Below are 288358 nucleotides of genomic sequence, written 5' to 3'. Positions count from 1 at the left end.
ATAGGTTTTTGGTATTAAGTAATTCATATAATTTAATTAAAGCTGATAATGGGATGTGTGACGTCATTTTGGCGACCTTGAAGTTGCATTTTCACCATTCAGAATATTTTCCTCTCAACAAATTAGGCCACTGATATTTTGTGGTCTTTAATGAGTGTGAACGCAACCGATCATTCGTGATTTATTCATGTGATTTTTGTTTACGTATCTTATCGTACTTGGATGGTTTTATGGTTTTATGCAATTAAGCCACGCAATGCTGTTTTTTGGTTTTTAAGTTAAACCCTAAGTTTAATACGAATATTTCATTCTATAATAAACTGTTTTATCTTTACCAATAAGGGCGAAACGTTAGTAGTACATATATTATTAGAAGAAGAAGTAAAAATACTTCAATAAAGTGGATTTATGGGGTTATATTATACAGTAACAATTTTTGAAAAATCGTTTTTTTATATTTAATTTTCGTAAAGTACATCTATATAAGTACACGCAGAAATTTTTTAAGTCAATCCGGCGATTATTTTTGAAGTTACACGCATATTAGTAAAAACGTGTCGTGGCGTTTGAAGGTAGGAGGCTGGAGCGGCAGAGATTACCTAGAACGCTGTCTCTTTTATTTACCTGCCCATTTGTAGCACACGAGAGGGATGAATGATCCGCAGACTACACCAACTCGAGTTATTAGAAGCTGCCGAAGGGGCGGAGGGTGTATTATATGGCCCTAGAATAGATGATTCGATGTAAGCTGAAAAAAATATTTTTTTACTCTATGTAATGTGCGTTTAAAACTTTAAACGGGTTTTTCACAAAACGGTGTTTTTAAAGTCGGTGACTAAGATTTCGCGGAAACTGCTAAACTGATCAGTCTCAAATTTTAACACAAGCTTTTTAAGAAATTTTTTTAGTAATAAATCGAAGATTTTTTCTCACGGACGAACATTCCTTTTTTTATGAACAATTTAAGGACAAAATTTTGATGAAAAAACTTTTTTTTTTTAGAAGCCGATATTTTTTCAAGAAATATTATGTTGTTTATTTCTTCGATTAATTTAAAAATTATACATTACTTCAACGAAATCCGTTTGGTTTTTTTTATTTTAGATAATCCAATCCAAATATATCGTGGTCACCGCAAGACGCCTTTTTTGAGAGTAGGTCCTGGAGATCAGCTATAGCAGCTTTCGAAATTATTAGTTTGACAAATAAAAAATGCTTAAGTAAATTAAAAAGTTTAAATACATTCAAAAGTCTTCTCTCGAAAAATTCTTGAAAAATCGCGATTTTGAGGGTACATAACCCTTTAATAATTGTGTATTTTAACCAGATGTGTATACAAGCCAAAATAAATTAATAAAATCTGTATTAATGTACATTTTTTTAAATACACATATTATTACCAAAAAATCAGTAGCTGTTTCGTTTCCAGGAAAAATATTAATGGTCACATTATGTTTATGTGCAAATCCTTGAATAATATACATTACTGAACTTATTACAATTGAAACAATGCATTTTTGTACTCATCAATTTTCTTCTTCCTGTCCCTACGATATGTTGATTGATAAAATCCATATTGTGTCTTGAGACATTATCTAATTATTGATGCATTTTCAATACGCTCTTGACAGGACAATACTGGTTTGGAAGGGATCACATAATTATGTGTCCTTCCATCCTGTATTGTTTTACAATACCGGATTTTATTACTCGGTCTGTAGATCGAAATAAGTGTAGGTACTATAAAAAAATATGACCTGGGCCCCTATTACAAGGGAAAATAAACTGAGCTATCGCCAAAAATTGTAAAGTAAAATCGAATTTTATGTTCTAACATATGTAAATTTGTATGATAATTTAAAGTATATTCGTCGGTAAACTGTAGTTGAGTATATATTTTTTAAATTAACAACTTATCATCACGCCATTTCCCCGTAAGGATAGGTAGAGAGGATAGAACGCCACATCCCTCTATCTTTGCATACATATTTCGCTTTTTCTACATTTATACATCTTCCCTTCCCCCTCTCCGATTATTCTGACTTTAAACATGTCCGTCTTCAAGTATTTGTTGGATTTGGTCTTGGCATGTTTTTCTCAGTCTTCCTCTATTTCTGCATCCATCGACATTCGTATCGTAAATATTTTTAGCCTTTCTTTTGCTGTATGTTTAATGCTTACCCTCCGCCTTGCATAATGTACGGATCTCAACATTTGTGCATTTATCGTACATAGTTTTTCCACATATTTACCTGAGAGATCGCATTTCGACAGCATTCAGCCTACTTTCATCCCTGTTTTGCCAAGTCCATACTTCGCTCCCATCCATCGGGGTCGGAACTAGGAATCCATTATGAACTGCTTATTTTGCCTCTTGCGACAAACATTTCTTTGCCAAGGTTGATTTAAGTGCACCGCTTACTCTGTTCCCGGCACTCACCCTCCTTTCAATATTTTTCTCAATCAATCCATCCCTAGTAAAGATACTTCCCAGATACACAATTTACTATACTCGTTTTAGTATAACCGCATTCACAGTGATTTCACATTTAGTCATACTTTCATTTCTTTCAAAAACCATCACATTCGATTTATCGATATTCATCAGCAAATCGCTTCCCTTGCATACCTTGCTAACCTTTGTCACCAAGAATTGCAGTTCCTATTTATTGTTAGCAAGAAGCACGGCATTATCAGCATACAAAAGACAATTGACAGTTAAATCACCCATTTTTGCTCCCATTCATAAGCCTTTCAGTTCTCTTATACAGTTATCTATATACACGTTGAACAGCTATGGTGACATCACACATCCCTGTTTGACTCCTTTATGAATGTCAAACCACGATGTGTATGATCCATTTACTCTAACACAGGCTATGCTGTCTTTACACAGAGAAGCAATAGCCTGTGTCAGGTTTCCGCTCACTCCATACTCCGATAACACCATCCATAATTTTTTCCTCTGTCGCCTATATCAAACGCTTTTTGCACATCGACAAATGCGCAGAAAAGCTTTTGTTTTTTACCAAGAATTTTTTCTGTCATGTTTCGTAAAGCAAACGTTTGATCCATACATCCGTTTCCAATCATAAAACCGCTCTGAATATCCCACACTCTATCCTTTGTAACTTTTCTTACTCTCTCAATCAGTATTCTTCCATACATTTTGCCAACAGCGCTCAAAAGGCTGATTGATCTAAAACTTCCGCATTCCATTTATATTACTACTACAAAAAAATATGGTATGCATATTGAATTTTTATACAGATTTAAAAAAAATATATCGACAATATTTGAAGATAATTCTGTTCACTTCCCATTTTACTCGTAATATGGGTCTTGACCATCAGACGATGAGCGGAATTGAAATCAACCTTATGTCAATAAAAAAATATAAATAACTGTCATGTCTTCTAGTTTCAATCTTCGATATTTGTTTTCAGCAATCTCCCCCTTTTTAGTGTTTTTTATTATTATTAACAATTACATTATATTACACGCAATCAGTGGGTCAATAACCCTAAATAACAGGGATTGTCATAAACTATGAATTTTTGAAATGATATGATTTTTTTAAATAGTTAAAAACGAAAGTCCTAAATATATGCAGACCTTCTCATGGTTCTTACAATGCATTGAGAAAAAAAAAAGAATTTATAATATACCTTGACATAAAAAACATTTTTTTGCTTTGTTTACGCCACTAAATTATTATATTATGTCAGGTTGTAATCTATATATAAATAAAATATTTTTTGGGTTTTGAGAATTATGAATAGACTAACAAGGTTTTTTTTTACAAAATTAAGAGTACTCACACACTCGTAGTATACAGTAGTGAAACCATTGTTTTTTTTTTTTTTTTCTGATAGTACTGAATGTGGAGCTTCTGAAATCTCATTGCATGCAAACCTGTCCACGGCATGCAAATTATAATATAAAACTATATTTTAAATAAACAAAGCACTGAAATATATCCGAAGAAAGTCCCTTAGTCTTTAAAATGGATTCGAGAATGTAGTGGAATGCTTTCAAATATTTTATCAAACTCAAAAAACTTTAAATCTACGCTAATTAATCGATATTGCAATATCAAATTCAAATGTGGTATTGGTACCTACTCTACAGTATTGACAATATACGATGACGCGCCATGTGCTTCTAAATAATTAGGGGTGCAGAACCTATAAATAGACATAACGTAATAAAAGTTTTTTTTAACAAATAATTATTTATATATACCAATGTATCCACTTTTTTTGTTGACTTTAATTTCGAAATCGAATAGCAATAATTATCTCCCAAAATACCTAGCTGATAAAATTCAAAATCTGTTTTCAATGCACCAGAAAAGCTTATTACGCAAGTAAAAAAATCTCGCAACATTTTCAAGATTTGCTTTAATTGAATAGCCCAGAGAGAATAAAATACAAGCCTTGCTGGACAGCATTCAAATCCCTTTATTAAATGGCTCCAATACACCTATCGGACGTATTAATTAGGAAAAATAGATGTTTAAAAAATCTACTCGTAGGTCAGCGTTTGATTAAGGCAGAAGAAAACTTGTTGAAATCCAACGCTGCCCAAACACTAGATTCAAAGATTGTGTTTTTGCCGTTGCCGGCCCCTCTGCTTTGAAGCAATTGCCTTTACACTTGAGAATCGTTGACAGTCCCAGTCATTTCAGATCTCAACTAAAATCTAACTCCTTTTTTATTTATTTTTTTATTTAGTCTTAAATTAGTACATATACAATATGGACGGGCATGACATACCGATATTTAGGGGGAGTATTTTTCAGGTATTGCTATCGACAAATCCACTCCCCTACAATGACCTACCTCACCCCCCTTTAAATGGCTGCCATTTTTATTTTTACGTTACAATTACGCTAGTGCATGTACAAAAATTTTAATAACTGAGTACGTTAATATTGCAGAACAATAAATTTAGTGTTATTGGCACGATAACATATTGTTCTAGCGCTTATTAAACACATTTTATTGATACTAACGGTCAAACATACCTAAAAACATTCAAACACAGAAAAAAGTATGCGAACAATTTATTTTTTTGTGCATTTCCGCACATCATTCAAAAACTAGTCAGTTAAGTGGTAATTTTTTTATGCTATTTCTACAGCTTGTTATGTTATGTCATGCCCGTCCATATTGTAGAATATATGAATGTTTTGTATTAACTAATATCAAATTATCATGAAAATATATATTAATCATAAACATTTCTTAACAATATATGGACACTTGAAAGCTATCACTTCCAGGTAGCTTCTTTCTTTATCATATCCTCAATTATTTTTAATCAGAAAATAGAATATGTAACATAAGCTTAGTTGGAATGTCAGTTTACGCAGAGAATTGTAAAGCGCCCTTGACGCGAATTTTCACAAAAATGGCGCTATATAAATCAGCCAATCAAAAAAAATATTACTATGAAATATTGTCATCGAAAATAATATTTGTATATATATTTTTTTAAAGTACTTAAAGAAAAATCTATACATTTAATTGAATAATGATAAATTAATTATTATTTTTTAATTATATGATACAATTAAAATTAAAGCACTAAATTATTCATAGCAAAATTGCGTAGGTAGATTATATTTTTATGATTCAGACAATCAGATAATTACAGTCCTAATCCCCGTAATATACACTTTGAAAGACATTGCTTGGAATCTTGACAAAAATTATAATTTGCCGAAATAACTTTTGTTATCTCAATATTTCAACTTAACAATTTATTGTTGTAATATCTAACATTTTTCAATCTTTTCGCACGAAAATGCTGCAAAGCTTTTTAATCGCATGAAATAACTTTTTTTTAATGAGAAATGTTTACTATCGCTATTATTTTTATCTACTTTTCTACGTCAAGCTATACCTAATTGAGTCGACAGATGGCTGACACTTCGAACTATAGTAGATATAAAGAGAGTAGGGTGCTATTCCTAATACCGACCTATTGGCAAAAACTGGAAAAAACATGAATACGCATCCATTTAATCATTTTACAATTTCGTTAAGGGATTCAATTTACGTTATTTTTTAAATTATCGGTGGAATTTTATAAAAACACTGGTCATACCAGACGGAAGATGCTGGTTAGAGGGTGATAGCACTTTTTTAAAAAAACTTATATTTTAAGTCATTGCCTTATTAAGGACAGTGTTTTAGTTTGTTTTTTTTCTTACTATGCGATCATCTAACAGGAAGACATTATGCGATAATAATATTTTAGATATACATAATTTTAATCAATTATATAATGACATAGTTTCTGTTTTCAAACGGATGAAGTAGGCAGTCCTGTGCGTGGAATAGAACCACAACCCTGGACGAGTTTTCGACACATTGGCTACTCTCAGATAATAATTTAACTTTTTGTACATAATGTAAATAGTACATTGGCGGGTTTATTGCCAAACGGCAATTCCTTCCAACCAGCTAATGAAATAAAAGTTTTATCTTTATAATTTAAGTTACAAAACGTGTTTCATAGAAAATAAATTAAAAAGCCAAATTTATTATTCAAAAAAATAACTGTGTTTTTGTATAAATTACCTTAAATCAATACTATTATTTAAGATAAAAAGGGGAATACAGAGGAAAGGAGGATAGATTTTGGTAGAGAAAGGAAATTTTTCTTCAGGTGTGATTTAAATAGAGATACCCTTGATATTGGATTGGAGATGATTCCACAGTCGAGCCGCATGGAGACTATATGAGTTAGAGAAGAAAAAAGGTGAAATTGTGGATGAGAATCAAAATGGTGCTCAGAGAATTAGAACGAAGAGCAAATCCATGAACTGATAAGCGTTGAAATTATTCTCGGAGCTGTATAGGTGCGTTAGGACTATGAAGTAAATTGTAATTTATCCTGTATAAGGATGCAGATCTAATCCAGATAAGTTCATCTCGTTGTGTAGCGGTTGGCGCGTTTGTCCACTATTCTTGAGGTCCTGGGTTCTATTCTAAGCAGTGTGGACATGAACTTTTGATATTTAAGATTGTCTGAACTGCAATATTTCATTTTACATGGACTGCCACTTGAAGCGTCAGATGGACCCCTTTTCTTCATGTATCAGATGATCGAAGAACGCAGCATTTGGTTAACGATAAAGTGCCCTATGCACTACTGTGTGCGGAAAAGGGAATGATACTGATGATTCTTAATGCATTTAATCAAATTCGACAGATTTTCAAGAACTCACTTCCGTCCACAAGAACTACAATGTTTAATTTTTATTTGACTTGTTTGGTTGGTATTAGGCGTCATCTCCCATCGATTCAGTGACCATTATAAAGTAGGAACCTTTTGTGTTATTCTGAACTCTATTTATTGAAAGGTATATTAACTTACCCATGGTATACCTATGTACATTAGTGTTTTCATCAACCTATTCACAACTGTCGTCCCTTTGAATTTTACCATGGAAATATGCGTGGTACAAATTATTTTGACCCATTGTTAACAGCTCTCAAATTTCACAAAACAGATGTTTACCATAAATTTTACTGGAATATAGAAAATAACATCATTCTTTTAGATTGTAATACGTAAGTCAGTTACATTTTTGTTTTTTGTTTGTTTTTGCGGTGTAATCCTTATCGTCTTTATTTAAATTATTATTCCAGCTGAACTGATACGATGGCGTATGTATATTAATAATACAATATATTAATAAAATGATTTTTTTTTACTTGATAAAGGAGTTATCATGTGAGTGTCAAAAAAATATATGTCAATTATAAAATAAGAGCATGTATGTACTGCATTCAAAAAATAATATAACTTGTGTCAATTTTTTTTTTTTAATATTTACAATAATTTGTATCGTTTGTTCATATCCGGTGGTGCATTCGGCGCTGCGCAAGTACCTACTCCAATCGCAGCGTATTCAAATAACTTTTGTTCCTTTTTTTTGCTATCATTTTTTTTTTTTTTTATTAATCATTATTATCACAAAGTATAATACAAATTAATTACATTCCAGGAATTAATACTACCTGATTCGGGACATATTCATAATAATAAAGGAACAAAGCAAGTTTTGCATTGTTATAACTAAATATATCACATCAATATTCGAATTCAAACTGGGTGGTCCCGTGGTAGTATTATAGGCTCACGGGCCAAAGATCCAAGGTTCAAATCCCACTTTGCCATAACTCGATTTCCATTTTTCCTGCACAAGTTACGAATATTTACGACTTTTAGGAAATGGTCTGAAAATTTAAATATTTGAGTAAATAATTAGAACAAGAATTTCTCGGTCTTCCTCGTTTTCTGCATCTATCAACATTTACATCGTAGATCCTTTTAGCCGTTCTTTCGCTGTCCATTCGCTCTACATGTCCAAACCAACGCAGCACCCCTTTCTTGATTCTGTCAATAATGCATTTCTGTATTAAGTATTTCTTGTTCTTATTATTTCTTATTCTCAAGTATTTCTGTTTAAAAAAAAAACAAATAAAATAAATACATGAAAACTCTTTAAAAAAAGAAGAAAGCGGTAAATTTAAAGCTTAGGCAGAAAGTTTAAAATAAATGTTTAACTTCCAACCTGCCTGGAATCAAACCTAGGATCTTAAGCATTGTAGGCAAACCCGTCAACCACTAAAGTGGCCTTGTCTTCACTCAATTTTCTTTTTCAGGGTGTTAACTTGAGAGTAGCCATCTATTCGAAAACACTTGTCAAGAGCTCTGATTCTATTTAACATGCAGAATTGTTTTCTTTATCTGCCTGAACACAGACTGATTGATTCACAATAAATGGAAAACAATGGAAAAAACCTTTATCAAATTTTTTAAAAACCGTGAATTTTTTTATTTTTTTCGTTTTATTTAAATTGCTCGTTATTATGAACGACTTATTTTTTATTATAAATTATTGTAATATTATAAGTGCGTCGTCATATAACCTTTCCAATGAATAATCAATCTACAAAAATCACTTCTGATTATTCTAATCTATACCTTATCATGCATAGCGCACTATTTCGGCAAATGTACATCCAGCAACCGTAATATAAATTGTTATAATTACATACACAAATTTACAATTTATACAAAGTTTCTTTGACTATCTAACTAGGGTTATTTACCCCGTTCTAAGAGAGTCAAAAAAATATATGAAAAACAGTAATCAATATATTGAAACAATTATAAAGGTAGTGGACAAAATTAAAAACCTAGTAAAAAATGAAGTAAAAACATAGTAAAAAATAATATAAAAACATAGTAAAAAAAAAATTCCAGTAAAATGCGTAGTAAAAACAGAATACTTAGTAAGAAACATATTTAAAGCCATAGTAAAAAAAATATGTTTATAGCAAAAAGCAAATTAAAAAAACCATAGCAAAATACCGAGTAAAAAGATAATAAAAAAAACACAGTAAAAGATGTAATAAAAAAAAATTGTATATAGTAAACAAAACATTTTTTTTTAAAACATAGTAAAAATACATAGTTTCAAATATATATTATTTGTATTATTCTTACTGACTAAAACCTAAACTTTATTTTTGCATAATTTAGATTATTGGCGTCATCTCCTAGAACCTAAATAATTGAGGAAATAGCTTGATAAAGAAGCTTGTGTAACTTTAAAACCGGTCGGTACAGAAAAAAAATGGTTACTAACAAAGTTGTTTCATTATTATAATTATAAACTTGTTTCTTTGAATCAATTGTTTTTTTTTTTTTTCATCATTGATAAACTATAACTTTTTTCCATATTCTAAATTTATATTTTCAGAAAGCAACAACGTAACATATGGTTTTTATTTAAGTTTTTTTATGTATAAATTTGTATTTAACATTTAATCAGTTTCATTCAACAATTTTTGGTTCATAAATAAAAATATGATGTGATTATTCATGTTCTATATGAAATACAATATATTTTGACCCTTAAACAAAGGAAAATTATCTATTGTCTAGTCTGAGTGCTTCTTACCTCTTATCTATTGCAATTCTCGGTGCATTGCGTGCCTTCAAAGTCCTTATCCCTAGTAATAAATAATGAAGCAGTACTATAGAAAGACACGAACAGGTTTGAAGGGAGTATCTTGTTAGGCATTACCTGATTCATAATAAATCACTCAATTTGTAAAGATACAGAATAATGTTGTTAACATTGATTTATTTACCTCATTTACCTTTACTGAAAATTAATTGTGGTTATCTACCTGTTTGATTTACTGAACATTTAACGTATCAATTAGTAATAAACTTTAGCATAACTTTTTATGTGATCAGGAGAGAGATTAATAAATCTAATTTAATGTTTTATTGTACATTAAGTGAATTTTCCAGTGTCTGCTGTGTCCGGGCGGGTGAATTTTACAATTCTGTGTTTAAACTGGAACCAGAATACTGAACGAGCGTTTCCGACTCGACGGTTGCCCTCATGCAACAGTCCTGAAATCGGGTGGAGATAAGCTTCGTAGTTTAGAGGTTGGCGTACTCTCCTACTTCGTTTAAGGTCCCAGCTTCGATTTCTATGAAAGTTAACATATAATATTGATTTTTATCATTTTTCAAGCTCCAGTTTTTCATTGTTCCTGATTTGTCATTAGAAGCGTAAGACTAATCACATTTCCTTCATATAATAGATGTTCGAAATACGCTACATTTGGTTTATCAATGCAGTGCCTTATGCACCACTGGGTTCGGAAAGGGGAATGATGATAATTATATCTAAAAGTCTTATTCTTTTTTCATTTATTTTGAGTTGAAATCATACAATCAATAGTCTTAAAATTGTTCAATAAGTTATCTGAAAAAATAAAATAAATTGCTTTAAAATCTTTTAAATAAATACATGTGTTCTTAATAAGTTTTCATATTGTTAATAATATGTGATATAAAGTATAAGTTTATTTGAATGATAAAATAAATTAATAAATCATTCCTTTATATTTGTTTTATTATACATTATCCTATATTATTTATGTTTATGTATCATGTATTATTGGCACATATATATACTTTATATTTGTATAATAACGATTTTTAATTTCTCCATTTGATTAGCTAGGCATTTATTATTAAGTAGTTTTAGTTTTTCTTTTTTATGTTATTGTTTTATTAGTATAGGACTACTTATGCTCTAAAGATAGAAAATCTCCATCTTAAAACAGGCTGTGCCATGTTAGATGGAGAATATAATAAACAGAGAACAGTCCGTTTTCATTTTACATCAATTGGTTTTATATAGATTTCTTGTTATTTATGTTGATTATTTTTTTGCCATAAATTTATAAATAATAAATAAACCGAACTATATTTTTGAGTATGCTCCAATGTTAAGCAATCTATTATTTTTCTGTTAACTTTTACTTGCAACCCATTTTTTTCCAATTTAATGTAAACGCAACGGTTTTTTAGTAGTAAACTTTTTTATGCTAATTTTTTTTCTGAAACTGGCCACTATGTATGTGTATGTCTGTCCAATTTTTAGTTCAATGGATTACTTTATCTTAACTTTTTTATGCAACCCGTTTTGACTAAAACGCAACGTTATTTAAATTATTTTTTTATGCAACTGGCCGTTACTCATGAATGACCATATTGTAATAATTATTTATGTTTAATTTTAACTAAACTGCATGTAATCCTTAGTATGGTCCTTACGAAAAAAGCCTTTACCGCATTGAGGTATTCAGCATCGTGTATTGTATAATTCGTATTTTATTAAGGTCCCTGTAGTACTGTTACCTCGAGCCTTTCATACACGTCACCAAAACATTTATTCCATAATCATGTTTTTATAATTTGAGTGTCTCTTATTTAAGTACCTATTGAAAAATGGAATCGGGTTTCGAATCATCCAAAAGTTTTTTCATTTTTTCTCACTATTAACCCTCGACAAATCCTGGGTTTTCTCTCAGTTGGGTAGTATTGAGTTGCCCAACCACGAATGAGTCGACATAAAATATTTAGTCGTTATTGGGCTCCCACAATATTATCCAAGACTGTTCTTAGGATCGGAATCGTCCCTCTGTCAGTTTCCCACGGCTCAATTCTTCTTATTTTTTTAAAGAAATGTACTGTTTCAGTAAGTTAAACGTTGCACTATTTTTATTACGGCCTTACTGATCAACTTGGTATAAAGTTACGCCTAGGGTATAAAGTTGGAGAATACGGATGGAAATACCGTATTCTACCACTACGCCTAGGCGTAACTTTATACTAGGTTTATAAGTAAGGCCCTTATTTTATTACCTTGCACGTTTCGTATTTGTGTCCGATTTCTATAGCTTTTATTATTTTATTCTGTTCGAAACTTTTGCTCAAGCACCCGATGACAAATTGCTTAAATATCGGTTTTAATATTTATTTATCTTTTAAATCCCCGTAAATATGTTTTTTTCTGAATAAAGACTTCTTTGAATTTTTTTCAAATACAATGTCACTATTGTTATGATGCTTAGTTTGAATTATCTATTACACAAGCTTACTTGTTTATTATTGGGCATAAAAGATCGCATATAAAGAAGTCGATTGTAACTTGATGTCTTAATTCACACAGTTTGTGTATAAAGCAATAATATACTTAGTCTGTCAGCAGATTAAATGATATTCATGAATTCCTACGCCCTTTGCTAATAGGCAATTAAGTTTTTTTTTAACTTTCCAAATTAATCATTAAAGAATTTTGAAAGTAAAAAAATCCTGACAAAAGAATGACAAAGACTAAATTTTCCGGAAAGTGGGAAGGAGAGGAATTCACAGTTAAGCCGCAAGGACACCATATATATTAGAATATATGTCAACTACCGGAAGGCAGAGTGGTTGAGAAATTAAAAGAGACTAGACTCCAATGGTACGAAAACGTTAACAGACGGAATGAAAATCACGTGGTCAGACTTGGGTTAGACGCCCCTACGCAAACCTGAGCTCGAGGTTGTTAATAAACCACCCGGTGGACTAATATTGAGAGGGACCTGAGGAAGGAACAGCTGACCAGTGAGATGACACAAAATAAATAAGATTGCAAAAAAAATATCAATTTTGGGAAGGATCAGAAGATTTATTGATAAGGACTCCTGCAAAACTATTTACAAAGCAATTATTGAACCACACGTTAACTACTGTAGTAGCATTTTATTTTTATCAAACAAAGAAAACATAGATAAACTAACTGTATTACAAAATAAAGCCTTTAGAATCATTTTGAAAAAAAAACAGATATACGAGGGTAAAGTCGATGGTAAATGAAATGAAATTATTAACATATAAACAAAGAATATTTTACAATACAATGATATTTGTTCATAAAATTATAAACTCTAATAAAAAAACAGAATTTTGGAAAAAAATTGATCGGAACCAGCATGAACACGATCACAATACTAGAGAAAAGAACAAAATTAGACTTCCATTTAGGAAAAAGGCAAAGTCACAAAATTCAATTTTATTTAAAGCAATTAAAAAGTATTACGAAATGGAAAAAAATATTTATGAAGAAAAAAACATATCAAAATTTAAAATAATGGTCAAGACATATGTGATAAACAATTTATAAATTAAATATATTTGCAATGTTATTATTAGAACACTCATAACAATATGTATGATATGTGTGCCCTACTTTAAGATTTAAATAAATAGGGAAATCCGGAGACTGCGTACCAGAAAGGCCGACCCTAGACTAACTGGGAGAAGGCAAGGAAGAATAAGAAGTCCAAAAGATATAATATTAAATGTTACAGGGTATAAAGTGATTACTTATACCAGCCGATGACAAATCTTAAGCTTTGTAAATGGCCAGACTTCCATATTCTCAACAGCTTCATCTCTGAAAAAATATCAAATATGTTTCAATTTGAAGGATAATGATTCAAAAATATTTCCTCCCTGCATTAGTTCTGAGAACGCAGTCAGCAATACTCTTATACATACGCGGAATAAGCCTTGGGTAAGGACTATAAAAGTTTAAATCACCAGAGAAGTTAATCAGAAGCTTTGATCCAAATCGGGTCACAGACCTCGGCGTTTATTGTTCGACGTTTTATGGTGCATTATTGTTCTGCAGACGAGGAGAGTGGGGGTGAACCGTACCAATATGCACCAGCTATAGCTGTTTACCTACTTATGAACTCTTAGTTGCTTAAGACATTTATTTATAGAGTTTACACGGCATAGAAATTCCCCGAACGTTTGATTATAAGCGAAGTGCTAGGAAACGTTTTTTTAAGCCCTAAAATAAATTAAATACAAATTAGTATTAATATTTCAATCATTCATTTTGTGGTCGAACATTTTATTAAATGTAGATAAATATAGAAGAACTCCAATTATCCGAACTTGGACTATCCGAATAGCTTTCAGAAATCCAGAAAAAAAATAAGATGGAAACGTATTGCGATTCGCAAAATAACGACTTGACTACCCGAAAACGGATTATGACAGTCAAACCGCTTACTTTGACCAAGATGTTCAGCAAGCAATGACATTCATTTACAGTACGAAACGTACATACTGTTCTAATGTACAACAATTGTAACTACGCTTAACGTGTAAAAGTATTGCCTTTTCAATTAAATAATTAAAAGCTCTTTTTCTTTAAAATTAGTTTTTTCTCCCATTTGCAACACACAAACAGTTTACCCCTTTTTTCGGAAAAAAAAATGATTTTTTGATTATCCAAATAGGCTCCCGTCCCAATTGATTTGGATAATTACAGTTCTTCTGTAATTATGTATAACGACTTACTAACTTTTTTATGTCTACCGATTTCGTACCCGTCAATTCAGATATTTGCGATAAAGAACACACGAGGCGTCTCCATAATAACAACTTCTCCGAACTCCAACTATCACATGCACTCGCCTGTCTCCAGGCTCCACAGATATGGTAACTAATATAAGGATAAGGCTTATATATTTGGTTTTGAATTTGATAGTTTAAAAAACGAGTTTATTTTTTTTTAACGATATAATTCTTAAACGTTTCTCTATGTTGGAGAATGTTTCATGCTTTTTTATATTAATGTATATATACTTTTATTGCTATATATTTATAATTTTTTTTCATTTTTATGTTTAATGTATATTATGTTAAAGGCAATTTATGCCGTTTATGAGCAATAAGTGTTATCTCTATTTTCTATATTTTCTTTCAATTTTGAATTATGTTAAAAAAAATATCTGAAATCTAAAGATTCTTCAGGACAATTACAAGTATATTTCATGCATAAAACGTGCATACGGAACCTGTTCTTGTTTTGACTTTAGTGTGTAATTTAGAATAATAACAGTATTTTGTAATGATGTTTTTGTTTTTATGGGCTTAAAACATATTTATATCACGTGCACCTTTGATCGTGTTCTAATAAAAATATAATAACATACATTTTATTTTTAGAATTTTCTTTTGCAAGTTTGCGAACGAAGTCCCAGGTGATATAAAGACATAAAAATGTTTTATCAAGTGCGTTCTGTTTTCTTAAAGTATTTTAACCCTTTCAGACCTGATTTAATTTCTATCGATTTCTGGCACCGCATGCAAAGTATTTTTTTAGCACAGCCTTTTATAAGTTAAAAACAACGTATTGCATGGTTGCTTTCGTCCATTATTTGTCCTTAATTTTGCTAAATACGTTTTTTTTTTAAATATTTTTATAAAAGTCGATATGTTATCAGATTTGACTTAGACAGAAACGAAGAAATAAGACAGTGGATGTAGCAAGACCTCTATCATTCTTATCAAGTGGTGAGGCTAAATGCTAACTGCTGATGCCTTCCGAGCGGCATCTTACCTACTGAATTAGTCATCGGGTTATTTAGCCCTCACACGTCCACAGCTGGAAGTTTTCGACGCCTACCTGACGCGGAAGGACGCACAGACGTTTGCTGCCTAACTAGGAAGTAGGCATGAAAAGTATTAATAAGATGTTTTTCCATATCGTTCATTTTCCAAAGGTTGGTCTCGTAGCAAAACACACTTTGTTAGTCATGCTCCGCCGGCAACACCTTTACCTTAACCACAACATGGTGTTTTAATTGGAAAAGTAAATCTATCGTTCCATAGTTGTCGCCATTGTAATCCATAAAATCCACACCATATAAATGCAGCGCACACGATTATAAACCTTATTTGTATTTTATGATAACTGCTAACGATCGATTTTTTTGTTTTACGTATTTTTTTATTTATATTTAAAAAAACAATAGCCATTGTGACAAAAAATACAATATTAAGAAATTAACTCAAATTATAGTTTTCTTCATAAAAGTAAATACAATTTTTAAAAAATAAGTAAAGAAGCGTACCCGTGAAAAGCCACTTCGTAAAATTCCAGCTGTAAAAAAAAATATAGCAATGATACTGAAAAAGAACATATTTTTTTTTTTTCTGTTGACAGTATTGAAAAAAGCCTTTCGTCAGAGGATGCACATGGAATAACCCCAGATCAGCTTCCCTTCTATTCTTCTTTCAAACAAAAGGAAATAAATATACCATAATATAATATGAAAGTTTACAAAAAAATAAATCATGCAAACCTTTCTAAATAGGTACAGTTCGATTAAATTATAATAATTATTTGCAATATATAGGTATTCTATTATGTATGTATTTTTTTATTAAGGATTAACCCCCTAAGCCTCTATTGAGAGGCTTGTCGGCAGGTTGGAAAGAGAGAATATGGAAGGAGGTTATGAAAAATGCACCACAACACCCAGACTAACTGAGAAAAAAAACTTTCTTGAATTTTTTACTGGCAAACTGGCGGGAATCGAACCCTCGACGCCAGTTTCGCAGTTAGCCATCTAGCCAACTCCGCCACGACGCATGTCTATGTCCTACTAAACTGTATATTTATTAGGAGGTATAACATTATTTTTAGATGTCATGAATACAAATAAAATACTTAATAAACAATGAGAAAATTTGGTGGTTTTTAAATTATTTTTTTTTAATATACTATCAAACTAAGCCAAAAAAAACTAATTAAAACAGGGATGCAGAACATTTAAGAGGAGAGAATATGGAATTCAAGGCATTTCCAGAGCTTATTGGCTGGTTTAAGTGTCCACTTTACGCACTGTGTAACATTCACCATTGTGCCTATGTTTGCGCATCTGTATTTCTTCAATTCTTCCATCTGTTGATTTTAGTGAAGTAAAAGAGCTAAAACCTTTTCGTTATGAAGAGATTCTTCTAATCGAATTATTTCACATACTAGGCAACGCCTGAAAACAATTTTTGACTTTCATATTCGCTTCTCTAAAATATTTTCCATCCCTGTTGTAATTTGTTAATGTTAATGACTCCCTAAGGCCTGAAACCCAGTGTTTTGTCTACAAACATTTGGACAATCTCAAAATATTGTAAAAAGGAAAAATAATATAATTTTATTTTCTTTACAGTGAGTTCTGCTGATTGGTGAACCGGAAGTGTATCACAACACTCTATCATTAGTTGATTCACATGAACTCGTGACGTCATTCAAAGTAGTTCTTTTTTAGTAAAACCGTTTTTATAATTTTTTTCATACATTTTTGAGATACCTCGCAGTTCAATTTTTACCGCGTTTAAGAAAACTTTTTTTGCATCCAATTTTCCGTAGTGCTGAACTTACAAATTGAGACATAATATTATCATAACAATAATAAAAGAGAGTCCGAGAGGTTGGAGAATGCGGGAGGATTAATGTCACCAGTTTTAAGCAGCACTAATAATAAAATTATTAATATTGATGTTTTTTGTTGATATTTCTTGATAAAACTCCACAGTTAATGATTATGATAAAATTATAAATAAACTTATCAATGAAACTTCTTGGTTTAGTTTTACTTTTTATTATTTTGACCAACGAGCGCTTTTGCCTAAGTAGGCATCTTCAAGACTGGTAAATTGTTTACAACATTTACAGTTTTTATTTACAGCTTTTACAGTTCTCTGTCAAAAATCAAGTATTGTGCTAACTTTATCTGTTAAAATGTGTATTTTCCACTCTGTTGTATTTCGCCATGTGTTCTTTTCCCACCTTTAAATAATAAAAGCTTAATCTCAATTTCAGTCCAAAAACTCCCAAAAATGAATTGTTTAGCAAACTACTTGTAAATATTTATGTTTCTGTCCCCTATTAAAATACTTATTTGATCTTATCTCCTAAATATGTTAAAAATAGTTTAAAAACTGTAAATGTTGTAAACAATTCACTAGTCTTGAAGATGCCTACTTAGGCGAAAGCGCTCGTTGGTCAAAATAATAAAAAATAAAACTAAACCAAGAAGTTGCATTGATAAGTTTATTTATAATTTTTATATTTATAATTTTACATGTAGGACATAAAGGTCAAAAGTTAGATAGATTGGAAATTTTAGAAATAAATAGGATAAAAAATAATAGAGATAGAATTTTAATAAATCAGCAGATAGAATTTAAAAACTCACCCTTATTAGCCCCCTTAGTTAGACCCTGTACATTGTAATAAAACAATAGATATTTTTCAAATAATAGAATATTCTCTTAAATTACACCGCCAACACATGTTTCAATAATTTGTCTCACTCTGTTCTATTGAAATATTGCGTATTGTATCTTTTTCAACTTATTTTTAAATGTACCTACACTTAAGATAATATTTAGTTTTATATAAATTATCCTTACACTGTATAATATTCACCAGTCTGAAGACGCCCATTAGAGGGTGAAAGCGCTAATTGGTCAAAATAAATAAGTGAAAGTGTACCAAGTATTTTTAAAAATTAATAACTTAAATAAAATAAGTAAATAAATATAAGTTATTACATCATTACAATGGAATTCCATCAAGAATTGTCAATAAATAATTTAAATGAAAAAAATTCTCATATTCATTCATATTTTTTTTTTTTTGAGAATATTGTAGTTTGCATTACCTCACGGGTTGTTTAACCCGAGAGTGTTAGGCCAATTTCAAACCACACCGTACAAATCCACACGACACAAATAAACTAGAAAGCATTGATTTTAATTATATTATGTTTTTATTAGCTTAGTGGCTACTCTCAGGTCTCTGGTAAATCCTGCAAAAGAATATCTAATGGAGATAAGTCGGTCTTGTAGTGTACTGGTTGAATATAAGAAAAATCCACCAAATGAATTTTGAATACGACCTCTGATTGGTCAAAAAGTATAGTGAGTTTTGCCACGAACTGCAACTCTGAGGGTAAAATGTATGCGCCGCTCTTGCGGTGGATTTTATCTAAGAAAATTTGTCTGGTGGAAATTATGAAGTCACCTCTGAGTAGCGCCTACTAACGTCACTCAACAAAAACATCCTCGTTTTAATTGCAGTATCTCGGCTACGCCATAAAATTCCTCATTATTACCAAGTGGCTTCTTGGTAAAGACGCGATCATTGCGCGAAGAGAATCATAGATTGACCAATCAGAGGTTACATTCAAAATTCAGTTGGTAAATTTAGCTTATATGCGTACTGGTGAGTGGGATTGCCTGTCTTTAAGAAAATAAAAAAAGAATAACGTTGCAATAAAAGTCAATCAACCCTTTGTAATTTTACCGTGCCGTGTGGATTTTTACGATCGTCCGAAATGGGTTTTACGTGATTATAACCACTTTTTACATCTCGCATCGAACTTAAGTGGCTTCGATTTAATCATCACATAAACCTTAAATATCTCTTAATACTTTGTCACATTTTACACAACCTTTACGCACCAAATTATCTTGCTGAGAACTTTATTTACCTTTCAAATCGTGGTCTTTAGCTTCGCTCTTCTCAGGATAGAATACTATCCATTCCTCGACATACCACATTGTTCTTTAGCTATTTTTTTAATAATCAAGGTACCAGCTTCTGAAATAAGATATGTCTTTATAGACATAGCTTATTTCATATTTTTTAAATATTTCGTTTCAATCACTATCAAAATTATACATTTTTTTTTATAGCTGGCACAAATTGTCATTTTTTATTTTTTATTATTTTTAATTAAGTTCTATGAAAATCATAGTCTTATTTAATATTTACAACACAATATTTACATCTGTAATTATTCTAACGTTATTTATTACTATTGTACACTTACTGTCCAAATTTATAGTATTTAAACTGTTCTTTTATATGTACACTTAAATTAATTATGAATTTTCACTATTTATAATAAAACATATTTATATAAAACAAGATTGTTAATAAATCCACCTGGTCCATGAAGAAGTATAGAAATTGAAAAAAATATAATTTTCAGGCGTTGCCTAGTATGTAGGTGAAATAATTCAATGAGATAAATCTCACCCGCAAAAATAAAAATTTCAGCTCTTTAACTTCACAAACATCAACAGAGGAAATGATTAAAGGAATATATTTGTTCAAGTATGGGCAGAGTGGTGAATGTTACACAGAGTGTGTAAAGTAGCCACTTAAACCAGCTAATGACTGGTCATAAGCCTTGTAGATGCCTAGACTTCTGTATTACCTTCTCTAAAATATTCTTCATTTCTGTTGTCATATGTTAATATATATAACGGTTCTTTTATATTAACCTATGTATATTTAATATTTATTATATCATATAAAACCTAGTATTTTTCACATACATACTTTTTACACTTTATTTTAAATCTATTTACACTGTTTTTATTTTTTATGCTTTCTGGCATTTCCTCAAATAACTTTATTCCCTTGTACATAAGGCAGTTCCTGGATATTGCTTTTGATTTCTTTTCCAGTCTTTTATTTTTAGATGCTTATGTTACATAGTTATGAAAGAACTCATTATTTTTTTGTTTGTTTTGGAAATATCTCGAAACTATTCCTCTAATAATTTTGCTAATTTCATTGGCAACATTGAATTTGATTCTTTGATCAATTGTCATACTATCAAGAAGTTAAGTCGTTTTCTTAACGTTCGTGCGTCTACTACATCTTAATATTATTCTCATCGCATTGTTTTGTATAATTTGGAGTCTCTTCAGATCTCCCTCATTACTTCAATATAAAATACTGAAGCAATAATCAATGTGAAAATCGATAATACTTTTAAATATCAGCAAAGAGGTTTTAGGGTCTAGTTTATTCCTTTTCCTTCTTAATAGGGATTCCTTCTCTAGAAACATGCCCGCCAATCAACAAATTACAACAGTGATATAGAATATTTTGGAGGAGGGAATATGGAAGTCTAGGCTATTACAGGGCTTATAACCTGTCATTGGCTGGTTTAAGTGGCCACTTTACACACTTTGTAACATTCATCATTTTACCTACGTTTGAACATCCATATTTCTTCACTTCTTCCATCTGTTGGTTTCGGTGAAGTTAAAGAGCTGTAACCTTTATTTCGTTCATTTTATTGTTCTCCATCTCTGTTGTAATTTGTCAATCTTAATGACTCCCTAGAGGGATAAATCTAGTATTTTGTCTACAAACATTTGGACAAATTCAAAACATTGTAATAAAGTTAGATTTATAAAAATCTTCTCGCATTTTATTATACGTGCCCGATGCACTTCTACGTAGCTCCGTTAGGTTGCGATTCTTCCCGCATAATATTTCACGATTATTTTATCGCAAAACGAACCTTTCTCCCTCTTACCGTGCGGTTAATGTGCAAAACAGATTATCCGAAGATAATTCAACGAATAGCAAAATAATATAAAAAATACGGGTAAGTGTGGCTTCACGACTATACAGAAACTGAAGACCAGAAACCGGGTAATGTTAATGAACTCATTAAATGTCAGGTCACGTTTCGTCTAACTTTACATGGTTTTGTTTTAAATTATCCCACCAACGGAGTTAATCTAAAGTTATTATGTAAGTATTAGTGATGGCAGAATTAGCGTTAGCGTGATGTATCAATTTAATTATAGTAGCAATAGCAACTGCCATAATATTTGCTAATAAAAAAAATGTCGTCATCAGCATCATCATCCCACATTCCGCACACAGGGGTGTATAGAGCACTGTTTAGGTATACCAAAGCAGCATAGTTCGATCATTTGGTACATGAAAGTAAGGTGATCATTTTTATCCTTCAGATGCCAGTCTAGGAGCGATGGGATACTTTTAAAAAAATAAAAAAATATTCGGGAGTTGCATAATTTTTTACCTTGCTTATAATATACAAGGTTTATATTTCAAAAAGAGAATTTTCTGCTATTATATTACATTATTTTAGCTTAACTGTTGAAATCAGGAAGGATATTCTAATGTGGGCCAATCAGGTACTTCTCAGCATTTGCTCATGTGCAGAGGAAACCACTTAAAACTCTTCAGGAGAAGCCGGCCTGTTGATAGTTGTCAAACGGCCTTCCGCTCCACTAGAAGAGTGTTCGGCATTTTGTTCCCTACTTTGGTTTATTTTACCAATTGCGTGCACTTTATTGATCATGTATGATACTACTTCTCGTGTGAGTTCTTTGTTACCTATCACCGATGGGATGTCGCAAAGTACTTCACCCTGGCTTCGGCATCGCGCCTCCAGCTGTTGTCTTTAAAGCTGAAAAAGAGGCAACGCATGCAAATGCAACAGGTGGGGGACATCTTAAGGAGTTTAGCAATGAGATATTGCATTTTAAAAAGTTTGTAAAATCAGCGTTTCACATCTATTCTGCCCAGAATCGAACCCAGGATCTCAAAAATGGTTGGCAAAAACGTCAACCACTACTTTACGCGGAGTTAACTCTTCTTTATTCAAAATTTTTACCTGAGAGCATCCATCGACTCCAAAACACTCGTCCATGGTTATCGTTCTACTTAACACACAAAACTGTATTCTTCAATTGCCTGGATACAAGAATGTACATGCTAATGTTTCTTGCTTAATAAAACGCATATAGCAAAAAACCCAAATCAAATTAACGTAGAAAATTAACATTTATAATTAATAGAAAATCGGGTTAGGATACGATGGTATTATCGCGAATCCACGGCTTGAAGGTCAATGGTTCGAACCACATTTTACCACAACTTAATACCTATGTATTTAATAACAGAGTTATTTATGATTTCAAAATTACTACAAAGGTAAATATCATTGTGAATTATTCGAACAACGAATTTTTTTTTTAAAATCCAAGCTCTAAAACTCACTAATATCAGAAGTCTTCCTCCATAAGATGAATTGCTAATTTAAAAAAAAACTCACTAGGAAATACAATCATAAATTGATAAACAATGCACACAACCTCTCTGTTATTTTCAACTGTGTTTGTAGTTGTCTAATATTAGATTTATATTATGAATTTTGTTCTAGTTACTATTTGGTTTTCGATATTAAATGATAAATAATAAATTTTATAATATCTTATAAATGTAATTTATAGTATCTTATAAATATAAACTTATATTAGATTAAAATATAATATAAGTCTAAATTTAAATTTATTTAAAGATATAAACAATAATTTTAGAAATTGGATTCATTGTAAATACTGAAAGATTCTGAAACATAGTACCTAGAAAAGTTTCAGTCTTAATCCCATTCAGAAGTTGTTTTTAATATTCTTTGAAATATATTGGAATATCGTAATTAAATGACCAGATTCTCCAATTATTTTTTTCAAATTAAATAAGTACATTTATTTATTTATTAACGGACATTGTCCATGTATACAATTTATAAGGTTTAAATATTACAATAAAAGAATAGTTTAAAACATTTTAAAAAAAGAAAGAAGCATTGACAAACATAAGGGACATCGATACAAGATCTGGACTATTTATTTAGTGCTCGTTTAAATCGTTGTAAATTTAAACCAAAAAAGTCCAGATCTTGTCTTGAGTTAACAATACGACAAAGGTGGGTCATTTGAGAATTTAGGCCATAGTTTGTTCTATGCTGATCGATGAACAGTACTTCATTGTTTCTCAATCTACGAGTCGGAATATTGAATTTTACTTGTCCCAGTAATGATGGAACATCGATTATACCATTTAGTATGCCGAACATATATATGGAGTCAATATTAGTTCTACGTTTTTGTAGACTAGAAATATTTAACATTGACTCTATTTCAGCATAAGAATAACTATCTCTCTCTAGTCCGAGCATCCACGCTATTTTTCGAAGCAAGCGATGTTGGACTGATTCAATGTGAATTATGCGATTGACATAGAATGGAGACCAGACCACGGAGGCATATTCTAGAAGAGGGCGAACAGTTGAGCAATAAAGAGTTTTGATTGTACGGACATGAGTAAAATCAGAGGATATTCTGTTAATGAAGCCCAGTTATTTCAGTGATTTATTTACTATATGATCTATATGCTCATATAGGATTATTTCTCCCATTGGATGAGTTTAAAAATTACGATGTCTAAAATCACAAATTAATATTTGATTTCAAATATCAACAGTTATCAACCTGAAAGATGCTTTTCCGTTCTTTGATTATGTTTTTAGGAATTTTCTCCTGAAATTAAGGTATCGTAATGAGACAATAAACAGTCGTAAAATTACACATGGAAAAACTATTATTTTTAAGTACTGAACTTACATTTTTTATACTTGCAACCCATATAAGGCTGTAATTATCCCAACCCTACCTACATCCTTCCTTATCCAAACTGTTGTTGTTCTACCGTCCTGTGGGCCAGTCACATTGTATAAAGTGTCACTCTGATAAGTCTTTATCATATACCTGCATCTGAATACTTCCGACAAAGTGCAATTAGTGTTCCATAAACAGTATAAAATATACATCTCGCCGACATCTACACGATACCGGTACTTGTGCAATAGTAAAACTGAAGTGTTCCATAAAAGAAGCAAACGGGAGAATTTAGAAGTGAGTAAAAGATTTCTATACAAAAATAAATAAATATAAAACCAAACATTTTTCTACCGACCGGTTTCAAAGCCACACAAGCTTCTTTATCAAGGTATACTTAACTTGAATTATATTTTATTTTTAATGATTACTTAATATTACGTTATTAATACATAATACAATAGAGTTAATAAGTCGATCTATTTATTAACTAGTGCCTTTCTTATAAATCGGGTATATAGTTAAGCTTGAGAATAGTTGTAGAATAATGATGGTATAGCAAAAAGTATTACTTATAAACCTCGCATAGAGTTAAACTCGGTTTAAATCTGGGATAGCGACCATAGAAAATAATACCTGCACATTATGCGGTACAACGCTGGAATAAGCACACGATCTGTCAAAAGTCATATTTTTCGGTAGTCAAAATGGATAGTTTATCAGGTTTTTTTTCAATTTTAAACAATTTCGAAGTCCTTCGACCTTCTCAATGCGATTCAAAGGATTTTTTATTATTTTTATCAATAATATCTGAAATTCTATATGTTTGTATGTGTTTTATTTATTGTGATAAAAAAGAAAGACGAATAAACTCTAGAATTCGTTTTTAACTTCTCCTCTTCTTCCTATTTTGATTTATTTTTCTAACGGTTTTCTCCGTGTTCTCCATTACACTGACAGTAGTCTCGATTTGGCTTTGACGTTTGTTTGTGTTGTTATAAAAGTTACTGCGCACGCGCACATTTCAGTGTTGTCTGTTTAAAAAAATGAAGCATGAAATAACCAGTAAATTGTTATTCTAGGTAATAAATATTTTTATAAGTAAACTTTTTTTATATCGGTTATAAATTGTTAAACCGGGTTTAATTATTTTTTAATATAAACCTGGTATAAAAAAATCTAATAAATAAGGCCCTAAGTGTTTTTAAAAATAATAATTTCTATAGCGCCGTTTCCGTGAGTAATCACTTCAAGGGCGCTGTACATTATACTTTAATAATTAACTTTTTTTAAATAAGGCCTATCTACAGGCTAACTCTTAATTACTATTAACAAACAGACAAAGATTACAAATCATGTAATACACATTATATGGTACTTCTAAAAAGTAGCACTTTTTAAGTTAGCAAACGATTTCATAAATAAAAAAGTTTTTTTTTTCTGAAACGGGATTCTGTTGCACAATTTCGAACTTCTGAAGGCAGGGGATTCCACGCCAAAGGTCCGGCTATTGCAAAAGCCCTATCGCCAAATTTAAATGTGTTTTTAATGACGGGAAGTGTAAAGTTAGATGGATACGATATTTAAAACTTGTCAGGAGTGGACTAAAGGATTTTTTTTCTTATTATGAATCGCTTTTTTAATTTTAAAAATTTTCCAGTCGTCTAATTTTAATGTCACACCAGGAGTAAATTTAGAAATACAAAACTTTAAAAAATCATAGCGCTGATAATATAATAATTACCAATTTTGTTTTTTATTTTTTCATATATTTCAAATGTTTTTTTATTGCATGTTTCATTATTATATTTGATTTGTCATGTGTTTTAATAGTGTTTTTGTTGTTATATGTAGTAAATATGGTAATATTGACTCTAAAAGTTTAATACATAATATATTCGTTGCAACTCAACACAAGAATTTGGTTCCATAGAGTTAGAACTTCTGTCTCAATAAATTTTCAATGAATATGTTGTGAAAAAAAAAAAAATAATGCTTAAAAATTAAAAACAATACCTACATAAAAATAAAATTAATGGCTAAGCTTAATAGTATATTCCTCATTGCAAAAACATATTTCCATGATTTGATTGATTTTTTTCTTGTAACGGGCGGGAATCGAATCCGTTTCGCCAGTTGCACAGATGACCATTTAACCAACTGCACCACGACGCCAGTGATAATATCATACATGGCCGATTTTGAATCTTTCTTTGTTATTTCGCGGCTTACACGAGTTTATGCATGTTTCAAGTTTCGATTCGTTTACTATTGTTAGAATGTTACTTTTGTCTACGGGTTACTCGAGACTCAAGACATACAATATTGATGAACTCGATTGAAATGATTGTGATTGTTACATTCATCAAGGTCTTTTCGATTTTGGTAATTTCGATTCGCCGCGATCCGCGTGATCATCTCTAGTTCAATGCCAATAACAACAGTCATTGACTTCGGAAGATTTCTCTTGAAATTATTGAAACGTTATATTCGTTCAATAATTCTATTGAAAACGGATTCCGATATCATTCAATACTAGATCCGTTCAAATATTAGAAAGTGTTTACTTTTCTTTATATATCGCGTTATCACGTTCGATCGCGATTTTTTAACGGTTTTTTTAACGATTGTTTTCCAGAAACATTTGGCGAAAGCTCGGGCGCTCCGTGTAAAAGAATCGACTTAAATAATGTTAAGGTTTCACTTCAATTGACAATGTGTCAATTATCAGAACCTGTCCCGTCGGCTTTGTAAAATAAATCGTAATAATGATACCGATAAGATTATGTGGGAACGCCAAACCGAAACTCACGATCTTTATCTTAGACGGTTAAATGGCTAAAAGTTAAACGAAATGAATTTCAAACATCCCATATGAACTGCAGGTCAACATTCCGCTAAAGTCTGAACCGAGGGTCATTTTAAAAGAGCCGAAGAGTTGACACTTGACTCACTCTGAGAATTGGATATGACTCGTTTAATTTTATTTAAGTTTTTAATATTTTTTATTTCGTAGAACTCGCGATATTGGTCAAATTTCGTAACTGTCTTTCTGGTGAACTTTTCACCTGCAACTTGTAAAGTTTTTGATGTTTTTCAAATATTTATAATTTATTAAAAGTGAGGGGTAGAGTGTGTATATATTTATAATTCTCGTATATTTAATTTTCTTGTAGCCCTACACAAGTATGCTTTTTTGACATTTTATTCAATTATATGCCAAAAAACTTTATTTATTGGCCGATAATTTCTGTTTATTTGTATTTTTTTAAAATGGCTATTGATTTCTTAAAATCAACTTATTACAATACTGAAATGGAATAAGTTATTGAACATGTTACCGGAAAATCCCTATTTTGTTATATTTCCTTTTCTAATTATTCTGATACCATACATTAATTATGTAGAAAAAAAACAGTAAAAAATCAAATAAAAACTTAGAAAAATTAACAGACCTAACAAACAAAAAACAGGTTTATCAAAACATTAAAATTATACTTTTCTAATCAGTCTTAATCCCACGACTCTTCGATTTTAATTTGCACAATCCGACCTTGTTATTTATGTTTTTTAATCACTCAAATCTCAATACAAACTTACAATAATAATTCATTAATACTACGTTATCATTTTTGTTTTCGTTCCGGATATTCCAATATAGTTTCCAAACTGGTTTCTTTTGAATAGCTTTTTTATATCCTGTAATTTACGAGTGTTTGTTTTTTTTATTATTGTTATATTTTAACTGTTGATTACATAGTGTACTTGATTGCTCGAATTTATTATTATTTTTTGGCCAGAATGTCAAGGTTTTAATTTGAATCTTTCTCGTATATTTGGTTGCAATTTGTCAGGGTCTATAATCATTAAGTTTTTATTTTATTCGCAATGGTTTGTGAACGTGAATTAATTAAACTTTGAATGGAAACGAACGCCATTAAATATTGTATCATTTTTCATATGTTTTTTTTAATATCATAATAAACAGTATAGTTCCCGATCACAAAACAAACTTCATGTAAGGCCTCTGAAGTCAACGAAGCTTGGTACTAGAACCTTGCAAGTTTGATCAATAATTGCCTCATGGATATAAGTACCAATTTCATAATAAAAGAACAGGACGTGTGAATTTAAAAATATTTTTGCAAGAAGTATCTAATCCAAATAAATAATATTTACTATTTGTATTTCAAAATTTATTTATTTATATATATTTATATGTATATTTATTTATATATTTAATTATTTAACAAATAATATTTAAATAATAATATTTATTTGTTTGATCTAGACAATGTTTATTACGTTCATGTATTTTTTAATACTTTTTATTTTAAATTAAAAAAATGAGGAAAATTTTTTTTCGATCAAGTGGTTAATTTATAATATATCGTAGTTTTGATTATGCTTCTGTACATAATCGTTAAATTGTTTATAAGTCAATATTGTTACATGCTTGACTCTAAATGTCTTAATGAGTTCTTACGAAAATTATTTAATTATATAAAATAACCGTATTTTACGGACGATAAGACATAGAAAGAAAATTGCATCGGACCATAAAGACGCACCCCAATATTAGGTTGAATTTTCAGAGCCAAAAAGTGCGTTGTATGGTCCGAAAAATACATTATTTATAAAAATCCTTGGAATATTAATGTTTGTCGCAGGAGCCAAAATTTCACAGTAGAAAACATATGACCTTAGAAAAAAAAAACTGAAGGAATAGTCATAAAAATTTATCGAAATAATTCGTAAAGGTAGTATAAAATTTATTTTATTTCATAAAAAAATGCGTTTTTTTTTAAATAATGGCATTTTTGCTATTCCATCTCGATATGACGGGTAGTACAATACCCAACCAGCCATATTACCATTGCAAAGCAAAAACAATCATGAAAACAAGAAGAAAAATAGCTTAATTCATTTGCTAGTCAAACAGATATAAACAAAAGAAAATATTTAAAAGAAAACCAAAAACCATTTAAAGATAATGAAACTTAAAAGAGGGAAAACCAAAAATTAAATAATCCAATAAAAAAGGTAACAAAAAAGAACGGCAGTTGAGCGTCCTGTACCAATGCTGCCACAACCACAACTCCTGGCAAAGTCGCGCCAATTGGCTGATTATGAACCTAGGGCTTTTCCTCAGCCGCTATCCGGTGCTGCAGCAGTCTATCCCAGTGAGGAAATCATACCACTTACTCTTCAATGTCGGGGAAGCTTGAGCAGGGCTATACACGTGTTTCGGGGCCACACCGCGATCCTTCAAAGGAACATTCCTCATAAACTATTTTTAAAATCCTTTTTTTTTAAATGTTTTTTTTTTCGAAAAATGTTTTTTTGATAAAAAATGCATGTGTTCATAATCTCGAAATGGTGTTAATTCTTAATTTCCTCGGGCTAGCATCCCTTCCACAAGCCACTACCCCTCCCCTACACAGCCGCTTCTCTTGTCCGCGTCTGGTGCGTATTTAAATATTTTTTTGTATGGGAGGGGTTGGGGTTTGTAGAGGGGATGCTATTCCCAAACAATAAAGATTTACTCTATTTTAAATTATTGAAAAATATATATATTAAAGAAAATAGTTTTTGCAAATAAAAAATAGAAAATATAAGGATTTTAAAAAAGTTTTCCATGAGGAATGTTACTCTGATGTTTCACGTTCTGGCCATAACACACCCTACATATATTTTTTTATAGTTTTGTTGTCATAAAAATATACTTTCTTCACTTTCCTTCTTTTTTCTCGTTTCCATGTACCTTTTTGTGTTTTTTTTCGATATTTTATTGGTTAATTATGTTTCGTGAACGAAAATAATTTTAATTTTGTATGTTCATAATCTTACGTATCTGTTTGATTAGTCACGCTTTTAACACAATTGGATTTTACAACTGTACACTATTCCTTTCCAATCTGCAACATATCACGTCCCGCGCTAATTCCTTCATCATACAAGGACAATTGTCCGAATGAAAGGATATGCTGGTAAGTCCTTAGCGCACCAAATATTTGCACGACTTGCAAGCCAATAAATCACGTAGCTACCACCTGTCAAAGCTTTTAACTTTAAATTAACGAGTGATCATTTATACGGTATTATTGTACAATCTGATATAAAACGATGCATTTGGTGCTAAATGCTTAGTGCAAACCTTTGAAGGACCCGGATTTGTTTTTACAGAGTCTACTTAAAACAAAATACTATAGCGATATATGCAATATGTACAGTTTAATAAAACTAGAAACAAAACCTATTAAGTAAAATGCAAAGATAAGTAAATATAAAGGACAGACAATATGGAATCCAGGTTTTGGGTGTAAGGAAAAAAAATATATATCACAAAATAATACTTTTTTTTTTTTAAAGTACATGTGTTAAATATTATAATAGGAACTAGCAGACCTGTCAGACGTTATCCTGCCCGAACGTTGGCTTCCCTGCTATTAGCTTGGAAAAAGACTTTTCATTGATAAGTAGGTACCTAACTACTTGTGTGTGATTAAATTCCTAAACTTAAAATTGATAATATTAAAATATTTCATTTAAGTAGGTACCTAGGTGTTTGTTTAGGGTTGAATTCCAAAACATAAAATAAATATTTTTTCAAATATGGCATTATTTTAGCAAACGTCAAACTCCGGTCGTCTCATCAACAAAGGGGTGTACTTATGTAGGATTTTTAAAAATGCATTGAATTTAATATCATTTTAGTGTTACCAAAAATCCAATAAAAAGAAACAAATGGGTAGAAATTAAAAGGAATTTAAGAAAAGAATCTGATTGAGATCCACAAAAAACAAATGCTGTTTGTAAACATTAAAAAAAAAAACTTTTTATACACAAAAAAACAATATCTTTCCATTTTTTTGCAAATGCATTCTCCTCGAGTGTAACCCTGGTAGATCGATGAATTAAACATTTATGCTCCTAACTTTTTTTTTTACATATTCGATTGAAGATTTTAACATCTTCGAACACGCACAGCGCAAAGATCAATGTTTCTCTGAAAACCGCACGTAAATCGGTGAAGCCGTTTAGGAGGAGTACGGTGACATCACACGTACAGAGGAATTATATATAAAGATAACAAGAGTTGTAAGTTAGAAGTAGAACCAGAACCACATTAACAAAATATTCTAAACCTCACCTTTACCTACCTCGTACTCCTAGTAGATAGTTGAGAATCGACCGCACCTGCTATTAAATATCGATACTAGCTCTCGATACCGCACCGCCGCGCTATCCTCTAATTCTAGTGAGAAAGTAAAGTGACCCGGGGCCCCGATTACAATGGGAAGTTAACATTTATCTTAAATTTTATTGACAAAGTAAAATTTAGTTTTCCGTATGAAAAATAGAATACGTTCGCAATTTTTTGTAAACACGTTTAATTACAGGTTTCCGACGAAGACACTTCTAATCATATTTTTAGTACATAAATATCGACGATAGATTTTACCGTCTCGAATGCATCGATGAAAATAGTGTTCATAATCGCGGCCCAAGGCCCGTATTACAGTGGGAAGTAAAAAATTTACTTCAATTTTATCTACGAAGTAAATTTAAGTTTTCATGTGTGAAAAATATAATATGTTTACAATTGTTTTCTCTAAAAAAAATTCAATTACAGGTTACCGACTGAGATGCTTTAAATTTTCATACAAGTATACACATTTTAGGATTTTACTTTATACCGCGGATAAAAAAATTAAAATAACAAGCCTATGTTAGTGTTAGTGCCTGTCGGTGACCCATTAGAATATTTTTTTTGAAAACGTTTGGTCACGCGCACATAAGCAAAGGCTTATTAGAGAAATGAATAGACTATACATATGTTTTTTATAGTTGTTTTTGTGGACAGATAGAGCTTTTACATATCAGACGTATTACTTAGAAATACTTCTTTAATATTTTGCATGATGGGGAAAGAAATGCATATAATGCGAGATCGGGTTAGGAGTATGGGAGGATACAGGAAGAAGCCTTAAGGTTTATCTCTTTATGCCACGCTTTTCTTGGCCATCCTCGTCCTTTGTTAGCGTACAAACTTGTCATGTATATCTGTTTTACTATTCTTTCGTCATCCATTTGTTCCGCATAATTAATTCATCCGAGTGATTCTTTCTTCAATATCATCACCATCATTCCCTTTCTGCACCTAATTGTGCGCATAGGGCACTGCATTGGTAGACCAATCGCAAAAACATTTATCTTCAATTTTAAGTAAATTAAGTTTTCGGTTTGAAAAGCAGAATATGCACACATGTTTTTCTTTTGAACATGTCTAATTACAGGTTACCGATAAAACTTTAAATGTTCATGCAAATATACTCATTTTTGTACACAAATATCGATTTTTCTATATAGACAGTCGAAAATAACTCTGTTAACTTCCCATTGTAATCGGGGCCCTGAAGTGTTAAAGTGATCACCTTACCTTCACGTATCATATGTTTCAGAGATAATGAAATGTTCGGGTGACCATTAAAACGCAAATATTTGCTTTTTACTTTTAAAAATACACCCGGCAAATACTCTAACAATTCGCTCTACCGATAGCGATTTATTTCCGGAATTCCCAAAGGCTCATACGAGGTAATCTACTAACCTTACATAATACAACCTGCCCACTCACGGATTGAGCCGAAAATTACCAGAATTACAATATATCATTTTTCCGTAATACAAATACTCAACGCGTATTGAAAAAATACATTATTTGAGATACAGTACATTCGAAATCCAAATTTCATTTCACCTCTCTATGCACCATTAGGTGCGAAAAGGAGTTTGATCGTTTGATGGTGATTATTGATACATTAAGTATGTTGATTCATTGGTTTTACTTTGAGATGGCATGTTATTGAATCATATAAAAACGTATTTTAGTCAGCATAAAAATAATATTTCAGAGTCCTGAAAAGGGAAATCCAGTGGAAATTAGTCCGTCTTTTTATTTAGTGGTTAAAGCGTTTGCCTACCTTTCTTGAGGCCCTGGGTACAAGGTTTTTTTAAACTGCAATGTTACTCCTAGAATGGCACCTGAATCGCAAGAATGATCACCTTACCTTCATGTAACTGATGATCATAATATGCTACATTTTCTTTATCAGTGCAGTGCCCTTAGCTCCGCTGGGTTCGGAGAGGTGGATGTTAGGACTCGGAAAGGGTAATACAGTAGTTTACAATGAGGAACTTCTGCCCTAGGGAAAATTGGATTAAAAAAATTAAAAATTAACTACTCGACGACATCACTAGTTCATATGAATCAACCAATATAAGAGAGTCCTAAAAGATTTCCAGTCTACGATAAAACAACGGACCAATCAACAGAACTGACCGAGAAAAAGCAGAAGGGAACTTGAGACTTTACACGCGGATTCATTTCTGAAATACGAAACTTTTGAAAATCATAGCGCTAGTTTTACGATACATTTTTGTACATTTTTTGTTTAGTTTAAAAGTCTATTATCTTTTACTCACCGGAGATGGGTCCGATTATACCCAGGAGTATTGAAAATTATCGGTTATTTAAAAAGGCATTTTTATATGTCTTATCAAAGTCTTATCAAAGTCATGAGAAATTGAACACAAAACTTGACTTTTCCTTGTTTTTATGATTCAGGGCATATTGTGATAATATTTTTTTTGACAATACATTGTTATGTATTGTCAAAAACATGTTTTTTCCTATTTACGGTCCCAAATGAGTTTCAAATAACTCCTGGGAGTATAATATGTAATTTTTGTATTATATGTTTTATTAATAATAAAAAAATAATAAAAAAAATAGTAATTTAAAAAAACAAACGTTCAAGTGTTTTAACACCTTTGCTTTTGTTAGGCGAACTGCCTTTTGTACAGGCGTTAAATCTTGCACTTTTTGTATTTTGTACGGCTTCAATTGTAGTTCATTTTTTTTAAAGCGCCCCATGCAACGAGCAGACACATAGAGATTTTTCGCCAATTGAACTGCGCTTTGTCGTGGATTACGTTGAATTCTGGCCTTCACCTTTCGAACAATTTCTGTCGACGTTTTTGTTTTTGGATGTCCACCTCCGTGGCGTTTTTTATGCTACTGGTATCATTGTAACGTAAAATGATCCAATACACCGACATTTTGTTCACATGTAAATGTCATAGCTCATTTATAATGGCTGGTTGCGATTTTCCAGCCAAATACAGAGCAATAACACGGTTGAGTTTGTATTCCATTTCGATAACTCTTTTTAACTGTGACGTAAAACAATATGCTTTGATAGAATTATTAGCAATATAACAGACTGACTCGTGTCAAAACATGGGCGCACTGTCATTAGCCGTTTGGTTGCTACAGCAGCGTGAAGTTGGTAACACTTCATACAAACTCCAACACATTAGTGTATTAGTAATTATCTTTATTTTGCTTGTTATAATATATTAGTGTTTAAAATAATTGTGTGTTCTGTCGTAAATGTATATTATAATAAATGTAATTATCTTAAGGCCCAAAATGAGTTATTGTAACTCACGGAGAATACATGTAATGTATTTTGATATAAATAAAATACACAATAAATACCATCAGCTCACATTTCTGCAGCGTGTGAAGCCTTCTTGGACAGACTCGTTGCTTTTATTTGCGTTAAAGGTGGCTACATCGAACAATAACATATATTTTTAAAAAGTTCTTACTATATACTGAAGTTTTTCATTTAAAAAAATCAAAATTGTCAAAATTACAGATTTTTAATTGGTAACACTTCCGAGTGCCGACCCCAGTATACCTAATAATACCTTTTTATTTTTATTATTTCTATATGCACGAATTAAGATATTTAATTTTGTAATGTACATATACAGGGTGTTCTTTAAACCCTGTCACATCCGAAACCACGATAATCAGTATGGACAAGAAGACATATTGGCATATTCAAAAATACGAGTATATTTAGAAAAAAAAAATGGTTGTTTACTTCTGCGTGGGAGAAGTGAGGGGAGCGCGACCGTGTGGATGTCAGCGTATCAGACTCCCCCCTAGTTTCTTCCCTGCAAAAGAAGGCAACCATTCAATTTTTTTTTTTTTTTTTTTTTAATTTCATTCGTTCCAAAAAAATATTTTAATGTGCCAATGTGTCTTCCTGTTCATACTAATCATCGTTGTTTCGGATGTGACAGGGTTCAATGAACACCCTGTATATGAATAAATAAAATTGAAATAAAATTGAAATTGAAACAGAAAAGAAAAATTCCTTTGATGATAAAAATTATTCGTTGCTAAAAGTGTTAACCTATGCTTTTGCTTTCTACGGCTTGACCTGGAAGGCTGTATCAGTTTACCAGTTTCGTGTTCCGATGTCAATAATATTGAATGAGTTTTCAATTTCAATCAACCTTTGCCGGGAGCCTAATTGTAAGTTCACGAACGAATATAATACTGAGTAAATTTATAATACCCTGCCCCGTCCGGTGACAGGTCCGGCCGCTAGATCTAGTCTCTATTCATTTTTCACTTTCGATCGAGACACGACGCTATTGTCAATTGTACGCCGAGAATGGCAGATAGATGCCCAACTCGATTTTTCTACCACTTTCGATTTGATTATGACGTGTACGCGACTTCAAAGAATCTTCAAAGTAATGGGTATGCTAATTTACAAGTGCAAAGTTTTTTTGATATAAAGACGTCAATCAAACACGCTTTGGCGTAATAATTCGAGTGATTCAGTTTTTTTTCTTGAATCGGCATTCGCTGCGCACTTCAGTTCTAGAACATCGTTGTTAGTTAAGAATGCTATCTTGAAGTTTAAGTTAGTCCAGTAATTCTTAGCTTAAAATATTAAGTCAGATTACAGGGAGTTTTTTTTATTGTTTTTGAACTACTAATAGCCAGTTTATACTTTTTTAATATTTTTTTTATATGTTTTTTAATTATTTTTTTTTGAAAATAAATATTTGCATTTGATCCGTGAGCCCGAGACACTAGCCACGGGACCACAATCCGATTCAAATAAATAAAGTACTTAAGTAGTATAAAAAAAAATCCATGACAACGTCTATTATTCGTAAATATTTATTTTTACAAAGTTTTCTTATTATTAATCAAAGTGCTGCTGAATTGCAAGCATTTAATTCAAAATCATAAATTTATATATTATTTTATATAAGATGCTTTACCTACATTGATTATTTCAATAAATTAAAAACTATGTATTTCATTCAGCCTGTCTACAAATATTTGGACTTACTCAAAACCCTGTTGGTTAAACTAACTGGTATAAGAAGCAAGATAAAATTGAAAAAATTCTCTTTACTCTTTAACTTCACAAACATCAACAGACGAAAGAATTGAAGGAATATAAATGTTCAAATATGGGCAGAATGGTGAATGTTACACAGTGTGTAAAGTGGTCACTTAAACCAGTCAATGACAGGTCATAAGCCCCGTAGATGCATAGACTTCTATATTACCTTCTCTTGAATGTTCTTCATCTCTATTGTAATATGTTAATGGAAACATACTGATAAATAATCCCCTTTCCATCATTATAAAAAAAGCATATAATTTTTTAATTTATTCTGTTATAACAAAATAAATTTAAAATCGTTGATATGGTAGAAAAGTGTTTGAAAGTGGTTGAAAAGAAGATGTATAAAAATTGGGAAATTGTTTTCTGGCGTTGCCTAGTAGGTGGAATGGTCGAGCCGAATGAATCTCACCCACGTGATAAAGGTTTTAGCTTTAAAGATAAGTCAAGTTCACTAAAGTCAACAAATGGAAGAGCTGAAGAAATGTGGATGTTTTAACATAAGCAGACTGGTACATGTTACACACTGTGTAAAGTGGCCAATTTACTATCTAATCATAACCCCTGTAATTGCCTAGACATTCGTGTTAACTTCTCAAAAATGTTTTCGCCCTGTATTGCGACAAATTTAGATCAAAATAACTTCCTGGGGAGGAAATCCAGCCTGTCTACAAACATTTGAACATACCTAAAACGTTGTTGATCAAAAAAAAAATATTCAAATTCAAATCAATTCTTACTAAAATTGTTGATTTGATGAAATACATCGTTAAATAAAAATATATTTACAATGCGAAATTAATAAAGTAGTCTTTGATTGCCTGTCAAGTAAAATCGAATTCTCTGTGAGAAGATGTGAATATTTGCATGGTTTTTTAGAAGCGTGTTTGATTAGATTACTGACGAATATATTTTTGTACAATATGCACTTTTTATATTACAACAGAGATGAAGAATATTTAAGAGAAGGTAATATAGAAGTCTAGGCATCTACAGGGCTTATGACCTGTCAATGGCTGGTTTAAGTGGCACACTGTGTAACATTTACCATTCTGCCCATGTTTGAACATCCACATTTCCTCAACTCTTCCATCTGTTGACTTTTGTGAAGTAAAAGAGCTGAAACCTTTATCATGTGGGTGAGATTCATCCGGCTGAACCAAATCACCTACTAGGCAACGCCTGAAAACAATTTCCCAATTTTTATACATCTTCTTTTCAACCACTTTCAAACACTTTTCTACCATATCAACGATTTTAAATTTATTTTGTTATAACAGAATAAATTAAAAAATTATATGCTTTTTTTATAATGATGGAAAGGGGATTATTTATCAGTATGTTTCCATTAACATATTACAATAGAGATGAAGAACATTCAAGAGAAGGTAATATAGAAGTCTATGCATCTACGGGGCTTATGACCTGTCATTGACTGGTTTAAGTGACCACTTTACACACTGTGTAACATTCACCATTCTGCCCATATTTGAACATTTATATTCCTTCAATTCTTTCGTCTGTTGATGTTTGTGAAGTTAAAGAGCTGAAGCCTTTATTTATGCGAGTGATATTCATCTAATTGAATTATTTCACCTACATACTAGGCAAGACCTGAAAATTTTATTTTTCAATTTCTATACCTCTTCAAGGACCAGGTGCTCACTTAAACCAGCCAATGACAGGTCATAAGCCCTGTAGATGCCTAGACTTCTATATTACCTTCTCTTAAATATTCTTCATCTCTGTTGTAATTTGTTAATATAAACAGCTCCCCAGGGAGTTGAATCCAGTTCTTGTCTACAAAAATTTGGACAAACTCAAAATATTGTTGATGCACTTTTTGTTCGAAAAATCGAATTTATTTTCTAAGCAATTGAAAAGAACTCTATTAATCGGAGCTTAAGGCCTTAATTACAATGGGAAGTTAACAGCCGTATCTTCGACTGTCTATAAAGTTAAATCGAAATCAATTCACAAAAATGTATATATTTTAACCTTTTTTTTTTAGTTTCTTCATCGGAAATATATTGGAGATAACTGGTAACTTCCCATTGTCATATGAGCCCAGATATCAACATCTTTCGTTAGTATTACAAAACTACTCGTATATTTTTAGCGGATTAGTAATTTTAATATTGATCTGATGATTTATTATGTTAGTAGTAACCTTGACAAAAAAACAATCTAACGATTTAGTAAAAAACTGCCTGTCATTTGATGTCTTTATCATTCTCATTCTAACTTTCACCAAAGTGGGTTGAATTAAATCTATCATTTATTTAATCTAACAATGTGTTTTAAAAAATGATTGGGGATTATTGCGGTAGGTAGCACAAAGCCTACAACGTAGTTGTATTTTCTATAAACAGAATTATCTATCATGTTAACATAAGCTATCTATCAATTAATATAGTAATCATGTCAATATCTATGAAAGATTATGATGATTATCACAGAAATCATCTTGATCGCTTTCTTTTGTCACTATCGTTCTGTTGTCACACAAATGATGAATCGAATAACATGTGGAAAATAGATTTCGCGCTTTCGTTAGTAATGCGTACTTTCATTTTTTAATGATTTTATCGTGACATTGGTATGGACCAATAAAGTTTTTGCAATAAAATAACATCTTTAGATTATACTTTGATTGTCTGATCAGATAATTTATCTTTATCTTATGGTTCTCTTTGTCGGCTTAGGATTTTATTTTGTCAATAAAAAATATAGAGCAGGCTGTAAGGTTGTTTTTTTCCCATCTTTGTTAGATGTAATTAATTATCTTACATCTATATCTACAATTTAACGAAACTGCGATGGTTTTTTTGAAGTTTTATTACTTTGAAACAAAGTTTTTTAAATAACTGCTTTTTGCTATTCGTTCAAAACCGACGAATCAATTTCGAATTTGATATTTTTGACGATTAATATTATATAGTTTTAAATTTATTAGGGGTGCCTATAATACTATTTTGCAAAAGCCAAGAGCCAGTTTCACTACGAAAATCTAAGTTACTACTACCATAATGCCATTTCCCCGTAGGGGAAGGCAAAGAGGATGGACCGCTACACACGACTATCTTGAAATACATTCCTAGCGTCTTCCACATGTACACATGTCATAAATCCCTTCGTTTGTGTCAGATTTTGACATGACCAGAGTTGAGATTTAAGTTTATTTGATCATGCCACGCCTTTCTTGGTCGTTTTCGTCCTAGGTCACTATTTACTCCTTCCATATTTTTGATATATTAAAGTTCAATAAATTATTGTAGCGTTTTCGTTAAAATGGGTGAATCAAGTTTTTTTCCTTAATTTTTGCATCCATTTTGTCAAAAAAAAACCCAACTATTATTTCAGTATAAACTTTTTTAACTGAACTCTTTTTTGTGCATCTGAAGTTAGGTCCCGTGTAATATATAAATACTGCAGTAAATATAACTTTTTTTTAGTTTATATATGTGACCTGTAATTGGCTGGTTTAAGTGTCTTATGTTTAAGTGATAACATAGTTACTCGCATACAGATATATATATATATATACTGTATATTAATCAATCTTTTTTTTAAATTTAAATTTTTTTATTATTAATTCCTTTTTTTGTATGCATTTTTTTCTAAATAGAAACAAAAATAAAAAAGTATATTTTATATTATTTTAAAGACAAGAACCTGACTCGTTTTTGGCATATTCAACCGTCACTGTTCTTTTTCTTACGTATGCTTTGGCGTTAAATAATTTTTTTATTAAAAAAAACATAGGCACTATATAATATTTAAAGTTTTGTCTATATTTCAACATTACAAACGTTATTCGTCTCTATTGAATATCTAATATTTCCTTCCCTCTTTACCCCCTCTTCTTTTCATAGCAGAGTGTAGATATTTTGACAATTTTTACTTAAAAAAATTAAATATTTTTAACAATATTTTGTTATATAAGGAAATAATTATAAACCACCAATATGTTAATATACCACTGATTTTTTCAAATTAAACGGTGTGGGTAGGTAGGAAGAAATTGCCTAAGGCAATATGCCCGCCCTTTTGCATATGTATGTTACTTTATACGTATATAAAGTGTTTAAATAAAAATAAATAAAATTGTATCTATCAATTCAGACAACCTCCTAAAGGTAAAAATCCATTTTCATAAAACATTTAGACATACCCAAAATATTGCTGTTTTAAATCCTTATTTGCAAATAAAAACAAACGCGCAACTTGTGCATTATTTGCAAATGTTTAAAGACTCTGGTTTCAATGGTTGGGTGTTTCCTTGTCTTATATTTGATATGCATACTAAACAAATTCTAACGAATGAAAGGAAACAGAATGAATAAAACGAGAGAAATAATCGAAGGATACAAACAATACTGAATTAATTTTATTCAAATTCTCCCTTTTTCCTGGAACTTTAGATCAACAGAATATTAATTCATTCAAATTCAGTCAACATAACGCCGACGCCGACGGTCAGATGTAGCGAATTAAATTTCCAAGAACTTTATATAAAATAATTACCATTTACAGGGTAATTTTTAATAACCTAAATTGATTTACACCACGCTATGTTCTTTGGTGTTCAATTAATTTTTATAATTATACGCTTCTTTTTTTTCAGTATCATGATTTTGTTTTTAATCCCTTGGATTATGGGGAATGTGAAAACGAAATATTAAATTTACCCCTAAAGCTTCACGAAATATCGCCTGCCAGACATTTTTCCACTAACTCCACGTCAAACGTGCTATGCAGTTTGCTTATCGCTCGCGTGGCAGGCGCTATGAACACCTCCCGTACTTTTTTGTTTTTTGTTTGTTTGCCCCGTAGTTCTGACAGTACGGATTAAAAATTAATTTTGACGTTTAAAAAGTTCGAACTCACGCCAGAAAAATTGAAATGGCGTTTTAATAAAACGTTTATGGCGGAGATACGATCGTAGTAGTAAAGCGAAAGTAATTTTATCAACAAAAAAAATTAAACGTTCCACTATACTTTTGAAACGCTTATCAGATCATAGCTAACCTCATCGTTCTCATTCCAAAGCTAAAAATAATAATAAAAATTCTCCTTATTCCTAATTATGACTCCTCCTTTAATACAAACTTATACGGTGTCTACGCGGCTCCACTGTCGAATTATCTCCCATCCACTAGTAAAAATGTTTCCACAACTACTTCATTCAAATCCCGTCTGAAAAAAACATTTCTTTTCTCATTCTATTTATTATGATCATTCTCTTATGAGTATGAAAAGTGTTATTGTATGTTATCATTAAAGAAAGTAGTTCCCAAATCGCAGTGCACAGTTGAGTTTTAGTCCCGACACTTACGTATGGAAGTATATTTTACACTACAGTGAACGAATGAAAACAAAGTGGCTACGGTTGAAATCTTATGGGCCTTACTCATAAACTTAACATAAAGTTACGCTTAGGTATAGTGGTAGAAAAACGATGGAAATACCATCCTTATTACCGTGGTATAATAAGGGTGGTATCGCCATCCTTATTTTATCACTATGCCTAGACTTAACTTTATACCAGGTTTATAAGTAAGATCCAATATCTTATGGAAAATCGATGTATGACAGAGTTGCGAATGCTGAAATCAGAGAAGAACGCAAATCTGAAACAGGTTTAATTAATTAGAATAAGAAAGAATCGGTCGGCCTCGTGGTGTAGTGGTCAACCCACGTGCCTACCATACAAGAGGTCTCGGGTTCGATTTCCGATATGATTGACATAAAATATTTATTTAAAAGGTGTTTTTTCACTAGAATATTTCATAGTCCTTGGACTGGTAGACTGATCATCTTACCTTCGTGTAGCAAAAATATCAAAATACATTGCGATTGGTCTACCAATGCAGTGCCCTATGCGCACCATTAGGTGCGGAAAGGGAATGATGATGATGATGAAGAAGAAAAGATCACTCGGATGATTTAATCGTACTAAACAAATGGATGACGAGAGAAAGGTAAAACAGATACACATGATAAGTTTGTATGCTAACAAAGGACGAAGATGGTCAAGAAAAGCGTGGTATGATGAGATAAACCTTAGGACTCTGACTTACCATAATTGTAAATCTCTTTTTTTATCTTCTTCCTGTATCCTCCCATACTTCTAAGTATATTCCATACTCCTAACCCGATCTCGCATTATATGCATTTCTTTTCCCATCATCCAAAATATCAAAGAAGTATTTCATAGTAATGCGTCTCATATGTAAAAGTTCTATCTGCCCACAAAAACAACTACAATAAACATATGTATAGACCATTCAAATCTCTAATAAACCTTTGCTTATGTGCGCGAGACCAAACGTTTTCAAAAAATATTTTACATTAACATAGGCTTGTTGAACATTCGAACGCACCGTACGCCTTATATAGTTGGAAGAATTAGCTAAAATATAATACATAAACAATATTTTGAGTTTGTCCAAATTTTTGTAGACAAGGACTGGATTCAACTCCCTGGGGAGCTGTTTATATTAACATATTACAACAGAGATGAAGAACATTTAAGAAAAGGTAATATAGAAGTCCTTTATTTATGCAGGTGAGATTCATCTAATTGAATTATTTCACCTGCATACTAGGCAACGCCTGAAAATGTTATTTTTCACTTTCTATACTTCTTCATGGACTAGGTAATTTATCAACATAATAAAGGTTTCAGGTCTTTAACTTCACAAACATCAACGAATCAATCGAATATAGATGTTCAAATATAGGCAGAATGGTGAATGTTACACAGTGTGTAAAGTGGCCACTTAAACCAGCCATTGACAGGTCATAAGTCCTATAGATGCCTAGACTTCTATATTACCTTTTCTTAAATGTTCTTCATCTCTGTTGTAATATGTTAATATAATACATAATAAATAAACAATTATCCTGTCAATATACATTGATTTTTACAAGAAGTTTGAAATAAATAAACCAAAATCTCAAGTCTAATCTAGTCGAAAGTTGACACAACCGAAAGGCATATATGACGAGATGTATGAATATGTGGAGGAACCAAGTGGCCATGTGAAGCAGTAAGCTTCAGTGATAGGAATTGAGGAGATGGGTTGTGGAATCTTAGTAGATAAGTTTAAAATTTGGTCAGTTGACTGGAGGACTAAGAGATGGCTCAGGGCTGTGATTACAAATGATGTCCTCGTCCGTACATATCGAGACACGATATAAAGCAGCGGTTACCAACCTTTGCCATGCGCGCCTCCCCTAACTTTTTTTCTAAATATACTAGCTCCCCCTCCCTACCCCTCCGTCATCAATCTCAATTTAAAATAAATTTAACAAATGACTCAAATGACAGATAAATATCATTATAATCAGGGAAAGCACTGAGGATGCACTTTATTGATCAATTGATAAATCCTCGGCTTCATAGTAATCTATGCACAGCGGAGATCATTTTCAATCTGTGGTATATTTCTTTGTTTTGTCTTTTCCCCCAAAAGAGTTGAATAACCACGTTCACAAAGATAGGTAGTTGAGAATGGCAAAAGGACACGCGGCGCTTCTTTGCAAACAACGGGATGCATTGCATAACTTTTAATATGCATTTTATTTTTGAAGCCGTCCGCGCCCAACTGTTGAGAACCCGCGGTATAAAGTAAAATACGACAGTGTGTATATTTATATGAAGATTTAAAGCATCTTAGTCTATAATTGAACTTTCTTTTAAAAGCAATTGTATACAAGTTATATTTTTCGAACAGAATACTCAAATTTACTTTGTAGATAAAATTTAATATAATCTTTTACTTCCCACTGTAATACGGACTTGAGTCCGCAATTATGAACGCAATCTTCATTGGTACATTTCGAGACGGTATAATCTATCGTCAATATTTATGTACGAAAAATGTGCGCTCCGGCCCGATTACACCACTGCTAAATAGCTACAGAAAACCCAAAAGGTAGCTTAGTAAAAATCATCCTCGATAAGTAATTGATTGCCGGGGAGTGGTTTTTAAAGATACTAATAATTAATGATGGGACTCATTTAATGGGGTAATAATATTTCATTTTCCTATCTCTTCCCATTTATGTTCCTTATCAAAGTGAAAATGAAGGATCGTGTTTAAAATAGACTCGAGAATCCTTTTAGTCGCATTTAAGATAGCGAAGTCCTGTTTCTAAATGCTCTTCATTTTTCAAAGACGTCTGGAATCGTTCTTAACTTTAGACTAGTGAGTAGTTAAAAATAGCTTATTTAACTAAATTTTATTTGATATTTAGAATTAGTTACATTAGCATGTGAAATGCTAAATATTAAAAAAAAATTGTATTCGTTTGTCATGGCTGATTTTAGAAAAGCCAATTTAAGAAAAAAATGTAATCCAGGAAAAAATGCAAGAAAAATGATAAGCAATCATGAATATTAGAAAAAAATATAATTGTTACATATTAAAGGGCATTTTAATTGTATTTTTTTTTTTTTTTTTTATTCCAGTAAAATGGCTATAAAGTGCAGAGCCAATTCTACCATATGAACATATAAACATGAACATAAATATAAACAAAAATATAACAATAAACATAAATATAACAATAAACATAAATATAAACATAAAATAAAATTTTATATTGCAGCACTTATGGTGGTCTTAACATATCGCGCCATCGCTTGAACAACGGTGATTGGATCCACTCTGCAGTGGCTTGGAGAATTTCGTTATTAGATTTTTTTAGGCGTTCCCATAGGCTCCAGGCTCTTTGGCGAAGCAGGGCAGCGAAGGTGTTTATTCGTCCAGCTGTAAACATTTCAGAGGCACTGCAGTACCTGGGCAATCCGAATAATTGTCGGTATGAGTTGTTATATGTGATCCTTAATTTATTCCACGCTCCTTGCGTATAGTTGTTCCAAAGTTCACCTGTATACATGGACGTCAAATACGAAGTAAATATGATTTTCTTCACTTCGTTACTGCATTGAAAGAAGCGTCTCTAAAGCGTCGTAATGACCAAAATTCATTTTAAAATAATCCGCTTTTAATTTTAAATAGTAAAATTATGTAGTCAAAACTAATAAACGTATTTCACCTATAAATATTAACAATTAATACTGTTTTTCACTTCGTTGTAGTTTTCTTTAGAGATCCAAGATTTTCTGATTATTTAAACAATTATTTTTTTTACTTTTCCAAATATTTTCCATAGTGATAATTAATGCTATGGAAACGTAAGTAATAGAAAATGCTTAAAAAATACTGTAGAATGCAACAAATAGTCATAACTTCTGTATTTCATTGGCAATTTTTTATTTTAATTTATCAATGCCAAATTAACGTTGATCGGATCCCAAAGGGGTAATTCCTATTTTCAAATAAATCAATCCTTCTTCATTGGAGAAACGTAGAACTGAGATGGACCTTATCTGGATTTTCAAAATTTGTATTGCTATAAGTGATGTCCCATCTCTGCTTCAACCAATTTTTTTTCATGTTCCCAACCATCTCAAAATCTGATTGTTTTAAAACCTTTTAAAAGCAACTTTTTTTTTACTCTCCAATGTGCAGAATATGTAGATTAGTCAATTTGTCACTCAACTTGGAATTCTTTGGGATAGATGTTTCGTTTTTTCGTATATCTCTTCGCCATTTACACAGTGTGGGATGAAGATGGATTGGCATGGGTTTTCTCGAAATCTTATTTATTTATTTGACACTTTATATACATATACTATATATATATACATAAAAGAACGGGCATATTGCCTTAAGGCTATTTCTTCCTACCTACCCAAACCGTTCAGTTTAAGACAATTATAAATACATGGACATATTGAATCTTACAATTTCATACAAAAATTAAAAGCAAAGATTAACAAAAATAAATATATATAAAAAAAAAATAACACTAAACTATGAAGAGTGGAGAGGGGATGGGAAGGAAAGAAGAAGGATAAAGGAACAATTTAGATAGTGATATTTCAATCTTGACTTAAATGTAAATAAAGAAGGAGCGTCTCTAACATTAGTGGGTAGATTATTCCACAATCCAACGGCTACTACTGTGAAAGAGGAGGCAAAAAAATTAGAGCGATGACAGGGTATTAAAAGGGTTCTCTATCTTAAATCTTATATGTTGATCGTGTTTTTAAATATATTGTGTACCATTTCTTTATTGCCCTTGTTTGGTTTTGCCACATAATTTTATGTTCACTTTCTTGTACATACGTTTCTTCATATAACTGTTGTTATTGGCTTAGGCCTTATGTATAACAAATAAATTAGTATAAGCTAATAATTTTTGCAGTTGCTATTGCTAATTCATTTTTATCTCCCAATGCTGCTGCTAATTATGCCTTTTCTACTAAATACGTTTTTGTCTAAATATAACCTGCGCGCCCCTGTTACTTTCTTGTTGATATTCTCGGGAGAGTGGTCCATTGTTTCAAAGTTTGAAGGAAGAAACATAAATAGAAGTATAAATCTCCTCTGTGTAGATTCTCAAAAGTGAACAAATATTTAGAGATTATCTTATCATTTTTTCACAATACGTGGGACTTAACAATTTTATAAAATAAATTAACGATTTTTTTTTTCAAATTAATTAAAAAGTCTATTTACACTTATTTTTATTCAGTCTAGATAATTTATTTTTTTTGCAATTAGACTTTACCAAATTTACTTCATATTTCATTTAAATATATGTAAATAAAAGCAGTTGTAATGTTAAATAATAACAATGCCGTTTAACTGTGTTTAGCAGTGTGTGCAGGTCTGTAAATACATCAAATTCTCTGATAAAAAACGTATCTCTCTATCAAGTTATGTTTTATCCGCAATAAAATATTAAAATATCAACACATTAAAATATCTTTACACATCTCTAGTTAGAAGCCAACTAGATTATAATTCTCCAATATGGTCACCTTATCAAATCACTTTCTCAGATTCTATTGAGAGAATTCAGATTAAATTTCTTAGATATATTAATTTTAAGATGGGTTTATCTACTTATCAATTTAATTTTTAAAAAAATTTAGACTCTCTTAAATTAACTAAATTGCAAGAACGAAGAACATCGACCGATCTTACGACTTTATATAAAATAATAAAACCAATGTTTGATACCCCTGATCTGATCTTTCATTCTATGTACCACCTAGATTAAGCAGAACATCTACAATATTTTATTGTCAAAATTCTCAAACGGTAGCTCAATATAACTCACCTATTGTTAGATTACAGAATACCGGGAATGAATATGCATCACATTTTGATATATTTAGTTTATCTCTGCCTAACTTAAAAAATAAAATGACCAACATATTTTGACTGAAGCCACAAGGCACCTTACAGTCTGAATATTCATGCAATATTTTTTTAGTAATAATCAACATAAACTGTTTTTAGGATACATTTTTTTTAAATTTTGTGTACCTTGAAAGCAGGATCACCTGTGATGGGAGAACAAAAAGAAAAGTCGACTGCCGCATACACCAAGCAAGGCTTGCGTTTAACAAAAAACCAAAGATTTTTGAGTCAAATAATATCAACCTAAAACTCCGCAAGCAACTTGCCAAGACACATGTACGGAGCATATTGATGTATGGTTGTTAGACATGGTGCCTTACCAAAAGAGATAAAAAAAGACTAGAGGCCTTCGAGATGTGGTGCTACAGAAAAATATTTGGAATTTGCTGGAGAGACCACATCATTAATGACGAGGTTCTCAACAGAGTCGAAGAAGGTAGACACCTAATCAAAACCATCTCAGAGAGGCGAGCCCGATGGATCGGCCATGAGCGTCTCCTGCACGACATCATAGAGGGAATGGCTGAGGGGACAAATTATAAAGGGCGCCCCCGACGGGAATATTTGGAGCAAGTGTGCGAAGATTTAAACTGCGCCTCATATGTCGAGCTGAAGAGGGCTGCAGAAAATATAGACCAATGCAGGACGAGATGCGGGACTTTGCTGCAAACCAATCCCCAGGATTGAGACTGCGAAGAAGATTTTTTACTGTTCCATTTTAAACAGTTATGCGAGCATTTGACGACGCTTATATTATAATTATTAATGTAACATTTCTAGGAAAAACACGAAAATTACACGACATGGAACTGCGCAATCATTAATGCAAATTTTCTGCAACATTATGAAGTTCTGCACCTTCCTTTATACTGTGTATCTAAATGCATCTCAAATCGGTCTTTTAACGATTTACTCACAACGGATTTCCGGCTAGTGCGTGAAATCCCTTTGAAAGGAATAATAATATACCATTAAATTCTCAAGAAAATAATAATAACTAGAAACCGTAATTTTACCATTTGTTTGAAGTATATGTTTAAAAAAAAAACATTTTTTTTTTCATAGTCTTTATTCAATAAAATATTTACATTATTACAATATTAATACATTATAAAGAAAACAAAGTAAATTTTGTCCCGATAAACTATTCAATAATAGTTTGTCATCGGGTGCTCAGACATTAGTTTTAATTAATAATCAAATAAAAAGAGCACAGACATAATACTATATACGGATAAAATAATGAACATAAAATAAAATAAAATAATGAACAGATAAAAATAGTTTAAAGAAATAAAAAAAAATTAAAGTGAGAAAATAGAGTAAAATAATACAATTTAAATTAAAGAATAACAATTCGCATGAATATATTTAAATATAAAAGAAAAACATTAAACACATACAGGGTGTTCTTTAAATCTTGTCACATTCGAAACCACAATGATCAGTATGAACAAGAAGACATATTAGCATATTAAAAAAAATATTTAGAACAAAGATTTTTTTTTAAATAAAATATTTAAAAAAACAAATGGTTGCTTACTTCTGCAGGAGAGGGGAGCAAGGCGCAGTATCAGATTCCCCCCTCCCCCTGCTCGTTTCTCCCCTGCAGAAGTAAGCAACCATTTGCTTTTTTGAGATTTTATTTTTTTAAATTTTACTAGTTCAAAAAAAATATTTTAATATGCTAATATGTCTTCTTGCTCATACTGATCATCGTGGTTTCGGATGTGACAGGGTTTAATGAACTTCCTGTATATAAATAGTGTTTGCTCATAAATGCAATATAAACAAGATAAAAAATAAAACAAAGTAAATCGAAAATTTCAATTCACATCTACAGAAAAAAAAATAATAATAAGAAAATTAAAAGTACCTATTAAAATGAAGATCTAAAAAATGTTAATAAAATATGAAAGAAATAAATGAAAAGGTAAATCAAAAAAAATAACAAAAATGTATTCAATGACAGATAAAAAAAGTTTTACATAAATAATAAATCAATATAGGAACGTTCTGTCACTTATGTAATAAAAACATAATTTTATTTTTACTATGACATGTTTTCATGTCAAGTGGCAATATATTAAATAGTTTTGGAACAATATAATCCAACGTACGTTGTCCATATTTATTTTTAAATTTTGGTACAACTAGGCCATCAACAGATGTAAATCTTGTTAGATAGTTGTGTTCCAATTTATTTTTATATATCGAGCTGAACATCTGTTGGATAATAATTTTGCTTCATAAGATACCCTTAACTGGTAAAACATTTAATTTATTATACATACATGGAGTATTATTTCTCTGATTGTTTACATAATTGGGTGCAATCAATTTGACAGGTGCATTTTGAAAATTTTGTACATATTTAATGTTTGTTGCACAAGAATGTCCCCAAGCGGTGATCCTGTATCTTATTGTGGATTCTCCCAGAGGCAAATATAATTATCTAAGTGTGGAGAGAGGAACTAAAAACTTTGATTTGTGCAATTGACTAACTACGGATCTTAACCGATCTTAAAATGGAATCTACAAAAATATTAAAATCATTTTGATTTTTTTAAACTTTTAACTTGTGTTAAATCAGCGTTCTACGACAGATCACAAAAAATCACTAATAGTGTATTTTCACAAGTCTGGAATAATGTTTAAAATCATTTGTAATTAGAGCGGATTTTTAAAATTTTAATAATGTAACTATCGATGCATTCAAAACTGGTTTTCATTTATAATTTTCGGGTTTTAAATTGACCACATACAAAACGGGTCACAGTTGACGTCGCGTCATTTTGACATCACACATTAAGCCCGCCGACTGCGCTTCTATTTATTTTTATTTATTTATGTTTTTTAAATTTAATTCATTACATCTTAAGAACTAATAAAAACGTTTAATAACATCATATTTTTTTATCAAAATTTATTAAGATCATGTTTTTACAAATTAATTTTAAATATTTCAATACATTCTATTTCTTTTATTTCTTCGGATAACTCATCGTACGGCTTCAATCCCTTGTACAAAAAGTTTTGAGATTGTTTTTCTTCTCATTGGTAATCTAACCTTTTTTATCCCTAGTTTCATATGTAAGACATTGTTGATTAAATTTGATTATATTTTTTATAAGAATTGCTGCATTATATTTTATTTGTTGCTTTACTGAGAGCGAGGCAATTTCTCTGTGCGTTCTTTCTACAGTAGAATACATATTTCTTTTGAAAATAATCCTCGTCGCCTTTATTAAATAAACTCTAATAAACATTGCGTACAAGTATGGCGCAAAAACGTCATAAGTGCCGTTTGTCCTATATTGTGCGAAACGTCTCGTTTTCGGGTAATTAAAAAATATGTACATATGTTAAACCTTTGTAGAAAATTTATCTGACGTCGAACGAAAACAATATTACAGTACACAAACAGACAGGTATAAAACAAACAAACAGGCGCTGTGGCGCCGTTGGTTAGATGGCTAACCGAGAATCTGGCTGGTTCGATTCCCGCCAGTTTCAATAAAAAAGTTCAAGAAAGATTTTTTTCTCAATTGGTCTGGGTGTTGTGGTGTATTTTCCATATATCCTCTTTCCCACCTGCAAACAAGCGAGGCTAAACAATAGAGGCTTAGCGGGTTAATCCTTTTAAAAAAAAAAAAATATTTAAAAAAATATAAAAACCTAAAAATACTAAATTTTTAGTTGATGTTTCTTTCGTGGTGTCCTTTTTGATATCGAGTTCAATACTTATTGGAAGTCAGTTTTTAAAGAAGTTGTCTTTTAAAATAACTAAATACGAAGTGTTTAAAAGCGAATGCCGATTCAATCAATATTATTGCAATATTCTTCGCTGAAAAATGTATATTGAACTATGTTTTTTATTCATAATCCTAATGCCGTTGTATCGTTGAGCCATTTTCCAGAGAGTACTCGTATAATGCTAATAACAAGTTGCCTAGCGGGAATAATATATGGACGCTAATGCATTTTTGTGATCGCGGAATTCATTTTTATTGGCGGGAGAATTTTCCTGACTCAAATAAACTCTACCCACGTAGGTTAATAATTTATTGTTAGTCCAAGTGGATATAGGTCAATCATAATAATGGAATTTTCCGATATTATAATCTTTTTGATCGAATTGAAATTTTTATCGGTATTCGTAGTATGTGATATTTCCTAATTGCCAAATGGAAATTTCTTCCAATTTCAGTTTAAAAACGTATGCTAGAAAAGAAACAAATATTTTTTTTTGGTTGAAATTATGTATAAAAATAGCAGATTTAAAAAGCTTTTTCTTTTAATGAATATAATATACTTTAATTATAATTTTCGCATTTTTAGCGATGAAAAAATTGTGTTTTAATATTAGCACCCATTTTAAACTTTTTGATATCTATCGTATTCTTCCAGTAGACTTTATTTAAATTTAAAATAAAATATATACCCACACACAGACCATGCTTTGTGGGATTTTTTTTTGTGTTTATTTAATAGTTTTTTTTGCATTTGTAACTTATGCACACCTATTCTTAAATGCAAAAAAAATACATGATAAATATAAAAATAATAAATAAAAATTAAAAATAGATGCACAAATAAAATAAGCTATTCCTACGTGTATGTAAATTAATTAATATCCATACTTAAATTCAATGGAAAAAGAGAATCAAGAGAGAGAGAGAGAAAAGGAGAAGAAACATTATGATTTGTTGCAGTAAATTATCTTTTTTTTATTAAGAAAAATAGGCTTAATTATTTATGCTTGGTTCTTAACTGATATTAAAATACAATCCAGAATAATGCCCGAGACTTTCTTCAAATTGGTTCAATTGTTTTGACCTTTTAATTTTTATGTTCAGTTTCCTAGATTCAGCAATTAATCAGCGTATTAAATTACGTCATTATTTATTTATATTTTAGGATCATAGACCTTTCTATGATACCGAATAAACGCAAGCTACAATATAAATCAACACTTTATAAATGTCTTTTGAACGTTATTGGGATGCTTTATGTTTTAATTGTTGTCTGCGATTTCCAAAGATCTCACAACTGTTGCAAGTCGAATGGTTATTGCAATAATTAATTAATGCGAGTATTTTAGACGTTTAAATAGTAATAAAATAGTTAATTGTTTTATGAACCAATTTTTATTAACACAACCGACTAGTTTCGGAATTATATAACCCTGAAGAGGGCAACGTATAGTTGCCGAACTAGTCGGTTGTGTGAGCAAAAAGTGGTTTATATAACTAAATATATGCTGTGTTTTAGTAATTAATATTATGATTCACACCGAGCAAAAGAGGTTTTCTCGATTTTAGTGCATACCGTTTCGTTTATTTATTTGTACTTTAGCCTTTAAATGTTAAATTAAAAAGCAAAATAATGAAAAAACCCACGGAGGCATTTGAAAAATTAAGTTTTTTGGATGACATACTTTAAAAAAGGTTAATAATTTGTGGAGTTTAGTGAACGGTGGAGCGCGATTTAAACCTACTGCAGTTAACGACAAACTAAAAAAATTGAAGAAAAAAAAAACATTTTTGTTTAATCTTCTTAACTGTGGCTGTGATATTACTATAGTCGAAAAACAATAAAAGACTTGATATATTTATCTTATTTTTTTAATTATAAATTTGTATTTTTTGTCATTTTTAAATAGAAGTTTTCACACCGGATTTGGAAAGTGAAATTTGTGTTGGATTTCAATACAATAAATATTTATCCTTGCTCCGCGAAGAATGAATGTGACGCCAAAACAGCAATAAAAATATGTATAAGAGAGAGCACGAAGATAGAACTCATAACAAGAAAGACAGACGCTGTTCTGTGACCAGTTTTTAATTTATTTTGCTATAATAGGGCTAAATTATATGTTTATTTTTATAAATTATGGAAAAAAATATTAAACAGCGTGTAACCTTTTTTTTCAAATGTCTGAATTTTAAAATAATCCGTCTTTTGCTTGTAGTAACACGATGTTACATCACCACGCGCAAAGGAATTATTTTTTTCCGCAGTCTCTTAAGAGTTAATTTTCATGTTTTATATCAAACAATATTAGGTATTAAAATATATACATTTTAATGTTTGAGAGACCTTGCCGAAAAGAAACGCTATCTATTTTTACTGTGTTGAAATTTAAATTCATATTTATCATCTTGTTTTTAGTTCCTGAAGCCATTTGGAGTATTTGTTTATGTTTTCCTTTTCTTCGTACAATCGTCCATCACTCACGTAATTGGCAATGGATCTCGAAGGCGCCTAAGATCTTTACACAGCAATTAAACAAATTTAATACAAAAGAGGCCATTGTAGCAGATGTTCAATTTATATCATATTAGCACCACTTACACTGCCTGAAGGTTGAAATTAAAATAGCTAACCTTGCCAACTTTCGACTCTAAAGGATGTGCTAATTTGTTATTGAAATTTCTATGTTTGACATTATCGAATCATTTTATTCTGTCGTGTTTAGTATTCGTATGTAGGTAATACATAATATCATGTATTACCTACATACAGATACTGATAATATATATTGAAGTTAATTGTTACGATTGTGTTTGGCCTTAGATTCTTCTTCGATTAAGATTAACGGTCTCATTGTGTCGTAAAAGTGACCTTTATTACTCGTTTTACTAAAAAGTTATTTATTTAAGGAAAAAATGTATGAGTTTTCCAGTGACAATCGAATTATTTTCAGCCTCGGTGCATTTTGATTCATATAATATTATTTTTTGAGGTTTCAAATTAGAACTTTCATATGCAAATTTGCGCAGTAAACCATGTTTTTTCCGAGAATACAAACACGCATTATGTGTAAGCATAAATTGTGTCTATTTTTTTCCTAACTGAAAAATGAGATCCTAAAGTAAAAAAAATGGTTACGGTTATACGTCATTCTAAAGAAAAATTCTGCTCTACAAGATGTGTTTGCTTTTATGTTACATATAGTATTTTATTTGATTACAAGCATTAAAAATAAAAAGTCAATTAGATGAAATTGAGCATTTTTGACACCTCTATCTGTTCGCGATTATTCAAGGAAATAAAGCTGCCAAAGCTGCTCGCAATATTTGCACAGTGTACGGTGGAGATGCAATGAAATATTTACTAATTTTCTATAAAATATTTAGTTTACTTTTTGTACATAATGTTAATTGTACATTGGCGGGCTTATTTTCAAATGGCAATTTCTTCCAACCAACCAAAAAAAAAAAAGAATCAAAATACATTATTGACTATTTTGTTGTGTCTTCTTGTTCTTTTCATTTAGAAATAAACGGACAAAACGTATGTTTACACCAACGGTTTTCGTAGCAAATTACATACTTATAAAACTTTTTGACCTTAAGACCACAAAAATTATATAACATAAACGAAATCGCGTGAAAATAATACATTTTGATATATGCTAATTATAGAATACAGACCATAAGAACAATATTAAAATTTAAATGTCCTACATGGAATGAAATATAATATTTAAATGAAATATATGTACATTGTTATTTTTAGAATACACATTTGTGTGTGTCTTATTTCAAAATTTAAAATAAAAGAAATTTATGGTAAATTAAGAACTAAAACATTAGAAACTAGCTTATAAGAAGAAAAAATCCAATCATACATATATAGCAAATGATTACAAATAACTATTTGTAGGTAAAAAAAATAACAGAATTTCTCAATAAGCAGTCTTTACAGGTAAGAGTTTGAGTTAAATTAATTAGAAAAGTTGTAAAAAAGTCCAATCATTTTTTGCTCCCAGTCATTTTAAGACATACAAAAACAATGTGGTTTAGATCCTCCAATGCCTTCAATTCGCAGACATTAAAGTCTTTTAATTAAGAAAACATCATACCATTTAGACTTAAATCACAAATAATATAACGATATGATTCTTGATTATTTATGAATTAAATGCGTAAGTATACCTTATCCAATTTAAAACTTCAAATATCCTTGGGATGAAAGTATTATTTTTTCCAAGTTTTTTTAGGTTCCACGAATCGTTGGGAGTTACGTGTCTTGCTGTAACGGGACTTAACATGTCCTATTAAGGATAACTGCTTCTAGAAGTAATTATACTAATGTAAAGGAACTTTTCTTGCTTAACAGTCAATGAACGTAGAAAGATCAAATATTATATTCATTCAACACTCGTACACTGACTTTTTTTTAAACTTTATAATTTTGAAAAACCGTTATGGTTTTATAAATATATTTTACATGTTGTCTCGTCTGCTTTGTATGGTCACCAACAATTTTAAATTTGTCTTTTATATAATTATTCAAGTCGGCAATCATTGTACATATTTTTTTACTGTCTTGCATTTGTTTTTGCTTTTTTAAGTATTCTAGTGTTGTTTTCTGGTATTATATTTGTGTATGTCAGCATATTTGTTTACTTTTATGTTATCGTCTTGTAAGTTTCCATTTTGCTATTTTGTGTACAATTTTTACCGTCGCAATGTTCGAGTATTTTATGTAAAACGAGAGTGTATTGTATTTAAGTATTGTGCGTTTACTTTATTGTTTAAAAAATATTTTCGATGAAAAAAATTCAGTTTGATTCGACCGTGAAGTTGGATTGGCATGGTTTAGCTCGAAGTCTTTTGTATTTCGTTTTTATGAATGTATTGTATACAATTATTGTTTTGCCCTTGTTTGTCTTTGCTACTTAGTTTTATGTTTTTTTTTTTTTTTTAATAAGGAAAGAAATATTTGCGTTCTTATGATTTACCTAAATATTTAATTTTTACGGCCATTTTCAACGAGTTGTAAATAACTCACTATTAGAAAATGGAATCGAGTTGGGGTCGAGTGGGATTCGAACCACGGACCTTTGGTCCGTGGGCCCGAGACACTAACCACAGGACCACAACCCGATATATGTTATTTTTGTTCAGTTTCTTGTATTTATGTCTCTTCATGTAACAGTTGTAATTGGCTTAGGCCGTATATATAACAAATAAATAAATAAATTATCCAACAATGTGGAAGTATGTCCAAATGTTTGCAGACCGGCTGGATTTTCTCCCTAGGGAGTTGTTCATATTTAAATTTATTTCAACAGAGACGGAAAACATTTTTGAGAAGGGAATATGAAAGTCTAGGCATTTACAGGGCTTATGAACTGTCATTGGCTGGTTTAAGTGGCCACTTTACAAACTGTGTAACATTCACCATTCTGCCCATGTTTAAACATCCATATTTCCATATTTCCAGAACATGGGCAGAATGGTGAATGTTACACAGTGTGTTAAGTGGCCATTTAAACTAGCCAATGACAGCTCATAAACCCTGTAAATGTCTAGACTTCCACATTCCCTTCTCAAAAATGTTTTCCGTCTCTGTTGAAATAAATTTAAATCAATTATCCTTTACAGCTACGCACAGAGGGAAATTCAACTCAATGATTTATTAGGAATTTATTAGTTTTGTTCACGGTAATACTCATTTTCACTACGCCTTAATATGTGTGCATTTTCTGCTGTCCGATTGCACGTCTATCGCGAACGAAGTAGATATCTAACGGGTAGTACTCACGTTCTTAGTTATATCATGTACTTGAACTTAAATGTTCAATAATAATGCAAAATAAACCCGTGGTTTGCGTCTAAGAAAATACATAAGATAACTGCGGGTTTAAGGTTAATCCAATGCTACATTTGTTAATGTAGATTGATATATCACGTGCATTCGACAAGTTAGACTCGTTCTGATGAAGATGTCAACACAAAAGGTAGCATTATATTTCTATCAAAGTAATGTTTGTTTTACATTATGTGTTACTTAATTTGATCAATCTTGTTTATTGTATATATTACATTAAGGGAAATAAATAACATTGACGGTAAAAAGGCTTAGTGACTAATTCACCACTATATCGCCGAAACTAAGTTATTATTATACATTCTATATTTGAAGCACTAACTTTGTGGTTATTCTTCCTAAAATAGTTTTATTTTTAACCACTTTTTTGTTATTTTTCATACCAACCGGTTTCAAAGCTACACAAGCTTCTTTTCGAGGTATACCTTACTTATTTAGTTATTATTATACTCATATATATTACTCTTAATATAAAATTAATTTCACTAAATAGACAATTTAAAATAACTCTGTTTACGTCCTATTGTAAGTAGGGCCTTATTTTTTATTTTAATTTCTACACAAAACAAAAACGTATTATAGTAACAACTTACAACTGACGTATTTAGATATAAAGGAAGTAGTAAAAAAAAAATTTTTAGACGACAAATTTAATAAAAGTATAATCTTTTGTTTGTTGAACAGAGAAAGTAGGGGAGAGTGGGGTTATAACGAATACCTAAAAGAAAAACGAAAAAATGAAGAATAAAACGTATGAATCAAAACTGATTTATTTTTAATAAAACTTTTGTTCGAATAAGAAAAAAAGAAGATATAAAATAAATAAAAGACATTCGAAATTGAATGAAGAACAATAAGCTTGCCGTTTGGAATTACCCAAGTACACGGGGTATTAATATTAATATTAACGTTTATGGCAAAAATCACATACAAACCCTTTTAAGCAGCTTTCTTCTCTGCTTTTCATGGGCCCATGATTGGCATATTAAGCACATTATCGAATCTTCAGTGGGGGGATTATCATATTAATCAGAATAGAATGAACAGAAAAACTCTTTATTTTCTTTAACTGTATTTTCGTCTGCAAAAAAATTAAAAAATTTAATGGTATTCTAATTTTCAATCTTTTTTAAGCTCTTGATTGTTTATTATGAATCATTTATTTATAGGATGGCCTTGACTCCTATAAAAAAAAAAATTCTGCTTGTTTACGCTTTTTTTCTAGTTTGATTTTTATTGGTGTGCTTCCCAAAATTTCTGTATGATTTTACTTTTTTATTTATATTTTTTTTAACTTAGATATTTGTTATTACCATCAAAAAAAAATAAAATATTTCGATCAAGCAAATAATTTTTCGAATTAGGTTAATTAATGCAGTATTTCAATAACGCTTTTCCAACTGTCAATTTTATACATAAAATAACACTTTTTCTACAGCAGTATTTACTAATGTATTTGCAAGGCATCTGAAAAAATGAATATTTGTCAGTTACTTATTTATACTAGGAAAATACTGTTTTTAGTTTTTACCTATTTATACTGATTAATATATTTATACCGGAAAAAAAATCGGCATTACCCCTGACCATCGAATATTACAGAAAAAAATAATTCTAAATTAACACTGATTGAAACTTTGATTTCGTTTAAAGATTAAGTCCATCAAATAATTGAAGATGAACATGTCAAAAGTAGGAATAATCGACGTGCGTGCATGAGAAGATGTATGAATGTAGAGGAAGCGAGGTCTGTATGCCAAGATAGAGTGTTATGGCGTTCTATCTTCTCTGCCTACCCCTACGGAGAAACGGCGTGATGGTTTGTTGTTGTTGTTGTTGCTATTTCAATATGTAGGTATGTGATAGTTCCTTCTATAAAATTGAAGAACACTTTACTATATTATTAACAGAAATACAATTAAGCAATACTATAATAATAAAAATAATGTAACCTCACTGGGGTTTCCCGTGCCGAGGACACTTAACAATACACTTTTTTAAAATTACATTTAAGAATAAGCAAAGAAGACTAACTTAAAAAAACGAAGATAATTTACAAATATTCAGACAGTTTTAAAAACAAGGTATTTATTTACATCTATATTATTTATATTACAAAACACACAATGAAAATAACAAAAACCTAACATAAGCTATACACTTGTGGAGCAGTTGATTCAATATTGGTATGGGCGAATGAGACAATCCATTTTACTTCTTCGTAGCTCCAATATCCATTTTTTTATAGCCTTTTTAAACATTTTCTCGTTACTAATTGTTTTGATAGATAGTGGAAGTAGGTTATAGATTTTAATTGAATAATACTCAAAATCCTTTGTCCGAAAGTGGTTTTAGTTTGTATTTGTTTAAGTTGTCCATGTGTTGAGGATCTAGTGATTATTTTATTTGTATGTGATGTATTGTGGGGGTTATGTCTTTCATTTGAGTATGAGTAATTTTTGAATCTATCGAAGTGAGTATTGTTTTAGCGTATAATTGTTTTGGTGTCATAAGTTATGATTTGTGGAATATGGCGTGGTTTGTGAGGAAGTGGTGGTATTGGAATCTTCTAGAACACAATCGTTCGCAGTTACCCGCAATTCATCATTACCCACTCTCCCCTACATATCATATGACGATATACTGAAAAACAAGGAAAAAACTTTCGCCTTGACGATTGTTTATGTTATGTAGAAAGTAATTATTTATTAAATGCACCTACTAAATATCAAAATTGGACCTCGATTATTGAGCGCGATACAGAATACGTTGTAAATTTACTCCTTACAGTACTGGCGGTACTTTCGAATCACAAAATCACATAAATTGTCGAGACAATGATTTTTTTTTCTCTGATCACTCGAGGCTCGCGCGATAAGATTTCGATTTCGTTTTTTGTATCCAGATATCAAAGTATTAAATTACAAACTCACTTTAATTAACTTTGAATTTGGATCCAATACGATCAACCTGTTAATAAAATTTTGCAATCAATTTAATACCAATATTTTGGATTTGTCTGAACGTTTGTAGACAAAACACTGGATTTTACCCTCTAAAGAGTCATTAAGATTAGCAAATTACAACGGGGGTAGAGAACAATATAAAGGACGAAATAAAGGTTTCAGCTCTTTAACTTAACTAAAATCAACAGACGGAAGAAATGAAGAAATATGGATGTTTAAACATTAAGCAAAATGGTTCATGTTACACAGTGCGTAAAGTAAATACTTAAACCAGCTAACGACAGGTCATAGGCCCTGCAAATATCTAAAATTACGTATTTCCTTATCTAAAACATTCTGCATCTCTGTAAGATATGTTTATTTGATAAAATTATCAAAAGTTATAATTATTATAAATTTATGCTTTTTTATTTGCATCACGACAGGCCAGAATGCCCAATTACAGCACAGAATACCCAGGCTTGAGAAAAATTGCATTTATAATTTTTGTGTTCTTATCGGGAATCGAACCCGGAACCTTTCTTGTGTGAGCAGCGTCACCGCTAGGGACTGGCCAGGCGGGCAGCTGCCGGGGATGCAAACCTCGGAGGGCGCACTTGGCAGACCCACTGCCTTCTTTTCTCTTTCTCTTCCTAGAAAATAAGTCTTGGGGGCGCAAAATTAAAATCATGCCAGGGGCTTTTATGACCCTAGCTACGACGCTGTGTGCGAGTCGAGCGTCTTAACCACTACCCCACGGAGGCTGCCCTATTATGATAGGTATATTTTGTTGTGATTTTAAAGGCATGAAATTTAATCGACCTATATGTATTTTAATACGAAAATCCCTTTTTTATCTTACATAAGCTCTACGAGTATTAGGATTTTATTGTTTTCATCCGGTTGTTCTTTTTTAAAATAATTTTATATTTTTATTGGTTTAGTTTTGTATTATTTTTATGTTTGTGTACATATTGTTATTCATTGTATTTACTGGTTTTGTTGTTTTTATGGTATATTTGTCAATATGTAACTTGTTTCGGCCGATATTATTATGTTTAAGTAGGGACCCTCAAAAATTATTATTATCTATTTAAAAAAATATTATTTGTTTATTATAAGATCCTTGTACTTTCTTTTGTGTTTTATATTGCAATAGCAATCGACTACAGTGAAAAAATTCCAAATTACTCACTGCAGTGTTGTAATTGGGCGTCATTTATTTTAAAGCTTCGATCATAATAATTACTGTCAATATTTCAGTGTAATTGAATATGGCGCTTGTAAGGTCAATCAATTAAGAAAATTGTATATTTAAAAACATTTTAAAACAAAATCAAGTTCCCAACACTCTGTTTGTCGAAGTAAGGAAATATTAGTGACGAATATTTCAACAAAGACGAGAACATTAATTCTATCATAAGAAAATATTTCAATCTAGGCGCATGCTGACCTTTTGATCTAATTATTGGCTGGTTTAAGTATACGTTTTATTTTGTTTTTTTAAACTTTTTTATCTATAGGAACAAACAATACCATTTTTTAAAATATATTTATTTATCAGACAAAGACACATATTACAAAAAAATAATAACGTATTCCTTACTATATAAGGTCAGGAGCCCTGTGTCAATTGGGATACAGCATAATGGAAAGTGGAAGCATGCATATTATTAAAAAATACCGAAAATAAAAATGATTACGTTAGCAATTATTAATAAACATCTATGCAATGTCTCGCAGCAGTCTACTGCAATCAGAGGCGGTTCCTTAGTATGTGCATAAGTGCAGTTTACTGCCAAGTAAAAAATTGTGTAAATAAATTGGTAATTTTATTGATAGTAAAACTATGTTATAAGTACAAAGAAACAGGGATTCGTTTCAATATTATTTTAAACTAGCGCCAAAAGATCTAGCGAAATCGACTCTAGCGGACGATTTTCTAATCTTGTCTGCGCACGCGCAATCGTCCCAGCGCATATTCTGTTTTGCACAATCCTTTACCCTGAATTTGTATGAAATATACAATATCTCCCAAAATCGTCATTTGAGCGAGACAGGCAACGATAATATACGAGTACATATTCCAAGCATTGCCAAGGCACGCGCAGTTTTGAATTTTGAAGTTTGTTTGTAATGTCACTTTGAACACGCGTAATGACATGATATTAGTACGAATTTAGTTAACTATAACGTGCGTATTATGTTGGGCGCATTTAGCGTTTCTGGTTCCGATGCGCGGGCTATTATACTATTGCTCGTTTATCGCATCAGACCTTTATTATATTATATTATTATACATCCCTAAGACGAAATCCAAACATGTACACTTGGGGCCACGAAAGAGACATTTCTCTGAGCGAAAGTCTTCTGTGTTTTAGGTATTAAATCATCCAAATTACAGAAAAACCTCGTTCGTACGAGCATTCCGTTGGAATCTCCTCTTGTAACCGCATGACCAGAAATGTGTCAATTTACATTCTGTATCCGCATAATTATTAACGGCGTAATTCTTTGAAATATTTATGTTAACTAAAAAAAAAAAATCGGATTAGATCGGAGTGTGCATTCGGTATTTTTATTTATTTTAATTTATTACCTCCATGGAAAACGCAAATGTTAACAATTATTCTTTTCTCACTTGAATTTCGTATTTATTTATTTTTTTGTCACATTTAATGTTAATATCTTTTGCATAATTTATGAATACTTAATTGGTCTTTTTATGTTAAAAAAGGGTTGTTTTTAATACTTATTATGTATGACTGTATGTTTTATGAATAAAATAAAATAAAATAAAATAAATAAATACAGGTAAATCACAACACAGACTTTTTTAAACGAAGACTTTTTTCTCTATCTCTACTACTACTACTACTACCATCACGCCATTTCCCCGTAGGGGTAGGCAGAGAGAATGGACCGCCACACACGTCTATTCTGGCATACAATCCTAGCCTCTTCCACATTCATACATCTTGTCGTACATGCCCTTCGGTTCTGTCTACTTTTGACATGACCAGACTTAAGATTTTGGTTTATCTGATCATGCCACGTCTTCCTTGGTCGTCCTCGTCTCACGTTGCCGTTAATTTTCGACATATATACTTGTTTTACCATTCTTTCGTCGTCCATTCGTTCTACGTGACCAAACCATCTCAGAGACCCTTTCTTAATCTTATCAATTATACTTGACTCAGATTTACACTCTCGCCTGATTTCATCATTCGTAACCCTGTCATACATTGATTTCCCACACATTCGTCTAAGAGATCGCATTTCAACCGTGTTCACTCGGCTTTCATCCTTCCTCTGCCAGTTCCATGTTTCATTTCCATACATAAGTGTTGGGACTAAAACTCCTTTGCGCACTGCCAGTTTAGCTTCGATTGACATATTTTTATTAGGAATTACTGTGCTTAGTGCTCCGTTCATTTTGTTGCCCGCATTCACTCTTCTTTCAACATATTTTTCTACTCTTCCATCTCTTGAAAACATGCTTCCCAGACACACAAACTCCATCTCTTTCGCGCTAAATGGCATCCCTTGTTACTCCTAAGATCTAGTCCTTGTCTTCAAGCACTTGGATAAAATAAAAAAATATATAAAGTGAAAACTGTTTTTTAAAATGTGACTGTGACGGGTTATTTTCGTATTACGTAGTATTTACAGTAATTATATTTTCTGTAAATGGCTCTGATATTGCAGCATGCACTATCATAAATTAAAAAAGATTGCATTTCCTGTATAAATATTATTGTTCGACATTATTTAATTAATACGATAATTATTTTGTTTTTTCAGGTAAGTAAGGCGCCTCATACCACTATTGCCCTGCCTCATTTGAATACTTCATTGGTAAGAAATGATTATTTAGATTTTTTTACTTCTGTGGATTATATTTTATCATTGTGGATTATATTTTTTTAACTTTTTGTACATAATGTTATCTGTACATTGGCGGGCTTATTGCCAAATGGCAATTTCTTCCAACCAACCAATAAAATAAAAGTTTTATATTTATATATAGAAATACAATTACAATAGAAAAAAAGATTAAAAAGCTAAAGATATATAAAAATAGAAATAAACGTAATAAACTACTTTAAATCAAATCTATTACTCGATGGAAAAAAGGAAAAAAAGAGGAAAGAGGAAAGGAGGAGAGATTAAGGAAGAGAAAGGAGATATTTCTTCAGACGTGATTTAAACAGAGATAATGTAGTAATATCTTTGATGGTGGATGGGAGATGATTCCACAGTCGAGCCGAAATTTATTCAGTGAAAACCCCATATAACGCCTTCATAACACCTTTTCTCCTCTACGGATGCGAATCTTGGTACCCCACTAGGGCCCAAACCAGCAAAATTCTGAGTTTTGAGAACAGGTGCCTGAGAAGAATTTTGGGTGTGCGGCGGTTTGACTTTGTGTGGAATGAAGTAATGAGAGAACGGACGCGGCAAACTCCGGTGAAAACTGCCATCAAGCGGAGGCGATACGGTTGGCTTGGCCATGTGCTGTGGATGCCTCCTGAGAGCCCTAACCACGCTTGCCTACTTTACAAGGCATCGGGTTCTCGACGTCCCGGACGTCCACTGCTGACTGTTCGTCGGCAGTTCGTGTCAGAACTACGGGACGCGAACCTGACTTGGGAGGATGCACAGGAACTGGCAGCCGATAGAGATGCTTGGATGATCTTTGTGGACACCATGTGCTCAAACTAGGGGGCGGACATGGAATAATAAAATAATAGTTTTTTTTTATGAAAATACAATTAAATCAAAACAGCTTTTGCTACCATTTGTATAATTGCAATATGGTTATGAAGAAGAATAACAATTAACTAAATGTTATTTAATATTTGTATATAACTACTTACCGACTTTTCTATATGTGCCGGTTTCGAGACGTACCCGTCTCTTCGTCAGGACACCAATTAATCCAACATGTAAAACTCACTTTACACTTGTTCCATTGTAATGGTCACCCTTAATCTATTCAACTCAAGCCCCTTCTTCCATACCTTCCTTCCCTTTTTTCAACTATTTCTCAAACAACATAAAATATTTTTACAATTTAACCAATGCATGTTTGTCCTAATCAGTGCATGTGCTTATTTAAATGCATGTCGTGTTTGTTTTATATTTTTGTACATCAACTATGGTGAAGGTGTATAGTGGGTTTTGCATGTTGGTTTAATTAGTGTCCTGACGAAGAGACGGGCACGTCTCGAAACCGGTAGACATCGAAAAGTCGGTAAGTGGAATCCGTTTTTCCCGGATTTCTTTATTTGTTAAAAAAAAAATTTTTTAATATTTTTTTACGTCTGTCGTATTATTAGCAGTACGATTTTTAATTTTTTATGATTTTAAAATTACTCTGCCAGTGATGTCACAGATGTCGATGAGTTTAGTCGATTGGTCAGTTGGCCTCCCGGAAACCGGAAATCTATTAAAAGACTTTCATTGGTTAATTCGGAAGAACTTGTGACATAGATCAAAGTAATTCATTTTGTCTTCGCTATATAATTAAACGCCTAATTTTTATCGCGTATTTAAAAGCATTTTTTTAATCAAATTTCTAGTATGACTAAACTTCCTCATAATGTTTTTCTTTTTTCTTATTTCTACTATTTTTTTTTCATATAAATGGCAGTCTTCATTTTTTATTGTATCATGTTTGATTTTCATATTCACATTGGTTTAAAAAATGCTTTGTTTTGTGTTAAATTGTAATATTTGTCAGTTTAAGATTTTTATTGTTCCTTTATTTTGTGATTTCGAAAAATACAACAAGTAAAGAGCTTTAATAGGAAGTTCGTTCCATCCGCATCCGGTCGGAAATGAAGAGATTATTATTTGGGAAACGCCTCCCGCTGCTCAGTCGTTTCTCGAGGTGTATTTGTTTCTAACACCACCAAACTATTTTAGATACTCAATTCTATGTACGCACTAATACACGCCCCACACCTCACACCCTTACGTGTATGCGTGTGTTTGTGTCGATGCATAGGATCCTCGCTATCTTATTATAGTGTGTATTATTTTGTCTGTGACATGGGTCTTCATTTAAGGGCCGCAGACTTTGTAAAAAAACAATATTTAAAACTATTTATTTGACAGTCCTCGCAGTGCCGTGTCTAAAAGCTTTGCTGTACTCACAGAGAACAACGGGTTCGATTCCCGGAGAGAGCACAAAAATTAAATGCGATTTTTATGTGTGAAAAGTCTTTACACTCGTTCTGCGTTATAATTCACCGCTGTGATGTGATTGGTTATTACAGTGGTAGAATAAAAATGGTATTGCCATCGAAATTTGGTGATAGGGCCTTTGCAATAGCCGGACGTTTGGCGTGGAATGCTCTGCCTTCAGAAGTTCGAAATTGTGCAACTGAATCTCTTTTTTAGAAAAAAACTAAATACTTGTTTATTTGTGAAATTGTTTCCTGACACTAAAAGTGCTACGTTTTAGATGTAATTGTTAGAAGAACCATATTATGTGTATTACATGATTTGTAAAATTTGTCTGTTAGTAAATAGTAATTAAGAGTTAGCCTGTAGATAGACCTTATTTTTTTATTTAAGTTTAATGTAATTGAAATTGTCAAAATGTATCATTATTATTATTTTACCACTATGGCTAGGCGTAACTTTATGCCAGGTTTTATAAGTACGACCCAATACCTTAGATGGAAAATCGATGTAAAACAAGAGTTACGAATGCTGAAATCAGAGAACGCAAATCAAACAAGTATAATTAATAGGTAAGATTAAGAAAGGATCGGTCGGCATCGTGGTGTACGCATTCGCCTACCATGCAAGAGGTCTCGGGTTCGATTCCCGACACGGTTGACATAAAATATTTATTTGAAAATAGGTTTTAAAAACATTATAGAATATTTCATAGTTCCTGGACTGGCACCTGAAGCGTAAGCCTGATCATCTTTTATCTTCACAAAACAAAACAACATGATCAAGATACACTGCGATTATTATACCATTGCAGTGCCCTATGCACCATAGGTGCGGAAAGAGAATGATGATGATGATTAGGCCTCCCGGTCTGTTGTGCAAAAAAAATACCAACAGAAAAATTATCAATTGTCTGTGTTCAGGCAGATGCAGAATACAAATTTGTGTGAGATTAAACCAAAAAAAAGAATCAAGAATTTGTGTTTTTGACTTCCATGCTCAAGGTCCCGGGTTCGATTCCTGGGAGGGTCATAATTGTTTTAAAGGTGATATTGCACTGGAATTACCGTACCTTTACGTAAGAGATAATCAAGATTCGCTGCATTTGGTGTTTGAATGCAGTGCCCTTTACACCATTGGTTTACAATTTGTTTTTTTTGCCGTACTTTTTTATAATTTTATTTTGAATAAGTTTATGAAAACTTTATAACCCTGGTTTATAAAAATAGAAATATATATGTACATATAAAAAAATATATGTACATATATATTTAAATATATATATAAATTTATAGATGTAACTAACCCAAATATCAAAGGATATACTTTTGAACTTATCGACTTGTGACATGGTGTCAAAAAAAAACAGTCATGTAAAGCTGAAGAAAATCCATAAGCGTCGTTGTTCGACGATCGTGATGATAAGTTTAAAACATATATAATCCTTTAAAAAATTATGTATTCTAAGCTTACTTTTACTAAGCATTTTATCATATTTTTATTTCTGTTAACTTAGAAAATGAATGATATTTGTATCGATTTCTCTAGTTGGAGTAGATAATGTCTAATAAGAGCATCTTGACTTCACTGCGGCTGCCAGGTTCTGTGAGTTCATCGGAGTCGGAGAATTGCCGACGACATGTCAGCAATGGACGTTCAGAACGAGACCTTAAGAACCTTATAAACTAGCGGGCTTATTGGCGTTTGGCATTTTTATCCAATTTCCTAAGAATGTATTAAAAAATAATCTTTTTTGTGGATGTTGAGAACCAAACAAATTACCGAATAACAAAAAGCTTACTAATAAATTAAAAGCAACCCACGTGGTCAAGTGGTGCGCGTAACTGGCTACTCATTTAAAGAAGTCTTAAATTTGATTCCCGATACGATTGAAATAAAATATTAATTTTTAAAACGTCCTTACATTGCAATCTTGCATACTTTCTAATCTGGCATCTGAAGCGCAAGGCTTTTTTTAAAAAAGAAATTTAAATATTTACGTTCTTATAATTTATTGAAATATTTATATGAGTTGTAAATAACTCACTATTAGAAAATAGAAACCAAGTTGGGGTGGGGTGGAATTCGAACCATATAAATTCGAGACATGAGCCATAGGACCACAACCCGATTCGTTTGTTTCCCGATCTTACGTTTACGTGGTAAAAATCTATATTCTTTACTTCTTCTTATGGTTCCTCTCCCCGATGGAGGTTGGAAATCATCGTTGCGATTCTTACTTTGTTGGTAGCTGCCCTGAACAAGGACTGAGTGCTGCAATGGAACCAGTCACGCAAGTTCTTAAGCCAAGAGATACGCCTTCTACCCGCACTGCGTCTTCTTTCAATCCTTCTCTGTAGAATGACTTGTAAAATTTTATATTTTTCGCCTCTCATCACATGCCCAAAGTACTCAAGTTTTCTATTCTTTATGGTTTCATCATCAGTACCTCATCATCAGTACATTATCTTCAGTACCTCTTTATCTTTTTCCATACGTCGGAGAACATCGTCGTTTCGGACTCTATCCACCCAGGAGATTTTTAATATCCTCCTGCAGCACCACATTTCAAAGGCTTCGGTCTTTTTTGAAGTGTTTTGGGTGGGTGTCCACGTTTCGACGCCGCAAAAAAGTACTGAGAAGACGTAACATCGAGCAATGCGCATTCGAAGGTCTAAATTAACGTCCCTATTGCAAAGAAGGTCACGCATCCTGAAAAAGCAGTCTCGTGCCATCTCTATTCTGACTTTGATCTCATGCGAGTAATCCCATTTATCATTCAGCCAGCATCCTAAATATTTATATTGATAAACTTGCTCAATAACCTGCGCTCCAAGTTTTAAACCCATTGGGAAAGATTGTGGCTTTTTCTTAGTAACCATACATTTAGTCTTGGAAATATTCATCTCTAGCCCTTCATTCAAACTAGCCGTGTGAACTTTGTCCAATAATAGTTGCAGGCTTCCCATACTATCTGCTAGAAGGACAGTATCATCCGCGTATCGGATATTTTTTATAATTTGTCCATTCACGCTAATGCCGTTTGTTGGTTCATTTAGCGCATCTTTAAGAATGGCTTTCGAGTACATATTAAAAAGCAGGAGACAGAATGCATCCTTGCCGGACTCCTCGACATATGTCTATATCCGATGTCAATTCATCATCCACTTTAATTGCAGCTTTTTGATGCCAGTATTCATAACTACTTGTGACTAATGTAGATACCAATGCAGTGCCATACATATCAATAGATATAGATAACAATATGATGGTTAAAATAAGAACGCATAATATAAAAATATTTTAAGAAAAAATAATTAAATGTTTTATTACGCTTTAATTCAATCTTTAATCACATATGGTATAAAAAAAGGGGAGGAGTCTTGGACGTGCATAGTCGCTCAATAGAAATTGCACAGAAAAGTATCATTAAGATCATGTACAAAATACATAAACTTTTTCCCAGTAATGCACTATACGTAGAGAGTGGACTCTTTAATTTTAGAAAATTATGTTTATTTCAGTGCCTGAAATATGTTTACTTAAAAAGAGAATTATTTAGTAATAATAAAAATCGGATTAGCAGTAGATCCGATAGTGTACTGTCAGTTCCAGGATGCAGAACTAAGTTCGCATAGAGGCACTCCTTACATGTTGGTCCAAGATCTTTCAATCTTCTACCTAAAGAATTACAAAACATTAAAACCCTTAGATTAGCATGGAAGGAATAGATAGACACCTTTAAAAAAAAAAAAATGAATTACTGCAAATAAATCCTGTCTTTTGTTCTATCTGCATATCTTGTTTGTTTTGTTTTTTTTCTTTCTTCATGGTTATGTTATACCATATTTATATGCTAATAACTTTTAAATCATTTTAAAATAAATGACCCACGATCACACGCTGAAGTCATTATGGGCATTTTTTCAAATTTATGTAATAGCTTAATTTTAAGATGTATTTTTTAAAGTGTACTTTTGTAATTAAAATTCTATGTAAATATATATATATATGGAAAAATAAACAAATAAACAAAAAAAAACATCTTGCTAGACATTCATAAATATGAAAATGGTATCGAATATATTAGAAATAATCCAATAATAATTTATTCATCGTTAATTATCAATTAAGTATTGTATCAATATTATTTCATTTATTAAAATCTGGTTAATGTCCTTGCCATTTTTATTTTTATATGCATTTTTTTTTCGCCCACAATATTTTCAGAACGTCTTGATTCGCAATATTTTTTACTGATTTATTACCATAATATAATATCAAACTTCCTTGTATTTGTGTTCGTTCGTTTCAAGGACTCGTATTGTTGCATAGATAATAAATTATTTTTGAATAGGAACATATAAGTATATTCGTTATTTGTCACATTAAGTCAAATTGGTAATTAACAAGCGACGCATGTAATTACAAAAACAGGGATTACGTAGGATAAATAAAAATGCGGTCGAATCGCGATCTTTCAAAATAATGTACGGTAAAGTTATTTACGATTCATACAAGCATTATCGAGAAAATCAATTACAGTAGCTCAATCACAAATAACTATGGACATGCTAATAAGCGACGTGATAACAATTTCTCACCATGGTTGTTTATAGTGTTCGCGATCACAATGAAACATCCGTGAAGACCTATAATAATAATAATAATTATTATTATTATGGATAACTTATATAGCGCCATTTTTGTAATATAATATCTCAAGGGCACTTTACAAAGTGATTATATAAAGATATAAATTTAATTTTAATTTTAACTTTTTAATTTAAGAAAAAGTACTTTTTCATACTACTTTTCCACCACATGCTAAGAATTTATTCAAATGATTTAGAGAACAAGTGGCTTTTAAGTTTCTTCCGAAACATCACTTCACTCTCACAGTTTCGGATTTCTGCTGGGAGAGCATTCCATGCCGTAGGGCCTGCGACCGCAATGCACCTAATATTGAATGTCAAAATATTTACGTTTCGTGACGTATAATCCTGCTGCGCAATCACATACTTCAATTTTACGGGAATAAATATGGAAAATATTCCAATAATGCTATGTTTATTTATTTTTTAATCAATTATCATGCTATTTATTGCATTTAGCCGGGGGTTGGCAAGTCAAATGTCAAGAAAAGCAGTCGCCATAGTAATTGTAATTTAATTTTCACTTTTTTGTATTAGGTACTCCTTACTATTTTACAAATGCAGTATGTTGTATTATTTTTTATAGTAAACGCTGATTTTTCGCCAATGAACTGTATTTATTTCCGAGGAAAACAAAAACAAACCGACACGAGCGTTGATTTAGAGATTACACACGCGTTGACTTATGACTGCGATAACGTAAGCATGTTCATTATTGTTCATTGTGATCGGTCAAATGCTTAAAATGTTTTTAAGCACGTCGATAGTTATTTGTGATTGAGCTACTGGTGCTGCAATAGTTGCATATATGGACCAAATGAAAAGTACGACAGCAAATATTTACGATGCAAATGTCATTGTGATCTTGACATTATTTTGTGTTTCAACTCAATTTTTTTCAATTAATCTAATCTACTAATTATTAAAGTTGTTATCCATAGTGCGAATATTTTTATTTGGGTAAAAAATATATTATTTCAAAGTCATTGAATTTATTAGCGGACCAATTAAAATAAACAGAAACATTAGGAAATGATTCGCGTATTTTTTGTTGGAGTCACCTGCCCCAGACATTTCATAGACTGCAACACAATACGCCTCCAAATCTTTCACTTTTACTTCAGCAGGCAGCCCGTCGCAAAAATTGAAAACCATGTATTTGATACGAAAAAGATGCGCGATACATTTTATATATCTCTTTCCACTTAGCTCTGGCGACTAAACGACAAGTTTACGGAATTTCCGGTTCGGACAAGAGAACAAATTTTAGTTCAGTCCTCAGCCGCCAGTCGCGTGGCACGGTCGTCTAGTGTGTTCTGTGCCGTTTGTTTTGTTTTTATTTTAATATAATATAATACATCTGTTGTGCATAATTGTCACCGCGTGTGTCACACTTACGTTTTGAATAAGTACTCTTATGAATTTTGTCTTACTGCTAGTTTTTAAGTGATGGCATTTACTAGGGATTTTTCGAAAACATTAGTTGATAATCCAACAGTGACATAAAGTTGCGACTGTGTTCAGAATTTGGGAAATACAAGTGCATAAAGGATCGCCAAGTCCAATGGACACTGCTATATGTATGTTAAGTATATGTTTTGTTAAAAAATTAAAAAGTAGTAAGCAAAACTTTTAAAATAATCAAATTCTCGTATTTTTCACCATGATAGTCGTATTGCATGTTTCTAATTCAAGTAGATAACAGTAATAAATAAATAATTAACGCCATTCAAAAATAAGGCTTCTGCAATCAAATGATGGAGTCGTATTTTTAATCGACAGTAATACCAAGTGCATGGTACATAGTTGCAATGAAAATGCAAAGCGTAAATTGCACAAAATATTTTGTAGATTATTGCTAATGTAATGCACTTTGAAAATAAATATGTAACTTGACAATGAGTTTAAATTATGTGGATAAAAAAAAATCATTGAGATTATAGGGCATTATTTGTAATAACACTCGTTTGTTTTTTAAAAGCACTAAAATAAAATACTTTTTATGTGTAATTTTACAACATTGGTTATAAGGTTATTCACGAAAAGGAATATAATATTGGTTTCATTTTCAGACGAGTTATATAAAATACAAAAATGGTTATACGCGAAAAAAACAAACAAACCATCGGTTTCCCTGTAGGGGTAGGCAGAGAGGATAGAACGCCATATCAGTCTGTCTCTGCATACAGACCTCGCTTCCTCTACATTCATACATCTTCTCATGCACGCACGCCGATTATTCTTACTCTTTAAATGTCCATCTTCAAAAAGGAACATAATATTGGTTTCATTTTCGGACGAGTTATACAAAAAACAAAAATGCGTTCGTCAAGTTCTTCAGCTTGAAGTTTGAGTACCTAGGTACTTAATTATTTTTAGAACAATAATTATTTTATAAAGAAACAATAAAGAAGTTTTCATTATTATTGCTGATTTATTTACATAGATTTAAGTAAATATTTTATGATATTAATACATAATTTATATTATTATGTAGACTTAAATTAGAGTTTCCTTAAAAGAAATTCTTCAAAATTGATAATAATAATAATAATAATGTTTGGATAATTTATATAGCGCCATTTTTTTTAAAAATCACCTCAAGGGCGCTGTACAATAAATAAATATCCCAACACGTCTTGCAGCTACAGAGCGCATGGACGGTTGGGATTCTAGTTCCTCGACTCTTTGATATGATATATTACAATTATGATATATATGAGCTAGATAACAGAACGTCTTGCAGCTACAGAGCGCATGGACAATAAGAAATCTAGCCCCTATTTACTTATACTATTAGATATTACACAAATGTAATGAATACAAACATTTTTTATCGGATCAGTATTAGTTTATAATGCGTTATATACATAATGATATTAAAGTTTTATCAATACATAATTATGTCGTATTTTTTTCATGTAAAAATACTATGACATGTTACTGCGGCCAAAATTTGGAATATCCTTACGTTACAGCATAATATTATTGATTAAGTAGATAAGTAATGAAGAACCGATTACTTTTTTAGTATACCTGCATTCAAAACAATAGAAAAATATTATTTCTTTAGCAAAAAACTAAAAATACGTTTAGTTTTATCTACGCTATGATTTTTTAAAGTTTTGCAATTTTGACATTACTCCGCCCGTGACGTCACGAGTTGTCGTCGGTAAATTGTGCTGACATTTTAAAGTAGAACCCCGTAGCTGTCAAAACACACTAAACTTTTAAAAATGGTTATAACAATTAAATCTTTACCGCGTGTAAGAAAATATTTTTTTATAAAATATCCCATAGCACTAGACTTCTTCATTATAATAAAACAAAATGCCACAAAGGCTTTGTCTGTTAAAATGCAGGAAATTGGAATACGAAGGTATTAAATATGTAGATATTAAGAAAACCCAAGTAGAACTGAAATGAATATGCTATAATCGGAAACATTGTAAGTTGTAAGTTCGTACCTACGTGTAAACAAAATAAAATCATCATTAAACATATGTTTTTTTTTTAATAGACCCTAACGTGAACTTGACGTTTATTTTAATTAAATATTAATGTACCTATTAAGAAATCCAATTAAATTTACTTTTGAAAAGTTGATTTTCTAATGCATATTGTCTGTTTTAATTTTCAAATATCCCATTTTTTATGTTTTGTCATTTATATTTGTTTAAACTTTTTTTTATTTTTAGTACTTACATTTATATTATTTTTTTATTGTTAATGGTATATTTTGTCATTTTTATTTATGATTCAATTTTTATTATTATTAGTATGTTTTCTAATTTATATTGATTTTGAATTTTTTTAGTAATATTATTATTGATTTGAATTGTTTAAGTATCATTTAATTTAAAAAAACACATGTAACAAAGAAAGTCCGGCCTAAACACAGATTTTTTGAGCTAGCCGGGACCGGAAACAATGAACCTCTGTACATTATAAAACGGAAATAAATCAAGAATAATTTATGATAATATTTTTATTACAGTTATAGTCTTGTTGATTTTTTATGTCAATGTAAAATTTTTCGTTGCCAGGCCCCAAAGGCAGATAAATAAAAAAATAAAAAAATGTAAATATTTTATCGGGTAAAAACATTAGTTTGACCTACAGCACAATTTGATTGGATTATTGCCTATATTGAAATATACATATTTATTTTTTTAAAATAAATATTTGCGTTCTTATGATTTACTCAAATATTTCAATTTCGAGAGCCATTTTCAACGAGTTGTAAATAACTCACTATAAGAAGAAAATGGGAATCAAGTTGGGTTAGAGTGGGATTCGAACCACGGACCTTTAAGACGTGAGTCCGAGACACTAGCCACGGGACCACAACCCGGTTCACATTTATGATAATTACAATAATTACATTTCTGATAATTTCGCATTCCGGGGATATAGAAGATTACCACTGAAACGATTGTATTTGTATTAACATATTACAACAGAGATGGAGAACATTTTAGAGAAGGTAATATATAAGTCTAGGCATCTACAGGGCTTATGACCTGTCATTGGCTGGTTTATGTGGCCACTTGACACTGTGTACATTTACCATTCTGTCCATATTTTTTTATCCACCATTCTGCCAAAAATAATTAAGTGAAGAAATTATCAGGAAATATCGCCTAAGTAATAGTTTTTGAATGATAAATTTAAATATTTTTTTTTATATGAAAAAGAAATATATGCGTTCTTATGATTTACCCGAATACTCCAATTTTTCGTGCCATCTTCAACGAGTTGGTAATAAATCACTATTAAATAATATGATTCAAGTTAGGGTAAATTAGGGTTTGAACCTCGAACCTTTGATCCGTGAGTCTGCCATACTATCCAAGGAACCACAGCCCGATTCAAACAAAATTTTTTTTTCAAACTCTATTATTTACCAAACACATTTAAGGCAATGATGGGAGTTTTTCACGATGAATAAATCGATAAGGCGTAACAGCTGTTGATTAATTTCGTTAATCATGTTTGATATTATCTATTGCCATAAGTTAGATGGATATTGTATGGTAGGCCGTCGCGTTTTCACTTTGATTCTCACAATACTTTTTTACTTTTACTGTCGCGGTGTATGAACGACTACGGTCTCTCAATATCTCTCTTCTTTACTGTGGGAAAAAATGTCCGTTCAAATTAAATATGCCCAGTTGAGGAGTTTCACTAAGGTTAGACCGCAAACGACGCGACGCCCAATTATGCCCGATGATTTCAATAGCCAATACATTTGCGGTTTGTGACCAACCTCTCCATACTCTTCGTTTCATTTTGGGCCTTTCTTCTCTCCGGGCAACATGAACCGAGCGAACGAAGGTGCTCGCGGTCGTCCGTACGAACGTTCGTATTTCGTGCCTGCAGGTTTCGTTTTCGTGTCACCATCAAAATTCTATCGTGACCATCCTAATGGACGAAGCTACTTGATCTCATAAGTGTTGACGTTTGTATATGATGCTAACATATCGCAACTCCTATAAAATAGAGTTATATTTTTTTTAAATCTAGTTTTGAGTCAATTATACAGGTTAAATTATTTTTAAAAACTCATATGCTAAAAAAAAGACTAAACTCTAGCTTCACGATTTAACCGCTTGATGACTTTATGATAAACACATTTAAACGCGGCCATTTTAAAACTGTGATATATATTTTTTTTGTTTTTATGTAAATGCTTTTTTGGGGCAAATGTTAATATTTATGTCACATTAGCATTGCTTTAAAGGGCATAAAGAAAAAATCAAAGTATTCAATGAAAAAACATAATTTTTTAGACATGTTATTTTAGCTTTTGGGTTCCTGAAAATTTCGCTTTTTTTTAGTTATATTTCTATTTAAGGCAACACGTTTACTTAACTAACAACTGAGCAAAGACTAAATAATTTATTATTTCTTATTAAAATTCATGTTACTGTATTACTTTTAGTAAAATATTTGAGTAGTTAATTATAAGTAATTATTATTGACCTTCACGAAGTAAGACACAGCACGCTTTACATGCATTCGTCTTCGTCCGCATACTATTTAGTAGTTTCGTAAGAATATTCGTGTGCTAAGACTGCCAGAGCCCTGGGTTGAGTTCACTTTCATAAGATGGCTGGATCGTCTTTCGATATACGACCGCAGAATGGCGTCGCCTGCATTTGATCTGTTTTTTTGTTATTTTTATTCACTCTCAGATTCGCACGACGACCTACCTTAATCAAAACAAAGTGAAACACTGCCCTACTTTCGTCATATTCTAAGGCAAGTCTTTAAGAAAACTATCATGAACGGTTTTATTTCAATATATTCAATCTGTTTTAATATACAATTTTTACTTTATGAAGAGTTTATAAAAATATTTTTTTCCTTAATCCGGATCAGGATTCAACGGCATCGTGATACAGTATTTTTTTAATATACTTACGTACAAACATAATATCTTTTACTAACCAAGTATCCAGATGCGTTAGATTTTCACCATCCATATAATTTTCATTTCTATTTGAAATATCAAAATTATAAATGATTACTTACTTTCAGACTCTTCTTTTCATATCAATTTTTTAGCATAAATTTAATATCCAGAAAATGTTTCTCCGGCATAAATAGGCTTTAAAATAATACTCGGTACAATTTACATTGTATTTCTTTAAAACCTAGGCCCTGCCAGATAGCATAGAATTTTCGTTTTACCAGAATAAGTATACTTAAACCGAATTTGTCATTGATCACATATTTTTGAATAATTTTCTAAAAAAATAAAATATCTTTTTCATTTATTATTGAAAAAAAACTCTTTATAAATTAAAATCTATCGGTTTTGCTTTAAATCATCGTACATATAAAAAAAAATATGTTTTCTATTTTAATCGGCTCCATCTGTTTTGAAGATTTATAATGATTAATCATATTATAGAATAGCATTTCTATTCTACATGATTATCTATTTCAAATGAATATTATTTAATTAATTGTACAATGTAGTCTTATGATTTTTAAACATTTTTTATGTGCATGTGAACACAAAAAGAATCAGTAAGCCACGATTTGTGTAATTATTAATTTATTGATATTTCTCATAGCTTATGGGCCACCCTCACAATGCAGCAAGAGTTTACCAACAATGAAAATTTACATTATTATTAGTTTTGCATACTTACGTTACAAGAAACCGCATAAAATCTTTATTCGTTATTATGCTGGTCGTTTGTGCAATTCTAATGCAAGAAATGAACTTCTTTTGTCTTTGCATATGAATAAAAACAACTTAACAAATAGTGTAGTCTAACACAAGAATGCACCGTTGATTCTCAACATGTTAATGATGGGTGCCACATTAAAAAAAAATAACCTGCCCACTTAAATTCTTTGGCATTATTACTTATGTAGTTCAAAAAAACTTGTTCAATATAATTTGTTCGTCGTAAGTACTCGCAAAATAGAAAATTTAAGTGTTAAATGTCGTATTCTGTTTTTGAAGCCTTTTTATGATCTTTTCGAATTGCACATAAATAAATTGCCATCGAGTTGTTTTTTTTTAAATGATATGATTTATTGATATTGAAATTTTTTTTAATGTATTTCTGAAGTTTCTTTGAATGAGCAATCAAAACTTGAAATAAATATTCATGAATGTAAAATTAATTAAACTATTTAATCATTTAAAAAATATTTTAGTAAAATAAGGCTATAAACGTAGTCTGCTCTTTTATATGGCAATTGAATAGTCAATAAATATTTAGACAAACAATGCATGACCTGACCTCTCTCAAAGTGTCAAACCGTTCAGCACATATATTTACCTATTCGTTTATTTATTACACACACAAGTATTGTTTGAAAAATACACCTAATTTTAATGTAAAAATATACATGTTGATAATTGTCCACTTGCTCTATTGTTTTAGTTTTTTTTTTCTAATAAATGTCTTCTAAAATTCCACTGGCCTTTTTCAGTCGTCTAATTTTCCATAGTGCGTGAATTCCTGAACCCCAGAGCTTAGGAATGCAAGGGATGAAGACCCTAAATCCCAATGTATTATGAAATTGGTTCCATTAATTACGTATAAATTTGAGGCCGACATACATTCCTACCGGCATGTTCGTGTTATGCATTTTGGATAAGGACTCGAAATTATCACGATTAAAATATGTCGATGATCTCAAATTATCTGTCTGAAATTTATCGTTATCAAATTCTAATTTTTGTACGGAAAATTCGCGTTGACATTATTATCGTTTGATTGTAACAGATTCTGTAAGTTACAAATAAATGGCTTTACTCGTGTATAGACTGCAAAAACGTAAAGCTGTTAACCAAAATTTTTTAACTAGATTGCCTATTCGTAGTAATTGTCTTATTTTGATGATTTTTATTTAACATATTACAACAGAGATGGATATTTTTTTAGAGAACGGGATATGGAAGTCTAGTCATTTACAGGGCTAATGATCTGTCTGGTTTAAATGGGCCACTTAAAAAATTCTCCATCTGTATTGTAATATGTTAATCGTAATAGCTCCCTAGGGGGGTAATTCAGTCTTTGTCTACAAAAATTTGGACAAACTCAAAGTATTGATGACTTTTATTTACATGAGATCAAATTATTTCAGTGCGCATGTACATCTTACGTGCTTATTTTTTAGCACAAATATTTTTTACATATTATTTTGAGAATTAAAGATTGTTGGCGGTATATTAGGCTTACCCAGTGTTTTGAAATAATGTTAATTAGAAAAAACAATATTTTGTAAACTGGAACAAAACGTCTAGTACAAAAATAGATACGCCGTACAAAAATGGCAATGCGCGGGATTGGAATAATCTTCCTTTGGATTCGTGACAATCCCACTCACCCATTAAGCTAGTAATCTTGTATCCTAATTACATGTTCAATGTCGTATTTATTAACGTAAACGTGGAAAAACTGTTATAAAATAACTTGTAGACAAAGAAATTTTTGTATTTTTATATTTGGATAAACTTCGCGACTTTTTTCGAAATCAACTGCAATTTATTTTTGTTATTTTTTTTTATTTATAAACATTATGATACATTTTAACTTAAAACATATCGATTTAAATATTCATTTATAATAATATGTACAAAATATTGCGTTGGCTAGAAAAACTATTGACACAACTTGGTATAGCAACCCAGAAAAATGTACCTGTATTATAAACGAGGATTTTCTTCCCCGAATTTTCGAAGAATACATTTCTGTGTGCGTTATAGAATCAGAATTCTGGTCGAGTGCTTTTTACTCAATGGCTTCTATTGGATAAAAATCCTGAATGAGGAAATCTAGTAAAGAAATGTCCGCCTTGTTTCGACTGAACTAAACCAAGGGATGAATGTTGCTGCAAATTGCCTTGCTCCTTCCTAGTGAATCCCCATTCCGGTCCTCAACACGCAACAAACGCGACTTTATAATGACCCGGGAATCTTAGTAAAATTAAACACGTAGAAACACGGGAATAATAATAATATTATTTGGCTGATTTATATAGCGCCATTTTTGTAAAAAATCACCTCAAGGGCGCTTTACAATTGTATATATAAACTTACATTCTAACCTAACGTAAGTGATATATTATATTTCCGGATTTAAAATTGAGGGTTTGATAGTTTAAAGTGGGATTTTAGTTGGGATCTGAACTGACTGGGACTGTCGATGATTCGTAAGTTTGAAGGCAATCGGTTCCAGGCAGAGGGGCCGGCGGCGGCAAAAGCACGAATGTCTCTGAAACACAAACACACCTCCTTAATTATAAATAGCATTTATATATATTATAGCATGCATTTATATTATAAATAGCGTAAGTTTGAAGGCAATTGGTTCCAGGCAGAGGGGCCGGCGGCGGCAAAAGCACGGAATGTCTCTAAAACACAAACACACCTCCTTAATTATAAATAGCATTGATAAAATATATAATATGTTGTGGTATTGGTAATATAAAATATCCTTTGAGCCCTAGAAAATATTAAAAAACAATGTTTCGTGTATAAAAACAAAAACCTATTTTTTATTTATAACTTTGTAGATTATATTACAGAATATTTTAATTAGTTTTGTAATAGAAAGGTTTTTTGGCTTTCTGATTACTATTTTTGACAAGGATCATGTTTTACTGTAGTTTTGACAACCTATCCCCGCCTATGACTATTGACCATGCCTCTAAGCTTATATAGATGGTACAAAGGACTTGTCTGATGGATTGATTTACTGCGTGTTGTGGTTTGAGTTTTGACATAAAGCAAACAAAAACAATAGGTGTGCCAAGGGTCTTACAAAACCAGGTATTTCTAAGTATATTGAATTGACGCAAAATCATAAAAAAACGAAAATGGACGCTATGTTACAATAAATTAAAAAATTTTTTTTTTAATAAATTTGAGGCTCATTTAACAGTTGGGTTTTATAATGAAAACCATATATTTAACTAATTTTCTTTTTTGTGAACAAAAAAGAACTGTGGATTCCATATAAACGAACTGAAAGACATTTCACATTTACCCTAGCTACATTTGTACTATCTACAGTGATAAATGTCTTCACATATGTACTCAACTAGTGGACTAAATTTAGTGAACAGTGAGCACAGATTTGCGGTCTTTTTATTTATGTATTTTGAGCAACAGCTCTTTTCCTTTTTAAAAAAATTATTTTTGTTTTTGCGAAACATATTCGATGATTAATTAAAAGGTATTTTACCGCAACAAATCGGTTCCAGAACAGGCATTTACCAATGAAGGAACTAGGGCATTCATTCTAGACTTGAGACTATAAATCTCGAGACCTGCACACAATTACCCTTAGCTCTGTCTGGAGCATGATGGCTGCTGGTTGCTAGCCGGCTTCACCCTTCTAAATTTGTTGCAACAGAGAGGGAAAATATTTTTGAGAGCGGAATATGGAAGTCTAGGGATTTACAGGGCTTATGACCTATCATTGGCTGGTTGAAATGGCCACTTTACACATTGTTTAACATTAACCATTCTGCCCATGTTTAAACATCCACATTTCCTCAACTCTTCCATCTGTTGACTTTTGTGAAGTAGGATCAGCCGGATGAATCTCACTCACACGATATAAAGGTTTCAGCTCTTTTCAGTAATTTTATTTCCGTCCTTAAAATGTCTCTATTAATATTGTTTAAATTGTGTTTTATTGCAATAAGTGGATAAATTTAATGTAAAAATAATGAATTATTTTTGCGAATAATACTCATGTCAGTTTCGAACCGCTTTTCGGGCGATAAATTTATCGATTTTCGTTTCTCTGCAATTTAAACGTCATGGATAAAGTTTCGATACGTAATACTCGTATATTGTTGTTAAGCCTGAAACATGTTTTCCTAACAGTTCACTGACTCGCTTTTAGCGGATTATTAATTTAACAATAAACGCTTAGTAATGTAATAACATAACGTATCGACATGATCGACCAATGAACGATATTTGATTAGGTGCTTTTCGTGAGTAACAATATCTGATAAAAACAATATGATAGAAAGCAAATAATAATAATATCCCGCCTTTTTCCATGTATCTCTCTTAAAAAATATAATATATGTAACAAGTTTGTATGTATATAAAACATTATCATATTCTAAAAACTGGATTCGTAATGATCTAGTAAAAAGAAAAACCTGCGCAGGATCGTGAAAAACTAAAACAAAAAAAATGTATACCTATTTTCGAGACGGATTATTTTATTAAATGTATGAAGATTTTTTTTTTTTTTTTAAATAATTCGTTTTGCTTTTACATTGGTAGGTTAGTAATTTTAAAAAAAGGTACTCCTTGAATGTTTTATAAATAATTGTGTGCTAGTTAAGTACAAAGAAAATATTCTGAAAGCTATTAAAATATTCATAGGTAACTAGATATTTTTTATTTTTATTTTTATGATTATAAATTTATTAGTGTTTACCGAATTAATATATAAAATTGAATCGAGTTGTGTTCCTGTGGCCAACGATGTGGACTCACAAATCAGAGGTCAGAGGTCTGAGACCTAACTCTTCACCAACTTGATTCCAATTTTCTAATAGTGAGTTATTTACAACTCTTTTTTAATTTATTTCAACAGAGAGGTAAAACATTATTTAGAAAGGAATATAGACGTCTAAGCATTTCAGGGCTTATGACCTGTCATTGGCTGGTTTAAGTGGCCACTTTACACACTGTGTAACATTCACCATTCTACCCATGTTTCCCCTCTCTGTTGAAATAAATTAAATTATGAATAACTCCCTTGGGAGAAAATCCAGCCAGTCTTCAAGCATTTGGACATACTCAAACATTGCTGTATTTACAACTCGTTAAAAATGGCTCCGAAATCGAAATATTTTGGCAAATCATAAGAACATAAACATTTTTTTCAAAACAAAAATCATCTCGTAAAAAAAACTAAAAAAAAAAAAAAACTAAAAAAAGTTACAAAAGTAACTAAAGACTTATAACGTTGTTTTATAGAATTATCATACTGTTTTTTTTTAGGAAAAATAAAAGTTAATAAATTCAATTATTCAATTGTTGTATTTCTGATCACTAATCTTCTTCATGAAAATATGTATAAATGCATTTTTTTAAATTCATAATGTTGTCATGTGTAGCCTTCACACTAATATTTCAAAAAAACATTTGAACTTTGATATTAAAATTTATAAGAAATGTTTCGAACACTCTTAAAATATGTATTTTTCCTTACATTTTGTTCGTGTAATAATGTTTTTTTTACTGCGCTTCCGCATAGTGCGAAATATTTACAAAAACTACGCTACAACTTTAACCTTGACTTATTTAAACGACTGTAGATTATTGCATTAGTAAAAATCAATTTTTCATTGTTTCCTGCTTGTGAGTTTACTTTTATTTGTTATTGATGCCAAACGAGCCTGTTATCGCTTTCATAAGAATCCATTAGTCGTTCGTAATTCATAGCCATGCCGAAAACTGAATGATTTTTACGATTTTTATGAGGTCAGGTTAAAAACAGACGGACAATAAAATGTGTGTGTTGAATATTAGGTTTACGAGTTCCATCTTTAATATCCCTTTGTTTAGTTAAATACTAAGCTTAACCTTTGTATTTTGTATCGATCTTTAAATGCGAGACAACGGGCCAGACCCGGCCAGCGAAGTATGGCCCGTATGGCCCGGCCGTTTCAAAAATTAAAATAAAAAAATTAAACCAGAATATTCAGGAGAGTTTTGTAGTCGCCGTGTTTTGTATTAAAATGTCATTTATAACCGTTTTTTTTAAATTCAGTAATTCTTTTATTGCATCATAGGCACATTGGGTTTAAATTAGTTATCTTTGGCTCACATGCGCATGAATGACGTTGACGATCACGTGGTCCTCGAAAAGAATTGACATGTTCGTACGCCCCCCAACCAAAACTAATTGCCGACTCTTGCACTGTACAGTCGGTTAGCCCATTGTTAAAAATTGTACATGTAATCAACGTCATTTGATGAATGTTTAGTGCATACATAGTGGCCAAAACTAATACTTATACTTAATCAAGTTAGTTGAATAATTTGATGATTTAAAAAATCTAATAATTTCCTCATTGGAACGCACGACCAACCGAACATTTAGAAGCTACGTAGTTTAATGAAGCTCTAAAGTGTAAATGGATACTTACTGTACAATTTACGGGCTTAAGTCTAGAGGTAAATTATTATAATCGGTCTCAATTTAATCGGGATGTGGTCCGGTGGCTAGTGTCTCGGACTCACGGACCAAAGTTCCATGGTTCGAATCCCCCTTTACCCAAACTTACAACTCGTTGAAAATGGCCCTTAAAATTAAATATTTGGTTTAATCATAAAAACGCAAGTATTTTTTTTTTTTTAATTCTTCACTTTTTTTGGATATCTATGCATTATTTTCACTTATCGTTTATTTGACGGCCTCTGAGACACTTGACTCACTTGGTGAGATCAGAAAAATTATGTGATTTCTGAAGCCTAGGTATTCTGTGTATCTGGGAAGTGCGTTTACTAGGTTTGGAATGACTGCGAAAGATATTGAAAGAAGGGGGAGTGCCGGGAACAAAGTGAACGGTGCACTTAAATCAACCCTGGCAAATTAATGTTTGTCGCAAGAGGCAGAATTAGCAGTTCACAATGGAGTCTTGGTTCCGACTCTGATTTAGTGGAGCGAAGTATAGACTCGGAAGAATAGGGATGAAAGTACGCTGAATGCTGTCGAAATGCGATCTATCAGGTGAACGTTTGGTAAAACTATGTACGATAGATGCTCAAATTTAGAGATCCGTACATTATGTAAGGCTGATATAAACACTATCGACAGAATCAAGAAAGGAGCTCTGCGCTGGTTTGGACATGTTGAGCAAATGGACAGCGAAAGAACGGATAAGAATATTTGCAACGCGAATGTTGGTGGATGCAGAAATAGAGGAAGACCGAGAAAGACATGGCATGACCAAATCCAACAAATGCTTGAGAATGTCAAAAGTCGGAATAATCGGCACGCGTGCATGAGAAGATGCATGAATTTAGAGCAAGCGAGATCTGCACGCAAAAATAGAGTTTTGTGGCGTTCTATACTCTCTGCCTACCCTTACGGGGAAACGGCGTGATGGTTTGTTGTTGTTGTAGTTAGGTATTTTATGATGCAGTTCATCACTTTAATTGGGCCCCCTGTCCGGCTGTAGTGCAAAAACACATTAGTATCACGGTTTCTACTGTAATTGTTCTCTTTAGTTTTTTCTTTCTATTTATTTTAATCTGAGCAATATATTTGACATATTCTCGGTTCACATGAGTAGGCATTACTTAAGACGAAGTGGAAAAAACTGACGGGCTAGGTACATAAAGATTCAGCATATTTATGTTCACATGCTTTTTAAAAAAAACCTATCCTACTAACACAGTTTTCATCCGATTGAGTTTAAAATGTCCCTTTTCCCTTATATTTTTTGATATCCAATTTCAGATCCCAGTTTATTTTTCTTCCGATACGGTATACCTTCCGTAACCTTCCGTTATCTACTTTAGAAAATGGTTTTATCAAATCTTTGATCTGGTAAAATGATCTGTTTGAGCTTGAATCATGTATGAACGGTATCCAGATTGCTCTATTTCGAATTCAAACCAATCCTCGTCTATAAATCCTGCGTTTTGAAGTCACAAACCCTTGCCTGACCTCCCCCGCTTTACTATCTAGAACAAGGATCTTCCTTTACCGAACCTAATTTGGTAGTGCTAGTACAAAACACAGCTTCTCAACTACTGTGTCGTGTAAAAATATTATCGCGGATGCATAATGATGTCAATCAAAAATAAATTGAATGGGGATAGATTTCTTACTTCTTACCGTCCATGCGCCCTTGAGATGATTTTCAGAAAATGGCGCTTTATCAATTATCCATAATAATACCTATCGAATTTTATCGAGATCGGTTCCTTAGAACATGCACCAACAGAAATACCCTTACGCTTATATTCTTAAATACCACATCACTTTGATTCATTTCAGTCCATGTTCAAGTCTACAAAAACGTAGAAATAACATTGACTCAATATTTGTTTAATTTACTAAATGGTTTAATTGATGTACCATCGCTACTGGAACAATAGGCATATAATTATTATTATCTTATCTCTTTCTGATATTAATTTATCAAATATTTTTGTGTACCGTATATTACATTATTTTCACATATATACTTACTGTTAACTAATTTTCATTATTTGTTTTTAACAATAATTTGTTTTTAACAATAATTTGTTGATACCATTTTTTTTACACTTATAAGTATATGAAAATGTATTTATTTTTTTGTTTGAATTCTTTACAAGTTATTTAAAATTTGATTTTTAATTCAATTACTTTTCTTATATCCATTTAATTTTTTTTTTTCTTTTTTACTATGTAAAATTTTATTTTGCATGGCAGTATGCTTCTTATTGTTTCTACATGTATACAAAAAAGGATTGTTTTTCTTTTAAATTTTTACGCACTATGTTTGTACTTACCTGTATATTTTTTGTAAATACCCCTTGGGCGTATTGTAAAATTAAATAAATATAATGTTCCGATCCGCCGGTTGAAAAAAATAATAATGTGCTGTTCCTTGACCACCATAGCACAAACTATGGCTTGCGTGCACTAATGTCCCGATTGTGTCGCATTGAAAACTTTAAACATGATCTCGACTTTTTTTTATGCTAGTCTTTCTAAATTTAAACAACCACTAATTAAGACCAGATCATGTCTTGAGGTAGTAATTATTTATTATTTTTTTGTCCTAACCTTTTTTTTAAAGTTGTATTTTATTTCTATTGTTTCTGCAAGTATAATATGGAAATGTGTTTGCCATTTTTAAATGGACTGAATTAGTCCGAAAATAAATAAATTTTTAGTTTATAAGTAGAATAAGTAAAAAATAGGTGCCTACCTATTTCTACATTTTTGAAAGGACGGGCTTAACGTTATTAAATAATTTTAAAAAAAATACTTGCTTTAATTTTTTTCGGTGCGTCTAGCCCTTGGGTAAATATTGAGAAGCTTAGCCGTAATGTCCGAGGACGATATTAGGACCACCCGTATAACTACTAATGCCCTTACATTTTTACCTTTTTATCTTTCTTCGTCCGCTCTTGTAATTCCTTCCATCGTGTTTTTAACGTGTTTATTTTTGAAGTAAAACGATTTCATAAATTATGATTGTGGTTCTAAAGGCCTCTTGAGATAGAAGAAGGTTCTTTTGAATAGCCATTCCATTTTGTTTTATTAGTGTTTCAGTTTTTTGTAACTTATCATAATAATTTAAGGATGTCTAGTCGGGAGACATCTCTATTTTTCAATCTGTTTAATTTATTGTGAAACGGTTTTGATTAATGTCACCATTTCAGCTTGTAAAAATACAATACTATAGTTTAATTTTAAACGTTTTGAAAAGGTTTTTTTACATAGAACATGAAAATGCAATCCCTTAAATAATTATATATATTCACGTAATATCTGTATTGAAGGATAAATCACGGGAGTCACTTTGAACGAAATGTTCTGGAAACAAGATTTTGTGATACTTCGATTTCCAAAACATAACTTTTGAACCAAATTAGATCGTTTTAATCCATAAAAAACTTTCAACGTAAAAAAATGATTATTTAGATAGCAATAGAACATATTAAATAGCATATCTATGACTACTGATGTTTTTCGCTCTAAAAAAAATGGCCTTTTGATTTTCATTTCAATTTAAAAAAGCTTTTTTTAACAAAATTGGAACTTCGGTGTTTTATTTACATATAATATAGCTTATTGTGATAATTTCTGCATCTTTAACTTCAAAACGGCATAAAGTAGACTATCGTGTTTTATCCTCTAAGATACAGATATCATTTAAAAATTTAACTCGTTTTTTTACTATAGGTATTTTCGAAAATCTGTAATCTATTTTGGTTTTAGATATTTTGTTAATTTGTTCATAAAAATATATAAATTACATAAAAAATAACGTGTCCCTAACTCTCTGAGGCCAATAGCCCAGTGTTGAGTTGGGATCCAATATAAATGACGTTATTTTTATTATTATTACCATGTTAAGTTAATTATAACAATTTATTTATAATAACACATATTATGTACGTTTCCCAAAATACGTTGAAATTTATCATTACAATATTGAAAACACTTCAAGGGAATCCTACGGTTATTTTTTTACACTGTAAAACAAAATGGGTAAATTAAATTTTAAAAGAAAAATACTGCTTGTAACAGAATTTCTTAAATTATATTTATTTACGACGATTATATTCGTTTTTTTACCAGCGAAACAAAAATGATTACAAAAAATCTAAATTCTCATTAAAACATGTTTAATTAAAAAATTTGGTGTTAAGGGAATTTTTAGTTATTAGAAATCTACGATTTGAATTAGCCTTGATAATGTTTTCGGAAATGGATCAAGCGATTACGTAATATTTTATTAATTAATAAACTCGAAAGCTGAAATTCCATAGAATTTAAAGCAGTAGGTTTAACTTATTTTTATCCAATTTTTAGTTCGTTTCAAACAATAGTTACGAATGAACTCTTAATTCCTCCATCTCTACTAGACGTACTACAATATAAAAAGCTAACTCCTAATTGACCCTAGGATCTGTGGGGTCTCCTAGAAGAGGAAGTGTTTGAGAATAATCGAATATTCAGACCCCCCACACGCACTATCAATACGTAATATTTGTGAGGCATTCAAAAATAAAGAATGGGATAGATAAATTGAATTAAAATAAGTAGGTAGGTACTCATTTTCATTTTAAAAGTAGATAAATCTTTTCGAATGCAACATTTTAGAATCTTATATTATCGAATGGGGTGGATATTTTTTAAAAATAATTTACATCTGTGTATTAAATAAATATAATCATACAAAAATATTTTTATTCTGTAGTAGATAATATACTGTATGTTCTTTATTAAATAAATTCTGTGTTAAAAAACACATAAATTCCCGGATACTAGTTCTAAAGTAGCTTAAAATTGCATTTTTTTTTGTTATTTTAATATCATTAATTATTATAAACATTTTTACTAAAACTTCGTGCGCAGCGGGATGCTCCATTATTTATTTATCAATTCGTGGGGCTTTTGCGGGCTTATTCTGTGACAATTCGTTTCGTAAATTCGTTCGTTCGTTCGTTCGTTCGTTCGTTTGTTCGTCACATATCCGTGAAATCGTATTTCTTTCTCGTTCCCTTTTATACGATCCGATTGAATTTATGAAACGGAATAAGGCCACAATAACAAGCTTGTAACTAACATTTCACCAGTCGCGGAAACTAAAAGCTCATTCGAAATCAACAATTAAAATAAAACCACCGGTGGAATATTAAAAAATATTTTTTTTTGTATTTATAAATTTGACTTATTTTTATTTAGGTACTTTTTAAACAAATATTATTTGATGGTAGTTTTGAAGAGATCTTATTTTCGAAAATTTATTGTTACTTGTGCCAGAAACCCGACGTATTTATATATGTAGATCAACGAACTAATTACCCCATTTTAGACCATCGTAAAAATTTACACGACAGGATAAAGTTAAATAGGGTGGATTTAATTTTATTATACTATTATTTTTTTATTTAGTTTCTTTATTTTGCAGCAAATAAACGCACTTCCTAGCACACTATGGCGCCGACTAATCTATACTCTATTTTGCAGATTTTTTACGTTAGAATAGCCGGCCACTAAATACACAAATAAAATAATAATGAATACCGTGAAAATCAATCCATTTTAATTTTGCCGTGTCGTGTGTATTTGTACGACCTTTGTAAAATTGGTCTTATATGATCTGAATTATGCGGCCGAATTTACAATCAATAAATTCTAGGAATCATCAATACTCTGCACCATAATATGACCCACATATTGGTTAATTTATCGCGTTCTCACACAGCCAACATTAAAACCATATCGTTATTGAATCGATTAACAAATTTAGTACTCGAAAATTGATTAATTGGGTTATTTTCGATTTAGACCAGAAATACTATGAAATGTTTTCGTCAAACTTAGAAAAAAGTCATGGACTTTACAATATGTATAATATGGTCTATCATCGTTCAAAACAAACAAAGTATCACGCCGTTCCTCTGTGGAGGTAGACAGAGAGAATGAAACGCCACACCACTCTGCATGCCGATCTCGCTTCCTCTACGTTCATGCCGTGGTACTCTATTCACCTAATATTTAGATTATTTTTTTACACTAAGGTTAGGTGATCATTCTTACTCATCAGGCGCCTGTCCGGGAACAATAAAATATGGCAGTGTATGTAAAATATTCAGAACTAATATTTTCCGACCACTCTGAAAGGAATCGAACCTAGGACCTTAAGTTTGGTAAACGGACGCGCAACTACTACAATACGAGGCAATTTACCGCTTAGACCTGGGGTTACAGGGTTCTGGTTCTGTTTCCGATTTTATTTCACTATTTAATTTTAAAAAAACAATTCTAAAATATAATCTACATGTCACTCTAATATCTCGAACATAATCCCGAATACCCATAAAATCGGTAAATAAAGTACATTTTTACGCCGTTATTTATAACGCTATTAATCTGAAATTTAATTCTTTTAAATTGGGGATGTTTTTTACCAGATCTTTTCAATACCAAATTATGTTGTTAACTTAACGGAGAAGATAAAACACGTTTATATCATTTTGCCTTCTAATCTTCACCTATAAATTTTCCAACCCTTTTCTTATTCCACCCATAAAAATCTTTCTCGATTTATGTTATTTTTAGTACCCAGAATTGTTAATACTGTCTGTTGAGATTTTATTCTCCTCGGAGACTGAAGGATTTTACTGCCCATAATTCCTTTTTAATAATCGCTGACATCCTTAATCTTACTCAAGTTTTTAAATCAATACTAGAAGGTTGATTATGAATTCGGAGTAATTTCTGTCATTTCGTTAAATTCTTGATAAAAAAATATTTAATAAATGATTCAGCCGTGCTAAGTCGTTTTTGTTTATTTGTGAAAGATCACTTACTGTTTCGGACTATATTTAAATGTTTTATTTAAATTATTTATTGTTAATTCTTGATGAAATTCCATTGTAATGATGTAATAACTTATATTTACATAAAAGTTATTAATTTTAAAAATACTTGGTACACTTCCACTTATTTATTTTGACCAATTAGCGCTTTCACCCTCTAATGGGCATCTTCAGACTGCTGAATATTATACAGTGTAAGGATAATTTATTTAAAACTAAATATTATCTTTAGTGTAGGTACATTTAAAATTAAATGTAAATTATCCTAATTATCCTAATGTAATTATCTTATAAGTAAGTGGAAGTGTACCAAGTATTTTTTAAATTAATAACTTATATTTAAATATAAGTTATTACATCATCTTTAAACGTGTTTAAACATTCCTCAAAATAACGCAAATACCTGTCAAAAAATAGTATTCATTAATTCTTAAGTTTTGACTGGTGGCTTGTGTTTTTCTTCTTACTGCTTGACTAGCTAAGTCAAATAATTTATTATAATTAGTCCAATTGATCTATTATTATTTATTCAGATTCTTTATTAAAGTCTAATATATTCAAATATTTACCACGAATTTTGTTTTGATCTGGCAGATTTTTTATACACAGAATAAATAGATAATGCCCTTCAAAAATTCAGTAAATTTGAACCAACGTCTATAAATGAGGTTAAAAAAATTGTTGCAGCATTACCCAACAAACAATGTATATTAGATCCGATGCCAACATGGCTTTTGAAAAAATGCATTAACGTATTAGCTCCATTTTTAACAGATTTATTTAATACATCCATGGAGCGCAGCATTGTTCCGAGAGCCATAAAAAAAGCAAATGTAACTCCACTTTTAAAAAATTCCCAACTAGATGTGGAAGATCTTTCCAGTTTTCGCCCTATTTCAAATCTTCCCATCGTATCAAAAATACTAGAAAAAATAGTTTCTCACAGGCTCGTTAACTATATCGAGCGGAATTCTTTATTTTCGGTAAGGCAATCGGCATACCGACGTTTTCATTCCACGGAGACGGGAGTGATAAGAGTACTGTCTGACATTATAACGTCGGTGGACTCTGGTAATCTGGTGTTGATGGCTCTTCTGGACATGAGTGCTGCATTTGATACTGTAGACCATAATATTTTGCTTGAACGTCTGGAGAAAACTTATGGTATCCGTGATCAGGCACATATGTGGTTCAGTTCATATCTTAATAAAAGAGAATATGCAGTCGTGTTCCAGGGTAAAAGCTCAACCAACTTTCGGGTGTCTACAGGAGTGCCTCAAGGGTCAGTACTCGGACCACTTCTCTATCTCCTTTACACTAAAGATATAGAGAACATTATCAAAGAATGTGGATTGTGGTCGCACTGCTATGCAGATGATACGCAGATTTATTTTTATTGCAAACCAGGCGAGAGAAGTGTGCTTGTCAATTTAATTGATGGATGCATCAAGAAAATAGGAAACTGGATGGCTGAAAACAGACTAACATTAAACCCATCAAAAACTGAACAACTGTGGGTGGCTTCAGCCAGACGACAGAATTTGATCCAGGATACGGCTCTACCCAATGTAGGGAGTGCCGTTCTACCCACCGTTAAACTACTGGGAGTTTTACTCAATTCTGACCTATCTCTTGACGCTCAAATTAGTAGAACGATAAGTTCATGCTTCTACCAGCTGAGACAAATTAAATGCATACGCAAAAATTTGCCGGTTGATGCCGCCCGTCAATTAATAAATGCGTTTGTAGTGTCTAGAGTCGATTATTGTAATGGTATCTATGCAGGTCTACCAATGAACAAAATGACTCGCCTACAATCTGTATTGAATGCCGCAGCGAGACTTATTTTCGGAATCTCTAAGTTCAGTCATATCACTCCACTACTTCGGGAACTACACTGGCTACGTTTTCCACAGAGGGTCGAATACAAACTCTGTTGGCTTATGTATAAGTCACTGCACAACTCGGCTCCGGAATATCTAAGGAAACTATGCATTCCAGATGAACTAGCTGACAGGCGTCTCACGCTTAGATCAGCTACGTCTACGGCGAGAGGAAAAGTTATTATACCTCTACGCAAACAGCGCACTAAATTTGGTGAGCGCGCATTTGCGGTCGCAGGCCCTATGGCATGGAATGCTCTCCCAGCAGAGGTGCGAGGCTGTGAAAGTGAAGTGATATTTCGGAAAAAACTTAAAACCCACTTGTTCTCTAAATCATTTGAATAAATCCGTAGCACGTGACAACAAAATAAATTATTTTAATCAAATTACAAATTTAAAGCTTCAATTAAATTAACTTAACAGTAGAATCACCATGTAAAGCGCCCTTGAGGTATTTTATTACGAAAATGGCGCTATATAAGTTATCCACAATAAATAAGAATAAATATATCGAAAAGCTTAAATTTCTGCTGCATTACAATTTAAAACCTTTTCTTTATCTACGTAATAAACATTTATTTTGATATTTTAAAATAATCATAATGAATGAGATGTGATGCACACGGATTGATGCGTTGATTAGGTCAAATAGGTCAAATAGGTAGAAAAAAGCTTTTTATTTATAGTGTTTTTGTTTACAAGTTTAATGCGTTTTTATTATGTTTCATATGAATTCGAGATAGTGATTTAATTATGTTAAATCAGGCATGTTTCAAAATTATATATAATATCTTCCTCAGCACGGGATACCCCACTTAGGGATCATTATATTAAATTTTAAAAACGTTAAACATAAATTGTTAAAGAACAAATAAATAAATTAAAATAAATGATAGTGTTTTTTAAAAGAATAATAAAGTTAAACGTTTTTTAGATAATAAAATCTTAAAAGGGTGTCTATATATGAACAATAGGTTTTAATTTTCATAATTATTTTGACATTTAAAATTAGTTACGATTTTTGATAAACCAACTGTAAAGTAGGTTTTTTTTTGTAAAACCAATTAGTAAGAGTTTTTTTTCTTACTTTTCCTAGTACTGTATGTTTTCTTACTATCATTTACCTCTAATGTGGTGTGGAGTTACAATACAAAAATAAAAATGCTAATGAGAGAACAATAAATTTAGTTTCGACGTAGTAATAATTTAATTTCATCATAATTGGAGTTACCGTAGTTTACCTCTCGCATGCAGATATTTTCACCCGAGTAATTTACAAATATGTACTACAAATTATATTATAGTAGCAATATTGCAGTACCCCTAAGATGGTTTTAATCTTGTTTCTGTGTTCAATGAGAGGTGGTTAATTTATTAACTGCTTTGAATTGGATTAAATTACACTGTATCGCGCCCTTGAAACAATTTATAATCGAAACGGTTTTTATATGTCATTGAGATATTATTTCCAACGCCATTTCACATTTTTTTGCGTATGTCTGAGAATTTTTTTATTACGTCAGAGTTTGAGCGAAAAACGAAAATTATGTATTTTTAAAACTCGTTTCTGATCATTTTGTTAATTAAACCCGCTGATAACAGTGCGTTCAGACTTCGTACACGCGTAACGGACACAGGCATTTATGTAACAATTTAACGACGCGAATGAACTAACATCGGCTGAGTTATTAAAAAAAACATTTTAAATTTCGCATGATGTTTCACTAAAAAGCCTATTAACTGTGCTATTTTGATCGGCCGCCATCATCGTAAAGAGAGGGATCCAATTAAGTACTTATCTTCAAAATGAAATAATATCATTGCGCGTTCGGCATACTTGGCGTTAGTTACAACAGCAATTTAAACATAAATCTGTTGACATTGCAACAAACTATGCTTATATCACAACATGTGTTCCTATTTTTTTAATGTATTAAAACACAATAAATATTTTTACAGTGTAGGTAGTCATGCAGAACCGGTTCTAACATGTGGCAAAAAACATACCACCTACTTTATTTTTATTTATAACTTACGATTTTCACTGTGTACCTTTTTTTTGCATTTTGTACTGAATTCTTAGTACTTAAATATTTTTGTAAATTTTAATGCTCTGAATTTTTTTAAATTTTTTATTATTCTTTATTTGGATAACCAGCAGCTATATTTATCTTAAATATAAAACAAAACAAATTACAAATAAGCCAATTACAGGTGGTTTTCACAAGTAGCATCACAGTGCGTTATAAAAGATTCCCGAACATAAAATGAACAGTAATTTAATGTAAATCCAAAAGAAAAGAAAAAATACTACGAATTGATTTGAAAGTAAACGCCGTACTTCATTATTATTATTTGCAAATAAATCTATGTTTAATTATTTAGTTATTACATTCAAATTATTGAAAGTTCGCCATAAATATTAATTTTGCCCATAATTAGATGAAACAAGAGGTATATGAAGAAGGTTATTTCTGAGAACTTTGGAAGGAACATTGATTGAAAGTTTGCATAGTTGTTCAGGACAGTCGATTGAACCAGAGGCAATTTTCAGTAGATAAATCATATCCGCTATTTCACGACGTTTTTGCAGAGGTAAGGTGATGTTTTTTTGCATATATGTATATATTTATCGTATTTAAACTCAAGTTTCAACCGGAAACACATGAACTTTACGATTTTTTTTGATATTGTATGAAGTTCTTTTTTAAAAATGAATTATCAAAAGTTTTGGGAATCGAGTTACAGTTACATGTTCTTAGAGCGTTTAGAACTTCTAATATAAAATAAAATACTAAAAAACTCTAGATGTCTCTCATTTAGAACTAAATTTGTTGCGACAGAGGGGGAAATCATTTTGAGAATGAAATATGGAAGTCATATGGACATATGGACATTTACATGGGCCAGGGCTTATGACCTGTCATTGACTGGTTTACGTGGCCATTTTACTCACTGTGTAACATTCACCGTTCTGTCTATGTTTAAACATCCACATTTCCGCAACTCTTTTATCAGCTGACTTTTGTGAAGTAAAAGACCTGAAACCTTTATCATGAATGGTGAATGTTGCAGCGTGTTTAGTGGTCACTTAAACCAGCCAATGACAGATCATAAGCCCTGTAAATGCCCAGACTTACATATTCCTTTCTCAAAATTTTTTCCCTCTCTGTTACAACAAATTTAGTTTTAAATAACTTCCCAGGAAGGAAATCCAGCCTGTCAAAACACTGTCTATCCTTTACTTGGGGGGAAAAAGAGCACCGGGGAACATAAAGGGATTACAAAATGATTATATTTTTCTTCAGAAAGTCTCATCTATTTATTTAAATCTAGGAACGCATTGTTTTTTGGATTTTTTTAATTGACCTTCTTTTCAATTTCGATAAAAAGTAGTTAGAAATGAATTATATCACACACAATGCTTATTACATAATGTTTTAAATTGAAAACAGCTTAATCTGTTTCTTATTGGTCTGATTTATGTTCGTTTAAATTTGACGTACCTATAATATGCATTAAAACTATTTGAACGTCATGCCAGTAATAAAATGCAAACAATGTTTTAATTAAAAATCTTGTTCACTTTACTGTCCCTTTAAAACTACTATAATTATTCTTATATCAAACGCACAATGCTGATGATGTGATGATCCAATGCAGTCGTAATTATATCATAAGTTAAGTCGTTTAAATACGAATTGTTTAAGTACTTTTCCAGTTATTACTCAAAGCTGCCGCTTTCATCACTTGACCAATTATATCTCGTTGATAGTATTCGCATACATGTTTAAAATATATTTTTACCTATAATAATTAATTTTTGAGTTCTTTACAGTGCTTTTGAGGAATATATACATATTTTTTCTTAATAAGAAACTTGCGGAGCCGACAGACGTTGTCCTACCCGAACGTTGGCTTGCCTGCTTGGATTTTTAAAAATAGATAAGTTAGTAGGTACCTATGTACTTGTTTATGATTGTATTCTAAAACTTAAAATAATTCATATTCAAATATTTAATTTCAGTAGGTACCTAGGTACTTGTTTATGGTTGAAATCCAAAACATAAAATAATTCATTTTCAAATATATATTTTTTTTCGCGAATTTCAAACTCAGCTCTTCTCACCAACAGGGGTGCACTTAATTCATCAATGCGATTTTCAGAAGTGTATTGAATGTCAGTTAATATTATTTGAGTCTTAGAAAAACTCCAGTAAAATTAAATAAATTGGAATAAATTATAAGGAATGTAAGGAAATAATCTGATTTGGATCCATAAAACCCAAATGTTGTTAGTAAACATTCAAAAACAAGCTTTTTTTAAACACAAAAAACAACATTCTTCCATTTTTTTTGTATTTGTATTCTCTTCAAATGGAACCTTGGTAGGTTGATGAAAAAAAGATTTGTGCTTCTAACTTTTTTTTGGCAGATTCGTTTGAAAATTTGAATATTTACAAACACGCGCAGCGCAAAGATCTACATTTCGCTGAAAACCGCACGTAAATCGGTTAAGTCGTTTAGAATGAGTTCAGTGCCATCACATGTACAGAAGAATTACATATTTAAAGATACGTAATAAGAAAACTTAGTAAACCACGGTAATCATGCTCGCGGGCAGATTATTCAAAATTTTGACTTTTTGTCCATCTTCAAGTATTTGTTGGATTTGGTCATGTCAAGTCTTTCTCCGTCTTTTCTACTTTCGATCTTCCGCTTCCATAAACATTCGTGTCTTCGTTGTTTCGCTGTCCATTCGCTCTACCTTTTTAACCAACGCATCACTTCTTTCTTGATTTTGTCGATTCTGCTTGTCTCACCCTTACATATTGCACGGACCTCGACATTTGTGCACCTATCGTACACAACCTGCCTTCATATTTGTTTTTCCAATTCCACAATTCGCTCTCATACATAGGAGTCTGCACCATTGTGAACCGTTAAACTTGCCTCCTGCGACAAATATATATTTGCCAAGGCTTAAAAACTACTGAAAAAAAAGTGGTTTGTGCCATTTGAGGTTTTTATCTCATGTGAAGCCTGTCACACTAGTCTACGTACCGTACAATACAAGACTTGATAAATCTCTCTTATTTATTTTAATGAAGAAGTTGTATTTTTCGCAATCTTCAAATTGACATTTTCACACCAGATTCGAAAAGTAAAATTTGTATAAATATGCTGGATTTTAATGCAAAAAATATTTATCCTTGCTATGACGCCAGTACAGCAACAAAAGATCACGTGGATATTATAACGCATAACAAGGAAGACAGATGCGCTGTTTTGTGGCCGGTGTTTGTGTGAATGATATTCAGTCGGTTATTGACAGTGAGCGGGGGTGCACGCATGTAAGATGACCGGCGTATTTATGGTGTTGAGATTATTTTTATAAATTTTGGAAAGGAATTACCAAACAAAATGTTTTTTTTTTACGTCTGAACTTGTGGTAATACTATGTTACATCACCGCGCGCAAAAGTATTTTTTACCACAGCCTTTAAAGAGTTAAATAAAAGTCCTCAATATAAATTAATAAATATCTTCATCTAAAAACTTTATTCGTTTATCAATATTATATTATTTTAATAATATTTTTTGTTCGCTGCAAAATGTGCTGTGTTCTGATCGTATTAATAATTATTATTTGCTTGTGAATATTTTGCAATTCTCGTATATTTATTATCCGTTACAGAAATGTCATGACTGACATACTTTTTGTCGTCTGAATAATGTACTTTTCATATAAATCTCTTTTTTAAAATATGCGGACAGTTGACACAGTCATGTAGTCCATATCTGTGGGTATTTTTTGTTAAATAGTATCCACGTAATTAGTTCCAAGCAGTCAGTGCATAATTTTTAAATATCTTGGCAATATTCCACTCCAAAAAATAATCTTGCCCGCAGGTAAAATGCTGTTTGTTGCTCATTTAATTTGCAATTTATTAATACAACGTGCAAATCGTCACCTTTAATGATTTAATTAGGTAGATGGTAATTTATATTATTATTAAGGTTGTTTCATTGAATACTGAATATTGAAGTCACCATTCTAATCGTCATCATCATTCCCCTATCCACACCCGACGGGGCGTAAGGCACTGCATTGGTAAACTGAATGCAACGTATTTTGATTTTGTAGGTAAGGTGATCAATCTTACACTTTTTTTTTTGAATACTTTTACATAAGCATTCCTTTGAACAATTATTTAATTCCCGCAAAAATGCAAAAGCAGTTTTTTGCAGGGATTTCTCTCTTTACGTATTTTGGTAACACAATATAATAACTTTTACATGAAAATATAAAAAATCTTAAATATATCAATAAAATAATTTTAATTTAATTTAAATTTTTATTATTTAAACTTTCTACTGAATATGCTGTATAATTTTGAGGTAATTTTTTAAACATAAATCTTGTATAATTTTGAGGTTTAATTTTTTTAAATAAATCTTGGGTATAAGGAAATTTAAATTAAAAAAAAAAATTAAGCCAAATATGTTAGTATTATAAATGTTAGTAAAAGTAACCACACCAACCACGTCAGCAGCACATTAACCTATCAAACAAAGAATACCTTACAATGCAATGATATTTGTTTACATAATCATTTATTTTAATAAAAACGCAGAATTTCGGAAAACAATAAAAGATAGGGAAATTATGATGACGATGAGGTGTCATTCACTGGCTGGCTGGATTGATTTATTTGGTGACTGCAATACTTCTGCCTATATTTGAACATCCGTATTTCTTCCATATTTTGATATTTATAAAATTTTCACAAATAATGTTAACGTCAAGTCAAATCTTTATTTGATTTAATTATAATGACTACAAAAAATACACATGTCACAACAATAATTATTTTCATGCCCGTACTTGCTAGAAAAATCCGCGTAAGGTATGGACAACATACAAAATCGTCCAGCAGTATAAACAGATATGTGCATTTATATAATATTTTTGTCGGCCTCGTGGTGTAGTGTTCAGCGCGTTTGTCTAAGCCTCGTGTTCGATTCCCGGCATGGTTTACACGAAATATTTATTTAAAAGGGTATTTTTACACTAGATCATTTTAGAGTCCCTAGACTGACACCGGAAGCATAAGACTGATCATCTTACCTTCATGTTACAAAAATGATCCAGATACTCTGCGATTGGTGTACCAATGCAGCGCCCTATGCCTTTTTACGTGCGGAAAGGGAATAGTGATATAACATTTTACTGACACAATATGCAGATGTAATACAACAAAGTAACACATAACACTACGTAAACCTTGTATTTAAATAGTGCTGTATGTTATATTTTCTAACTAATCTTGCATCTAAGACGTCAGTATGTTGTATTTCTTATCTATGCACGCTCGTTATCCGCCATCTTGTCGTATTTTTGTTGGTTGTATGTGGGTTGTCCAAACAGGTGTAAAAACACTGTTTGTTCCGAATGCAAATAACTCGCTGCGCTGCACTTGATAACACACTTTGCCGCGTTAACAATCGAGAAACAACCTGCACCGAAGAAAACATAGGCCTCACTAAAAAGGACCGCGGTTTTGATGTGATGAAAGAACTCAAAATGGAACAAGAAATTTGCGTCTTCAATTTAAATTAGAGCACATTAATTATTTAAATGCGTATTGGAGTAACACCAATCTACACGCTACACAAGCAATTAATTTTATTCGTACCGATTTTTCGTCTACCAATACTTACAGATAATATGGTGTATGTATCCCAACTCAACTCAGGGCTCTCAGCCTCCCTCTTTTTTTTTTCCCTCTTGGTTTTAAACAAATTTGTAATTTTATCACTGTTAACGAAAAGCGTACTGTAGCAAAAAACTAATTTCATTTAGTTCTGTAAAAAGTTGGAAATATTTTATGAAAGGAAAGGAACACGGAAATGGACCTACCATTGATACGGTAAAGATGCTCTTCAATTTTAGGCACTGAATGATAAAATTCACTATGAATTATGTAACGATTTATGATTACTTTGACAACGACGCTCGACTAATCCAAGAATGTTTATGCAATCTTTAGTGATGTCAAAAATGTTGTTTGTTCTGTTCCAAATCCAAATGTTTTTGTTTTTTTTGTGTTTCTTCTATCCTGATTTAAGGTAGGTACCATAAGGATGGGTCAAGCAAATGATAGGAAAGAAAGGTAATCGGCCATGAATAATATCGATAAATGCTGCTATATACTAAACAATCTCATTGAGACTTTTTTTTACGTTTTATTAAAAAATGTGGCTTGTTGATTTTCACCTCGTAAAGGGGTCAATCGCAACGCTATATGGGGGTGAATGGAAACATTCAAAGATTTTTTGACAATCGTAAAAATACAACTTTCAAACAAAAAATGAACAAGTATAATATGAAATGAACCGAGTTGTGGTCCCGTGGTAGTACTGTGGACTCACGGGTCAAAAGTCCGAGGTTCATATCCCACTCTACCACAACTCGATTTCCATTTTTCCAGCACAAGTTATTTACAACTTTTAGGAAATGGTCTGAAAACTTAATTATTTAAGGAAATAATAAGAACTCAAGTATTTCTTTATTAAAAAAATAAAATATGAAAAAAAAAAAGGTTTTTTTTCACCTCACATGTCGTTTTTATTCACCTTAAATTCATTTAAAAAATCAGACATCCCCTCTCATCATCTAGTTTAAATCCAATTTTATCATTTTTGAAGTTTATATTTGTGATTAATATTTTAAACGATAGACTTATAAATGATCATAGTTATGCAGAAAGCAGCCAGTCCACAATTTTGAAACAATGAGATATTGGTATTATCGGGTGCAGTAAGGTCAATTCTATGTTCTGCTTAAAACAGCCAGACCGCTTTCATACAAAAAAACTGGCATAATCACCTTCTGAAAACGGTGTCGATCACAAAAACGGCATTTCTCAATTTTGAAAATCTAACAGTACTTTAAAAATCATAAAATCAACTGATCAGCTACATTATTAATTATTATATTATTGTATGTAATATACAAAAAAAAACTAATGTATTCATTGTTTATCAAACACATTCCAGCTGTGGCGTAGATTTGACTATTCACTCTTTTCGCAAAAGTGCTATTATCTCAGGTTCACTTTTCTATGGCTGGCTGCTTTCTGCATAACTACGTTCAATTTGTTCATTACGACTTTTACCAATACATTGATCGGTTAACTTCATTTGGTGACCAAAGCAGTTGACCGTGTCTGAAGCTAAATATTAAGAACGGGAAATTGCATTATTTGACAATCTCACCGAAAAATATGTTTATTTTTCAACACGTCCGATGGCGAGATGATGACACACCTGATGTTTATTTTCTTTTTTTTTCTACTCAATATTTGTTTAATATTGTATACACTTTTTTGTATATAAAATGTATAAATTATGCGAAAAATTGACAACAATTTTTAAAGAATTTCGATGATACTCGTATATACAGGGAAGTGCAAATTACTACTCCAAAATATCGATAATAACAATAAAAAAAACTTTACATACTGTAGCATTCACCATTCTGCCTAAGTTTAAACATCCACATTTCCTCAACTATTTCATCTGTTTACTTGTATGAAGTCAAAGACCTTCTTGTGCCTCAAACTCTTTTTTTTCACATAGATGAATAGATTGAGTTTTTCTACTTACATGTCTTGGTAGAACTGTATTTTAATTATTATAATAAAAATACGTAAATAGTTTTATTCCACTTTTATTTATAAATTTTACCCGGCGACCGGATTTCGTCGTGACCGACATCTTCAGACTGGTGGGAGACTGGACAAGTTTCTGTGTTATACAGGGTGTTTATTAAACCCTGTCACATCCGAAACCACGATGATCAGTATGAGCAAAAAGACATATTGGCACATAAAAATATTTTTTTAGATCGAATAAATTTTTAAAAACTAAAATATCAAAAAAGCAAATGGTTGCTTACTTCTGCACTAGAGAAGCGAGGAGAGGGAGGGGGGAATCTGATACTGCACCGCGCTCACCTCACTTCTCCCCTGCCTTTTTCTTTGTTCTAAATATTTTTTTTAATATGCTAATATGTCTTCTTGTTCATACTGATCATCGTGGTTTCGGATGTGACAGGGTTTAAAGAACACCCTGTATACAAGTGCAAGCAGCGCTTGTAAATCATGATTTTATATAACTATGGAAATAAAAGAGTTGAAATTAAAATAATTTAAGTATAAGGTTTAGTCTCCCACTAGTCTGACGATGTCGGTCACGACGAAACCCGGTCACTGGAAAAAAATTATAAATAAAAGTGGAATAAAACTATGTTGCAGTGTATAAAGTGGCCATTAAACCACCCAATGATAGGTCATAGCCCTGTTGATACGTAGATTTTCATATTCCCTTCTCAAAAATGTTTTCCGTTTTTGTTGCAATAATTGTTACTTTGCAGTTTTTTTGCGAGGAAATTTTTTTATCTAATAATAACATGTGTTTTTTTTAACATGGGGAAATTCTTAAAAAATGCTTCGACGTCCTATTATAAAAAACTCGATTGACTGTTGGTATTTTAACCATAAGTGTATATTTTTATCACCCACGCACTTTTATTATAATTATCTGGTTCGAGTAATCGTATTCAATGAATCGTAAGTCTTGTCACGATTTCATTAAATAGCAGGGTGTCCTTTTTGTAACAGGACTACTTAACATTATACCTTTGTATTTTAGTTATTCCTACTTTGGATCCCGCGATCTGATGACATGTTTAAATGTATATTTTTAAATTCCTATTTTGTCGTTCCGTGATATACTTCTTATGGATCCTTAATCGCTTCATTCCAATCATTTCATATCAATCAAATTGAATTATTATGCTAATGATGTTGATACCCCGATACAATGGAGCATTACATTTTATGTGTCCTTTTTCGTGTAGTTGCGAGTACTTAAAAACAGCGTTTACTCTTCATATGCCAGGAAGAAAAGATATAATTACCAGACATAATGAAACTTTGGTTAAGAAAATTTATTGAAAAAACATTTATCAAAACGTGATATCATTCAGGAAGATTCGAACAACAATATTAAAATTCCTTATTTTGTTCGAAGCTGGTTTGCTATGGGATTTTATTGGCAATCACCGCAGGATTTCTTAATTTCCATTACAAGAATTGAAGCTTTTTGATTTATTGATATTCGTATTTCAATAACATAATTATTCAATTATAATCATGTTGGTTTTTTATCAGTATTAAAATTATTAAAATTTTTATGTTTCAAATTATGCCTCCATTTGTCATACTATATATTATACAAATAAATAATTTATGACAAGTGAACAAACGAAATGATTTAAAAAAGAATGTCATGTTGTACCACACTCTCAAGAGTAATAATTTGCTACCCGCTTATAGAGACGCTATTTCGCTCATTTTTGGTTTAACAGCAAACGTGTAACGGGCGGTTTAGGTTTGCGCTTGCTATTCTCGACCTAAGTACCTAACGCCCGTTGTATTGCTGTAAACTGCAGCTACCTTCGTGATTTATAATCATAGAATGGTTTTGTTCCGTATAGGCGGCTTTGTAAGCGGGTGGTATATTATTTCTCTCGGACCGCACTCAGTATAGTTAGTATAGTCATCAATCAAAACATAGAGATTTGCCAACTTCACTTTTCATAATAACCACATAAAAAAATAATTTGTTGTTAATTTAAAATAATCAATTTTTTATTTTTATTTATCAGCGTTGTAGAATTTAATAGTAGAATCAACTGCTAAGTATCTGAATCTAGAAATCGTTTTAAAGTTCAAATCGAATTTTGAAATTAATTATGTTAGTTCAAATATAAAAAAATAGTGTTTTAATCCACTTAATATTTATTTGATTTCCGACTGGTTTTGAAGCTAAACAAGCTTCCTTATCAAGGTATAAAAATATACCGTATAAAAATCGATAAATAAAATTTTAAAAATAATTAAATTAACAATATTTCCTATTGTCTGCAATTTTTAAGCAAATTGTGGAATTTCAACCCCTTTTACCCTTCACTTCATGCTTCCACAAACACAAAATACTACTTAACATAAAAATTTGACTTATTACCTCAATAATATGTATTAGCTTTAGTATTTAGTGGATATTGTTTAAATGATCAAACAGCATAATATTAATGACTAAATTGTACCTTGATAAGGAAGTTTGTGTAGCTTTGAAACCGTTCGGTAATTAAATAAATAGTAAGTGGTTAAAAACAAAGTGTTTTAAATTTAATTATAATGTAATAAATAACCACTAAGTGCTTCAAATATAAATTTCATTAAAAATTGTTGGATCTATTTTATCAATAATAAATATCAATCAAAGCCATTAATGTCGTCATCGGCGGAATTAAAGCAATTAATTACCAATTATAAAGGTTCTCCATTATCGACAGAAGCACCAGTTCAGTGACTACGGAGCGTCACTTAGTCTGTCTCTGCAAACTTGTTTTAATTACCGACATATTCTGTTGTAACATTTGCATGCATGCTGATATTTCTTCCATGCATTATAAAGCCTTCAGGGCCAATGTCACATTACATGCTTAATGGTTCGTAATTGGCTCGTTTATATTTTCGCTACGAATTTGTTATTTGTTTTTCATTTATTTTTTAAATATTATTTTTTTTATCTACGACCTTGTACTTCCGCGATCTATCAACATCGCATTGTAGAACAGGTCACATAGTAATGAAATTTTCTAATTTATTTACAAAAAAATGAAAATATGCATCACAAAATATAAATCTACTCTAGAAATAAAATTCATCAAAAAGATACGGAAAAGCGAAAATATTTTTTTGTTTGTTTTTTCATTTCACTAGTTAAACAATAGACAGAGGTTGTTTGTTTTACGCACCGACAAGCTGGAACATCCTGTGTTTAAGGCAGTATTATTTATTCTTCTTTTTATTTGAAAAAATTACAGCAAATTTATAAACAATTCATACTATAATATGGTGTATAAGTCCAATTAAAGTTTTTCACGACTATATAATGTACATAATACTTTTCGTTGACATACTAATGAACAGATAAAAAAAATGTTTACGAGTAAATAATAATATTTAAATAATTTCATACGAGATAGTTAAATTAAATCATGATGATTCGTTCGCAAAGCGTTAGGGGGGATAAAAAATATAAGAAAATATTAGGATAAAATAGGAAAAAAAGGGATTCTGTTGAGGAGATTACCTTTAAAATGCCTATAAAGAATAAAGACAGGAGAATAACGTGATATTTATACATATTAATTAAAGTAGTTCTAATATATTTTTTTAATGATAAAGTTTTGAATCAAATATATCAAGGCAGGAACAAATTTTGTTATATTCTGTGAGGCTCCGGTTAATGGAGAAATTTTGAGCGAAGTTATTGGATGGTACCGGATTGTAAAAAAGTCAGACTTGTCTCGTAAATCTGGTAGGGCAGTTCAGATTGATGTTTTCCAAGAGTTAAGTACTTTCAATTATAATATTCAAGATCTTGAATAAGAAGCACAAGTCAGAAACAGTTCTTCGTTTTGTGAGAGAAGTCAGATTATAGAAAGAGGAAGAGTCATCATACGAATCGAATGTAACACGTGGTTTACGGTCGAGAACTTTCGAGAATTTATTTTGGATTCGATCTAATTGATTCATCTAGGTAAGATTCCAGACTACATCGACAGAACCAAATTCAAGGTGGCTTCGAACGTATAATATTATATTACAATATTAAAAGGTTCATTTTTTTCATCGCTCCGATCCCAAATAAAAACATTTCACGCACCGCCCTTGATACGAATAATACAGTTTTCATTATTTCATATTGATTCTGCATTTTTCCATCTCATAAAATTAAATCAAAGTACTCGCAGCTCGCAGATGACAGCATTGGACGCGGAAATACTGTTCGAAATAATATATATGTATGTCGGAAAGAACTTCAAACAAATTTGTTTATATCGTTCGTTTTATAATATGTTTATTTAAAATTAAATAGTGCCTTGACCCACATTTTTTCCCTGATCATTGGATAATTTTACGATTTTAAATTCAGTATTGGTTACAATTTTTTTTTCTCAAATTCATGGTGGAAAATTACGAGCAAAAGACATGATTCCAACCCTTATTTTTTATTTTCAGGTGTTTCGCGTGAATATTTCAACAACCTTAAAAACCGTTCTTCGTCGATTAGACTCTAGTGTGTTTCATGCATAAATTACATCAAATAGTGAATTCATTGTGACAATGAAGATCAGTATTTCAAGATATTTCCGACTTGACTGTTTAGTTGTGAATAAGATTGATTAATAAAGTGTTGTTCTAATACCAGCCAAATGTATCTCGTAGATAAATTAACCAGCAATCTCCGTTTTGGTAAGTGTTTCGATGTTTTTGTCATCAAGAATCATCAATCATCATTTAATTCATAACCCTCTTCATTGATTCACAACTTACAACTGTATTAATGGTGCATTGTTTAACATCTCTTTTCTCCGAATTCTTAAACTATGTATCGTTTCAATCCTCATCATAATTATGTTCACCAAAATGGTTTGATTTCTACAGGATTGGAAAGCATTATATGTTTTAAAACACTCGATTTGTCTTACGATAATTTTTAAATTTATAAATTTTTAAAGGAATAACCCGTTTAACCTCTTTTTTAGATACTTGTCAGCAGGTGGGAAATAAGATATGGAAAGAATTTGAGAAAAAATCTTTCTTGGATTTATTTTTTGCAACTGGCGGGAATCGAACCCGCGACGCTAGTTTCACAGTTAGTTGTATTACCAACTGCGCCACGGCGCCTGCCATTATTAACATTTAAAGCATTAACTTTGTGGTCAATAATGTTACTTTATGTTATTAAATATTTGTATATAACCACTTTCCGAATTCTCTATGTCTACCGGTTTCGAAACGTTCCCGTCTCTTCGTCGAACTGGCGATATTGTGGTTCGTGTATAGTGGGTTTTGCATGTTGGTTTTATTGGTGTCCTGACGAAGAGACGGATACGTCTCAAAACTGGTAGACACAGAAAAATCAGTATGTGGTTATACACAAATATTTAACAACATTTAGTAAAATGTTTGAACAGTTTGATTATCCTAGTTAACGAATCTTATTTCGAATATCACTTTTCCGTTAATCATAATCTAATTTTTATTATTATGTTGTTAAATCATATTATGTTCTTTTAGTTATTGCATCATCGACTAAGTTTTGTGCGCGTTACGTTATTATTTAAATTAAATGTCGACGAAAAGCTTCACTCGCAATGACGTATAAATGCATATATAGACGCGTTGCAAGCGCGTAGATGGCATTTGAATTCGTGGCTAGTTGCCTCCCTTGCTTTCATCCTCTAACAGACGATCGATGTAATCAGACATGACGCTACGCAGAATAATGCTGCCGCATGTAATGAGAAAATTATTCAAATAACTGCAACTGTAGAAAACCGTTCAGCTAAATTGAGCCATATTGTGTAAGGATCGGGGGAGAGGTTTCGGCTGTGGCCTGTTTCAGGAGCCTCTCCGCATTTGCTCTAGTGACGAGGAAACCACAGAAAATTCGTCAGGAGAAGGCGGACTGTTGTAATTCGTCAACAGATCTTCCGATCCACTTAAAGAGTGTTCGGCGTTTGGTGTCTTGCTATCATTGATACCTTTTATTGCCTTTACTATATCTATCATGTATAATGTTACCTCCCTTGACAAGTCCTTATGACTAATTACCACATGAACATCGTGCAAATCCTCATTTAGATTTCTGCATCGCGCTTCCTGTTGCATCCTCTGCAGACTAAAAAAGGGGCAATGCATCAATAGATGGGAGACATCTTGGAGAGTAACATCATCGCATGGGCAAGTGTTGATCTCAGATATCTTAAATCTGTGTAAATAGCTCATAAATCCGCCATGTTCTGTCAGGATTTGTGTAAGTTCGTGTCCTGTACGCTGCAGTTTCCTGAATTCAAAAGCATGGTAAATATATGGAAAAACATTATTGTTACCTTTGCTGTGGGCTCTGCTAAAAAACGATCGTGCCAGAGCTGTAAAGTTCTGCTTCTTATTTTTCTCTTAGCAAAACTGCTCAGGAACTGTTTTTTTGAGAGTTGCTTCCCGAGCCTTTTCATCAGCTCTTTTATTGCCAATTATTCCGCAGTGTCAGTGGCCACCGTGTTGAGCCGACTTGAGATGGAGCTAATATCAAAACGCGTATATTTTGTATACATCACAACAACAACAACAAACCATCACGCCGTTTCCCCGTAGGGGTAGGCAGCGAGGATAGAACGCCATAACACTCTATCTTGACATACAGACCTCACTTCCTCTACATTCATACATCTTCTCATGCACGCACGCCGATTATTCCTACTTTTGACATGTCCATCTTCAAGTATTTGATGGAGTTGATCGTGCCATGTCTTTCTCGGTCTTCCTTGTTTTCTGCATCCGTCAACATTTGCATCGTAGATCCTTTTAGCCATTCTTTCGCTGTCCATTCGCTCTACATGTCCAAACCAAACCTGTATACATCAGTGGTCATATTATATAGGGAAAGCCCAGACAAAGCGGATGGGTTAAGGGAAATATTAAATTAATTGTGAAAGACTTACATTCTATCAAAACTAATAGCTGTGTTTCCTCAACTAAAAATTATAGTATTTTTTTCCAAAGTCTATATTATTCTCTTTGCTCACCCGGGATATTAGAAACCCACCAAACAGAACTGATGACGTCACGCGCAGAGTAATTTCAAAATTACAAAAATTTGTTAAATCTTAGCGATGATAATCCGATTCATATTTTTTTTTTTTTTTGTTTAGTTTGATAATCTGATAAAAAAAATCTTATAATCCTCATTGGCATACCTCATTAATATGGCATTTAGTTAGCAAGCTTATATTTTCTCCACTAGGGTATTTTCACAAGTCAGAAATAACGTTAAAAATATAATGTGTAGGTATTTAGAACAGATTTTTACGACTCTTAAACGAAATAACTATCAATTTATAAATATCGACTCTTATGATATAACTAATAATTTTAAAGCGTCTCGCAGTTGGTATCACGTCATTTTGACGTCACGCGTTATGACTACCGACTGCGCTCCTATTAAACATTGCGTACAAGTTTGGCGCCAAAGGGTCATACGTGCCGGTTGTCCCACAGGACGCGAAACGTCTCGTTTTCGGGTAATTCAAAATATGCATGTTTTTAACCTTCGTAGAAAAATTATCCGACGTCGCACGAATAAAATATTAATACCATCGTAATTTTTGCTTTTTTAAAAATAAAAATAATCAAAAAAGTTGAAAAGACTCGATCATGTCCAATACCTCACCATTTGTTATGCGGTCTCTCCAAAATATTCCTTGCACTAAAACCGCAGCTATTGTGATTTTATTTATATATTGTAGTATTTATAATCTTCAACTTGTGTGGTGTAATAATGATCGATTGTTATAATTTTGTGTTCTGACATTCAATACAAAAACCTTTATCTTTTTTCAAGGTAATTTGTCTGATAATGAATGGTACTGACATTTTTTATCGAACATACTCAAACTACGAATTATTACATAAGATAACAATCCGTTACTAAATTAGGACACAGCATACCTTTGCTCTATTTTGTTCTATGACATAACAATTGGATGCATTAATTCACGCATTGTGTTTTGTTGATTCGATATTATCTTTAAATGTTTTTTTAATATGCTCAATTCAGAGATAACATCAAGGCTTTGTCTACTCATATAAAGTTTTTTTTTTAGAAAATCATTGTTCTTTTCAATAATCTTAATTTAGTTTTTTTCATTTTTTTTAATTTATTTTTCAAAAATATTTACAAATTGTCTTAAATTAAAATCCTGCTGAGTCGCATACATACAACTTGTCAGCAGGTTCTTATAAACTGCTTCGATTATTCATACTTAACTTACATTATACTTAACAACATTATTTGTCAGTGTGTAATAAGTTTATGTTCCTTTAATTATGTTTATTTTATTATAATATCAAAATTTTGAATTGGTCAACTATATTATGAAAATCCCTCTCCTCCACTCCTCCACTCGATTTCCTCATCCCTTAACCTTCTTACGAGCTCTTTTTTTTTTCTCATGTCTTATATAATAATATTATTTTTCTCTTTACTGTGTAACATGTTCTCTCATTAAATTTCTGAAAAACTTTAACTGGATGTATGTACTATTTTTTATATTTTGTATTAATTTATAACAACTGTTGTTTTTCCTTAATAAATAAAAAAAAAATTAAGATTAAAAATAATTTTACATTAAAAATATTACATATAACATACCTTTTACATTATCAAAAATTAAAAACTATCACTAATACAAAAAACGTTTTTCTATTAACCGTAATTTGAGCAAACGTCTCACTTCTGTATTTAACTTAGTATTTTTAATATTGTTTGGTAACATGTTAAATATTTTAGGTATACTGTATTGCCGTGTCCTTTTGCCATTTTTAATGCAATATCTAGTAACAGCTTGCCCTTCCATACTAGTAAACCTGGTGTTGTAATCATGAACCAACTTGTGATTATACTCGGAGTGCGATGCATGCTGACAAATTAATTTGTACCAAAGTAGAGCCCTAACAGATAATTTATTTACAAATTTATATATCAATGATATTGAAATATTGTGTCTCTGGCGGCATACATCTTTATGTAGTGGCAATTTGATTACAGAATTTTGCAAAGTTTGAATAATATAAATATTAGTTTCACTTTATAACCCCCAGGAAGTTATAGCGTATCGTACAATTGATTCAGAAAGAGATAAATAAATAATTCGTAAAGTATGAACAGGGACATAATATTTTAATATAAACATTCTATTACTTATTGCTTTTAATCGCTTACACAATTTTCTCATACGTACAGCCCATTTAAAATTACAATCTATAGTTAAACATAAATAAACATACTGCTCAATATTTTCACACATGCACGGTTGCATAATATCACTATTGATACATGCATAGTTATGTGATAAAATTGACGGTGTTGTGTGAGTTTTAGACGTGTTGTGTGAGAAAGACGTTTGATAATATGATTCAGTTTTATTAAAACTTTTTATAGGATTTAATTATAAAGCATTTTGAAATATGCATTATTTTCGATGACCGTTACAGAAAATAACTTATGGTTGATCGTTTCCGTCTCTCGTCCTTTCCCTCGTGACTTGGGATGGTGGCTGCACTTGATCATTATTTTTGTGGTCTGCCTCCAGGTATTCCTACTCTGGGCAGAGCGAAGAGCATCAGTCACTGAATACTCCAGCGTAGATTTGATTTAGTCGCTCCACCGGGTAGCTGAGCGACCTCTGGATCTTCTTTCCTCCACTCCGCCCATTACAACAAGCCTTTGGCAGGTTCTCTCCTGGAGAGGTGTCCAAAATATTATAGGATTCACCTGAAAAATATAGTTGACAGCCGATCCCCAATATTTCATACTTTTAATATGGACACATTTGTACACATCGCCTCTCCATGAAATCCGGATCATTCTTCTCCAACACCACATTTCGAACGCCTCAATTTTTTTTTTCTCTTACTGAAATTTTTTTAACGGGTCTTTTACATTTTAAACACACAACCACTATCATAATTCTTTTATCCCCACCTAGTGTTGCATAGGGCACCACATTGGTACACTTATCGCTTCGTAACTCAACTCAGGCAAGACAAACAGTCTTACGCTACCAGGGATAGTATTATGAATCTTTTCGCAGGGGTAGAGAGTGGTTAATTTGTTTTTTTTTTACGCAACTGTACTTAGCCACACTGATGATTAAACATCCAATAAATACGAACATGTGAAACCAAACATGATGGTTTTCATTTAGAACATTATTGCTATATCAATTAAGCACTACCCAAAATACTTAATTAGGTGGACATGACTTAACTGTATTACTTTTTTGTCGTTTTGTCGCACTCTTATACATCATTGAACGTTAATTCATCAGTTTGGCAATATATGAAGCAGAATATAGACGCATGCAAAAAATAAAAATCCCCAAATTAACCACTCTCTTAGAAGTAGAGAAGATTTAGAATACCACTCCAGTAACCATGAAATTAAGCGGCGTAAGAACACCTTATTTTATGTCAACCGTGCCAGGAGTTGAAAACGAAAAATCTTGCATGCTGGAAAAACGCTCTAAACACTAGACGACAAGGCGGATAATTTAAATTCCAATTTTCATTTGAAACACAACCGAGTACTTTAAAATGCACGCTATTTTGCATTATTTATAAACCTTCTGAATGTATTTTATTGCAGTACGCATGTACCAAAGGTAAGAAGTATCGAAACCCTATTGGGAACGCCTACGCCTGCGTTGGGATTCCTTTCCTTTCTCAGTACTTGGTACCCAATGTACGAGCTCCATAACACATATTACCATCACAATGGAGTTTATTGCCGACATCTTGCGCTAAATGCTGACACATGACAACCACGGGAGGCTTCTCACGCCATCACACTCTAAATAATGGCAGCAATATAGTTTTATTCGTGTTACGGACGACGCAATGAATATGAAATAATCTTGAAATGCACAGAAATGCAAGTATTTCATGATTTGTTCCATTTTTTTATGCTTACGTCTTTGAATTGTTCTTTATATACAAGCCATTTTGTCAATATTTCCATAATTACATTTTTTTATTTAAGTTCAAAGCGTTTGTTTTTTTCTTATATTTAATAGAATAAGTGGTTAGGGCGTTTGCCTAACATGCAAGAGGTCTCGGGTTCCATACCCGATACGGTTGACAAGAAATATTTATTTACAGCTCTTTTGAGGTTATATTCATGAAAATGACTTTTTGTGATATTGGAACTTTAAAACTTGAATAAAACTTTTTTTGATATTATATTTTTTTAAATTTTATTCGTTTTAAAAAATTATTTTCATGTGCCAATTTGTTTTTTTGCTCATACTGATCATCGTGGTTTCGGATGTAACAGGGTTTAATGAATACCCTGTATTACTAATAATAAAACTTACTCTTTTTTATTATTAATTATGTTAATAATTGCGACTTTGGCGTATTAATAATAAATAAACACTTGTGTCGGCCTCGTGGTGTAGTGTTCAGCGCATTTGCCTACCATGCAAGAGGTCTCAGGTTCGATTCCTTACTTGGTTGATATGAAATATTTATTTAAAGAGGTGTTTTTACACAATTATATTTTATAGTTCCTGGCACCCGAAACGTAAGACTGATCAACCTACCTTCGTGGAACAAAAATGATCAAGAAACGTTGCGATTTGTAAACCAATGCAGTACCCTATGCACCATTAGGTGCGAGATGGAAATGATTATGATAAAACATTCACCTTTGTAATAATACTTACACTTTTGAAACATTACTAATAGTAAAACCTTCGCCTTTTTTCCTTCTACTCAAGTAAAGTCGAGTTGAAAAAAAAACAATTGTTCTTCTTTGTCAGTTTAAACATCTATTTTACTAAACCCATAATGTATGAGTAAGTTGAAGTGGTTCGAAAACGACTTGCGTAGGGACGATTAAAAAACCCATATTGGGTACAGAGCGTTCGAATAATTACTAAGCCTATATTAATGTGCCTGTCGGTGAACCAAGTAAACATACAAATTTTGTTTGTGTTAGTAGGCACACTAGACTACATATTTTATTTGAAAACATTCCATCACGCACATATATAAGCAAAGGTTTATTAAATATTTGAATGGACTGTAACACGGATTCCTACATCTTCTGACTTATAAAAGAAGATACCGAAAAGATTCAATAACGTTATAGAAAAAATAAACAATAGGAGATGCGTCAATCAAGTTTTGTACCTGTGAATAATTTTTAGCTCTTCAGGTAAACAATTATGAGTTTTTGTTCGATGTTAAAATGCAGGTAGAAGCCCGTTTTTTGTGCAAGCTTCATCTTTTCCTGCAAGAAAGGTTTATTTTTAAAATAAGACATTTTGAGGCATCCGCCATATTTGTTAAATAGTTTATTATAATAACACTTTTGACAAACCTGATAAATTGTTAATGAATAAATAATCGGATTAAAACTAAACGGTATCATAAATTATACAAATATTATCCACATAATAATATGACGTTGCTACCTCTAATTGAGTATGATGCTCATGTTGCATAACATTTTTTTTTTAATAAGATCCCATGTCGGTACGTATATTGTGTTGGATTTTACTTGACTTATTTTCCTGCAGTAAGATTTTTTCGTTAAATTTTAAACAATTGTTTGGACAATATGTACAAGGCATTTGCAGGCCTTTTGATCCGTCAGTTACTGAACTGATCACTCAAATCAGCTAAACACATGCCGTATGCCCAGTAAGACCTAGTCTTTTATATCTACTCTCCATTTCTGTTTATTTTTTATTTTTTTGTAAAGATTAACGTAGTCAGAAATCGAATTCCTCACCTTCCAAACCTCATCATCATCACAATACTCTTTTTGCGCCCAAAGGTGCAAAGGGCACTGCATTTGTGCATCAACAGCATTGTATCTTGATCATTTTTGTCACTCACTTCTGGTGCCAATCCGGAGACTGAAATGCTAGTGTAAAAACACATTTTCAAATCAATGTTTTATGTTAGCCACGTCGGGAATCGAACCCGAGATAATGTCTGATCTGTAAGCAAACGAGCTGACCGTTAGACCACGAGACGGACCAATAAATAATAAAATAGATCGCTAAAAAGTACCTGAGAATAAAAAATATATATGGGCGCCCGATATTAACAATTCATAATTTTTAATTACTCTTACAAATTTTCTTCATTTTTAATATTATTTCCATTTGTAAATACTCTACAAACTACAAACTTTAAAATATCTTTTTTTCACTAAAATTTTAATTTTTAAACAACTTTCATGTATGTTTTTCTTTTTCCTTCTCTTTTTTATACTTTCATAATTAACCTTACATATAATTGCTTTATAATATGGAAACTTCACTGGTCCATTATAAGTATGTCTAATTGTGTAAAATATTAAACTTTGTAACTGTACTGTATGTTTCCTGAATAAAAAAAAATTAAAAAAATAAATATATAAAAAAAAATCACTTTCGAATGAAAAGTGCAATAATATTGAATGCGTTAGGTTGTCATGTTTTTTGTTAATGACTCAAAACTTTTCTGAAGTTTTACACGTAAAATTTGCATCCAGTGCGTTTTTTAATTAGATCATATTTCAAGGCATTCTCAGTATGCATGTGCAATCCAAGCATTTCATTTAATTTGTTTTGTCAGCACCACGCAATTCTTTCTTACATATTACGCTTTACATTTTTAAATAATTAATTAAAGAACCTATCTATCATTATCTAAATTCAGAGCACCTGCGTCGTATTACATTATATAACATTCCCACGTAAAATAATTAAATGACGCGTTAGAATATTAGACAGGTAGCTTACTTTAAATTTTGAAGGATTGGTTTATTCAATTTGTAGAGCGATCAAATAATATTTTTTCAAACTTTTGCACTAAGTACGCACATACGGGTTTGTCTCTACCCAGCCATTTCTTCCAACTAACCAAATTGTCGACAGTAAATGATTCATGTGTAACAGCTATAAATCAATTTAATTTTTGCAAAAAACAACAAATTGTAATATAGAGGGGATTTGTGGAAAACAAGTTTAGGAGAGTGGTTGTAGAAAGTAAAATACATATAAATATATGTCACAGGAAAGAGATTAAAGGAGAAAGGATATAAATATCGATGGCTGAGAAATGGTTGAGGTTCTAAAAAAGGTAACACTTCAGTTGTTTATTGAACACTCATAATAATGATGCAACTTTTATATTTCGTAGTAAATCGTTTCATGGTCTTGAAAACCGAACTGTATATTGTCTGTGAAAAATTCTCAAAATTTTCAATAACCCATAAATTCAAGCATTGTAAAATATTAAACAGATATATTGTCTCCAATTTCTAAAATATGGTGTAAATCGTCAGCACTTGTTCCCTCAAAACTCAAACCATCATATTATTCAAAGAAAAAATCAAGTGTTGCAGATTCAATTTTGTCCTTGCCCCTAAATTGTATAACTTCTACTTAAAAGACACAACGGAAAATTATAATTTACGCCTCTCTTCTCCTAATAATTTATTTATAAACTGGGTCAAAAATAGTATAAATGTCAATGTTTTCTTTTTTAGATCAACTTTTAATTTGTTTTCGTATTTTTCCTAACAAATTACAACAGGGATGGAGAACATTTTAGAGAAGGGAACGTGTAAGTCTAGGCATTTACGGGGCTTATGACCTGTCATTGGCTGGTTTAAGTGGCCACTTTACACACTGTGTAACATTCACCATTTTGACTATGTTTGAGCGTCCATATTTCTTCAATTCTTCCATTTGTTGATTTTAGTGAAGTTAAAGAGCTGAAACCTTTATTGTTGTGAAGAGATTCATCTGACTGAATTATTTCACATACTAGGCAACGCCTGAAAACAATTTTTCAATTTTTTAACTTCTTCTTGGACCAGCCAATGACAGGTCATAAGCCCTGTAAATGCCTAGACTTCTATATACCCTTATTTTAGGTATTCTCCATCCCTGTTGTAATTTGTTAATCTAAATGACTCCCAAGGGGGTGAAATCCAGTCTTTTGTCTACGAACATTTGGACAAACTCAAATATTGGAATAAATTAATGATTATATCTATTTTGAGTTACTTTTTCCTTCTGAAAACATCCTCAAATCCATCTCTCCGCGTTCTCGAATTAAATATCAAGCGCAATAGCTGCAACACGACCTGCCGGCATTTAATGGAATTTCTGCCCCAGGCGATGGCGATCCTTCCTCGTTCTCCAAACTCGGAAAGCATCCGATAAGTTCTATCGGCGGACTTATCTACAACAGCGCACATGCGCCCCATTCTAAGAACCAGCTTAGTGGATCGTAGGCTTTATGTCAGGTTCAAAAATAATTCCCAGAAAAAGAGCAATAAGGAAGAAATTTAGAAAAACTAGTCAAATTATTATTTTATTCTGTGTTAAAATCACCAAAATACTTTTTGATGCTGTTCGATTGGTTTTAATTATTTTCATTTAGTCTCGCTTCGGTTTTAGAAATCGGTCATTTAAAAACAAAATAATTATGAGCATAAAACACAGCAAAAAGAAGAAGAATTGATAAACAATTGAAAACCGTGTTATAAACAGGGAAAAATAGTAAAATAATTACCGACTTACTCAATCATTTTTTTTTAAATCATTGCTTTCCATCTCCCGATTACAATTTATTTCAGTCTAATAAGCATTATCGATATGCTCCATGATTAATCCTGTGTTGCTTTAAGAACGTTAATGTCATTCTAACATCAATGAAATATTTCCATTAAATGTAGATCTGCATTAATTCTTTGTTTGTGAAAACGGAGTTTGAAGTTTTATTACTAAAGCTTCAATGCAATAGCTTAATTTACATAGTTATATGCTCGGTCTGGATATACAGATGTTGAAGCAGTATTTTAATCAACTGCAGAAAATAGTTTCATAATAGAACTAGACTGATGGTGCTATTGTGACTTAAAAGCATCACCGCAGGTATATTTAACAACACAAAATAAACATTGTATTCATGGACTGGTTTTCCCAAGATCACGATTATCACCACCACCGTACCTTGACTCCTAGTAAGGTGCAAGCATGGAATTGTAATTGCAAAACCCTGGAATCGGTAATTTCTATGTTAAGAGGCGTTCGCCAAGACATCTGAAATGATCGCCCCGGGCTGCTGACCTATCCAGATGGTATTCTCGTGTAATGTCACCGTCCACTTCGTTAGTTCTACTTTCTGCGGACTTGTCTACCTGAGACGAATCGTTCCATCAGCCTGACGCGATCCATTCGCGATAACCGTTCATCTTGAGCACGAAACGCGATTTATAATTACAAGTTGCCGGAGTTATTTTGCTCCTTTATGTGTCAGACCGAATGGCTACCAAAACGCTTTCTGGCAATCTTATCTATTCGTTTATTCACGTTATCGAATTTTTCGTACCTGAATATAGTATTTTGGGAACTTTTGAGCCAATTCATTTCTTGATATCAAAAAGAAAATTTGCTCAGTCTACGACTTAAGTAAAAATATACTAAACAAATATCTGTTATCTTATTAGTACATTTTCTTATCGACTATCCATGTTCAATCACCTTTATGATTAATGTTGATTTAATTTATTTTTAACTGAATTTTATTTCCGCTTGTTCGCAATCAACTTGTTCGAATGTATTACAAGATCACTTTTTTACTATGAACCTAGATGCGTTTGTCGACACCTTAAGTTGTTGATTGTCGAGGAAACTGCTTCGAAACTTGATTTTCAACCGCATTAGACTCGCTAATTGCAAGATGGACACATAGGAAACTCGGCCGTGGAAGGCATTAGCGTCACTTTGTAATGGGAGATGTTTTCAATTAAGAACTAATAGCCACTATTCTAAGGTGCAATAAGTTGTAAGCCAGAGATCTCAAGATGAATGGGAACATATGTAGCTTTACTGGATGTGTGTTAACCTCCAACCTCACCTCAAGCATTTTCTGAATTCCATTAGGCTAAATAAATGCATCTTCGAACACTTAATGTTTGAAGTGGCTGGTCACGAATCCCCTTGGCTATTTTTACACCGAACATATAAATAAGTAAACAAAATATTTCCGTAAAAATAACGTCTCTTTGTACCGTCCTAAATCTGGCTTTTGACTTAGAACTTTTATCCTATTAGTGACCATTGAAAGTTTTACCTTAAGAATCAATTTAAGTCCAACTTTTTCGTAAGTTGGGAAATTAACAGAGTTATCTTCCACTTATGTGTTTATAAATTTGTATTAACCACTTTAATTTAGAGTTATACTTCGACCGGTTGCGAGGTTACTACCTCATCGTCAGGAAATAAACTAACTTATTATTATAAAGTTTATATTTGAAGCACTAACTTTGTGGTTATTCATTATAATAAAATAATTAAACAACTTGTTGAAAATAAAATATTAAAATTAGAGAACTTAGAAATCTTAGAAATTAAAAAAGCGATTCATAATAAGAAAACAATAATTAATAACCAAATAAACAATATTTCTTTTAGTCTTCTCCTGGCTTACTTCGAAAATAAAGATATCAAATTACCACCCGTGTAAGAAAAAACCACTTGATTTATTGGGTCCACGTGTCGTATTTAGTTAACATGATAGAAATAAAATAAAAAGGAATCAATTCATTAGTTACGTAAACCTTGACAAAGAAGCTTGTTTGCTTTGAAACCGGTCGGTGAAAAATAAAAATTAGTGGTTAAAAACAAAGTTGTTTAATTATTTTATTATTAACTTATTACTACTCGCGTTGCTATTTAAATTATAAAATATTGTATGAAAGACAGAAAAATGAAAGAAAGAGAGAGAAAGAAGATAAAATGAATCATAACGGGAATATTTTTAAAAAGGGACTCTAAGTTGAATTTAATTGAATTTGATTTTATTTAATTGAATTGAATTGTGTCGAAGTATAACTTTAAATTAAAGTGGTTTACACAAATTTATGAACATATAAGTGTAAAATGTCATACCACAAAGTGAAAAATGTTTTTGATAACAGTAAGAGTTATCTTCGACTGTAAATAAAGAAAAACAGAAATTTTTGTACGAAAATAAGTATAATTGCATGAACATTTGAAGTATATATTTTTTTGTTTGATTTGGTAATGTATCCAAAATAAAACAAGTTTATTGGATTATAATTCTACTTTATTTTTCATAAAATATACAAAGGGTATATTGTGACGCGTTTCGTCTTGTTAGGACATTTTCAAACAAACTTTTTTCAAACGAGTAATTTATATATAACAATATACGTTAACAATATACGTCTGAACGGCGACAATATGACATATGATGTTCAAAACGGACTTTTTCCGTAAATTCAAAACAGTAAAATTAAGAAATTAAGTTTGATGTGTTGTGTTCGACAAGCAGACAAACGATAACACATAGCAGACGACAAACTAAATAAATGGAGTCGATTGTCGATTGCCAAAACCGGCCACGAACTTCGGTATTGGCCAATTCTAGGATCAATATCTGACTTCATACAAGGCGCGGTTGTTACTAACCTGACTCACAATTCGTTTCGGTAATATTTTTATACACCTCCATTATTTAAACATTCGAGAAATCAATCTCACTTTTTCTAACCAAATAAAACACTGACCCAGATAGGTGATCAATTTTAATTTAATTAAAAATATTACAAAACGTTCCCTTAAATTGAAATATTTTAGTAAATTATAAAAATTCTAAAAATCCTTTTGAAATAATATTTTACAATTAAATTCAGTTTGTGTCCGGGCGGATGAAGAATACAGTTTTGTTCGTGAAAAAGAACCAGAATCCTGGATGAGTGTTTTTGACTCGATGGCTGCTCTCAGGTAAAAATCCTGAATTAAGAAATCGAATGTCGAAACGTCCGCCTCGCAGTGTTGGGGTTAATCCCTTCGCCCACTATGCTTGAGGTCCCGGTTCGATTCCCGGGAAAGTTAACATTTTATTTTTTTATATTTTTATTTATTTCTCCAAGCACAAAAGTTATTCTTTTTTTTGAGAGTTACAGTGATAACGTTTATTAGATGTATAAAGTAGATATGTATAGAATTTTAAAAAAACATGCACCTTTTATGAAATTTGTTAATAAGAAAATAAAAAAAATATTTATTCAGATCTTTCTCTTACAAACTATAATTTATAATAAAAATAATGTCACCTCACATGAAATATTCGTTTTTAAATGTGGTTATCCACTGAAATTTTTAAACGTAAGATTGATCGCCATACATTCCTGTAACAGATGAATAATTAACGCCGCGTTCAATTTGACATTACAGTGCCCTTTGCACCACCAGGTGCGGATAAGGGTTTGATGATGATAATTATGAAAAAAGTTGTTTTTTTTTTAATCAATCAATCAAAATATTACATGTTTTTCTATTAAAATGATTCTGCCTTATTACTTGACTAAGTACGAGTACATACGTACATATGGGATATAAAGTTGTTTTACTTACATTTGACTTGTTAATTCTTAGAAAGATTTACCAAAACAAACCACTCAAGAGATAAGCGTTTAAGTTATAAGATATTTTATTTGGTATAGGTAATATATAGGTAAGTAAATATTAAAATTCTGTGAAAAAAATATATCTTCTTACTGGCTTTTCAATATTCCATTGAAATAATCGGTGGACCGGAATATCATGCCGGTTTTTTTAAACCAAAATTGAGTTGACAATCCACCACTAACTTCTAAATTAAAACATAGTTTTTCGACAGTGTTTTCATTGGAATAATGAGGACATATTTTTATTTTAATAGTAGTGAAATAACTTATTTTCACTACACTTTGTAGAACGAATGTCACAAAAAAAAATGTGTGGACATATTGGCGTTTTATATTTATCAACCCAATTGTTGAATTACTAATTACTAACGGTCCGCTTCGTGATTTAATGGTTAGCGCTTTTGCCTGCCTTGCAAGAGGTCTCGGGTTCGATTCCCGACGTGCTTGACACGAAATATTTATTTAACTTGTTTTTACAACAGAATATTTCAAAGTCCCCGGAGTGGCACCTGAAGCGTAAGACTGATTATCTTGCCTTCACGTAACAAAAAAATGATCAAGATATATTTTGATTGATGTGCCAATGCAGTGCCTTATTCAATATTAGGTGCGAAAAGGAAATGACGATGAAAAAAGCCAGGATGGTTAATCTTGTCATTTCTTATGTAAATATTTGCAAAAAGAAATCACTGTTAATGTTGTTGATAAAACTATCAAACTAAGTCTTTTTTTGTATGTAACAGATTATCGGCGCTATAATTTTTCAAAGTTTTTCTTTGACAACGTTATGAATCTTAACATTCGTGCGCGGAAATTCGAACATTTGTAACAGGACTAGACTCAAAATGAAGAGTAGTATCAAGGTACCTTGATATTCAGTACTTTGATATAGGAAATGAGAGAAATACGCATACGTCGGCGTCGGTCGGAATGTATGCTGAAAATATTCTTTGAATTTGTCTATCACGTGCGCTCGAACATTTTTTGTGACCATTTTAGGAATATTTGCAGATTTTTTTTCATATTTATAATTTTTAATAATAAAATGATATTATTTTCAAATATACAGGGGATATGCCGCATCCACAGTATGTATGGGCGGAACGCGCCTGGTATATATAACTAACTCAAGTATCAAATGTCATATGCTCATCAAGTTATTTTTTTAATTTTTTTTTATTAATTTATTTAGTTCTATGTAACATAGTCTAATATATATTTACAACACAATATTTACATCTATACTTATTCTAACATTATTTATCACTATTTTACACTTAGTATCCTAATTTATAATATCAACTGTTTCATATGTACATTTTCATTAATTATATTCACTATTTACACTATATACTACCTAATATTTTTCACATATATACTTTTTACATTTAATTTTAAATATATTTACATTCATTTTATTTTTTATGCTTTCTGGAATTTCTTCAAATAGTTTTATTCCCTTGTACATAAGGCAGTTCTGGGACATTGCTTTTGATTTCTCTTCCAGTCTTATATTTTTAGATCCTCTTGTTGCATAGTTATGAAAGAACTCATTATTTTTTCGTTTATTTTGAAAATATCTCGGAACTATTCCTTTAATAATTTTGTTTATTTCATTGGCAACATTGAATTTGATTCTTTGATCAATTGTCATGATATCTAGAAGTTGAATCATTTTCTCAACATTTGTTCGTCTTCCACGTCTTAATATTATCCTCATCGCTTTGTTTTGTATTATTTGGAGTCTTTTTAGATCTCCTTCATTACTTAAATATAAAATACTGGAGCAATAATCAATGTGGGGAACGATAATACTTTTAAATATCAGCAGAGAGGTTTTAATGTCTAATTTATTCCGTATCCTTCCTAACAGGGATACCTTCTTTGCGATTTATGACATCAAACAAACAAACAAACCATCACGCTACGCTACCAAACCTAAGCTAAGCAAACCAGAAAGCCATATCACTCTGTCTTTGCATACCTACAGACCTCGCTTCCTCTACATTCATACATCTTCTCATGCACGCACGCCGATTATTTCTACTCTTGACATGTCCATCTTCAAGTATTTGATGGACTTAATCGAGCCATGTCTTTTTCGGTCTTCCTCGTTTTCTGCATCCATCAACATTCGCATCGTAGATCCTTTTAGCCGTTCTTTCGCTGTCCACTTGCTCTACATGTCCAAACCAACGCAGCACCCCTCAGTCCCAAGTCTCAGCCTTATATTTTACATAGTTCACGGATCTCAACATTTGTGCACCTATCACACATCGTTTTACCACACATTCGTCTGAGGGATCACATTTTGACAGCATTTGACCTATTTTCATCATTATTTTTCCAATTCCATACTTCGCTCGCATACATTAGAGTTGGCACTAGAACTCCATTGTGAACTGCTTGTTTTGCCTCCTGCGATAAACTGTGACATCAAGTGTCAAAAAAAAAACCTTTCTCATGTAAAAATTTTAAAAAATCACACTTGTCGATGTTCTACAATCATGACGATATATATTTATTTCAATTTTTAAAATAATAGAGACGTAAATATTTTCCCACACAAGTTATTTTAACCTTTCTGTTACATGTAAATATAAATTCAATATTTATTTTACCTTGTGTTATATGCAGTGCGATGAATAAATTACTATCTCGCATGTTTTATTTTTATGGAAATTTCATTCAAATATTGCGTTTTGCGTAGACATGCAAAATAATGGCGTTTTACAAAATATGTATTATTTTATACATTCCTCCCCAAAAGCATAATGTTTCTTTTCTGTTTTTAGAATTTACTTATAAATGTCAATGCTAAGAAATGTATTCTAGTTTTATGTACATTAAGCGTTTTTTTGAGCGGTTAGCTTGTATATACCTATCTTAAAATAGTAGTAAAAACATACCCTTTTTTTATTAAACAGTACAAATGAGATACGTATAAATATTTTGTGTTGATTAATTAAATTATTACGTAAAACGATATGGTTTTTTTGTGCAGAATCTTATATTACAGTAATTACTTACAATCAATTCTCCACTGACTTTTTTAAAGCCAATCAACAGGCTTATGGAAGCCCTAACAGATTGGCAATAATGAGTATATATAAATTTACATTTCATCTAAACAATCTTTAAATCTATTTAAATTTACAAAAGGTATAATTATATTACAATATTTGAGTTTGTCAAAATGTTCGTAGACAAAAGACTAGATTTCACCCCCTCGGGAGATGAAATCCTGTCTTTTGTCTACGAACATTTGGACAAACTCAAATATTGTAATGAGACCAACTGGTCCAAAAAAAAGTTTAAAAATTGAAAAATTGTTTTCAGGCATTGCCTAGTATGTGAAATATTTCAGTCAGATTAATCTCTTCACAACAATAAAGGTTTCAGCTCTTTAACTTCACTAAAATCAACAAATGGAAGAATTGAAGAAATATGGATGTTCAAACACAGGCAAAATAGTGAATGTTACACAGTGTGTAAGTGGCCACTCAAACCAGCCAATGACATGTCATAAGCACTGTAAATGTCTAGACTTCCATATTCCATTATTTAAGGTATTCTCCATCCCTGTAGTAATTTGTTAATAGTATAATTATATATTATTATTTATCGTTCTCTTTCCGCACCTAATGGAGCATAAGGCACTGCATTGGTACACCAATCGCAGCGTATCTCGATCATTTTTGCAACATGAAGGTGAGATGATCAGTCTTACGATTCAGGTACCAGTCCAGGGACTATGAAATATTCTGGTGTGAAAACACCCTTTTAAATAAATATTTCAAATCAACCATGTCGGGAATCGAACCCGAGACCTCTTGCATGGCAGGCTAACGGGCTGACCATTACACCACGAGACCGACAAATTATTCTTATTTGCTTATAATAAATACACTTTATTTCTTTATTAGCTATCTTTGACAAAGCAAATACTGCGATGTACTCAACGATTCGATAGAAAGAGATAACAAATAGTGACCGACCGGAGCTTTGGTTTTGGCCAGTTTCGGCCGTGGTTTCAGTTTCGGCCCCAAAACTTCAGCTCTGCGGAAACCTGTGGTTGGGATGTGTCGGATTACGTTTGGCTTTACTTGTGTGGAAAATTGAGATTGAGCGCACTATGAGATATTGGATTGTTGTCCATTCAAATAATGAACTATTTTTTGCCATTGTCCAACATAAAAAATACAAATTTTGTGCTTTGTTGAATATTGTAATTAGTTCTAAGATCTTTTATATTTATATTTTTGTAATTCCTTTACAGTTAAAGTTCCCATTGCGCACATTGAACAACTGTTACATATTAGTTAACAAGCCAACCATTTAATTAATGCTTTTTATTTATTTGTATTTAATTAACTTGTAAGGTTTATCAATAAAAACGCCTTATTTTGGGCGCCTTGGTTGCTAAGACTGTGGCGCTCTTAAAATCATTTGATTGGGATGTTTTAAACCACCCTCCGTATTTTCTGATTTGGCGCCTTAAAATTACTATCGTTTCGCCTCCCTGAAGGGGTGGTATTAAAGTTTCGACCTACGAGCAGATGCAGAAAGAGGCTCTGAAGTAGTGGAAGATGTTGGCTGGAGAAGAAGAAGAAAAGATAAAGAAGGTTGTGCCACGATTCACCACATGCATCGGACGGGATGGCGTTTATGTGTAAAAATGGTCAACAAATTTATATATATATATTTTTTTTTTTGTAAAAAGAAATATTTGCGTTTTTATGATTTACCCAAATATTTAATTTTGAGGGCCATTTTCAACGAGTTGTAAATAACTCACTATTAGAAAATGGAATCGAGTTGGGGTAGAGTGGGATTCGAACCACGGACCTTCGGTCCGTGAGTCCGAGACACTAGCCACAGGACCACAACCCGATTTCAAACATAATATTTATTTAAAAGATATAAAAATCTAGTAGACTTACTTCTTGTTTCGAAGGCATAATTTATCATTTGAAGGTTAGACCGTCGGATTATGTCGTCTTTCAGCGCGTTTATGATTAACCAACTGAGAAATTGGCAGGAATAGGGATAAACGACGAAGCTTAAAACGTGCTTTGTAAATTCCTTCAATTTTAACAGTTTCTTTTTTTATGATTTTTTTAAATCCAGCTCCGGATAGCACTCATCATCCTTATTAAAACAATTGAGTTTTAGAGATTTTTTTACAGGGGAAATGTTTTTTATTGATTATTAATCGTAATTCTGGATGATTTATACGACACCATTTAGTCAAAAATCACCCAAAGAGCATTTCAATGGGATTGTGTAAGTATTCTAAACGGGATAAACATACTTCGCATTCTGCGTTAGGTTTAAAATATTCAATCAACGCGCTCTCTTACACGCATGCTAGTATTTTAATCATGGAATAAATTACTCGAGTAGAAATACAGTTACACGCATTAGGGCGGTAGATAATCACTTAAGATCTCAAAAGGAAGGTACGTGAACAAACAATGCTTACTAAGCTAAAACACCTGTAGTGAGGAACATTGCTATCGACACTAGACTCAATCGTCTTCCAATACAAACAGGGATGGAATAAATCATTATTTTAGAATTTGATTACAATAATATCTTGTTTTTTTTTAATTGACTAAAAAAATTATTACCCATGATCTTATTTTAATTTGTTGTTATGGTAACGCTGCGGTGTTGCAAAGATTTTATTGACTGTAGATAGAAAAATCATAAAAATATTTTTTATAATAACAGAAGGATGACATAGGATAATATGTGTAAACAGTGTGTTTTCTATTTTTGTGTTTTGATAGTTTTTTTTTTTTTCGATTTTTTACAATAAACATGATAATAAAACAGAGTATTAAAAAAAAAAAGCATAATTACATATTAATGAAGTACATATTAATAGAAAAATAGTAAACAAAAATCCCACAAAGGCATGGCCTGTTCGTGGGTATACAAGAGAATGTTAAAGAATTTTTGCTCCTAAAGTAAATAATGGACAGTTATAATAATTTTGTAAAACATGAGAAAGAAAAAATAAAGCATGAACAACATTTTTTTATGCTTCATTGCGCTGTTACTAATAATTTTAGTTACCTACCCTTAATCTATGCATTTCTACATTTTTCTTTATTTCATACGTTGAAATACATAATTTTTTAAATAATATATATACATATATATATATATATATAAAATCGTTATTTTTATAGTCCTATTCCTTACAACAAACTTATTTATTAGCTGTTATTTAGTTGTACTTGTAGACATACTTGTGACTTGTGATTTTTACAACTATTTGAAGATAGCCTCTGTAAAAGTAATTATTAAATACTTTCTTATTGCAGTGCCACTACACGATGGAGGTTGGCTACCATTATGACAATTTTTGTTTCATTTATTTTTTTTCATAAAATTAAAAAATTATAGAATCTATGAATTTCATTGAAATTATCGGTCCCTTCAAATAATTATTGTCGCGGTGATTAAATCACGCCAACCCTGAATACAGAAGCACTTGCAATACACTCTGCAATACGGCGTAGGTACAGTCTATGCCGAGTAGAAGACTTGTATGGTTTCAAGTACCTAGTACTTGGTCTAAAGGCCGGTCAACCTTCGTTGAACTTGATATTGTGGTATGGGACCAACTACCCCGCATTTCGATCCCTGGGTGATATGACCGAATAACCGAGTCTTATGAATACCTCGGGTAAAACGTTTATTTTATCAGCGGCAATCAAGTTGTCTTTCGAAAGATTTCTTCCTGATCAAAAGGATTTTTGCACTTCCGCGACTTTTCTGAGTACTTATCTCTAAAGCGTTGCGGTTTACGGTAACAATTTACCTTGTACCGTGCAAAAATTTTAATCGGAATCTTTTCAATTAAAAAAATGCTTAAATTAAACTGTCCCCGTAAGAAAATTATTGATGCAAAAATTGCTTTCAATTGTCATAATTTACGAAGGTAACTCTGTCTTCAAAGGAATGAGGAAATTTTAGTACGTTCGAAGTTGATCCACCAATGCTTTAAATTATTATTGCTCAATTGTGTTGAATTCAAACAAACTTATTTTCTAAACCACGTTTACTAATATAGTCGATTCTTTATTTATACAGGGGTTCATTAAACCCTGTCACATCTGAAACCATGATAATCAGTATGAGCAAGAAGACATATTGGCACATTAAAATATTTTTTTAGAACGAATAAAATTTAAAAAATAAAATATCATAAAAAGCAAATGGTTGCTTACCCCTGCAGGGAAGAAACGAGGAGTGGGAGGGGGAATCTAATACTGCGCCGCACTCTCCTCACTTCTCCCCTGCAGAAGAAAGCAACCATTTGTTTTTTCAATATTTTATTTTTAAAAAAAATATTTGTTTTAAATTTTTTGTAAATATGCTAATGTATCTTCTTGCTCATACTGATCATCGTGGTTTCGGATGTGACAGGGTTTAAAGAACAACCTGTATATTATTGGTTCTCATGTGCATTTTTATAATAAGTCTGGATTTTTTATGTATTTATTTATTTGTTTATTGACAGTTTACTACATATTATTTGAGACGTAAGTCCCAACTCTATGGGACTGTATGTGATTCGATTATATTTTTCTATTCAAATATCAGTAAATTATTTTATTTCGGTTTATGAAACCAATAAATGGATAATTTCCTTCTAGTGGAATAGTTCAATGTTCGTTTTTTTTCGATTTTTCTCTTGTTTTCCTTACAAAACACATTTTTTTTATTCAACTAGTTCGTGTTCCTAAAGACAAAATTGAAATATTTGAGTAAAACATTTGTGCGAATGTTTATTTAAAAAATAAATCTACATGTAAACTCGCGATTAACTAATAGCCAGCCAGGTACATAAACTAGAGAAAATTTAAATCTGTGTCATATGTTTATTTTATTTAAGTGCTTTATTAACTCGTAGCTTTAGGCAATTTCCTTTTAATGATGTTCAACATAAATATAAGCTGTGAGTTACTTTCGTGTTATTTAAGCCATTTCTGCACCGCGTTTTGTTTGCTTTACAAAATGTCCGCCGGTCGATTGGTTAAAGTAAACAAGTATAACGAATTCTCATTCAGTCGATCTCACACGATGCACTCGGCACGTGTTCCCATTGGTCCATTCCTTGGTTTATTCACCCAATCACCCTTCACCTTTGACAATATGATTTTGACAGGTTCAATATGTGAACATTTTTCAGAGAATGATTAAGCAGATAATATTGTACTAGCGTACTACGGAAGACGGACTTAATATCTTTAATGTGTAGAAGTAATTGAATAAGCTTTGTCGTTTTAAGGTTAAAAGTTCATATGCGTTCTCATTATTTTATCGTTACGTTATTATTTTGATTGAAAATGTGCATTTAAGCACGGTACTACTTCGATTATTGAAATTCTAAATGATGTTTAGATTCAGTGTTATTTTTCTTAATCATCCAATTACTGCGTCCACAAATGTTTACAATTCGTTTAATTTTATTTTATATTCGCTTAATGGTGCTAAATCTATGACATTAGCATTTTATTTTATTTTACAAAGGTCATATGATAAAAAACTGTATGTATTATTAAATGAATATTCTCACTTCAGTTACTAATTAATTTATACTGAAGAAAATAAAGTTTTCTGTGATTGATATATTATTGAGATTGCATGGTAACAATTTAATATTATTTAAGATTTGTTTAAATGTGTAAGATACTAACTCTTCTTTTTAGTAACGAGAGAACCCTTTCAATGCCCATTCACCGCTTTAATTTTTTGCCTCCTCTTTCACGGTAGAAGCTGCTCGATTATTGAATAATCTACCCACTAATGTCTAAAACGCCCCTTCTTTATATAATACATTCAAATTACGTATGTTTTTCCTATTTTCTCCCTCTTTCCTTCCCTCTTTATCTTATCTTCTCTTCATAGTATAGTGTAGATATTTAATCATTTTTTTTTTTTTTTAATGTATCAATATTTTATTCTATAAAGAAATTATTAATCAACACATATATACAAATATATTTTATTTGTTTATTTTTCCATACACATATTATTTACATAGAAATATAATTACAAAAATACACTTAAGAAAAATACATCTTAAAATTAAGCTATAACATGAATTGAAAAAAATGTCCCACAAAGACTACAGCGTCTATATGTTCATATACCACCGATTTTCTCAAATTGAACGGTTTGGGTAGGTAGGAAAAAATTGCCTAAACGCAATTTGCCCGCCCTTATGCAAATGTACGTTAACTGTATCTGTATATGAAGTGATTAAAAAAAATATGATTCCGGTTTTCAAATAATGATTTGCCGCAGTAAGGTATAAAGGTAATTCAAATATCAACACACCATTTGCATAACGTTTACTTAACTTATAGAATATAATATTAGACCCACAAATAGTAATCTTTAACCATGACATCGCATCATCAATGTGCGTTGCTCTTTTCGAACACTGATTAAATATTTTCCTCTACGTGTTATTTGTCCTGTAGGTGTTATTTCAGACGCTTTGTCGAAACTGCGTTGAAATAGTCACATTTCCGGAACACAGTTGTCTGCTCATTGACCTTTCGTTGCCTTTTGTCTACCGCTCTCTGCCCGCATATGCTAAGAGCATCTATGGCACTAGTTATCTTTCGCCGAACAAATTCTCATCTCGCGCACTCAGAACTCTTAACTAATACGAATCCCCCTACTTTAACTTAATTGCCCGCACATCTTCTTTCCATAAACACGACGCTCAGCCTAATAATAGCCGTTGTCTAACTGTGTACATATTTACTGTATTCAATGGAAACTGCCAGGAGCTGTGTGCCGCGATATGGCGTGACCAAAAATTAAACAATTGACCACGTCACACGACGTCCGTCGGTGAAATGGTAATTTATTCAAAGATATTAGAAAATCCTGAATCACGACATTTCCTTTTGTTTCGCTCCTGTTAACTATGGATACGCTTCTGCAAGAAAACTGTGAAGTTACGTGGTTATATTGCCGCTAAAAATCGTTTAGTATGAGAATCGTGATAGCCGGCAGGTTTTGGCATAATATTACTACTGGATTTAAATACAAGTAAATATTGAATAACACCGTGGTTCTTTTGTTTACACGGCTTATCATATCACGAACGACATAGCCCTACTTGAATCCCTTGTGGCGCTCCAGTCGTGGTTCATTTCCTGTGAACTTTGGTTATTCCCATACCGCCACGATCCCTACATCACCCGTTCTCACTATCAGTGTCTCAACGCTTCGGAGCTGTACATTAATGAACTGCTTATACTAATCTTTATGTTTCTTCTCTATTTCGAGCTCTGTGTTACCATCTGCCACATAAATAGACACTGCGTCCACGATGGAAGCCATAACTATTACTTACACCCACAAGTCATTTATTTTGTAGTCGTTTAATTTGTTCACATTTTGTATTTTCTTCAAAATGCACCTTTAATTTGCTGTCGAAAACATCAACGAGAAATGAATGCTTCATTACTTTTTACATATCCGTAAGACATATTGGGACCAGAATAAGGGTGAGGGTTTATATCTATAAACATCTAAAGTTTAGTATACTCCAACAAACAGTTGGTGTATCTCGAGTATGTCACATCCCATCCAAGTAATCCTATGTCACGTATCACTGAATTTTACACGTATAGTTTATTTTTAAATCTTGACAGGAAAAATACACTAGAAACTCTGGTAAAAATAATGAAAGAACCATGCTCCTTTATACTGTTCAATGATCAAATAACCTATTTATTTTTGTAGGATATATTTTTTGGACGTTATTTTTATTCTCATAAATTCAATACAGTGACATTTAAAAAAAAATAGTGGAAATATTGAATCATCATTGCTATGATTTTTTTAAGTCTTGTAATTTTGAAATTACTCCGCCTGTGACGCCATTAGTTGTCTTCTGTGAATTGGCTTCCCGGAAACCCGAAATCTATCCAACGCCTTAGTTGATTAGCATGAACTTGAGACAGATCAATGTAGTAGTTCATTTATTTTATTTTTTCATACATTTTAGAGAAACTTCGACGAACAATAAAATGCTCCAATTTTGACCGCATGTAAAAAAACATTTTTTTATATCCAATTTCCCGTAGTACTGAATTTCGTCATTACATCCCATCCCTTAAACAGAAATCAAATCTCTTTAATGTTTAAAAACGAAGCGTTGAAGATAATAAATAAGCAATTCATAAAATATACAAAGCATGAATTTTGCCAAATACGTAAAGGTATATGTAAACTGAATTCTACGTGTCACCTATTTGTGCGTGTATCAAAGTGTGGTTAACATTTTTACAATCGATATTTTTTTCTAGGGATTTAAAAACAAATCAATCGTGAAATTATGATAATCAACTCTAAATATAAATGAAAACTGGCATCTCCGTGGTAAAGTAATCGTTGTGGACATTTATGTATAAAAGCAGTCAATATTTTTTTTGCCCGTTATCTTATGTTTCTAAATTAAGACTTCTGGTTTGTTGGTCTAAGCTCTGTTTTTTAGTCTATATTTGGCGCCTTGGCTTTACCAGTCATAACATCCATCTTTCTTTACCCCTTTCCGTATTGCTAGTGGATTGATAATGAAGTCTCAAGAAATTCTTCGGGTAGATTTAAAGTCAAAAACTTAAACTAACCAGACATCTATGGCTTAATTAATAGCTGGGACTACAAATTAAGGAAACTGAGGTCTGTGGTTGGGGCGGGTGCCCTTTTTTCTGCTCCGGTTTTTGTCCCATCTTTTTTCTACAACTTCCTCAGCAGCTGTTCCTGTGTATACCCTTGTTCCCAAACTTCTGTCCGCCTGTCAATCTTTTTTGGTTCGCTTAACAAACTGTTGACGCGCGAGTCGGGCTAAATTAGATAAGTCAATATATGAGGGCATTGGAAGCAAAGAAAGCAAACTCTCGTTTTGGTGTTTTTGAGAAAAATAACAAAATCTGCTACAGTAATGCCAAAGACAGTCTTTCTATTAGAAATATTTTTTTTACACGAATTCAAAAGACTTTCTTAATATTTGTATGGCAGGGCCATTTTGAAAATTCAAATCTCAAGCCTGTCATTGGTCGAATAAAATGGGTGATGGATATTGCTTTGTTTGCTTAACACTATTTTCAAACCACCAGAAGTATGATTTTAAACTACATTTGAAACTCAACTCATTATTTTTATAAAAATAAAGTTGATAAACTACAGAATGACATCATAACTAAAAAAAAAATTTTTATGGTTGCTATCTTTGCTTCCAATGTCCTCATATTGTTTATTGTTTTTAAACCACTAATTTTTATTTTCCACCGACCGGTTTCAAAGCAAACAAGCTTCTTCATCAAGGTTTACGTAACTAATGAATTTTTTCCTTTTTTATTTTTATCGTGTTCACTAAATACTACACGTGGACCCAATAAATCAAGTCGTTTTTTCCTTACACGGGTGGTAATTTGAAATCATTATTTTTGAAGTTAGACAGGAGAGGACTAAAAAAAAAAAAAATATTCGCTGTACGATAACATTTCGGAATTAAAATATCTTACTTCAACACTTCTTATTCTCATTTACTCGACTGTAAAATTACCATCTCCAGGTGGATAATTTTACCGTCGAGTGAGTTTGACAATCGTTGCTTTATGCATAGCAGGGATAACTGCACTCCTTTGTAGAGGATGTACAAAAAAAATCACGTGTTTCGTCTCAAGGTGAACAAATGTAAACAAACATTTTGGGATAAAACCCAGACCTTGGTATTCACAGAAATATACTAGTACCAATTTAAGAACTTCAGAAATCGTTTCGTAATGAGGTGTTAAAAGATTTACCTATTATTATTATAATAGATAACTTATACATCGCCATTTTCGTAATGTAATACCTCAAGGGCGCTTGACATAGTGATTCTATAGATAAATAAATTTAATTGAAGCTTTTAAATTTATAATTAAATTAAAACAATTTATTTTGTTGTCACATGCTACGGATTTATTCAAACGATTTAGAGAACAACTGGGTTTTAAGTTTTTTTCCGAAAAATGACTTCACTTTCACAGCTTCGCACCTCTGCTGGGAGAGCATTCTATGCCATAGGGCCTGCGACCGCAAATGCGCGTTTACTAAATTTAGTGCGCTGTTTGCGTAGAGGTATAATAACCTTTCCTCTCGCCGTAGACGTAGCTGATCTAAGCGTGAGACGCCTGTCAGCTAGTTTATTTGGAACGCATCGTTACCGTAAATGTTTTTGATATTATTAATAATATTATGGAAATCGTTTAATGCTTTGTTTAATTATTTCAACATTTCAAAACTAGAGCCGAGTACCGTTCAGAATATTAAACAAGCACAATTGACAAAATTGGGAAATGGGTGTTGTGATGGTTTGGACTTGTAGAACCAATGGACAGGGAATAAGTAGTTTTTAAAAATATTTACGATGCAGATTTTTTAAATTTTATTTTATTTAGAAAACATACAGTTATACATAATAGGTATTAAAAACAACATTTTTTTAACATAAAAAGACCAATTAAGTTTTCATAAATTATGCAAAAGATATAAACATTAAATGTGACAAAAAAAAATACAAAAAATAAAAATTTCAAATGAGAAAATTGTTAACATTTGCGTTTTCCATGGAGGTAATAAATTAAATTAAATAAAAATATTGAATGCACACTCCGAGCCATCCAGCAGATGTTGATGGGTGCAAAAGCCAAGAAGACCAAGAAAGCCATGGCATGACCGAATATAAAAAGATAGACTTCAAAAGCCGTATTCAAAATATTTTTTCTTATGTATAAATTTTTTTTCTAGCCAATCTGTAAAATATAAAAAAATAATAGTAAACTTAATAGTTTTGATTAATTTTACTAATTGACATATCAAGGAAACTAGTTTTTTTTGTATATATTTATTACATGTGTTGTGGGTGTATTATAAAGTGACGTAATTTCTCTCTTGAATGATTCATTCATTCGGCTTTTTCAACACATTTTAGCAATAATTGTTTCTGCAACACACACAGCTGATTCATAAGCAGGATTATATTCTGAAACTGCTTCGTATTCACACACTGCAAGAATTGCATCGTAAATCTGGCCTTTGTTGCAAAAACTTATGCTACGTTATTAACCTCTTGTGTCCAGCGCCTCATTTATAGAACTACGAAAGCTCCCTCAAAAAAAAAAAAATTAGGTTTCTTTTTTCCCCCATATGTTTTTTGTAATAAAATAATAAAAGCTTCTTAATGGCGTTGTTAAAAAACGTAGGAAAAATACTCTCTTTTTTATCATTTGTCTATAATGGCTTTGATATTTAGGTCGCTCACTCTAAATAAAATCAATATACCCGTACATATTGACTTATTTTATAAGTTTAATTGATATTTTACGTACGTGTTATGCCATGTAAGCGATTGAATTTATTTCTAATACATATCACGATGTGTAAAACCGATTTATTTAATAAATATATTTTTAATAAATATAAGTGTGTTGTTTTAGTATTTGTTTTACATGTAAATTTTTTTTTTTTAATGAAGAAAGGAATGCATTTGGGTAAATCACAAAGAGATAAGTATGTAAACTAGTTGAATCAATGCTATGTTATTCGATCTAATGACTCCAGCATTATGATGCTATTTCCTCTGATGACCACCATTCCAATGACGTTCTTATTGCCATCTTTAGATTCTTCGATAGTCTCATCTAGCACCAGGTTCATGAAAGGATCGAATCATCGCAAAATACCATTTACAGCTCTACCGCCATTCAGCTTCGAAGACAATTTTTTGTCCATGAATTTTTTCAACTCCCGGGGATGTGCTTTCGCCATTTTATTGGTTTTTAAGAAGCGGCGACAATGATATTTATATTCATAGAAAATATTATAGAAAATTTATATCTGTATGAAACAAAGGGAATAGAACCTGATTCTTTTTGTAGGATACATATCAGAAAACTCATTTCCCCGACACTTTGGCGAAGATATCAAAACAATTTTTTTTTTCGTATTAATTACGATTACATAAAATTATACTTGCTTTAAAGTACTTCAATAGTACCTATTTAGTGTGAGTAGGTTAAGCTCTCGTACTTTGTATCCAACCGCAAAAGCTCTTAGAAATAATAAATCGATTCTCATTCATTTCAACTAACGGTTCTTTCTCACCGAATATATTTTGATATTTCGTTTCATGTCGAAATCTTTAAATAAACAGACAAGACATCGCACCAAAGTGGTCAAAGCACTCAAACATTTGAAAAGATACATATAAAACTTCTAAAGACTGAAGTAAATGATTTTTTATTGATCTTTCCAGTGTTTTATGAGGCTTATTATTTTCTCGAAAACATTAATGGATCAAGGTGTTGACAGTTGACATCGTCTGAAAGTATAACCTAGCAATAATAAAATCGATACCCGCATTGAGTTTTTGTTTGGACCACTAATAATTCCGATAAGTTATGTTGTTTGGGATACTTTTTAATCAACGGATTTTCCGCTTTTCGTATAAAAATAATTTGATGTTTTAGAATGTTATTTTTCGTTGCGTAAGTCGTTTTTGTGTGTTACGGACCGACCGTTTTAATCTCAATAAAAATAAAAATTAGATTAATAAATCATTAAAATAAAACAATTATTCCCAACATTACCATGTTTTTTTTTTGTTTTTGGTTGTTGATAGCTATAACAGAACTTTATATAATACAAGAAAGTGCATATATAAAACTTAATTACAACTAAAATTATTATTGTGCATACTTAGCAATTTTTTATAAATATAACATTGGTAATAAATTAATATCTCGTCATTTACCCTCTCTTTTAAAAGCTTTCCCATTATTTAAAAAAAAATACTCATATAACTTTCAATTAATATTTTCATGTCTTAATTGGAAAGTTTTTTGAAGTCGAGATATTTTTTCATTTATTTTAATAAAGAAAGGACCCTCAAAATATAACAGGCACTTAATTCTTTAACACACAGCCTCTACGATCCTTAATAAGCATGGATACATTGCATAGAGAGCACTTAAGTGCTATATTTGGGGCTTTTTATGAACGTGATTCTTACATTTGTATCCTATCAATTAAAATTCCCAGCTCCATTAATTTATTTGTTGGTATACATGTTTTGTTTTGATGTCTTATTTAACTTTGCTGTGCCGCCTTCTTTAAAGTAGCGGTTACACGAGGGCGATACATTATTGTTCTTTCCCAGCATCCGACCCATTGTCTACGTGTGAACAGAAATTTGTGGGACATTATATTTTCCTTGACATTGTCACGGAGATAGACGGGCAGGCAATCTCCGCAGAACTATGACTACCCCCACCACTGCGCATGGCCACTTTATCCTCGTGTGAACGCGCACGGACATGACCGACCGTAGGACAATAGCGACTTGCTCGACAAGTGCGTTCGCTCTCGTGCATTTTTTTTGCCGAAAGTGGCAGCCAAAATAAAACCTTTCTGTTTTCTAGTTCGTCCTTTAGCAATTCCAATCCATATTTCGGTACAGAATAATCGGATGGGGTGGTGCCTTCAATTAAAATATTTTACTGGTCAAAATACAAAAAACAATTCGTATAAAAGTTATGTTAAAGAAACCTTCAACTTTTCCCACTATCCAGTTGTTTATCATTATTTATTATTATTTATTTATTTACATACATAAGTTTATTGTACATTATTTTTTTGCAAATTCGCTCGTAAAAAACGTCGTCGCGTATTCATTTTCGCAGTGCTCACGTGTGAACTACGCCCTAATTTTCGTATTGTCCCAGCGTCCTATCCTGCGCGTTCGTAGCTGTTCACGGAGCTGGGACAAGATAATATTGTTCTCTCTTTTGTATTGTTCTCGCGTAAACCTAGCGCTAATCTTCCTTTTCATTCATGATGTGTCTTTCTACGGGCAACCATAGTAAATTTGTTAATATAGAAGCAGAAAAATAAATAACTTACAAAACCACAGCATTAACTTTTCTAAAGCTTTTATTTATAAAAAAAAACAATTAGTCTTGATTTTTTTAAAAGTAAAAACATTAATTTACAAACCTACATGATATAGATATTGTCTATTTATTTTTTCACTTTTTTTTCGGTATTTTCAAAATAATTTGTTTTTAAAAAAATAAACATATAACGCGCTGACCATTACGCCCTGAGGCCGACTAAACGACTGCCTACCATGCAACAGGTCTCGAGTTCGACTTCCTACATGGTTGATATGAATTATATATTTAAACGAGTGTTTTTACACTAGAATATTTCACAGTACCTAGACTGGTACCTGAGGCGTAAGACTGACCATTTTATCATTATATAACAAAAATGATCTAGATACGCTGCAATTGGTCTACCAATGCAGTGCCCTATGCACCATTAGGTGCGGGAAGGGAACGATAGATGGTGAAATATAAAACAACCTCATTTTTGACCACTTGATTTTATTTTTTCTCGAACAAAGTTGTTTTATATTTATTTTATTATAATGAATAATTACAAAGTTAGTGCTTCAAATATAAATTTTATGTTTGAAAAAAAAAAATTTTTTTTTTTTAAATATGCACGCTTTCATATTTTTTAATGGCCTTCAGTTTTTCAAGAAACGTTACACTTTTTTGCTTTAAATAATTTATATACACCATCAATACTGGATTTCAATATAATAATTGTATCAATTTTAATAATCATTTTTACACCTTATTTTTGCTACGATTTTTTTTTGTATTTCGACGTACATTTATAACATTGAGAAAAAACTTCTAACGCAATTTGTGTTGAGTTCGATTTTTCAGCTGTTTTAAAGTTAAATGAGCGTGCTTATTTCAAAACTGTGGTTACTTTTCTTCTACTACGTCAAGTTTTCTTCTCTATAGCTTATTTTTAGTTTAATATCCACATATGTTTGCCATTTGGTAAAAGAGCCGTACTAAACACGATTTAACTTACTGCAACTATACTATATATTTATTTATTTATTTATATTGACTTTGTTTGAATAATATTATTATATTTGAACAGTCGACATATTTGATAATTGTGCCCTTTTTACGCACATTCTGTATGACTTATGGGACGAAGTTTAGACTCGTTTTTATATTCAGATGCCAAAAGTTAGTCAATAACAAATGTTAGATTCCAAGTCAATAAAATTTGTCTTTTTCAGTGTTATGCTGAATTTATGTTTGAAATAGTAGAAAACCTTGATTTCTCAGAAAGCGCCCTAAGTTTTCCCCCTTTGCTTCTAATAAGATCATATACAAGCGTCATGTTTAATAAATTTATATTATTGTGCCGATGGTAACAGTATGACGTCACTAAAAACGCGAGAATGAATTCAAATGCATTTTTTGTTAAATTACGAGTATTTTAAAATCAGTTTGGCATCCTGATCTTACTTAAAACATCATATTTTGCCATTTAATTCTTTATAGCACACATATCTTGTGTTGATTTATGTCTTGCAAACCTAATATAATTTGTATGTTTTTATTTAAGATAATAAACAGATTGCATTAGAAAAAGCCAATCTACTCGTGTACATTATTACGATACTCCTGTGATATGAGACTGATTATTAATACGAAATATTAGAAAATAATAACAATAGTTAACTTTTGATATGTTATTGCTTTTTGTTTCCGGCGTGCAGCAACATAATATATAATAAAACAAACAAACAAATGCACTTTGATAAATAAGATAATAACATAAATTTAATAAGTCGGTTTAGGTCACCAAACACATGTTTTTATTTAGTCACGAAATGACATAAACTTAAATAAGTCACTAAGATTATCAGTAAGTCGAAACGAAACAATCACAAAGCTAAATTGGTCGCTTTAATACTTAAAAAAATAAAGTATAGTAACCATTTGTATCGGAATAAAATCGACTCAACCGGCTTTTGGTAACTATATGTTTGTCTGCGTTGCGGCCTGCACACAGAAATATAAACACAACACTTATAGCGTCGCTTTCGTACTGACACGGAACCTAAATACTCTGAGTAGCAAAGAGACCGGTGTAACGGTTTTGTCATATTTTCACCCGAATGTTGCATTTTTTTAAATGCAGAATGATGGATAGTGTTCATTAAAATCGTTTTATGATCTTAACTCAATTTAAGTTTTTTTTTAGTTATGTCGTTTTCGTTCTAAATGTGCGATATGTATATGACGAAATTTTGATTCGAACGGCTGGAGTGCAAAGAATTACATTCAAGTCATGTTATTTCTTTTTATCGCATATAGCAGATTTTTACTTTTTAAATTCTTCCAACGCCGTGCTTTACTTTGTTTTGCTTTCTGAATAATGTTTTTGTATATTTGTATAATATTTCGCGTCATCTGGCTTTCTATGCGTACATATTGCATTGTTGCTTCACGAAGTTATTTATTTGCATAATGTTTTGGAGTTGTTATGAAAGATTTGCTAAATAGATCCACACGAGGACTGCTGAATGCGACTATTTGGGACGCGGATTAATGAAATCGACTACTTTCTACAGTGGAGCTCGAGACATGAGTCTATGCCAATGTAGTCTTTACTGTGTATTTTCTTACGTTTTATTTCGTTAAGTTGCAAGTATTAAAAAACACGGCCTAGCATTATTAGTATTTCTTACGGCATCCTTATTTTATAAACTTAGCAGTGCAATTGGTATAAGTACCAGATAATATTATAATAATTCAGGTATTGCTCCACTAAAACTTGGTAGGAATTTTGTGAGACAAAATAATCGTTCCTCAGATTTATCGCCTTATAGCCCCCATGCTAACCTCTGTAAACTTCAATCATATTACATACATTTCTATATTACGTACTTTCAATAAAAAGTCAACTTTTTCCTTGTTTTCTCCGTATAATACTAAATAAATCATTTATGTGCGGTTGTTTGGTTAACATCCAAGTTTTTTTGCAATACATTTAGATATATAATTGATACTACAGTTGTTTTATATATTATAATGTGCAACTGTGTGACCAATATTCAAAAGTAGATATATTTTTAATAATATGTACTACATTTTTAGTAATATTACAAGTTGTGTATAATGATTTATTTTATGTTATGTATAATTTTTATGTGACAATATTTACAATAACAATATAATGTGGAAGCCTCTTATTGGACTTTATGATATGAGTTTATAGTATACTTGCATCTTATACATTTATGAATGTCTGTTAGCTTTCCAATGAAATAAAATAAAATAAATGAATAAATAAATATTATAAAAATGTTTTATACTTAAATTTTATAACGCTGCCATGTGGCCTTTTCTCCAATTTTGGTCACATCTGGATGTAAACAAATGTTTACATGGAAGTTTATAATAGCGGATACGACACGCCCTATTATAGGAGCAGATTTTCTCCACAACTTCCACCTGTTAGTAGATGTTAGGAACAAACGGTTAGTAGACAATACAAACGGCAAGATAGTCAGAGCATTTGACATCTCCACAAACAACAACATAACATGTTCCATATCATTAACAGACAAAACCAACATTTACCACTCACTCATATTGAAGTATCCACAACTAGTAGATATCAATAAACCATACGCAGGGCTGGATAAACACAACACAATCCACCATATAGATACCCGTGGCAAACCCGTTATGTGTAAGACTCGTCGGCTGTCCCCAGAACTACTGAGGCAGGCGAAGCAAGAGTTCGATCACATGGTGGCTCAAGGTATTTGTAGACCCTCCAAGAGTGAGTGGGCCTCTCCATTGCATATGGTGAAGAAGAGCGATGGTACTTATCGCCCTTGTGGCGATTACCGTAGCTTAAACGCACAGACGGTACCTGATCGTTATTCCTTGCCACATATCCACGATATATGCAATGACTTATTTAACTGTAAAATTTTTTCCAAAATTGACTTACAACGAGCATATCACCAAATTCCAATTAATGAAACTGACATTAAAAAGACAGCTATAACCACACCATTCGGAAAAAAAAAAAAATTCAGAAAAATGTATGTAATAATGATTACAGTATAAGTTAAAATATTGAAATAAAAGTATTCAATAATGAGTGTAGTTGTATTAAAAAGTTAAGTTTAAATTATTAGATTTAAATTTAAATTTAAATTTAAATTTCAAACAAAAATATTTATTTTTTAAATGTCAGAGTCACTATTTGTTATGTATGTACTGTGCAAGTTATAGAAAAGAAAATTAAAAACAGAAAATTTAAATAATTATTTTACCATACGGCGGAACACATTTTCACCACTTTAGTTGTGTTGTTACCACCTTTATGTAGGCACCTAGTTGGTGGCCTAATTTTGTGATGTACAAAGTTATGTGGGTGCACAGAATGAGAGCAAGTAAAACAGGGTACTTATATGGTGGATTGTGTTGTGTTTATCCAGCCCTGCGTATGGTTTATTGATATCTACTAGTTGTGGATACTTCAATATGAGTGAGTGGTAAATGTTGGTTTTGTCTGTTAATGATATGGAACATGTTATGTTGTTGTTTGTGGAGATGTCAAATGCTCTGACTATCTTGCCGTTTGTATTGTCTACTAACCGTTTGTTCCTAACATCTACTAACAGGTGGAAGTTGTGGAGAAAATCTGCTCCTATAATAGGGCGTGTCGTATCCGCTATTATAAACTTCCATGTAAACATTTGTTTACATCCCAGATTCAGTGTTACCGTGGTAACTCCGAAATTCTGGATCGTAGTCCCGTTCGCTGCATAGAGAATTAGCTTAGACTTTTCTCCATGGCGTTTGTGTAAAGATCTAGGAATTAATGATATTTCCGATCCGGAGTCAACGAGGTATGACACACCGGTATCACGATCTTTAACAAAGAGACGTGTTGTGTTGGTTGAATCAGCCGCCTCCGCTATGATTCGACCATCTAGTTTTTTGAAGCTAGATGCGGTTTAAATTCACATGGTGTGACGCATTTCTTAGCTTGATCGCCAAATTTTGTGTGGAAGTAACAAAGAATAGTTTTCTTGTTATTTCCGTTGGCCCTATAGCTTGTTTTGTTGAAATTGTTGTTGTATTTGTTGTTATTGAAATTGTTACTGCTGTTACTTGTTGTGTGTTTGAATCTATTGTTATTGTTGTTGTGACTATGCTGTTTGTTGATTGTGTGAAATAAACTCTCTACCTTATGGGTTAGAGCTTGTACGGACTGTTCTAAACTACAAATGTTATTTTTATTGTTGGTACCTACTACCGCTACATTATCCTGTGTGTACACCTGTATTAGGCGATCTGCTATCGTCGCTTGCCTATCCCAGTCATCTTCGCTTATGGCTAAATGCGCTTGGATCGTCTTGGGCAGTTGTTGTATCCACAAGTATTGCAACGTCGTTTCGTCTATTTGTAAACCTATTGCTAGCGTCCGCATCTCTCTAAGTAGGCTGGATGGGTTTCGATCCCCAAGCTGTAAGGAAGAAAACAGTTTTTCTCTCCTTCTGTCCTGTGGACAGCCCATGCGTTGGATTATAGCTTCCTTCAGCCTCGTATATTTTGCTCGGTTCGGTTCCATGAGTAAAATATCTGAAACTTGTTCTATGTGCGCTTGTTCAAGTTTTGACACTAAGTGACTATAACGTGCGTCTTCTGAAACTATGTTTGCCAACTCGAATTGTGCTTCTATCTGTTTAAACCAAAGTTCGATGTTGTTCACCCATAGCTGTGGTAGTTTAACGCTAATCCTATCCGTGTGGAACATGTTGTTTGCTGTGTTGATATTTGTCAAGTCAGTGTTGTCCTTGTTAGCCATTGTTTACAGTTTAAAAATATTCGTTTTTAAAAAAAAAAATTCAGAAAAATGTATGTAATAATGATTACAGTATAAGTTAAAATATTGAAATAAAAGTATTCAATAATGAGTGTAGTTGTATTAAAAAGTTAAGTTTAAATTATTAGATTTAAATTTAAATTTAAATTTAAATTTCAAACAAAAATATTTATTTTTTAAATGTCAGAGTCACTATTTGTTATGTATGTACTGTGCAAGTTATAGAAAAGAAAATTAAAAACAGAAAATTTAAATAATTATTTTACCATACGGCGGAACACATTTTCCAACTATTAGGTATTTGTATTCTCCAAGCCTGTTTGGCCCGTTCGTACGCTCTACGTCGGCGTTCGGCAATGTTCGGCTCGTGCCGTCGTTGTCGACCCGCCACACAGCCCCCTTCCAAGTTTTGAAATCTGTTTTTCAAAACTGACGCTGTATCCCCCTCCTGCCGCTACGCGTTGTGTATGCCGGTTGTTCTGTTGGTGTTTCCGTTTCTGCTGGACTGGCTCGTTCTTCCGCTGTCTGGAACGCCGGCTTGCACCTGTCCAGCGAAACCTTTTTATGTTCGCCATCCACGTCCAGTGTTACCGTCTTTTCCGCCCTGGTGATGACCTTGTAGGGCCCCTTGTAGTTCGGCATCAGGGGTTTGTACACTCTGTCGTCCCTCAGAAACAAGTGTGTGGCTCTCTTTAGTTCCGGGTGGATGAAAACGTTACCTTTATTGTGGTGCTCGACTGGCCTTGGTTTGACGTTTTGCATGAACTTTACCAGTTGCCTAGTGTAGGAGTCCGGGTCAATGTAGTCGTTCGTCTGCTCCAGGATGTCTGCTGGTAACTTTAGTTTGCACCCATACAGCATCTCTGCTACTGAGTGCTCTGCATTCGTGCGCAGTGTGGCCCTCAGTCCGAGTAGTATGGTGCTGATCGATTTTGTCCACGGAACAGGGTGGTGAGCTTTAATGGCCGTCTTCAGCGTTCTATGAAATCGCTCGATCATGCCATTACTTTGTGGATGGTAAGGCGTCGTGTTGGAGTGTGCTATGCCTGATCTGGAACAAAACAAGTTAAAGTCCGTAGACATGAATTGCCTACCCTGATCAGTTATAATTTTCTCCGGTACGCCGTATCTCGCAATCCAGTTGTCCCAGATGGCTCTGATGATTGTGTGGGTCTGGATATCTGCGATAGGGATTACTTCCGCCCATCGAGTGTATCGGTCGATACATGTGAGGCAGTACCTCAGTCCCTCTGATGGTGGAAAAGGTCCGATGAGGTCGACATGGACCACGCAGAATTTCTGTCTCGGCATGTCGATCTTGATGATCGGTGTCCTCGTGTGTTTGTTGACTTTGCTCTTCTGACAGGGTATGCAGGCCTTCGTCCAAGCTGCGCAGTCTGCTTTCATATTTTTCCAGACGCCTCTTTGACTGATGGTCTTGGTCGTGGCGTCGGCTCCTGCATGGTTGAGGTTATGCACTTGGTTGAAGAAAGATCTCTGTAGCGTTTTTGGGATGTACGGTCGCATGTTGCCTTTGTTGAGATCGAAGACGATTTCTTGTCCCTGCATGTTGGTTTTGATCAGGTTCAGAGCAGTGTTCTTGTCGTCCAAGAGTGCGAGTAGTTCGTTGTCCTGCCTTTGTTCTTTATGGATCTTTTCGAACGATATGTTTGCCTCTTGTTCGATCATGTCGATTCTTGATAAGGTATCGGCGACGACGTTGTCTTCTCCTTTTATGTATTTGATGTCCGTGCTGAACTGTGAGATGTAGTCTAGATATCTGAGTTGTCTGGGGCTTTCTTTGTCGTGACTTTTCCTTCTAAACACGAATTGTAGTGGTTTATGGTCCGTGTATATACAGAATTCTCTGCCCTCCAGATAATGTTGAAAGTACCTTACAGTCTCAAAAATGGCTAGTAGTTCCCTGTCGTACGTACTATATGAACACTGAGCCTTGTTCAACTTTTTTGAGAAGAAACTTATCGGTTTGTAGTTGATGCCGTCTGTGGTTTGTTGTAGCACGCCTCCGATTGCGTAATCTGAGGCGTCTGTCCACACTGACATCTTGCTGCTTTCCTCTGGGTAGCTAAGCTTAGTGGCGTTGATCAGCGAGTTCTTGACCTCTTCGAAATCGTGTGTAGTGACTTCGTTCCACTCTACTTTTCTGTTGTCATTCTTTTTTGCTCCCTTGAGGTAATCGTGTAGTCGTATCAATTTGTGTGCTGCTCGTGGTATGAATCTTCGGTAGAAGTTTCCCATGGCCAAGAATCTTCTCAACTGCTTAATGGTTTCTGGCTTGTTGAGGTTCGTGATGGCTTCCACTTTTGTTGGCGAGGGTCCGATGCCTTCAGCCGAAATTTCATAACCAAGAAATAACAGTGTTTTCTTGGCAAACTCGCATTTAGATGGGTTTACCACCATTCCATGATCTTGAAGTCGCTGGAACAAAGCTTTTAAGTGTTCCACATGTGTTTCTTCGTCTGGTGAAGCGATCAATATATCGTCGATATATGCGTGTACTCCTTCTAGACCTCTTGTGACTTCGTTGATGTGCCGTTGGAATGTTTGTGCAGCGCATGATAGTCCGAATGGCATTCTTACAAATTCAAATAACCCGAATGGTGTGGTTATAGCTGTCTTTTTAATGTCAGTTTCATTAATTGGAATTTGGTGATATGCTCGTTGTAAGTCAATTTTGGAAAAAATTTTACAGTTAAATAAGTCATTGCATATATCGTGGATATGTGGCAAGGAATAACGATCAGGTACCGTCTGTGCGTTTAAGCTACGGTAATCGCCACAAGGGCGATAAGTACCATCGCTCTTCTTCACCATATGCAATGGAGAGGCCCACTCACTCTTGGAGGGTCTACAAATACCTTGAGCCACCATGTGATCGAACTCTTGCTTCGCCTGCCTCAGTAGTTCTGGGGACAGCCGACGAGTCTTACACATAACGGGTTTGCCACGGGTATCTATATGGTGGATTGTGTTGTGTTTATCCAGCCCTGCGTATGGTTTATTGATATCTACTAGTTGTGGATACTTCAATATGAGTGAGTGGTAAATGTTGGTTTTGTCTGTTAATGATATGGAACATGTTATGTTGTTGTTTGTGGAGATGTCAAATGCTCTGACTATCTTGCCGTTTGTATTGTCTACTAACCGTTTGTTCCTAACATCTACTAACAGGTGGAAGTTGTGGAGAAAATCTGCTCCTATAATAGGGCGTGTCGTATCCGCTATTATAAACTTCCATGTAAACATTTGTTTACATCCCAGATTCAGTGTTACCGTGGTAACTCCGAAATTCTGGATCGTAGTCCCGTTCGCTGCATAGAGAATTAGCTTAGACTTTTCTCCATGGCGTTTGTGTAAAGATCTAGGAATTAATGATATTTCCGATCCGGAGTCAACGAGGTATGACACACCGGTATCACGATCTTTAACAAAGAGACGTGTTGTGTTGGTTGAATCAGCCGCCTCCGCTATGATTCGACCATCTAGTTTTTTGAAGCTAGATGCGGTTTAAATTCACATGGTGTGACGCATTTCTTAGCTTGATCGCCAAATTTTGTGTGGAAGTAACAAAGAATAGTTTTCTTGTTATTTCCGTTGGCCCTATAGCTTGTTTTGTTGAAATTGTTGTTGTATTTGTTGTTATTGAAATTGTTACTGCTGTTACTTGTTGTGTGTTTGAATCTATTGTTATTGTTGTTGTGACTATGCTGTTTGTTGATTGTGTGAAATAAACTCTCTACCTTATGGGTTAGAGCTTGTACGGACTGTTCTAAACTACAAATGTTATTTTTATTGTTGGTACCTACTACCGCTACATTATCCTGTGTGTACACCTGTATTAGGCGATCTGCTATCGTCGCTTGTCTATCCCAGTCATCTTCGCTTATGGCTAAATGCGCTTGGATCGTCTTGGGCAGTTGTTGTATCCACAAGTATTGCAACGTCGTTTCGTCTATTTGTAAACCTATTGCTAGCGTCCGCATCTCTCTAAGTAGGCTGGATGGGTTTCGATCCCCAAGCTGTAAGGAAGAAAACAGTTTTTCTCTCCTTCTGTCCTGTGGACAGCCCATGCGTTGGATTATAGCTTCCTTCAGCCTCGTATATTTTGCTCGGTTCGGTTCCATGAGTAAAATATCTGAAACTTGTTCTATGTGCGCTTGTTCAAGTTTTGACACTAAGTGACTATAACGTGCGTCTTCTGAAACTATGTTTGCCAACTCGAATTGTGCTTCTATCTGTTTAAACCAAAGTTCGATGTTGTTCACCCATAGCTGTGGTAGTTTAACGCTAATCCTATCCGTGTGGAACATGTTGTTTGCTGTGTTGATATTTGTCAAGTCAGTGTTGTCCTTGTTAGCCATTGTTTACAGTTTAAAAATATTCGTTTTTAAAAAAAAAATTCAGAAAAATGTATGTAATAATGATTACAGTATAAGTTAAAATATTGAAATAAAAGTATTCAATAATGAGTGTAGTTGTATTAAAAAGTTAAGTTTAAATTATTAGATTTAAATTTAAATTTAAATTTAAATTTCAAACAAAAATATTTATTTTTTAAATGTCAGAGTCACTATTTGTTATGTATGTACTGTGCAAGTTATAGAAAAGAAAATTAAAAACAGAAAATTTAAATAATTATTTTACCATACGGCGGAACACATTTTCCAACTATTAGGTATTTGTATTCTCCAAGCCTGAGTGGTCCCCTCAATATTAATATTCCTTTTGATTGTCCGTTGTACAATATATCAAGTTTAAAAATGTTTATGGTAAAACTTCAAATCTGTAACACATAATAACATGCATAGCCTAGGTTAAAAATATAAACATATATAGTACAGTCACACGATATAATGTATATAGAAAAAAAGTATGGATACTAATGTCCACGTACTAAGTTAAACATTCGTCGGCTTAGCCGCCCGAATATCTGTTTGTTTGATAGTTTCAAGTTGTTTACAAAAATAAAATTTTACAAATTGCAAGTATTGTGAACGACTGCGCCAGCTGAAAAATATTTCCGATAGATTTCGCTGGTAAAAAAAAAAACTTACTCCCGCAGTGCGTTCACAAGGAGAAAACTTTCGGATGCCTACGTCACGCTTGTCTCGCCATATAATATTTGTCAAAAATAATTATGTTCCGGTACCCTGTAAGTACCTCTACTCAATCTGGCACCCTATGTAAATGTTCGTGTGAATTGTTTGTGTGTTCGACTCAAGAAAAATAAAAAAAAATAAAATTTATATGTGTTGTAGGAATGTATTACTCGGCGTGCGATTTTTGGTGAGCGAGTCGCTCGAACGTATTATATTATGTTTGTTTATAATAATTTTAGTTAAATTATGAATCACCTGTTTGAATTAATCCCGGCCGAGTAATATTGTTAAGAAATTAATCACAGTTTAATCAATTCACTAGTTACATTAATTACATTTACATTAGTTACATTTACATTGAAGATTGTTACCGACAGAAAAATTCACTCGATTCGCTCGGTCTTTGAAAAATCTAATTCTATTATATATTATAATTATTATAATATAATTCTATTATACTAAATTAATTAACCTTACAATAAGTTAACCTTGAAATAGATTAACCTTGATTAATTACAAATAAATTAAAAGTGCAATCAAATTAAAAATGAAATTTTAAATTTTTCATGTACCGACCGAAAAAAAGTAATTGTTGTACAATTTTGTCAAGCGAAGATATTTCTGTCTGAAATTTTGCGCAATTTTTATGGAATTTGAATGGGGTCACCGTGATTGATTGTTTAATGTTGTGTTTTCGTGTTCAAACGTCGGGGTATACCACTTTTATGTCGGCACCTAGTTGGTGGCCTAATTTTGTGATGTACAAAGTTATGTGGGTGCACAGAATGAGAGCAAGTAAAACAGGGTACTTACGTTTTACACAAAGATTTATTCACGAAACTAAACTACTGAAGCTAACACATTGAAAGAAGGATTCTAATAACTATATTAGGCAAAATAAAATGAAGTTGGTAAATCTAAATTGGCGGTAATTTTGTGCCTCGAAGACGCGTGCGGTGAGGTCGGAATCCGGTAGTATTCTCTTAGCCGGTTTGGCCTGTTCGTACGCTCTACGTCGGCGTTCGGCAATGTTCGGCTCGTGCCGTCGTTGTCGACCCGCCACACTACCATGACAAATACATAGATTCATGCATATGAGATCGTCGCCATTTAGGCAACTCACTAACCCAAAAATGATCATTTTAAGAAATCGCAATTTGAAAGTTTGGAGACCAAGGAAAAATCCGATTTTAGTGTCCTGGAATTTTTATGTACACAACATAATTTATAAATGTATTTTTAATCTATTTCGTTGGTAAATATCTCAATTCTTATCTTAGCAACGTTGAAAGCAGCGTTGTTACACGGGATAGTAATATATTAAAATTATTTTGTTTCTTCTTGCAAAATTCATCCTTTAATATCTCAATTCTAATACCGTTTACAATTTAATTAGAGTTATATAAAACATCTCTAAAAACGCAATTCAACGCAGCAGTGAGTCACCGTTGTTACCACGAACATTTCATCAACACGTGGAATTGTTTAATAAACAATTAACACACACACCTAACTCCATGTTTGTTATAAGATTTTTCCAAACCCACATTTCGTATTTTTCATTACCTTCTTAATGGTTACTCTCCTGATCATTCAATTCATTTTGTTTCGCCTGGTATTCGTCTTTTTAATGAATTTATTGACATAGTTATTGTGTTTTAGTTGGTTTAAATAAGCACAGAATTAACCTGAAATAGTTTTCATACCTTCAGTAACTCGAAAAAACAAAATCCAGAACCTAAAATAAATTATTCGCTGAACTACCAGATCATTTAGTAAAAGACATGATCTATGTTGGTCCCGATAAGCCGCTTTTCAACTAATTTGTCATCGGGTGCTCAAGCCTTATTAAATACTCACACACAGATTTACAAAAATAATGAGTTTTCAGCGACGTTTTAAAAGAAAAAAATATAGTTAAATGACTCCAAACAAAACTGATCTTCCTGAATTTTGTTATAATCGTCCTGTTTTTTTATGAATTTATAAAATAACAGCTAATAATTTAATAAAGACGCGATAAAAAAAAGATTTATTAAAACCGCATTTTCTAAAAGCTTAGCTTTCTATGAATGAATAATTATGAATTTGCGCAGTATCTTTTCAAAGCAATACAATAAATTATTTGGAACAATAATCAAAAACAGTAACAACCTGATTTTATGAACCCCATTAAACGCAATGTTTATTCCTCTTTTGATTTAACGAATCATCGTAATTCATTTTCGCTTCTTTATTGACAATCATCTGATATTTTTGGACCGGAAGTTTTTCGATTGGTAGTTTGAATTCGGTTTCTATTAATAATTTGATTCAAGTATTTTCTCACACGAATGTTGAGAAAAATCTTCGCAAAGAAGTTTACCGCTCATCTCTGCGAGAGATGACATTAAAATTTAATCAAAGCCATTTTGCGGTAAGGAAAGGAGAGTTTACGAAAGGTAATATGCGATATTTTCTCCATAATTAGAACTATGATGATACTCATAAACGTGAGCAAACATATTACTAGAACATAAATAGTAATGAATACCATTATCAGACACGTAAACGCGTTATCAAAGCTGTTCTATGCTTAATATTTGCATCTTATCAACACGTTTTACGCCCTTTCAATACTATTTTTAACATGTTCTTAGGCAAAATTACAATACATAATACATTTTAAATTCGCTCTTTTAAAAACAAAACTTATTTTTAAAAAGCTATTAATCATTTGAGATACAGCAATGGAAACAAATCTTTTTTGGTAATTTTTAATTCATCCTAGATATTGTAAGATTTTTAAAATGTTTTTTATTTATTTAAACTGCGTTTTTTTATTTTAACAAAATCCCGTCAAATGTATCAATATTTTTTTAATATTCTGATTCAAATTTAAACTTAGGTGCATAAAAAAAATATAATCAAGTAGTTTTTCGAATGTTTAGTGGCTTTGACATATTATTGGATGATTTTTGTTCACGAAATTTAATTAATACGAATTTCATTCTACGGAATATTTTTAAAGGAATGTTAAAACCTCGTGTTATAATCAAAATACTTTTTATCGTCATAAAATCAGTGATATTTACTTTGTTAAGTTTTTTCCCTCAAAAAATGTTCTACGGGATAATCCATACTGCTTTTTTAATGTGTTTAAATATCAAAAATACTAAAAAGCAGACCTAGCTAAATACGGCACTTATTTATGATTTTTATACACAGACTGTTGTTTCGACAAATAATAAATTATGATTTTTGGAACAACTGTAAGTTGGAACAACTGAACGGAATATTCTTAATATTGATATGCAAATTTCCCGTACTAAATTATTTTTATCAGATTATATTTGATTTATGGATTACCTTTTTGAGTTTTAATTATAGGTAAGCAATCGAATTCATATTTTGAATACATATGCAATTAATTACCACCTAAAAACTTCAACAGGTCTATGTGAGTGGGATTAAGTTAAGTTTTATAACGTCATAATACAATGACTTTAATGTGTAGAATCATTTAAACAAAACATTTATGTTTTAACTCTTGTTGAATAGAATATAATCAAATCCTTTCTAGATTTTAGTTGTGAATACACGTTTTTTTATGTAATGCGACTGATAAAATCATCCGAAAATCTCTAGTTTCCTAACTCACAAAGATAATGTCTTTCCTTATCGTAAAACAAGATAACTTATGTGCCATAAACACGGGGATATATGTTGTAAAACCTAATCTCAATACTTTTATACCACATCAGTATCTTAAGGTAAATATTTTTAAAGGTGTTTTTATTTAACCAAAAAACTGTGTCAAGTAATATGCCAAATACAATATGTTCAAAAGATACTATGAATCGTATAAAGACAGGAAGTCTTCCAGGGTGAACAGAGTTTTTTGCACTCAATTAAATCATTTTAGTTAATAAATAATTCAACGAAACACTAATGAATGTTTCAAAATTAATACGCTGTTTGGCCTTTTTATTGTATATAACCTGTGCAAATAATGCAAATTTTCCTAATTAATTAGAGTAATCAGAGTGATTGGTCAACATTGAATCACGTCGATTTGTCAACGTCAGCGACAGTTAACTGTCAGTCATAATTAGCCAGTGTTGAATATATAATAAATTCATTTATTTAAAGCAGCTTATGGAATCAATCTCCCTTTTAATGAAATATCTTTCGAATTTTCATTTGAATCGAAAAACGGTTTAAGTAACTTATATTTATTTTTTCTTAAATTTTCACTACAAATATCATTTTTATTTAAATCCTAAATAATATGCCATAGGTTTGTAAAATTACAAATTCTAATACAATTTATTGATAACGTATTTTTTTACGTGATCTTAACTACCTACTTAACTTGAATCAGTTAAATAATATAAAACAACTAGTGGACCCGACAGACGTTGTCCTGCCCGAACGTTGGCAAAAGACTTTTCATTGATAAGTAGGTACCTAGATACTTGTTTGTGATTAGATTCCAAAACTAAAAATTGTTAACATTCAAATATTGAATTCAAGTAGGTACCTTGGTACTTGTTTATGGTTGAATTCCAAAACAAAAAGTAATATTTTATTAAATATGGCATTCTTTTTGCAAACGTCAAACTCCGGTATTCTCACCAACAGAGGGGTGTACTTATGTGGGAATACGATTTTTAAAAATGTAATGAATTTAATATTATTTTAGTATTACCAAAAATCCAGTATAAACAAATAAATGGGTAGAAATTATACGGAATTTAAGGAAAGAATCTGATTGAGATCCACAAAAAAACATATGCTGTTTGTAAACATTCAAAAACAAACTTTTTTATACACAAAAAAACCAACATCTTTCCATTTTTTTGTAAATGCATTCTCCTCGAATGCCACCCTGGTAGGTCGATGAATAGAACATTTATACTCCTTACATCTCTTTTACATATTAGATTGAAGATTTTAATATCTACGAACACGCACAGCGCAAAGATCTGTGTTTCTCTGAAAACCGCACGTAAATCGGTTAAGCCGTTTAGAAGGAGTTCAGTGACATCACACGTACAGAGGAATTATATATACAGAGATGTGATTTGAAAACGAATAATTTTAGTAAATTATTTTCAACCGTAAAACATCAGTTAAATCACGTATGCCAAACGACGATCATAATATTTTGTTGAAATATTATATTCTTGGAAGTATTTATTACATACTTTAAGTTTTGCAGGAGCAATTTGTATTTTATCGGAACTCTTTCGACACTCATCTCATTGGCATTTCTTTCTACGGTATAAAGTAAATAACCACCTTAACCAACAATTATCGCATAAAACTTAAAGTGCTGATAAAAAAATAAATACCTTTATTGCAAATTTATTGGCACCTTACAAAAAATAACATTCTCGAATGATTTTAGCATATGGAATGATGAATATAATCTACGTGTAGGAGTGATTTGCAAGTCACCTGTGATAAAGACCTGTTCCTTGTAGTTTCGGAACCCGTTTGCTGAAACTTAGCTCCGATATTTCGTTCCACAACGATACGAAGGCGAGCTTTTTTCGTTATTTTACTTTCATTTTCGCGCGGTTTGCGTGTGAGAATTTATCACGAATATAGCTTTTTTATCATTTCCTTTCACTCAACGGAAATGAGCTTTTGAGTTCCGCTGCCTGAGGTAGACATATCTTTGGTATCGTTATCAATGTAAGAATAATATTAAAGTGATATCAATGTGAGAATAATCTTTTAAAATGTTCAATCGTTTGTGTATTATTTCCCATTTTTGCGTAAGTTTTATTTAAAACATCTTTTTTACGTATTATATACATAATTTTTGACCCATTCAAACGCCTTATTTTTATAGTGTTTAGAAAAATAAATTACAGCTTCATAAAAATAAGAGCTAGAAGAGTGAAATATATCTAGATGTTCAAGCATAAGAAAAGTGCTACATAGTGTGTTGAGTAATTTTGAAGTAAAGGAGCAAAAACCCTAAATGATGTCGGTGATATCTCTGTTGACATATCTTCTAGAAACCCATTAGAGGGTTAAATTAAGTTCTCATATTTGTATTGTGTTATTTCCCCTGTAATATATAGTAAACATTTTTGGTTTAAAATAAACCTTCGTTTGTTTTCATTAAATACATGACATATAAAACTAAATAGGTATTCAAATGGTTTTTTGCTCAAATGTAACTACTGATTTTTCCATTACCAGTTCTAAATACACAACTGAAGATTTTTGTCTGTAAAATAAACAGGGGAAAATTCGCGTTAAATCCTAATTCTTAGAAGAAAAATATGTCGGTAGAAAAGTGTAAGGGATGCAGAGAGCGTTGGAAGAAAGCAGAATATAAACTTTTGGAGATTATAGAAAATGAAGAATAAATCCACCCTTGATACGATACGCCTGTTTCCGAATTTCTTATTTATTAGAAAAAAAGCTAGAATACGTCACTGAACCTAAAGTTTTGTTTTGAAATATTTACGGACATGTTTTCACCGCTTTGTCTTATTATTTCCAATAAAACAATATTATTTTGATCAAATCTGATCGGGTGTTCTAATTGATTGCTATTAGAGAATAGTATAAAGAGAAAATATAAGATGAATGACTATGAATATAAAAAGTATTGCAATTTAACAATAATGTAAGTGTTTTAAAAAACTTTTAATTGATCCCAGTAGATGTGGAGATAATTTTAGGAATATTTCTGTCTCTGTTGAGATATGAATATATCTTTTGAATATTCTAACTTAAATATTGATTTCCTTGGTGTACCTATATTACGTAAGCTAATAACCTAAAAACTTCAAACTGGTGATTTACATATTAGATGTTTACGAAAAATATTTTTAGCATTATTATTTAATATAACATCGTGGCAATCATTGAAGTTATTAATGTCTTTACATTTTGGAATTATTATAGAATTTTACTATAATCAGGTCGATTTACCCATCATATTATTAATCACTGATGCTTCTTTGCGAACACATTTGATAAACTGTTTATTTGTATATTTATTTTTTTAATGATTGGTCTAAATATAAATTATTGTGTGTCATAAGAAATCTTAAATATTAGAAATTGTTGCCAAGATTTTTAATATTCCGCGGCGCAACTTATTACATATAGGCAAATAATGAATATTATGTCCGTTACTTTCTTGTGAAGTTTAATCAAAACACCTGAAACTCGATGCTTAATATGTGACTTTATTGATAATATTATGATTACGTTGTTCATGCACATGTGGAAAACAATCACCTACTATTATATAACCTACCTACTGCAAAAAGTTGTATTTTCTGATTTTAAATCATAAGAAAAAGCCACTTTGATTCTAGAATATTTTAAATTAAACAAATATGTACTTCTTCTTTCCCTGGTCTTCATTCTTGAAAATTGTTTTCAATATTCTTTTTTGTAGGCATAAAAATTGTAAAACAGTGTTTTCAAAAAACTAATTGTTGCTTCCTACTCATACCAAGTTTGATACTGCTTGTGAATTCCAATTAATAATCAAGGCCCGGATAATTTTCGCAATAAATTGTGTTGGTTTTTTAGCAATTGAAAAAAACTGTAAACTCATTAGTACATTTATCTTTCTCTTAGTTTTTATTTATTTCTCATACGATACCAGCTATCGGTTTATAAAAAACACATCATTCAATGTTCGTATTTATTTTTATTTATCTGCTTTCATTTATTATATGTTTAAATATCGGTATACGAGCTTTACAGATATTTGAACAAAATATGGAACTTTTTTGAGAGAGACTATGGAAGTTTATTCATTTACTGGGCTTTTGACCTTATATGCTTATAATCACGATCTGTTTTAAGTCACACTCTGTAATATTCATTATCCTCTCGAAACATTGTTAAGTGTATTAGTTAAGAAGAAAAAATATTATTTATTTACAAAAAGCATACAAAAATTCAAATAGAAATGATCAAGTCTGTATGTATTATGCGACATCACTAGTACGGTATCATCAGCGTACACAAAATGTTTAGCATTTATAAATAACTTATTCATAATAGTTACACACAGTATATATAAAGAAGGACCCAATATGGAACCCTGAGGTACTCCGACGGATACACATTTAGTCTCACTCAATTTTTCATTTATTTTTACACATATTTTTCTATTTGATAGATAATTCTCGAATAGTTTTAAGAGGTTTCCTCTAACTCCATAATCATTAAGTATTTCAATAAGTTTGCAATAATTTATCGTGTCAAAAGCTTTTAAATTATCTACAAAAAGTACAAGTATATTTTTTTTTTATTAAAGTCATTATTAATACAAGTAGAAAAGTCCTGTAATAGTTGTTCAGTACTTTTTTCTTTTAGAATCTGTACTGATCATTGTAATGGTCAAATTGGATTGTATGTATGTACATCTAAACACGCGATCGTCGCGTATTATTTATATTCCTTGCAGGCGTGGCTGTAACGTCTAAAGTTGGCACAGTTCTAGAGATGATGTGTCAGCAGTCAGCATAGCACATTGTGCGCGGTACAGAGAGTCACCAAGAATGAATCTCCCACTATGCGTTCCCCTAGTAGATACAGATACATTAGTATTCCACAAACCCAAAATAGTCAGGATTTGCGCTATACCCGCCCACTCTCCTCACTGTACGTGGGTAGAACATGTTCGTATTTGTTTTTTGTTTACTTTTTATCTCTGTAGTTCAGTAGTGTAGTTGGATTCGACTGATGTGTGGTCATTGCGCTGATAACTTATGTGATTACTGTTTTATTAATTTATAGTTTGAAGTAAGTAAATAATATTATAGATTTTTACAATATTTGTAACTGCTAGACTTCTACATTTTATGTGTAAATGTTTTTTTTTTTATATCTACAACTGAATGTCAGTATATTTAAGTTAATATTTTTAATTCAATTATAATTTTATATTTTTCAATTCAATAATCAACATTGCATAATAGTTTGATCAATGATTTTTAATAAACCATATTTTGCAGAATTCCACCGTAAATAAGTCTTAATTTGCATTTTGATATAATATGTAAGATATCAATATTAATATTTGGTTATCTTTCCCTATGTTGTTTTTTTTACAAAATTAACGCTTCAGTACTGTAACGCACATTTTCAAACCTAATGTGTAATTATACAATGAAAGCACCCACCCCTTTTCCGAAACTGTTCATAAAGACTTGTGTCTTTCTTCAGTTTCGCATATTAACTATCATTTAAAAAAACAATAATTTAGCGAAAATTTAATATTTCTTTGCAATCAGATTGCGAAAATAACCAAACATGGAAACTTTACAAGCTTTCATTGCACACCTTACTGCAGTTTTATCAATTTGTGATCAATGGTGCATATGGTCAGTACAATAATATTATTCTTATTCCCCAGTGAAGGAATACAGTGTTATACCCGTATGCAGAGACAAATTTTAAGGTGAGGAAAGTACATTCTATTGTCTTCACCTTCTGGTTATTCTCTGCATTTGAAATTAGAATGTACTTTCCTCACCTTAAGTTTTGTCTCTGCATACGGGTATTAGTTTCAAATTAAGACCGCGACCGTACGCTCCAGATCCTTATGTGTATCCTAATTTTGTAATTAGATTTTACCGTTTATATTGATAGAAAATGTTAGTTATGAATTTTTCATAATAATAGTATAATATGAGAATAAAATATAATTAATAAAATAAATTAATCAAATGAAATAAATAATATGAATAAAGTAACTAAAAAAATTTTTTTTTTTAAATTTCAGTAAAATAAAAAATATAAAATAAATAATCCAAATAAAATAAATTAACTTAATAAAAATAAAAAAATGAGAAAAAATAATTATTATTTCCCCTTTTCAGATCTTCTTCAAAATTTTAGGAAACACACATGCTTGCCTGTTCTTTTTTTATAGATTATTGTTGCTAAATAATGTCCAATCTAAAATCTATTTTCAAAATAACAAGACTTATTCAAATTTTTTTTAGTATTGAAAAAAACTAGTTTTGAGTGTTGGATTAAAATTTTTGCTAATGTCAAAGTTAGCATGTGAAGAATTGTCGAATTTTATGATGTTCATAATTTTTTGGTTCTGTTCTATGTTTGCTCACCTTGTTGGCTTTTACATTAACGTACCAGACAATGTATTATGGTCCTTGTCTAATGGATGGACAGTCTGTCTTATACACATTCAAACAACTGGGTCACTTCAGTGTCACTAAATTATTTACAGAGCATTCGTATTTCATCTTGAAAATACTTAAACTTGCTTTGTGCTTTTAATTCAATTATTAACTGATGTTAGTTGAAATCAAATTTCGGGCAATTATCATTTATAATTATTATTTTACTGCCTTGCTTTGTGTACGGTTTAAAAAAATAAAGTGGATTCTATTTATATTCCATTGATCAAAAGTCTAATCGTGAGGATTGTGCTTTTAGGAAAAAAATGTTGTAAATATAAATTCGTACCGATTCAGATATTTTCCGTTTTTTGTAAAAAACAAAGACCTGTGATACGTAATAATGATACATCAACTCAATTTTTTAAAATCAATTGTACTTTATTTTTTTTTCGCAAAAGGAAATATTTGAGTTCTTCTGATTTACCCAAATATTTCAATTTTAGGTGGCGTTTTCAACGAGATTTAAATAACTAATTATAAGAAAATACAAATCGAGTTTTAGTAGTGTGGAGTTCGAACCTCGGATTTCTGATGCGTGAGTCCGAGATACTAGCCACGGGACCAGAGTCTGGTTTAGTAGTTTTGTAAATGTATTTTTATACCGTGTTGACAAATTATTTTCTCAAAAAGTTCATCTTTGCTCTTAAATATCGCTCAATTAATTTAATTATGCCGACGTATTGTACGATTTTGTTTTTTTTAGAGTAATTAAACAAAAAAACTTTTAAGCGAAGCTCTACTAAGTCAATTTTATTGTCAACAATATTTTGAGTTTGTCCAAATTTTTGTAGACAAGGACTGGATTCAACTCCCTGGGGAGCTGTTTATATTAACATAATACAACAGAGATGAAGAACATTTAAGAAAAGGTAATATAGAAGTCTAGGCATCTACAGGGCTTATGACCTGTCAATGGCTGGTTTAAGTGGCCACTTTACACACTGTGTAACATTCACCATTCTGCCTATATTTGAACATCTATATTCCTTCAATTCTTTCATCTGTTGATGTTTGTGAAGTTAAAGAGCTGAAACCTTTATTTATGCAGGTGAGACTCATCTAATTGAATTATTTCACTTACATACTAGGCAACGCCTGAAAATGTTATTTTTTCAATTTCTATACTTCTTCATGGACCAGGTAATTTATCAACAATATTTTGAGTTTGTCCAAATTTTTGCAGACAAGGACTGGATTCAACTCTCTGGGGAGCTGTTTATATTAACATATTACAATATGGATATTCCATATTACCTTCTCTTAAATGTTCTTCATCCCTGTTGTAATATGTTAAAAAAACTTTAAGCTCTATTAAGTCAATTTTATTGTTTAAAAAAAATAAAACAATGCTTATTTCAGAACATTCAATGATTATTAATGGTACCTCGTTTCTATGTTTACCATTTTACGTTTAAATAAACTGTTTTTTCAATGGTTTTTTTTTCATACATATGGTATATGTCCTTGTGCATGGGCACAATTTAATTCTATGTGCGAGAGGTAAATAAGTAAGGTGAAATAGAGTTGTTACTATCTCGAAATCTTATTTTTCATTCTCCATTACACATTCGTTTCAATAGCATTAATTCTTAATTTCTTTAATCCTCACCAAATTAGAGGTAAATCAAAAATCATCCTTCTTAGGATGGATTGCCTTAATAAAAAATAAAAAAAATAAAAAATTAGAGGTTAAGGACTGTAAGAAAACATACAGTACCTCCAAAGATTTTTAAAATTTGTGTTTTGTTATGTGTATCGATATATTTTAGAAAACGAAGTTACTTTGAATCTTCTCATTAAAAAATACAAGATGTTTAAAGTATGAGTAATCACTAATTTGTCTCTCCAAAAAAGTTGGGTTTTCGGAGATACTGCAGACAGAATTGTATAAGTATCTATGTATGCACTGGATTACAATAGTTAATCGGCAATTTATAGCTTAGGATATAAAAAGACACACAACAGTCACACGGTCTGAGTGCGTACCGAGTAATGTAGGTGAGCTCTAAAATACTACTGTGACAGTAGAGCGCCAGTGCCAGTAGCATTGCTCAAAATGGCGTCGCGGCGCTGTGCAGCGCTTAGCGTCGGAAATGGAGATTCGTCCGATTAACTTCTGGCCCCGATATTGGCCTGGGAATAAAGCACGCGCTCTGTTTTAGCGTTTCTACTTTATCAACGTTTTATCCGACGCAAAGATGTTTATTATATATTTATTTTCGAAATCATTCAGCCCATTTAGTTACAATAAATACATGTTTGTTTTTATATACAGGTGCGATAAAAATAAATTACAAAAAAATCTTGTTTTTTTTACAAATTTGCTTTTTAAACGCTCAGTTCAAAGGCAGTCTATGTACATTAACATATTATGTATTTTAACCAAAAACTTGGTAAAAACTTTTACACCGTCGATTTAGCACGCGGATTTCTATTCATCTCATGTCTTGCTGTATAAAATGTAAATGATTTGTATGTACGTAAACGTATTCCTTTATTTACATGTAATATTCTCTTTTTTCCCGCGCCTGGTGGAATATTTTACTTTTGTTCTTGCTGAACATTGTCCTTGTATATTTTACCTCTTCTCCTTACACTCCCTGACCGCCTGATACCCGTTTTCGGTTTTCTACCCCACGTTCTTCTATAGTTTGTAGTTTATTCTACTTTATACCACCTTCAGCATACCCGAATCTCGCAGTTCGTATCCAGAAACACGTTCTACTTTACAACTTAACTACTAAATTCCCATCTAACTTTAGCACTGTGTTCTACTGAACCCTACATTTACTATTTTAACTTAAATCCAAGGGATAGATACACCACTGGTCAAATTTATAGAAGTACATTTACATTATTAATTTTTTCGACGTAGTCATACTTATTTTGTGATGAATATCCCGCTAAGCCTATATTTGTTACGTTTTCCAAGAAGTAGGAAAGAGAAGATATCAAAGAAAGTTATAAAAATTACTCTATAATACCCAGACAATTACGAAAAAAAAAGATGGGTTTTACTCGTCTAACTAATAGGAATCGAACCCGCGTCTCTAGTTTTAATGTTTGCCGTTTAACCAACGCCTGTTATTTTGTATTATGTTACGGCATATAATACCATAACTATTTTTTTCCGTAATTACCATTTTATTTAATACATTTTCATATTTTCTTAAACGAAGTTGATTAAAATTAACCAGTAAATGCTATTTATAATTTTTTATTGATTTTGCATTGGGACAAGGTGTTGTCGAACTTAATGTAGATGTTTTAATTCATTAATCAAACTTACGGCCCTACTTATAAACTTGGTATAAAGTTACGCCTAGACATAGTGGTAAAAGAAAGATAGGAATACCATCCTTATTCTACCACTACAATAAGGGTGGTATTTTCGTCATTATTCTATTACTATGCCTATTCGTAATATTATACTAGGTTTATAAGTAAGACTCTACAATTTACCATTTACACTCGTAAATAAATATCACGATTCTAAACTAGTAAAAAAATAGTAGTGAATGTGTTTAAAAATGTTATTAATTCATTAAAAATAAATTATACGTATTATTTTTTTAGACACTTTTACAGCGAAGAACTTGTTCATGTATACGAGTATGTAATTTATTTGCTTTTTTTTGATGTGGCAATTCTTTTGACCATTATTGTATTTTAGTTTATACCTTCATTTGATCATAATCCTAGCACGTGCCCTCCAGCCTTGACCTTCATTTAAGGGTTCGGTCTGAACGTACTTTATGACAAGGCTTCTATAAAAAGTTACTCTCAAATTAATGTATTTTATCTAACCATATAACTTTCATTACCTTTTTATAACTTTCCCTTCTTCTCGTTGCGATTTATAAATATTTTTTCTTGTGTTTCGTTTCAGAATGTTGTTTTAAGAATGAACTTATAACGAAACTATAAGAATTAAGGCACATTGTGGTTTAAATGTAAAGTCTGAACTATCTTTCATTAAATTTCCTAGTGTGATTTAAATTTTTGTTATGTTTAGTGTCGAAGAGTTATGGATCCAACTGCTTTTATAGTAAGAAATTAAATCGTTCTTTTTTAGTCCAATTCATCTTGCTGACCACTTCTTTCCGTTTATATAAATCTTGATTTATTTTCTATAATTTATCGATTTTTTTATGACATTATTCATATGAGTTTTCTGAAGGGGCATTTACAATTTTAAAATATAGGAAAATTAAATAAACGGTTAGTTATCCTATTAAATTAAAGCCTGATTTATTTAATTGCTATGTTAAATATGCTTAATGGTGTTATTTCTAGTTCGATTTTTAATCACTTTCCAAAAAAGATAGTCTCCATCTCTGTTGAAATATCTGGATGATTCCTTGGGGCTAAACCCCATTGATTCTTTTTAAACGTTTTCACGTATCGAAAATATTATTGATTAACTTTTTTTTTCTTCTATAAATCGTTGGTTTTATTAAAACCGGTAGATTACAAGAATTAATTTATACTTGCTGATTTTCCATAATGTACAAAATATTAAATTACATGAATGGTTACAAATGTAGAGCGCAATAATGCGTTTATTGTACCTACATCTTGAAATAATTTTCCTTTTACGCAAGTTTCTATACACTTGGATATGGCTTGGAAATCGACCGACATGTTTGCAAATATGTACGTAAGAAAAATTGAGAAATTTTGCCTTTTTTAATTATCTTGTTTTATTACTAGACAAGCCTTATTTAGAATCTTTAATTAAGTTGTATTGAGGATATAAGATTAATATTGTCAACATTACACAATAGTGGTGTCATTTATTAACTTAAAAAATTCATGTGCTATCTTATTTTAACGTTACACAATACAATACGACGCTGCTTTTCAAAGCGCTTTAAGATCGCGGTATTAAATACGCCCTATACCGCACTATGAAATCCTTCAGAATACCAGCCCTGGTATTAACTTAAAATAATTGCGTCTGCTATCTTAGTCAACCGGTATTTTTTTACTTTGTTGAATTTTTCTTATTTTGAAAGGACGACAAAAAAACTGCTTATTTTATTGAATTGAAAAGAAATTAAACTTAAGTTTTAAATAGGTGACATTATAGGGATGGAATGTTTATTTTAATGGCGTCCATTAGTCGAGGTTTCAATAAATAAGCAGTGATTTTTTGCCGCTCTGTAAAAATAACAAAAATGTCGATTTGTGATTACCTAACTTTTCAACATATTGTGTATCGTAAGATGACCAGTCTAACGCTTCAGGTACTAGACTAAGGACTATAAAATATTATGGTGTAAATACACCCTTTCAAAAAAATATTTTATATCAACCATGTCGGGAATCGAACCCGAGACCTCTTGCGTGGTATGCAAATGCGCTGACCATTACACCACTAGGCCGACAGATAATAATATTCAACAAAATATAACCCCCACACTATTTAATAAAGTCGGATACTATCCGATTTGATGTTAGTTCATTACGATCATGATTATCGAGATAACTTACGTTTAATTCAATTATCTCTGAATTTACAACGGTAAGAATATTTCGAAATCTTAAAATAAATAAGCTTTTGATAGTAAATGGCACATACTCGTTAGGAAGCTGTCGGCGTGGAAAATAAAGCGATTTGTCTTGGGTCTCTTGTTTAATAGAATTTCGAGAGCGCCCTCTGTTGGCTGGTCCTGCATTCCGTGCGGTGTCTAGGCACACGACTCCCCTCCAGCCGATAGCGATTTTGCTAGGCTGCATGTAACTATAGTCAATTCCAATAATTTATCAAATTTGGGACGATATGGAGGCATTCACAGTATTTATGATCACACACTACGCAACATTAAAAATGATGTTTGAACATCTTTACTTATTTCTTTAATTCACCCTCTTGACTTTTTTGAAATACGACATCTGAAACCTTAATTGATAAACAAAGATACGATGATTTCAAACTGAAAATCGCAATTTTACTATTTTTACTTGAGATTTTATCAAGATTTAAAAATCCCCTGCTTAAATCCTGTGCTTGCCTACAGAGTTTTGTCTTACATGAAGTATTGTTCTTATTTTTTTTCACTATTACGTTTTTTTACTGACTAAGTGTTTTCTTTTCTTTTTCAGGTAAGTTGACTTTGATAATCACGCTACCAACATCTTTGAATATTCAGGGCTATAAAGGTAAGAGGTTGTTTCAAGCCTTCTTCATTATTTGATCAAAATCGATCAAAATATACAACATATGACTTATATTTTCCTTTTTCACCCGTTCACATATATATTTTATGTCACAAGCGGTTTTGAAACAATTAAAAAATATTAACATATTACAACAGAGATGAAGAACATTTTAAAGAAGGTAATATAGAAGTCAAGGCATCTACAGGGCTTATGACCTGTCATTGGCTGGTTTAAGTGGCCACTTTACACACTGTGTAACATTCACCATTCTGCCCATATTTGAACATATAATGTTCTTCATCTCTGTTGTAATATGTTAATGTTAACAGCTCCCCAGGGAGTTGAATCCAGTCCTTGTCTACAAAAATTTGGACAAACTCAAAATATTGTTAATTTAAAAATAAATTTTATGCGTGCTGCGAAAAAGTACTGTTAATATGTTGTTAGAAGCCCTAATACCCAACAATGAATTTACTTCATATTAGAGGATAGCGTTACTGAAGCTGCCTTTAAAATTTTAATGATGTTGTTTTAAAATTCTCATTGAATTTATTGAGTTTGAAAATACAGTAGAACTCCGTTTATCGGAACTATAGTCATCCGGATTGCCAAATATCCGGATCATTGCCAGAAAATAAAAAATAAAGGATGCGTTACGATGACTCGTAAACGAGTTTCTGCGTCAAAGCAATTGACTTTGCCGGAGATGCTTAGCTAAATTTTTTATGTGATTCCAATTAGCTGTATTATTTCAAAAGGAATAAAAAAGTTATCTTAAAAATGATGCGTTTTCTTTCAAAACGTTGCCTTACTTTGGTTGATTTAACTATCTGAATGTCTGCATATCCGGATAACGATAATTAGAGTTTTAGTGTAATGGGGGTTGAAATTCGATTGTTTCAGAGCACTCGTTGAATTTTGCTATGTTTTGCTTTTGCTTGTTTTTAATGATTTTTTTCTTTGAGTTTCTTAAATTAATCATTTTATCCATAATTAGAATGATGTCTTTAATATCAATCACCTTGTTTCTATCACATCGACAAAAATAAATATAAGCTTTTTTGAACAGTAATTCCTCATACACTGATAAAAAGCACACAAATAATATACTTCGCTTTAAAGCTTATTGTTTCTTGTTCCTGTAAAGCTAAAAACAGATAAACCCGAAGAGCTTTCATTCTACTTTCTGTTTAGTTTTAATCGGGGGATATTGAAGGGCTTTCTGAGCTTTTCCAGGCTTCGTTCAAATTAAACTTTCAATAAGGGTTCTACGTATAACTGAAAACTGGAGGGAGTTATTTTCTGTAGACGAATAAAACAATGCACAACACGGTCTGCTTGGAGTATTTTTAACGCGTTTAATTAAATTCTTTGTACGTTGAAGATATTAAAGTACGATTGACAAAAATACAGATTTTACCGTGAAAGTAGGTGCTTGTTTGTTAGACTTGGGTATTATTTTTCTATGTACACCATTTTTACACCAAATATATTATTTATTGGGATGGAAAAAGGATGAAAGTAGGCTGAATGATATCGAAACGCGATCTTTTTCAGATGTGTGATAAAACTATGTAGGGTGGTCTGGGTGGTGCACAAATATTGAGAAACATGCATTAAAAAAGCAAGAAAGTAGTGCTGCTTTTGTTTGGACATCGAGCGATCGACTAAAAGGATTTCCGGTACCGCTGAATAGATAATTAAATTATCCGTGTACAGTACGTTGATGAATACAAAAAAAATAAGGAAGACCGAGACATAGCATGACTAAATACAATAAATAATTCAAGATGGTCGAATCAAAGTCTGAATAATGATCGGAGGTGCTTGTGAAGATTTCTTTATTTATTTATTATATTTACGGCTTAAGCCAATAAAAACAGTTACATGAAGAAACATTTATTCAAGAAACTGAACAAAAAGAGCATAAACTATATAGCAAAGACAAACAAAGACAATAAAATAATGGTATACAATATATTCAAAAACATAATATAAGACTTCGAAAATAATTGTTACTTCGCATTGTAATCGGGGCCCTGAAGATTTGATAAACAGCAGATTTTGACTTCGGATGACATGGTTGGGAACATGAAAATATATTTATTGGAACAGAGATGGGACATCACTTATAGCATTAAGTATTTTAAAAATGCATATAAGGTCTCTCTCAGTTCTACATTTCTCAAATGAAGACAGATTAGGAGACTGCTCTATTTCAAAATAGGAATCATTACCCCTTCGCAATCCGGGCAACCATGATACTTTTCTTAGAAAACCGTGCTGAACAGACTCGATAAGTCAATATGAGTCCTATAGAATAGAGATCAAATAGTAGAAGCGTAATATTCTAGATGGGATCGAACTAATGAACAATAAAGAGTTTTTATGGTATTAGTATTTTTTAAGTCCGTCGTCATTCTATTAATGAAACCGAAAAATTTGAACGATTTATTTGCAATATTATCGTAAAAGTTATACCAAGATCCTTTATTGATGGAACCATTGAAAGGGAAATATTTTTTAGTTTTTAGTTGAATTCTATAGGTCTTTTTTCGTCCCGAGAAATATATTATTTTACATGAAAATATATGAATATGGGAAAAGTCAGATTAAAGTAGTGTTTTATCCTCTCTGCCTGCCCTGGAGCACGGGGCGATGGTTTGTATTGTATTTTAATCAGTACGAGTTCGATTGCTCGGCTTGCTTGCCTCATTTACGGAATTTTCAACATATTTTTTATTTATTAAAATCTATTAGTGACAATATAAAGCATAAAATTATAAATAATTTTGACATACGTAATAAATAATAACGTTTCTACCTCTCTAATAGACTGAAAACTTGTGTTTAGAGAGGGAGTTTGATTGAACATCATTTAAGCAAACCACCCTGAAAAATATGTCTTACTTATCAAAATTGTGCATAATATACACGCAGAATATAAATACACTGTAATTGCTATTTTTTAAGATTAAAAACCTATTACATAAGAAGGCGACGAGGCGATATTATGTACCTGTGTTGTAAGCATTCGATTTTACATAACGCCTTAAACTCGATACATAACGATGTTACAGCTGTAGCGACTACAGGAAGCTAGTTTAATTATAAACGTGAATAATTGGTTCGTCCCATCAGCTGAGAAGAGAATTGAGTTTCCAGGTAAGAAATATTCAAGCTGGATGTAAAATATGGCTGGTATTTTGAGGGAACTTAATCGAGAAAGCTTTGCTGGTAAATCGTGATATTTTCCAACGCTTTAAAAAAATATACTTTTTAAAGATAAAAGAATGAAAGATGAAAATTAAGCGATTCAATGTGTTTAGCGGTATAAAATTTTAATTTAGAGTCTCCTGTTAGTAAAATCTAGTTGTTTTTTTCATGGAAATAACACCGTTATATTCTAGGTATTTTTTTAATATGTCTTTTTCATATTAAAACTCTAAATATTTATATATTACAGCAGAAATTTAGTTTTATAGAAGGGAATATAGAAGTTTAGGTATTTACAGGGCATATGATCTGTTGTTGACTGGTTTCAGTGGCCACTTTACACACTGTGTAACATTCACTAGTTAGCCTTTGTTTGAATATCTACATTCCTTAAATTCATCCATCTATTAGAAAATGAAGACAAGGAAGGCAACTACCCACAAACTGCAATGCCGCACATTACGCACATGTAACGTGTATATTTACTATTATTAGACGTCATTGACTGTAATAATAACATGGGTCCGTATAAATCGGCCCTGACACCATTCCTGCTATTCTTATGTCAAATGATCTCCTGAATCCGAATATGACCCCCGTTTTCCCGATCACCCATCGTTTTCGGTGGAGGCCCCACCTATTTCCATTCCCCCGCCCCCGACTTTTAGCCACGGCCTGGACCATCTAAGGATACATCCACAGATGATGAAGAGTGTTCAGCTGTTTCAGCTCATCGACAGCCTCACCTCTATTATTATTTACAGCTCAAATAATTTTCACCACCCCAAAAAATATTCATAAACATTAAATTATTGACGAAAACTGATAAAAATAGCGAAGGCTCCCCCGAAAACGGCGCGGATCATGGGGAAAACGGTGGTTTTATTCGCATTCAGGAAGTCATTTTACATAAAAATTAGCAGGAATGGTGTCATGGCTCGAAAAAAAAAGTTTTCTTATACATACCACTGTAATTACTTGTCCGAATATTAATATTTTGTGTCTCGCGGTCTTATCACATCGCTAACGTCGTGTGAAACAATAAAGAATGAAATATTACGAACAATAAGCAATACGGTGACGTCATCATAGATCGATACGGTTCACTCGATATCCGGTGATGGTTTAGAATAATAAATTGCTGTAGCTGTCAGTCAGAAGCCTTTATCGTTTTTAAATTAGAAGTAGATAATTATCGAAGGTCAATATTTATGTTGCCAGTGTACATACATAGCTTTGACCGACTAAAGTGAGTTGAGAGTTGAGACAATCAAAGAGTAATCCATACTAATATTATAAATGCGAAAGTTTGTTTGGTTGTTTGTTTGTGTTTCCTTCACGTCTCGACGAAGCAAACAGTTATTTATTTTTTTACATAGGGATAGCCGGAGAGGTGAGAAGTAAAATACGATACATATTTTTCATCCCAAATTTTTAAAAATAATTTTGAAAAAAATATGCACCGTGTCACTAATGAGTCCTAAACTTGACTTGCTTTATCTATGGTAAGCGTGGTGCATTATGCCTTCATAATATCGAGCCATTACTCAAAGGTGCTGGCCAAATGTTGTCCCAATTAAACGCTTAAATATTTTGTTTTATTTATAATGTTATTTTTGTTAAAAAAAAAAATGTTAATTTGAATTATAATGAATATAAACGCTGGATAGTTAAATCCTCGCAAACCAGAATGTTTATTCCAAAATTATTTACGATACCGGCCAATATGATCACTTACAAACTCTATTTATTGTTGATTGATGGATCGGCTTCAGTGCTTTGTCGATATTCATAACATTCATAAAGGCGGTTAACTTGTATTATTTTTGGGAGATGATCGTAAAGCTCAACCATTTTGTCTTACGATCTTGTTTACCTCAAACGATTTGCCGAGCTTAATATATGTATAGTCGAACAAAGGATAGATTAGTTATGGGACAGACACTTCTCGTTTATTTAAATTTATGTTCAGAGCTATCCAAACTAACCTGATTTGGTAACTTTTACATTATAATTATTTTTAAATTAGTCCGTTACTTTGTATCACACGTGCTGTGTTATTTTCAAAAATGTAATTGAACTGTTCGATCATTATTTTTTTTATCATAATCAGCGTATTTTATTTCGTATCACGAACATGCTTCACGCGACATCAATAGATGGTATATAAAATACAAATCCCAGTCAATAACATTATTAAATTTATCTTTGTTTTCTTGGATACGTATTTTTGTTTATTTCTTTACATATAAATTATACATTTGTGGATTTATTGCCAAATCCCAACTTCTTCCAACTAACTGATAAAATAAAGGTGTTATTAAGATTATTTAAGCTTTCATATTGATCCAAAAAACGTGTTATTTATAAAATATTATTATAGCATTATTTTTCTTTTTCATTATTAACTAGCCATTTTATATTTATGTTAAATTATTCTTAGTTTTACTTTTTTATATTTATATTTAGATCATAAGATTTCACTCACTTTAATCACTTTAATTGTTATCTTGTATTTGTCATGTTAGATATGTTGTTTCTTTTTTACTTTTTTGCAGTTTAAAAAAAATATATATATACCTTTATTAATTTGTTTAGTTTTAAGTATTCAGTTGAATTATAAAGTTATATATAATATTATATATAACATAATGAATTGTTTACTGCTGTGATTATTTCTGTCAACATTTTTACTGTAAAAAGTTCTTTGAACCGTTGATATATAAATAAATAAATTATACCGATTGTCCGCAATGTCATAACACATCATGTACATTTTTTAGTTAAATTAACTAAATCAACTAAATTTAATATTATTGAGAATTTAGACTTGTTTAGTTCGTTGTCGGAAAAGTTGTTTACAAAGCTGAATTAATTTTTGTTTTTAATATCAAATATACTTTTTTACATCGTTGTATGACGTTTTACACAACCGTCTAATGATTTGTTACGATGTATTTATTATTATTAACATGGATAACTTATAAAGCGCCATTTTCGTAATATAATACCTCAAGGGCACTTTACAAAGTTTTTAAATAAAGATATATATTTAATTTTAACTTTTTTAATTTAAGAAAATCAATCTACTTTGTCACCACATGCTAAGGATTTATTCAATTGATTTAGAGAACAAGTGGGTTTTAAGTTTTTTCCGAAACATCACTTCTCTCTCACAGCCTCGCAACTCTGCTTTGGGAGACCATTCCATGACGTAGAGCCTGCGACCGCAAATGCCAAATGACCGAATTCAGTGCGCCGTTTGCGTAGAGGTATAATACCTTTTATTCTCACCGTAGACGTGGCTGATCTTTTCACGTCAGTCATTTCACCTGGCATGCATAGTTTCCTTAGATATTCCGGAGGCAGAGTGGTGCGGTGACTTATACATAAACCAACAGAGTTTGTATTCCACCATCTGTGGAAAACGTAGCCTGTGTAATTCCCGAAGTAGTGGAGTGATATGACTGAACTTAAAGATTCCGAAAATAAGTCTCGCTGCAGAATTCAATACAGACTGTAGGCGAGCCATTTTGTTCATTGATAGACCTGCATAGATACCATTACAATAATCGACTTTCGACACTACTAACGCATTTATTAATTGACGGGCTGAATAAACAGGCAATTAAAAATAAAATAAAAAAGAAATATTTGTGTTTTTATGATTAACCCAAATATTTTGAGGGCCATTTTCAACGAGTTGTAAATAACTCACTATTAGAAAATGGGAACCAAGTTGGGGTATAGTAGGATTCGAACCACGTGAGTCCGAGACACTAGCCACAGGACCACAACCCGACAATTTTAATTTGTCTCAGCTGGTAAAAGCATGAACTTATCGTTCTAATTTGAGCGTCAGAATCATTACTGTCACCAAATATTTATTGATTGTCTTTTTATCATTAATCTTATTATTTTATTTTATTTTACTCCACAACCGTCCGAAAGGCCAATGAATTGATCTTGAAATTTTGGGACTCAAATGTTTTGGAAACATTCGTCCCTGTTGGGTAGGTTGGTAGTTAGTTAGTAGTCGGCTAGTTAGTATATAAACAGTAGTGGATTGGTCGCAATTGCGGGCGGATGCAGCTGTTAAGGGCCCCGCCCCTTGGCCCGTTGTTTGAATGCAAATTCTAACCATTTGGTGTAGGTACCCAGTTAATATTATTACGATATACTTATATAGACTTCAGATTTCACCCCAGCCAAAATAACAAACAAACCATCACGCCGTTTCCCCGTAGGGGTAGGCAGAGAGGATAGAACGCCATATCACTCTATCTTTGCATACAGACCTCGCTTCCTCTACATTCATACATCTTCTCATGCACGCACGCCGATTATTCCTACTTTTGACATGTCCATCTTCAAGTATTTGATGGACTTGATCGTGCCATGTTTTTCTCGGCCTTCCTCGTTTTCTGCATCCATCAACATTCGCATCGTAGATCCTTTTAGCCGTTCTTTTGTCCATTCGCTCTACATGTCCAAACCAACGCAGCACCCCTTTCTTGATTCTGTCGATAATGCGTATCTCAGCCTTACACAGTTCACGGATCTCGACATTTCTGCAGCTATCATACATCGTTTTACCACACATTCGCCTGAGGGATCGCATTTCGACAGCATTTAACCTACTTTTATCATCATTTTTCTAATTCCATACTTCGCCTCCATACATTAGAGTTGGCACTAGAACTCCATTGAGAACTGCTAGTTTAGCCTCCTTCGATAAACATTTGTTTGCCAAAGTAGATTTCAGTGCAACGTTCACTCTGTTTCCGGCGCTCACCCTCCTTTCAATATCTTTCTCGGTCTTTCCATTCCTAGTAAACACACTTCCCAGATACACAAATTCTTCTACCCGATTCAGAATATCTTCGTTCACACTGATCTTACATTTAGTTTTATTTTCATCCCTTTCAAAAACCATCACTTTCGATTTATCAACATTCATAAACAAATCGCTTTTCTTGCATACATCGTAGACTTTTGTTACCAAGAATTGCAGGTCTTCTTTGCTGCTAGCAAGAAGCACGGCATTATCCGTATACAGAAGACAGTTAACAGGTATACCACTCATTTTTGCTCCCATTCTTAAATCTTTCAGTTCTTTCATACAGTTATCGATGTATATGTTGAATCAGCCAAAATTCTTAAACAATTATTAATAAAACACTTGGGATTTTCCACATCGAAGAATTAATGTATTTTGTTTAAAATCACATCATTCAGTAAGCATCTTGACAGGTTTCAGAACACATGTTCAGTTGTATTCTTAAACCAGTTGATATACTCATGCACCACGGTCATAATCGATACGAACGAAATTTATACAGGTTTATCAATCATGTTTTTTGATGATTTAAAATTTTTAATGTAAATAAAAAAAAAAGATTTTTCTTTCTTTTGGGTGTTATTACAAGTCTTGTTCGTTTTTTTCCAATTTAAAGATTTAGCACCGTTATTATTTTTTTAGATGGCAAAGGTTATACGTATTTTTTTAATGCTTGTAATAAAATAAAATAATGCACGTAACGTAAAAGCAAATACAATATCTTGTAAAATAGAAAATTTTCTTTCGAACGACGCATAATTTTCACAATTTTTTTATATTTTTGGTGCTTATTTTAACTTTGGAAAAAACAGACGCAACTTATGCTAACATCAAACATTTTGACATTGTGACTGTTTTTATTTGTTTTTTAAAGAAAGTTTTGTTGTGTTGGTGATCTATCCGACCCAATTCAACACAGGACTCTCATGGGGTTGTGACTTGAGTATTCGAAATCAATTAATTTTCAAGTATAGTTTAATTGAATTGGGTCGATATCAATTTGAAAATTATTTTATATAACCCAGAAACAAATATTTTTTTGCAAAAAAAAATCCGAATCAAGTGTTAGCAAGTCTGACGTGTAGAATGTCCTTTAAATTTTCATTACTTTTAAGCATAACCATGGTCATATTTCTATTATTTTAATTTGATGTACACTGACATTATTAAACTGAATGAGTTTTACTGTGATATTTCACAAATACTTGTCATTATTTGTATAATTGTACTGTTTATTTTTTACCTGGGCGTGCCTTACCTTATCTTTTGTCCAACAACGACAAATAAATATTGATTAGTCAATAAATCTTATTATCTAAATTGACAACTGTTTTTTAAATATTTATTGAATTTATTTGAATAACCTTCTTAGAAACTGATTTAACTTTATGATGATCAACTTAATATAAATTACAAAACGGTACTGTCGACTCGACTAGCACCTATGGTAGTATTTATTCGAGACCCAAAGCAGTCAGAGTTTTGTAGTAGGTCCCTTGGTACCTATTTATGCACTTTTAAAACGTGATGGTTTGGTTGTCAATGCTGTTTGCATTTATTGAAGGCACGTAAAATTTAATCGCAATTCATTACACAATTCATTACAAATCTTTGCAGATAAGAACCGGATTACCCCTTGATTTTTAAAAAGAAAACAAATTATGTTTGTTTTAGCCCTTTTCCTTCTAAAAAATCGAGATCGACATGGTGAATATTACACAGTGTGTAAAATGACCACTTAAACCAGCCAATGACAGGTTATAAGCCCTGTAAATATCTAGACTTACATATTCCTTTCTCCAAAATGTTCTCTATCCCTGTTATAATTTGTTCATTTTTATATTCCTATTTGATATAAATACTTTTATTTTTAGGTTTTGATAAATTTTGATTGCTGTTTTTGGTTGCATTTTTTTAAAAGAAAATGTGGAATTTCTGGTCTATTCACAAACTATGCATCATTCTAGATATTCATATTCTGACTGCTTTGAATATCCATATCACTTCTTTAAATTTTATTGCCATAAAAACTTTACGTGCGGGTTTCTAGAAAATTCTACCGCCATCTGTTAATATTTTTTTATTGATGTTATGCGACTTTACGGTTTCTTCGGCACCGCTTTACCCACTCTCTTTTCTATAAACTGGGTACTTAGTATCTCAGTTTAATGTTTTTCTCGAAATGGTCCTTATAATGTAAGCTTACCGTCGATTTACGATGTATTTTGTTTTAAAAGCTGCAAAGTAGGTTCCATCAATAGCGTGTTAAAGTTCAATAAATTTGAACCATGTTGTTTATATTAAGTAGGTACTCGTACCTAACTACAGTTAACCTCTACATGTGGTGTGTTACAGTCCATAAAATAAACAAGTGTAAATTATAATCATGGTTTATACAATATTAATATTTTTCCATTCCGTAATATTAGTTTTAAATTCGTTTTATAATGAACTGCGTTCTATTTTCGTCTCTTCACACAAGTGATATTGTCCTGTTTTGGGACGGCACATTTTACAAAAAACTGTCGAAGTACTGTACTCAAAAGTGAGTTTACTGTCAATTTTAAAAAAATTGACGAACACACTGAAAACACATAATTTTTCTGTATTTCCGCAGGGAATAAATATCATCTTTTTTATTTTATTAGCTAAATATTTTATTAGGCAGAGGTAAAATAGTCCATTTTTCAATCCGGTACCTGTTTAGGCAACATTAAATATGCCAAATCGAAAATTTACTTGAAATCTTTAGCAACTAATTTGTACGATTGACAATAATAATCAGGGTCGCAATTACAATCGCTGTCTTCATCGGTACATATCGAGACGGTACAAAGTAAAATCTATATTTATATACGAAAATGTGTAAACATTTTCGTCGGTAACCTGTAATTGAACATGTTAAGAAATAAATTTTAACTTCCTGTTGTAAATACGAGCCGGAAATTTAAATTAATCATCTACCGATCCGATTGACTAAACTTATAATTCTCGGTAAAATTGAATCATAATTGATGTTTTGCTAGGTCCGGTATCTTCGCTCTGACGTTATTAGCTAGGGTGTTCATAACATACTAAAATACTCGTTATTTTACAAAATAGTACTATTTATTCAAATGAACAATAATAAATCTTAGAACTACCGCTAGAATTAGCCACAATACTTCCTTTCTTAGTCATGAAGTTTGTTTGAATTATTTTGTGGTTTTTGCAATGCCTTGTGATTAAGGATGTGTGGCTCTTTTAAGCGTTTATTTTATTTATCCTTACTTATTCTTCTAAAACAAAGCCGGTCTCGAATTTTATGTGAGGTTTGTGCTCGCCCTTCTATCTCACTCATGTGTCGGTCACAATGAATATCCTACATCTATAAATCTTAGTCCAAGGTTTCTAACCACAAGATGACGTGATTTGTTGCTTTTTCGATTTCCAACAATACCCTTTTTAACCAGTTTTGATTTTGGATCCCCTGGTATCTACTCTGCTCAGTTTTCAACGGGAGTAAATTACGCGGCTTGCAATTAGGCTGGATATACAAATATCGGACGAGGGTTCGTTCAAAGAGGCTTTATAGGTTTTCGGTGTAATCAATCTGAGTTTGTAAGCTATGAATAATAGTTTGTAATTAAATGGTTATTTTTTTTACTAAAATGATCTATGTTTTAACGAATTTTGATCAATATTTATGTTTATCGAGGCATACATCTTCATTAAAATAACAATTTCTACACTAACGTGGAAGTTTTACTATCCACCCACGCGATATTACAAAAAAATGATAAATCCCATGCACTGACAATACAAGTTTTTTCTTTAGCCAGTAACTTATGTATTTGAGTTCAAGACAATAACTTTTGAGCGAAGAATTGATGGGAAATAGGGCGAAGAGAAGATACAAATGCAGATTTGATGATAGCAAGGGATATGATTGATACATTAAAGGTACTGTTACATTAAATAAACGACTGTGACAAACTCAATGTTTCTTTTAAAGGTTTTTTTTTCAATAAACATGTTCGACAGATAGTCGAAAGTCTTTATTTTTATTTTCTAAAATTCTATAGAACAATAAGTTCTTGTAGAATAAAAGAAAAATAAGAAGATTTCGCTCGAATCCAGATTTTAGGCTACATTGCTATGAAAAACATCCTACGACGAGAGGGTTTGATATATTACTTGTCGTAGCACCGTTTTCATATGTACTGTTAATAAATCATATTTAGAAACCGAAATACAGTCAAGAAGAGTTTAACCGCATTTGTCTTTTTCAGTTTTGTATAAAAACGACTCTTTGATAGACTTTTGTGTAGTTGAAAGCGTCTGAAGGTAAAGAACATATTTTACATATATCAGTATAATTGTGATATTCAGTACTGGTGTATGATACGAATTAATTCATTAATACTTCAAACTAACATGTAAATTGTGTCAATTTTTCCGCTTTATGTCTTCTGCACAGTAATCAATCACTTGAGAGATATTGTGCATAATTATAATTAGGTATTTGAGTCAAGGACGCTGTAAATAATGTTATTATTGACACATTCACACTCCAGATCCTTTAATCAATACTTTAATTTTTGTGCTTGTATGTAACATTTTTATTGAACTGTATTAGTTATCTAAAGCCTTATTCGTGTGGTATAAATAAACATTTTGACTAGCCATAAATCTGCGATATTATGCAATATTTTTATTTCAAATACATTGATAATGGATACCGAACACCTATTAGCTTTTGGAATCCTTATTTTGTTTTTTTTCAACACTTTAATTCCGTAAGTCTTAAATTCTCAGCTCAGTTGGAAGGCTAGAAGAACCCTTGTCAAAATTCAGGATTAGGAACAGTTTTTTCGTAACACAAGTAAAAAAATATTACTTGCTCCAGAAATAAAATCCAGGTTCCTCTGATACCAGTCATCTTTATACATTTTAAGAAATCATTCCAACTATACGAATATACTCATTTCAAAAGTATTTTTTAAGAAGTTTGATTATAAGATAATAAATTGCAATAAAAATGCCAGCTTTGAAAACCAGCTGACTTCATCAAATATCTGGGAATAATTATTGACAGAAATCTACGATGGTAGGTACCTACAGGTCCAATAGCTGGTTTCCAGATTAAGATCGCTGTGTCATGTATTCTGCTCACTTAGGAACATCTTGGAAATTAGCACTCTCAGACCTTCGCAATTTGCTCTTTTCCAGTCAGTAGCTACCTATGGAATAGTGGGCTGAGAAGGTTGCACGCCGTCTATCATAAAACACCCTTATAAATGTACAAAAAATAATACTTAGAGTGATGCTTCGATATCCCCTAACTTTCCTATCCGAGAAATTGTTACAATTAATATTATTTCACATTATTATTATTAGTAATCATTGTTTGTATTGTGAAAAAAATAACAAAAAAATAATTAATTAATTTATTGGTTTATAAAGGTACTGAACATTAAACTTTTTTAAAAAAGAGACATTGACACATTTCTGGTCATGCGGTTACAAGAGGATATCCCAGCAGAATGCTCGTACTAGGTTTTCCTGTAATTTGAATTATTTATTACCAAAAACACGTACGACTTTCGCTCAGAAAAATTCCTCCACTTCTGTGGCCCCAAGAGTGTTCAGTGCCCTGGATGAATATTTTATAAGTTTTCCAAAACGAAAGCCATTCTCAGGAAAAGTGTACAAGTTTGGATTTTGTCTAGAGAAGAGACCATTGCAGGAGACTGCTGCGAGACATTGCATAGATTTATCCACTATTAAGCGTGTTGTCCAGATGTTTATTAAAATTCATGTTTATAAAGTAATTTTCATTTTTCGTATTATTAAATAATATACATGCTTTCACTTTCCATTACAAGTATGTTGTATCCCAACTCAAGACAAGGCTTTTGGCCTCATAGAGTTAGCGATATGTTTTTTTTTGTAATATGTATCTTTGTTAAAAATATATAAATTAATTACAACTTTCTGAACCTTTTTGTAGAATCTCTAAAACCGAAAAAAAATACTTTTGTTCCACCACAATAATGGTAATTCAGTTGGGTTTCACAAGCAATTACAGTTCATTAAAGCTTAAATAACCTTGCTTGTATAGCTTATACAAGCAACAATTGTATATTTACTTGGTTTACAGTCACTAACACTTTAAACATAGGCTTATTAAAGTTTCATGATCTATATTCATTTGTAAGGGCCTGTCCGTAAACCAAGTAAACACACAGTTTTTGTTTGTATGAGTACACAATACAATATTTTATATGACAATATTCTGTCACTCTCCCATAAACATCAGCCATCAAATATTTCAATGTACTCTACTGTCCATTCAAATCTTTAAAAGCATAAGTCTAGTGTGTGTGCCAAAAAGTTTTAAATAAATTAGTACCCGCAAAAAACAAAAATTGTTTGTGTACTTGGTTGACCGTCAGGCACTAATGCATCAACATAGGCTATTAAATATTGGAACGCTCTGTACCAGATTTTTGAAAAGTCGCAATTAAATCATTGAGATCTCACGAAGAATCGCATTCCGGAAACGTAGATAAGGAATAAGAGTTAAAAGTATATTTTTTTGACAATATTTGAGTTAGTCTAGTCTGGATCCAAACGATGCAGTTTCTCGCCTTGACATGTGTGGCTGTCTAGAAATAGCCATTTCGCCCAGTAGACGTGACGAGGATTCGCAGCCACATTACTGTAGAGTCACGCGTGCTAAATATAGTCCTGACTGCAGACAAGTAGACTAATGCTTTAGGTCCTGAGTTCTGGCTTCCGTTCGGGTGACGAAGAAATCCAACATCTGCCATCTTGTCATTAAATGGTGGAAAAAAATAGCTCTTTAGAGCTCTGTCCCTGTCTTTTTCGCTTAAATAGCATTAAAATTTTAAACGAACAAGTTGTCCAAATGTTTGTAGACAGGCTAGATTTCCTCCCTAGGGAGTTATTTAGATCTAAATTTTATGCAACAGAGAGAGAAAACATTTTTGAGAAAGGAATATAAAAGTCTAGACGTTAAGATCAGTCATTGCCTGGTTTAAGTGGCCACTTTACAGAAGTGTTTATTTTTAATTTATACCGATATTATTTTTTAAACTTTTGGTCTACGTGATATTATTGTTTGGTTTAAGTGATTACTTTACACATTGTGTGACATTTACTGAACCCTGATAATGCCTTAACTTTTTTAAACCCCTTTTCTTGGTCATTTTCTGGTTTTAGATTGTGGTAGTATAGTGGGATTTGCATGCTAGTGTAATTAGTGTCTTGACGATAAAAATGGTATGTCTCGAAACCGTTAGATGTAGAAAAGTCGGTAAAAGCTTATATCATCGCCGTTCTGGCAAAAGTCACTAATCTTAAAAAATCCGTTTTGAGTTGGACCTGCCATTAAAACCGTAAAATTATGTTCTTTGAGAGGATAAACTCACCATGGTTACTTAGTTTGAAAAAAGGTCTTTTAATTGAAATTATTTATTATTAGTGAAAAACAGTTGCGTAACTTTCAATAAAATCTCGACAAGCTTAAATCACTAAAGGCAGATAAAATTTATGACAGTTTAGGCACTTTTTTTTTTTTTTTTAATAAGACAGGTTTCTTCCTAAAAACCGCATTTCGTTTGTAAAATAAAACATGAAACAGTACACATGTTAATTTTTTTTTTTGTATAAATTTTTTTTAACCACAAAATTTGTTAATCATTTTCAATATTTACTTCCTGTAACTATTTATTTTTAACTCTTGGGTTGCATTGTCCAGATTATAAACAAGCAAAAGTCACTAATCCAAATTTTTGTCACCTTGCCTCATTAAAAACCTTACAGAAAAAAAAATTATATATATAAAAATGCATATCGAAGAAAATGTTACAAAGAAGACATAAAGGAACTGTGGTGTGTAAAAATCTGATTCTTCTCCTAGTTCTCCAAACTTTTAAATTGCATTTTTAAAGCGGTGTTTTTTCGGTAAGTGATTTATGCCTGAACGGCGGCGTTATACAATTATTTACGAACATTTATTGGTTTAAGATCATTTTACAAACTGCGCAACCTAGATCATACCCCTCTCCTAATCTCTCCGTCTTTGAGATTCTATATTCTTCACAAAATCTATAACAGGTCAAATATAGTATTGATATGGATAAACATACTTGTAATGTGTTTTTTTACGGATTCTTATACAACAATTAGGAAGTATAAATGTTTTTTTTTTTATTAATTGACTCAAATTAAGTCAAAATTTTGAAAAATGTTTTTATGTATCGCCATGATTTTAATGTTACGTGATTTTGAAATTACTCCGCCCGTGCCGCACGAGTTGTCGACGGTGAGTTGTGCTGACATTTAGAAGTAGAACCCTGTAGCTGTCAAAATACATCAAACGCCAAAAAAATGGCTTCCCGGAAACCGGAAATCTATCACAACACAACAATGGTATGATTGATGGTTATTGTTTACAAAAACCTGTGACGTTTTAAAGTAGTTTATTTATTAAAACCATTTTTAAGAATTTTTTTCGTACATTTGTGAGAAACTTCGCCTACAATTATTTGCACTAATATTTACGGCTTTATTTATTAAATCCAGATACTCTTTTTAGCGCCATTTTTGTGGAAAATCACCTCAAGGGCGCTGTACTATAAGCATCCCAACACGTCTTGCAGCTACGGAGTGCATAGGCGGTTGGGATTTAAGTTCCCCTTTTCCAATAGATTATTTTAAATTTTAAAAATACATGGAGCCAAATAAAAATATTTCTTGCAGCTACAGAGCACACTGACGGTTACAGTCTAGCCCCGATTTACATTTTTTTTAATTTTTCTGTGATTTGTGTCATAAACACTAAATATTTCGCTTTAGACGTGCCGTGTATCATGTTTTGTCTTTAAATAACAACCAGGAAATGAATGTGCACCAAAAAACTGTGCTTTCGCCCACGTGGTTTACAAAATTTCCGGTACTTGGAAAAAAACAACTGAAAATAAGTATTGTAAATCAATTCTTTGACTTGTGTGTGGGGTTTAGTCAGACACGTGGATCTTGTAAAAATAAGAAATATTGTATGATTTTTTGCCCGTTAATGTTTTCACCCACATTATTAAAGGGGCACTAGGTGGTTGCACATTTAATGGCTTTCGGGTTATTAAATACTTGAATTAAAAAATAATTTTATTTTTTATTTTTAGTAAAACGAAATGTAAGCGTTTTTATAATTTACCCAAATATTTGAGGGCCCATTTTCAGCGAGTTTTTTACTATCAGAAAATAGCAATCAAGTTAAGGTAGAGTAGGGTTTGAACCTAGAATATCTGATCTATGAGTCTGCGACACTAGCCACGGGACCACAACCCGATTCAATTATTCAATATTAATGATGATTAGTGTGGTCTCCTCAAAATCCCAAGGGCTTTACTAATATATAAACCTGGTATAAAATTACCCCTAGGCATTGTGATAAAATTAGGAACGTATATTAAAAATTCTTACTTTTAAACCTCGCATAAAGTTAAACCCGGTATAAAGCTGGGATAGCGACCATAGAAACTTATTCCACGTTTGTACCTGCCTCCAACGCGGTATAACACTAGAATAAGCCTTCGATCTGTCATCTGTCATTTTTTTCTGTAGCAAAATGGATTACATTTATCGCGAATTTCAACAATTTAAAAAACATGCCGTATTTTTAGAGATTTTAAAGTAAAATATAGTTTTTTTTTTATTTCCCTTTTTTTTATCGATAAAATAACTGTTCTGGGAAATGGGAATCAAATTGTGATAAACGGGATTCGAACCTTGGAACTCTGATCCCCAAGTCCTCATTGGACCAAAACCCGACCAATCTTTTTTCTCGGAATCAAAATAGCTTCATTAATAACTATTGCTGCCAAATTTTGCAATGAAACTGACAATTATTATAAAATGGTCTAGTTACTTAAACACAATAATCTAACCACGTTATCATTGTTAATATTTTCTCAGTTGTTGAATCAACATTATTTGATAAACGTGTTTCATGCATCAAGAATTTCAAAACTATTGATTTAAGCTTTCTGATACGATAAAAGTGATTTGATTGTAAGACAATAATGATTTATTTGATCGCGAAATTACTGCGAATTTTTCGCAGTAAAAAATATAATCGATGAGTTCCACTATAGTCCTTAAAATATAGCTTAATTAGAATGACAGCTGTCAAACTCATTTCATTAGTGATGGGAAATTACTCGATTAATCAAATCGATTTTTTCAGTTATTTCATGCAATCCTGAAACTCTGTTTCCGAAAATTGATATAAAAAACGCAAAAACAAGCCTATTATAGTGTGTTTAACACAATTACTCACCAAAAATTAGACATTTATACTTTTTTCATGAACAACGTCAAATGAATTATTTTTTTATTCGATCAATTTACATCGATCAAATTTTCCCATCTCTAACGTTTTTGCAAAATGATGTAACTTTGTAAGAACGTCGTTAATAATTAGGTTTATTTTAGTTTTATTTTGAGTTTTAAAGCTGATTTTATATATTAATGTTGATTTATGTTTCAAGCACTGTGTTAAAAAAATTAATTAACACGCCAGATACAAATGATTTTTCGTGTGTCAATATAAACAACTCTTTTTGACGTTATTACAAAGTTATGTCTTCACTTTTTCTGACAACTGTCATTGAATCATGTTACATTTTAAGGACTATAATGTAAGTAACAAAATTTTTGCGGAGATTCTTTTTTTTAACTAAACATTTTTTTTTTTAACAGGTTCATTATTATTTGATCAGTTTTTTATATTAAAACTGGTGTAACATAATATGGTTATGAATTATAACTGAAGGTGGAAAATAAAACCATGTGTCATTAACACAATATGCATATTTAATCAAACACTTCATGGTATTATTATAATGGAAAATCTTTAAGAAGCTTTAACAAATATGTATTATGAAATTAAGGAACAAACTAAAATGGATGTTTTAAATACTGTTGTTTTTATTTCTGCCACTATCCATACTTTTTTTAATATGCGTCTAGAGAAATTATGAAATATTGCTGTGAATAAACTCCTTAAAATGTATGTCCAGCTTGTCGGGAACTGAACCTGTACCTTATTTAATTATTAATTATGATTATGTATTGTTTATCTATATTTAAGTGTTGTCAGAAACATATACGGTATACTAGTGCAAATACATTAACAAACTTACTGACATACTCCCATTTTCGGTTATACCGTATTATGAGATCTCAAAAACAGTGCTTCAAATCATAGATTAAAACTCTCACTAATATTGGCTCGTGACGCAAAATACACGAAATAGTCAAAATCTGCACATACCTGAATCCCGAACTACACAGCGTGGTTTAAGGTTTCTACTGTTCCTTGTTTGTATTGAATACAACAGGCTAAAAATGTCAATATGAATCTCAAAAAATACCACTTGACGCGGTACGTGGAAGGCGATTATTAATTAGAAGCGTTTGTTTTGCCTCTGTTATATTTTTCTATATGAAAATGTTTATTGTTCGCCTTTATTTCACTGTTTGTGAATGTATGACTTATGTATGTTATTACTATACGTTTATGTGTCGCAAAATTAGTTTGTAACTCCTGGGAGGAAAAATAAATTAATTGTATGATTCATTAAAATCTAAATTTTGCAAGTAAAATTATTCAACTTCAAACTAAACAGTCGGTTCCATGAAGCAATTGGTGCAAGTGGTGTCGGTATAACAAATACATCATTAATAAATAAATAATGATTTCAACAGGATCAAAAATATTTTTTTGTCAATGGAGTATGAAAGTTTGGGCTTTTGCAGTGTTTGTGACTTCTCATTGCTTGGTTTAAGTGATAACTTTACACACTATATATTCGCTATCTATCAATATTGATAATGCCCATTTGAGGGTGTAAAATCCAGTGCTTGTTTCTAATAATATTTTTTATTTAATGCCAATACAATTTACATAATGCTTACGTTATAAACAAGTACCTTTTCACGTATTTATTTTTACAAACAAACAAAAAACCGAGCATTACGCCGTTTCCTCGTAGGGGTAGGCTAAGAGAATAGAACTCCATATCACTCCGTCTTTGCATACAGATGTCGCTTCTTCTACAGTCATACATCTTCTCAGCACTCACACCGATTATTCCGATATGTACACCTTCAAATATTTTTTCGGATTTGATCATGCCACGTCTTTATCGGTCTTCTTCATTTTCTGCATCCACATTCGTATCGTACATCTTTCAATCGTTCTTTCACCATCCATTCGCTCTACATGTCCTTTCTTGACTTTATGCTTATCTCAGCCTTACATAATTCACGGATCTGGACATTCACATAACTATAATAATAATAAAGTTTACCTGCTCCAAGATAGACGCAAGATACATGAACATATCTACTTAAAATTTTGTTCAATAAATAAAGGTTATTAGTTCTTTAGGCTATTATTTTTGGGTTCGCAATCTTTTGGCAGACAAAATATCGTAAATTAATAATGAATTTGATTTAAATTATGGTCGATTCGACATCAGCTGTGCGGGCGTTGCCCACAACATAACAATTTAAGGGATATTACTATTACTGAGTATGTATAACACGTATTTGGTTTTCACTCGCTCGTCTATAAAGAAAATCTAGTTTGAAAGAGATGGCACGCTGCGCTGGTAGAAGTTCTATGCAATATAATATAGAGGTATGGCGTAGCGTCAAGTGGCATTCTCTTGACGTATTTCTAATTGAATATTCCCATTAAAACGATATCCGAGAGCAGATAAACACCATTGAGATTCCCCGAGTAATTTATATCCATACGAATATATCCCCATAGGGATTGATAACTCTATTTCACAACACTATTGCGTTGCAAATTGAGAGCATAACCTAGTTAATTTCAATTCCAATATCTTTTTTATTTGAATTAACTACTTTAATTTTACGTCAATTGAAGTTTTTTATGGGTGCTTCAATAATCATTAAAAAATATCCAATAACTTGTTGATAAATGTAGAATTGTATAGTTTGCACAATATTTGTAACAAAAAAAAAGTGAAAAAGTTTGAAAAGTGATTATATTTGTTAGATATTATTTACACTCTATTGTTTCTATTTTTTTGCCTTCCTGATTTTTTAAAAATGATTTCCTGTTTTCTTTTCTATTTTTGTACATATTTGTTTGTTAAATTATAAAATAATTAAAACTTACGGGTAACATACGTACCTACTAATTAAAAACTTGTCTATTTGTGAAATCGTTTCCTGACACTAAAAGTGCTACTTTTTAAATGTAATTGTTAGAAGTACCATATTATGTGTATTACATGATTTGTAAAATGTGTCTGTTAGTAAATAGTAATTAAGAGTTAGCCTGTAGATAGACCTTATTTTTTTATTTAAGTATAATGTACAGCGCCCTTGAAGTGATAACTGATAACGAAGATGGCGCTATAAAAATTGTCGAAATTTATTATTAATATTATTACTAGTTTTTAAAACTAGCAGCTAACCTTTGAAATTAACGAGTAATATCGGTGCTAGTTTTTGAAACTTTTAATTTAATTTAACAGGTTGGTGTAACTGCTGGTATATACTAGTTTTATTTGAAATTTAACGCTCACTACATGTTTGGCAAATATGTATTTTATAGTAAAATACCTAGGAACTCGTATTTTTGTTGTAATCTGTAAAGTTACTTTACTTATCAACTCTTTTGACTTACATAATATGTTTATATACTATTTACGTTTATAAATCAATAAGTATATGTTTAAATACAATGTTAAAAATGCTAATTTATTACGTTAGGTTAATGTAGTTTACTGACGGAATTTCACTATAATTAGTTAGGTTCTGAACACAGCGATAACTTTTATTTTTGCATAGGTTAGTTAACATTTTTTAAATAATTGGTGCTCTTTTTTTCCAACAAGTAGTTTTTGTAGTCTTTGAAGTTTTTTAGTATGGAGTTGACCTTCTTTGCAAGGGGTACTTCACCTTGAAGATAAGCGTTCAAATAAAAGTCATAATGTTGAAGTGGAATTGAGAATACAGAAACAGTATCACTCAAAAAAATCTAATGATAAAACAAATCTATTTAATGATTTTACAATGCCTACCTTCAGGATCGTACTAACTAACTTACAAGGACAGCATGAGAAAAATATTCATTAAAAAAAATCCTAATGCTTTCCCTGCTGTCACAAGTTTTATTTTCATTAATTTGTTTTTTAATTTGTGTACTAAAATTTAAAGTCTATACGTGTTGACTGCGCCTAAAGGTAAACGGAAGTATGTTACATTTTTAAGCCATATTAACGTAACGCTTCCAAGAAGACAACCTATTAATTTGCTCATAAAATCTCTTTGAACAAGTTATGTTAAAAATTGTACAATTTCAAATAATAACGTATGATATAGGGAAATTTTAATTCGGTTTCTGGTCTGAGTCAATATCTTTAAAAGTTTATGCTTGGGAAATAAGATGCGTTATTCTATGTATTAGAAACATTCTTTTTTTTATATAATATTAGGTAATTAAAAAAAAATCTTCAATGAGTTTAGTGAACCGTTAATTAATAAATAAATAAAAATACCCGTATTCAGTGCATATCCTCGTGCAAACAGCTGATTATTTTTATTGTATTGTTTTAATTACCAAATAATACACTTTAATCATATATATATTTTTAACTGTAATAAATTTTTAATCGATGAGTTTATAAGCACGTTAGAACTTTTATGAATCATAAACATATAATTTATTTAAGTGCGACTAAAATACGACTCCCACTATGTTTGACTGTTGAAGGAGCGTTTTTTTATTATGTATTTTATGCCACATAATCTCGTCTCCCACTTGCATTTCCTTCTACCCAATAGTGAATCATTTAACTACATCGTGCTATTACTTTCCCATTTCTTATTTTATTCAAATCTACATCCAGAACAATCTTTAAACACTTTTGACCCGGATTGCTTTATTCGTAAATACCCGACGCGTTATCCGTTTGGGATGTTTCGGAATCCACCTAAAGTGGCTTTGCAAATAGCAGAAGTGTCAGATGGAGATATCTGACGCGTTGTCCACCCCAGTAATAAACGAAACAAACCAAATTATTTTATAAGACGTTAATGGCGAAACCGAAATTCTATTAAAACAGGAACATTAATGTTGATTGACGTTAGCAGGCGCTACTCAAGGGCGATTTTGTGGCGTTGCGAAATTGAACAGCGCTTATCAATCTAGTGATTCTGAAACATCCCGAATGGACAAAGCGCCAGATATTTACGAATATGCAGCTGGGTTGTGTTCCCGCGGTAGAGTCACGGACTGCGAATCAGATGAACCCCGCTGTACAACGACATAGATAAAACGTACAAATCAAACACGGGTATTTCATTCGTTTTTTGTCTCTGCGTCTTTTAAAATCGTGAACATGAAAATTAAATATGTAATTGAGTAGTACTTAACGTATAATTATATTTTTTCTTTAAAGAATGTAGCCTCCACGCGTACTTGGACTTTCATTTTATTCATAATTATTGAAATATGTTGTTTTCCTTTTTTAATCACCTAGTTATCCAAAAATTGTTTTTTCAAATATTAAATTCATACCAATATTTTATTTAGCGAGAAATATTCAATACACGAAGAAATTATTGAATGCTTCCGACCAAGAACGTAGGTTCGGTCATTTTTTTTCAAATTAGCAATGATGTTTAATCCTGCTTTTTTTATTAATTTGCTTAAAAATGTTTTCAATCCTGTTCAGTGCATGGTTTAGGAATCATGTCGGGGATGTTTAAAATATTATTTATAGTTTAACGCTTGCAACTACTAAGACAGCAGTTAATTGGTAGCCAAGGTAAACTGCATTGATCAATGTTCAATTCAATCAAGTTTACAGATGACTGATCAGAATAACATCACTTCACAATCTCGCTGCAATAATAATTATTGCACTAACAACTCCCTCCTTTTAACCCATGTAATCAAAAGATGGCAATATATTCAGTGCAGAAATGCAATAATTATAACAGAAGTTAAGTATGGCCGATTAGAATAATGGCACGCGCTAGCAAAATAATGAACAAATGTCAATGTGGCTTTATAATCTATTGAGTAATCATTGTACATCGTATTGATATAACGTACATTTCTGTTAGGTGTTGTCAGTTGTACTGTCGCATCTCTTTCGCTCTTATTGATATGATTTGTGTGCGAAGAAGCGGGACAAATGACTTTAAACAATGTTATTTGCGCGATGTTTAGATTTCTTATTATTTTATTGTAAATATTGCTTCATTTGTACCGCGGTTTCCATCGACTCACGATGTGGTGTCACAGTACGTAGATTTGTGTGTGTGATGTGAAAATTGTGAGTAAAAACTGGTCGTATTTGTATGGGACGGTTAAGGAAACATTCTCACTGTGTAATGTTTATGTGAAGTTTTCCAATCGCATTCAAAATATGCGAAAAATTCCGTCGAAATAGTGCACCGTGTTTATGTTAGTGTGTGAAAAATGTGAGTTTATTTAATTTTGCGTTAAGAAGTTTGTATAATATTTTGCTTTTGATGTATTATGCGTGCTTTAGAGGGACGGAACAAGAAGGTATTTGACTATCCTTACGTTTTTTATGGATGCTAAATATTCTAAATGAACTTTTTACAATTTTTTTTTTAGCAATTTGATTTTGAATTTAGGTTTTTAGTAGAGTAGTCAGTTTTTGACTTGCAAACTTGATTTCTATGTTTTAATTAGAACAGTTTACGTTTAATATATGGAAATCTAAAATTCAGTATGATAAATCAAAATTCAGTCTCATTTAATTGTAATGATCCATATTAAATTATTACCGCTGTATTTTTTTATTTAAACTGTTGTAAAAAAAATTTTTACGTATGGCAAAATTAAAAATAACCTAACAAACCGAAATCATTTCATTTACCTATAACCCGTTGAACATAATAAATTTCTTTGGTAATTATTATTTTTTAAGTATGTTTCATTTATATTATATTTAGTTTTAGACTTCTGTTATTTTCCATAGCACTATGAAAAGTTATTCATCTTATATAAATGTATCTATAACAATTTTTCTATTATGTGTGATTTAACTATTATTTTCCAATATGCTACCACGTTTGATTATATTTGTCCCATCTACAATACAGCCTTTAGTGTCATGGTGTCACGTCAATTTACTATGAAATAAAATTGAAAAAATATAATACTTACACAAATTATATAGATTTCTGTGTTGCTAGTGTTTAAAAAATAATATTATTGATAAATCTTTTCATTTACATAATTTATTGTATTTGGCCATGCATCCATGTTGTCACAAGAACTAGTTGTTATGTCGTTTTTCTGTTGATAAAGTGGGCAAAGCGTGGTGTAAATCGGTATCAGCGTCCAAACTTCAACACCCAGTAATCATTATCTACTAATGTTGACTTGTATGTATATATTCCCAATAGCAATCACTCTACACTACAAACTGTCTGACCTTCAGTGTAACGATCAAAATATATCACAAGAAAATTGAATCATTTTGTTTTCTTCATTAGTTAAGTTCACAAAAAACCCAGTAAAGATGCTTTTTGCGACCCTGAAATATCTACTAAAAACACAATTCTAGCCTTTGTTTCACGGTCAGAATTAAATTTTTACGCATGGTCATATTTAGTTACGCATTTTATCCGGGTTTTTTTTTAAGTACCTGTGTAGTATAATTTGATGAATATTTTACGAAAGAGATCTAAAATACTTAAACAAAGGGTATTATAATGTTTACATGGCTTCGGACATTAGTTTTTTTAAGGTATATCGATCACAATGTGAAACATTCTACATTCTCATTAGGCAAAATTGGCAGTTCACAACGGAGTCCTGGTCCCATCCCTGATGTATGGGAGCGAAGTATGGACTTGCAAAAACAGGGATGAAAGTAAGCTGAATGCTGTCGAAATGCGATCTCTCAGGCGAATGTGTGGTAAAACTATGTACGATAGATGCACAAATGTTGAGATCCGTACATTATGTAAGGCTGAGACAAGCATTATCGACAAAATCAAGAAAGGAGCTCGGCGCTGGTTTGGACATGTAGAACGAATGGACAGCGAGAGAACGGCTAAGAATATTTACAATGCGAATGTTGATGGATGCAGAAATAGAGGAAGGCCGAGAAAGACATGGCATGACCAAATCCAACAAATACTTAAAGATGGACGTGTCAAAAGTCGGAATAATCGGCGCGCGTGTATGAGAAGATGTATGAATGTAGAGGAAGCGAGATCTGCATGCAAAGATAGAGTGTTGTGGCGTTCTATCCTCTCTGCCTACCCTTACGGGGAAACGGCGTGATGGTTTGTTTGTTTGTTTGTTTTGAGGTGAGGATGACTTTTTACCCTGTGTTTTTAGAAATCGTAATTGACGAAAATCCCACTCACGAAGGATAGGACACTAAAAATAAAAATAATGTACTTAAACTCATAAAAATAGCATTAGATCAACTCATTAGTTGACACGAAATTTTTTCGTTAATGATCCTTAAGATAAAAATAATTTTACTTAATTTACTTTCATATTATTTTGAATTGTCTATCCTCACCTCTGATTTTAAAAATACATTGAACTCCTTAATAAAGATACCAGTCTCGAAGATGTAGCGAAAGCAATGAAACCGGTCAATAAATATATCGCAAATTTGTGGATTAAAGTATAACACGTCTTTATTCTGCTTATATTTAAACATCCACATTTCCAATCTGTATAATTTGTTTTACTATGCTTCTTCTTCTTTTTCTCTTCAGGGAGGGTTACTTTTCTTTATAAAAAAATATTTACTATTTTTATAATAAATTATAATGAACTTCCATCAAGAATTTTCACTTACAAACTTAAATATTCTACATTATGTTTTAAGACAAGAACTGGACATATTCGACTTTTATTGCGTGGTGTTTTGTTGTATGTATATATTATATGGCGTAATGTAACAAGCTGATGTCAGTTTTTTTGTCATATTTTCTTTGTTCTCCCAATTTATAGAAAAATGTTTCATTGTAAGTGGTGGCAAAACGTGGTGTACAGCCCGTCGGAGGCCTTGGCGTCTTCCAACATTTGTCGCCATCTCCCTCTATCCTGGCATGTACTCCTCCAGTTCCTGGTGCCAATAGCGTCCATCTCCCGCTGCACTCCGTCCAGTTATCGGAGTTTGGGTCAACCAACGCTGCGTCCACCTCGGGGCGCCGCGCCGTGTGAAGTATTTTTTTGGGCAATCTCTCTTCACTCATTCTTTCCACGTGCCCTGCCCGTCGCAGCCTGTAAAATCAATATTAAAAGTTAAAACATACAACTGAACGAGTAATCAGGTTTTTTCATGTTCGCAATTTGTTTTCTTATTATTTATACGCCATACAAGTAGTATCGTTTTTTTACCGCTACCAAGAAAAATCTCATATGGGACGTAAAGTTGCCTGTAACTCTCGGAGAAATAAAATAAAAAAAGTCATTTTTCTTTTCCCTGACATTTTTATCCAGAGTTTATCGATGGAGACTTTCATTATGAAGTTTCTAAATGCCTTTTAATGAAAGTTACGTATTTCACTTCCGCGTACTGTCTTTACCGGTATATGCATAACTCGGTATCTAGTCATATGTATAACAGATCACTTTCAAGTATTCCATAAGTCTTTCTTACACTAACATGTTCATTTTTTTATTTTTTTCTTTTCTTTTCTTTTATTCAGGAAACATACAGTACGGTTACATAGTTTTATATTTTACAGTTAGACTTAACTCTGATGGAACAGTGAAGTTTCCATATTATATAATAATTATATGTAAGGTTATCAATGAAAGTACAAAAAAGAGAAGGAAAAAAAACATAAATGGAAGTTGTTTAAAAATTAAAATTAAAGTAAAAAAAGTTACTTAAAAGTTTGTAGTTAGTATTTACAAATAAAAATAATAAAAAAAATGATTTTTTTTTTGTAAAAGTAATTAAAAAGTAAGAATTAAAATACCGAATGAAAAACATGCTCAGATGTAAAAAAAAAAAAAAAACCTTTTCAAAAAGGAAAAACATAAATATACACATACATATTTTATGGAGTTCAAAGAAACGACGAGAAGAATCTTTTAATGAAATATGAGACACTAAATTGAAGTCAATTTAAAATAATGTATATTAATAACATAATGTTTCATTATGAAATGTCAAAGGGATTAAATATACCAACACATCTAATTAATTTATTATGACAATTTTTACTAACGCGTAACGACTCTTTAAACATATGATAAATGTATACTTTTTACAAGTTGATTTATAAAAAAAACATTGTCATGTAAATTATAATGATTTGCTTTTTCTCGATCAGCACAGCATAAAGTATGGATTTCATGCACCAATGCAATGTCCCGATTGCGTCGAATTGTCTCGAGACAAAAACTGTACGTTTAAGTATTTCTTTACTTTAATATAATTTTTAGAAAATTTCCAAACTGAAATTCGATAAAAATTTATTGATTGACTGATTTAAAAAAAACATTCATTTTAAAATGGCAAAATCTTATGATTTCCTAATTTTGCGTTCGTTTTACCAGACTACAGCCTTAACATGGGCTTTTAAAACTTTTTTACAAATATTTTTCTTTTATTTATTCAAATAAAGATACATATTACAAGAAAAATAATAACGTACAGTAAAAATTAGAACGCTCTGTACTGGATTTTCCCAGGGAGCTTATCAGATACATATGAAACTAGCCACAGAGCACAGACCCTTCCGAACATGGTTCTCCATCTCTATTGAAATATCTATTTGAAGTATTGTTCGTTTCCAATGTCAAAAATCATTTAAGTTTTGATAAAATTCAATATTTTTTATATAAAACCGTTTCTGAGAATTTCGTAACTAGATACCCTCTTTATATTCCATTTGGCCTTCTTAATTACGACTTATCACAACTAAAAAAATAATAATTACAAGTTTAATAAACAATTAACGACAAAGATGTTCTTATTATGTCACCCCATTATTAGTCACTGAACAAGAACAGCTGTGGGTTACTATCGCTTTTGTCCGCCAATTGTGCATAATTTTATCATATTTATTGTTTATGAATATATGTATATGTCTTATTGCGTTCATTCCTTTTATTATCAGTATGATCCATTTTTTCGTTAGTTATACAATAAATGAAATACAAACAATGTGATACACATCAAATCTGTACATTTTCAAAAAATCCTGTAAACATCTCAAATGAAAATCTAATTCTAGGTATTCTAAAATATAACGTCTAGGTATAAAAAAACCATTGGCAAGTTCAAGTGGAGTGATCAATTGAACCTGACAGTGACGGGTCGTAAGCCCTGTAAATACCTACATATCTTTATCTCCTTCTAAAGAATATTCGTCCATCTCCGTTGTGTGAATTTCCTTGAAAGGGTTTTTTTAATAACTAAAAAATTCTAGACTCAAGAGCTTTTAACGTCACGTTACATGTTATTTTCAGTGACCGACCGAAACAAGATTTTCTGCCGAAACCAAAATTTGGCTTCGGCTCTAGTTTCTGCGTGAAACTTGAAAATAAAAAAAATAAGTTAAAAATGACTTCAGAACTCGTAAAATTAGCCATTTTATTTTATAAACCTTACGGGTTCATTAAAATGAGTGTTGAAGAAAATGCCCATTGAAAAAAAGCATGAATTTAATGAATAAATTTGTTTATTTTTAGTTCGTTGCTATGCTATACATACATCTTTGAATATGGTTGTGGTCTCGTGGCTAGTGTTTCGGACTCACGGCTCAAAAGTCCGTGGTTCGAATCCCACTCTACCTCATCTTGATTCCCGTTTTCTAATAGTTAGTTATTTACAACTCGTTGAAAATGGCTCTCAAAAAACCTCGGGTAAACTCTCAATATTAAATATTTGGGTAAATCATAAGAACGCAAATATTTCCTTTTCTTTAAAAAAAAGCTTGTACGTAAAAAAATTTTAACATTCGCTATAGGAACTTTAACATATTCACTATAAAGGAGTTACAAAAATATAAATTATCATAGAATTATTAATAATAAATAGTCAGCAACTCACAAAATTACTCTAGTTTTTTTAAATATTATCAATAACTAATTATTTGAATGGACAACAATCCAATATCTCTAATCGTGCTTATTTTCCACCCGAGTAGACCCGAACGTAATTCGACACATCCCAACCGCAGGTTTTGGCTGAGCCGAAATTCGAAACCAAAACCGCGGCTAAAACTCGTTTTATAGGCCGAAACTGGCCGAAATCGAAAATTCGGTCGGTCACTGGTTATTTTAATTTCAAACTTGTACCTTTACTAATACAACCGTGCGGTGGTAAATTCTGCTTAATATTATTTAAACAGTAATCCACGCATTGCCGATGTCCAAGTTTAACCTTTTGCCCTTAGTCAGAGTAATGAATAATGTTCTCACACATTTTCCACTGACCCTGTTTTTCCTAATGCGTTTCGGTGTCTCTCACTGCTATCAGCATCTCCTTAAATACTATCTTATCGGTGACACCGTGTTATTCCTAACCTGCCGTTTCAACAGCAACAACGACGGTTTCTTAAATTGGATAAACTTTACAATTAGAGAAAATAAAAGCTCAAAAACTACACAGAAAATGGAAAATTTAACATGATAATATCGTCGGGTTTCTGGCACAAGTTAGTTACTATGAATGTTCGGAAAAATAAATGTGTTCATAAATGGCATAAAATCATATTTATTTTAAAAGCAAATATATATATTATGTATTTTAGAAATACAAAATGAACATTTTATAATATTCAGCTTACAGTTTTATTTGAATTGTTGATTTGGGATATGCTTTTTACTTTCAAAGTGCAATATCTTTCAACTAGTTACTAGTACTAACAGAATGCAGATAATGAGCAGTAGACGAGATATAGGCGCATTAGCAAAGGTTGCATGTCTGTAACAAATAATAATTTATTTAAAATGTATCTTTTCATTGCAATATTTTATTTTATTTTTATTTATTAAGGAAAAACAACAGTTGTTATATAAGAATACAAAATATAAAAAATAGTACATACATCCAGTTAAAGATTTTGTCAAATATAATGAGAGAACATGTTACACAGTAAAAAGAAAAATGATATATTATATAAGACACGAGGGAAAAAAAAGAGCTTGTAAGAATGTTAAGGGATGAGGAAATAGATGGAGGAGTGGAGGAGAGGGATGTTCATAATATATATATATAATTCGAAAATTTTGATATTTTAATAAAATAAATATAATTAAAGGAACATAAACTTATTACACACTGACAAATGTTTCATTTTACAGTGTTTCAAAAAGTTTTATATGCATTTAATAGCCCCCTTTTTGATCTGTTTATTTATTTTTTTGGAAACAATGTAAATTTTACGTAAGTCGGCTTATTGCCAAACGGTAATTTCGTCCAACCGACCAATTAAATAAAAGTTTTATTTACATAATTCAAATTACAAAACATATTCAATAAAATAAAATTAAAAGCTAATGAAATACGAAAATATAAGTAACTGTGTTTGTATATAAATAACCTTAAATCAATATATTACTCGATGGAAAAGAGAATAAAGAGCAAATATGAAAGGAGGAGAGATTAAGGAAGATAGATCTCTTAGACGAATGTGTGGGAAATCAATGTATGACAGGGTTACGAATGATGAAATCAGGCGAGAGTGTACATCTGAGACAAGTATAATTGATAAGATTAAGAAAGGGTCTCTGAGATGGTTTGGTCACGTAGAACGAATGGACGACGAGAGAATGGTAAAACAAGTATATATGGCAAAAATGAACGGCAACGTTAGACGAGGACGACCAAGGAAGACGTGGCATGATCAGATAAACCAAAATCTTAAGTCTGGTCATGTCAAAAGCAGACAGAACCGAAGGGCATGTATGACAAGATGTATGAATGTGGAAGAAGCTAGGATTGTATGCCAGGATAGACGTGTGTGGCGGTCCATTCTCTCTGCCTACCCCTACGGGGAAATGGCGTGATGGTAGTAGTAGTAGTAGTAGTAGTAGTAGAAGGAGATGTTTCTTCAGACAGAATCTAAACAGAGACACTGTATTAACATCTTTTATAGTGGATGGGAGATGATTCCACAGTCGAGCTTCATGGACACTATATAAGTTAGAGAAGAAAGAGGAATTGTGGATGGGTATTGAGATACCTTTTTTCATATATGCTACTATTACATATAACATACACATTAAACGACATCGAAACAATTTAAAGTTTTCGTTTATATAAGAAATAAAAAAGTTTGAGCATAAAATCTTGCGAAATTTTTAGTACTATTTTCTTTCGCTAACTTTTTTGGACGATTTTCAGCTTTTATACATTTCTTTTGTGTAAATTGTATAGTTCTTGGCAGCTTGTGTAATATTCCTTCAAATAATGTTCATTCTGCAACGCATTATTTCAACTGCTTACGTCATACCATTATATTGAATACGTATCTCCAATTATGTCTTTGTATTTTATTCCTATATGTCCATTACAATATGTACAAGAAATATCTCTATCAAATACATTTTCATTATCTATCAGCGAAATTCCGCGGATGGTTGTAATCAAAGCTTACGTAATAGTTCGATTTAGCCTAAATCGTGATGCCTTAAATAAATCATTCGATATTTACAGCGGTCAAAATATTTCCATTGGAATAGTTTCTTGCCATTTTGATTTTAGAATTTAGAACATAAACAAATATTAACATGACATTACGATTGCGGTTTAAATGTCTCAAATACATATATATCATGTCATGACGTCACGCGTCGGTCCTAATCTTACTTTTGTTCAGAGGAGAGTAAAAACAGTTTTTTTTTTAGTAGCAAATGTATGGAAGCGAAGTTTTCTTTTAGGTACATGTACATTTTTTGAATAATTGAACGAATAAACAAGTTCTACACATATATTATTTAAATTCCTAACCGAAATCGCCAAAATATCATTGTTGACCATTTGCGGGTTTACGAGTTTTACAAATTAGGGTGACAGTATTGATTTCAAGATTTTGCCCTAAATAATGCATATTTTTCAGAATGCTGACAAATTTTCGTCTAAGGGGTCCTATTCTTAAAAATTTCTGCTATTATACTTGTACTTTGAGATGGGACGAATCTCATTAACAACATATTTTTCGTGCTTTTTTTAATTCTTGACGTAAAGCGAATGGACTGCGAAAGAGCGGCTAAAAATATTTACGATGCGAATTTTAATGGACGCAGAAATCGCGGAGAACTGCAAAAAAATTGCGTAACCAAATACAACAAATATTTGTTTGAAGATGGACATGTCAAAAGTCTGAAAAACCGGCGCCCGTTTATGAGAAGATGCATGAATGTAGAGAAGGAGCGAGGTTTGTATGCAATGGTAGAGTGATTTGGCGTTCTACCATTTCTGCTTATCCCTACGGGGAAGCGGCGTGATGGTTTCTTTACTTTCTCATAAAAAATATCCACATTATCAATATGCCAAAAGAGCAAGAGAACTGTTCATAAAATAACTCCTTCAGAGTCAACGAATATGGTTCAACATAGAGGTAGCTCATCCGTGTATCAAGCTTATTGTTTTTGAAGTAGGTGTCATGCTTAAATATTGCTTGCCCCTTTTATTTGTAGTAACATAAACTTAAGTACTATATTACCTTTCCATTCGACTCTGTACTCTGTACATACATAGAATACAATAAATTATCTAACTCGTGAACATACTAGACTAGCGTTATATTCCTTTGCAACAGTATTTTTCAATATGTGGATCGCGGCCCCCAGGGGAGTCGCAAATCCTTGGTCACAATAATAATAATCAAAAGATGGTCGCGGTCACAATAAAGGCAAATATAAAAAGCTAGGGGTTTAGGTTCTACACTACAGTATACAATCATTTTTGAGAGAAGGCTGTGCCTTTTGTTTTTTACTCAATTAACCCACTGCGGTATAATTAAATAGATATGATGTTTTATAGAACTATAGGTTCAAATTATATTCTAAAAATGAGCCTTGTCGCGTAAGCCGTATCAACATTGCCGTGCAAAACGTGTAGTAAAGTAAAAAAGATTAACTGTCTATCCCAGTTTACTGTGAATTCAAATATGTATGTCGCGCAAGATAAGTTCCGGAACCTATAGAACACAAGACAAGGGTGCTTAGTGCCGCATCTAATGTATACGTCATATATGTCAATGAATTAACCAATTTATTTTTGAATTTTGAAGTCCATGTATTTATTTCTCTTTTTAGTTTTCATGTTTACTATTGAAGAGAACGTTAGTTTACATACATTAGCTTTCCTTGCCAGATCTGTATATTATTATTATTTTAATTTTTAGCGAGCAGCTTAAAACTGTTATACCTAAATATACCTAAGTATATATCCGACCTTATAGTTCTTTTTAAAATTTTCAACTCACTCTTTGATGCGCCTGAACTACTGAGCTCAATAAAATTAAATATCCCAACTAGAAACGTCAGACAAAACTTACTCTTTCATACCGATAGCCATAGAACTAACTATGGTTTTTATTCCCCTATGCCCAGAATTCTTAGGTCTGCCAACAAATATTCCAGTCTTGATTTCTTTGATAACAAGTTTTCTTCTTTCAAACGATTACTGAATCAAATTTAATTATAAACACCTCTCTCCCGCTTCCACTCCCACAAAGTCTAATATAAACCATTGAGTCTTTTTAATTTCTTATAATAATTTTCTATGCGTAAATGTGTCCATAAAATGCCCATTGGGCGTATATATAAATAAATATTTTAATGAAAGTTGGTTGTTGCCTCACTATGTGATTTTATGGTGATTTTCCTCGAGCCTCACCACTATAATGAGGCCTTCTGGCCTTTTGTGGTGCAAAAGAAAATCTCCTGTATTTTGTAGGCTGTAGGCTGTTGTTTTTAAAAAAAAATCTAATCCATTTTTTTACTGATTGAGACTACACGTTGAGACCAGCTCTTGTGGCAGCTTATTCCAACCACCAACAACCCAGCTCAGGAAATGTTTCTATGATGTTAGGTTGAATCTGGTTTTCTCCTGTGGCCTCAAATTCGGGCATCTTGTTTAAGCTCTTTCTCTTCACTCAAAAGACGTCAATCTTATGGGGATTAAATTCCATTTTGGGTATGCCGTATAAATCTTATAGATCTGCTGTTGACAGTCCGCTGCCCCTGCTCCTACCATGCACTTGATTTCTCGATAATCAATAATATGGTTTTAATAGAAAGAAAATTAAATACGTATTCGTTGAAATCGCTGAAATACGAGTAGTTATAATAAAATTAAGATCCTAGTGGATCACCATACTTTTTTGCTCTTAAAGAGGTCCCGTATTAAAAAAGATTGAAAAACACTGCTTTACAAAATCACTTAACAATCCCTGTGCGTACATAATATTGTTGGAAAATACATCAATTCACGTGTCAGGTTTGTAGGTGCGTGTAGTGTATAGATTACCTCATCTTAATCCATTGTCCCTATTTTCCCACGACCCTGCAATTTTTCCTATAAATATTTCCACGTAATTTATCACTTCGATAATAATCAATTGTTTGTTCTGCATGTTTGGACCAATATGGACACTAATGTATTATCGTTATGGCATAGTTGACTTATTACGCGTGATGCGTCTGGATTACCGTATCGAGTGTTTGTATTACCTGTCTCATTATGTAACCTTGGCGGAAAATTATTCTAAATGTTTATGGTACTTTATAAAACTTATGTTTTCTCACAACGTTTATAAACACTCACTTGACAATGAGATCAGTACATACTAAAACATACCCTGCACATTGTGTATGCATTTTTTTTAAATGTACAATAATTATAGTGTCGTCATTAGCATAAAGGCAGTGTTTTGTCAAAAATCACAAAATGAGTTAAATATGAGGCGAAAGCCATTAGACAAAAAATCTGTACAAAAAACGATACACTATTTTTCGCTAGCAATATACGTATTGTATTATTATTTATATAGGATTCATTGAATCTCTCATAAACGTCTATAAAATTATAACTTTATAATATAATTCAACAATTGGTCAATTAAACGTAACAAACGAATAAATTTAATTCAACAAACTAAAATCTTTAAATTAAAATCAATAAACACGAATCTAATGCCAAGCTGTCTGTCTTGCCCTGCAACGACTCTATAGAAGCTCTTTCCACGTCCGGGCTTTGATTGACAAAATCTTTAATTTTTTTGTTGGCAAAACCTGAATTTTAAGAGGTGCCTTGTTGTAGAATCGGATGCAGTTTAAGGCAAAATACTTATTATTTTTTTGCTGTCTAGTAGTGGGCACAACTAGCATATCTTTATTTTTAGTGTTGAACCTATGGAAATCTCTGTTACTCCTAAAATCATCAATATTTTTATGAACATGTTTCAAGTTTTCATAAATATTTAGACATACATAAATAAATTAACATCGGTTCTAGTTTTCAATTGGAAAAGGGGAAAAAGGTGGGAATAGAGGAGATATTAAGGAAGAGAAAGGAGGTGTTTCTTCAGGCTTAATTTAAATAGAGATATTAAATAAATATCTTTGACAGTTCTTGGGATGAATCCACGATCAAACTGCGTGGACGCTATAAGTTTAAAAAAATGAGGAATTGTTGGTGGAAATTATGTGGGTGCTTTGAGAATTATATCGAAGAGCTGAACTATGAACTTATACCTAAACCTAAGCATTAGAATATTTCACGGAGGATACTGCCGTCATGTAATCAGCAAAAGGGCAGTTTTTTAGTCAAAAATCACAAAATGAGTTAAATATGAAGTAATGTTCTAATTAATGAAAACAAGGAATTTATAACCATTTGATATATGATGGTATTAGAAGCAAACTTCAAAACAAGAAAAAAATTGAAGGAGAATACATTATTAACTTTTTTTTTGTTTTTTTTTGTGTCCTCTTACTATCTTTATTTGGAAAAAACGGACACGTTTTATGTTAACACTCAATATTATTAAAAACATTATAATGTTTTTCATTCACTTTGTTTACAGATGCTCTTTATCAATTTTGATGGGTTGCTCTCTATCAAGTTTATTTTATATCCGTGTTTATCTGACGACATCGGTCTTCAAGATGTCGCTACGAGTTTAAGTTAAATATAATTATTTAATTAATGTCTTTACATTCAATCCGCCATATGATTTCAAAATTGTTTCTCGGCCTTTTTTCATATTATTTGCGCCTTGTACAAAACCAGCAAAGATTGCATAAAAATATACGCATTGTGAATCACTTCGAGTTCAATATATTTATCGATTTCAATAATAAGAGTTATGCGTGTACATCTGTTACCTCATATTAATACGTAACTTGATTTATTCGACATAGGAAACTAGTTTCCCGAGTAAATAATGCATTATGTAAATACTGATTTACGTAATAGCAGAATATAACGACATCAGTAAACGCATAAACAAAATTAGGTTAATGTCACAAGTTTTATCGATCAAACAAAAAATACTTATGATTCGGGACAACGTTTTGATACGATGCGCTTAATTTTTTTTTTATACTAATTAAAACGAAATTGAACGTGGTTACATTACATTATTTTTTTCTCAATTCAAATTCGATTCTAACGTAATCGACGTTCATTTGTAATATTATTATTTATAATTTACTTTATTTTTTTATAGTCAAATAAAAAAAATTATAGTCAAATATAGTTAATTGCACTTTTCACCGGATAGTATTTTCCTTAAATAATTTTTTGTATATTTTGTATACATATGACTTTTCTGTCTACCGGTTTTAAGACGTACCCGTCTCTTCATCCGGACACTGATTACATTTGTATGCAAATCTCTTATACACCTTCACTATCTTAATTAGAGATGAAAAGGATAGCTGATATCCAGCCTATCCGGCTTATTTTACTATTGGCTAGATACCGGATAGTAGCTCAGTATCCGTCGGATACCGAATATTTATTTAACTTCGAAAATTTCATGAAATCAACGCTACTTAATTGGTTTTCTGATATCGATCGTTTTCAAAACTACGTTCGTCAATATTCAATATACACTCAAGAAAAAGAATTTAACCCGTAAATAAAAAATGTTTATAAATGATAATTTTTTGATTAAAAATATATTTGCGTAAAAAAATAAAGCGCAAGGGGTTAAATTACAAAAAAACACAATATAATGATTGCAATTACTAACTTATAACTACTTTTTGTTTTATGGATATTAAATTTTTCGTTTTTTACTATGAGATTTTAAATTCGAGTACCGGGGTGTTTTTATTGTTTTATTAGGCTTAGGGGCTTAATAGCTGCACAAAAATATTAATAGTGAAACCGGTAGACAGTCACAGACAGTCAGTATGTGATTATATACAAATATTCACTAACGTTTATTGAAATGCTTGAGCCCAAAGTTAATTCATTGAATATTCGTAATAAGTATTTTTATTTTGTTTATTTGATAATGTAATAATTGATCTTGTATAGCTGATAATAGGCTTGATTTTCCATTCTGTTTTCTCCTGAGAACTGTTTTTTTTTACTAACACGATTTAGAAAAAAAATGTTTTTCATGCTTTTGTTATTTTTTATTTAATTTATTATTATTGTTTAATTGCTATATCGAAAACAGAAGATTGAAAAATTTGGTTTAAATAAAATATGATTATAAAAAAGTCGCAACTAAATTAAGAAAGTCTAAGAAAATCGTTTATTGTGTTATTTTAATAAATACAAATAAGGTTTCTTGCAAAGCGGATTGCGGTATCGACAAGTCGATAATGGAATTTAGAATCCGCTACAAAATTGTAGAAATACCTCTCGGCTACATAACTGAAATTTCCTTCAGAAACGGTAAAGTTTAGCGAATTTCTTAATGCAACTTTCAAGGCAAATTTTCCTCAAAATTCGGACGATCGAGGTTATACTTGTAATAAAAATCCTTATGTAAACAAACTCTGAAATCGCTAATCCTTTTTGTCTGAATAAACAGAAGGCGAAACAGTGCTTGTAAATTAATTTCTTAAGTGCTACACGGAGCTTTGGACATAAAATTCCATTTGTTTAATGTGTTTGCCCTTGGGAAGTAATGTTTTTGGTCTTTGCGAATCTAAATCAATAAGATCAAAGATGTAATGGATATGTTTTTGATGTATGTGATTCATTAATGTGGTCTTCAAACAACGAATCCATGACATATCTCCAGAATATTAACGATTCAGCTACGAAGTATGCGTTTCCTTTGTATTTTTAGTCAAAGATTTTAGCGACTGTCTTGTAAGCTGTCATTCACATCAGATACAATAAATCAGTAGTCATATAGTTAATAAGACAAAGGAATATTCCGTATAAGGATTCTATGAAAAAAATTGCCTTTAAATGTGTATATTAATATATGCTAAAATGTATTCTAACATACGTCACATTCGGTTTAATCCTAACTTAAAACACCAAAACAACGCAAGTGTAAAAATTACAAATTTATATTGTTGATTACTTTTATGATTCATTTGCCTTAATACCAAACCAGGTCATTTGTTGTGTCCGAAACAGAATTAACATATATTCAAAGCATTGTTTTAATTGGTTTTCTATTTATATTCTCCTCATTTTAATTAATTCTATAATTATGACACTTCAATTTAATCTAAATAACGCTTTATCTTACTTGTTTGATACAAATTCATAGGCCCTGATCGAAAATCTAAAACCTCTTTTTAAAGGGTGTTATTTTTAACATGTTTCCAAATATACCGGTATTAATATTTTTATTATCAAAGGTACCTGCTTTGAATATAAATACCAACTTAAATTTTATGTCCCTAATTTATTACAATCCATGATATCAATTCAATCCAGAAACGTTTTTTATTTGATTAAATTCATATACTCAATTCTCAACCGGTTTTTCAACGAACTAACTAATATCCGATGAACTCGAGTCAAGTCGTAAAAAAATTTCCAGCAATCATTCTAATCGAAGCATTTTTTCCATCGCCCCGGAGCGTATTTACTTCGTCAATTATTATGTAATATTATAAAGAGCACATTAGCAAAAGGCCGCATTTCACTTATAAGTCGTATATTTCTGAATCGGAAATTTAGCCAAAGTGGCTTATTGTGTTAACACATTTTAAATAGAAGTATTTTCTACGAACATATGTAGATATATTAATAAAAAATCTATAAATGTAGTTCAATTAATAAGAAGAGCCTACAAATATTAAACATTATTCAATATTTTTATTTTAAAAATTATACATCCACAAATAACAGATTGGGTTCAATTTTAGATTTTAAAAGGTGACTTTTAACAGATAAGTGTTAATAGTGTTGGAATTATTAATAAAATTTAAATAATAAAAAATATTTTTTACGTATTTTTTTACTTATTTTAAACACTGAAAGTTAATAAATTGAGAATATAAATACTTTTTACTCCCTTTTTCTTATAAAATTCTATATTTTTTTACAAAATTCTTTATTTTAGAGGCTCGTCAGCAGGTGATATTCGATCTATTTATGTAGGTATATTGATTTCTTTTAAAATCAGTGAACATTCGAACATATCAACTTATATTACGTACTATGTTTTAATTAATAATTTGTATTGATAAATCATTGTCTCTTTCTTACAAAACGCTGCCGATTTTATTATCTTCATACTGCTCTTCCGATTGAAAAAATACCGAAGATTTTTTTCTGATAAAAGTTTGTAGAAGAATATCGTATTTCTTATTCGGCGGCAAAGTTCCTAAACGGAAATTCCGAAACGTCTCTTATAATGGAAATAATACTGTGAACGTGTGAACTGAGACAGGGCTCAAGTACGAATACCAATGATTTTTTTTTCTTATATGTATATTGTAAATATTGTTCATTGGTATTTGGTATATGTTTTCAAATATTTACTGTTATGTAACTTAACACTGTTTCGTTAATATGTTCAGTGAAACATTTAGATCTAATTTAATATAATATCAAATTATACGGTTAAATTGACCTAAAAAGATCTACTTTCATATTTTGCTATCAAAATATCACACCTTTATTTTGTACTTAGGTTATAAGTACTCATTGTATATTATAAAAATACGTAAAAGATCATTCGTATCCTAACACAACATAGACAAATTTCAAATATTTATTTTTGTGAATCAATTTTTAGATTTTCATACCTTATTAATATTATTTAATTGCTTTGACTTTTTTTATAACAGCCTTCATTTATTTTTTGTCCATATGTATAAATTGTTTATTCAATTAAAATTTCATAAATAACACTAGCAAATTTAATAATATTGTTATTATCTCGAATTTGGTCAACATAACTCAACATTTAATTATTTTCACGAACATTATTTTTACGAAAACAAAAGACAATCATTACATAATGAAGTAGCCAATAAATTACATTTTTATAACAAATTTATTTATTAAAGTGTTTCCTACTAAACACCTGTATTTCCTTTTTTATGTTTTTGCTCGCGGCCATAAATTGGAGCCACACATTATTTTTGTTGTACGGAATATAGTATTAAAAATATAACGATATTAATTTTCCAGTAGTACATATTATGTATAATGTATATACACACGTATATTCCCTGGGTAGATTATTTATTCTTTACAGTTTTTATAAAGTATTTTAAAAATACACTAGTCTAGCTCGTGCCTAATTTTATTACTATGAAAAAAATGCCTTTTTTACAATTAGTACAGGTATTTAGAATACTGCATCAAATTTAAATTATTAAATACATTATTAATTTTTGACCTTTTCAATTCATTTAGTTTTTACAATTTGTACGGAGACTAGATACTAGATACCTACGTTCAATTTTTATAGTGTGAATTAAAATATTTAATTGAGGTAACGATAAAATGTAGCAAAATTGGATTTGTATCTAATGGTTTGATATGGAACTCATAAATTAATTACAAATGTATAGTTAACTCACGTCTCTTTGTTACAAAATTTAGTGAGCACATTATTTCTTTTTAAAGTGAAATTACGTTCGCCTTTAAATAAGATTTTTATATACTGTGGTTTTCTAGTAAAGCGAGAAACAAAATAATTCCCTGGACAATGATAATAAGAAGTATTAAAAAGCATAATATTCTGGAAAAAAAAGCGAATTTATTTTACAAATAATCACAAAATCTGTCTTTTTTTATTTTTTATGATAGACAATGACATTACAATAGCTAATCATTTGAGAGGACAACAATCTAATATCTCTAATTGTGCTTATTTTTTGACCGAGTACAGCCGAACGCCATCCGACACATCCCGACCGCAAGTTTCGGCTAATTTTTGTCCGAAACTCGTTTTATCAGCCGAAACTGAAATTTCGCTCGGTCACTAATACATGGTTAAGATCCTTCTTATTCGATAAATATTTTTCTTCGCTCTACAAAATTTGAGCAATACAATTAATTTATTACTAAATAATTGCAACGCAATGTTTTCTTACTTCGTTTCCATTAGCATTTTGTTGAATACATGTCCATATATTACTTTTAATCGTCACCTTGGCACTTAACCTATCTATCTATACGCGACCGCCTGTTAGCAAATGATGTCATGTAAGTCTTGTGAGATTTAATCTGCAGAAATATTGTAGGTATTGCCAGTAAATAAATAATACGATGTTTTATTCCATTACACGAATCTACAATTCCTTTTGTCGATAAATTGCCTGATATAATCCAGGCCCCACGGCCTCGATTACATTCGGAAAGCATTTATCTTCAATTTTATCTCCAAAGCAAAATTAAGTTTCTGTATGAAAAGCAGAAAATGTGTGCATTGTTTTCTTCCAAACATGTTCAATTATAGGTTACTGACAAAGAAACTTCTAATTTTTATGCAAATATGCTCATTTTCCCATACAAATATCGATTTTTTCTTTATAGATAGTCGAAGATAACTCTGTTAACTTCCCACTGTAATCGGGTCCCTGGTTACAGTGAGTCGATAAATAGTTAATCAATGTTTTAATGTTTGCTGATATAATAAAATCTTATTTTTCAAATCAAAAATGAGAATGTTTTTTTTTTACCTAGTAACAATACAAATACTGTAAGTTTTTAAAAAATTGTATTAAAAATATGATTTAAAAATGTGTATTGTAAAGACACGTAACTTTGCCGTCACCATTCGTAAATTACATACTTCATCAATCATAATCGTATTAAGCTTTTATGAAGGAAATCTGTATTCAAAGGAGCTTTTCAGGATTGGATATACTTTACAGTGCTTATGATCTGTCATTGGCTGGCCACTTTACGTACTTGTAACATTCAACATACCGCCTATGTTTAATCATCTATATTCCTTTATTCCATCTGTTGATCTTCGTGATGTTAAAGAGCTTAAACCTTTATCGATGCGGGTGAGATTCTTGAAGAGTTGTTTCCAGGAGTTTTTTATATTTTTTTAAAATTTAATTTTTTTGTTTTTTTACAATAAAAATAAGTGATAAAAAGTATTAAAAAAATAAAGCATAATTACATAGCAATAAAATACATATTAATAGTAAAAATAGTAAACAAAAAAATCCCACAAAGGCATGACCCGTTCGTGGGTATGCAAGAAAATGTTAATGAATTTTTGCTCCTATAATAAATAATGTACAGTTATAATATTGTTGTGTAACATAAGAAAGTTGCTTGCCCTTGAAGTGATTTTCACAAAAATGGCGCTATATAAATTATCCAAACATTATGTTGGTGAAATAATTCGGTCAGAATCTCACCCGCCTCAATAAAGGTTTTAGCTATTTTTCTTTGCAAAAAGCAACAGATAGAAGAATTGAAGAAATGTAGATGCTCAAACATAGGCCGAATGGTAAATGTTACACAGTGTGTAAAGTGGCCACTTAACTAGCCAATTACAGGTCATAAGCCCTGTTAATGTCTAAATTTCTTTATTTTCTTCTAGAAAATGTTCTTTATCTCTGTTGTAATATATTACCATTAATATCTTTCAAGGGCGTTGAATCCAGTTCTTGTCTTCAAAAAATTAGATAAACTCAAAATATTGTAAATTAAATAAACCCCTTTTTGCAAAACTAGGAGATAAAGATGACGTCACAAGTAAAAATAAACGCAGGGGTTGTAAAAATCGTTTTTTTTTTTTTTTATCCAAGTACAAATGATTTGTGGGCCACGTGAACTGAAATGATAGAGATAATCCAAAATAAGTTTCTGAGATATCTCTATATGAGAGAGTGCGGGTATTATCCTTGGCTCTACCCGACCGAGTTTCTCCAGGGTATGCTTGGCTACAACAGTTTAGAGACTAGAAGGAATGTGTATTTGACTACACATTTTTATCGATTGTTGCGCGGTATGATCGATAACTCTGAGATTTTGATGAGCATTGGTTTGTATGTTCCTGCTAATTACCTAATACAGCATCCGCATAGATTGTTTCATATTCCGATATACAGGACCAACCTGCCTATGGTTATGCCTGTTGGAAGGGCTACCGCTATGCTGAACAACATCGCTCTGGATGTTGATCTGTTCCATGTACCCGAAGGGGTTTTCCGGAGCAGGATTCTCCTACTTCTTTGACATAAGTCTCTTTCATGTATTTATTTTTTATAATATGTACGTGTTGAATATATGTTTGAAATGTAAATGTTGTATTTAAATAAATTAATTGAATTGAAAAAAAATAACAGATTTAATTTTTCAATTTTTTTTAGTTAATAAGTACGATACCTACGCAATGATTTTTTGTACAAAAAAAAACTGATTTCCTCATGAATATTAATTTTTAATAAATATTTTTTTTGATTTTCCTAGAATGTATTTCAGTATTTCATATAGCTTTCATCGCTTTAGAAATTAAATAAATATTATTTTAATGTGGTATTTTAATAGATTGACATGTTTATTCAATAATAAACAGAAGATAACCTCAATAGTAGTAATCTTGGTCAAAAATTAAATATTTTGATCATCATTTTATCCTGCGGTAGGTAACTCTATGTTTGTTTATCATCAGAACAGTATCCCAATACATAAACAAATTAATGTAATTTATAAATACGTAATATAGCTTATCTTTATATATATAATTCCTCTGTACGTGTGATGTCACCGTACTCCTCCTAAACGGCTTAACCGATTTATGTGCGGTTTTCGGAGAAATATAGATCTTTGCGCTGTGCGTGTTCGTAGATATTGAAATTTTCTCTCGAATATGTAAAAAATAAGCATAAATGTTTTATTCATCGATCTACCAGGGTTAAATTCGAGGAGAATGTATTTGCAAAAAAATGGAAAGATGTTGTTTTTTTGTATTTAAAAAAGTTTGTTTTTGAATGTTGACAAACAGCATTTGTTTTTTGTGGATCTCAATCAGATTATTTCCTTAAATTCCTTATAATTTCTACCCATTTATTTCTTTTTATTATAATTTTGGTAACACTTAAATAATATTAAATTCAATACATTTTGAAAAATCGTATTCCTACATAAGTACACCCCTTTGTTGGTGAGACGACCGGAGTTTGACGTTTGCAAAAATAATGCCATATTTGAAAAAATATTTATTTTAGGTTTTGGAATTCAATTATAAACAAGTACCTAGGTACCTAAAAATCAATGAAAAGTATTTTTCCAAGCTAATAAGCAGGCAAACCAACGCTCGGGCAGGACAACGCCTGTCGGGTCCGCTAGTGGTACATAAAATAGTAAGGTCTCCCAAAATCCGTGACATCAAAAGCCCCGTATTGAGTTGGGATATTTGAATCATGCATTAAAAGTTGAATCATACATGTTATTTAAAAATATAAAGTATCACCATGTGATCATCGCACAGCACTTTGTATGGACCCAACGATGAATAATAAACAAATGTATGCAATATCTCGCAGCAGTCTTCTCGTTTCTTGTAATCATTTATTGTCGTTATGTAACCACAGTGAACAATTCGCACATTTTAAAACTACCTTTTTGGTTTTTGAAATAAATGTAGGCATCAACGTTAGGTAAACTGAACAGTCAACTGCAGTACGCTATTATTATTACTATAGTTAGATGATTTATGTAGCGCCATTTTTGTTAAAATCACATCAAGGGCGCTATACAATAAATAAATATCCCTGTACGTCTTTTTTTACAGTAGTAGTGTATAAATTGTACTTGTTGGTCGTAAACGAATGTATTCAAAAGTGAATTTTTCCACACTTTCTCTTTTCAAAATAGATGGCACAGAAATTCTATTCATGACTTCAGTCAAAACCTTAGGTATTATCATTCATAAGCATTTAGGGTGGCACGATCAGGTTAACGAAGTTAGTCGTAAACTTTATAGCAGTTTGCACTCACTTAAAAGATTACAGAATTTCTTGCCAATTAATGTTAAGCAAACATTAGTCCAGAGCTTACTTCTTCCACTCTTTGACTATGCGGATGTATGTTATCCAGATGCTAACTCTGAATCACTTGATAAGTTAGAACGATTGCAGAATTTTTGTATTCGTTATATGTTTGATCTTTGCAAGTTTGATCACATAACCGAGTATCGCACGCAACTACACTGGCTCAGTATCAGGCATAGAAGAAACATTCACTTTCTATCACTTATTTTCAATATTTTAAATAATCCCACTTCGCCTGTTTCTCTGAGAGAGCTCATCCAACCTCTTTCACAACACGGACTATCTTTTCGTTCTAGTAACGAGAGAACCCTTTTAATACCCTGTCATCGCTCTAATTTTCTTGCCTCCTCTTTCACAGTAGATTACAAAATTTGATTATTTTATGGTTGATTACATTTTCATTTTGAAGTAAGATTACCAATCGTCTTGCAGCTACAAAGCGCATGGACGTGTGGAATTCTAGCAACTTAGAATTATATTAATAAATTTACAAAAAAAAAACATCCAGCATAGTAAATAATTTGTCAAGTGTTCATGCTAAAAAGTAAACAATGAAAAAAAATAGTAAGCACTGTTTCAAGATTATAGTTAATGAAATACATAAATATTATTATAACCTTATATTATTATTCTTATCAATGCGAGCCTGGGCTGGTATTCTGAACGGAATTGCACGCGAAGAGATCGCTCTGTTAGCGTGTATTCAGTACGTAAATACACGTAAAAAATGCGTTTTCTACGCACGCTTTTGCGTTAAGAATACCACCCCTAGACCCCGATTACAATGGGAAGTTAACAAAGTTATCTTCGACTTTCTATAAAGAAAAACCGATAATTGTGCACGAAAATGAGTTTATTAACATAAAAAATTTAAATATTTTCATAGGTCCGCTATAATTGAAGATGTTTTTTTTTTTTTTTAATGTATGCATATTTAGCTTTTCATACAGACAACGTAATTTTACTTTGTAGATAAAATTGAAGATGGATTATTACTTCCCATTGTAATCTGGGCCCTGGTCACTGTTGACATGGTGACACGTATTCAAAGGGTGCATTTTTGTATGATTTATTTCATGCTCTTCCAGTATTAGCTTTCATTTTGTGATTCGGGGTGTATAGCTTTCTCCTTCATTTGACGCCGTTAAGCTTGTGATGGTAATTCAACGCAACAAGTCGAAAAATTTGAAGGTCATTAAAAATATCTTGCAAAATGTGTTGACCCTTTTCACTATTTGCCCACGCTGGTGTTCACAATTCAATATCGGTAACCTAATAACTACATTATCTTAAGTGAGAAATTATTTATTATTTCAAATGCTGAAAAGTTCCTGATTGGCCCACTTTAGAATAACCCTTGACTTCCGAATAGAAGCTTACTAAGAGCAGAAAAATCCACTTTTACGAATAATAAACCTTTATAAATAAATTATACAGAGCAAGGTAAATAATAAATACAACTTCTCTAAATATATATTTATTCTTTTCTGACAAAATCTAAAATATTAGTCTGAATTTTTTTTTTATATTTTATTTTTTAATTAGTTATTTATTTGTTATTGTGTAATCAATAAGCATGTAACAGTTCGCTGTTTCCTGCTAGTATAACTTTATAACGGTAATAACAATAGATTAATCAAAATGAACGTGAAAACAGTACGTGTGAAAATTTCAAACAATTATTGTTACCAACTGTTGACAATTATTTATTTGGAATATTGTCAATACTTCTATACTGAAGATAAATAACACGCATTTTTCAGAGCTGCATTGTGCAGTCAGTTGGAATGTTTGTGGGAAAGTAGATACTATTTACAAGGAATATAATGTTATGAAAGCTTTTTTCCTTTCTCCGTGTGATTTACGTCGCAAGTGTGCACTGTCAAATTAAGGGCCTTTAGAGACAGGCATAAATTCACAATAGTAATGCATTCAATTTATATGCGATTGTCGGAAGTTGTCTATTGAAAGGAATAATCATAAGCCATAGCATGCTGATTGTTTCCGTGCCATGATAGAGGAACTACTGCCAGCGTGCCAGCCAATCGTGTCGTTTCTATCCAAAAGCTCTTAGTCAAAAAATTTTGACATTTTAATCAACATCACCATCTGAAGATGCTAACATCTAAGATTTTTTTACTCAAATTGGTTTACGGTTTGGAGATGTTATGTTTTGTCTTTTATTATAAAAATAAAAGTAAGAAATATGTCAATGAAAGGTCGTTGTATTTTTCCTTGCACTTCATGGATTTGCAATATATTAGTTGAACAGACCAACAACTTTCCCACATTTTTTTTCTTGTATTTCCACCTCTAACGCCCATGAATTTTGGTGTATTTTTTCAAAGAATTTTATTTTATATATTTATTTATTATTTTATGTATATTATATTATAGCGTCAGGGTAATTTTAAAAGTATTTACTAATCAAACTATGTATTTAACTCTACACTATGTGTCACTAGAATAGGCTTTTTGTCTGTATAATACTTCTCAAATTCATCGTACTCTAACTGTTAGACAATTTATGGCTTTATAAGTTTATTTATATTCTGTTTTACGTATATTTCAAACTGACTGTAATAAATTTACGGAAACATCCGTGATTTTTAAGAAGAACAAAGTAATTAATTTAATTTGATAATATTTTCAATTCAGTAGGAACGGTATTCTTTAAACTAAAATCACAAATTTGAATTCCACCCGCAACGAAAACCTTAAATTTCGTAACGTAGTCGCTGCTGATTTTTAAATATTTGTGTAAATTTTGGCAAGTGTATCTTGTATATTTATGTTTGTTTTCCCTTTCCCTAGGATTTCACAGGGTTCTGTAAGGAACATCTCTCCCGATCGCCATTTTGCGGAGGACGAGCCCCAAAATGGCGGGCGATCCTTTAGAGACGCCGGCGAACGTCACAAGCATGGCGGATCACAGCAAAATATGAGGAAAGCCGTTCTTAAAATCCAGACTATACTGAAATTCTCACCAACCGAACCCGGTACGATATCCTTCTGGCTTCGGCATCATTCGCTTTCAACGTGTCGGAGCATGTTCTCGACATTTCCAAAGCTTCCGCGACCTGTGTCGATTGAACCACACCCGGTCAGTTTCGTTATCATCCACGTCAATAATTCTTAATTAGTTCCATTATTTCCATTCATGTTAACTATAACAGCGCTCACGAACGTCACTCTCGCGAATCACTTCCAACTAATGGCATATCATAACAAATGGCTAACAATGATGTAATAAGTAATAAGTCAGATCATTCCCGCTAAGATATAAAAATCACCATTCATTCAGCATCAATTATTGTAACAACTACATTCATACAATGTTATTACGGACATTGATTATTGCCTATTATTAATGTTGACACGTGTTTACTTGTATAACTCAAACCTGTAATCAAATGTTTAATTACTAAAACACGTAACTATCGACTTGAACGATAATTATGTTTTGATTTTTGTTGAGAATAATAAACTCAAAATTTAACTTTAATCATATTCCTAACAACGGCGAGGTGCTATTTTATCTTATTTACAGTTCCTATCGCTGCAATGGCTCGTTTAAATTCGTCTAAAGCTCTTCAGCCGGTTTCTACTCGAGTTCCCTGAAACTACCGTGAAGAATCGTGTCTAGGTGCTAAGAGTGGGCGACTTACACACATTAATAAACGGAGCTTTTGAGCTTTGTACCAACCGCCGAAGTTGACAGCCCTTTTCTTGGAAGAAACGGCTATTAAGTTCTCGGAGACAAAAAATAACTAAAAAAAACCCTCTTAACACAAACGGGTGAAGCTTGTAAAATAAACTGTTTTATTATAAATTATAATAAACGGTACAATACAAAATTTCAAAACAATAACGCCCGTATAAATATGAATGATTGAAAATATAATATTATGAACCATTCAAAAAATTTATTTTATCACATTGCGATTTCTAGTTTATCATGTTCTCTTGATTTCTTGCTATTCCTTCTAAGAAATGTTTAAAAAGAAAGGATCTTGATTTTAAATCCAATTAGATTCATTTCAACGACTTTTATCGTATTTCCTGATATGTATAAAACCTTTAATAATATTACACAGTTGAAAGATTCTTTACACTCATTATTTATAATGATATCTGATTTTTGTTGTTGAAACCGTTCCTTTTTACTAAGATCGTATCGTCCCAATTTACACAATGGACTCTATATTCATTGTTTAAATTTATTTGCTTCTTTACGAGTGCTGATTAATGATATTTATACTATAAATAATATTATGTGCCTATTCACGATTCGTTATAATCTATTAAATTCAAGACGGACCATTGTTTTCCAAATACAATCTCAGGATATAATTTATATTTAAAATGTTTGGCTACTTTCGATTTTAGTAGAAATTATTTGACTTATTTCAATTACCATGTAATAGCACAACTCATTTATATTCAGAAGTATCATTTTATATTTTCCCCGAAGTTCTTACGTATCAAATTTTAATGTGTATATATGTATTTACACATGATAATGCATTATCACTCTTACTATTCTTTTTTCGCAAATTATTTATTGCATTGTGTTTCGTATCAGTGCTAGTACCTATACCTACAGGAATCAATGGATAAAATGGTTTTGTGATATTGAACAAGTGAGAGTTTAAAACGGCTACATTTTGCCAAAATCAATTTCATTTTGACGCCTGTGGTAGTAGAATGCATTTACAATTTCGCATTCTAAAGCCCCGCATTACTGTCGTGTTCTTGTTATTAAAATATAAAATCAAACAAACTACAAGACCTCGAGGCTGACATGGACATAAAAACATTATTTTTTGTTTACAGAGTAAACATTATGCTGATTTTAAATAAAGTATTCGCAATACTCATTCTTTGAACTAAACCAGTTGCGTATTCGTGTTTAATTTCTTTATTTATCTAAGCAAGTTTAATGTAGTCACTTGATTGACGCAATTTCCCTTGACGCGCCTATTTTTAAATTATCAATTTATTTCGTGCTTTGATTATTTTTAATTTGGATAATATTACTATGCGCTCGTAAAGTACTTACATATCGGCAACAATTAATCAGCGAGTTAATCAAACATAATATTAAGCTATCTCCCACGGTAAGTTTTTAATTATTTTCGTAGTTTCTAATAGGTAAATCATGATCGCTCTTCTGTATTTGCACAAGAAATCAACAAAATAATTATATTTTATTGCTTTTAATCAGAACCTATAATTATATGTAAAGAATCAACATTCGTTTTAATTTTGATTGTTTTTTCTCTAATTTCTGTTCATTCCGCGTTTAATTCATTACCCACGAGAAGAGCAATTTTTCATGGAAAGGTAATTTCTCTCGCGGTGGTTCAGCGGATCTCTCGCTCGCCATATGGTTATGGGTAATGTTCACCATTATCCAAGTCCTGAGTACTACATACATAACATTTCGTGTCGTGCTTCTGTTAATTTGTTTCGCTACAAGAAGTTTCTATCTCCTTTCCTTTTCCTCGTGTTCCCAGTTAGAACATCACTTCTCTCGGCAGCAAATTATGCATTGTCACTGTGAATGCATGTTATTTGTATGATTGCATGTCTTGATTTCAACCTGACAACAGCAATATGGTTTGCTCTAGTCTAATGCGCGGGATGAGAAAAACCCCGAGCGTATTACAGCAATTATTCACATCTTTGTTTTGTATTTGTTTGGAAAACCAACGTTTCTTCATATTTACGCAGTTTTACAGTCCATAAATATTGCATGAGCTCAGAACCAATAGTTTCTACGAATTGTACAATGTAAATAATTTAATGTACCCATATACTATAAAATGCAGAAAAACATAGGTATTAAATTTGTATTACATGAGGCGGGATTAGAACGGAGGCGCAGTAGAGAAGATACAAAAGAAAGGGGAGATTAAAAAATATACATATTTTATATCATAGCTCCTGTCTTTATATAGAATTATGTATAAGTGCTTATTACTGTGCGACTATAGGATATTAATTCTAAAGTCTATATATTTTTTTACTAAATATTGTACACAGAGCAAGGCTTACGAAAAAAAGCTTTTTTGGCGTATTTATGTTTTTATTTTATTTATTTATGTTTGTTTATTCAGAAAAACAACAGCAGCACAAACAAAATATACATAACATTATAAAAAAACATCAAATAAAGCCAAATCAGTCTTCTACATAAATACAATTATAAAAAGAGGGTTTTTAGTAGGACGCAAAAATATACTGAACACTAGGATGTATATCTATTTCTATTTCTTTACTTTGTTACATTTATAACCTCGCATTCTAATTGAATACTGTTACATTTAGCATTTTTAATATTATGCTTTGTAGTTCTATACAGGAATGTTTTATATAATAATTATTTAATATCACCTGCCCATCCAGAAAGACCCGTAGGGGATATGTAAATCACATCTGGGGAGACGAAGATTTGCATATGTTTAAACATCGTAGAACAACCAAATTTCCTGGTAACACACGAGGTTGTTTGACCGCCATGACCATATAAATATCAAACTTGTTTGAAGTGTATCGATTAATAAAAATCCGATCGGTCATTTATCAATCCTTTCAATAGGTTCGCGCAACGTTACCAAATAATTTCCCGCCAAGTTTGATTCATTTTTACGGGCGCCATCTTGTGTTGGGATGAATGACGCCGCGCATGGTCCTAGTGACTAGTAATTTCATAATTTAGCATACACGCTGTAAATTGAAAACATAAGAACAACACAAGAAACTTGCAAAAGTACTTAATTTGAAAGTTTTTTTTATTAAAACTCATTAAACTGTCGCTGCATGGCAATATTCGGTACCTATTGACTAGGCCTACGTTCAAGGCACAATCGGAAAAAATAATTTTTGTTATTTAAAATAATTATTTGTATTCGATGTTCCTCTATGGGTAGATTCCAGTGGATTATATGCCTCTTTTGGTTTATATTTGGATCTACTTACTGAGGCCATATAAGGCAGTGGAATAGGCTCTCTTTCTCTTTTCTGCTCTTATTTTTCCCTGCTACTGCCTTGCTTGCCCTGCTCCCGAAACAACAGTCGTGTCCCTGCAATACCAGAGTCCCCCTAAGTTACCTTAAATCTTCCAACGCCCTTCATTATATAGTCCACAGCTACAGAAATATAAGAAATATGACGAAAGCTTTACAATAATTAATTTTTCAGAAATATATCTTTGCAATGCTGTGAAATAATAGCAATTTAGCAAACCATAACACCACATATAAGTTGAATGAAAATAGCAATAATTGCAATCAGTGCATGTGACGTTCATTGTGCGCAGGCGCCTGGCTGCCCACGCGCCTAATATGGAACCGCTTCTCTTTAGCACAATTACTTAGCCATGCTACACACATTCACACGTCACAAGTACACACACATTCACACGTCACAAGTACACGTGGCCTTGGCTGCAGTTGGCATAACAGGAATCGTACCCGATGTTTCGTTCAAACCTTTCGTAATGCAATCGCTGTTCAGAAACACTCTTAACGGGGAAACAACACCACCCACTACAGTATTTGATTTGCCTTTTAGAGAAACCTCAGAAAACTGTTTTTTTCACAGGGGAAACAAAAATCTAATCAGAAACAATATTGCTTGAAATATTTTTTACTAATAGTAAAATTCACATATAATTATATGTGAATGTGATGCTCTACACCATAAAAGAAGCCTCATCCTCGGGGACCTCTGATTAACCTGAGGATGTTAAAGAGCTCGCCCCCTACCTAATAGCTCGATACTTTACGGATCTGGGCTTAGAGGGGGAGATTTAGCAAAATGAGAACTCTTACTTTCCATGCAATAGCCAGACTCTTTAAAGACCTGGGTTTGGAGGGCGAGAACTATTCACTAGGACCTTCATAGGTCGCAGTGACGTCGGGAGCTTGTAAAGCACTGACTCCTACATTTAGGAAAAAAGTATGAAAATATAGCATTGTAATTTTTTTATAAAACTGATTTGCAAAATGTAGGCTGATGGTGTTTTTTTTTTATAGATATTTAGGCATCTTCAGAAATCATGATTCTTAAAGACATCTGCTTAGACGAAAAAATTGTTAAACTAAACCACAAAGTGGCTACTTGCCGTTTTAGAACATTTAATAATATGGGCATTATATTAGTAAATCTTAAATATTTGTATAAAACCACTTACCGACTTTTCTATGTCTACCGGTTTCGAGACGTACCCGTCTTTTTGTCAGGACACCAATTAAGCCAGTGTGCAAAACCACTATACACCTTTACCATAGTTGTTGCACAAAAACATAAAATCAACCATGCATTACTCGTTATACCAGAGAAAGGAAAATTCTGGACTCGGATTACAAACATTCATTTGGATGGAAAGAATTGAAAATACAAAATTAAAATACAACCACCATACGGATTCCTTGTTGGTGCATTTGCTATTACATCTATTTAAAAAATATATATTATTATTCATAGGCAGGCAGCCTTTGCTGGTGCGCCCGTGTCTAATGTACTGCTTTTTGTCCAAGTTCTTATTTCTTCACAAAAGCATCTGAACTGTCTTTGAACTGGCTGACCGAAATGGAATGGACAGCTAGGCTTGGCAATTTATTCCAGTCTGAAACCACCCTGCTGAAAAGGATGGATTTTTTTTATTGAGAAGGAATTAGGGACGATAGAGCTTCCGGTTATGCCCCAATAAATTTGTGTTGGGATTTAATTGATTTTTTTTAAATCCTCAAGTACAAAATAGTACTTTGGCGGACTTATTGCCAAAAACAATATCTTTTAGCCAATCAAAAATTAAATTGATCAAAAGAGTTAGTCAACTCTTCCTACTAAAAAACGAAAATATATGTCAAAATATCCATACATGAAAATATACCTTATTAATAAAAAATAACAGCTACAAATATATATATATATTGCATCTCGTGCAGGAAGCAGTACATAGGTATTTTGAATTGCATTTTTACATACAACATGAAATTTTATAAAATTATATTATTAAAATAACTTCTCATGGAACATATTCTAACCATACAACATTTAAAAGTATTTATAAACAGTCAAACAAACAACAACAAAAAATTGTAATAAGAAATAAGTGGATGAAAAAAATAAACAACATGTAACAATCACCTTTACCCCAAAAATGATCATCATCATCTTTCTATGTAATTCCGTGTCCATAAAGATCCTTTAGGCATCTCTGTCGGCTGCCCGCACCTGTGCATCCTCCCAAGTCATGTTCACGTCCCGTAGTTCTACCATAAATTGCCGACGAACAGTCAGCAGCGGGCTGTTTTGGGCCCTAGTGAGATGCCACAATTCGCATCCGCAGATGAGAATGGGTCTTATACCGGCGTTGTACATAACCCCAAAAATACCCTCCACAAACCGCTCCAGATAATACCCCTTTAGTTGGTACTTTCACCTTTCTTTCTGAAATTTCGTAAGAATCCGGTAACCCGTTTTAATCGCAGGAAACGTAATGGGGCACATAGAGCGATTACTATATTACGAGTATTTGCAGTTAATCGATCTACCCCGTGTTGTACTGATGGAAGTTACAGTTAAATGAATAACATATACTTCATACTGCGTGTTAATTTTTATTAGATTAATTATCCGCTTGTTCATCGATGAATCATAGCGATTACAATTTCATCCAGTTGCAGTCTAGGTCGATCAACCTTTTATAGAAACCTTACACACGCTGTACTTGAGTATCACTTTGATTACCGTAATCATCTCTATTACAGCTGGTTTCATAGTTTATTGCACTTATTATCAATAATATAAACGTCTATCAATGTATTTTAAATTATTGAGCATGGCTGACATTCGACAGGTAAATAATAGATGATTATCAACATTAGTTTCGTTTCAACTAATACAGGCTACGTTAATTGATTATTTGTTGCGCCTCTTGATCGACAACTTTGCATTTAACGACATGCTGATATTAAAAAATGAAAACCCCCACGAGACATGATACATTACCAACGAGCATCTTCACGTATTTCTTGAACTATTTTTTTGTTTATTCTCTGTCTTTTTTGAAGGTACATAAAATTAATTCTACAATCACTTAATGAAGTAATAAAGAACATGACGAATGACTTTTTTAGTAAAATTTACTTCTAATTCAAGAAAGCGTCGCTTTCGTGTGCATATTCATACTCTGGATTTCGTTAATTTTCATAAAAAAATCTTTTTTGTATCTACTAATTATTTATCTTTTTAATAAATAAATTAACTATTCACTGGAAACATAATAAACTGTCTGCATTCTTGCTTAGAAAAAGTGATAAATATTTATTTTTTTTACTATTTTTTTTAAAGAAAAGGCTAGTTGATGCAGGTTTCCCCTGATGTATTCTGCATTCCTGAGTCCCGAAATAAAACAGGAACCTGTAGGAGATACCCGCCACATTAATATTGCAGTTTGTCGATACATACATATTAAGCAGTCTATAAATAACATCTGCCGATGCGCTCGCCCTGCGTTCGGCTGATCTGATGTTTAATAGTTCTCTGGAAATTTCCGATCAATTATTTATCTTCGATCATCGCGAAATCCGAATCCTCCTCGTGTTTGTGTGATTCTGAGTTATTAAATTTGATTTATCATCGACACAACTTCATTCATATCTGAAACCTCAAAAGTTACTCGTATTTCCCGAATCGTTTTCACTGCGTAGTTGCTAAATCAAATTTCGCGTGATCCGTTTTCTAGTTCAAAAGTTTGTCATAACAACATTCAGCTTTAAGGAATACAATTAATTCTGCAAACTTCCCGGATAGTTGTTTTTGTGGTAGTCACTCGCACAATGCTTAATAAATCACGGTGTACAAGACAGCGAATATCATTACCCACGCAACGAAAACTAACAAAAAATGTGGACAGAAATCGCAAGTTAGCAGGTCAAGGATTAATCACCCAAACGGGATATCCATTAATTATATTGTTATCCAAAATAAAGTAGCCATTCTCCATTTCGTTAATCTTACTTTCATATCACGATTCGAGTCGCTCTCTTCAGAGCACCAAGGATTCTATCATTTTAGGTCCACTGACATTGTCCCAGCAAGGTGATCCGAGTCATCCCGCTGTGATATTTACATTATTTGATTCGGCGTATGAATCAATGACTCCATCTTGTCAAAAACACATGTTTTAGTATTCACTGTTGAACCACGCGGTGGCCTTAACGTCTCCGACAGAAATATCATTGGAGCTAATAAATGAACGTGAAATCTTTGCGAAACATCTGCGGACTTGCCATGGGTATCCGCCGCCATTTTTTTTATCGAAGGTTCAAACAACATTTCGAGTCAATGATCTTTCGGTGATTCATGCGGGCATGGTTTATACTTGCTGTAATGTCGCCATATTCAATTTCCGTCATTTTTATTGGTTTGGCGGGACAAATCTACGTGAATCTCGGTGGATATTTTATGTTTAATCAATATTTTGTATAAAGTTATTTTGAAACGAGTTGAAAATGTTGACATGATATTAAAAAATAATGTTTAAAAACAAACATGTTCGGTTGTATATTTCTAAAAATGGCTTTTTACATTGTGAAAACAATATGAGCATTTCTGTATCGCAATAAAGTCAACGGAAAATGCGAAGGAGTTCCAAAGTGACATGTTTGAGACTGTTCTGGAACATTATTAAAGAATCCGCGACTTTCACTGAGAGGGGTAGATTATTTCAAACTGAAAGCTTGTATAGAAAATGAAAGTATTTTATTGAAACTAGTATAATATGATATTTGTGAGCAGTTATATCAAAATCACATATTATTTCTTTAGGCTACTTTTTCTTAACCATTTGATTTAAATACGTTTTTCTTAACATTATGATATTGTGACTTGGTTCTTTCAATCACCAACACCGAATATTTATAAGTGTCGTAAACCAATTCTCTAATTCATATCTTTGTGTATTATAATTAAAGCCTCGATGTACCTGAGATATATCTAATATATGCTAAAAAAATTCTGCTGTATAGATTTGGAGATGGACATCGTCATCCTTCTGCTCAGGATATGAATGTAGTAATATAACAAGGGCAATAAATAATATCATCGTCAATATTCTTCTCTATAACACAGCATTTGGTCAAAGGTGAAAGGATTATTTCTCTGCCAAATTGTTTAATATGGTCCCATAAAATTGAGTCAACAGAAAACAAAAAAATTAAAAAAATATAAAAAATCTGGCTGAAGCAAATAATTAAAGATTTAAAAAAATGTTTGAGTGACATGTAAACAGTGGAAGTAAAATTTTGAACACTGTACAGTGGTGAGGAGTACTCTTAAAAAAAAAAATGTTTTTTTTTTTCCTTTCATAAAATGAGTCTATAGCAGTTGACACGATCTTCGCAATCCATCGTGGAGCTCAATCTCTTCTCATGCACTTCATGGTTTATTAGCGTTTGCGATATTTTCTTCGATCGCATTGAGTAGGGTAATAAAAAGTTTATGTATTCCAATAACCCCCACTGCGAAATGTGTATTTTCGTTCCAACTTTTTTCGCCATGCATCACCGCACAATCGACGCCGCGTGTGCCGACCTTCCTACAGTCGGAAGCGAGTGGCAATGTTGACATTGACCCGACAAACAGTTCTTATTCGCATTGCGTAAAACCGCCGGCACCCAGATATTTGTTTAACGTATCAATTCATAAAGTCGCATAAGTAATTTTATGTCACGGGTTCGATTTCTGACACAATCAACGTAACATATTCATATGGTGCAGATGAAGATTGATTTCTCAAGCAGTCCTAAGTCAACATTTATAAAAGTCAAAGTAAGAATGCCAACCTGCAAGAAAATTTCTTCACTACAGTTCAGACAATATAAGAAGGTACTTTTGACAGATTACAAATGGTGTTATGAGAGTCTATTTTCTTTCGATTTTCGATATCGATTTTTAATCATTTTCCGTATGATGGGGTAAATAGAAACGGGGTTTCATGACTAATTAGCTTAATTCGTAGTAGTTCAACGTCAAAATCATCGTCGATAAATTTATTGTATTTAATTGTATTGCACAACATAATTCTATATTCAATATTAAGCCGATATTGTCGATCGATAGTAAAGTTTTCTGGTGGGACGTCACTATTGCGGCGACTCAACAATAATGTACGGAATTTACTTCCTACACTTAACTGTCAATATTTACAAAACTTCATGAGCGTGCAAACGTCAAAATCTCTTCTTAAGTTGACTGTAGAATAACTGTTAGTGACAGTAAATATCACTTTTAAAATTATAATAATTTTATACGCCCAGAGGGCACGATTAAAATTCAAGCGTTTCATTGTATAACAAGACAATATATTATAGTTTATAGAATATGTATCTAATAAACATAAATAATTATATATATGTGAGTTTTATTATATATAGAATTACATAAGGGTTTGTAGATATATATAAAGATAAAATAATACATAAAAGTAGGTAGGTACATTATTAAATGTTTTTTTTGTAAAAAAACCGTTTTATGCAAAAAAAATTACAGTAGTTACTATTTAAGTGTGTGTCATAACTACGGGACGCGAACCTGATTTGGGACGATGCTGATAGAGATGCATGGAGGCTCTTTGATGGAGTAAAATACAAAAAGTCAATGTGACATTTACGGCATTCGAATAACATAAGTTATTTTAGTTTTATTTTCCTCAAAATGCCCTCGTAAATCCTTAATTTAATGAGCATTTTGATGATGGAAAATTACTAATGTGTTTTTAATCGATCTGTTTGCATAAATCGAGACTTAAATCACTTTGACATGTTATTTTAAAATAAATCATTTTATTTGATAAAAACTAACAAAATACAACAAGCAGTTTTACACTACGTGAAAACGGTTCTCGATTTGGGCTTCTTGGCTTGTTGTGGTACAAAATTTAATTCAAATAAAAAACTATCCTTTTTTAAAATATTTATTTCGTGGTAGACAAACGCTCCAACCAGTACATCATGAAGTCCACTAATCTCCACTCGATTTTCTTTCGCTTGATTTTTAGCTGAAAATTACCATAAAGTAAATAAATCCACCCTAATTTTACCGTGTTGTTTATATTTGTACGAGTTTTGTAAAAACGGCTAAGTAAATTGGGAGTAAATTCTTTGAAATGAAAATATGTGAGTACTTATATGTATAGTCGGGGTCTTCGTTCAAGGTGCACGGAAGGAATGCGGTTGTGTGTTATATCGCTGCCCGGTTGAGCTTGGATACAAATTAACTGGTCAGTATTCACGAATAATATAATCATATAATATATTCTTAAATACTGACAAGACCTCATCCTTTAATACGTTTAACATAATGTAGTTTTATTTAAGTTAATATATGTGTCAGCCTTATTTCCCCATTAAAAAACAGCTGTTATTTAAAATTGATTAGTTTTTTTTTCGTATTTGTATCTTTTTATACTTATTTTGTTTTTTAGTACAAATTTGGCAATAAGTCCGCTAAAGTACTTAGTCTTTGAACTTGAAGATTGAAATAAATAAAATAAAGAACATACTCTTGAATATTGAGGTTCCAATTTTTACCGAAACTCAACCGGGCTGTGTCAAAACACATTACCACATTCGTTCCATGCGTCTTGAACGTAGACCCCGACTATGGGTGTATGTATATTTGAATTAGGATTATGACTACAGCGTCCTCGTGTTTATTACAGCTTCTCGGAATAATTTGTACCGAATATTATTTAGCCATCGATAAATCAGTTTGTAAATATGAGTTATGAATGTTTGTATTGAAAAAATTCGTTTCCATAACAAATACAAATGATGTGTCTCAATTACGGACTGTTTTATTGCGTCGTATGTAGTACTTAATCCGTTTATTTACGCATTTATCTTTAGCTCAATTACGTGATACGCTTTATTTAAAATAAGGGGTGGTTAGGCTTGATGAAAAACTAAGATATCATAATTTTCCTATCCGCACCTAGTAATGCATAGTTAATTTTAATTAATTTTGTTTTTTCAGAAAAACAGTTTTCACATAAATACAATTATAAAAATCCAGTTCAGTTATATATTAATAGTAGAAGTGCATGTGTGCGAGTTTTTGTGTGTGAGGATGCGTGGGTAAGTGAGTGGAGTGTGATTTGATAGGTATGGAAATATGTGTGTGAGTGTATATGGGTGTAAGGGTGGATTTATGAACAGGGTGTGTTTTTGATATGTGTGAATAGAAACATCCTAAATTTATAATCTAAAAATATATTTTTTATAAAGAAACAGAATTTTATTCAAATAGTGGTTTTTTAATTCTTATTTTAAAAGTGGATTAACTGCAGTTAAATATATCTATGCTATTGAAAAATACATTAAAATTACGCGCCAAGCGAATCAGAGGAGAGTTCTGTGCATAATTGATGCGAACTGTCGATACATGGAAAATATATAGATTCGTGTGACGGGTGCGTTAGCCAGGTACATTAAGGGCCAACTCAGAAACCAGAACAGGACTATTAAAACGTCCATTAAGAATGTCATGTAAAATCCCCATATCTAATACCAAACGACGATCTTCAAGACTAAGTATATTATGTTTATGACAAGAAGTTTTATAGTTAAGGTCCGTAAATTTGGATCTCCAATTGAGATGTCTCAAAAATGTTTGCTGAATATTTTCAAGTCTTATCTTGTGTGTGGAATATTGAGGAGACCACACAGATGAGGCATATTCAAGGAGACTGCGAACGTAAGCTAATTTAATCAATTAGATACTACCAATATCATTAAAAACTTGACAAGTGCGGATAAAAAAACCTAAGTTTCTGCATGCCCGGTTCACTTATATTATCTATGTGGTTTTCATGCATAAAGTTTTTTTTTTATCTAGAATCACCCCAAGATCACGAACAGTTTCAACTCATTGTATAGCTTGGTTACTTATAAAATATTGATACAAAATAGGTTTGGATTTTTTTTTCATAGTAATCTGTAAAACGGTAAAGATCGTCTTGGAGATTATTTCAGTCGCTAGTATCTTTGATATTCAGATTTATTTTTTTATCGTCAGCATACATTAAGAAATTTGAATTATTGACGACTGCATATATACCATTGATATCATATTATAGAGCAACGGACCTAAGTGTGACCCTTGAGGAACTTTGGATGTAATATCTATAAAGTTGGATCTAAAACCTCCGAGTATGAGAGATTGGCTCCTGTTGCTTACGTAGGATGATATCCATCGATATACGTCACCTCGTATTCCAAGGGTAAAAAAATTCCTTAGGAGGATGATGTGGTCCACACGATAGGAGTCACAAAATTCAATTTTATTTAAAGCAATTAAAAAGTATTACGAAATGGAAAAAAATATTTATGAAGAAAAAAACATGAAAATTTAAAATAATGGTCAAGACATATGTGATAAACAATTTATGAATTAAATATATTTGCAATGTTATTATTAGAACACACATAACAATATGTATGATATGTGTGCCCTACTTCAAGATTTAAATATAAAAAAATAAAAAAAATAAAAAATAGGGCACTACAAATCGTAACAAAGATTTTTATGTAAGTAAAACGATGTTTCTTGTGTACCTGTATTTAAAAATATATTGTCTTTTACTTAATGCAACACGACGCGAAGTTACCGCACCGTTTCCAGAGGGATTTTTTTAGCATGGTATTTTAAATATCAAACCGCACTAGAGCGGCACTGCGCCACGCATAGTGGCAACACACAATATTATTTTCACTGTTTTAGCTAAATCGAACCGTACTGCAGCTTCGCTAAATTGCAGCGACGCTGTAGTGTAATTTGACCTTAAAAAGAAACGCGATTGATTTTTTTTTTCATACAAGCATATTAACGTATTTTCTCCCTGGATTATTATATTGTGATTTTTTTACATACCATTGACGTGTTCCTACATTTTGTTTTTAATGGTAGCTAGAACCATCCAAAGCCCTTGAAATCGCAGTTCTATCTGCCGTCTTCGCACATGCGGCATACAAATATGATGAATCAAAACTCAAAAGGTACCGACACAGAATATTTAATTATTTTAGCATTTCTTAAAAAAAATAAAAAAACAAAATCGGTTCAGTTTTGGGGTGCAGAAATCGGGCATACAAGACTTCGATTTTGTCGATTTTTGCTGGGCATAATCAGTCCGACGTGTAATTGTAATTTTTGCTCAATATCGGGGAGGTACCTGCGAGAGAGTGACAGAAAAACTAGGTTCTAATGCATCACAAAATCAAACTGCGCTGACACCGCATATCCTCTTAAGAGTTAAGATATTGCGTTCAAATCCTTTCTTTAGCATAATTTACAGTAGGTACTTCGTACGTTCGAGTTTTACAAATCGTACATCACTTTTAACCGCCTTATTCCTTTTACAAGCATATTTATGTACGTGTCTGATTTGTCGCCATTTTATTTACTGTTCAATCGTATTAGGCGTTAAAGTAAACACTAGTTTCCCAGAATAGGCTTCAGTAATAAATATAAGGTTACAGTTACTCGGAACATCTTTCTCTTTTTACTCCATACAAACAGGCAACCCTTTCTGGTCGTATGTTTATTTAAGTAATTGCCTACCAAAATTAAAAGGCGGCGAGTTCAGTTTTACTAACCGGTTTTCCTCTATACGCCTTTATTCTCTCTGTTTAAATGTACCATTAGCATTGGACAGAAAAGTTCATTTTAAGTTTGACAGCTGGCTTCTGGATGACTCATTTGTTTTGAATCGAATTCCTGTCATCCTTCTCAATCGCACGTGGGCAACCCTCAACTCGTGAGCCATATACTTTCCGTGGGATATTTTGATCCGGCCCCCGGAAATCTGGAGTTTTGATCATGCCGTTCATAAACTCGAAACATTAAACGTGTGCGATTTTTTTCGAAGTCTTTTTTTTCATAAAACCTAGATAAATAATATAATCAGCGAGCTAGATGTGAATTTTCACGAAAATGGTTCGTTATAATTTATGCTTTTTTATTATTAGAGATATCGTTTCATATTCAATAGTAAGAAGATACAACTTTTAAGTAAGGACCATTAATTACACACGAGATTAGAGATTTTAATCCAGAGTTCGTCAGTAAGTTATTAGGTTTGTGTCTTGCAAAAAGGATTTAAGAGCACTCAAATTACTACAACCGGAACACGAAAATTATTTTAATACAATGTGCGTAAGCATGAGATGCGTTAAATCTAATTTAAAGAAAATCAATAAATGCACTCTGAACGTTGGAATAGTTCCAATTCAGAGAGCGTCAGATGTGTAAAATTGAAAAGGATTTTACTAGACTAGGATTACAGTTATTATCGATGTAATGATTTCAATCCAGAGTGCATTATATGTTTTTATTTTTGATTTTATTACTTTTAATTAATTAATACGGTTTTCGCTGACTACTAGAAACTGTACATGTTTGCACGTGTCGATGGTTATTTTGATATTCCGGCCAGCAACTCGGAAGAAAGTTGATAATCTGGCCCAGACTAGAAAAAGGTTGCCCATGTCTATTTCAAAATAATGACATTTAAGGCAAGTTTTCAATGGGCTTCACTAAAATTAATCTAATTTCATCAAACAAATATATATTGTAAGATAATAACATATGTTTCACGATCGTTATCGATTTATTATTAATCAGTTTGAGACCCAGTGTACATTCAAATAAACGTTTATTAAATATATGTATTATATATTAGATATAAAAAATACCGAGAATTTCCTGATAATTGCTTTAGTACGAGTACATATTATGACACAAAATATTTTTTATTTCCACGGGAATTTAATCAGGGTACGTATTCGATGGGAAGTTAAAATTTATCTTCAATTTTATATACAAAGCAAAATTAGGTTTTCTGCTTTAAAAATATAATTTGTTTACGATTTTTTTCTCTAAACGTGTTGAATTACCGGTCACCGACGAAGGTACTTTGAATTTTCCTACAAATATACACACTTTCGTACATAAATATCGATATCAGTTTATACCGTCTCAGTAAATACCGATGAAGATAGCCGTTCATAATCGCGGCCCGGGTCTAAAAGGGTTAAACGTAGGTTTACCATTCTGACAGCTATAATTATTCACATACATGCGTCGATAGCAAAGCAATAATATAAATAATACACTCATTCCTTCGACTAACGATTTTATTGCATCGGTGTGCAATATCGTCAATTGTGATGCACATTATGCATTATGCAATACCTTCTCATATGAATTATGGCTTTGAAAAAATAGGATGAAAACAGGTTGAATGCTGTCGAAATACGATCTCACTCGAAATGTTGAAGTTATGTACGAAAAGTGTAGTTTTATTTTTAGTTTTTGGTAATTTAAAAAAATGTTTACTTATGTTGTATTTGAAAATTAGTGTCTATAAATGCATAATTAAATAGCTGCGTTATATCTTTTAACCAAAACCAACCAGCTAATGGATGCTAATCCCTACAGAAAAATCCACCAGAGAAGGCAACGAAAAACCACTCGGTGGTTATATTCTGAATCTTCTGTACCTCCTATGGAGTAATTTATTTATTTATTTAAATCTTAAAGTAGGGCACACATATCATACATATTGTTATGTGTGTTCTAATAATAACACTGCAAATATATTTAATTTATATATTGTTTATCACATATGTCTTGACCATTATTTTAAATTTTGATATGTTTTTTTCTTCATAAATATCTTTTTCCATTTCGTAATACTTTTTAATTTGAAGATTTTCATTTTTTTAATGCGACGACACCTTGCTTCGTAAAATGGCCACACTGATGATTAAACGTCAAATGGTGTATAAAACTGCTTCAAAAACGAAAATAATACTAATTCGGTTCGGTCAATTCAACCTAATTAAGTGTTTTGGGTAATGCTTTAAGGTCAGAATAATGTTTTGAATGAAAACTATCATTTAAAGTTATTCCAACAGAGAGGGAAAAAAAAATTAGAAGAGAAGACTCCCTAGGGAGGAAATCCAGCCAGTCTGCAAGCAATTGGACATACTCAAACAATGTTGAAAATTATCATCTTTGATTTAACTTGTTTGTATTGTTTGACGTTTAGTGTGGTCGCATGGAAAAAATAAATATCCCCAAAGTAACTGAACTCTTTAAACTAAAATTCTTAAAATTTATTCATAAATTAGCCACTCATGTAATTGTAGACGAAGAACTAAAACTTGAAAAAAAATATAGTAAACATGGACACAATACGAGAATATCAGAAAAATATAATATACAACCTTCTAAATCGAGACAAGGACAGTCGAGACTAATAAACCAGGGACTGAAATTATACAATAAACTACCAGACAAATCTAAACAAAAGACATAGAAAACCTTTACATAAGGTTTTCTTGGTTTAAAATCTTCTCCTTATATTGCTTTTTCAAATTTTAAAGATTACTTGCTATACTTGTTATTCCTTCTTTATTTTTTCTTTTTTCTCTGCTGCCATTGGCATGTTTTTATACTTTTAAACTAGTTTCAATTACTTATATTATATATGTTAATAAAATCAATATATTGCTGCTCTTACTATAATGTGTCATTAATTTTGAAGATGTTTTTTAAATTGACCTAAATTTAAATTTATTGTCTTATATTTCACTTAAAGATTCTTCTCATCGTTTTTTTGAATCCCTTAAAATAAATATGTGTTTATGTTTTTCCTTTTTTAAAAAAAAATGTTATTACTGTTTTATTGTATTTTTACATCTGAGCATGTTTTTCATTCTTTATTTCCATTCTTAATTTTTAATTACTCTTACAAATTTTCTTCATTTTTAATATTATTTCCATTTGTAAATACTCACTACAAACTACAAACCTTAAAATATATTTTTTTCACTTAAATTTTAGTTTTTAAACAACTTTCATTTATGTTTTCTTTTTCCTTCTCTTTTCATAATTAACTCTACATATAATTGCTTTTTAATATGGAAACTTCACTGGTCCGTTAGAATTAAGTCTAATTGTGTAAAATATTAAACTTTGTAACTGTACTGTATGTTTCCTGAATAAAAGAAAAATAAAAAATAAAAATAAAATAAAAAATAAGATGTTAAAAATACTATCATTAACAGTAGAATATGAATTTTCAAAGTAAAACTATTTTGTTAAATATATGTAATTCGTAAGGGTTCATCAATAAAATTTAAAATAAAAAATTTAAAGGGGATAGAGAAGATTCATAACAGTTACCGAGTTTGTTTATTTATACCTTTATTTATACATTCGACGCGAATGCACATATTACCACAAATGAGTGGATACCCATTATTGGTACATAAAAAAGTTTGTATTTAAATGTTTTTTTTTTCAAAAGGAATAACCCGCTTAGCCTCTATTTTGAGGCTTGTCAGCAGGTGGGATAGAGGGGATATGGAAGGAGGTTATGGAAAATACACCGCAACACCCGGACCAATTGAGAAAAAAACTTTCTTGGATTTTTTTTTCTTGCGACTGGCGGGAATCGAACCCGCGACGCCAATTTCACAGTTGGCCGTCTAACCAACTGCGCAACGGCGCCTGTCACTAAAACTTTCAATCAAACAACTTTATTTTTTTATGGTTCCCAATCCGATTTTTTCCTCAAATCCCTTTAATTTCGAGCTGTCTATTTCTTTTTACTGGATTTTGAGAAATGCAAAAATAATATTACCTTAAATTTATTTTATTTTTTAAAGCGTATTCCTACAGTGCACCCCTGTACGCTGATAGTGGATGCTGCAATGCGATCCGAAACGTCGCGTTGGCTCAGATTAGTTAGCGTAAGAGTCTGAAATGAGAGCAAAACACGGTTTTGAAGAAGGCATGATATGCCAATAGGTCAGTTCATAGCGCAAGAGTCACAAGTCACAAGTGTTCGTTCATATGTAGCAGAAACAAGAGCGAAATTCGATTTCGATAGCATTGGAGTGAGACGTATGGGATACGAACGAGTTTACGAAACGAAAGCATGACGTGCCGAAGAGTCTCGATAGTTCTCCTTTCATTTCGTTTTCAGTAAATAAATATAAAAATGTAGTTTTTTTTTGTTGTAAAACTATTCATTATTCAATTAAAACTTCATTAATTATGTAGTTTTATCACATAAAAAGAGTTGGAACGCCACTAATGAATATGATAAGTTAAAATCAACATAACAACATTCTAGAATTTCAAATAGATCTTCTTTCCTTTAACAATTATGGTCATTAAAATTTTTTTTTTCTTTCTTTTCCCTCCGTTTCATTCTTTGTCATGTTTCTGTCATGTCACTCTTATTTTGACTTAATTTTTTGTGTTTGTTTTCTTGTCATGCCTTTTTTGTACCGACAACCATGTTTAGCGCTTTGCGCATCCTTTTTTTATAGTTTTTTGTACAAATTGTACATTTCAAGTTGTATATTAACTCGTGAGATCAACATTAAATACACTTAACAATTAATTATTGCCTATAAATGGAGTGGCAACGAAGTCATTGTCTATATTACTGGTAACAATGATACTTAAAATGTTAATTAATTAAATCATTAGTCCCATTAGTCTCGTGTGCTCACTCTTCGACATTTTAAAGAATAATTTGATCTTCTTTAGTAAATTTATTTAAGTACATTATTTAACAAAAGTAATCAGTATTATATATAATAATTTATTCATATAAAAAGACTATTATTTTTATTGATAAAATACGTAACTTACGTAAATTGTCGGCCTCATGGTGAAGTGGTTAGCGCATTTGCCTACCATGCAAGAGGTCTCGGTTCGATTCCAACATGGTTGACATGAAATATTTATTTTTGAATGTGTTTTTACACTAGAATATTTCATAGTCCCTGGCACCTGATGCGTAAGACGACCAGTCTTACCTCACCTTCATATAACAATATATAAATAAAAATGTTCGAGATACGCTGCGATTGGTGCACCAATGCAGTGTTCTATGCAATATTAGGTGCAGAAAGAGAATGATATAAAAAATGATAGGAAAAGATAATAAATGTTATCAAAAACATAAAAATAAAATGTTTAAAAGAAATTAGAGCAAAATGAACCTGGTAAAAAAGAACAAATAGTAATAGAAGTATGAATTTTCACAGAAAAAATACAAATCAATTATAAGACACGACAAATCCATACATATATTGAGGTGGGTTAATTGCCTTATATAGTAATTTTTCCGCACAGTTCGGTTGGAAAAATAAAAAGTACCGTGAACATATTGCATAATTATATTTAAAACTCTGTTTTTATATAATTTTTCTTAAAAATTAAGAATCGTTTTATCAGAACACGTAATTCGCCTCACATGGCGATTTAAGTTTTTAAACAATTTAATCGCCAGTGTCTTTATTTAAAAAAATTTAAAGCCAGTATTAAATAGCATCGGTTGCCTGAAAAAAAAACTCTTCAAAGTCTCGTTTTTTTCAATACACGATATTTTATTGTTTATAATTGATCCCTTATTTCAATCATTTTTATCTGATCGGTTTGACGCGAATCACAAAAAACTCTCTCCTGAAAAATAACGCTCCAGGCAAATGTCGAGTTTTGAAGAAACAGTCCTCAATTGCTCTCAATTTTACCGAAGTATCGATTCACCTTAATTTTTCTACATGCGTCGCGAATTGGATAAAATAATTACGTTTTTTTTCCCTCCCAATCATCTCATGTCACAGACACCCCACTCTCTATAAAATTATCTTCCCAAGCCTATAGTCTGTACTCTTCCCAAGTAGGTTTGCAGTACGCGAACATGTCATGTACGCAATTTAGTACGACGACAAATCAACTAGATCTGATTCACTCGAGATTTTATCACATGACATTTCGAGGACGAAGCTATACAAGATGGAGATTGATTCGATCATCTTGTATGTACAAATTCATACAAATTCAATACTGACATGGGTTCTAGAATACATCACTTTGCTTTGCGAAAATGATGTATCGGACTGTAAACCATACAGAGAAATAAATACTCGTGATTTAATCGACGTCACATTTATTAATATAATGCAAAGAATGTTGCTTTCGGACAACATCACTTCATTAACATTGGGCAGCAATAGCATTACATTTGAATATAATAGAACCAAATATTTCTCGGATTAAAAATACACATTTATTTCTTTAAAAATAATATCCTACAAATGTCCTCCTCAACTATAAAAAAAGAATACGATGCATACGTAAAAAGATACGTATGTAGCGCATTCTGGCTGTCCAATTTTTGGGCACTTTTTTCAACAAATCAGGCGTTAGTTTTTAAATAATTCTTGTGATATTGGTTTCCAACGCTTCAAGAATTTATTGGCCGTGACCGACCGATGTTTCGGTTTCGGATTCGGCCAGTTCCGGCCAATAAAACGATTTTCGGTCAAAAATTGGCTCACTTAGCTGTATGGTGCATCTTTTGGCTCGTACTTCGGCCGCGTGACCTGTGACCTTTAGTTTGTTTCGGCTTTCGGCCGGTGAGTGTTGTTAGTTGTCACGTAAACTTGATGCCTTTTATTTCGTTGTGTATTTAATTTAGCACTTATTTTGATGAACTCCTAAGGTTTAATAATTAAAATTCCTTATTTTGGGCGTTTTGAAGTGACTTTTGGCTTATATAAATAAGTTTCGGCTTCGACCGAAACTATTACAGAAGCCGAAATCCGGTTTCGGTTTCAGCTGAAAACCTTTTTTTAGTCGGTCACTATTTATTGGGTTGCTTTTATAGACGTAGTCATATCACTCCACTACTTCGGGAACTACACTGGCTACGTTTTCCACAGAGGATCGAATACAAACTCTGTTGGCTTATGTATAAATCACTGCTCAACTCTGCTCCGGAATATCTAAGGGAACTATGCATTCCAGATGAACTAGCTGACAGGCGTCTTACGCTTAGATCAGCTACGTCTACGGCGAGAGGAAAAGTTATTATACTTCTACGCAAACAGCGCACTAAATTTAGTGAACGCGCATTTGCGGTCGCAGGCCCTATGGCATGGAATGCTCTCCCAGCAGAGGTGCGAGGCTGTAAAAGTGAAGTGATGTTTCGGAAAAAACTTAAAATGCACTTGTTCTCTAAATCATTTGAATAAATCCGTAGCATGTGTCAACAAAATAAATTGTTTGAATTAAATTACAAATCTAAAAGCTTCAATAAACTGTGTCTTCAGAATCACTATGTAAAGCGCCCTTGAGGTATTATATTACGAAAATGGGGCGGCCTCCGTGATGTAGTGGTCAAGACGCTTGACTCACAGACGGAAGGTTCCGGGTTCGATTCCCGGTGAGAACACAAAAATTAAATGTGATTTTTCTCAAGCCTGGGTGTTCTGTGATGTAATTCACCGCTGTAATTGGGCCTCCTGGCCTGTTGTGGTGCAAAAAAATAATAAAAAAAAAAAAAAAAAAAAATGGCGCTATATAAGTTATCCAAAATAATAATAATGATAATAATAGGAAATAATCCAGTGGCGTCAAATCACAGGATCGTGGAGAATTAACACGACCGTTTCTGAAACCATCTCGTTTCCCGAAGAGCGCTACATGTTTAGCGAACTGAACACTCCACAATTTGCAATCGTTGTTCGAGTTTAAGGCGTTCCGTTCTTAGTTTTGTTATAGAGCACAAACGTATTATTAGTTTGACAAGAGACAGTATTATCGATCAAAAATTCTATCATGACAAAAAAACATCCTGTATAATCGAAAGTTATTTTACCTTTCCACACATTGTAACATTTGTTTTCGCGCGACAAAACGCTAATAATAAATGCCATTTTTCAAAGTATCGCTGTAATGCGTATTTAGAATTCTTCTTGACAATTAAATATATAAAAGGCGCAGATAAGTCTCAGTGTCCCGGAGCGGAACTAACTTACAAAAGGCACTAAAAACTCTAATGAATATGTATAAAATGTTTGTTATAATTAATGGGAAGGTTGGCGCAGCCGTAAAGGCCCTAGCAATGGACAGATTATGCATATTTATGCAAATCATTATTTTTTGTAGACATTCCTCCATCTTGTTCTTCGTGAGTGGAAAATGCTTCTGGATGTTTTTACTGTGAGTTCTATACACATTACTCATTTTATCGATTTAATTACACCTTAGAGCTATAAACCCAATTACATCCAATTATTCATGATATGCATCTTACTAATCTTGTTTTGATTGTAATTTATTACAATCTGTGAATACAACAAGAATGCCCGGCCCCAAATATTAACAGCGTTCGTGTTCTATTTTTATATAAAATATCCATCTTCGTTGAAAATTTATACCATTCTTTTTCTCACCTTTTATCCGAAACACACGGGGGTGCATGGGGCACTAGTATTAGTACATCCGTACCCGACGGTCCTCCGGCACACCATTGGTCAACAAAATGCAGCGCTTTTCGATCATCTGTTGCTATATGAAGGTAAGGCTTTCGGTCATACGCTTCAGGTACCAGACCAATGACAATTAATGTTGTAATGTAAAATCACTTTTTTAACCGATATTCGATGTCGACCATGTCAGTAATCAAACCCGGAACCTTATTGATGGTAGGCAAATCCGCCAATCATTAGACCACGAGGCTAACCGTCTCCACTCGATCTCGTCTTTCTTTTCAAGGGTTTTCACCTGAGAGTAGCCGACAACACTCGAATTCATTCGACACACGTGTACTGTTTCGCACACATTTTTTTTATTTTTATTTTGTTCGCGAAGACAAAAACTACATCTAACCCGCGTCCGCACCCGATTTCGCATTGATACAACAAATACAGCGTATCTCGTTCATCTGTTACAGTAAGGTAAGGTGATCAGTCTTACACTTGGTGACAGTCCAGGGACAGAATTTTTTAAATGTAAAACTACGTTTTTAACTAATATTTCATATCAACCCTCCCAGGAATCGAACCCAAGACCTCGAGCGTGTTAGGCGCTTTAGCCATCCACTACACTAAAATGAGAACCTATCTCCACTCAATTTCACTCTTCAGCATTTTCACCTGACTTCGTTCAAAAACTACGCCAAGAGATCAAAAAAATGCTGTGCAATATAATATAACAAGGTCAATAATTCAATAATTCCCATATGAAAAAATGTTATTGCGGACCTCTATGTTGAATAGGTGCTTGCAAAAAAATTCGACCTTATTTTTCAATGTCTATTCATTCATTCACTGGGGCAACGTGCTATCATTTCCTTGAAGCGAAATGTTTGAATTAAAACGTTGATTAATTATTTTTTCCACGGCGCGATTTCTCACACCTCGGGGTACAGCCTCCGCCGCCGCCGCCGTTACCCCATTTTGTTTTGCTATCATTGCTATCGAATCAAAAGGCCGGATCAAATACGCTTCGTCATCTCATCTTGATAGCAACTAATCGATATGTTATTCTGCAGGACGGGCTTAATTAGCTGGTCGTTAATTCTAATTACACACATCGTAGTGATCGTATTCGAATTCAGCAATCGAACAGTTTCAATAACCGAAAGATCATTCGAATGAATTTACTATTTGTTTATATTATCTATTGTTACAGTTACTTACAATATTAAATCAATTAACTTCGAACACTCGTCTAAGATTCTGATTATGTTACACACAGAACTATATTCTCATTCCGCCCGAACACAGGCCTAAACATTATTTTTAACCGGGTTGTGGTCCCGTGACAATCTTCTTCTCTTAGTGCCTTGTCAGGTATCCCCAACGTTGGCAATCACTCTGGCAAAATTATCTCTGACTTGTGCCGCCCGCAAAATCTGCTCCACAGTCTTGAAGCCAGTCCATTCTCGTATATTACGCAGGCAGGACATATGTCTTTTTTTCCAGCCCCTCAGTGACCCTGAATCTTGCCCTTATAAGTGAAGCAAGTGGTGCTTTTTTCCACGCATAATATGCCCCAGATACAAAATTTTACGAACTTTTATGGTGACTAAGAGTTCTCTGTTTATTCTAGCTCGACTTAAGACTTCTGAGTTCATTATCAGGTCTGTCCCAAGATATCATACGCATTCTGCGATGCAACCACATCTCAACAGCCTCCAGCCTGTTCATAGTGTTCACTTTCAGAGTCTAAGTCTTACAGCCATACAACAATACAGACCACACATAACATTTCACCAATCTTTGCCTGATTTATTTCCGTTTTACGAAAAGCCAACTGACCAATTAAAATAACACACTGAATAGAACTTATGACGTCACGCGCAGTTATTTTTAAATTACAAACCTTTAAAAAATTACAGCGCTGATAAAACGATGCATTCAAATATATATTTTTTTTATTTTCCTTAGTTTGATAGTCTATTAACAAATAAGAAAATCCACTGAACTTCATTTGTAACCCTGTCATACATTGATTTCCCACATATTCGTGTAAGAGATCGCATTTCGATCAGGTTCACTCTGCTCTCATCCTTCCTCTACCAGTTCCATGCTTCACTTCCATACATAAGTGTTGGAACTAAAACTCTATTTTGCACTGCTAGTCTACCGTCGATTGTTATATTTTTATTAGCAATTACTGTGCTTAGTGCGGCGTTCATAATGCTGCCCATTTCTTTAACAATAATTTAAATGTGGCTAAATCTTTATACACGACGCGATGGCAGAAAATATAATTTGTAACAATGAGTAATAACACGCCACTGGCTAATAGAGCCACCCATACGGACAAAAACAATTATATGATTATCAACTACGAACTTAGCTACAGTTTACAGAAATACAAGGGGCCGTCGGTACTCAGGTCGAGAGTTGCAAACCGAAACCGTCCGTTACACGTTTGTTAAACTCAAAATGAAAATTTTTGGAACGCGAGCTAAAGGGCTTCTCTTAGTGCTTCACTATTGAATTATGACTCCGAGATTCTGAATAATAATCATCTTTATTAACTTCATAAAAATACCAACGAATACCAACTTGAAAAAAAAAATTCTGATGTCTGCATTTCTATAATTATTTTGGATATTAAAGGCATTAAAAAATAGGTAAGATGGATGTAACACAACTTTATCTTAGTTACATGGAATGTTAGTTTGAATGCAGAATTGTAAAACCCTCGAGGTGATTAGCTAATTATCATAATTAACATTTAACGCAACAGAGATGGAGAACATTTTAGAGAAATGAATGTGGAAGTAAAGGCATTTTTAGGGCTTTTCAGAGTACGGTTTCAAAAAAAAATCTTGGATTCAAAAGTTTTGTAAGAAAATGTGTGGTACTATTTTAATAAATAAATTAAAATTGTTATTTAAAAAAAGTTTATTTTAGTTAGGTAAGCCAAACTTTGTACAAATATTTACTTACTCTCTAATTTCACTTATGTTTTGGCATTATAATAACTCAAAACATTCTTCAAAGTAATCTAATTAAAGTCTTTGGAAACTGAAATTTGAAGTTAGGGCGAAGTTTGTACATTCCGCTTCCTCTAAAGGTCCAAAGGTAAACTTTGCGAATTCAGGTGAATCCAGTCTAGGGAATTGTTTTGGTTTTTATTTATTAAAATATTCATTACAACAGCACGTATATTAAATAAAATAGTAACCTATCCCAATCTCCGTGAGACCAAAACGGCCGTCAAATTTCAAAACCCAGTAAGGGACAAATGTTTGAAAATCCATGTTTTTGATATTTCGTAGTTACTAGGAAGTACCTATTAGGTTATGCGTACTTAAATTGCTTTTGAATTTTGTTTCAAATCACTTTGTATAAGGGTAAATCTAACGGTCCGAAATCTTGCAAGGAACATTCCATTCCTTGATAATTGGGAAAAAAATCACATTTTCATAATTTTGTGCTCACCGGTAATCGAACCCGGAACCTTCCGGGCGTGAGAACGGCAACAAATCTAGTATGTCACAACAAATAAAAAACAAACCCTTTTAACTAACATCCATTTACTGGGTTATAAAGCTGCTACAGGCGCATGCTAAGTTTTCGATATTTTTTATACCACTGCTTTCAATCAATAATTTCTGGGAACTATTGTCGACAAATTTACTTTCAAAATATTTTTTGTTTCTGAATACGCTGCGATCGGATCACCAATGCAGTATCCTATGCACCACTGGTTGCGGATAGGAAAATAATGATAAGTAGTAATAAGAAATGAATTTTCGATAGATGATTTCTAAGGCATGTAAACGCATGCTTTATTATGAAATTGTTTTCAATGATTGTGAAAATGTGATAAAACAATACATTAATAATTAAATTTATATGGTTCAGCCTGTACAGGTGTATATTGTACATCCAGATGTCTACAAGATTTGCAAATTTATAAATTATCAAAAATTTACATTAACAAAATTTTTAATTTACAAAATTTTAAAGCTACAAAATTTTAATTTACAAAATTTTAAAGCTACAAAATTTTAATTTACAAAATTGTTAATAAACAAATTTTTTAAGTTACAAAATTTTTAATTTACAAAATTTTTAATTTACAAAATTTTCAATTTACAAAATTTTTAATTTACGTAATTTTAAATTTAAAAAGTTTTAATTTGGTTCCGGATCAATTTTGGCCACTCTTGAATATTTTTTGTTTTGCTTTCCTGGACATTTCCCTGTAGTTTACTAACTAGGTTTTGGTATTTGACAGCCGAAAAGCTATGTTTTAATTTATAAATAAAATATGGCTTTCACGGAAAGCGATTACTCAATCATTATCTTTATCCCGAAATCACGAATCAAGTAGTTCTCATAGGTCTTTGCTTTGTGTTGTGAGCCGCGGTCACACCGATTCTTTCACCTGCCAATAAATCGTTACAGCTGCCCGCGCGTGGGCGTTCTAATGTTCAACATTCAACATTCAACAATCAACAATTCAACCCGGTGAACTCGCCCGACGCTCGGCCGACCGAAAAAAGTATTATGTCGGTCTGAGAGCGATATTATGCCGGTGTGAAGTGCACGCTCCGCCAAAGCCATAATCATAAATCGACCGGACCAATTAATTGCATTCTCGAATTGTGATTAAACGAGATCATTCCCTTTGACGTCTGCAGTTCCGATCTTCTGTATGAACTAATTGCTTTCACAATCAAAGTGTTTTTTTGCCGTTTACGTGCATCCCATTTTGACTTCATTATTTATTTATCTTTTGCGAAATGTTACGCAACATTTTTTCGTTACAACGATTTCGATTTCCTTGGCAAGTCAATCGTTAGAATGTATGCTGTTACTTTCATTACAGATCATTAATCACATCACCTTGCCATTTTTTCAGTGAACTCAAATCATCCGTCATCTTTAGACGGCCAATGTTTAGCTTGAATTTTATTTTCCTTTTACGGAGTTCTTATTTCTTCGTTTTTTATCTGTTACCTTTACAGATATCTTTTTCACAACATTTTTCCCTTTTAGTGATCTCAGCGTCCTTTCCTTTATTATTCGTTTGGGTACGATTCTCACTTCCATTTCTTCGTTCTATTTTTACACTTCACCTTATTTTTTGCCGTAGAAAGTGATTGAACATTTTATTATATTTTCTGTATTCCAAATTCCAAGGTAAACACCCAATGTAAGTTATCTGAATAAATTCTTATTTGGTTTAATTAGTTTTTTTTTTTCTTTCTCGCGTTTCATCTTCTTTTATTGTATCGAGTTGCTTTATATTTCAGTAATTGCCCCTGCCTAAATTACCCGTAAATTCGGCGCTTCAAAAATGTTCACCCTTGCAAAACTTTACATTGCTTATTTGTTTCGCTTAACGATGTACGAAATATTCCTTCTGTAATTTTTGGAAGAAGTCAATTATATTGCTTCGACAATTCTACATTTTCGAATCGTTCAGTTATAAATCATTGTTGTCACCTGATATCTCTGCTGTAATTCTTAAAATGCGTTCCGCTGATTAATTCAATTCGCGTTTTATTTTAAACGACTGGACACGCAAGTATCATATCGCTTAAAAGGTTCGAGATACTAAAAGCCATAATGCAATCTCGCATCGCCCTAAAGCGTGTGGCATTCGCTGCATTATACTCGCGGTATGGCGCGTATAGCTATAGCTCTCGGTTATGACTTTAGCTGTGCCGCGCAATCGCATTCGAGGGGCGTTATTCCCGTATTCATTAGGTCCGTCTGTTGGCCGATAAGAATTTAGATTTACAACGACATCGTTTCGTAATCGAGTCGAACTCAAAAGTTGCCGGTTCGTAAAAACCCGCGTAGGAACCGCCTTTATTGATTGGGGAAAACTTGCCCGCGGGAGCATTCAAGATTGTTCCATTTATAAAAATATTCATCTATTTGTCATTACGTAATGAACGTCGTTTTAGAGAGTTTTTCTATTGATCTATGTGGGATTAATGAGATCCATGTACGAGTGTGTTCAGAAATTAACGGGAATTTTAAAATTTCGCGGGTTTGAAGAGTCCGATTGTAATTATGTTGGTATATATGCCTCTGAAGTATGCTGAAATTTCCAGCTGCATTCGTTGTTTACTTTGTCTATGGCAACCGCTAAGGTGAGACGTGTTCGGCATGCTCGGCGATTTTCGTCTTGGCGATCCAAAATGCCTCCACTGGGACGATTGAGCTTTAGTTTCGACGTCATATCCGTAAACCCATGTTTCATCGCCTGTTATAACACGTTTCAGTAATTTTGCATCGTCGTTGACTTCATTTAGTGACACCTGAGCAACTTCTATTCGCCGCTGTTTTTGTTCGAAATTCTAAAATTTTGGAACAAATTTTGTTGCCACGTGTTTCATACCCAAAACATTCGGAAAACTTTCATGGCATGAGCCAAACGATATGCCAACATCATCAGCGACTTCTCTGATTGTGATTCGGCTATCGTTCATAACTATTTCATCAACTTTTTTCACGTTTTCATCGGTTGTTGATGTGCTGGGGCGTCCGGGCCGTTCGTCATCTTCAACGTCTTCACGGCCATCTTGGAAATGCTAATACCACTCGTTAACTCTTGTTACACTCATAGCAGACTCAACCGATCTTTTTAACATTTCACACTTTGTTATACTTTATTTAATTTTTTCTATCAAATTTGACACAAACTCTTTTATCCATTTTTTTGAACAAACTAAAATCGCCGAGCTCATAAAAACACGTCTAACATTAGCGGCTGCCACAGACAAAGTAAAAAATGAATATCTTAAAATTTTAGCACACTTCAGGGGCATGCATACCAATATTTAAAAAAAAAAAAAAAATTCCCGTTATTTTCTAAACACCTCGTAAAACTGCACTTTCTCATTTGCATCCTCAATCATTTTCTAATACGTACATAAAATATGTCGTTTCACCAAGCAGTTCTATTGCCTGTCCGTGTTTTCTATGATCTATAAACAATACGCAAATTATTCTTGCAATAACAATAACATGTTGAAGTTTGGAGTGTAGGTAATCCAAATTATGTTATTAGTTTGAACCTGTAAACGGGACATTATAACAAATATCGTGTTACAATATTGTATCAATGTCTTTTTGATATTTTATCGCAAATAAAAGAACCAAACTAATACAAGCAATTTAATTCTCAATCCGCTTTTGCTAATTACCTCGTGACTAGAATACCTTACATAGATAAAACAATTCGGTTTTATTAATATATTACATATTATGTATATCTACAAATCTCTGAGGCGGAATAATTGCAGACCTTCGTTGAATATGGATCATCATATCTCACGTTTCATATTACTGACATTCACCTAGCTTTCTATCTATGATATGTTTCTTTGTTTACAGAAAATGTCCCAATCTAATAACTTAACCACAAATCCTATTCTGGAAGAAGAAATAATTAATTACACGCTGTATCCGTATCCTAGATTTAATTTGTTATCTTGATATTTGCTTAGGACTTTGATATTACTCTCTCGTATAAACCCGATACATAGAAGAAACCTTTAATCCTCGCACATGATGAAATCTTCAAATAATGCGTATTTCGGTACTTTTACTAAATTTTCATGAAAGCTTTTCAAATCAGGTACAAAATAACGTAGTCTACGTAAATAAGGATTTAATCAAATGAAAGAAGAGTAAGAATTCAATCAAGTACTAATTTCTTAAACACGTTTGCATTAAAAAAACGTAACAAAACTTAACGTTTTTCATAATAAACGAATGTAATATATTTTTATTAATCACAGAATATTTTTTTATTTTTTAAACTCTGACGAGAAAATCGATAACATAAATCAATTATTATATCTTCTTCTTCACTTGGTGTGTCAGGTCCCCCTGACGTTGACGAGCACGAGAATAAAGCTTCCGTGTCTTGAGCAGTACGAAACAGCTCCTCCACAGTTCTAATCCTGGTCCATTTTCAGATGTTTCGAAGCCAGGAAAGCTGATTTCTTCCGACTCCTCTTTGTCCCTAAATTGAAATATAACACAATGAAATACTATAATAATAATAATAATAATATTTGGCTGATTTATTTAGCGCCATTTTTGTAAAAAATCACCTCAAGGGCGCTTTACAATTGTATATCTAAACTTACGTTCTAACTAAACTTAAATGATACATTATATGTCCAGATTTAAAATTGAGGGTATGATAGTTTAAAGAAGTGGGATTTTAGTTGGGATCTGAACTGACGGGGACTGTCGATGATTCGTAAGTTTGAAGGCAATTAGTTCCAGGCAGAGGGGCTGGCGGCGGCAAAAGCGCGATCTCCAAATCTAGTGTTTGGGGAGCGCCGGATTTCAACAAGTTTTCCTTTTCCTGAATCAAATGCTGACCTAAGAGTAGATTTTCTTTGACATGTATTTTCCCTAATACAAAGGTCCGATAGGTATTTTGGAGCCATTTCATGAAGGGATTTGAATACTGTCCAGCACAGCTTGTATTTTATTCTATCTGGGCTTTTTAACCAGTGCAAATCTCGAAGATGTTATGAGATGTGAGAATATTTTTTTACTCCCGTAATAAGTTTGTTACAAGTTAAATTTTTATTGATGGAGGCGGACTTGATGTAAATACTTGTAATTTGAAACGTTTTCCTTGTACGGTTTGATCAAATTTGCGTACAAGAGTAGAAAAACTCACTTGGCTTCGACTGGTATCTTGGTTCTAAAAATAATAATATTCGGTACGTAGCACTAGGATTACGAACCCTCGCCGGTCTAAAAGATTCTTCTTGCGTATTCTACGCGGCTTTATTGCTTTGCTGTTCTACTGATATTGGCTCGATATTGGCTTCAGATGAAAGATATTTCACTAAACCAGTGGTGTGGGGACAGAACGGCTTCATTAAATTTATACAATCTACTTTTCCCATGAAATAAATTGTAATAATATTAGTTGAAAATATACTCCGATTTCTAATTTCATATTAATAAATATTAGAATACCTATCGTTATGAAAATTTGATAGGATTATTACTTTGATTACTTTTACTTGATTTCTCATTTGTTTACTCTGTTGGGATAATTACGAGTTTTTATCAGTCAATTAGTAATTTCATCCAGTTTTATATATATATATATCTTTACTAACTTTGTATACTATGTGGAAATCTGTTATTAGTTCTGAGTTTATACACTATATTTGTTTGTTTACTAAAAATATGTATGTAGAACTGTTGATTTCCCAAATAAAATAAAAAATAAATAAATATATAATTGGATAATTTATATAGCGCCATTTTTGTGAAAATCACCTCAAGGGCGCTGTAAAATTAATAAATATCCCAGTACGTCTTGCAGCTACAGAGCGCACGGACGGTTGGGATTCTAGTTCCTCGTTTTCAATTAAGATCAATAAAAAAATATAACAGATAAGAGCTAGATTACAGGACGTCTTGCAGCTACAGAGCGCATAGACAGTTAGAAATTTAGCCCCCATTTACACATTTTAAAAATTGACAAATAAATTTAGTGTATTAATGATATTTAAAAAAATAAAAAATATGAATAATAAAAAGGAGTAAGATTACAACACGTCGTGCAGCTACTAAGCGCATAGGCGATTAGAATTCTAGACCCCATTTACAAAATTTAGGTATTTTAAAGTTGATATATGAAAGCTAGATAACCAATCATCGTGCAGCTACAAAGCGCCCGGACGAGTGGAATTCCAGCAAAGTTAAAACAATATCAATAAATTACTTTTTACAATGAAAATACTGTAATAATTTACTGTTAGTATCGTCGATTGTTGTCTTCGTTATATTAATATATTTAAAAATTAGCAAATAATTCCATCTGAATCAAAACACGAATAAAATCAAACCTAAATCTTGTTTTTTCATAAATGAATAGTGTTTACAATAAGTAATACACGTCTATAATATTATTTGTATGTGTTTTCATTTCAATGTATGGTTAGACCAATTTCTAAAATAAGTTGTAATTATTTATTTTAAATGTTTTATATATGCCGAGGAAAAGGGGAATTGGATTTTTCATTATCATAACGAATCCGCAACTAGTGGTGCATAGATCCCTGCATTGGCACTCCAACCGCAGCATATTTTGATCAATTTTACAACATGGAAAGTTAGGTGATCAGTCTTATACTTCAGGTGCCAGTACAGAAATAATGAAATTTTTCAGAGTAGAACAACATTGAAGTGAATTTCAAACTCAATATTATTTTTGGTATGTGTATATATATTTACATATTTATACACACACAATTCTGGGTTTTATCCCAAGGGGGAGTAGGTATATTATTATTTATATCACTACAGAGATGGGTAGAATTTTTGTTTCAAGATTATGGATATTCGAGCGTTTACAGGGCTTATGACCTGCCATAGGTTGGGTTCAAGTGGCCACTTTTATGTAGAATTCTACAACATTCCCCATTCCGCTTATTAGCGAATATCCATATCGGAGACATTTTTCAACCTCAATATCAAATACATAGATGGCGCTCCAAACGCGCTAGCGAAAGCTTTCCTTGTTTCATGACATATATACAAAAAACCAAAAAAATGTCTCCGATATGGATATTCGCTAATAAGCGGAATGGGGAATGTTGTAGAATTCTACATAAAAGTGGCCACTTGAACCCAACCTATGGCAGGTCATAAGCCCTGTAAACGCTCGAATATCCATAATCTTGAAACAAGAATTTCAAACTGTTTATTTAAAGTTATTATTGATAAATAATATTTCGAGTCACCACTGTATATTAATCGACGCATAATAATGGTGTTATTTTGTTATTGCATAACCCCGTAGTGTTTATTATCACCAATGTATTGATTTACACCGGACCGGACCTGTGCTTAAATAACCGCATTGAATTTATTGGAAATGGATTGATTTATAGATCCCGGCTTTGATCGCTAGATATTAAACAGTGTCGTATACCTACTGAGAGATTAATAATATTAGGTTTACTTTAATATTCATGATTATCTCGATTTTTCTTTTAAATAACACGCTATGTTGACATATTGATATATTTTGTTCATTAACCAATCAATATAGCAGGCACATTGCTAACGGCATGCCAAAAACACGAAATATTACTTTAAACGTTATAATTTTCTAACTAACGTAAAAAAAACAAAAAAAAAACCTTAATACACCCTTACCCCCCTCCCCCCCCCCGCACGCACTTAAATTTCGCAGCTTCTTTAAAACCAAACCAGTCTGACGATATCGCGAAAGAGGTTATTTGTCTAACAAAATAGGTGGATGAAAGTGCCACCCTTGTGTTATTTAAAAAAAATATATTCCAAAATATTATCGTTGATGGATGCAGAAAACTAGGAAGACCGAGAAAGACATGGCGCGATCAAGTCCATCAAATACTCGAAGATGGACATGTCAAAAGTAGGAATAATCGGCGTGCGTGCATGAGAAGATGTATGAATGTAGAGGAAGCGAGGTCTGTATGCCAAGATAGTGTTATGGCGTTCTATCCTCTCTGCCTATCCCTACGGGAAAACGGCGTGATTGTTTGCTGTTGTTGTTGTTGTTGTTGTTGTTATCGCATAATATTCCAATCTGCTGTCCTTTATTCTTATTATTAATTATTGTTCTTTTTTTTTCGTTTGTTGGGTGAATAATTTGAAAACAGTATGTTATCGATTTTTCATAATAAATCATGTTTAAATAATTGATTGTACTTATAACAATAATAATTTAGTACTTATAATTAATTGTGTTACTCTGAATTTTAAATTGCACTGTACATATCTTTGATAGAGCAGTATGAATATTGTGGATTTTCATATCGTGTTACGAAATGAAATTTTTTGCACATTGTTATACAATATTTGTAACAATGAAAAGCGTAAAGGGGTGCTCATACGTGTTTCGTATTGATCGTATTTTAAATTGCGTTTAATGCCTAGGTTATTTTTATTTATACATCTTTAAATTTGACATAAAACACAACTAAAATCATATGAAGTTCAATGCGTTTAAAAATATACCAAGGCGTCTTATTATTTGTTTAAAAGCTTTACTAATGCTGTACCCGAACGTTTTATCTTGTTTTTAATTTAACAAAGGTAGTAGTATATTTATAAAGGCCGGTACTATGTACTTTGCATTTTTTTAGTATAGTGAAACATTCCTAGTTTATTGATTTTAAAAAGGGCTTACTGTCATATAAAACTAGCTAATGATCGATGATTTATTGCCCAGAAAAATTAAAAAACATCTAGTTTCTTAAATGTTCACATTGCTTACTTAATATTGATCGGTGGGTGTACTAAAAGTTATCGGCGCCATATTTGAGAAAATATTATGGTTTAAAATAAATCATATGATCCAATATTTTTTAAGCTAAGTATAAAAAATTATATTTAGAAGAAACTACTTTATCGAAAGCGTTAGACAGACAGTCGATATTTTTTTTCAAATCATAAATATCACGACAGACGACATTTTTCAACTCTACCAATTTATTTTTTTCGTTGTAACTTAAAAATAGCTTCGTTTAATTAAATTTTACCTATGATATTTGAACTGTATATTCGAATTTTTCCACCTTATTTTTCAACTTTATATCTGTGTCCGGGCGAATAAATAAATTCATTCTGTGTGTGAAATATACCAGAATTCTAGACGAGTGTTTTCGACTCGATGAAGGTAAAAATCTCGAAAAAGGGAAATCGAGTGGACAAAAGTCTGCCGCATAAGGTAGTGGTTGGCGTATTTGCCTACCATGCTTGAGGTCCTGGGTTTGATTTCTGGGAGGTTAAACATGAAACATTTGTTTATAATACGGTTTTCCACTGCAGTATTTTACTGTCCCTGGATTGGCGCGTAAAGCGTAAGACTGGACACCTTACCTTCCTATAACACATGATCGAGATACACTGCATGTACTTTTCCAATCCAACGCCCCATGCACCATCAGGTGTGGATTTTGGTTTGACGGTTCGTGGTGGGTAATTCGTGGTGGGTCTTTGCATTTTCCTCCAGATAAGGTAACAACTATTATTCGTCTTTGCCCCAGATAATATGTTAATTTTCTTTGTCGTTTTTCTCAAATGTTGTAAGCTACCTTGTCTTTTATTTATTTTTTGCACCACAACAGGGCAAGAGGCACAATTACAGTGGTGAATTACATCACATAACGCACCAGTCTGAGAAAAATAATATTTTAATTTTTGTGTTCTTACCGGGTATCGAACCCGGAACCTTCCGTGTGTGACCCCAGCGTCTTGACCACTACAACATGGAGGCCGCCAACTTTTCTTTTAGACTGGTTAACTTTCCCAATTAATATATTTTTTAAATGATAATGATCTTTTCATTTTTTCCCAGATGTGATAGCTATCTTGCTTCTTTTCTTAGGTGTGGTAACATTCTTCCTTATTTCCAGAACTGGCGACTTTGTGTTATATTTTTCCCGGTAAGGTAACTTTATCCTTCATTTTTCCCAGATGTGTTAACTTTGGTTTTCCTTTTCCCAGATGAGCCCCGTCTGCAAGGTGGCGGCGGTGGCACAGGGTGGGGCGGGGAGCGGGGCGCCGAGGGGCGGCGCTCCCTCCGCACTCCCCGCCGGGACCCACCACCACGCGAGGAGTCCTGGGGCTCCGCTAGTGACAGAGACGCGTCCTCTGACGATGAGAACGACAAATCCATTGGATTTCGGTGAGTTTTAACCGAATTATTCATTCATATTATTTTATTGTGCACTAGCAATTTAGCAACACGTGGATATATGTTTTTCATTTATTGTAGGTACATATCTTAGTGAAATAAATTGAAAATTAATAAAATTAAGCATGTGTGCTATGAATTCGCCTTTTAGGGAATTTCCTAGAATTTAAGCCTGCGAATTCCCTAAAAAATTTATTTTTTGTATCTTTAATGCTTATCCTAACCTTATCACGAAACAAAGATCTCGGCATTTGTCCACCTATCGAACATATTTTTACCACACATTTGCCCGAGAGATCGCATTTCGTTAGCATTCAGCCTGCTTTCACCCTTATTTTTCAATGCTAATTGTGAACGTCAAATTTCTTATTTTTCTTGATTTTAATGCACCGCTTACCTTGTTCTACCTAAAATAATTATTTTGTTAAAATACGAGTAGTATACCCCAGTGTGGCTGAGGCGGATCGTTCCTACAAGCGATTATATTTGTCTATTCATAATTATGTTTGAAAGTAACTTTATTAATAGAAAATCAAGCAAATAATTATTATTTATTGTAAATCATTGCCACCGTTTTTATTTTCGTATTTTCCTCCAAAAAATAAATACAAATATTAATAAAGCGCGCCCAGCGCTAGAAGGAAACCATGAAATATGCCGATTATTCCAGCTTATTTATTCAAACAAATAAATACGCTATATTTTTCACATCTTCAACCTAGTTGCGGTTATTTTCTTCTAAAGTTTGCTCGCAGATTACACAAATTCGAAAATTCTTGATTTGGAAAACAGTATCTCTAACATTGTTTCCTATGGGCTATTTTTCTTTGAGAAATCACCATCATTACTTCCGTGCAGTCATATTGCATGACATGTGGCGCTTGACGTGGCCGTTTTTTGTGTTATTCATTTTTAGAGCAAATCGGCCAATTGACATATCAATCGTAATGGGAATAATTATATCTACTGAATTAATCCTGGTATTTTTTATGAACGTTTGTATAAGTTATGTATTAAAATAATGTAGAATATAGCTAGGTACATAATGTTATATCGCGAAGTTAATATTAATTGTCGTTTTAGTTGATTTCATATATGAGAGATGTTGTTGTATCACATGGAACCACATAAAAAATAGCAATTTATACATAACTTATTATTACGTAGGTACAAATTTATGAACATTTTCGTAGCATACCTGTAAGCAAAGTCACCGTTCGCCACTGTTGTGTAGTATATTTTTAGTGAATATAACTGGAAACCGAAATAAATAACATTTCGCTTGTTAATCGTGAATCGTGAAAATTTCTAACGAATATTGTATTTTCAGTTTCCAACAAACTTGGTTAATAACTAACCACCTTGACCTCATTTTTTTTGCAGAGGATAGGTGCTAATTGAGTTTTTTTAGGAAACTTAATTTTTTGCGTTATATTTACAGTCGCGAACAACTTCCTGTATTTTCGTATTATTATTTCATATTTTTCCGCAAAAATTGTTTGTCTAAATGTATCATTTAAAGGGATAGCAATATTTCACAGTCTCGGTAATCTCAGCGCCTCGTATTTCAATGGTAAATAAACAGAGTTATTTTCAATTGTCTATAAATCTTTTTTGAACATGTTTAATAACAGGTTACCGACAAAGGTACTTCAAATTTTCATACAAATATGCACATTTTAATACAAAAAATCTGATATGACTTTTTAGATAATTATTGAAGATAACTCTTAACCTTGCTTTTATACATATAACAAATTATCTAGATACGTTGCAATTGGTGTTTTAATACGGTGCACTTATATCATGTTTGGTTTTTGCTATTAATTTTATTAATGTATAAATATGATATTTTTACAGGTAGTAAGTATCGTTTCGCTTTCAGAATGCAGAATTATAACAATTCTACGTGCGGTTAATGTAATGTATTTACATAAATAGTTGCGAAAATAACACATTAAAATTTTTAAAAACATACAGCAAAATAAAATAAACCCAACCTAGTTATCCAATAAATAGTTTAAAATTTTACTTTGCCTCTGTGGACATTCTTCATATTATGCGGATATTTATTTCTAACCAAAAATCGCAAAGGCCGCACAACGACAGAAAGCGACATATCAAATATAAAGACGATATAATAAGCACCCTCTAAATTCCCATTCATGATTCTTCCTTCTTTACAAATTCATTTACTGTCCATGCGACTTGACTATGGAATCGTCTCCCATCCACTTCCAAATATAATTTCTACGTCATCTCTGTGTAAATTACGTCTGAAGAAATATTTTCTAACACTTCTCTCCTTTTCTACTTTTATTTTATATTTCCTCTTTCCTTTTGGCGTTTAGTATGGAAAATTTATTTATGTAGAAATATTTTTTAGTTTATCAACTTTATTTTGTATATTTATTTATTATTCATGTATTTAACACTTTACACAAATATACAATTTGTATACATTTAAGGGCGGGCATATTGCTTTACGGCTATGCTAACATACGTTTTGAAACCAAAAAAAAACACAATTTATTTTATTGGTTAATCATTTTCCTATCCTGATCCAGCGGTGCACAGGGCAGCCATTAGTATTGCAATCGCAGCGTATCTAGATCGTTTTTACTACCAGGAATGAAAGATTATCAGTCTTATGCTTCAGGTGCCAGCCCTAGAAGAATGAATTACTTGTTGATTTATTAGAAAAAATAATATTTGACAGTAAGCCCGCAAATTTGCAACTAAAGTGTACTAAATAATGACTTATTAATATTTTGGTTTCACTGAAATGGGAATCAAACATCCGACCTACATGCGTGGGGTAAAGCTATCAAGTTATTAACATATTTAACTTGATAAATGAATTAAACTAATTTAGAAACCTCGCTAATCCCTAAAACATCACGCTCGGCGTATCGTAAACTTTATAACAATCGATTTGTTTTTCGTTCGGAGTAAGAAAAATGCACCTGCGTCCTACCATTACACTGCAGTCCAATGCATCGACTCACCCACTAAGTGTGTCGTGTGGAGTTATTTATATTATACTTAGTTATTTAGGCACACCAAGCACTACCATTGTTTTCAAAGATATTTATGCGCGATGCTTTAGTTTGCTACATCTACCTTTTCCTTCGATTTAAAATCCAAGTGTATTTTTCAAGATTCATCATCTTAAGTAAGTTTTCTACAACCATAAAGTGGATTTTTAAATGGTTTCATGAACGTGATCACGATACGAATATTTAGTTAAGTAATTAAAATCATTACAAATCGTAAAAATTAAACAATTCTTAAACTATCATCGTTCGTCAAATTGTTGCTTATTAGTTTATAATTTACCAGTCATAATCGCCCGTAACGCGAGATTATTATTTGACATTTGAAAATCTGAGCGTTTCACAGTCAATTTGATTACCACAGGCTGCGAATGAAATGAAGTTATCGACGCGTCTAGTTGAAAGATAGGCTTATATGTTCCAACCAGTTTTTTTAATTTCTGTTTACTGATCCTTTTCCTCTTGTGCTTCGGGTGTCCCCGGCGATTTCTTCTTTAAGAGTGATATTTCATTTATTTATATACCGGGGAATAATAATCAGAGTAGTTTAATCTAGGGGTCGCCTTACCTAAGCTGGGTGGGTCCCGTTATTTGCGCTGGATATTCGCCCTTTCACTATGACACTGATGCCAGTGGTCACATAGCCCGGGGTTCCCGGGGGCCTGAAAATTACACGTTGACGCGTAGTAGGGTGTGTTGGTATTGCTGCTATTGTTACTCAGTTTTACTTTCGTGATACTTTATAAAAGTATATTTTCCAGCAAGACATACCCCATCACGACTACAAATCATCCATTAGAACCTCCGGTTACTGATAAGTTCGCATTTAAAAAAAAAAAATATATTAAATTGAAAACATATTATACATAATTATATACAATATTCCCAAGGAGTTTTTTTTTAAAAAACTCATTTAGGGACATACAGATAACAAATTTATTTAAAGACGTTTTTATATTTTAAACTATAATATTATTTACAAAAGCAGAAAAATTAAAATTATGATATACTACAAATTAAAAAGGGTATGAAAAATACTTGAAAATAACAAAATAAACAGAATACTAGGCATGGAAATAAATTCAAAATGATGTTTACATTATGCAATCTGGGAAAGAAAATTTAAAAAATTTAAAAATTACATGTACATATGTATATATACATACTGAACTAGTACAAAATAAAATCATTTTTTTCAATTAACGAAATATGCGCACACCCAATACAGGTTATTTTTTTTTATCAAAAACGTATTGAAATTATGTATACAAGCTAAAAAAAGGTATAAAAAAAACACAAATAACATTTAAATAGTATTAAAAATTACATATACAAGCAAAAACGATAAAATATTAAAAGATATATGTTCAAGATGCGCATTCTCTGGATAAAGTAACATTATTTATTTAAAGTACTTCTGGAAAAAATAATTCTTCAATTCGCACGTCCTGTTTCTATATTTTGAAATAGGTACTTTAAATTTTTGTGCCAATTTATTAAATTCCTTGAAACCTATGTATTGTAAAGATCTAGTACCAAACTTTTTTATTTGATCTTCAACGCATTCATAGCTTACATTTTCCTTCTGAAGAGAAATAATGACGTTTTAAGTACTTATCTTTAACTTTTTAAAAGCATAGCCTTTTTAAAATTGCACAAATAAAACTTTTCGCTTTGTTATATAGTTAATTCAGATTATAAAACCAACTTAACTCTCATTAATAAAGCCTGGTAAATCGACATTTCAGTATCTATTCCACCTTTCGTTTTGTAATAGTTCTTTGTTTAAACTGCTGCATTAATACTGAATTTTTTTCTGTTGCGTATTTCTAAGTAATCCTTCGTAGTTTATACCTGACAAGAGGATTACGATGGCATACAAAGATATAGCATCTTGCTTGCACACGTTTTCCTTCGCAACTTCGATGACCAACTAATAGCTCACACAATCACAGAAATACCGCATCATTTTAAACCAACTTGTTCATAACTCTAATGGATTAATTGCGTGAAACCCAGCATATTAACATTAGAATTTATGACCTCCTATTATCTAGGTGGACCACTTTCCTATATTGTACACAGTACGCGGAGATAATGATTGGATCCAATAAGTACTGAGACTAAATTACAATTTTCCATTCACTATTCACCACCAATGGCGAAATTAAACATTAACACAGATATACATAAATATTTTAGTCTTACATCAAACCATAAAACGTTTTTTCATATTAACAAATTACAACAGGGATGGAGTATACCTTAAATAAGGGAATATGGAAGTCAAGGCATTTACAGGGCTTTTGACCAGTCATTGGCTGGTTTAAATGGCCACTCTACACACTGTGTAACATTCACCATTTTGCCTATGTTTGAACTTGAACATCCATATTTCTTCAATTCTTCCATTTTTTTATTTTTGTGAAGTTAAAGAGCTGAAACCTTTATTGTTGTGAAGAGATTCATCTGACTGAATTATTTCACATACTAGGCAACCCCTGAAAACAATTTATCAATTTTTTAACTTCTTCTTGGACCAGTTGGTTTCATTACAATATTTGAGTTTGTTCAAATTTTCGTAGACAAAAGACTGGATTTCACCCCCTCGGGGGTCATTAAGATTAACAAATTACAACAGGGATGGAGTATACCTTAAATAAGGGAATATGGAAGTCAAGGCATTTACAGGGCTTATGACCTGTCATTGGCTGGTTTAAGTATCAAAGTATCATATGTTTGAGGTATATCAACATCGATGCTTTAATTGAAGATACCCGCCCAATAATTTTATTTACTCAATCAATTGTTTCGACTTAACTCTTTTTCTCCAGGATCCGAAATAAGGTTACACAATTCTATTAAATTTTCATTTTGATCAAAATTTGTTGCAACAGAAAGGGAAGAAATTTTTGAGAAGGTAATATGGAAGTCTAGGCATTTACAGGGCTTATGACTGGTTTAAGTGGCCACTTTACACACTGTGTAACATTCACCATTCTGCCTGTGTTTAAAAAGCCACATTTCCATAACTCTTCCATATGTTGAGCTGAAACCTTTATCACGTGGGTGAGACTCATCCTGCTACTAGGCATCGCCTGAAAACAATTTTGCCAATTTTATACTTCTTCGTATACCAGTTAGTTTAATCAGCAATGTTTTGAGTAAGTCCAAATGTTTGCAGGTAGCCTGGATTTTCTGTAACAAATTTGGATCTAAGTAACTCCCAAAGGTGGAAATCTAGCCTGTCTTCAAACATTTGGACATAGTCAAAACATTGTTTTCGTTTTGATTTTAGAAATTTCGGTTTTCCTTAATAAATGGAATGTTTATTGTAAAACGGAACTATTGTAATATTTTCCTGTTCTTCTGTAAGCAATTAATCATACCATAAATCATAATTTCCGTGGCGTAATGGCTAAGACGCTCGGCTCACGCACGAAAGGCTCCAGGTTTATTCTCGGTGAGCGCACAAATATTCAATGTGTTTTTTCTCAAGCCTGGGTGTTTTGAGCTGTAATTCACCGATGTTATTGGGCCTTCCGGCCTATTGTGTAAAATAAAATTAATATGTGAGCAATAGAGAATTTATGATTTTAACGTATTTTAATACAATTATTACATGATAATATTAAGACGATTCTGGATTTGTGACACAGACGCGTTTAAATTAAACAACTTAACATTATCGTTTGGTTCAATTATAGACTAATTAACGGTTCACATGAAGCCTCTCTGTCTACAGTGTTTACCCTTACCTGTCCACGTGTCGGTAGTCTCTTCAAAGCTTATCATAAGAATAATCGCGTTTTCTTATTTCCATTGTTTGGATCGAGTATTTTATCATAACCGTCCACATTATTTATCTTCTCCGATACATCGAAAAGATTTCAAAATAAACTTTCTGAGATATGAAATCCAAGCTCTAGCCGACTCTACCAAATCACATGTGACAAAAACTATGACATCTGACATTATTTGTAAGAGTGCGTATCAAACATAACTACGAATGTAGCAACCGACACGAAGTACGCATACTTCATCGTTTCGTGTTGTATTTTGTAATGCACTATTGTTCCATGCACTTATGCTCGTTTGTTTAATGTTTATTTCTTCTCTAATCCTAGTTTCAGCTCGCGATTTACAAAGATTTAACTGGCAGGTTGAGTTTATCGAACAAATGGTGTTTGGAATAGTTACATACTTATATATTATACGGCGATGGCATAGTGAGATTACAATGCGCTAGGCGACGGAAATTCGCGGCGAACGTGTGGTTCGATATTTCTCACAGTTCGATACAAATCTTTTAAAACGAATATTTTAAGCTTGGAGCAAAAGCCTCGTGAAATTGTATTGTATTCACAATATATATAATTTGAATCTTATCTAGAATGTTTGCATATTGAACTTACCGGCGATGTTAGTAGTGATTTTTCAGATCTTTTGTCATCTCGCAATCATTTCGCAAAATTAAATAACATGTCTTAAACCCATGTCTTTTCCGTCAAGTTTTTTTGCCCTATATCAATGCCGGTGTGTAAGTTGTGTTCGTGTTTTTACAAATTCGAAAATGTAAAAATAAAATCTGCTGTACACGGTATTGTGTTTGCTTTAATAATACATATTTCCAATCCATCTTCACCCCACGCTGGTTTAGTGGCGAAGAGAGATCTACAAAAAGCCGAAAGATCTATCCCAAAGAATTACAAGTTTTGTGTCAAATTGAATAATCTACACATTTATTATTTATTTGTTTAATGACGGACATATACAGTCTATTATAACAATGGTTAACACATTTTATTTTATTGAATGCGGGTACACATGGAATAAAATACAAGTAAACTAAATTAAGAGAACGAAACGAAAAAAATATACAATTACTACCTCAAGATAAGATCTGGTCTATCTTAATGATTTTTTTAATCTATAAAGACTTACGCCAAAAAAGTCCAGATCTTGTCTCGAGTTTACAATGCGGCATTCTGGACATTGGGGCATAAAAACGAAAGTTGCTCTCAGAAGATTTAATAAATAGCATATTTCTACTTCTGGTGGCATGGTTGGGAACATGAAAAACAGTTTATTGCAACTGAGGTGGGACATCACTTATGGCATTAAGTATTTTTTAAATGCAAATAAAGTCTCTATCAGTTCTACGTTTCTCAAATGAAGACATATTAAGAGATTCCTCTATTTCAAAGTTGGAATTATTACCCCTTTGCCATCCGAGCAACCATCCTACTTTTCTTAGAAAACGGTGTTGGACAGACTTGATACGGTCAATATGAATCCTATAGAATGGAGACCAAATTAAGAAATATATTCTAGATGGGGTTGAACTAGCAAGCAGTAAAGAGTTTTGATGGTATTTATATTTTTTTAATGTCGTCATTCTATTGGTAAAACCAAGAAGTTGGAGAGATGCTAATTTGTTGTAAAATAATGAAGAAGAATACATTATTTACTAATTTTTTGTAAAATAATGAAGAAGAATACATTATTGACTAATATATTGGTGTCACAGGTTGGTGTTGACAGTTTTTTTTTCTAAAATAGAAAACAAGAGGACTAAAAAAATGCATTAATTCCCTAAATGGAACGCGAACAGAACATGGAGTCGAAAATGCTCACTTTCGCCTACTTCGAAAAATCGGACACAACTTACGCTAACACCTTATATATTATTTTTCTTAGAGGTGGGGGTCAGTGCTATGCAAGCTCCTGACATCACTGCGACCTGTGCATATCTACCCTCCCCCCCCCCCCCCCGTGTATCTAAATCTATTCCCCGTAAATCTATTGTGAAAGACCCAGGCCTATAAGGAACCTGGTTACGTGTGGAAGGCGAGAGTTTAATTTTGCTAAATGTCCCCCTCCAAGCCCAGATCCGTAAAGTATCAGGCTATTAGGTAGGGGGCGAGCTCTTTTGCATCCTCTGGTTTAGCCAGTAGTTCCCTGAGGATGAGGCTCTTTTTAAGATGTTAAGCATCACATTCACCCTAATATATTATTATATTTGTCTTAAAAAAAATACCATATTATCTTGTACAGATTTTTTTTTTCTTTCTTATGTTACACAAAAATATTATAACTGTCCATTATTTATTATAGGAGCAAAAATTCATTAACATTTTCTTGTATACCCACAAACAGGCCATGCCTGGGATTTTTTGTTTACTATTTTTACTATTAATATGTATTTCATTGCTATGTAATTATGCTTTACTTTTTGAATACTCTGTTTTATCACTTACGTTTATTGTAAAAAAACAAAAATAAATTTAAAATGCTATGCTATATTTTTTGAAGAAAATCTCGATTTTCATAAAGAAATTAGTTAAAATATTACCCTGTTTGAGATTAGCTTCGTTCAAATGAGTATTAGTGTATGTGTGTCATAAAACCGTTAATTGGTTAAATTTTAAAGCTAGAACTTACTCTTTTTTAGCAAATAAAAGTTTTTTTATAATTAATTCTGTATGCTTTACTCAAAATTTTTCTTAGTAATTACTTTATTTTATCGGAGTTGCTATGTGTCGATAGCGCTGATGATGTTTACTTGACATTGGACACTATAATCATGTCGACACGTTGGCGAGAAGTGTTATATACTTACGTTACAACTTCCAAATGACGTGAATTTTTATATATTTTTTTTCATCCATTTGCTTTATTCTCGAGCATATCCTGACAGTTTTTTACGTAATGTTATTTACTTTATGTAAAATTTCGATACTCTTGTACAGACTCTCGTATGACTTGAGTACAGCGTAACACATCAGTCAAGTAGGAGTTTAGGAGTGAAATATTCACGCAAGTACACGTGCATAATAAATTCTTAAGATTTATGTCGTTTTCCATAAATCCATAACTTTCCGTGATTTGGGGCGTGACTTGGAGGAATGAGCGTTTATTATTTGTTTGGGTTACGTTTTACGTCGCGCTTGCTCGTAATGCAAACAATGCCCGCATTGCATATCGTCCTGACCATTTAAACAGAGGCAATGGTTATGAGGTAACGTGAGAATCAACACCTAAAATATAATACGTATTTTATATAAGTTACGCAGAAAATCTACCTTGAAATGTTATTCTGTAAACAAGTTTCGCTTTTGTTGGTTTATTATTTTTTTTATTTTAAAAAAAGAAATATTTGCGTTCTTATGATTACCCAATATTTCATGTTGAAGGCCATTTTCAACGAGTTGTAAATAACTCACTATTCGAAAATGGGATCAACAGAGTGGGATTCGAACCGCGGACATTTGAGCCGTAAGTCCGAGACACTAGCTACAGGACCACAACCCGATTCAACGAAAAAGTTGTACACTCGATGTTTCTTGGTATAGTTTGCTATTTCGTTTATTTATAAACGAGCGCTTTTGCCCAAGTAGGCATCTAGTCGAGTTTTGGCCGGTGAATCGAGTTTTATCAAGAAATATAAAAAACGTCAAGAGTCATGAGTATTAAAATATGTATATATATATTTTTTTTATTTGGTTGCCATTAGACTCTTGAGTGATCATTAGACTCTTTGGTTTAGCACTACCTACTTTTGTTTTTTAGCATCATCGTGCACTTGCGTCTACGCAGGCATTTTCAAGAATAACTGTCGGTATTTATCCAAAATGCGCTAGGTGGAATCTTCACATTTCAAGTGCATAATATATGTATAGCTATGTATGATATGTAGTATTATTTGATTACATTGGCTCATGGCCATTTATTTTCATTCAGCGTGCTAAATCACAGACGAAATATTAACACAGCCAGATTGACGTATAATATTGAAGTTTGACGATCTTCGAATCAATCATTCTGTTAATCCGGACATCACTAGATGGTTGGAAGATTTATTTCGATTCGCTGATTTTATATTACAATGACAATGTGATTACTGTCGCCTTAATTAAAATATACTTTAAATATCGCCTCGCTAGTGCGTTCAGGAAACAATGTGATGTTTACAAACATAAAAGTATTTTTTAAATGTTTCAATAAATAATACCGAAAGTATGAAACTTAAAATTTGTACTAATAAAACCAAACTTTACGCGATTTTTTCGCAGTTGATGCCTGAACATAATCTTATTTTAAACTCCTTCGCAACTTTCGAGTGCTATCTCGGATAATCCCCCGTCAATTATCTTTAACACTGCTAAATAATTGAAGAACTGCATTAAAAATTATAACAACAAAAAACACAGCAGTAGCTATTAGCTATACAGGATCATTATACAGTAGACGTGTTGAAGATTTCGCTTTATGGGCAAACACTGCGTCGAACGGAGACAATGTTATCGGCTGATCATTTGTTTAATGTCTCCCTTTCTTCCCTTATCTACAATTAACTCAGGCTTCTGCAATAACAATTCCAAGAAAGCCGCCTCAACATCAGTAATTGGTGTCTTAAGAATTACATTAATTAAATAATTAAATATATGTCGTTAAAAGTGAAAAGCTTTCTTTTCGTTCATTTAAACGTATATTCAACGCTAAATCTCCAACTTTGATTCCGAATAAACCGAAAATAAATCAATGCAACGTTATTAATCTTAATGTAGCGATTTCGTAAGATTATTCATCAATATCGCATTCCTTCATCACCTTATTAAACTTGAATTTCACTCTGTACTTTTGGGCAAAGTTTTCGTAGTAAATTTCGTTCGATAAATTGAACTTTCGATTAATTATCTGCCTTGGATCGCCGCCAATGAAGGTAAAAAATGTCCCCGTAAAAGAAGCTGCCTACGTATTATTGTGGTACAAACTTTCAACAAGTAATTTCGTTTCATTTGCATACGCAGTACTGCATTGATTGAAGTCCGTAGATACCATTCATTTCGCAAAATAAATATTCTCGATATTGCAATCAATAATTCGAAGCACCTGTTTTTTTCAGATCTGAATTCGCTGATTTTAAATTACTTATCAGCTTTTTCATTAATTGTGTCCTAATATGATCTCATCCATATTGATTGGAATAAATATGGTATATTTAATACCGATTTTCTCGGACATTCGTCGGTTTAAATTTAAAAATAATACATTGATATCGATACTTGCCTATTAACACTAATCGCTTTGTTGGGATTTTTTACTTTCCTATGCTTATTATCTCTTCCAGTTCTTTTAACTTCAATCCCTGGGCTAGTATTCTAAACGAAATTATAGCGCGGTATAGCGCGTTTTTACGTACTATATACGCATTATAGCGCGCTGTAAACGCGTTCGGAATACCAGCCCTGGGATCGGTTTGCAGGAAACACCATTATTTTGTTCTCTTTCTCAATTTTCATGCCTTGCCCATAATACGAACGCGCATTATAATTCTTATTTTTGTGGGTTTTTAACTATTTTTAAATCAGCATAATTAAACATTATTCGACGTTGGTTTTAAAATTATTATTTTCGATTTCACTTTTCAAAAAAATTGTTTTGGTATCCATCATCTACCACACGGTCTTCAATAAAAATGACAATAATTGTAAATTTTCTTCAAAACTCTCTAATTACATACGCGTTGTATATGAAACGTATGTGAAATCTAGCCTCAGGCAAATAAACATTGTATATTGAACGCATTGCAATAATGTGCCTATTTATTATGCACATTAATTAATATTGAGCGGTTCCTTCGTAGCATCACGGTCAAGTGTGACAATTTCTAGTTATTTTCAGTTTCCACTTTACCACATATTTGTATAATTAACTGGTGACACGGATCACACTAAAATGTGTCACGTTCTCGATTACCTTGAATAAAAAATATCTCTAGCTCTAGGTAAAACATTTAAGTTTGTTAGATTCAAGCTCTCTGGGTAGTTACAAAATAAATTTAGATAATTGACTTGCGTTATAAGAAAAATATCAGTAATAATGATTTATGGTTCGGTTCCATAATGATTGGTACATAAGATTGTTAGCATTTCTATTCAACTCTTATATATTTAAGTAATTTACACATTCTAGTGATTTTTAGATATTGGATTTTTTCAATGAACCATGATTGTGGCTTCCAGGTGCAGGTCCAGAGTAATTTATTAGTGAAATTCTAGCAAAAAAATCGGTTTTCAATCATTAATAGTCTTCTAAATGTCAACATTTCAACGAAATGAAGTAAATACGTTCATTTTCGCTTAATATTCTGATTTCCACCTTGAGTATTATCATCTTATACAATTTTCAATCAAGAAAACATAGTTAAATATGTATATAAATAGATACCAAGCTGCAAAATTTTCTGAAAATAAATGGTTAATGAGAAATATAGTCGGCATTTTTAGTAATTAATATGTTAGAAAAACAGCATTTTTTTATGTTCACGTTCTTTTGACTAAGCCACATATTTTAAGCCCTAGTTCTTGTATGTTCCATATTTTATTTTGCAAATTTTACAAGAGACATTTCTTTTGTTTTTAAAGTCAAATAGTAAGTGGAGATTGACACGAAAAAAATGCTGAAAACGCTATTGAATAACGGAAAAAAATGCTTTAGCTACATTAACCTTTAATAAGATAATAAACCTATTGGCATGCATAACTCAATTTTGCTCAAAATGGTATAATGAACATACAAGCAATGGGTATCAAGTTGTCATTAACAGTAGTCAGAACTTTGCCAACAACTCAGGACCATTAATAGATCGCCATTTGTTGCCTATGTAAGGTAAATAATACTTAATTTTATTTTGACTGTATAATATAGATTTATTTTATTTTTTTTGGTCATCACAATTTGTTATGTTAAAATATTGTTCATCAATTACATGTGAACACAGCATGCACAAATAAATAAAAAAAGTCCCTAATTGTTTTTTTTTTAAATTAGCTAGCTTAATTGAATTCTACAATTGTTATGACTTTGTGATTTAATTGCAAAAGTTAAGATTATATACATCCTTTGATTACGATATACGAGGTTTGAAATTATTGATGTCATTGCGATCAATTTGGACTTATCCAATAATAAAAGTTAAATTAGTATTCTGCATAAATATTTTAAGCCGCCAATTATTTTTCACAGAAAATATTTTATGCAAGTTGAAGAGTTCGAAAGAGTTCCCAATTATTCAATTTATAATGTTAATTCTCAATCTCGATTGTAATCTCCTTTAATCACTTCAAATGAAACTTCCTTGGTTCAGTTACTTGATTTCATTGCGTTGAACTTCATAATTATTGCGCAAATAAAAAGCGTACTAATTCTTTTAACGGCCTCCTTAATCCGGACAATATTTTTTAATACTGCTGTTAAGTTTGTAGTCTTTGGCCTTCAGTTGTAGTTAAATATAGTATGCATTGTTTAATTTACACTTTATAGCGAGTGCGATCTGCATTATTTCTCCGTAATGCTTCGCTCTTAATGGGGAATTTGAAATTCAGTGACTGTAAGAAAAAAACCGTCGTGAATTGCGATTAATTTATAATGTATACGAGTAAAGTTGAAATCAAAATTTGTATTTTGATCTTTACTGACGATTTGTGAGATGCGCTGTCTAACTTTTCTTCATACAAACGTATTCCCGTATTCTCCCTGGATTATGGCACTAAAGCGATGATTTTTTTACACACTATACATATCAAACCGCTCTGCAGCGCATATACTCTTAAGAACGCGAAATAGGCAAAAGAGGTATATTATGGGCGTAACTACTGGCATACATTGACCTCCGTGGTGTAATGGCTAAGAATCTTGACTCGCGCACGGAAGGTTCCGGGTTACATTCCTGGTGAGAACACAAAAATGTAACGTGATTTTTCTCAAGCCTAGGTGTTCTATGCTGTAATTCACCACTGTAATTGGGGCCCCTGGTCTGTTGTGGTGCAAAAAATCACAAATCGTATATTAAAGTATCAAAGCTTACCAAATGCTGGGTTTCATTTTAAGAATTATTAACCCAAATACATTATATAGCACTTTTGTACGCAGTAACTTGGAGTTTGCATCCGTTGTCTGGAGCCCACAATACATATCAAACATTGAAAGGATTGAAAATGTTCAATGAATTTTTTTTAAATATCTAGATTATAAAAAACAATTAAACGCTTCGCACTTACAGCCAATCCGCTAAACAAAACTTTTCCCTTTGAAAATAGACGCACTTTATCTGAATTATGCCATTTATATAAATTATTAAATAATAAAGTAGACTCTTTTAACCTACTCTCCAAAATGTTCCCTTTCGCGTAACAAGAAATAAGTATTTATTCCATCGGCCAGTCTGTAGAACTAACTATGCACAACACTCTTTTTTCTATCGTTCTTGCTCAAACTATAATCCTTTTTTTTTTCATCTATTAAAATATTTAACATGTCCCTTAATTTATTTAAAAATAAATTAAGACTCATTCTTTCTGGCTTCGATACGCTATTTAATGATGCTCACGCTCACACACATCTGAATACTTACTCCCACACAAATACATACAAACACACCTCTACACTTACTCTCATACAAATACACACAAACGCACCCTTTTTTTGTACCACAATTTGATATGTATGATTTTTACTTAGAAACTTTGCTGGTCTGTCTTTAAACCGTATCTTTTTATGTTATTGTATTATTGTCGACGGTTTGTTTCTGTAAAATAAATAAAAAAAATATAAAATATTTTATAAGCATATACGCATCGAAGAAAATTTTACTGTAAACGAATTATTTTTTCTTTGTCATCAATATTTAAATCATTAACTTTGTGGTCAAGCATTTTACTAAATGTTATTGAATATTTGTATATTACTACTTACCGACTTTTCAATGCCTACTGTTTTCGAGACGTACCCGTCTCTTAGTCAGGATACCAATTAAACTAACATGTAACATAACAAGACGAAGAGACGGGTATGTCTCGAAACCGATGGACTTAAAAAAGTCGGCAAGTGGTTATGAACACATGTTTAATTACAGTTAGTATTATTTCTTTATTTATGTCATATGTAATCACGAATAATTATACTTAAACATGGGTGAAAATGCTAATAAAGGCCATAGCCGTAGACACAATATTAAAATTAACATATTACAACAGAGATGAAGAACATTTAAGAAAAGGTAATATAGCAGTCTAGGCATCTACAGGGCTTATGACCTGTCAATGGCTGGTTTAAGCTTAAATGTTCTTCATCTCTGTTGTAATATGTTAATATAAACAGCTCCCCAGGGAGTTGAATCCAGTCCTTGTCTACAAAAATTTGGACAAACTCAAAATATTGTTGACGATATTAAAAGCCTTACAAGGATGTTAAATTTTAAAAAATGCTACTGTACTTAATGTACTTAAAATAATAATCAAAAATATCATAAAGCCAATAAAAATTAAATAAGTAAGTGTATTTTTTCTATCATTTACTAAACATTATTCATTTTTATTCATTTTTTCGTGCGTTATTTTCATAATTGTTTGTTTGGAGCGAACCGAGCGAATACAATTATTCACTGCCGAACGCAAACTTAGTCTTAAAAAAATAGTTTTAGGTAAACATTGGAGCTGGACGGACGTCGCATTAATTGGGGCATTGTTACATTTACCTACCAAAAACGTGTTTTTGTCAAGCGTATAAAATACCTAACTGTATTCTTCATCCGCCCGGACACAGTTTTTGATGTATCATTTGAAGAAAACTCCATCCGTCAAGCCAATAAATAAATCGATGCATCCAATACAACAACAATTTATTGTTTTCTAATATTTTTTACTTCAAAGCAGTTTATTATATTTTTTTCCCCAAACTGCTAAATATTTGGATTTTTCGATTGTCGTTGTTTGAAAGGCACGGAAATTTTGTTGTCGAAATAATCTCATTAAGCACTTTAGTTTTTCATCCTCGGATCGGCGAATTCAATTGGACATTGTGTGGGCGAGAATCGTTTATCTAATAAAAACATAACTGCTGTTTTCTTCAATTAATGATTTATTCGGGACACTTTAATATGATGCTTGTCAGTTTGTAACGGTTGATTGAAGACTACTTTTTTATTTAGGTTCAAATTTTTCCATCAGTTTGTACGTAGGTACTAATACAGTCGTTGTTTGTGGGTGCCCCGCGGTAGCTATGGTCTAATGTATGAGGTCTCGGGTTCTATTCCCATAAAATCGACGTAAAATGTTTATTACGTTTGATTATCCTACATAAACTATCTTTGAAATAAAAGAAAAAACATCGTAACCTCTCAAATACTTTTTTTTATAATTTTCCAACAATACTATCTATTAATGAAATCCACGTTTAAATAGTGATAAAAATAGGTAAGACAAAAGAGTAGAATCAAAATGGATTGTGTCAAAAAAATTGTTTGAATTATAACCATAAAAATACGTCGACAATGTTTGAGTATATCCAAATGCTTGCTGACTGGCTGGATTTTCTCCCTAGGGAGTTATTCATATTTAAATTTATTGCAACAGAAAGGGAAAACATAATTGAGAAGGGAATATGGAAGTCTAAGCATTTACAGGGCTTATGACCTGTCATTGGCTCATGAATGGGACAATCGTCTCCCAAAAATACACTTCTGTCTCAAAAAATATTTTTTAAGTATGCAACATCAACACCATGATAAAAATCGGACTGAAACAAGCTAGACATATTTCAAGTTTTTTGTTTAAGAAAATAATTTTGTGTTAAGGCAATTTGTTTTAATTTATGCATTGAAGTTGAAACGGGTACACCAATTTATATATGTATATTATATTTCAAGCTGATATTCTTAGGATATTTAAAATTAAGTTTTATCGAATTCGCTACAGCATAACCCTCTCGGTTTATGTGTTTTTCTAAAAATCATACATTTCCTTGAATGGGACACGTGCAGTGATCATGAATGAGATACTTCCTGTAACACAACGGAATACACTACGTGCACTTTTCCGATGGAGTTCTTTATGGACCACTAGGTTCTGATTAGGGCTTAATAAATAAATAAAAATACACTGAAGAACGAGTAACAAATACCTGATAACAAGTATCACGTATGTGATGGAGAATACAAATTAATATAGTGTTGTACAATGCAATGGTTTGAATTAAAATGTGTTAAAAATTCAAATTGTTTAGGACCCATGAAAATCTTCGAATTTTAGGTTCTCTGGACTTTTTTTTGCCAAAAACAGCCCAAAAATGTAGCCCAATTATTTGACGTAATAAACAGTTTAAGCGGAAATAAAAACTATCTGTTTTTTTTTTACTCGGTGAAGACAAACTTTTCCAAATATATAAAACACGAAACGTTTTGTACCGTTCATTCATCGCAAGTTCACATTTTGTATACTTAGTACAATGTTCTTTAAAAATAAACTTATCTTTATGCCTTTCGTGTGTCCTAACTTTAACATGAAAAGATTTTGTTTGCAAATGGTAGAATTATTTCGAAAATAGGCAAAACATCCCTAATCTTGATATCCTTACGTTTTTTTCATGTATTCTGATTCGGGTCGTCCTTTAACCTTTGTTATTATTTTTTATTTCATCTGGAGGCCGAAGCTCCTTGTACTAACACTAATTGGATCCTTAGACGAGATATTTTATCCGGAGTTTGATCTTTAGGATCGTTCAGCGAACGCTGTACAGCAAAATACAATGAAATGTATTCTTAGGTATCCTGTTTCTTGTTAGACTTGTTTTGATTAATTTAGTTTGTAAATGTTCATGTTACATAATATATCTAATTAATATTGTATAATGAAATATGTGAGTAACTCTATATCAAAGTTTTTGTGTACAAATTCTTTATTCGACATCTCCATTTTTTGAGGAAAACCTTTAATCAAAAGTTTTAAGGTTTTAAACTCCTCAAAAAATCTCAATTAGCACTTTAAAATGTTCCTATCTTAAAACTTCTATATGAACTTCTTGGCTCTATGGGAAAAAAATCATCTAAAATTTATTTCCGAACACAATTGCTTGTTGCGTCATTTCAACAAGTCATTGTATGTAGAAATAAAGGCGCAAACTCCTATAATTTATTTGCTCCGATTTATTTGCTAATTATTCGGATAATGTTTGACATCCTACTAAAATCTTTTAATTAGTGATTCTGTCTTTTCGGCTAACATTGCGCACTACATGGAATTCGGAAAGGTTTTCAATATTCTCCCTTATCTCAAATATGGATCGTGAGTTAATTTATTTGTTCAAATTAGTGAATAACTTTTTCGGTTTTCTGTAAGAAAATTCTAGAACGTGAAATATGTAAATTTTTTCCGTTTTTTCATGAATTTGATAAGTTGGATAACTTATCTGTAATTTACATTTTGTAGATCATAAATATTGTTTAGTTCTCCATGTTATTTTGAAAAATAACTCGTTATAGAAAATAAGTTAATTATTGTAATATTAACCAATGAATTTGGGTTGGTAACCTAAAACCGGTTTGCTTAGTTTGATGGGTACTTTAGTATTTTCTTTAAATTGATAAATTACAATTTATCATTATATAACTTACATTACCTAAAAATGTACAATTTAAAATCGGTTTTATTGATCTAACGTTTGGTTAGATTTTGGAAAGATTCTATCAATACTTTCTAATGTTATGCTAGCTCACACTCAAAACTGATCATTAAAATCTTAATCATTATACCCCTTTCCCATCCCGGGGGTGCATAGGGCACTACATTGGTAAAATAAACGCAACGTATCTCGTTCTACTTATTCTATAAATCGGATTGTATTGACTAATAAACAATAAATCTGTTTTGTTTTTCAAAGTTACAATGCTCTTCACACACGGCGGCTTTGCGTAGCATTCAGTTTCTTTGCAGAGCGGGGAGAAAGGTGACTGCTGTTATGTCATAAATATAGCCAATAATATTAAGATTATTGACTCATGCCCAAACGCTCAGCGCGTATTTAGTCGTTCTTCGGCTGCCAGCCAGGCGTGACGTGTAGAATCGAAACGAAAATGCCTGATTGTGTCATGAAAGCGTGTAAAAACCTTTCGGATGAACATTGTAAAAAGGATTGTGTAACTTTGCATTGGTAAATATTTGTTCGTAAGTGATTAACAAAGCTTAAAACAAAAAATATTCATATACAAAAACTATTTTTTGGAAACATCAAACTACACCTAGTGGCACAATTGCGAAGCTTTTCTTACTTACAGGGATGCACTGATACGAATACGTTTGTAAAATATAATAAATGTGAGATAATATTACTTTTTCATTCCCATAATCCAGCAAATAGAAATAATAGATCGAAATTATTAAAAAGAATTTAATAAAACAATCTTGTTGGGATCCACCAAAAACTAATGTTAAAATACAAACTTTTTTATGCGCGAAATACGTATCCTCAAATTCTCTGTAGAATATGCATGATCGTTGAATGCGGCCCTGGTATAAATAAACAAACTCAATTACTATTGGTACGTTTTCGTGTCACTGCTTTTTAAAATCATTAATATGTCAATGTTTAGGATATTTAAAAATCAGTAGAGTTACCATCGAATTCGGTAGAACGGTAGATTGCTCCCAAAATCGGTAGATCTACCGAAAAATCGGTAGAATTTGCAACGCTCAAGTCTTTTTAATAATACGTCATTGAGTACAGAAGCATTTGTTTATATGTGTTCATTGTTTTAAAACGCCATAGAATATTATAAATCTCTATGTGAATTTTCGAGCTTTTTTCTTTTTTTCGCCTCCACTCGTTTGCTAGTGATTTTGGTTTTCCTAGTTAAAAACATAGAAATATGTTAATGTAATGAGCCATTATAAGATCTAGCCAAGATTAAACATTTGCGTAAGAATTTAAATAATTCTTATCTTCTATCCGCTATCTGGAAAAGTGTCATTGTGCTTTTTTTATTACGAAGTCATATTTTATTGTTTACTTTTAGCTGTTTCACATCTCATGACATTATATTACTTTTGTAGAACTATTTACAAATATGACAACATTCACCACCAAACCCTTGTCGCACATGAGGGCTCATGGGGCACTGCATTAGTGCACCAAATGCAGCGTATCTCGATCATATTTTTACATTAAGGCAAGGCAAACAGTTTTTTGCTCGAGGTTCCATTCCAGCCGTGCTTTTCTGAACCGCTCTCGCGCCTGTAGAAAACACTTTTATCTCGCGTATTTTGTATGTAAGTACACGAGATAAAAGCTTATTCTACGGCCGCAAAAGCGTTTTGAATATCACCTCAGGGGACGGTGAAATTTTACAGGGTAAAACAACGTTTACAAAAAATATTTTTCGTCGATATTTCCAAGAATCGAACTGGGATCTCAAAAATGATCGAAAAATGTGTGAACCTGAGAGAAACCCATCAATTAATTTGGAACACTCGTCCAGGATTCTGGGATCTATTTCATACACAGAACTGTATTCTTCATCCGCTTGGACGCGTAGAACCAACCCTAACCCTTTTTATCAGAATTGTCTTTTAGGCTTAAAAAAATAATTGTTCGTGTATAATGTAGAATTATTATTGTGTGTATAATGTATAATTGTGTGTGTATAATAATGTGTACTGACATTATTTGTTTTTTTTTTTTTTAACAAATAGTTTAGAAGTTATTTTTCGTTGTTTTAAAACAAGGGTATTCGTGGTCGGCTCATTTGCCTACCGTAGTTAAGGTCACGGTTTTGATTCCTGGGAAGGGCGACATGAAATATTGATTTAAAAAATGCTTTTACATTGCAAAATTTTATAGTTCCTCGACTGGTACCTGATCACATTTCCTTTCGTGTTACAAACGTTTTATTAACGCTGCATTTGGCGTACCAATGCAGTGCCGTACACACCATCAAGTGCGGATAGGGACACGATGCGATGATATTTATCATACATAGACCAATACAAAATTCGAATTGCTTTTTATAATTTTGAATTATCTGTCGTTACTGTTTTTGTATAAATACATTAAAACCTTACATGCCCCCCGTGTTGTAATGGCTAAGACTAGCGAAGGGTTCTGGGTTCGATTCCCGGTGAGATCACAAAAAATAAAATGTGAATTAATTCAAGCATTAATTGGGCCTCGTGGCCTGTTGTGGTGTAAACAAAATGTATAAAGATGTCCCGAAGACGTCGCGGAAGCGATGAAACCGGCCACTGGTTATTCCAAATATGTGGATTTAAGCATCACTCGTATATTATCTCTATTTATAAGAATTACAAAAATAAATTTCACACTACGAGAATTTTTCACTAACAAACTTAAATCTATTAAATATTTTATATGTGTAGTACCATATAAACATTATTATTTCAACATTTTTAATCTTTATATATATAATTCCTCTACGTGTGATGTCACCGTACTCCTCTTAAACGGCTTAACCGATTTACGTGAGGTTTTCAGAGAAATATAGATCCTTGCGCTGTGCGTGTTTGTAGATATTAAAATCTTCAATCGAATATGTTAAAAATAAGTTAGAAGCATAAGTATGTTTTCCATATATCTACTAGGGTTGCATTCGAGGAGAAAGCATTTACAAAAAAATGGAAAGATATTGTTTTTTTGTGCATAAAAAAACTTTGTTTTTGAATGTTTACAAACAGCATTTGTTTTTTATGGATCTCAATCAGATTTTTTCCTTTAATTCCTTATAATTTCTACCCATTTTTGTCTTTTTATTGGATTTTTGGTAAAACTAAAATAATATTAAATTCAATACATTTTTAAAAATCGTATTCTTACATAAGTACACCCCTTTGTTAGCGAGACGACCGGAGTTTGACGTTTGCAAAAAAAATACCATATTTGAAAAAAAATAAAATATATATATATATTTTAGAATTCAACCATAAACAAGTTCCTACTTAAATTCAATATTTTTTTTATATAGACAATTTTAGTTTTTGAATTTAATCACAAACAAGTACCTAGGTAGTTCCTAAATAGGTACCTAGTAGGTACCTATTTATCAATAAAAAGGATTTTTCCAAGGCAAGCCAACGTTCGGGCAGGACAACGTCTGTCGGGTCAGCTAGTTTATGATAAAACAAGACTAAGCATTGATTTTATTCGTGTTTTGATTCAGATAAAATTGTTAGCTAATTTAAAAATAGTTTAAATACAGAGATGATGATAAATGTTAAGTTTTCATGGCAACATTAAATGATACAAATATCGATTTTTTACATATTTTTTTTTTTGTTTAAGTGTTTTCTACAAGTTGAATATTTTCATAATACTTACCGCTTGTGAATTTAAAAAAAATCAAAAGTAATAATCAATTTAGGAATGATATCTTTAAATAATATAGACAACAACAACAACAACAAACGATCACGCCGTTTCCTCGTAGGGGTAGGCAGAGAGGATAGAACGCCATAACACTCTATCTTGGCATACAGACCTCGCTTCCTCTACATTCATACATCTTCTTATGCACGCCCGCCGATTATTCCTACTTTTGACATGTCCATCTTCAAGTATTTGATGGACTTAATATAGAAATGATATAAAAACCACGGTGACTTTAACTCGCTGTCTAGAAACTGGAATGTTCCAGCGGCGGCTTTCATAGAACGCGAATATTTTCATTGAAATTATTGAATAAAATGGGCTTTCTTTGTTTTACTCGTGGCTCGATTCTATCTGCTGTGCCTCTTTTGCACTACTGGAGCCATGTTCGTTCAGTAATATACTTTGTCTAAGGTTATTAAATAAACTTTATATTCGCTCAAAGGTATTGTTTTACTGTTCCAGTGACCTTCGAATTTCCAGGCACGTTTCTTTTATAGTCCTTAGTCCTTATTCTTATCTTCTCCCTTGCATCCTCGCATTACTATAACTCGTGTCAAGACAACATCTGTCTCACTTACCAGTAAGCCATTCCGCCGTACTTTATTGTAAACTTTTCTCATTTGCCGGGAATGGGTTCGTGCTGGAAATATTTTTACTTCAATGTGGCCTCAAACTTTGCGGGTCGAAAATTTAACTTGTTTACATAAATATCATATTTTTGGTTCTTGTAAGTTTAACAGGACGTTTTATTACCATAATTAACATTATTTAACGCACGCAAACGCGAAAGTTCATAAGTTTCTTAGATATTTTAAATACCAGAATATTATTCATTTGCTTAGTTAAATAATATCTAAGTAATAAATAATTTTAGTATGTTACCACTTGCTAACTGTTTTATGTCTACTGGAAACGCAACGAATGTCCGGTAAGTGTATGGTTTTCATCATCATCATAAGCTCGATAGCCCTTGCCGGTCTGCTGCCCTTCCTCTCCAGCTCCTAACTTCCAACATTGTCATATCTGCTCTGATGCAGTCCATTTATCGCCTTCCCGGTCTTCGTCGTCCTTGTGGCACATAGAGAGTTAGGCGTTTTATGGGGGTTTTTGTCGTCCATTATAATTATATAGCCAGCTTACCTCAAGAGTCCCACTTTGATAGGGTTGATTGCATCGGGGGTTCGGTAGATATCGTACAGCTGTCTATTGTTCCGACGACGCCAATGGTTGTTTTCTCTCATGGTTTTCAGTCTCACAATAATCAGGAATTTTTATTAAACTAGGGTCTAATTTAACAGCTCGGCTGCTAAAAATAACTATTTTTATATGCGTAAAACGCCATTTTTTACACCAATTGGCCTTTATAGGAAAATAGCGTTTATTTTTGTTTATTCATCCAGCATGTGCGCACGAGTGATGACGCTATTTATTTAAAAGTGTGTTTTTACAATATAGTATTTCGTAGTCCCTGGACCGCCACCTGAAGCGTAAAACTGATCATCTTAACTTCATGTAACAAAAAAAACGATCAATGTACGCTGAGGTTGGTGTACCAATGCAGTACCCTATGCACCATTAGGTATGCAAAGGGGAATGATGATGATTGTATCTATTAGGCTTAAGACACTTAAAATTATAAAATAGGATTTAGATTTAATTCTCAAAACCTTCATAAAGGAGCTCGTGTGGTTCCGGAACCGTTTGGTAATTAGAAAAATAATAAACGGTTTATATCAACGAGTTTTACTTTGATTTTAATTACACATGAAATGTTACCATTATAAAACTAAACTATTGCTATCAGGGGTGAATCCTCCTAATAACCGATTATTTCCAGCTTACCATATTTTTCTGACACCGAAAGGTAATGTTTTATGTTCCATTATTATTAGGAAAAAATACGTCACAAGCCATCGTTTTTATTTCTTGCGTTTGTAAATTTACATCATATTTAGTTCTTCATACAGCGAGCCAGGGCGCCTCTATCGGCCGAAATCATTACTGCTGGATTACACGAGCCTGCGCGGCTAAAGATAAAACTTGAGTTTTATTACGTCCTTAAACCCCAAATTTTAGATTTACGTTTTTTAAAATCACGCTTACGATTACTGTTGAATCTTGCAGATTTCCTAAATGCAATTTTTTATCAACAATATTTTGAGTTTTTCCAAATTTTTGTAGACAAGGACTGGATTCAACTCCCTGGGGAGCTGTTTATATTAACATTTTACAACAGAGACGAAGAACATTTAAGAGAAGGTAATATAGAAGTCTGTTGATAAATTACCTGGTCCATGAAGAAGTATAGAAATTGAAAAAATAATATTTTCAGGCGTTGCCTAGTATGTAGGTGAAATAATTCAATTAGATGAATCTCACCCGCATAGATAAGGGTTTCAGCTCTTTAACTTCACAAACATCAACAGATGAAAGAATTGAAGGAATATAGATGTTCAAATATAGGCAGAATGGTGAGTGTTACACAGTGTGTAAAGTGGCCACTTAAACCGGCCATTGACAGGTCATAAGCCCTGTAGATGCCTAGACTTCTATATTACCTTCTCTTAAATGTTCTTCCTCTCTGTTGTAAAATTTAAGCAATTTTTTATTTTAACATTTCTTCATAAGGGCTAATATTATTTAAAATAAAACTATTTGACTGAAGACCATGCAAGGGAGTGGCATTATACGTAGATACAGATAACGAAATAACGAATATATTATTCCTTAACAAGAAAGTTAGATTAGAATAATACTTGGCAAGTCCTATTCGGTGGTTTTAAAATTGGTTTATTTTAAAATAAATCATATTACATACTGACATGTAAATCCTTAATATCAGCGTATCAGTATAAATCCTTAGGTGGGTTTTGTAAAACAAAGATTCGCTGTAAAAAATAAAATGTACATGAGTTTTTAAATGTTTTTATGCAGACGACGACTCTCTGAAAACTCACCGCTCGCACTGATAGCTATCGTAATAAACGAATCACGAGTCTATATATTACTTTTTCATTCACGCACTAAACTAACAAAAGCTTTTGTACGTGTATAATTAATCATAAGATATAATTATTTTAAGCAAATCGGGACCCTATAAAATAAAATTATGTATTTAATTATATTTGATAAAGGTAACCAAATGCTTAGCCAACAGAAGCAACGTCGCGTCGTGTAGATTTATAACGCAAGTAATGTTAAACGCCAAAATGGATGATTTTTTTTTTGCTGCCAGAACAAGAGGTCGTTGACCAATCAGCGGAATCCTTCACCCTCAGATCTGTGACATTAATCACAAAGGATGCGTGAAGTCCAGTTTCGTCTACAACCGGATCCTCATCTCGCCGTGACAAGTTCACGGTTAGCTGGAGAAGGCTTCGTTGCTAATTCTGGCTATATAAGGTGACAAATTTCAGGTAACAAACGCCTTAACTAAATTTAAATCGAAAGAAGGCGGATATAAGCGTAAAATAAATTTTACAAAATGTGTTACTGTCGGTGTGTATTTTCAAATTCGACGCATAATTCGAATAATGAAAGGAATACATTAAAAATATAATAACTACAAACTGTTTTTAAATTGAGTTTATTTTTTCAAGATAATTTCTTGGGTTAGTTAATATTTATTACTCTGTATATTAACTAATATTTACAATTATTTAATTTATTGTTTACTAATTTGGCCCTCATTGCGCCTTGCAGATGAGTTATGATACCACTTTAAAATACTAGAATCATTTACCGGGTAGGTACTGCAAAATACTATAGTATAATTCAACCTCATGCCGTTTAGTTAATGCATTCCATTATACGCTGTTTGTTTTTAAACCAGCTTACATTTAACGATACTGTAACTTTTTACAATATAACATTATTAACTGTTATCAAATTATCATAATGTAAAAATACGTAAATTCACAGACGACCATAGAAATATGTATACATATTTTTTAATCTATCACTCATTACTGAACAATCATTTTGGCAGCATCACGGTATAATGAAGACGCCCATGGCACGCATAGAGGTAGTGAGTGAGTTTGATTATCTATTAGTTTACGATAAATAAATTTTAAAATGTCTTAAGTTTGAATATCGTATCGTAATTTACCACTGCGAAAGGGCCTTTTGACCTGATTTTTTTTATTTATTCACTTTATATGGATGAGATATTTTTTCCTGTCTACCCAAACCGTTTTATTCGAGAAAATACGTCGTAAGCATTGTATAATGGAATCATTTAAATTTTCTTTAAAAAATATGATAATTTTCAAAGTTCGTTATTAACGAAATACCTTAAAATTTAAAAATCTACACCATGCTATGGGAAAAGGAGGAGATAAAAGTGGGAAGGAAAGAAGAGGATAGATAAACTTGAATATTTAAATAGTTTCATTTCAATCGTGGTATAAATGTGAGCAATGAAGGGTAGTTTCTGACATTATAACGGTGTGTTATTCACACTATATAATATTATATTTCAATCACTCACATGATCAAATTTATATATATTTTTTATTTTTTTTACATATTTATTACAGCAATTAACAATGAATTATTTATACAACAAATTAATTAAGTAGTAAAAGTAAACATATATATATATTTTTTTTGCTGGTGGTTCATCTAAACTGCCTAACTAGGGAATAGCTTTCCCGTTCTAAGGCAGTAAACTATGTATTTTATAATAATATTAAAAAGTAATTACAGTTTTATTATTATGTGTGCTTTTTCAGTCTTAAAAGTAAATAATAAATATACAATGAAAACATAAATAATACCAAAATCTCAATATCCTAAGTCCTAAGTCATTACTAGTAAAACAAGAAATTTGCTAATGAATGTAAACTAAAATTCACATCGAGTAATCATACAAATCAGTAATATTACAGGTAAATTGTTTGAAACAATTTTCAAATAAAATATTAAAATTGAATTTTGTTCAGGTCCAGGGGAAGAAACCATTGCAGGAGACTGCTGCGAGATTTTGCATGCATTTATTTGTTATTAATCATAATCAAGTGGTGATATGGAATTGATGTTTATGTTGTAATTTTTATTTTTGTATTTTATAAATGATATGTATGCTTCCACTTTCCATTACGTTGTATCCCAACTCGACACGGTACTTTTAATTTTGTGGAGTTAGGAATACGTTACTATTTTTACAATATATGTATATACTGTTGATGTTTTACTATATAAGTAGAAAACGCTCTAAATATTAATTGAAAATAATGTCATCTATTGTCATCGTGTTTACTACGAAAATACCTTGAAATTTATGTTACACTTGAATATTTAAGTTAAAAAGCGACCTCGGTAAAGAGGAGTGCCCAAAGTCAGTATAGCAAAATGAATAATGATGTACATATTCTATAAGTGTGTCTTTTCTTATCACACAGCTGCAGGTAAACTAATATTTACCCATTACCCTTTAGGTGCCACAAGCGAAATATATCGCGCATGGTACAGTGTTACATGAATATCTAGAATATTATTATGTCTTATCGCCAATTTAGCACACTGCCTTTAATTAATATAGGCCGTTCCACTTTTGATTCAGCTTGATATATATTGAATTTTTCTTTCTCAAAAGCATTAAAAAACCTGTTGAAATCGTCTGGAATTTAAAATTTAAACGGTTTTTTGTTATTAATCAAATCTCGCAGTTATTAATGGGAAAATTTTTTTTTTTTTACTATTTTAAATTAATAAAAGTCTATGAAATACTGTTGAGTAAAAAAATATTTTTTTACTACTTATTGGTAGCATAAAAAATATTTTTTAATTCATAATTTTGAATTCCCGTAAAAACGGTCCATTGCATTGGTCACACCCCTAATACGTCACGATTCGGGTGTATTTTGAACTTTGTTTGGGACCGTTTAACTTGAAATAGAACATCGTCACTAATCTTGATGTCACAATTATCAAGGCCAAACATGTCACGTTTTTGTTGCGACATGTTTTTCAATCATTTCTTTATTGATGTTATGCATGAGAACATTTTTCCACAATACCCATTATTTTATTTTTTTAAATCAAAATCCATTTCGTGTATTTTTATCCGTATTCGTAGTATGTGATATCTCCCTATTCGTATTCAATCAATAATATATAAGTGTAATTGGTGCACTAATTACAATATGTTGCTGAATGCATGATAATTATTATGTCCTGCTGGTCATAATCAGTGGTACACTTTAGGTGCCGGTCTGACTGAAACGTTGATTTAATGAATAACCTTTTATATTCATATTTCATTTTGAACTTGTCGGATTTTTTTCGTTCAATTCATCGTGATTGCCCTATCTACTCTCAGTAAAGCATAGGGTACTGCATTGCACTCCGATTGCATTAAAATTTCAATCACACATTAATGTTTAATGGATTTTGTTGCACGGTCTTGTATTTTCTTCTTCGCAATCTCAATCCTGGGAATTGGTTTGCAGCAAAGTCCTGCATCTCGTCTTCCATTGGTCTCTATTTTCTGCAGCCCTCTTCAATTTGGTATACGAGGCGCAGTTCAAATCCTCGCGCACTCGCTCCAAATACTCCATTATTATAATATGCTATAAACTTTTTAATAATTAAAAAAAGAATGGCTCACGCTCAGACGCTGAAGTCTTTGTGGGCATTTTTTCCAATTTATGTTATAGCTTAATTTTAAGATGTATTTTTCTAAAGTGTATTTTTGTAATTATATTTCTATGTAAATAATATTTGTATGGAAAAATAAACAAATAAAATAAAGTTAAAAATATGTTTTAGAAACCATAAATAACCACTTAATCTCCCAACCTTCAATAATAATATGGTGCACTTTAATGCATTATCACGTATGTTAAGATTATATAATTATGTAGAAAGTAATGCTGATATTGATATCTTTAACGATATATCAAATAATTATAGGAGAACTGTAACGCAATTTATAAAATCAAATGGTCCCTTATGTTAATTAGGTAAAATAATTTGTAATCACCTGTTAGTATAATTTATTGTTATAACTTTCATAATATCAATATAATTTTACTAAGCCAATTTTTTTTTTGTTGATTATAAACTTTTTTTTACTTATTTGTGCATGTTGTGTTCATATATAATTGATGAACCATATCGAAACATAACAAATTGTGATTATTATACCTGTACTGTACAAGTAACAGTTTGGACTGTATTCCACAATCCTGTAGCAAGGGGTAGGTGTTGGCCGTGTCTCGCTGCCGTCGTCGCTCTCGGGTTCGTAAATCCCGAAAGTTATGAAGTCTCGAAATTCCTCTCAAGTCCGGTGTCTTAGTCTCGTTTACATATGCCTTTTTTAAGGCAGTCCTTAGTCTCGTTTACACAAATGCAAATCCCATTTTTAGGGCAATAATTGGTCAAACGTCGTCAAAAGCTTCAGGCCCCTTTTAGGGCCTGTGACACAAATTTCTACTCTATAGTACCCCGGTATCGCTAAAGTCAGACCCGAAAGTGGAATATTCATCCTTTATTGTAGGTCAGACATTTAGCCTACAGATACCGGGGGCCCTAACTATACTATTGCATATTTTATTCATATTTCTAACCGTCCGTTACAATACCAATGTCGTATGTATTGTTTATTGTTTCTGAACCTTAATAATTCAAATAAATAAAATAGCTTTTAGAAACCAAGATCAAATTACTATCAATTAATTTTAATACGAACATTTACATTGTGTATAAAATTAATATTTAACGGAATCTCCATCTCGCTTCCGCCTTTAATAAACAGGATTGTACAGAATTGCTAACAATATTGTTACTTAAGACTGCTCTTATGTAGTTCATTACATATATTACACAATCGGTCTATTAAATCTATTGATTTTAGATCGTAAAGTCGATGGCTTAGCCGTATCGGGATAAATTGCCTTCTGAAGACGTATATCAATCACAGTTTTCCCATGCTAAATACTAGACTTAAGGTTATTTCCGACAGAGACATTTATCAATCATTATTTGTTAGGAAAAATTTGCATGTTTCCATTCAATGATAGAGAAATATCACTTTTTTCTATTAACATTTTTTATTAAATAAGGGTCTATAAAACACTGTTGAGTTAAAATATTTTTTGTACTTATTAGTAGCTTGAAAAATATTTTTTCACTCCCGCGAAAACGTTCCATAGCATTGGCCGTGCCCCTAATACGTCCCGATTCGGTTAAATTTTGAAGTTCGTTTGTGACCGTTGTTTAAATTTAAATAGAACATCTTCACTAATATTGACATATTTTTTCAACCCATTCAGATAAAAACAGATTAAACATTTCTTCGCAATATTTATATATCTTTTGAAAATACAATATTTTTTTCTAAATCCATTTAACATGTTTCTATCGATATCTGTAGTATTTGATATTTTCCTATTATTGATGAATACATTCTCATGATCGCTTCACTGTAAAAACCTATTAGGACATTTCTACAAATAATTTTTTGAATAACTTAGATAGACAATATTTTAATTTTGTCTAAATCTTAATGTTAAAATATTTTCATACGTTGCCTAACATGCAAAAAAATGGGTCACGGAAAGAGATGTGCTTGGTTACATCAGCTAAATTGCTAGGAAAAGTTTCTTCTATGTCTTTTATACTATTTTTTTATTATTATATATGCATACGTGTGTATGTATGTATGCATAAATTTGTTCATACGTTCGTGCTAACTGAATAAATCCGTATCAGACTATGCCTGTGTGTGATTTTTTTTTCTTATAATAGGTATATCCTGTTTTTTTTATGCTGCGTATTCAAACGCAACAGTAAATTGACAAACTTTTTTACATTAATTTTTGTGATGCAACTGGCCCAGTATCGACTTCTGCTTCTCGTATTGATTTGGAACCCGCTTAAAATAAAAAAATGATAAGTGAGAGTTACCTCTTCCTCTCAGATTGTTAAACGGTGTTAGTTTAACTATAATCCACCAGTTATTGTGTGTATTTCCTCAGGCGTTGGCTGTTAGTAAAAGTTTAACAAGGCCTGCACAATGTTTGACCTTTGCTCACAGGGTGTTTACCAAGCCAGTGGTCTTTGGCTTTTCTTCCTTTGCCGTTTGTATCGGTTCGGTAAACATGAATTTGCTAGACTATAATCGGCTGTAGTTAGCATTAGACTACACAAAGACCGCTTAACCCTCTCAAGCCAATACCTTAATTTACCTTTGTGTTTTTCTGGAAGTGTATTTACTAGGAAAAAAAAATATTTTTAAAAGACTTTAGATGAAATTAGACTGTGGCACACTGAAATCTTATATTTTAAATTATAATTTGCGACTTGAAGCGAAATTACGAGCCACTTTTTTTTTTTATATAAAGTAAAAGAAATATTTGCGTTCTTATGATTTACCCAAACATTTAATTTTGAGAGCCTTTTTCAACGAGTTGTAAATAACTCACTATTAGAAAGAGTCAAGTTGGGGTAGAGTGGGATTCAAACCACGGACCTTTAGCCCATGAGTCCGAGACACTAGCCACGGGACCACAACCCGGTTTTAATAATTTCCTGACATGTTTTTTGACAGGAATCACTTAATTTTTTTGTTTTCTTTTTAAACTTTTTTAGCTTTCGGTCCTAGAAATAAATGCATACATACTCTATTTTTCATACAGAAAACTTTATTTTATTTTGTAGATAAAATTTAAGATAAATTTTAACTTTTCATTGTAATACGGACCTTGGAAAATAACCAATTGCAAATTATTTGATTCACACTCTGGTGTTTTTTCATTTTCGCATTGTAAATTGTATTTTCTATATTTGTTTAGAGCATAATGTAAAAATCTTATGGACGTTTAGAAATAAATATATTTTAAATTTGAGGCGTTTCATGTACAATATGGTATTTTCACATGTCGTAACGTAAAAATAAAATTTATTTAGAGCCGATTTTTCTTATCTAATGATATATCTATGAATGCATTCAAAGCAAGTTTTCATTTAAAATGTTCGTGTTGAAAAATGAGCACATACAAAACAGCGCCACGTCATTTTGACGTCACATGTTATGCCCGCCGGCTGCGCTTTTAACAAAATTGCGCACAAGTACGCCACGAAAACGTCATACGTGCCGTTTTTTTCATAGGGCGCGAACCGTCCCGTTTTTAAATAATTCAAATATACATATGTTAAACCTTTGTAGAAAATTAGTAAAAAAAAAAAAAAACTACTGTCAGCATCGTAATTTTTTGCTTATTTAACTATTTGAAACCCTTAGTAGTAATTGTTTGCATCAGAATCTACCTGTAAACGAAGGCTTGTCGAAAATTTTAAACCTATCTTTATATTTACAATTCCTATGGACGTGTGATGTCACTGAACTCCTCTTAAACGGCTTAACCGATGTACGTGCGGTTTTCAGAGAAATATAGATCTTTGCACTGTGCGTGTTCGTAGATAATAAATCTTCAATCTAATATGTAAAAGAGAAGTAAGGAGCATAAATGTTTTATTCATCGATCTACCAGGTTTACATTCGAGAAGAATGCATTTACAAAAAAATTAAAAGATGTTGTTTTTTTTGTGCATAAAATTTTTGAATGTTTACAAACAGCTGTTTTTTGTGAATCTCAATCAGATTCTTTCCTTAAATTCCTAATAATTTCTACCCATTTATTTCTTTTGACTGGATTTTTGGTATATTTTTACATAAGTTCACCCCTTTGCTGGTGAGAAGACCGGAGTTTGACGTTTGCAAAAATGACATATTAGAAAAAATATTTATTTAATGTTTTGAAATTCATCCATAAACAAGTACCTAAGTACCTACTTAAATTCAACATTTGAATATTAACAATTTTTAATTTTGGAATTTAATCGCTAACAAGTACCTAGGTACCTACTTATCAATGAAAAGTCTTTTTCCAAGCTAATAGCTGGTAAGCCAACGTTCGGATCGGACAGGACACCGTCTGACGGGTCCGTTAGTTTAACATAAATCTTCTTTAGGGTTTTTGCTAAGCGGCCACGG

General features: G+C 31.9%; 1 long non-coding RNA gene and 1 pseudogene across 2 annotated transcripts; one reads left to right on the top strand and one right to left on the bottom strand.

The window, feature by feature from the left end:
• The first annotated feature begins 72753 nt into the window (after positions 1 to 72753).
• LOC148275669 (uncharacterized) lies at positions 72754 to 254689 on the top strand. 2 transcript variants are annotated; one of them, XR_015823964.1, is made up of 3 exons: positions 72754 to 73060; positions 108094 to 108327; positions 253894 to 254689. It is a non-coding gene; the product is annotated as an uncharacterized LOC148275669 (long non-coding RNA). The 2 variants fall into 2 exon arrangements; XR_015823965.1 differs by lacking the exon at positions 108094 to 108327 and having other exon boundaries at positions 72755 to 73060.
• Positions 137747 to 138029, bottom strand: LOC148275670 (putative small nuclear ribonucleoprotein G pseudogene; annotated as a pseudogene).
• Positions 254690 to 288358: the final 33669 nt, after the last annotated feature.

Source organism: Micrasema longulum, unplaced genomic scaffold (assembly GCF_059751315.1).
Source record: "Micrasema longulum isolate JH-2025_06_02 unplaced genomic scaffold, ASM5975131v1 h1tg001365l, whole genome shotgun sequence".
NCBI lineage: Eukaryota > Metazoa > Arthropoda > Insecta > Trichoptera > Brachycentridae > Micrasema > Micrasema longulum.
This window is presented reverse-complemented; position numbering and strand designations above follow the sequence as displayed.